Here is a 288,358-nt window from a genome sequence, read left to right as displayed (position 1 = left end):
GCAATTTCTATTTTTCCTATGATTTCCACTTTATCTTGTGTCAAATTTTCATGCTGATATCTCTAAAACTCAACGAGTTACAGCTGATTTACTACGAGTTTAGCATAATTCAATACAAAAGTTATTGGAGTTTATGAAGCAATAAAACACTTCGAATCATGCTCGATCTTGCACAGAAATTTAGCACTGATATCTGGCTAGCTGTTTGCAAAATATGGTCCACGTAGTTGTTTTGTTTTTCGTGTAATAATCTTTTTAAGTTGGGAAGTCAAATTTCAATCAACAATTTAAAACGCATTTTTCTCGAAACTCGATTTTTTGAAATGTGTCACTCTTTGAGTAAATGAGCCATATGGCGCCATATGGGGTTTTTACACCTTTCGGACTGTTTTCTCAAGATGTATGGACTTGCCAAAAAAAAATATATTACCGTCGTAATTGAAGCAGCGAATGCAAGTTGCTTCAACAGAAATCAAAGTGATTCGAGAGCATGTCTTAAAGTGAACCTATATGGATATTTTTGTGGGAGGTATCCGAAGGAGTGGACAAATGTAGTCCATATTCGAACCTGATCCATATCTGGTAGATATATTAGGATGTGTAAAGTATGGACCAAATCGCTCACACCTTTTAAGAGTTATCGTGCGAACAATTTTTCCGAACATTTTTGAACTTTTGTGGGGGAGGTACCTGAAGGAGTGGACCGATATGGCTTATCTTCGAACTTAAACTATGTTTAGACAAAATATTACTAAGGCCACATTTTGGACCGAAACGGCAGATCCGTTCGAGAGTTATCTTGCGATCCAACCATTACACACGGTGTCATAGGGGTTTTTTGCACCTTTCAGGCTATTTTCTCAGGAAATATGGACTTGCTCCTGATGAAACTTGTACCATCGTATGGGGGGCGGTGAATACAAGTTGTTACAACAAAACTCAAAGAGATTCGAGAGCAGTTCCTAAACTAAACTTTTCCGAAATTTTGTGAGGGAGGAGGAGTGGACCGATTGAGTCGATATTGGAACCTCATCTAAGTCTGGTAGATATTTCACGATGTGCAAAGTATGGACCAAATCGGCTGCTCCCTTCAAGAGTTATCGTACGTACAAATTTTCTGAACCGGAAGGATTGGATCGACATAACCCATCTTCGAACTTAAACTAAGTTTGAACCAAATATTACGAAAGCCAAATTTTGGACCAAATCGGTTCATCCGTTCGAGAGTTATCGTGCGCACCAGCCAGCCAGACAGACGGACAGACAGACAGACGGACGGACATTGCTCAATCGACTCCAAATTGTCTAAAACACATTTCGTCCAAACATACTTGGGGTCTAAAACCATTATTTCGATGAGGCACATTTTGCCCGTATGAAAGTGTATATACCCTCGTTAGCATAAATGCTGAGGGTATAAAAAGGGGAAAATATTGATTAGTTGCCAAAGAGAACCGTACCTAAAATCTTCCGAGCAACATTTTTGTAGAATATTTGGGTGTTGAAAAATCTCATCTTGTGGTACATCTACTACGGTTCAAGAAATAAAGAACGAAAAGGATATGAAAGTAATTGAGTTAGACGAATGAAATATTCTACAAAAAGATTTGCCAATCGATTTGACTGCAGACTTGTATTCTCAAAACGAAGCTACATTAACGCCAAAGAGAGATATGAATCTATTTTCCCAAGTATTATTGGGAAAAATCAAAAAAAAAATCATCACGCGATATCTCAGAAACTTGACCTATGGCGAAAATTTCCTTTTGAGTTCTTAATATACTCACCAAGGGCTTTCATCCCCAAAAGGAATTTTTCACCCCCAGACTTTGAGTTCCATTTTGTGTCACAGTGTTATTAAACCAAAATATCTTTTTAAAAGTGGCACAACACATTTTGACATCACAAATAATTAAGAGGTGGATCGATATGGTCCTCTTCGCACTAAACTAAGTTTGGACCGATATAATTAAACTTCTATACCAAATTATAAAGCTCTATCTTAAAAAATTAAAGCTGTATCTTGGTTTCGACAGACCGACTGACATGACTATATGGACTCAGAATTTTATCCTGATCAAACATATCTATACTTTATAGGGTTACAAATAAGGATTTCAAGGCGTTACAAACGGAAAAACAAACTTAATATACCCTCCATACTATGGTGGCGGGTAAAAAAAATTGCATATCTCATCTATTTTTCAACCGAATTCATTGCTTTTTCCAATTCTCGAAAGCTTACTTACAAATAATAAATTAAATATTATAAAAGAAGAAATAAATTATACTGTTTGGTATCTTCTAAGCAGCCTCGAGCACGAGGAATAGCTTTTTCCTGTTTTTAATGCGTTTTTTACACCTCAACCACTATAACATAAATAAAATATAGCTTATTCGAAAGATATTAGCCGCCCATTTGCCGTTATAAAATAAAACAAGTAAAAAAGTATCAGTCAGCTTTGCTGACAGAGATATACCCTCAGCCTGTGTATATTGAAACATTTTTTTCCCAAAAATTTTAAAAATTTTGGATGTATGAATCGACAAAAATGTTGATTAGGATTAAAAATCAAAAGTTTTGCGGAGAAGATACTTAAAGGGATGGATCGACATTGAACATTATGGAAGTGGATCTCCATCCACTACATATGGTGCCATAGGGGGTTTTTACACCCTTCAGGCTGTTTGCCCAGGAAGTATGGACTTGCCTCTGAAAAAAATTTACCACCGGAATTGAGGCAGCGAATGCAAGTTGCTTCAACAAAAATCAACGTGATTCGATTGCAGGTCTTAAAGTGAACTTATCCGAAATTTTGTGTGGGAGGTACCGGATGGAGTGGACAAATGTAGTCCATATTTGAACCTGATCTATATCTTGTAGATATATTAGGATGTGTAACGTATGGACCAAATCGGCCACTCCCTTCAAGAGTTATCGTACGATCGATTTTTCCGAACATTTTTGAACTTTTGTGGGGGAGGTACATGAAGGAGTGGACCGATATGGCTTATCATCGAACTTAAACTATGTTTGGACAAAATATTACTAAGGTCAAACTTTGGACCGAATCGGCAGACCTGTTCGAGAGTTATTTTTCCCTCCAACCTCCTCACACGGTGTCATAAGGGGTTTTTTTGCAACTTTCAGGCTATTTTCTCAGGAAGTATGGACTTGCCCTTGATGAAACTTATACCGTCGTATGGAGGGCAGTGAATACAAGCTGCTAAAGCAAAAATCAAAGCGATTCGAGAGATGTTCCTAAACTGAACTTTTCCAAAATTTTGTGTGGGAGGTACCCGACGGAGTGGACCGATTGAGTCCATATTAAAACCTGATCTAAGTCTGGTACACGCTCCACGATGGGCAAAGTATGGACCAAATCGGTTGCACCCTTCAAGAGTTATCGTGCGTAAAAATTTTCCGAACTTTTGTGGGGGAGGTACCTTAAGGAGTGGACCGATATAGCTCATCTTCGAACTTAAACTAAATTTGGACAAAATATTACGAAAGCCAAAATTTGAATCGAATCGGTTCATGCCATCGAGAGTTATCGTGCGCTCCAGCCAGCCAGACAGACAGACAGACGGACGGACATTGCCTAATCGACTCCAAATTGTCTGAAACACATTTCGTCCAAACATACTTGGGGTCTAAAACCATTATTTCAATGAGGCACATTTTGCCCGTATGAAAGTGTATATACCCTTCATAGCCTAAAGGCTGAGGGTATAAAAAGTATCAGTCAGCTTTGCTGACAGAGATATACCCTCAGCCTGTGTATATTGAAAATTTTTTTTCCCAAAAAACGTATGAGAGTTTTAAAAATTTTGGATGTATGAACCGACAAAAATGTTGATTAGGATTAAATATCAAAAGTTTTGCGAAGGAGATACTTAAAGGAATGGATCGACATTGACCAAAAAATATGGACTTGCCTTGTTCGCTCAAAAAGTATGGACTTGCCCCTGAAAAAAATTTTACCATCGTAATTGAGGCAGCGAATGCAAGCTGCTTCAACAAAAATCAAAGTGATTTCATTGTAGGTCTTAACGTGAACTTATCCGAAATTTTGTGTGGGAGGTACCGGATGGAGTGGACAAATATACTCCATATTTGAACCTGATCTATATCTGGTAGATATATTAGGATAGACCAATACGGCCACTCCCTTCAAGAGTTACCGTACGAACAATTTTTCCGAAGGAAGTGGACCGATATGGCTTATCTTGAAACATAAACTATGTTTGGACAAAATATTACTAAGGCCAAATTTTGGACCGAATCGGCAGATCCGTTCCAGAGTTATCTTGCGCTCCACAAGGTGTCATAGGGGTTTTTTTGCAACTTCCAGGCTATTTTCTGAGGAAGTGTGGAGGGCAGTGAATATAAGTTGCTGAAACAAAAATCAAAGCGATTCGAGAGATGGCCCTAAACTGAACTTTTCCGAAATTTTGTGTGGGAGATACCCGAAGGAGTGGACCTATTGAGACCATATTGGAACCTCATATTACTCTGGTAGAAAGTTTACGCTATACAAAGTATGGACCAAATCTGTCTCTACCTTCAGGAGTTATCGTGCGCACAAACTTTCCGAACATTTTCGAACTTTTGTGGGGGAGGTACCGGAAGGAGTGGACCGATGTAGGTCATCTTCGAACTTAAACTAAGTTTGGCCAAAATATTACGAAAGCCAAAATTTGAACCGAATCGGTTCATCCGTTCGAGAGTTTTCGTGTGCTCCAGCCAGCAGGACAGACAGACAGACGGACGGACATGGCTAGATCGACTCCAAATTGTCTGAAACACATTTCGTCCAAACATACTTTGGGTCTAAAACCATTATTTCCATGAGACACATTTTCATCGTATCAAAGTGTATATACCCTCCTTAGCCTAAAGGCTGAGGGTATAAAGAATTATGTTTTTTTCTGTAATTTGTGTTGAAATAAGTAGGACTACTGTTTTTGATGTTACCCCACAAAAGCCATCCACAAAAATGGGTAGTGGAGAGGTAATAGTATTTAGCTGAAGGCAAATTCGACTGATTCTTCTTAATGTGTTTTTGGTTGGCATGCATTAAGAGTTTTATATGAGAGAAAAAAACTCAAAATCCCTATCACTTTATTACGTCGTATACCACACTAGCCACATGCAAATATCGCGAACACTGTGCCACCATTACCTCCTACATCGAACAATGACAATTTTCCACCAATAATCAAACAATCAAATACCTCAAATTATCTACAAAGTGGTTTTGTATCTCGAAAAAAATTCCTTAATTAAAAGACCAATACGTGAACAATTCGAATACCTCGGGTGCTACATTTTAAGGCATTTGAAATGTAAATGTGATGTTGCAACAAATTCCACAAAATTCGAAATGTTGCAAATCGAACAGAATTTATGGTTTACGTAAAAATGCTTACAGGTATTATTGGCAGCATCGGCATTACTTAGGCCAATCGAGGAGGTAGATGTTAGAAAAATATGAGCTTTTAATGAATCTTTGTTGTTCATCCATTATGCAGGCATCTATCTGCGTTTCATGTCTATGTCTCAATGTGACTTTTCTATGATTATTCTACTGCTGCTGCTTCTTCTTCTTTCAGGCGGGCTGGCATTTTGGTCGTCATCGCCATCATCATCCCGGAAAGAGTGACCAAAGTGTACAAAACCGTTTTTAATTTCTCCCCAGACAGAAGGTAAACAACGTTGCCAACATGTTGCGGTCATGTTAACCTTAAATTTAATTAACACACACTGGCGCACTTGCGCAACAGCCATAGCCACTAACGACGACGACCACAACGACATCTGACAATGTTGAACAATTAATTGGAAAAATATGCTGCATTTGAGGACAACTTGAGGTGAAGGAAGAAAAGTCTGAAGCTTTGAAAAGATGATCTGGGGAAAAGTCCCATAAAAGTGTCGAATGTTTTGAGTGGCCCGACAGGAAAATCCAATACTTTCTTGTTGTTCGGTCGCTCGTTCGATCGCTCACTGACCATTTGGGATTTATAATCAAATCAACACCAAAGCGAATAATGCCACCAACAAACAAACGGCCAGCGAACGTTTGGTAAGCATCGCCAACATCACCATTAAATCCTGGACGAATGAATGGACTGAGGATCACTGCTCACCACCACCAATGCTTGTGCCACTCTTTCTCTTTATTGCACTTATCATCTGCTGTTGCCTTGGATAAGGAAACTGAGGTGGTGATACGGAGACGAGCATTTGACACAAATGCCAATAGCCAACAAATATGGTACAGCTAGGCGACAATTGTTGTTGTTTTGTTTTTCAAATTCAGGAGACGGCGTCAAAACTGATGATGTTGATGATGACGATCGTGGTCTAGCTTTAGTGGTCTTCTGTCGCCTTCTGCGGTTTTGTCTGGGTTTGATCGTGGGGTTGGGGGAGTCAGGGGCGTAGTGAGGACATCCATTTTTATTTGAATAAAGGGGAAACATGGATCATCTGGATCATATATCCATCATGCGTACAATTTAACAAGGTCATTTGAATCTTCGTTATGTGGATCATGTGGATATTTTATCTACTTTATTTGGATCCTTTGGATCAATTATTCATCCACGTTACCATGATCATGTGGATAATTTATTCATGGTATCAGGATCATGTGAATAAGTTATCCAAGTAATCTGGATCATGTGTGTAACTTATCTACGTTATCTGAATCATGTTGATAATTTATCATTTTATTTGGTCTTGAGGATAATTTATCTACGTTATTTGGATCATATAGATAATTTATCTGAATCTTGTAAATATTTTATCCACGTCATCTGAATCATGTGGAAATTTAAATTCATGTAGAAATTTATCCACGTTATCTGGGTGGAAATTTATCTATCTCAAATGGAACTTAAGGATAATTAACCTAGATAATCTAGGTCATGTGGATAATTTATCTACGTTATCTGTATCAGTTGAATCTGGAACATGCGGATAATTTACCTACGTTATGTGGGTCATGTGGATAATTTATCTGCGTTATCTGGATCATGTGGAAATTTATATACATCATATAGATCATAAAAATAATTTATCTAAATTATCTGGGTCATGTGGACAACTTTTCTACGTTATCTGTATCATTTGAATGATTTATCCACGCCATTTTGAATATGTGGATAATTTATCTACCTTATCTGTGTCATGTGGTTAATTTATCCACATCATTTGAATTCAGATAATTTATCTGAATCATGTGGAGATTTAAATTCATGTAGACATTTATCCACGTTATCATGTGGATATTTATCCATCTCAAATAGATATTATCTTGTGGATAATTTATCTACGTTATCTTGGGCATGTGGGTAATTTACCTACGTTATCTGGAACATGCAGATAATTTATCTACGTTATCTGGAGCATGTAGATAATTTACGTTATCTGAATCATGTTGAAAATTATATACTTCATTTGGATCATACAAATAATTTATCAAGAATATCTAGGTCTTGTGGATAATTTATCTTCGTTATCTGCATCAGTTGAATGATATATCCTCGTTATCTGACACATCTAGATAAGTTATCTAAGTTATAAAAATCGTGTGGATACCATTATCTTAATCATGTGGACAATTTATCTACGTTATCTGGATAAGTTCGTTGATTTATCCACGTTATATGCAATATGTGGATAATTTATCTACGTTATTTCGGTCATGTGGATCAATTATCTAAGTTATCTGAATCATGTGGAAATTTATCCACATCATATAAATCATACCGATAATTTTTCTAGATTATCTGGGTCAATTGGTTAACTTATCTAAGTTTTCTGTATCAGTTGAATGATATATACACGTTTTCTGGAAAATGTGGTTATCCACATCATAAGATCATACGGATAATTTATCTATGTTATCTGGATCATGTGGATAATTTATCTATGTTATCTGAATCAGTTGAATGATTTAGCCATGTTATCTGAATCATGTGGAAAATTTACCTACGTTATCTGGATCATGTGTAAATTTATCCGCATTATATGGATCGTACGGAAAATTTATCTAGATTAGCTCTTTGGATCAGTTGAATGATTTATCTACATTATCTGAGTCATGTGGAGAATTTACCTACGTTATCTGGATCATGTGGAAATTTATCAACATCATATGGATCATACGGATAATTTTACTAGATTATCTGGGTCAAGTGGATAACTTATCTACGTTATCAGCATCAGTTGAATGATTTATCCACGTTATCTGGAACATGTAGATAATTTATCTAAGTTATAAAAATCGTGTGGGTAATTGATCTCCATTATCTTAATCTTGTGGGCAATTTATCCACACTGTAGGATCCACGTTATCTGGAAAATATGGATAATTGATCTACGCTACCTGGATCATGTGGAAATTTTTCTACATCATCTGGAAAATCATAGGATCATACCGATAATTTATCCACATTATCTGGATCATGTGGATATTTTGCCTACGTTGTCTGAATCAGTTTAATGATTTATCCACTTTATCTGAAACATGCGGATAATTTATCTACGTTATCTGAGTCATGTGGATAGTTTACCTACGCTATCTGGATCATGTGGAAATGTATCCACATTTAATGGATCATACGGATAATTTATCTAGATTATATATCTGGATCAGTTAATGATTTATCACGTTATCTGGAACATGTGGATAATTTACCTACGTTATCTGGATCATGTGGACATTTATCAACATCATATGGATCACACGGATAATTTTTCTAGATTATCTGGGTCAAGTGGATAACTTATCTACGTTATCTATACCAGATGAATGATTTATCCACGTTTTATGGAAAATGTGGATAGTGTATCTATGTTATCTGGGTCATGTGGATAATTTGTGTGAGTTTTCTGAATCATGTGGATAATATATCTACGTTATCTGGATCAGTCGGGTGATTTATACACGTTAAATGGAATATATGGATAATTTATCTACGTTATCTGGATCATTCGGATAATTTATCTATTTATCTAAGTTATCTGGATCAATTGGATGGTTTATCCACTAGATCTGGAATGTGTGGATAATTTATCTATCTTATATGGGTCATGTGGATGATTTATCCACATCCTATGGATTTTACGAACAATTTATCTAGATTATCTGGGTCATGTGGATAATTTACCTACGTTATCTGAATCAGTTGAATGATTTATCCACGTCATCTGGAACCTGTTTACGTTTTATGCATCATGTCGATAATGTATGTACATGATGTGTATCATGTGGATAATTTATCTACGTTATCTGGAATAGTTAAATGAATTATCACGTTATCTGGAACATGTGGATAGTTTATCTACGTTATCTGGGTCATGGTGATAATTTACATACGTTATCTGGATCAAGTGGATAATTTATCTGAGTTTTCTGAATCATGTGGATAATTTATGTTCGTTATCTGGATCATGTACATAGATATTAATATTTACTATCTGACTCATATGGATAATTTAACTACGTTATCTGGATCTGTTGGATGATTTACCTACAATGTCTGAATGACGCGTATAGTTTATCCAGGTTATGTCAAACATGTGGATAATTTATCTACGTTGTCGGGATCTGGATTTTTATGCATATTATCTGGATCACGCGGATAACTTATCTATGTTATCTGAAAAATTTTGGTAATTAATCGCTTTATTTAATGTTGTGGATAATTCATATATGATTTATCCCATTATCTGGAACATGTTGACAGTTTATCTACGTTATATGGGTCATGTGGATAATAAGTCTACGTTATCTGCAAAATGTGGATAGTCTTTCTACGTTACCTGGCCCGTGTGGATAATTTATTTGAGTTTTCTGAATCATGTGAATAGTTTATCTACTTTATCTGTATCAGTTGGATAATTTTTCCACGTTATCTGGAACGCTTCGATAATGTACTTACGTTATCTGGGTGTTTTGGATAATTTATCTACGTCATCTGGATCATGTCGCCTATATATCCATGCTATGCTGATCAAGTGAATAATTTATGTACGTCATCTGGGTCATGTTGATAAAGTATCCACGTTATCTGAATCTCATGGATACGTTATCTGCACTACCTTTATAAAGTAGAAATTGTATCCAAGTAAACCGGATCATAATATCAAACTCATGTAGATATCGAGATAAAATCACCCCAAAATATCCTCTCAAGTGATCCTGTCACTGTCTGTCACTTACCAATTCTCCGCTACGCTATGGAATGGAAAACTGCCAATAAAATGTTTTGCAACTAATGTGGATTAAAGATTACCACCATCAGCGAAAGAAAACTTATATTTTCATGGCCATATTTGGATGATATGATGATGCGCACGCGCATTGAGCTGCATTGATTACGTGCCACAATGATCTCTATATGGTCAGGACATACGTCGTAACGAAGACGACATGCATACATACTTAGATAGCGCTTAGCTGGGAGAAATAGCAACAAGGTATGAGTAACATACTTCCACAAAGCGAAATCATACACCCGTGTATTGTTTTACCCTGTTCGGAAAACAAAAATGTTGTTAGGGGTTACCTGATGGTTGATGCTGTAAGAAATTGCTTTCATTTGTGTGAGTGTAATAACAATTCATCTGTGTGTACGCATTAGCCCCCAATATACTTACCCATATATGCACGTATTCGACTGCCTGTCTGACGCTTTACCATTTCTATCTTTTCATGGATATTTGCTTCACACTTCAATCCATAATGATGTGAGGAGCATTGTTGGTTTCTTTAAGGTCTGCCTAAAGGTTTCTTCTTCGTCCTCCTCCCTGGTGTAGTGCAATAAGTGATGTGCTAAAAGACAATTGTTGTTATATGTCATGTTTTAGCATGTTTCGTTACTGTTGTCGCATACGTTTCAGTTCAGCAGCGTAACATGTTGTCCACTGGGTTGTTTTTGTGTTTTTCTCCTTTATTTTTTGTTGGTCATCATATTAGCCAGCAACAAGCAACCTCCTCTTAGAAGTGATGTGATGAATAAACCCATGAATGTACATCCCAATAAAGGTTAGAAACTTAATTGCAGACGCCACACGTTTTCTCGTGTATTTGTAGGAAATGTTTGTTGAAGTTTGTCATTTGTGTAGTTGTTGTTGTTGTCCGTTGCACCGATATTGTGTTATGTATTCAATTCCATTGTTATTTCAATTCAGTTCGGTATTTGAAAAAAGTAAGGGTTTGTGATAAGTTGGTCTTACCCTACACAAATGCAGTCATTGGTAAAAATTTTATGCAGACAGTGATAAAAATAGGCCTTTGGAATTAACTAGGTACAATATTACTCGTTGAGGACCACTCTGTAGCCGGAGATGAAAATATCTCGTTCCTTCATTTGAGTTTCTCCCACATTGATGTCTACCTAGCGTATGAGTTTAACTTGCTGGCGAATATGAATTCGATAATACAACTTTTACCGAAACAAATTACTTATCTTTCTTTTTGATATGAGCAGAACATCACGGCCCTGCTGTACTAACTTCTACTAAGAAAGGCCACAACCATGCAGTGAATCACCTAGCAGACTTTTCTTTCCTTCACTATGGACATGACCAACCACTTACGTCAACTATATAAGGCTAATTTTGATCAGAAACTTAATTTTCTTCCTTTTAATTTGACAAAAATGGAAGGTTTCCTCTGGAATGGAATTGATTTCCTGGCACGATGGTTTTTCGCTCTACTCTACTCGGAATTCTGTGTCCCTCAAACAGGGACGAGAAAGACTTCTTTCATATCAATGAGTGAGTCCGATTGAAATTGGGTCAATGATATGAGACCTAGTTTTTATTGCCGAGTCCGAACGGCGTAAAATGACTGAAATACTCAGGAAATGTTGGCAACATTACACTGACGCGAATTTTTCCACCATTGAAAATGAGATGTTGTCTGACCTGGGAATCGAACTGTAATATGTTCACTTACATTAATTACAATCACACAACACCAATGTTCACATAAGGCACGCAGTACAACAGAATTACTGCATTAAGCTGCAACTCCGTACAATAGTCCTAAAAGCGAGAACACAATGGCTTTTTGTGCTTATTTTTTCCGCCTCGCTTTAAAGCGCAAAAGTGAAATCGACTGTTTTCAATAGGACAGACCACAACGAAGCGAGGCTTCAGGCCACAAAGTTGGCTTCGTTTGTATCAATTTGATATAAACACGTGCTCAATCTGAAAAATAGAATTTGGCTGTAATTTTTATGTTCGGTACTAATTATTTACGAACAATTCATATTAAAAAAATTGAATATGTTTATAGCGCCCATGAATTTTACGCTTCGATGTGTGATACCAAGAAATAAGCGACCTAGTGAAGAAATAAGCTAAGAGCTGACTGTGTTCTCACCTTAAGTGTTAAGAGGAGTAATTCCCATTTACCCTGTATCATAGCTGACTGAAGTATTTAGAAGGAGATGAATGGGAGCTTAGTACTATATGGGACTTTTCAAACATATTGTAAATATTTCTCGCTTAAATAATGGAGAGTCATCCAATCTTTTTTTGGAAGGCTACCCATTAACTTGTGATGGCCAACAAATATACCCTGGAGCACCGACGTACGCAGGGGGGGGGCACGGGGGGCCCGGGCCCCCCCCGAAATGGTTTGGTCGAACAAAATTTGTTAAGCTGCTGTAACTAGTTATTATATTTTTTTCTCATAAAAATGTTTGTATTTTTGGAGATTTCAAATTAAAACTTATATTTTCTTAAGTTTCTGAACAGAAAATGTACATCATTAACAAGTTTTGTAAGAAAATATTAAAAAAAAAATTTTGTTTGTATGCTGTTTTTGAGAGAGACTTCCAATGAAATCTGAATTACTTCTTCATGTCATATCATTCCACTATCAAGTGCGAATTCCTTAATGAATATACTCCAAGTTTATGTCATATTCGAACTATATAGAGCTCTCGAGGCTTAAAACTCATCCTGTAACAACAAAAATAACGAGTTCAGTTTTGTGGGAATGTCCACTGGTCCCAACCTGCGACAAAAATCGATATCAGCAAATCTCTGCGACAATTTAGCAAGTTTTCTCTAAACATATTATATTTTAGTATTCCAGCACTGTTTTTGTAATTTATAACAGTATTTAACAAAACAATACAGAAGAAGTTGACATTTGCGTATAATCTCTTAGAAACATTAAAAACATCAGTAAGGTTGTGACTTCTTACAAGGCAAGTAACTCAAAATTGAAAGGATAAAATTATTTTTTTTTTGCGAAATGGAAGTTTTAGTACAAGGTTTTCTAATTACTTTTACATAAAAAATTGTACACATTATTCGCATAAAATGTGCTGGAAATCACATTTTTATAATACTTTCTTGTGGGTTTTTTTCCAAGTCCGAAAAAAGGTTTTTGATCATTGAGAACTTCAAATGGCAAATTACAACCAATTTGGGCCGAAAATTTTGATAATATCTTCAAGATACCTGAAAACGGGAGGTATCGTAATATGAGAGCTATACCGAAACCTGGACCTAAGACCACAATTTTTGGCGCAGAAGGTTTTTGACCATTGGGAACCCTAAATACCAAAGTACAGCCAATTAGGGCCGAAAATGTAGATAAAGGCTTCAAAATACCTAAAATCGGGTGGTACCGCTACATGGGGGCTATAGGAAAAACTGGGCCCATATTGATGATGTTTTGGCTAAAGTATTTTTTTACTTATTTTTAGCATATACTGAAAAAATCAGATTGATCCGACGATTATAAATATTTTTGTCGCACCTTTCCATACAACTGGGACCGCTGTGGAATGGAAGTATATGAAAAAATGTCTATTGGATATAATGTATGAAGGGTCGGTCCTTCGTGGACTACATCTTGAAAGCGAATTAGAAATTTGTTTTACTGCCATCGCCAAATTTTTCTTATTCTATTTTAAACAAATTTGCTGCTAAACAGTATGAGAAAATAATGAAGACAAATGAATTTTTGTGCGTGAGTTGTTTTTTTTCCTTATCATCACCGAAGTTTAATTTTAGCCTCAGACTTTAAGGTTACGAGATTATATACACTAGAATACGAGGTCTCATCAAAATAATGCTTTTAGACTCCACATAAATATGTTTGGAGATGATGGAAGTATTTACCACCGTCCATCCGTCTGTATCTCTGTTTGTCTGGCAGGTTGGAACTCATGATAACTGTCGAACGGATCAACCGATTTGGTCCAAGTTATGGATCTCGTAATGTTTTGTCCCAATTAAATTTAAGTCATAGCGGTACCTCCGTCATAAAAGTTCAACAATTTTTAATAAAATGGTCGAAGGGACTAACCGATTCGGTCTAAAATGGAACCTAATATGGACTATCTCGGTCCACTCGGAAAATTACTTCCAAAAGTACATCAAGTTCCAAGAGAATAAGTTTGGACAACATCTTCAGGTCACTCATACAAGTCTAACATAACTGCAGTTTAAAGACTGTTCGAGGATCCTTTGGACATTTTGTAGTCTTGTTTACAGCGATATCCTATTTTTCGTGGACAAGTTCATGCTTCCTGACAAAGCTCTCAATGCTACGGTGACCAACTAAAATAGCTTATGGACGCGGTAACTATCGAGAGAAGTGTCTCTCAAAATAAGATCCATTTCTAAAATGAATTAGCTTATTATTAGCGAATAATTAAGTGGGGTTCAATAAGGATCGATTGTTATTTGTCAAAACTATATAGAACTAAGTCCATCAAAGTGTTTGTCATCGAGTCCAAAAACTTCTAATCGTACAATTAAGAAAAAAAATATAATGCTTCTTTTTTAACATTATATTAAAAGTAAAAAAATAATCCTCAATCATAGTACGGTTACACTATAGTTTTATGCCGGGTAAACCAACTTCGAGAGGATTTATTTGACGTTTGCTTAATGGAATTGACATTTGAAATCCAAACCCACTTGGTTAATCCGGTTAAGTGTAACCGGGGTATCAGACTCTATCTCTTCCGGTAAATAACACTATGCAGCATTTTTAAGGTAATCTTGTGCAAACAATTTGAAGTGAGGATTTTTTGAAAGTACACACCCAAAGTACAAAAGCCCTAGTTGCGTTTTGTTGAGTCAGATCTAGCTTGGATTTTATGGCCCCCTCTAAACGTTGTTAATTATCGACTTTTTAAAGCAACACGGGGATATGTCCCTGAAACCAATGCAAATCTTCTTCTGACCTCTGACGCAAATTTGTAGATAAGGATCAGAATAAAATACTTGGACAAATATTGAACTGGAAAAACTACAATTATTACCTCAAATTTTATAATATTTCTAAAAATTTTAAAAAAATTATATAATTTGTATAGATTTCGCACCATATCTCCATAACTGTTAATTTTTTCTTAATGTTTTCATTTGGAAACATAGCAACGACAACGGCAGCCGATATTCTTCAAAATTAGGCTAAGATCCTAGATATTATGAATTCTTTCTATTGAATTTATATACTTTGTACCAATATTTCATATAAAATTCGAAAAATCGAACATGTAGAATGGAATATGTGCCAAAATTTTCCTGCCCATCGGACCAAAATTTACGGAGATATTAGCTTTCGAAGGGAAACATTTATTGTGTTCTGTATGTAGCATAGAATCTAAAAACGTCTTTTCCTTTGAAACTTTTAAAAGCGGTGTCCACTGTAGCTCGAAAACGGATGCTCCGGTCTTTATATATTTTTTGGGACTATTATACACATAAACCATGTGCTTAACCGAGAGAGTCTTTAAAAAACTGCTGACGGAGTCCGTTTTTATACCCTCCACCATATGGAGGGTATAATTAAATTTGTCATTCCGTTTGTAACACATCGAAATATTCGTCGGAGACCCTATAAAGTATATATATTATTGATCAGCATAAAATTCTATGTCGATTTGACCATGTCCGTCTGTCCGTCCGTCCGTCCGTCCGTCAGTCCGTCCGTCTGTCTGTCTGTTGAAATCAAGATACAGCTCGCAATTTTAAAGATAGAATTGGTACAGAAGTTTTTATTACTTGCAGGATGGTTGGTATTGAAAATGGGATATATCGGTCCACGTTTTGATATAGCCCCCATAGAACGGTACCTCCCGATTTTCGGTATTTTTAAGGTTTTAGCTTCATTATCCTACCAAAATGGCTGAAATTTGGTACAAAGTCCTTCGGGGTATAAAACTTTCCTCCAGAATTTGGTCGGTATCGGTCCACACCTTCATATAGCCCCCATAGAACGGTACCTTCCGATTTTCGGTATTTTTAAGGTTTTAGCTTCATTATCCTACCGAAATGGCTAAAATTTGGTACGTAGTCTTCTTTAGGGGTATAAAACTTTGCCCCAGAATTTTGTCGGTATCGGTCCACAACTTCATATAGCCCCCATAGAACAGTACCTCCCGATTTTCGGTATTTTGAAGGTTTTAGCTTCATTACCCAACCAAAATGGTTGAAACTTGGAACTTAGTCTACGTTGGTGGTATAAAACTTTCCCCCAGAACTTTGTCGGTATCGGTCCATGCCTTCATATAGCCCCATAGAACGGTACCTCCCGATTTTCGTAATACTGAAGATTGTGACGTCAATATCCAACCGAAATTGCTGAAATTCGTTATTTCGTCTTCCAAGAGTTATAAAATATTCCAGAAGAGTATTATCAGTATAGGTCCACGTCTTCCTATATCCCCATAGAAGTGTACTTCTTGATTTTCGGTATTTTTTAAGTTTTAGCCACATTCTCTTACCGAAATATAGGAAATTTGGTATTTAGTCTTCTTTGAGCCTAAAAACTTTCCGTCAGAAATTTGTCGGTATAGATCGACGTTTTGAAATAGCCACCATAGAATGGTGCCTCACAATGTTTTACCGAAATTGCTGAAATTTAGTATTAAGTCTTCTTCATACACGAAAGGAAACTAATTATTCCATTTTACTTCAATACAACTTGTGGTGGAGGGTATAACAAGTTCGGCCCGGCCGAACTTAACGCCGTTCTTACTTGTTTTAAATCGAAATTTTGATTTTAACTGTTCAAAATTTTCAAAAATTGATTTTTTTAATTCCGTTTCGATAATGGACACGATTATTAGGTTCGTAATGATCCCACAAAAATATATGCTGATCGGTTTATTCTTTTTCGAACTACAGTGGGTACCACAAACTGCTTTAGTAAAAACAGTGCATTATAGGCGGGCATTTGTCAGAAAGATTATACAAAAAAAGTTAGAAGGTAACTCAAGGTTTTAAAGGTTTCTTATAAAAAATTCATGAAAATGGCTTTTCTGATACTTATAAGTGGCCATAACCCCTTAAAATAGCTTAACGTAACGCTACACAACATTTAAATTTTTCAAGATTTTTGGCCAAGTTGGGCCCCCCCCGAAATGAAATCCTGCGTACGTCCCTGCCCTGGAGGTTCGGTTCACTGTATCAAAGAATCTTTGAGTCGATGTTTCATAGGATTTTTGGAGCGAACTCGCTCGTATCTCTTGTACACACAGAAAAATATATGTTAGAAATTTGTTTGGATCCAAACAAATATTTGTTTGGGACTGATTACAAACAAATATATGTTTGGATCCAAACAAATATATGTATGCAACATGTTGTAACATATCTCAATTTTATTTGTTTGGGTACCAACATATTTTTCATGTTAGAACATATTTGTTATGGGTGGAGAGAGGATTTTGTCAAAGAGAGTAACAACAGGGCTCTGGCGGCTGCGGAATGCTGTTTTATAATAAAGAACTGTGTGGATGGTGTAATATGGGACGCAGAAGCTTTGGCGATGTGTATGCGGTAAAACACGTGTGTTTCGTGCTTTTGTGTATTTAACCAACGTAGCAAGCGAAGAGGGAAAGAAAAAAATTTATTAATTATGTTGTTTCTTTTTATACCCTCAGCCTTTAGGCTAGAAAGGGTATACATATACACTTTCATACGGACAAAATGTGCCTCATCGAAATGATGGTTTTAGACCCCAAGTATGTTTGGACGAAATGTGTTTCAGACAATTTGGAGTTGATTTAGCAATGTCCGTCCGTCTGTCTGTCTGGCTGGTACGCACGATAACTCTCAAACGGATAAACCGATTCGGTTCAAATTTTGGCTTTCGTCCACTCCTTCCGGTACCTTCCCCACAAAAGTTCGGATGTGTTCGGAAAATTTGTGAGCACGATAACTCTTGAAGGAAATAACCGATTTGGTCCATGCTTTGCACATCGTGAAGTTTCTACCAGACTTAGATGAGGTTCCAATATGGACTCAATCGGTCCACTCCTTCGGGTACCTCCCACACAAAATTTCGGAAAAGTTGAGTTTAGGACCTGTTCACGAATCGTTTTGATTTTTGTTGTAAAGACTTGTATTCACTGTCCCCTATACAACGGTATAAGTTCCATCAGGGGCAAGTCCATACTTCTTGAAAAAATAGCCTGAAAAAAGACCTATGACACCGTGTCTAGTGGTTGGAGCGCAATATAACTCTCGAACGGATGAACCAATTCGGTCCAAAATAAATCGCGATTTAATTCACATTTTTAGGGATTCTTTAGGTTTTCAAGATTTTGTTTGGAAACCGCGAGCCCTATGTAAATGTGCATAAAGAAAATGTTGTAGCTGTGAAAATTCTCCACCAGATTGAACTTTATGATATTTTCGTAGGTTTTACCGTTTTTGAGATACAAAAGTTCAAATTGAGACAATGCACTGACTGTATCGCCTCTCCTTTAAGTTACTCCGGAAATCCCCAAACAATTGTTAGTCACCTACGAAAATCTGTGTGAGATTGATTTACATGGATGATTACTTGATTGTCATGAATGAAGCTGAAGGGCAGACAAGTCCTTAATATTCTATGCCTTGATTATGTACTTACTGTGACGACGAAAGTGACTACTTTCGTTTTTGCCCACACATTATATTGTCATACTGCTGAATTGTTATTATATAATTATTATTGGATATATGGATTATAAATAAACATGTATTAAATTATTCGATTTCCTACCCCTGTCGAACCTTAGGGTAACTGGCCGACAAAACCAAGGCCACGAAGGAGTAATATGTGGTACCTATTACCAGAAGGTGATAGGCTCTATAAAAACGCCCTTCCTTCTATGGCGTCCATAGCCCTTGGATTCTCCCACCTAGAACTCTGCCCTCGGGCCTTACCCTCTGTGGCGTCAGTAGCCCTTGGATTCTCCCACCTAGAACTCCGCCCTCGCGCCTTACCCTCTGTGGCGTCCGTAGCCCATGGGTTCCCCCACCTAGAACTCTACCCTCGCGCCATACCTTGTGTGTCGTCCGTAGCCCTTGGGTCCCCCACCGATAACTCTGACCTTGCGCTTAACCCTCTGTGGTGTCCGTAACCCTTGGGACCTCGGTTTAGAATTGCATTTCGTGTTTAACCATCTGTGGTGTTCGTAGCCCTAGGGACCCCAATATAGATCTCGGCCTCGCGCTTAACCCTTTGTGGTGTTCGTAGCCCTTCACGTTTAACACCTCTTAGAAGCTGTTTCCGTTAAGTCGCTTAGGTTCAACCTCTTCCATTACCCCTGGTGTCAGACCACCGCCGTCATACGTACAACCCAGTGGAGTACGTAATCAGGTATCCGCTAACAACCGACAGTAAGGAGTACTGAACCAGGTCTCCTTCGAACCTCACCAGAAGAACTTATCCAGGTCTCCGTGAGCAGCCGGACAATAAAGAGGATTTAGCCAATCCTTCCCGTACGTCGATAGGAGTAATTATCTAGGTCTCCACGAACAGCAGGACAATAAGGAGTCCAAGGGGCGTGCCGACGCCGAATCACTATTTAAGATCCGATCCTTGTCAGAGACAAACTACAATCAAAACCCTAATAAAACTAGAACTTTGATTAAAGCCCAAATAATCGTGTGTTGTTACTGTCTCGGTCATTATGAGATATATTTCTGTGACAGACTCTGGTCCCGCACAAACTATTCAAGCTATAGAGAGGGAACTTGTCGTTACATTACTTAGCTGGACCATTACAGAACATTTGTTCCATAAGCCGAACTAAGACAAGATCTCCAATTCTCTCTATTTGATGCTTCGCTTTTTGGAATACCACGCCTTGTCATCTCTTCTTCCACATGTTTGCTCCATCGAAGCCGTGGCCTGCCAGTTCTGCATGCACCACCGTGTGGGATGTATTTATATACCATTTTAGCGGGTTCATCATCGCTCATTCATATGATTTGGCCTAGCCAACGCTATCGTTGCGTCCCAATGCGTTTTCCTACACTGGTGTCGTTGTATAGCAGATACAGCTCGTGGTTCATTCGACATCGATATTTACCGGCAACGCAGATTGGTCGGTGTGGGACGTGTTCATACACCTTTTTAGCGGGTTCATCATCGCTCATTCTTATGATTTGGCCTAGCCAAATGCGTTTACCTAGACTGGTGTCGTTGTATAGCAGATTCAGCTCGTGGTTCATTCGACATTCGGAGAATTTTTCTCGCAAACATACCAAGTACTGCCTTGCGCAAGTACCCAGGCTTCGGAACCACACATCAGTACGGGTGGTATCAGTGTTTTGTAAAGCGTTATTTTTGTTTGACGAGATGTGTCCTCTATATGTTTTATATTTCCCTGCAAGGATTAATAATAAAATAAAAATTTAACATTTAAAACAATAAATCTGACATTAGTCTGAATTTCTTTATAAATAATAAATATAATGATAATCATCATTGCGTTTTTTAAAAGGGTTTTTAAATGGTCGACCTTGACCATTTTATAATTCATGTGAAATGATCGTAGCACAATTTCGTTACGCTCATCTGGAAGCTGGGCAGTTGGCGTTGTTGCTGGTAGTATTAATTATGCAGTCAGTACACGTTCATTTCGAGAATCACAAAACTTTGTAAACTTTTGTCATCACACCATATCAGTGCGACAATTTCCCATGAAGTCTTTTTACGCATGATGAAGATCCTTAAGAGACGGCTACTACGCCATGGCACATACATACATGTGTATATTATGACGTTGTTGGGGGTTATAAATTGTTAACTAGTTCTACTTGAAAACGATAAAAAACCCATTGTCACCTTAAATAATCTAGCAAATCATTTAAAATAACCCATTAAACTGCCCACCCCCCAACAAACTCTAATGAATATGGCCCACACATGATCACATTCCTGTTGCTAGTTCGCTCGTGATGTTAGCACAGATCGTTGGCATTTCGAGATATTAAATATCCTTTGTTTACAACATAATTAATAAAAATATAAAAATAGTGTGCAGTGGACGGACGGCTAGCCACGCACGTATCTAGAACTCATAAACTATATTGACCATACCAAGGCACACACAAACATACACTGTCTGTTCGAACGTTCGTTCGTCTCTCTACATGGCCAGAACATTGGAATTGTGTAAACTAAAGCCAGAAACATGGAACATGACTTTTAGTTTTGAGTTAATAAACTCAACTTTAATAAAATCATTTGTCAACTTTCATAAAGTCCAACAACATGCATGTCATGAATGAAGCTGAAGCTCGGCACAGTCTAGACTAACGACGCGTTATGGTGATGTTGGCTGTAGGGAGGGAGGGAAGGAGGCAGGCAGGTTGTTTGCTTATTGCAACGGCGACATCTACAATACTAGAAAATCGCGTGACTAATTCGCCAATAATCCTAAAGCAGTCTTTAAACGGCCATATTAAGTCTTAACAACAGCCACCGTCATCAATAGCAGCAGCAGCAACAGCCGTGGTTTCAGCAACTTTATTTGTGGCATGGCTGCAAGAATTCGCTCAGATCACCACTGCCAGCAAGCAATACTAGACATATTTTTGTTGTAGTATTTTTAGTCCAATAAAAATACTAATCGAAGAAGATGATGATTAAAACAACAAACAGAGGTCAACAAATTGTAACCAAATACTTGCCTCTAAGTTATGCTGCAACATCCTGATGATAACCAACCGACCACCACATTCCCTGCTTTGTTTCTCAATGATCAGACAGCAATTGAGCTGAAGTTAGTCGGATAACATGGAAACAGTGGTTGTGGGAAGAAATTATTCTTCAAAAAGGACTATTTCAGAAGGAAGGAAGTCTTATTGAACAGATAATCAAAAAAGGCTCACTAAGCAAAAAAGGCTCTGATAAGCTGAAAGGAGTCTTTATTAGGGTTATGACTTTTTTTACAACCTCATATCCCTGTATCATAGAGTGATGAGTTTTGCCATAAGATTACATAAAATCATAATTATAAGGTGATTCGGTGAAAAAACCCTCACGCACAAAATGATTTTAAAATTTGAATTTATCAAAATTATGGACAATTTTTTTAAGTCACTTTAAGCAGATATACAATTGAAAATAAACTTTAGAGTCACATGAGATAATTAAAATAACATAACATCGTAAAAATGTCGTAAACGCTTTTATTTAAAAATACCATTTTTTAACAAAAAACAAAAAATTAAAAATTTTTTCAAAGTGGTTTGTATATGACCTTTTTCAATATTTGAATGAAATAAACATTATTATAGTTATTAGTAGCTTATATTTATTCATTCGTGCAACAAAAAATAATTTTTGAAAAAAATTTTTTTTCATTTCATAATTTTTTTTTCAATAAATTATTTATTTTTTTCAAAAAATTAGATGCCCTCCGGCATCTTTATAGGCGCCGGAAGGGAGACTTAATAGAAGCACTGAAGGTAGTCTTTAGTGAAGCTACCTAACGCCCTGATAGTTTATAGACATTCTAAAGGGAGCCCTCTTTGAAGGTAGGATTTAAAGAGGGTGTCTTTTAGAAGCCCTGAATGGAGTTATTATAGACAACCGGAGGAGTCTTTATATACCCCTTGAAGGGAATTTTTGTAGATGCCCTGAAGTTAGTCTATACCGGAAAAAAATGATGACGCCATGAGGAGAGTCTTTATAGATGCCCTGATGTGAGTCTACATAGGTACACGCCCGGTAGAAAGTCTTTATATACATTAGACATCATGAATGAATTCTTCATAGACGTCCTAAAGGGAATATTTTTAAACACCCTGAAGGAGTCTTTGTAGGCGCCTGGAAGGAAGTCTTTATAGACTCTTTGAAGGTAGGCTTTATAGAGGGTGTCTTTTAGAAGCCCTGAATGGAGTCATAATAGGCACCCGGAGGAGTCTTTATAGACCTCTTGAAGGGGTATTTGTAGATGCTCTGAAGGGAGTCTTTATAGACGTCCTGAAGACAGTCTTTATAGATGCCCTGAGGAAAGTCTTTACTAACGTCCCGAAGACAGTCTTTATGAACGCAAGGAAGGGAGTCGACCTAAAAGGAGTCTTTCCAAACACCTTGAAGGACATTTTTAGCAACCTAAAGAGAGTTTTCATCGAAGAGAATCTTTATGGACCAAATGCAGGTAGACGTATTAGACTATGTTAAGAATCGATGACTTATTAGAAAAGTTGAATGGAGTCCAATTAGACGATCTGATAAGAGTCCTATAAGTCTCATTCAATGAGGTGAAGTGGGTCTTACAACAATAGGCGAATTGTTGTTGTTGTAATAGTGTTTTTATATGTTTGTATAATCGTTCCTCTGGTTAATCTGGCTCTGGGACAATCTTCAGTTCCAGGAATGTGGCTGCTTCAATGGGATGTAACCACAGTGTGATGTGCGAAACTGTGCAGCACGTTTGTTTTATACAGTGTCGTCGATCCTTGTCATATAGAAATTTAGACGGCTGCATCATAGTTGCATAGTTGAGCCAAAATTATGTTGCGATAGATGGTGGATGTGATTCGAGGACCTCATTCAAACGATAGTTACTTTTGGCATCCGCAACTGCGTCCGTATGAATGCTACTCAAACCCGCTTGAAATGCTTGTTAATCTATGGGTTCTCTCTTGTAATGCCGGACCTCTTCTTCTAGATCACGATGATTCTCCTTGATCTGCCTGAATGAGCGGGGCCTATCCACCATATCGACGCCTCCAAACAATAGTATGCTAAGTCGACTTAGCATGTTTTCAAGTTCTTTACATTTTTTATATTTTTTTTTATTTAACGTCCTTTAACTTAAATTCTGTCAAATTTTGGTAATGATCGGACAATCCGAACAGAAGTTATAAACAAATATTTACTTAGCATAGTACTGAAGGTCAAAGAAATTTCCAAACTTTTAGAGCTTGTCCTGCAGATCTCGCTTTTCAGAATTAGCAAACTATTATTTGTAGGTGTCGAACGTCCTTTAACTTAAATTCTGTCTAATTTTGGTAATGATCGGACAATCCGAACAGAAGTTATAAACAAATATTTACTTAGCATAGTACTGAAGTTCAAAAAAATTTCCAAACTTTGAGAGCTTCTCCTGCAAAACTCACTTTTTAGACTTAGCATACTATTATTTGGAGGTGTCGATATGTTGATTGGGTTGGCTCTCAGTGTAACACCCGAGCAGGTACTGCAATAAAAGCATGTGATTGTGTTGCTGTACTGGAAAAGTCTTTGCCTCCTCATGCAATTGGTCCACTGGTGTCATGCGGAGGCACCCTGTTGTTGTTCTAAGGGCGGCATTTTGACAGGTATGAACATTTTTCCATCGCGTGTCACTTAGATTCGCGGCCCAAACAGGCGCCCCATAGCTCACCACAGACCGACCTATCGCGTTATATGTGGTCAACAAAGTTTCTTTATCTGCACCCCAAGTGCTGCCTGCTAGGGACTTGAGGACCTTGTTCCTACCTCTCAGCTTGTCACATATGGCTGCCGCATGTGCGTACGACTAGAAAATTATGTCGAATGTGACCCCTAGAATTTTGGGATAATTTGTTGCCGGAAATCTGCTACCATTCAACTCACTTTTCATCTGCGGTGAACAGAGTGGCCGTAAATTTAGCGCTGATCGTCACGGAAAATACCGGACGCCAAGATCGTCTGGAGGGGGTAGAGGTTAAAAAGTTCTGGAGATATCACCCCACCTTGTGGAACTTCCTGTTTCAATCTACGGGGCTTGGACTTCTTGTTCCTGATTTCCAGGTACGACTTGCGTTCTCTCATATAGTTGATTATTCAACGTTTCAATCTTGGCCGGAGGGTTATAGCGCCACCATCACTGTTCTATCACACAGCTTTCTCTGGTTAAGTCCTCGAGAACTATGTGTGGAGATGGCGTGCAGCGCTGTTGTCGTGCTGTCCTGCTTACGGAATCCATACTGATGTTCGGTGACTTGATAACTATTTCTGGCGCTTGGGAGGACTAAGGCCTCAAAGTCCTTTTCTACCGGCTACTTACTTACTTGCTTAGCTGGCCCATTACAGAACATTTGTTCCATAGGCCGAACTAAGAAAATATCTCCATTTCTCTCTATTTGTTGCTTCGCACTCTGGAATACCGCGCCTTTTCATCTCTTCATCCACTTGTTTGCACCATCTATTCCTTGGCCTGCCAATTCTACGTTCACCGCCAAGTGGACCGTATTTATACGCCTTTTTAGCGGGTTCATCTTCGCTCATTCTTATGATATGGCCAAGCCAACGCAATCGCTGCATCTCGATACGTCTAACTATATTGACGTCGTTGCATAGCAGATACAGCTCGTGGTTCATGCGACGTCGATATTCACCGTCAACGCAGATTTGTCCGTAGATCTCTCGAAGAATTTTTCTCTCAAATACACCAAGCACTGCCATGTCTGCTTGCGCAAGTACCCAGGCTTCGGAACCATACATCAGCACGGGTAGTATCAGTGTCTTGTAGAGCATTACTTTTGTTTGACGAGATGTGGCTTTGCTTTTAAACTGCTTACTTAAACCAAAGTAGCGTCTGTTGGCCAATACAATTCTTCTCTTTATTTCACAGCTGATGTCGTTTGTTGTGTTTACGGAGGTAGACGAAGTCTTTTACTACCTCAAAATTATAGGAACCAATTTCCACAGTTGGTCCCAGCTCAACGGACGCGCGTCGACACCATTAACTTTGTCTTTTCTTCTTTTGACGTTTGCCTCTCGTATAACCTTTTCCAGTAGGATGTTGAAGAAATCATACGAAAGGTTGTCTCCTTGTCTGAAGCCTCTTTTGGTATTCGGAGAGGTTCTTTCCTATTTAAACTGAGGACCTCGTGTCAGTTAAAGTCATTTTACAAAGCCGGATGAGCTCTGCGGGGATACCAAATTCAGACATGTCTTTGAATACCTTTGAACGCATAGGGCTGTCGAAGGCTGCTTTATAATCGACAAAAAGGTGGTAGGTATCGATCTGCATCTCTTGGGTCTTCTCCAGGATTTGCCGCAGGGTAAATATCTGATCAATGGTGGACTTGCCAGGTCTAAAGCCACATTGGTATGGTCCAATTATCCCGTTGACCATAGGCTTTAGTCGTTCGCACAATATCCCTGACACAATCTTGTAGGCAATAGGGAGTAGACTTATGCCCCTATAGTTAGAGCATACAGTCTTATCCCCTTCTTCTGGACTACAATAGCGAAATTGTCCTTTACGATTCACCTTTGCTGGCATCCTTGCCTATCTTCAGTAGCGGGACCACCCAGCCCATTTTCCAGATTTCGGGAACGATGAGGATGGCTAGCGACAGGCTGAGAACTTTAGTGAGATACTCCACTCCCGGCACATTCAGCTGTTTCAGCATAGCCATGGATGATTTGATGATAATTTGACGTTCCTGGCGACATTCGCAACATTAGCCATTGTATGCTGTGGTGGTTCATCCCCGGCAGGAAGAAATCTGATGAGAAGTATTACTCTTCTTTTCGCCCTGTCACTCCCGGGGTGCTCGACAAACTGTTGATTGAAATAACCTGATCACCTCTTCGGGTCAGTCAACGTGACGGAGATGCTATGTTCCTTCTTTCCAGGGATCGAGAGTGACTTAACCTTTGCCCCCAATTCTCTTATTCCGGTTCCCATGTTGCAGCTCTTCATATGATTTTATCACTTGTTCCGCTTTTGCTCACCGACCAATTTGTTAACTTCCAGTGTCAGCTCTCTGACCCCAGAATTACTGGGGTTGGCTCATCACGTTAATTTGCCAATCTCGTCGCCTCTGCTGGGAAGTTTGGTCTCACTTCGGGTAGTCGACCAGCAGGTACGTATATATCTAGCGGCTGGAGCAGTGATGATGTCTCGGAACGTACTTTCGAACATCAGAACGATTGGGCAGATCTCTGAAGCGGTGATTAGTGAACTCTCTGAAACTTGGACAATTAGCTTTCCCATGATTAACGAAAGTGCGGCGTTCAGAGGTGATGAAATCTGACAGTCTGCTGATGGTGACAGATATTGGGAGATGGTCTGATGAAAGAGAAACGTCAGGTTGCCAAGTAACGTCAATTGTCAGACCAGGTGACACGATGGTTATGTCTGGCGAAGTGTGACACTCTCTGCTAATTTTGGTAGGGCCGTCATCATTGACAGTGCAAAATGTAGAGCAATCAATTGGCTCAACCAGCGCTGTTCCCCTCTGGTTGTTTCCTTGGACCGAATGCAACAACTTATGATGTGCACTATTGCCCCCCAAGACCAGAGGGTTATGACCTACCAAAAGTGTAATAATGTTAGGCTTGTAACCTGAAATACAGCTATTTATCGTCGGGATGTATAAGTTTAGCAACTTGATCTAGACAGTTACACATCCGCTACCTCCATACATTCCATTAGGGTCAGGCGCAAGCGAGAAAGGCCTGTATTCAATAGACTGGTTCAATAGGAAAGCTAATCCCCCAACTCCGCTTCTGGTCTGATCTTTCCTCATTACATTGTAACCATCACAACGCTAGTGTATTCTACATATGTACATATGTACAATATACGATTGGAATATTATGAGGTAGTCTAAAGAGGTTCGATAAGACGAGCTGAGTGGAATCTCATAAAAAGAACTGAGGGAAATATTTTAAGACCACGGGAGGCTTATTAGACGAACTGATGGATTTTTAGCCGAGTTAAATTGAGTATTTTACGACTAGCTGAAGCGATTTTTTTAAGACGAACAAATGGCTTTTTTTTAGACGAGTTTAAAGGAGTCGTTAAAGGCGAGCATAAGGAAGGAGTTAAGAAGGGGATCACATACAACTGACCTTAAATACAAAGAGAAGTCCCCTCTTCTCCCTACTTTGATGATTGTTTTTAGATTTCTTTCCCACTGTTCCCACAATCCCAACACAGACAGGCGGACATGCCTAAAGTGATACGGAAAATGGCAGAGGCTGGGGTTAAAGCGAACGAAATCTATAATCTTAAAGAGACTTAAAGGAAATCGTTTTGTTTCAATTTCTGGGTGAAGATCGTGTTTTATAGATTGGAACATGTAGGCATCGGTGTTATTGAAACAATTGGTGCGGCTCCTGTTGATGACGATGATCTTGAATTGTTGCTGATGGTGGTGGTGCTGGTGGTGATGGCAGATTGTATGTGGTGTGGAATTATTGCAATCACTGCCACAAAATTGTGACCATCATCAACAGGCCACATGAGAGTAAGGCTAAGTGAAATATACGACAGCAGCAACAACAACCACAACAAACACAACCTTTGAGCATGTAACGTAGTGGCTAAAGGATTTTTTAATTGCTTACCATGTTGTTCAATCTCAAGATCAGTATGATCAAAATTGCATTGCTATGTGTTCATGTGTGTGTGTGTGTGTCGGCGTGTGAGTACTTGCACTCCCATGCTCAGACATACATATATGCGTAGTGCAATATTATAACCACGTTACGCTACATAAGCTTGTTTAATCATTCGTTCGGAATGGCATCTTAAAAATGCACCGCTTTTGTACATCACTAAAGAAGGGAGGATGAGGTTGTTTGTGTTTTCGCTTGAGCTTTTGTGGCACTGAAGTATTTGTATTATCAGTCAGAATTGCAATCACCACCACCACACAAACTATACAAATAAGAAACGTTTTTGCAACAGATGTCCAACTCCGCAGAGCAACAGCCAGTCAATGTGGTGGCCTTTGGATTAGTTACTGCGGTGACACGTACTCACACTTTGGGTTTTAGTTTACCCAAAATAAAATAATAAACAAAATTAAAAAGAGGAAGGTGTTCTTTCTATCTAAGACCTTTAGAAGATCTCCTTTCATAGAATACCCCTATAAAATCCTCCTTCCATAGAAGAAAATTTTTTTTCATTTAGAATGCCTTCGTCCCTTGGAACACCTTTAGACGGTATTTTTCTTATCATAGAAAATCTTTTCTAGGAGACTATTAGAATTCCTACTTTCCATAAAAACCTTTAGAAGACATTTTTTATATTATAACTTTATGTCTTCTTTCTCTAGAAGACCTTCAGAAGGTCTAAGTCCTTGAATACCTTTAGGTCTTTACTCCTAGAAGACCGTTAGGAAGGTTTCCTTTCTGTAGGAAGTATTTTTTCAAAAACCACTTTTAGAACGTAATCTTTCTATAGACGTCCATAGGCCTTCCTTTAGGCCTTCTTTTAAAAGAAGTCCTTTAAAAGGTCTTCTTCTTCCTATAGGGGACATATAGAAACTCTTCTTCATTCATTCATTGGTTTTAGGCTCGATTTATTCCCATTGCAACTTCACCATCCCATTGTGCAGTAGCGTGGCATTATCTTTGCCCCATAGCCGGACAACACACATGATAATTGCCACAAAAAAGCCAAGTTTTATTGAAAATACCTCAAATGTCAAAGCAAAACGTTTAAAAATCTCATAAAATGATTATAACTGCTACTCTGGCCCCCCTCAACTCTTCTCTCCTTGCAACTACTTTTTCTCGAAGGAAAAAAACATTCTTCCGTTGCAACGTCCATCTGTCTGGTGGGACTTTATTACGGAAATCTCAGTATTTTTTCGTTTGTTTTGCTATCTTGCAGTTGCGCTCTTGTGCTTCTTCACGTTCCCGATCGTCGTTACTTCTTGTCCACACAAAAATTGATGGCAAACTTGGTGTTTGACTCAGCTGCTGCAACAAATGAAAGGAAATGCGAAATGTTTTATATCAATTAGCCGAACACTAATTGCCGCAAATACATTGTGGCATATTTGTGTGTGAGTTCTTGCTTTGCTGGAAGGAACGAGCAAACGTTCGGTATCATCGTTGCGACTCTCACACGAACAAGGCGCTGGTGGTGCTGGTGGTGGTGTGGTAGGTGCCCCCAACACCAAAACAAGTGTGCATTATTCACACAAAATTGTAGAAGCAACATTCCTCCAAATAAAAATGTCCATATCGATGGGCTGGCAGTTGTTCGCTCTTGGCGAATCTTTTTTAGGTGATTGGCTTTCATTTTCAATTTGCCTTCAACCACAAAAAGGAGTTGCAGCATTCTTGCAATGAATTGGCTTTCTCTAAGGAGAGATAGCAAACCAACTAGAACAGATAGACAACAATGTTTGGTAAGTAATCACCAAATCAGATGAGGAGGTAATTATTTTATTTTGTGAAGAGTTTTTTATATAAAAGGTAAGATGTGTAAGATTAGTTTTACTAACGGGCAGTAAAAAACTTAGAAGTTAGCATCTGAAAAAGACTAAGAAACTTTGAGAGACACACGAGGGCTTAAAATTTTATGAGGAATGTGTTTATAAAAAAGAATCTATGCAAGGATATATAAACAGATTCAGGACCTACCAAACTCTGTTTTGTTCTCAAATTTCTTTTTTATATTGAACAAGTGAAAAAGTATCAATCGGCTTTGCCGACAGAGATAGAATCTCAGCATGTGCGTATCCAAACCTTTATCTATGGACAATATAGAATACCGGCTACGCAACTAAAATCCTTTTCCCTAATAATTATGTATTAGAGATTTCAGATATTGTGACACTTTTAGGCGTTTATACGCTCGCAAGTGATGCGGAGGAGGTACCTGAAGGAATGGATCGACATACTCCATTTTGGAAGAGTCCCCGTATAGCTTAGATGTTTTGGACAGTATGTCAGGAAGCATGTAATTGCCCACGACACACATAATATCGCGGTAAACAGAACCACAAGGAGCACCATCGGTATAATTTTCAAAGAACTTCGAACAGATCTTGAACTGCACTTAATTAAAAATGTTGAACGTAAATAAAAACGTTAAACTTAAATTGGACAAAATATTAGGAAGGACGCATTTTTAATAGATCGGCTGATCCGTTCGAGAGTTATAGTGCGCTCCAACCACTACACCTTGCACCATAGGGGGCTTTGTACAACTTTCGGGCCGTTTTCTCAGGAAGTAAGGGCTAACTCCTGAAAAAAATTGTACCGTCGAATTCAATTTGTAAACAGCTCTTAAACTGCCCTTTTCCGAAATTGTGTGTGGGAGGTACCCGAAGTAGTTGACCAATATAGTCCATATTTGAACCTAATCTATGTCTCGCAGAAATATTACGATGTGCAAAGCATGAACCAAACCTTCTACTGCCTTCGGGAGTTATCGTGTACACAATTTTAGTGAAAAGTTGTGAACTTCTTTGGGGGATCGGGTACCGAAGGAGTGGGCCGATATGAACGATCTTCGAACTTTAACTAAGTTTATTCAAAATATTACGCTGACCAACTTTTGGACCTAGTCGGTTAATCCGTTCGAAAGAATCGCGCGCTGCGTTTGGTATCGTAGGGGGTTTTGACAACTTTTGGACCATTTTCTCTGGAAGTATGGAGTTGCCCCTGAAAATACTTGTACCGTAGTAAAGGGGACAGCAAATACAAGTTGTTTCAAAAAGAATCAGAGCGATTTAAGTGAAGGCCTTAAATTGCACTTTACCCAAATTGTGTGTGGGAGGTACCCAAAGGAATGGACCTTTTGAGTCCATATTGGAATCTCATCTATCTAAAAATTCCATGATATGAATGTATGGACCAAATTGGTTACTCCTTTCAAGAGTTATTGTGTGCACAAATTTTCCGCACATTTTCGAACTTTTGTGAGGGAGGTACTGCTAGGAATGGATCGATATAACCCACCTTCGAATTTAAACTAAGCTTGGACAAAGCCAAATTTTGGGCCGAATCACTTGATCCGTTATCATGCGTTCCAGCCAGCCATAAATCCAGAGGACACGGCTAAATCAACTCCAAATTGTCTGAAACGGATTTCATCCAAACATACATACTTGGGGTCTAAAACCATTATTTCGATGAGGCAATTATTGCCCGTTTGAAAGAGTATATACCCTCGTTAGCATAAATGTGGAGGGTATAAAAATAGAAGAAGAATACGAATAGGCGGTCCTCTTTCATACGAACGACTACCACCGAAAGCCCCAAAATACTTTATCACAGGAAGTTCGAAGGAAATACGTCACAATACAACCACTGCATTCTAGTTGTGGGTTTCAGTTTAGCTAAGGCAAAAACAACTCTTCTCCAAATTCATCGCAATGGAGAGAATGGAGAGGTCCCGGAGCAGTTCCAGATCAAAGACGATTTCAGTCCTGTTTAGACAGCACGCTGTGGGATTTTTATACCCTCAGTCTTTAGGCTAGAAAGGGTATATGGTAAAAACCAAAACCACAAAATCACCCATTCAGAACTGTTAACATATTCTATATAGTATGTCTTTAAATCTTTAAAACTAAATGTTTTAGGAGGGATTATAAGATCGACAATTAAAATTAATTTTCGTGGCAGCTGTGTTGGCATCAATGTAGAAAAATGGGTAAAAATGGGTTGAAGCCAACAAGTTTTTTATGTTCCCTCCCGGTTTCTGATTCAACCATACATTTCATACACATATGTCCAAAGAAAGAATGACAAAATACTCCAGGGCAACATGATACTAATGTACGAGTTTTCTATATATGCACGGCATCCACCTAAAATTGATGTTGACATTTTTTTACGTGGCGGATGTAATGAGACCTTCCGCGATCGATTCCATCCACTAAAAGTGCGGATATGGATACCTTTGAAATAGGAAATTCAGCAAAAAAATACTTTGACTAATCCGCTCACTAAACCGCGATTTTCTTTAAAAGATTTTACATAAATTGAATCCTTTACACGCTATTATAGTATGTGCCAAAACGAGTGTCATAAATTACGGTGATACGCGAGAAATATGGGTCTTTTACCAAAAATAGAATGTGGAGGCACATCCGCGGTTCTTGAAGAATCTATTTAAAATAGGTGTATATTGATGGGCGCTAATGAAACCGGATGCGCATCAAAATCGTATGTATATTGCGCGACTTTTAACCACTTTAAGGCTTTTTGAATTGTGTGATGCAACTGACCGTCAAGTGAAACATCAAAATACATATGCATACATATTGAAAGAGATTGATTCGCTGTATCCAAACTCGGATGCGCATCAAATGATTTTAACTAACTCGCAAATAACAGGCTTTTCAATTTTCATATTTTTTGAATGATTGTAGATTCAGTAATATTGATATAATATTTCCTATCAGGGATGCCAACTGTTCCGAGGTAAACACCGCTACAGCCACATACGCACCATAGGTCTGTAGCGATTTTTACCTTAAAACAGTTGAAATTCCTGCTTAAACAGTGGTTTTTGTACGTCAAAAATCACCACAAGTAGCGGGAAAACCACCAAGTTGGCATCCCTGTTTCCTATCATTATAAATTATTACAGTAACCCAGCAAAATTTGAAGGAAGGGGTTCTATGCGATGACGCGATTTCATGGCATCTTTTGCATTGGTTTAAAGGAAGTCGTGAAACATCCGATCTTTTCATTAGCATTTGAACCAATGCAAAGGAAGTCGTGAAAGATTCGATATTTTCATCAGCATTTGAACCCATGCAAAGGAAGTAGTGAAAGATCCGATCTTCTCATCAACATTTGAAGCCATTCCATCGATCCAATAGATATGAATTTTGTGTTTTTATTTATACACATTTTTTTAAATATATACGATTAATTATTTATAATAGACTTGATGTTGTCGGAGAATCGAAATCAGAACCAACTTTGTTAAAACTCTCGTCGTTAAGATTATGTAATTTCAAAGGGTGGTGAAAATGACATGCCAGAGCATTGATGGAAATGGCATGCCAAAGCATTGGTGAAAATGATATGTGAAAGCATAGGTGTAAATGGCATTCCAAATAAATGGATCCAAAAATGAAAAGCATCTTTTGGGGTCCACGCTCGTATAAAATTCATGGATGAAGATGCTAAAAGGATGACATGCCAGATCATTTTCACCCATGATTGAATGACATATTGGCATCGAACATTTTGCTGGGAAGAAGTTAAGCGCTCGCGAAGGTAAACCATATTTCTTTATGAAGTTTTAGCAGTATACATTAATTATTGTATGGGATTTTAGCGAAATAGTTGGAGAACTCCCAAATTTTTTCTCTAATTTTTCTAATCGAACAAAAAATGAATATTTCGAATAATGTTTTAGCAATGAGTTTTTTCTCTTTTGTTTTCGCTATAATATGCAGTTTATAAAGGCAAAGTTTATAATTTTGGTTTCATAATTTTTACGCTTTGTCTAGATTCTGTACGTATTTTTAATTTATTTATTTTTTGAGTTTTATACGGACTCTGAGTTAGTATCATTTAGATTTGCCCCCAGATTTTTTTTTTAATTTTTTTGATATTCCGCGAAAATAAAATCATATTTTAGAAATTATGGTGCATCTACGGATTGATGTCAAATGTTGTTACTGATATATGTATACATTTAAGCAATACAACAAATAAGATACTTTAAAATATGTTTTCTTTATAAGAGAATAAGAACCGCTTAAATTTTTCCGCGCGAACAGAAATTAAATTGTGAAAAGAATGATTTGAAACCAGCATTTTTCCTTAACCGCCATAACAAAAAACGTAGATGTACTCGCAAATTTTTTTTTTATTTTTTTATACCCTCAGCCTTTAGGCTGAAGAGGGTATATTAACCTTTTTGTAGAAAATTAACTTATGTTGAAACTGGGGTATTGTAACTCGCGAATAGTTGTTATATACCACAACTTTTGAACTCATATCGGTAAAATAAACTGTTTTAGACCGAGGGATTTTTTTAAAATAATAATTTGACAGAAAGCTGTTGTCGTGTTAATGTAAAAAATAGCACAAAAGCGTTGAAGAAAACGAGTTTTTTTAATCAATTTCCAATTAGTGGCTTTCTAACACAATGTAGAGCTTAATACTCAAAGAAGAAGTTAAAGAATACACTTCAGATATGAGGTTTCTAATGTATGATTTTTTAATATTTCAACTGTTTGTACCTCAAACGGATGCTGATATTTTGAAGACTGAAAAATTGGATTTTTTGAATTTTTGTTCTAATCGGGACGCGCAGCTGGATTTATCTAAAAGCATATTATTCGATTGTAGCACTCGCGATTTCGCATTTTTTAATGTATTACATGAGCGTGTAGCTTTCATAGGATCACAGCAATCTGCGCTCAAAGCCGAAATTTTTTGCGTAAATTTTTCTAAAAAACCTGTTTTTTGGTTCAAAATTTGGAAGCGTCATTCGATTTCCGTGGAAACCCGCGTAAATCGAGTTGTTTTGCGTTCGGAATCTAATAAGCCACGACGCGTCTAAATCCATCCACTAGATCGGAGGATATGATACGCCTCAAATTTCGAAAATCTGCAAAGAATGTTATTGAAAATATCGCGTATTTAAACGCGCTTTGGATGTGTTATTTCTACTCTAATAAAAATAGCGATATGCCTGCTTAAAATATACAAAAACATATATTTAAAAACTTGGGTGCCACCGTGGTGCAATGGTATGCACACCCGCCTGGCCGATTCCCCGGCCAGGCAACATCAAACATTTTTCAACGGTGGCAAAATGCACCTCAGTAATGTTGGCGACATTTCCTGAGTATATCAGCCTTGAAAAACTTCTCTACAAGTGGTGTCTTAAGGCACGCCGTTCGGACTCGGCGATAAACAGTAGGTCCCATATCATTGAGCTAATATGAATCGGGGTGCACTCATTGATATGAGAGAAGTCTCCCTTGTCCCGTATGGGATGTTGTGGAACAATGTTTTTTTTGTATATATTTAAAAACTATAGCGAATCCGGAGATACAATTGATTTTTTCTAAAAATTATGTGCGATGCTACATCCACGGTTCTTCTTGGATCGCAATGAAAGGACATGAAATCATGTATTTTTTAAAGGTGATCATTGAAATCGGATGCGCAGAAAATGTAAATGAATTTCGTGGAGATTATGGCCATTTTACTGTTTTTTGCACCCTAATTTGCAACAGATGCTACATCGTGGTCGCCAAATAGAATTTCACAAACAGTACATCAAATAAAAGGGATTGGTGCGCTGCGTTGGAAAATCGGATGCGCACCATGTACATTTCACTATTACGCGGTTTATATGCGTTTCAAAAGTTTTAATATTCAATATAACTTTATTTTAATTTTAGGTCACGATTGGAATTTCTTGTGATTTAATATAATGATCCTAAAATATTCGCCAATAGGAAAACTATAAGCGATAAATTTGTTGCAACGGAATATCTTCATTATTGCGTGAAATTTTGACGAAAATAATGAAGAACTCAAACATTTTTTCTTTAACTTTTCCTATGAAACCATACAAAATAAAATTGGAATAATACGATTTTTGTTTTTTTCGTCATATTTTCTTCGAATTTTTGCTAATAACGTGAATACTATAGCTCCAACCTTCACGACTTAAGTTTCATTTTATTTCTTACTATGACAGAATTCCGTCATAATTTTTTATATATATTTTTGTAAGTATAAGCGCTATTGTTTCAAAAATATGTTTCTAAATATGTAAAATTATTTAAGAAATTTGATTTTTCGCGAGTACATGGATACTTTTCGATTTTTTTTGCATCATCGCAAGGGGTACAAATTCTGTTAACGGTAATAGGATATAACAGCTTGCTATATAAAGCCGCGATTTTTTTTCGATTTTTTTTTTCAATTATCTTTATTAATACGGTCATATCTTTTGCGCGCAACGATCAAAGATGGTAACGAAAACAGATTTGGAATAACGATTTCTTCCTTAATCTGAGTACCAAAAATCATTGATGTATCAAAAATTTTGGCTGGCTGGAGCGCACGATAACTCTCGAACGGATGAACCGATTCGGTTCAAAGTTTGGATTTCAAAATATTCTGCCCAAACTTAGTTTAAGTTCGAAGATGAGCTACATCGGTCCACCCCTTCCCGTACCTCCCCCACAAAAGTTCGAAAATGTTCGGAAAACTTTTGCGCACGATAACTCATGAAGGGAGTGACCAATTTGGTCCATACTTTGTATAGCGTAAACTTTCTACCAGAGTAATATGAGGTTCCAATATGGTCTCAATAGGTCCACTCCTTCGGGTACCTCCCACACAAAATTTCGGAAAAGTTCAGTTTAGGGCCATCTCTCGAATCGCTTTGAGTTTTTGTTTTAGCAACTTGTATTCACTGCCCTCCATACGACGGTACAAGTTTCATCAGGAGCAAGGCCATACTTCCTGAGAAAATAGCATGAAAATTGCAAAAAACACCTATGACACCGTGTGAGGTGGTTGGAGCGAAAGATAACTCTCGAACGGATCTGCCGATTCGGTCCACAATATGGCCTTAGTAATTTTTTGTCCAAACATAATTTAAGTTTGAAGATAAGCTATATCGGTCCACTCCTACAGGTAACTCCCCCACGAAAGTTCAAAAATGTTCGGAAAAAATGTTCGTACGGTAACTCTTAAAGGGGGTGGCCAAATTCGTCTATACATTGCACATCCCAATATATTTACCAGATATAGATCAGGTTCAAATATGGACTATATTTTTCCACTCCATCCGGTACCTCCCACACAAAATTTCGGATAAGTTCACATTAAGACCTAATATCGAATCACTTTGAGTTTTGTTGAAATAACTTGCATTCGCTGCCTCAATTACAATGATAAAAGTTTTTTTAGTGGCAAGTCCATACTTCTTGAGCAAACAGACCGAAGAGTGTCAAAACCCCCTATGACACCATATGTTGTGGCTGGAGATCCACTTCCATAACGGTCAATGTCGATCCATTCCTTTTAGTATCCCCTCAGCAAAACTTTTGATCTTTAATCCTAATCAATATTTTTGTCGGTTCAAACGCCCAAAATTTTTAAAACCCCCTAAATACATACATATTTTGGGAAAAATAGTTTTAATATACACAAGCTGAGGGTATATCTCTGTCGGCAAAGCCGAGTGATACTTATTTACTTGTTTCAAATGGAATTGTAAAGGAAATTTGGTCTCTCATAAGGACAAAATTTGCCTCATCAAAATAATAGTTTTAGACAACAAGTATGTTTGGACGAAATCCGTTTCAGACAATTTGGAGTCTATTTAGCAATGTCCGTCCGTACGTCTGTCTGGCTGTCTGGTGCGCACGCGAACTCTCGAATGGATGAACCGATTCAGTCTAAAATTTGGCTTTTGTAATATTTTATCCAAACTTAGGGTAAGTTCGAGGATGGGTTATATCGGTCCACCCCTTTCTTTACCTCCCCCACAAAAGTTCGAAAATGTTCGACAAATTTGTGCGCACGATAACTCTTCACGGGAATAACCGATTTGGTCCATACTTTGCACATCGTGAAATTTCTACCAGACTTAGATTAGGTTCTAATATGGACAAAATCGGTGCACTGAAAAGTTCAGTTTAGGGCCTGCTCTTGAATCAACTTGTATTCACTGCCCCCATACGATGGTACAAGATTCATCAGGGGCAAGTCCCTATTTTCTGAGAAAATAGCCTGATAAAACCCCTATGACACCGTGTGTAGTGGTTCAAGTTCAGTTGAAGACCTGCTCCTAAATCACTTTAATTTCTGTTGAAGCAAATTACATTCGCTTCCGCAATTACGGTCATAAACTTTTTTTCAGGGACAAGCCCAAACTTCTTAAGAAATCAGTCCGAAAGTTGTACAAAATCCCTATGGATAAATATTTAGACGCAGTAGAGCACGATAACTCTCGAACTGATCAACCGATTTGGTCCAAAATTTGGTCTACGTCATATTTTGCCCAAACTTAGTTTCAGTTTGAAGATGGACAATACCGTTCCACAACTTCCGGTACTTCCCCCCAATATTAAAAAAATATCGGGGCAACCATTTTGGTCCTAACCTTGGATCTCCTAATGTTTTGTCCAAATTTAGTTAACTTCTGAAATGACCCATATCGGTCCTCTCCTTAGGGTACCTCAACCACAAAAGTTAAACATTTTTGTTTGAGTGCAGTTTAGGGTATGTTCGAAGATCCTTTGAAAATGTATACCGATGCTGTTCGTTGTGGTCCTGTTTACAGGCATATTATGTTTTCCGTGGACAAGTACATGCTTCCTGACATATTGGTCCTTAAGTTATACGATGACCCACTGAAATGACTATTGGGCGCGATATCTGTCGAAAAGATATGACTCTCAAAATACGATCCACTTCCACAATGGACTATGTTGGCCCATTCCTTTAAGTCCCTCCTCCGCAACACTTTTGAACTTTAATCATAATCCACATTTTTGTCGGCAAGTTCATATTTGAAAAAAGGGCCACGAAATTCTGACACTAAATACATTCTATCTGTCCGCAGACGAAAGTTTCAGTTCACATACGCTTAGGGTATATCTCTGTCGGCAAATCTGTCTGATACTTTTTTACTTGTTCCTTTTCCTCTTCACTTGCTACGTTGGTTAACAACAACAAAGCACGAAACACACGTGTTTGGCCGCATACACACCATCAAAAAACAATCTTTTTACCCACCCGTCACTCTTTAACAAAAATCCTCCGTCCACCCATAAAAAATATGTTCTAACATAAAAAATATGTTGGTACCAAACAAATAACATTGAGATATGTTACAAAATGTTTGTTTGGACACAAACAAATTATCTTTGGATTCAAACAAATATTTGTTTGCAACCAGTCCTAAACAAACATTTGTTTGAATCCAAACATATTTCTAACATATATTTTTCTGTAAATGTAACCGACATAACTCCGAATGTCTGTATAATGCTAAGTTCAGCATATTTCATAGGATGAACGCCGTAAAAATGCCTGGACAAAACTCCCAGAATGATTTTGGTACTTATCCTTCAACGAACCTAGGCATAACTCTCAAAATGTGTTGGGTACTATGTCCGCTAACTATGGCGAAAAGGATTCCGTACGCTTATGTAACTCTACGGATGTAATTCATAAAATTAGTTTGGGAGTTAAGTCCGTTTGGAGTTATATGACTAATTTGTACATATTAAAAAAGTGAAATTTTTTGCAAATGTATTTTTGTCTAATGCTTATAATTACTACGGATTGGAGTACGAATTGAGTTTATAGAAAAATAGGTCACTCATATACCGCTATCTGTTTGCAAATAAAGCATTTAATGTGTTGAATAATATACACGATTTAAGTAAGCCACTCATTTCACACAGCGATAACTCTTCAAAAGAAAGAATTTTGATTTATGAAATGATGAGATCGTTTTATGAATTCTCTGACACGAAGAACTAAAGTGAAATTATGTATGAAGAAGGATTGGACGGTCGAGTCAAAAAGCAAACAGAGAAGAAGAAAAAAAATTAAGATTGCTTAATTTGGCCAAATTGCCCTTAATTCACGCTCTGAAGTGTGTTAAATTGCTGAACACCAACATACCGTACCCGGGCGCACACGAGGAGAATAACCAAAGGCCAAAATCAAATGATCTATAGGAGGCCATAACATTGCAACAACAACGACGACAGCAATTGCATGAGCAACAGCAGCAGCTACGGCAAGTTCATCAACTCCTGGCTAAATTTAATGTGGACTCTCATGCATTTCATATATCCAGTCATTTGTCCATTCGTTCGTCCGTCTGTCCAATCATCCTGGGCTGTGATAATGTATGGATATTTCAGTGTTTTTTTATTTTGGGAGAAAACAACAAATTTACCAAATTTATGTTTGCATACTGTGCCTGTGCCACCCGGTCGATCGTTCGGTCGGTGGTAGGTTGCTGCTCTGCCGTCCGTTTTGTAGCCAGAAAACGAACGGTTCCATGGCCAATCAACGCCTTGGGCTAAAAGTGGTGCCGATTGTTGCCACACATTTGTAACATTGGCGTTCACAGCGTTCACATCTTCATTTGTTTAACATTTCGATTTTCATTTCAGTTCCTTGTTGTTGTTTTCCTTCTTTCTTTTTTGGTAGTTTTCAGTTTCATTGCAGTCCTGTGGGTTACTTGGCTTGGCCATTATGGGGCATGCAATATTAACTTGGCATTTCTTTTTGGACATTACTTTTTCTGCAGTTGCTATAGTTGTTACTGTTGTTGTTTTTATTGTTTCTTGTTGGTGTTTGATTTGGCTTATTTAGCAAACAAAACTCAGCCGGAGGTCTTAATGAATGAAGATGTTTCGTGACTTAAAGTGAGCTTTTAAATTGTGTTAAAATGTTTGGTGGTGAAGAAAGGGAGAGAAGTTTTTTCTAATTTCCTTTTTCGAAGAAAGAATTGCTTGTGCATAGTTCCAGATTGCAAAAGACATAGCATTATTGAATATATAGCCCATCATGATTTTATAGCGAAGTGGGGTAAATTTTCTACTCCCACTCATTGACAGGAGAGAAGTCATTTGGTTGTACTTTATACAATGAAGCTGTGGGTGACGAAGAAAAACATGGATATCACACAATGAGTGGTACTGGTTGAATTTAAATGGTCAGTTTACAGCATATATTATTTTGATTTTTTATTCTAACAACCGTTAAAGTTGTGAGGTGGCATGAGCGGACCCTTCAAACCTTTAAAATTCACGATGAACGAAGTTAGTCTGACACACTTCGTTTACGTAAAATCGATAAGAGCACCATATGAGCAGACCTTTAAAAGTATCTAAATACTTCAGGAAACATTGCCTAAAATTGGTTTAAAGAAGGTAAACGTTTTGATTGATGAAATAATGCCTTTTTTGAACTCTCGAGCTCCTTATCTCGGTAAATATGCAGAACATTTTATAACTGATTTAAAGCTCAAGGAGAGCTCATACGCGTAGCCAACTTTGTATCAGTCTAAGAGTAAAAGACTTAACATCCAGCACAAGAGTGGTAACGCCAAAAAAACTTACTTGAATAAACAAAACAAGTGAAAAAGAGTTAAGTTCGGCCGACCCGAACTTTTTATACCCTTCACCATAAATATTTTGAACTAAAACGTAACAATTATTTTCTATCCTGTCCTTAAATTGAGGCAGAGATATTCTGCGACCACTAATACCTAAATAAGGTAAAAATGCATGTAGAAATGTCTTCAATCGGTTGCCAACCTTATATGGGGATAAATCAAAGTGTGGACCTATGTTGATAATTGTTGATGGAGAATTTTTATGACCACTGGCTACCTCAAATGTCGAATTGCAGACACTTCGGTCAAACATTTTAGCTAAAATGCTCAAAAAACGGTAAATCGGGAGGCCATAGTACCGTTACATAGGGGCTATACCAAAACTTAGATCTATGTTGACAGATTTTGGTGAAGATGTTTTGTTATCACTAGGAAACTCGACTGTCAAATTACACGTAGTTCGGTCACAAAATGCAGCTATAATCCTGAAAATACCGCAAATCGGGAGGTACCGTTGAGTTTTCGGTGGAGATGTTAAGTCGATTACAATTGTTACTAAGATCCTCAAAATACCGAAAAACGAGAGGTACCGTTATATGGGGGCTGTACTAAAACATGGATCTATGTTGACAGTTTTTTGTGGAGTTGTTTTGTTATCACTAGGAACCTCGACTGTCAAATTACAGGTGATTCGGTCACAAAATGTAGCTACAATCCTCCAAATACCGGAAATCGGGAGGGACCGTTATATGGGGACGGTACCAAAACGTGGACCTATGTTGACGGTTTTTGGTGGAGAAATTTTGTGACCACTGACCAAACGTGAAATTACAAAATATCGAAAATCGGGAGGTACTGTTATATGGGGGCTATACCGATATAGCCCATCTTCGAACTTGGGCCTTCTATGGAAAAAAGACACTCGCTCTATAGCGCTCTAGCTCAATTATTGCGAACGCTAGAGTGATTACAATTGACGGAAAGATGGACATAGCTAGATCGTCTTAGAATTTTATACTGATCAAGAATATATATCGTCACCAAAAATGCCTGAAGACGAAACCACACGCAAATCGAAATTCGTTTTCGATCCTATTCAAGAAATGGCATTTTGGAAAATGGGATAATAGTGCAGATTTTGTTGTAATGACGGATCCCAAACCCAAGCGTTTCCGCTGTTCTGGTTTCATTTATTACTCCCATTCGTATAGTATTGATAATATCCCGAATACTCGCCCTCACACGAATTATCTATTATATATTTGAGTTTGGTGATAAGTAACTGACTGACTGACTCATCATCAAGCTAAAATGGCTAAGGCTAGGAGCTTGCAATTTTACCAGTAGGTCACTGTTGGTGCAAATGTGCGAGATAAGGCCGGTTTTTGCAAAATTCGTCCTGGAACCACAAAAAAAAACAATAACAAAAATCCTTATTATCCACTGTTATTACTTACTTATGTACTCAATTGGCAACACATTTATCGAGTTAAATGTTATAATTTCTTAATACCGTAAAATATCACAAACAATTTCAAATTTTGTAGTTTACTTCTAGGCGCATTTATTTTATCGTAAACCAATATATATTGGAAAGACAATGAAGGTTGTTATTTTCCATTGCAACAGATGTCACAGTTGTGATAATGGTATAAACTTCAAGTAAGCTATAAATACCAACCGATCCTGATTTACGTCTCTCTAATAATTTTGTTTTCATTTAAGAGGTGTCGCCCAGGGATTTTCTTTCGTTAAAATCCAGTTAGACAAAAAATGATTACAAACGATGAATTTGTAATTTGAATTTCAATTTGAATTTCAAATTAAAACAAAAATTTTTTCAATAATGGGTATTAAATTCAGAAATCGGTCAGAAATAACAAAAATAATTTCTATTAAAAAATAGTTTTAATGCTGAGATTTTCTTTATAATTGTGTCACTTCCGCTAACGAAGTAACGGGCACATGCTAGTATTCCATAGAAGAGTTTTTCATTTTAAAGCGTTTTTTGCTTCTCCTGTAAAGTTTTGATTTTGTGGGTTACGTCTTCGGGCATTTATGGTGACGATATACTTTATATGGTCGTAAGTGATTAGTTCGATGTGTTACAAATAGAAAAATAAACTTAATATAACCTCCATGCTATGGTGGATGGTATAAAATTTGGGCCTTGTGTCGTATCCGGATGTTGTTCTAATCCACCTTAGTGTGTTTCTCTACCTATCCTTCTGGTGTTGTTCCACCCCACTTTAGTGTTGTTTTCTCTCGACTCCATTTTTGGGTGTTGTTTCTATAGTTAGAAACTGTATGTTTTAGAGGTTAGCTCGTTGTATTAGCAAAAACAACTGCGACACGAACACGCCCAAACATCGAACAATCCAGTCCACGATCATCTACAAAACCGAACAAAGAGCCATCGATTATCTTTAAATCGTCTAAATTCAAACATCGAATCATCAATCCCATGATCCACATCGAGCATCAATCGCATGTAAATATTAGTGATGTATTGTATGGACCTCCAGGCCACTGCGATGAGAGTTATGTTGCTGCTTGATATGTTGATCCCAGCGTGTCTCCAGCTAGGTCGTCGGTTTCATCGTTGTCGACACACCGTCGGCTGTTCGGATACCAGACATTATACCAAATTTCCCGATGGGACTAGCAAATCCGCGTGATGAATTTCGTCCTACGAAACCTGAAGATCGAAGATTTGGGAAACTTACTCTTGAAGTCAACAGTGTAGTAGGCGAGCCTAAACAGACAAAAAGGATATACCACCTGAGGCAATGCAACATTGGTACAGAATTATGGGCAAAGGTTTAATCAATTTCAAATCCGGGAAATAGTATGATAGTATAGGATTTACTTTCATAGACGTGGCAGTGGCAAATCTAAAGAGGGGCGTGTGCTATTTTTACCGGCAATTTATAGAGCACCCCGATAGTGCTAGGGCGAATGAGAGTGAGCCACGCCGTATAGGAACACTCTTAGCCGAGGAGGTACAATTTACGATGAGCGATGTTGCATATGTCATCATAAGCGTCATAGCCTCCAGTCCACACGGAATTATTTGATTATTTGACAAGAGTTCTCAATATGTCCTTATACCAGAAAATTGGACTGTTGGACAAGGATGCTTCCGGAGTCATTTATCCAGTCGCCAATAGCGATGATCCTACGGGATTAAAAAGTTGCATAATCAACTATATGTTTGGACGCCAGTCGTTTGCGGAAATAACAAGTAAAAAAGTATCAGTCGGCTTTGCTGACAGAGATATACCCTCAGCCTCTATATATTAAAGGTTAAACAGATTTTGTGGCCCTTCTTACCAACAAAAACCATATTTGGTTTGAAGCTCAAAAGTGTTGTGGAGGATGTACTTGAAGGAATGGACCGACATAGTCCATCCAAGGGGCAGCGAATAATGGGGACCGATATGGTTCATCTTCGAACTTAAAATAAGTTTGGTTTTGTACACCTTTCGGGATATTTTCTCAGGAAGTATGGACTTGCCCCTGATAAAACTTGTCGTGCGCACCAATTTTCCGAACATTTTCGAACTTTTGTGGTTGAGGTACCTAAACGAGTGGACCGATATGGCTCACCTTCGAACTTGTTTGTAAAAAATATTACGTATTTTAGACAAAACAGATGAGCGTTCGAGAGTTATCGTGCGCTCCAACCAGCCAGACAGACAGATGGACGGACATTGCTAAATCAACTCCAAATTGTCTGAAATGGATTTCGTCCAAACATTCTTGGGGTCTAAAACCATTATTTCAATGAGGCACATTTTGCCCATATGAAAGTGTATATACTAGGGTTATGACTTTTTGGCATTTTTGCTCAAAAATGATTTCCTGTAGTGAGAATTAATGAACTTTTGCCTATTAATGCCTAAACTTACATTCATTCCATTTTATTTCAAAAACAATTTTCCGCACAAACCACTTTGAAATTGTTTTTTAAAAAAATACTATGAAATGAAAAAAATTCTCCAAAAATTATTTCCTGATGCACAAATGCTTATTAATAACTAAAATAACTTTTATTCCATTTAGATATTGAAAAAGATCCCGCACAAACCACTTTTAATTTTTATGATATATGAAAAAAGATATATAAAATGATATATATGTAATAGTACGATGATAAAATTAGTGAGAAACAAACGGTTATGCCATGTTGGTTTTCTGCTTACAGTGACTTCAAAAAAATTTGCAAAAGTTCTGAAGAATAATAACTTTAAAAGCTTTTTATGTGGAAGCTTTTTTTTCTGAATAACCTTATAATTAAGATTTTATGTAATCTTAGGTAAAAACTCATCAAAATATCATGCAGGTATATGTGGTTGTAAAAAAGTCATAACCCTAATAGCATAAATGCTGAGAGTATAGTGTTCTTATGGGAACCCTGGAGGCGAATGGACGTACCTCAGCCAACGACAAAAACACGTAAGAGTATTCAACATCACAATGACTATTCGCTGTTAAAAATTCAACATAAGTTCAGGAAGTATGGACTTGCACATGAAGAATATTATATCCTTACTGTCGGGACCGCAAAGACTACGTTCGGTAGATCTGATTTGGTCTTATTGAATTTGGGGTTTATAAACGTTATAAACGAGCCACACAGTATATAAACTTTAGTCAAAAGGCAGTTAAGCATTAAGAAGCATGGCATTCTTGCTGAAGTCATATCTGATAAAAGACTAAAGACCAAGTTCGACATAATAAAAAGAATTCAGAATCATATTTGAATTAGGTCGAACTTAGTAATTTAGCCCATATTTACATTAGGCAATTTTCCTTGCGGCAATTGTCACTTTGTCGGTGAGAGAGGGTGTTGAGAGGCAATGGGTTACCATATGCCCATGGCAGAACTACCAGGTAGTGGTATCACACCAGCTGATCGAATATGAAAAGTCAAATCCGTTTATAAAAAAATTATTTTTGTTGTAATTTCCCCAACAACATAAAGAAAATTTTGACATAACATATCGACACCTCCAAATAATAGTATGCTAAGTCTAAAAAGTGAGTTTTGCAGGAGAAGCTCTCAAAGTGTGGAAATTTTTTTGAACTTCAGTACTATGCTAAGTCAATATTTGTTTATAACTTCTGTTCGGATTGACCGATCATTACCAAAATTTGACAGAATTTAAGTTAAAGGACGTTCGACACCTCCAAATAATAGTTTACTAATTCTGAACAGTGAGTTTTGCAGGACAAGCTCTAAAAGTTTGGAAAATTCTTTGACCTTCAGTACTATGCTAAGTAAATATTTGTTTATAACTTCTGTTCGGATTGTCCGATTATTACCAAAATTTGACAGAATTTAAGTTAAAGGACGTTAAATATAAAAATGTAAAGAACTTGAAAACATGCTAAGTCGACTTAGCATACTATTGTTTGGAGGCGTCGATATTCAAAATTTTACGATGCCACTACCTGGGTAATTATGCCACGCATATGCCTCACCTCTCTCACCTTCAAACTGACAATTGCCGCAAGGAAAATTGCCTAATGTAAATAAGAACTTACCATATATGACTTAAGCAAGAATGCCATGCTTTTTATGTGTCGAGGCCTTTTTTAAAAAACCAAATTTCCCTTACAATTCCATTTGAAAAAAATTAAATTTTTTTTTGCGAGCACATCTACGATTTTTAGGTTAGAGGTTGAGGAAAAAGTTTTGGTTTCATATCTGTTCGCGTTCACAAAATTGGCCGATGTGCGCAAAAGTTATAGCGGTTTTTATTCTCTTATAAAGAACAAATATTTTAAAATTTCTTATTTGTTGTATTGAGAAAATGTATGCATATATCAGTAACAGCATTTGATATCCATCCGTTGATCCACCATAATTTCTAAAATTTGTTTTTATTTTCGCGGAAAATTAATTATACTACCTCAGAGTCCGTATAAACCTTTAAAAATAAATTAAAAATACATACGTACAGAATCTACACAACGCGTGAAAAATATGAAACCAAAATTATAAACATTGGCTTTTTAAATTGCATATTATAGCAACAACAAAAGAAAAAAACTTATTGTTAAAGTAATATTCCAAATATATGTATATTTTCGGTTCGATTAGACAAATTAGAAAAAAAAAATATTTGGTAGTTCTTCAAATATTTCTCTAAAATCCCATACAATAATTAATATATACTGCTAAAACTTCATGAAGAAATATGGTTTACCATCGCGAAAGCTTAACTGCTTCCTGTGATAACTTATTAGGATAAGAAATTAAGAGTAATATTCAAAAAATATGAAAATTAGTTAAAGTCGGTTGATGCGCATCCGATTTTGGATTCAGCGACGGTAATATGAGGGCTATACGGTAACCTGGACCTAAGACCACAATTTTTGGCGCAGAAAGTTGTTGACCATTGACCCCAAATACCAAGTACAGCCAATTAGGGCCGAAAATGTAGATACAAGCTTCAAAATACCTGAAATCGGGTGATACCGCTACATGGGGGCTATAAGAAAAACTGGACCCATACTCATGATTTTTTGGGTAAAGTATTTTTTACTTATTTTTAGCATATACTAAAAAAATCAGATTGATCCGACGATTATAAATATTTTTGTCGCACCTTCCCATACAAGTGGGACCACTGTGCAATGCAAAAAACCTTAAAGTGGGTAAAAGTCACGCAATGTGCATACGATTTTGATGCGCATCCGGTTTCATTGGCACCCATGAAAAAAACGTCAATATACACCTATTTCAAATAGATTTTTTAAGAGCCGCGGATGTGCCTCCACATTCTATTTTGCGTAAAAGACCTATAATACTCACGTATCTCTGTAATTTATGACATGCGTTTTCGCAAATATTATAATCGCGTATAAAGGATTTCATTTATGTAAAAATTTTTAAAGAAAATCACGGTTTAGTACGATTATTTGTCAAAATATATTTTTGCTGATTTTCTTATTTCCAAGGTATCTATATCCGCGGTTTTAGTGGATAGATTCGGCTCATTAGATCCGTCTGGTAAAAAACTAAATTCACGTGGCGTTCAAAGGAAAATGAATGACACTTGTAAAATTAAAAAACAAAAATAGGTCTTTAAAAAAAATTACTCATCAAATTTTGGCCTTTACACTCCAAGTACTAGAAACTATAAGGAGCACACGCATGAGATAAAGATTAAATGACGTAAAAGTGCGAGTTCTGTAATCCTATTATGAGTTTTGAATATTATCTTGTTGAGCGTCCGGATTATTAAAAAAATCAAAAAACCCCAAAATCCCGGCTTCAAAATGTCAACATCAATTTTAGGTGAATGCAGTGGATATATCGAAAAATCATACACTAGTATCATGTTGCCTATGGAGTATTCTGTGATTCTTTCTTTGGGCATAGGTCTATTAGATGTAAGGTTAAGCCTGAAATCAGAAGGGAACATAAAAAAGTAACAAAGTATCAGTCGGCTTTGCCCTCAGCTTATGTGAATTGAAACTTTGAACTTTTGTAGGGGAAGTACCCAAGGAGAGGACCGAAATGGGCCATTTTATAAGTTGAACTAAATTTGGACCAAATATAATTAGATCGAAAGTTTGGACCAAATTGGTTGCACCGTTCAAGAGATATCGTGCATACCGTTTTAGTGATTTTTTTTTTAATATTGGATAAGTACCGGAAGTTGTGGATCGGTATTGCTCTTCTTCGAACCGATACTAAGTTTGGATAAAATATGACGAAGTCCAAATTTTGTACAAAATCGGTTGATCAGTTTGAGAGTTATCGTGCTCTCCAGCCACTACATGTAGTGGCATAGGCGTTTTTGACACCTCTCGGACTGTTTTCTCAAGAAGTATAGACTTGCCCCTAAAAAAACGATTGCCGTCGTAATGGAGTTGCTTCAACAAAAACCAAAGTGATTCGAGAGCAGGTCTTAAAGTGAACTTATCCGAAATTATGTGGAAGGTACTCGAATGAGTGGACAAATATAGTCCATATTCGAACCTGATCTATATCTGGTTTAGATATTAGGATGTGTAAAGTGTGAACCAAATCGGTCACTCCAGTCAAGAGTTATCGTGCGCACAGTTTTTCTGAACATTTTTGAACTTTTGTGGGGAGGAACCAGAAAGCGTGGACCGATATGGCTCATCTTCGCACTTAAAGTAAGTTTGGACAAAATATTAGGAAAGCCAAATATCGGTTGATCCGTTTGAGAGTTATCGTGCTCTTCAGCCAACCAGGCAGACGGACGGACATCACTAAATCAACTCCAAATTGTCTGAAACGGATTTCGCCCAAACATACTTGGGGTCAAAACCATTATTTCGATTGCCCGTATGAAAGTGGGTATATACACCTTAGCATAAATGTGGAGGGTATAAAAACTTGTTGGCTTCAACCCATTATTCTACATTGATGCCAACACAGCTTCCTCGAACATTAATTTTAATGGTCGTCATTATGGGAACCCTTCCTAAAACACTTCATTTTAAAGAATTTTATTCATACTATATAGAATATGTTAACAGTTCGCGAATTCTGAATGGGTGAAGTTCGGATTCATCGATTGTAAAACATTTTTGGTTTTTACCACATATCCAGGATTACAGCTGTTACGTTCAGTCCTTGAACATTATTTCGATAAATATATTAGCTGGTACTTCGGAAAATCCATAAATTGGTTTTGCTGGTCCTATCAAAGATATTCTTGAAATATTCGCGATTATTGTACCCCCTTCTCTATTAAATCTACCCTTCCCCTAAAACCCACGACAAATATAAGGTTTAATATTTCTAGCACGTGTTCTCTTTCGACCAATACTTGATTGAACACACTCTCAGTGGGGTTTCTTTCGTATGGACTTTTTATTAGCCAAGAATGTTATCTCCCTCTGCTTGGAAGAAGAAATTTAATACGACAACATGGAGACCGCAAAAAATGCTCAGATTTATTTAATTTTTTTGCTATGGCAAAAAATTTGTGGCACAATTCAAATTGACATTTGTTCAAATTTGATTTTGTTTTGTTCTCGCTCCCTCGGTCTCCCTTCAAATTCACTTTTACTACTTTGCCCAGCATCTGAAGGCCGTTAATGATCATTAGTGTGAAATATTATGTGACTGACAGACATATTGTTTGTTGCTGTTGTTGGTGCTATCGTTGAGATGAGGTAATTTAATATCTGACGTACGTTGTGTCATACATAGGCAAAATTGAACTGATCTGAATTGATCTGATCCGGAGACTCGTGTCAATTATGCAAAAAGTGTCAAAGTTGTTTCACACATCAGTGCACAAAAATTCCCCAAATGCGAACATTTGAGTTACGAAAATTGTGGTAATCCCAAAAGTAAAAAAAGAAATTTTTTTAGGGATGGCAAAAAAGCAAAATTGAAAGAATAGTTCTTTGGGAAGGTTAAGCAATTTCTACATTTTAGCGATTCCCCTTTCTTTTACATAAATCGTAGAAGATATCCTTTGAAGCATCGTTAGATATAATATGGTAAAGAAAATACTCGTAATAAGTTAACATGAGCTCCAAAGTTTGTAGTAAATATGTTCCTCAATATATTTGACATTGCCCCACGACCAATGTTTCCATCAGCTACACACATTTGTTCCAAAAAAGCTTCCATGACAATGGGATCAAGTACAAAAAAGAGTCAATCAATCATCATTCCAATGCAACACTTTTACTGTTACTATTACATACTTTTCACTTTATACGTTTCGGAATGATCGGACCTACCAACGAACGGCTGTCATTTCGATTTGGTCTATAACAGCCACAGCATATGGACAGTGGCAACAGTGACAAGACTTGGGAACAAAACCAAACACACACACTGAAAAAAGCTCTTAACAAGCAAAACAACACTTGCGACATGAACGTGGCGTTTGCGGACGTGTTTTTTAAACTGTGTGTGGCCCTTTTTTATATCCCAGAATCGTTGTAATTCGAATGTAATTAACAACACGCAAAAGTACAATGGTCTTGTTGTCATTTTAAGCTGCTGCTGCTAGTGTTTTTTGTTGGCAGTAAAAACATTAAAGGTCTCATTGCCATTTTTGGTAGTAGTTACAAGCGTAATTTACTACCTCTGGACAGCCAGTCGGTAGTAACAGCCGTAATAAGATGCCAATGTGTAACCTGTGGTATAATGAAATGATCTAGTTGATGGATCCATTATGCGTAGCTACATACATGTGAACGTATGTATATTAATTCGTAGATGTAATGTCTAAGAATAGCTGGATATTTTTTTGGTTTTAATTTTTTTCATTCGTAGAAATAAATTTAAACATCATCGTTGTTCCAACAACACCATGGGAGGTCTATGAAATAATTAAGTTACAAGTTGTATTTTTAAGTGGTTTTTTATTGACACACTTTCCGTTCGTTGGAATTATTGACAAAATCTGGGGAAGCTGGTGGATTGGGAATTATAATTTATTCATAGGTGATGTTTTTTTTTGCTATGAACTAAAGTGTTACACTTTAGATATAACTTGCAAAAGAGTAGAAAGACGAGGATTTTCCAATGTACGATAAGGGTGAATCGAATATATAACCAATTCTCAAGGTCAAATCACCCACTGTCAACAGATTCTTGGTAACTTCGATTCATGCAAACAAGGTTCATACGCCCAATTAGAGGTGATAACACTCCAAAAGGTTGTAACTATATTCGACAGGCAAAATTCTCTAACTTTTGAACTAATAGAAATTATAATTAAATACACTGAGGAAAAAACGGTCTCTCTAACGTACAGTTTATGGCATGTGCATGTACATGCCATAAATCTCAGGTTTTGGGATAAGGAATGATTTTTATGAAATTCCAAGTATCCAGTTGTATTTCTTCTCACTAATAAACCATATCTATTTTTATACCCTCAGCATTTATGCTAACGAGGGTAGGGATACATAAAATCGATTTCGGTTAATCGATTATTAGCCGCAAAATTGTTAAAAGTCGTAGTCGATTATTGGCTGTGCGAAAACCGCATAATCGATTTTTCTTAATCGAATTTCGAAAGACAGAGTCAACTATTATTCGTAGTCGACCATTAAGCGGGATACACACGATCAAATAATCGGTTGCTTGCCAGTGTGGCCGTTCATATATGTCAGTCATCAGGCAACCACAAAATATTTTGTGGTTGCTGGACGGTTCCACTGTTATCGATAATTCCGAAAAATCGATAGTCAAAACTGGTCGTGTGTACCCCGCTTTAGTCGTAGTGTATTATTATTCGTAGTAGACTATTAATCGTGGACGGCTTTTAGTCCTAGTTAACTATTGGGTGTGCTAAAACCGCGTAGTAGACTGTACTTTTTTATACATATATACATCATGGATCGCATCAACGAAAATGGTCGATTATATTCGATTATAATAGGTTTTCGGTGGTTAACGAATAATCGAAAGTCGACTTTTAGCACACTCTCAAATAATCGACTAACCGAAAATCGAGTTTTATGTTTTTCACGAAAACCGTATAATTGAAAAACCGATCATTGCATTCCCCTGCGTATCCCTAAACGAGGGTATATACACTTTCATCGAAATAACGGTTTTAGACCCCAAGTATGTTTGGACGAAATGTGTGTCAGACAAGTTGGAGTCGAGTTAGCAATGTCCGTCTGTCTTTCTGGCTGGCTGGTGCGCACGATAACCCTCAAACGGATGAGCCGATTTGGTTCAAAATTTGGCTTTCGTAATATTTTGTCTAAGCTTAGTTTAAGTTCGATCCACTCCTTCCGGTACCTACCCCACAAAAGTTCGAAAATGTTCGAAAAATTTGTGCGTACGATAACTCTTGAAGGGAGTAACCGATTTGGTTCATACTTTGCAAATCGTGAAATGTCTACCGGACTTAGATAAGGTTCCACTATGGACGCAATCGTTCTACTCCTTCGGGTTCCTCCCACACAAAATTTCGGATAAGTTCAGTTTAGGGCCTGCTCTCGAATCGCGTTGATTTTTGTTGAAGCAACTTGTATTCACTGCCCCCCTATGACGGTACAAGTTTCATCAGGGGCAAGTCCATACTTCCTGAGAAAATAACATGAAAGTTGCAAAAAATCCCTTTGACGCTGTGTGTAATGGTTGGAGCGCAAGATAACTCTCGAACGGATCTGTCGATTCGGTCAAAAATTTGGCATTTGTAATATTTTGTCCAAACTTAGTTTAGGTTCCAAGATAAGTTATATCGGTCCAATCCTTCCGGTACCTCCCCCACAAAGGTCAAAAATGTTCGAAAAATTTGTGCGCACTATAACTCTGAAGGAGAGTATCCGATTTGGTCAGTACTTTAAACATAGTAATATTTCTACAGGACTTAGATCAGATTCGCAATGGACTGCATATGTCAACTCCTTCGGATACCTCCCGCAAAGTTTACGGCCTTCTCTGGAATCGCTTTAACCTATGTTGTAAGAAATTGCATTCGCTGCCGCCATTATGACGGTACAAGTTTTTTAAGGCGCACATCCATTCGCCCTGAGAAAATAGCTCTAAAGTTATAAGCGCACGATAACTCTCGACGCCACAGCCACAATTCACACAGGCTGAGGGTATATCTTTGTCGGCAAAGCCGACTGATACTTTTTTACTTGTTTTATCTCGTTTTTATACCCTTAGTAATTAGCCTAATCCCGTGGATAATCACGGCAAAGTGCATCGATCAAGTTAAATCTATGTATGTGGTTAAAGGACCATCCTATAGCACTATGAAAAACTGGTTTAATGAATTCAATCGTGTCGGACACTCGCCAAAAAACGAAGGTCGTGAGGGTCGACCAAAATCGGTCGTTGTGCCAGAAAAAAATTAAGCTGTAGGTGAACGGATAATGCAAGATCGCAATGTTATATACCGTGATATAAAGGCATCCTTGGGCATTTTTTCCACCAACTAACATTTGATATTGCATGAACCCCTGGCCGTAAAATTAGATTTTTCTTGCTAGATCCAGCAAAATTGGACAATCGCTCAAAAAAGGATAGGTGCAAAGAAATTGTGAATGAAAACTTTCGCGGTGCTTCAAACGATGTTTATAAGATCGTCACAGACGAATCTTGGAGCTATGCTTAGGAGCCCGAAACAAAACAGGAATTAAAATTTTAAGACTTCAAAAGCGAGTCAAATCCAACGAAAGTTGTTCATGTAAGAAACACTTCTAAGCAAATGATCGCCTGTTTCTTCTGCAAACCTGACTGTGTGACGGCTATGCGGCTTGAGAAATGTTGGACGGTTAATTCCAGTTTGACCGGACCGGACCCTGACTGGACATCAAATCAATACTTCCTGACATAATGTCGTCTCGAAAATTAATTTGCAAGCCGATGCATTCAAAGGTTTAACAAATAAAGCGATTATAAAACAAGAGGCCCCTAAAATTCATCAACAAATATATAGCATTTTGAACCACGGGTCATTCCTGAACATTTTCTGAAAATTTCATGAAATTATGTTTAATAGTTTTGAAAAAATTTATTGAAAAGAGTTGCCGTGGTCATCCGTTTTCAAGACATAACATATTTAAAAAAGTGAGCGTGGTCGGGTTTTTTTGCTCCAAATATGTACCTAAGGTCGGAGACACAACCACATTGTCTCCCAAAATTAATGCTGAAACAGATATAATCATAACTTTGGCATATACATATAGCGTTTGAAAGAAATGCGTGGGAAGGTACCCCACCTCCTCTGAAATTCATAAAGTACACATTGTCACCGCAGACCTTGAGCATTTGCTGTCATTTCATGGGAATCCGTTCAGGATTTTGGATACATAACATATTTGAAAAGGTAGACGTGGTCGGGTCTTTAGGCCCAAAAGAAGTACCTAGATTCTAGATTAATTCGTAAATTTTCAAACCGATATATTTGTTATTGAAAATGTAGCGTTTTTAAATATCAAACAAACTATGCAGCCTATTTTCACGTGGAGCATCCCTGTACATTAATGAAAATTTCAGTAAAATATGTTCTGTAGTTTTATAGATAGAACATATATTAAAAAGTGTCCGTTGTCAAGTCTTTGGGTCCCAAATAATGACGTAAGGTTAGAGACACGGCCACAATTGTCTCGCAAATTAATTTCTAAACCGACACATTCGTAATTATTGTAAATATAGCATTTTTAAAAAATAGGATATAGGGGAAGTGTCCCGCCCCTTCCGAAATTCAACAAAATTTCTAGCCCATTTTAACCGGGGCCATCACTGTACATTTCGTGACAATTTCAGAAAAATCGGTTCAGTAGTTTTTGTAGAAAAGATAAAAATTGAAAAAGTGGGCGTAAAAGTGGGCCTGATAGAATTATCCAAATCGGTCCAGCCATTCTCAACTGATGCCATTACCAACGAACAACATTTGATTTTTATTATAAAGATATAGTATTTTGAAAGAAATAGGGTACAGGGAAAGTACCCCAACCCCTCCAAAATTCAACAAAATTTGTAGCCCATTTAACCGGGGGTCATCCTTGTACATTCCCTGACAATTTCAGAAAAATCGGTTCAGTAGTGTATGTAGAAAAGATAAAAATTGAAAAAAGTAGGCGTAAACGTGGGCTTGGTAAAATGTTCTTTGCATAAAAACTTAAGTCGAGTTATGGCGAACATTTCACAAACAGAATTATCCAAATCGGTCCAGCCGTTCTCAACTGATGCCATTACCAATGAACGACATTTGATTTTTATTTATAAAGATTTGTTAGCCTGAAATCTTCGGAGAAATTCTAAAAACGAACAAGAGAAGGTGAATTATTGTGCACAATGACAATGCGTGCTTTCACACATCGATTCAAAACAACATCCATATATCTACATAATTCGTCCGTTATTATAATTCTGATAATTAGGACCATAAGTACTTTGTAAACATTCAAAAACGCTCGGCAAAAGGCATGGACTACCTTACTCATTTTTCCTATAGACAAATGGATCTCGTACAATAAAGTTATATTGCAGAAATACGGTCTTCGATCCTTGAGAAAAAAAGAATAAATTTTAATTTTAGAGACTATTGGGGAAAAATATGTGTTTCTAGCTTCTGTATAATATGTGATTTATCATCATCATTGTGCAACCTCTATGGGAAATTTGCCAAAGTCAATCAAAATATCAACCGAAACATGAATAAAAATGTGTCATCTTTGTTAAAACTGTGACTGACAACAAACCGCTCAATTTTTGGAATCCTTTTCAATCTTTTGTTCTATGGAAATTTCAAGATCAAAGTTAAGTGACCACAGCGTAGCAAATAAAGATAAGCATCGAATGTGGAATATTGAAAGGAGCCGCCAAATAGACGATGAGAAATAAAAGTTTTTTTTTTTTTGTTTTAATGGACCAAACAAATTGCATAACTAAGAATGGGGAAATACACGATGAAGTGATGTGAATGAAACACATTTCAAACCACAAATCAGATAAAAAGAAACACAATCAAACAGAAGATGATTTCTCATTGAAATCATAAACAAAAAATTGACAGGCCTGGTCAGTTGCTTACTTGTTCTCAGGCTAAAGAAAATTTTGGTGATTCATTCAAAGGGGTGGATAGGATAAGGGCAAAGGATGTAGTTGGTTTTTATACTACTGAAAACGATGGCGAATGGTATTTGAAATATTTGCAAAACAATAAGTTCATATTTACATTTGGCAATTTTCCATGCGGCAATTGTCAGTTTGAAGGTGAACGAGGTGAGGCATATGGTAACCCTTTGCCTCTCAACACCCTCTCTCACCGACAAACTGACAATTGCCGCAAGGAAAATGGCTTAATGTAAATTGGGACTAATTAAAAAAACGAAACAAAATTTTAAATAAGTTTTTGTAGTTTTCAAAAACAATTTCTCCATAATATGACATGTTCTTTCTTATACGTTTGTTATTTCATCTAAATTTTTACTTTGTCCTCAACTATAAAATCAAAATTGTGATTCTATATTCCAAAAATTGACATTTTGCTAATGTGTCTTCATCCATCCATCGATTCAAATGCCACAATGTATTAAAAAATTGTTAAAGTGACAGGTTCCCTAATACATTTAGATAGCGGATTGAAGACAACAACATTGGCATTGCTATTTCAGGGCTCATTTCTTACCGTTTGAACAAAGAAGAAGCACGAATCTTCCCTGCCCATTCATTCCATCCATTGATTTGCATCTTCATCAGCCGTCAGCTTAGCAAAAGTGGCTTTCAAATCGATGACAAATTTAATGCAATCAACGCTTAAAGTTGTTAATAACCAGTCATAAAGAGACAAAATTCTGATCATTCATGACTACCTGATTATTAACATAGTAACCTAAAGGGGACAGCTTCATTGATAGTGATAATGATGATGACGACGACGACGGCATTGCTGCTGATGGCGGACGGATGCAGGCAATCCCGTAATGATGAATGAATTAAGCCCAGAGTTAGGCATTGTCAACATTTGGCAAGCAAATGATGATGACAACACATTTAGACGCTGATGATGATGAAGTGATCACTGAAAAAAAGTAGGCCTGTCTTGGTTTCCCAAAAAGAAAAAAATAATAAAAAACGAGATTTTTGGTTTGTGGGAATTGAATGAACAGAAAGAAGATTTCATTGAGTTGTTAACAAAGTGAAATGTCTAAGCGACATTCAGTCGCATTAAACTCATGTTCAAACCCAATTGCCATCATCTTGGAAAATAAAAACCGAACATATTACTTTTATCGTAATCTCATAATGCTGTAAAAAGGGTTATACGAACGAGATACGATTCATTGGAATCAAATTGTTAACTATTCGTGACATAATGCCTTAAATACTTTTTGGTATAAAACTTGGATTTTTGGAATTCTACCAACAATTAAATTCAGATAAGAGAATTGATGATTACATGAGAACATTAAATTATCTAAATTATCCATACCCCGACTTAGGTTTTTATGCAGGCCCACTTTTACGCCCACTCAATTTTCAATTTGTATCTTTTATACAAAACTACTGAACCGATTTTGTCTGAAATTGTCAGGGAATGTACAGGGATGGTCCCCGGTTAAAATGGGCCACACATTTTGTTGAATACAGGAGGGGCGGGGTACTTCCCCTATACCCTATTTCTTTAAAAATACTATATCTTCTTTATAAATAAAAATCAAATGTCGTTCGTTGGTAATGGCATCAGTTGAGAGCGGCTGGAGCGATTTGGGTTTTTATGCAAAGGAAATTTCACCAAGACTACTTTTACGCCCACTTTTTCCAATTTTCAATTTTAATATTTTCTACAAAAACTACTGAACTGGTTTTCCTGAAATTGTCATGGAATGTACAGGGAGGGCCCCCGGTGAAAATAAGCTACACAATTTGTTGAATTTTGGAAGGTGCGGTGTGATATCCTTATACCCTATTTCATTAAAAAAAAATGCTATATTTACAATAATTACGAATGTATCGGTTTGGAAATTAATTCGCGAGATAATTGTGGTTGTGTTTCCGACCTTACGTACTAAATTGGAAACCAAAAAAATGACCACGCACACTTTTTAAAATATGTTACATCTACAAAATTACTGCACCGATTTTCTTGAAATTGTCAGGGAATGTAGATGGCCCCCGAAACCGACTACAATTTTATTGGATTCCAGAGGGGTGCGGTATCTACCCTATGCGATATTTAAAACGCTGTTTGCGAATATTAAGAATGACGTAGGGGATGGAAGATACCAAGGAACGGTCCCGACCGGTTTTAACATGGCAAAGCCCAGGATTTATCTTGGTCCCTCATTCATCTCAAGTTGACACTGACCTCCCCGTGGCGTCACCTGGGAAGCTGCCTTTAACACCCGTTCAATGTAGTGAGCTAACATGTGCCGCGCGTTCACCCATAAGAACGCTAAAAACTTGGGTTTGGGCGTCGGGTTAGTAACAATCCCCTAGATAAAGAAGCCTACTATGAAAAAACGAAAGAAAAGAAAAACAAACCCCTCTAAAGTTGACGAACCCCGCAAACGTTTTAAGGACCATGATCTGCGAATTTGCACCTGGAATGTTCGCACTCTTTATAGAGAAAGTGCAGTTTACGCATTGGCAGATGTACTTGAAAAGTACAAGGCCGACATTACTGCCATACAGGAAATACGATGGATTGGGAAAGACGTCACAACAACACCTAAAGGTGTCGCACTGTATGCCATGACACAAAGCATGAGTTTGGTTGCGGATTTGTAGTTGGTCGTAGATTAAAACACTACAGTAGTGGGATTCTGTAACTCATTTTTGCTGTTTTCGATAATTGTCGGTAAAATTAAAATGCTTATAATTTCGATAATTATCGACATTTTTCGGTAAGTTAACGACGAATAAAAAGAAGTCGCTAGCCTCTACCGACACAAACAGTGATGCCAACTTTTCTTTATGTTTTTAGTCATAATTTAGCGATTTAGTTTTACCGATTTTTGTCGGTAACAGCAAAAATGAGTTACAGAATCCCACTACTGGTCTCCAGCTTCACCACAGTGAATGAAAGACTCACTGCAATTCGATTAAAAGCAAAATTCTTCAACATCAGCTTTATTTGCGCTCATGCTCCCACTGAAGACAAGGACGAACAGACCAAAGATATATTTTACGAGCGCTTATAAGAAACTTATGACCGTTTCCCTGCCCATGACATTAAAATTATTCTAGGCGATTTTAATGCCAAAATTGGAAAGGAGAATATCTTTGGCCCAACAGTCGGGAAATTCAGTCTCCACAGTGAAACATCTGACAATGGTATGAGGCTGATAGACTTTGCTGCTGCGAAAAACATGGTAGTTAGCAATACCAGATTTAAGCATCTCGATATTCATAAAGGGCACCTGGCTGTCTCCAGATCAAAGAACAAATAATCAAATTGATCATGTTGTGATAGATGGAAGACATTCATCGAGCGTGTTGGATGTACGATCGTTCCAACGTGCAAACATAGACTCGGACCACTACCTTCTTGCAGCAAAGATACGTACCATATTAAACATAGCAAACAAAGTGCGAAGAGACATAACACCAAAGTTGGACATCGATAAGCTGCAATCACAACAGATAGCCACAGCATATTCCACTCAACCGGCCCAACTGCTTAATAAAAGCACTCCTCGTCCCGATAACATATCAGGACAATGACAAAACATTGCCCACTCCATGCAAACAGCCGCAAAATCAGTACTTAGATACCAGAGACCTCCACCAAGGAATCCATTGCATGACCAGGCGTGTCGTGCTGCTACCGAAGAAAAAACGCGTAGCGCACGAGAGAGATATCGGGAGCAAAGGAGAGAGGAGAAACGACTTTTCCCCTGGAAAAAGAGAGAGATGGAAAAGCGGGAGTTTGAACAAATCGAGATGTAGAGGAGACAGAATGAAGTCCGAAAATTCTACCATCAAACGGATGGCCTTGGAACTGGCACATCGTCCTGTAGAGACCAGCAAGGTAATCTGGTAACTGATACAGATAGTGCGCTAAGGATATGGAAAGAACATTTTTCCAAACTGTTGGTATCCAATAGTAGCAAAGTCGACGATGATACCACAGATCCAATCCCAGAAGATGGTACTGAATGTATACCATCCGGCCAAGATGAGGTAAAGACAGCAATAAGGCAGCAGGAGCTGATGGCCTACCAGCCGAGCTGTTTAAAACCGGAGGCGACACGCTGATAAGGTGTATGCATCAGCTAGTTAGCTCCATCTGGCAGGAAGATCGCGTACCCGGCGATTGGAATGTGAGCACTCTGTGTCCCGTCCATAAGAAAGTAGATAAGACTTTATGCTCCAACTATAGGGGCATAAGTCTTCTCCCTATCGCCTTCAAGATAATGTCAGGGATATTGTGCGAACGACTAAAGCCCATGCCTAAAGCCCAATGCGGCTTTAGACCTGGCAAGTCCACCACTGACCAGATATTTACCCTGCGGCAAATCCTGGAGAAGACCCAAGAGATGCAGATCGACACATACCACCTTTTTGTTGATTATAAAGCAGCCTTCGATAGCCCGCTATGTTCAAAGGTGTTCCAAGCAATATTTGAATTTGGTATCCCCGCAAAGCTCATTCGGCTTTGTAAGATGACATTATCTAATACTCGGTCCTCAGTTAAAAAAAAACAATCTCTCCGAAGAGTTTATTACCATATGATGTGTCAGACAAGGAGACGGCCTGTCGTGTGATCTCTTCAATATCCTGCTGGAGAAGGTCATACGAGACGCGAAGGTAAAAATAAGTGAAACAATATACACAAACAGCCATATGTTACTTGCTTATGCCGACGACATTGAAATCATGGGTCGATCTATAAAGGAAGTAACTGACACCTTTGCAAAAGTCGGTCTGGCAGTAAACAGCGATAAAACCAAGTTTATGGTATCGACGGGTAACACGTCCACATATCTCGCACCATCTGTGAATGTTGGTAGCTACAATTTTGAGGTAGTAAAGGACTTCGTCTACCTCGACACCGCCATAAACATAACAAACAACATCAGTTGTGAAATACGGAGAAGAATTGTGTTGGACAACAGATGCTACTTTGCTAATGTATGGTTCCGCAGCATGGGTACTTCCGCAAGCAGATAAGGCAGTGCTTGATGTGTTGAAGAGAAAAATTCTTCGAAAGATCTACGGCTAATCTGCGTTGACCGTGAATATCGACGTCGTATTAACATCGAGCTGTGTCAACTATACAACGACACCGATATAGTTGAACGAATCGAGATACAACGATTGTGATGGCTAGGCAATGTCATAAGAATAAGTGATGATGAACCCGCTAAAATGGCGTATAAATACGGGCCGCATGAAGGTTCACGCAGATCTGGAAGGCCAAAGCTTCGTTGGAGCGAAAAAGTGAAACGAGACATCAGAAAGCTACATATCCCAGATTGGGAAAATATAGCAGCAAACGGAGAGGATTGGAGATATTGTCCTAGTTCTGCTTATAGAACAAATGTCCTGTAAAAAAGCCACCTAAGTAAGTACCTAGTATACGTATATGGTCTGCTCGTCCTTGCCATTGGAGGGGACATGGGTGCAAATAAGATTAATTTTTAAGAATTTAACTTTTATCCGAATTGTTGCAAGTTAGGAGATTAAATGTTTTTACCTCCGACTATCTACAGTTCTTCAAAGAAACTCATGTCTTGTCTCATAGTGGCTATAGCACAGTGTGTCAACTTTAGGTATTATTGTGATGTTCTTCTCAATCAATCGTTTTTTAGTTTCTTTTAATAGTAGGACGCTTTTATGGGGGAGCCAAATAAAAGTTTTTGTAGATTTTATATGTTAACGCATGGACAGTGGTAAAGTGCGGATATTCATACATAGTTTCATATATTGCTGTTCCTCTGACATTAGCGTGTGGCCTCAATAATTTAGGGGATTGTCACGTTTTTATTCATAGACAGTTTGGCTACATGATTGGGTTGCTATCCCAACACCCAACTCGGGGTGACGCGACGGGTGCATTACGTATGTGAATAAGTACCAAAGCATATCTGACTTTTACTATGTAAAAGTCTGTTAGTCATTAACTACCAACCTCATCCAAATTACTGCCCTCCCTCACCATCAATTTTATAATCCTCACGATCATCATATTTAAGCCTATTACCAATAATAATGAAGGTCAAATAATTTACGTTTTTGTTCTCAGAGACATCCACAAGACAAACGTAAAACAATATCTTCTACATAATACAACAACAACGATAATAGCAATAAACAAAAATTATTAACATAATGAATACATTAATTTTTCCATTTCATTTTTCAATTTTCAGCTCATTAATACGTCCATTAAATAGTCATTGTACGACGTGATACTCTGTTGGTGGTGTAGCTGCGGATGGTGATGGTGGGTTACCCAAACACGGGGATATAAATGTTAACATGGTTGACAACAATATCTAAACGCCACAACACCACAGGTGAACAAAAGCAAGAGCAACAATAACAACAATGGCAATAACTTAAAGAACACCAAAGCAACCTACGCCAACATCGTGAGACCCCAACCTGTGGCCTCTGCTGCTGATATTGTTGTGAGCGGTTGGTTGGTTGGTTAGCAAAGGAACTGTGTGCCTCAACTCGTGTGAACAAGTGTAACAAGACCAATTCACCAACACCACCATCGCCTCGCCATCACCATTGATTCCAAGCCAACCAAATTCGATGACAACAACGTAGACTTAATTTCGAGAAAACGTTTTGTCCTCCAAAAACAAAGCATGCTACGAAAAACTACAAAGCAAATCTCAAACAAATGGCTGTTGAAAGTTTTGCATTACATTCCATCTAAAAGCCACAACAGCTATGGCTTATAAATGAAAATAATTCTCAGCAGATTGTTGTTGGTGGTTGAATGAAACTGTTGCTGTTGGTGATCACCAGCATCATCATCTCTTCACTAGTATCTACTCCACCATTACCATGAATGAGAAACTGCTGGTGATGATGAGGACGACAACGTCAATAATGACGATGACGTTGCTGGTGACTCTTTAAGTTATAATTCAATATCACATTTCACTTCCTCCAGGACATGACTGTTTGACCATTTTTTTTGCTGAAGTGTGAGTTTGTGTGTCATATTGGTTATCACGAAATATATTGCCGTTGTTGATGTTGTTGTTCTTGCAATTGACAAACATACATACCAAGAAATCATTCAGTCAGTTCCAGTCCAGTTCCACAAACAGACCTGAGCAAATGAAGAAATAAACAAAAATAAAAGTTGTCAACATTTATTGAAAAATCGTGCCATTTTAATGGCTTTAATGTTTTACTTTGTTTTGTAACAAAAAAAAAAAGAAACACAGCAAGTGAAGCGGATGGCGACTATGTTATACCCTACATCTCTTAGATCAAGTCAGTTACATTAAAGTTCCAAGGATATTGACAAAGTTGTTATGGCATTTATTAACATTTAAAATTATGGTAGGATTTTTTATCAAATATATTTCAGTACCTCCCAAGATCATTACCGTAGAATACCAATTTCAAGTTGTGTCATTGTTTCGAAGCAGCTTATAATTCTAACAACGCAAGTTAACAGTGCAGTGTAGCTTTGTACATCATCTTTGTGCACGCATGTAGCTAAGAAGAAAATCCTATATAATATTGCAGACTAGAAGGTCTCGACAGATACATATCTTATTTTATAGATCTCCATTTCACAGCTATTTATTTCACTGGCTGCTCCAGAAACATAGACACCATAGATTATGATTATTTGAAGCGTCTTTAGCTTTGGTTATGGCCATTTAACTTCTGCAGCATAACAACCAATGTCATTTGGATGGGTGGGAAGGATGACATAGCGGGAATAGCAATTTATAGCGAAAAGGATTATGGTCGTATGATATTAAAACAAGTAAGAACGTATCATTCACCTGTGCTGACGGACATATACCCCCAGCATCTGACCAAAAATATACATAAAATATATTGGCTTTGTATCACAGTTTGAACTGCATTTTCCCAAATTTTGCGTGGGAGGTACACGAAAGGACGGGACCGGTATACGAGGGCCACTAAAAAACCTTCTGGCCTAGGCAGCACGCAGTGTCGCCTAGTTTGTCACTTTTTAGCTTAAGCGTACTCAGGACAGTTTGACATACATGTCATGTGTTGAGTTACAGTGACTTGAAAAAATCACTTATGAAACAAGTAAGAAAGTATCAGTCAGCTGTACAGACGAAGATATACTCTCAGCCACTGAAAAAAATCACAATAATCACGAATTTGCTTTAAAATACATGGCATCTGTAGGTAATGTGGGGTAATACCAAATCATCGACGTACATATTAAATAATACATAAATAATACTATATAGTCCATATTCCAACCTGATACATGACTGGATGAAATAATACGATGTGCAAAGTTTGGATCAATCAGAAACTTCCTGCGAGAAATATCTTGTGGATTTGACATTTTGGTTGGAGCCGTCAGGAACTTTTTCTTGGAGCTTTCAGGCCATTACCTCAGGAAGTATGGACTTGCGCCCGAAAAAAATGTAACATCGTAAAGGAAGCCGCAAGGACAACCTACTGAAAATTTTTCAAAACGACCTGCGAAGTGCTCTTAAACTTCACTTTAACTGAATTTTGTGTGCGAGTACCCGAAGGCGTGGAACGATAAAGTCCATATTCGAACCCTATCTTTTTCTGGAAAGAATAATAGGATGTGCAAAGTTTGGACCAAATCGATTGCTCCTTTCGAGAGTGATCGTTTATACCATTTTACAGAAAAATGTTGAACTTTTGGGGGGGATGGCCCTTCTTCAAACTCAAACCAAGTTTGGACAAAATGTTACAAAGTGCAAAATTTGGTTCGAATCGGTTGATCCGTTCGAGAGTAATCGTGCACACCAACCAGACCGACAGACGGACGTACATGGCTAAATCGACTCCAAATTGTTTGAAACGAATGTCGTCCAAACATACTTGGGGTCTAAAAACGCTATTTCGATGAGGCACATTTTTGGTCGTCTTAAAGCGTTAGCATAAATGCCTAGGGTATAAAAATACAAAAAAAAAAAAACAACTAAAAAAGTATCAGTCGGCTTTACCGAAAGGGGTATACCCTCAGCCCATGTGAATTGAAACACTTTTTGGACATTTGAACTTGCCGACAAAAACCGACATAGTACATTATCGAAGTGGATCTTATATTGGGAGTCATATCCTTTCGATTGATATCGCGCCAGGTAGTCTTTTCAGTGGGTCATCGTATTACTTTTGGACCAGTATGCCAGGAAGCATGCAAACAGGACCACATCGAACAACATCGGTATGCATTTCGAAAGGATTTCGAACAGACCCTAAACTGCACTTGGACACAAATGTTGAACTTTTTTGGGGGAGGTATCCTAAGGAGAGGACAGATATGTGCCATTTTAGAAGTTTAACTAAATTTGGACAAAATGTTGGGAGATCCAACGTTTGGACCAAATTGGTTGACCCGTTCAGGAGACATATTGCATACCATTTTAGTGTCATTTTTTAAATATTGGTGAAAGTACCGGGCTGTGAACCGGTATTGCCCATCTTCGAACTGAAACTGAAGTTTGGACAAAATATGACGAAGGCCACATTTTGGATCAAATCGGTAGATCAGATCGAGAGTATTCATTTCAGAGGGTCATCGTATAACTTTTGGACCAGTATGCCACTAAGCATGGACTTGTCCACAGAAAACATAATATCGCTCTAAATAGGACTAGTTTGGACAGCATTTGTATATTTAAATTTGAAGATAAATTAGTAGAATCCAAAGTATGGACCAAACTTGTTCAAAAGATATCGTGTATACCATTTAAGTGATATTTTTTAAAGATTCGAGGGAAGTACCGAAAGTTGTGGACCGGTATTGCCTATCTTCGAACTGAAACTATGAAAGAATATGACGAAGGCCAATTTTGGACCAAATCGGTTAGTTCGAGAGTTATCGTGCTCCCCAGCCACTACATATTGTGCCATAGAGGTTTTTTACACCTTTCGGGCTGCTTTCTCAAGGATTATGGACTTGACCCTGAAAAAACTTTTACCGTCGCAATTGAGGCAGGGAATGCAAGTAATTCGAGAGGAGGTCTCAAAGTGAACTTATCCGAAATTTTGTGTGATAGTGACCTGAAGGAGTGGACAAATATAGTCCATATTCGAACCTCATCTATATCTGGTATATATATTAGGATTTGTAAAGTATGGACTCCCTTCAAGAGTTATCGTGCGCACAATTTTGCAAACATTTTTTAAATTTTGGGGGGGCGTACCTTAAAAGGGTGGACCTATATTGCTTATCTTCGAACTTAAACCATGTTTGGACAAAATATTCCTAAGGTGAAATGTTGGACCAAATCGGGTGATCAGTTCGAGAGTTATCTTGCACTCCAACCACTACACACGGTGTCATAGGGATTTTTGCAGTTTTCAGGCTATTTTCTCAGAATGTATGGTCTTGCCCCTGATGAAACTTGTACCATCGTATGGGGGGCAGTGAATACAAATTGTTACAACAAAAATCAAAGTGATCCGAGAGCAGATCCTAAACTGATTTTTTCCGAAATTTTGTGTGGGAGTTACTCGAAAGAGTGGACTGATACAGCCTATACTGGAACTTCATCTATGTCTAGTAGAAATTTCACGATGTTCAAAGTATGGACCAAATCGTTTTTTACCTTCAAGAGTTATCGTGTGCACAAATTTTCCGAACATTTTCGAACTTTTTTGTAGGAAGTACGGGAAGGAGTGGACCAATATAACCAATATACAAACTTAAACAAAGTTTTTACAAACAAGTAAGAAAGTATCAGTCAGCTGAGCCGACAAAGATATACCCTCAGCCACGTACCCGAAGAAAAAAAGTTAACACAATACTTCTGTAGGTTTTTTAGCTGTTGGGAAAATTTTAAAGGATGGAAAGGTCCACAAAAAACTACATGTTGCAACAAAATTCAGAATGATCCAAGACGAGTGCATTTTTTCCAAACTTTGGGTAGGGTGTATCCATAGGAGTGATCCGATGCAATACATATTCGGACCTAATACAAATCTGTAGGAAATATTTTTTTCTTTATTAGTCTATGGATATTTTCCTTACAGACTATATAAAAAAATATGTTGTACTTAATTTTCTGAATTTAAATATATTACAATTTTACTTTACAATTTGCAAAGTCTGAGCTAAATCGATTTCTCTCTTAAAGGGTTATTTTACACATTAGCCAGTTAAGGAGGTGCCGGTAAGATTTTCTGGACTTTTTGGGTCATTATCTCAGGAAGTATGGACTTTCCCACGAAAAAAAGTACAACGTCGTAACAGGGGCCGCAAGTGCAACCTGCTGCGTCACAAAATAATAAGATCAGAGAGGAGTTGTTAAACTATACTTTTTCCAAATTTTGTGTGGGAGGTACTCAAATGAGTGGACCGATATAGTCCATATTAGAACTCGATCTATGCCTGAAAGTAATATTACCAATAGCAAAGTTTGGCTCAATTCGGTTATTCCCTCCTAGAGTTATCATGCCCACAATATTGGCGAACAATTTTGAACCCTTGTGGGGGAGGTACCGGAAGGAGCGGACCGATATGGTCTATATTCGAATTTAAACTAAGTTTCGACAAAATATTGAAAGACCCAAAATTTTAACCAAATATGTTGATCCGTTCGAGAGTTATCGTGCACTCCAACTACGACACATGGTATTATATGGGTTGTTTGCAGTTTTCGTGCTGATTTCTGAGGATATATGGACTTGCTCCTGAAAAAAAATATATCGTCGTAATTGGGGTAGTGAATACAAGTGGCTGCAACAAAAATCAAAGCGATTCGAGAGCAGGCCTTAAACTGCACTTAAGCAAAATTTTGTGTGGGAGGTACCCGACAGAGTGAACCAATAGGGTCCATATTGGAACCTCATCTATGTCTGATAGAAATGTCACGATGTGCAATGTATGGACTAATTCGGTTACTCCCTTCAAGAGTTATCGTGCGGACAAATTTTCCGAACATTTTAGAACTTTTGTGGGGAGGTACCTGAAGGAGTGGACCGATATGACCCAAACCAAATCTGGACAAAATATTTCGATACCCCAAATTTGAACCGAATCGATTGATCGGTTCGAGAGTTATCGTGCGCACCAGCCAGCCAGACAGACAGACGGACAGACAGACGGACAGACGGACGGACGGACATTGCTAGATCGACTCAAAATTGTCTGAAACGGATATCGTACAAACATACTTGGGGTCTAAAATCATTATTTCGATGAGGCACATTTTTGGCCGTATCAAAGTGTAAATACCCTCTTTAGGGTAAAGACTGAGGGTATAAATATTACGAAAGCCAAATTTTGGACCAAATAGGTTTATCCGTTCGAGAGCTATCGTGCGCACCAGCAAGCCAGACGGACGGACAGTGCTAAATCGACTCCAAATTGTCTGAGAGGGATTTCGTCCAAACAAACTGGGGTCTAAAACCATTATTTCGATGAGGCATATTTTGCCCGTATGAAAGTGTGTATACCCTCGTAAGCATAAATGCTGAGGGTATAAAAACACTTGCGGATTTGTAGTTAGTAGGAGGTTAAAACATCGGGTTTTACCACTGTGGATCAACGTTTTGCGACAATTGCTGTTAGTATCAATACTAATAAAAACGACGAAGGTTCGATAGATGTGGTCTCAGAAGTTCATATTGAATGTATACCTCCCGATCAAGATGAAGCAAAAGTATCCAGCTGAGCTGTTAGGATCATATTACATATTTGGCAAACAAAATAGTGTCCATGCTATTGTGTGAACCACTAAAGCATATGGTCAATGACATAATTGTTGTTATTTTAAAAACGCAAATCCGTTTGTATGCCTTTGTAAGATATCTAGTGCCTTTGAATCCAAACTCAAAATTTCTGCAACCGAGGTCGTATCCACAAGGAATCAGAAGACCGGCAGGGCATGTGTTGGATATCGTGGCATCAAATCGAGCCCAATTTGAATTGAGGCGGCTGTTTCGTCCGGATCTTAAATGGGCTATAATAACTCATGTTTCCCTTGGCAGCTGGAGCTATTCCGTTGCGATGGATGAGGGTGGTCTCCTAGTTTGGAATTTACACTGTACCTTTGTATCACCTGTGCAACTGCATCAGTGTGAATTATGATGATATCTGCGGTCCCAATAAGGACTGCGTCGGTCCAAAGGTTCAGGGGGAGTCTCATTTCTTAAATCACCTCATTCCATTTAACCTATCACATGCATACATATGTCATCGACAATAGGACCCGACGCCAATGTTGTGCAATCACCCACATAAATTACTACATCTATGACGCATGGAATTTCAGAATGGCAAAGTTTCAACAGTTCCCAGCCTTGGCGATCTCCCTGTTTTACTCTATGGGTCTTCGAATTTTTATTTCTGAACTCCACAAACAATTGGCATCCACACATATAGTTGATTATCTAACTGCTGAAGGGAAATCTTCTCTATGTCCTCGAATAGAATAGCATGATTGACGATATTGAAGGCCTTCCATAGGCTAAGAGCCACCATAACAGTTCGGCAGCATGCCCTTATCTGGATTAGTCCTCGGCTGATATGTGTAGATGTGACGTATAATGCTATTGTGCCGCTGTGCATTTTCCGCAATCCATGCTGATGTTGGGCAACTGGAAAACAGCTCCTCATCATGGGGAGGAATTGTACCTCTAGAATCTTCGCTAATGGCGACAAGAGAGAGATCGGCTTTTACGATTTGCATTTGCTGCCCAGCGAAAAGTTTGCCTCCAAAGAGACAGTTAAATGATATGTACAAGTGATTTGGAAGTGCATCAAATTATGCATTTTCACTCATGATTTTTACAAGGGAGTGACCCCGGAAAGAGGCACTCCATTGCACCGCATTTTAACTGACCCTTTGGCATTGCATTTTAACTGAACCTTTGGCACTGCATTTTAACTGACCCTTTGGCATTGCATTTTAACTGACCCTTTGGGGTAGAATAGGAGGCAGTCCAGAGCACGTGTTTTGAATAACAAAATAAAATGCATTTATTATTTGTGCAAAACAAAAATATTAATAACTTTATTAAATTAACATTATGAAAATTCTCTATTGAATTCAATAGCAAACATGTGTGTTCCTTCGCTCTTTATTTAATCCAAGCTTAAGTGCTTTTGCTTCTTCTGCTAAATGGGTTTGATATTGTCTTCCCATCACCAGTTAAGATTTCGACATGTACTCCAACAGCACCCCATTGGGAAATTTTCTTCTCGTGAGTTACCGGAAAAATGTTCACAAATTAAATATTATTTAGTTTGTATTAACAAATGTTTGGAAATGTTAACGCGATTATCTCTTTTATTCCGCTGCCTGTAGAGATGTATAAACTGATTTATGTACATGTAGGGATCTCTAACAACTGCTAATAAAATGTAGTGAACGGAGTGCCTTTTTCACGACTCCGTTTGCACTGCATCCGGATGCTGTTAAATTGTGAGGAATTGGAGTGCCTTTTTCACGACTCCGTTGAACTGCCTCCGGATGTTGTTAAAATGTGACGAATGGATGTGATTCTTTGGATTGCATCCAAATGCGGTTAAAATGTGAGGAATGGAGTGCCTTTTTCACGACTCCGTTTGAACTGCATAAAAACATGCCGTGAAAGAACTAGTCTACATTGCACTACTTCCAATTTATTTTGCTGGGTGGAGAGATTCAGTAGCGTGACCACCTGCCAACTTTGAAGGCTTCTGGATGATAAGAAGAGGATCTAAGCCAAATGAAATGACGGGTTGCCGGGATTCGTCATTCATCAGAGCAGTTGCCACAGTGGTGATTTCTGAAGAGATGCGACAATCTCATTTTAACTCGTAGGAACGTCATTGTTAATAGTACTATCAATTTTCTTGGCCAGCGTTGCTCCTATATGGACGCAATGTTATTGCTCATGATGATCATTGTGTTTGTTGTTGTTGTAAAGGCAAACTGCTAGGGTATCTCGCATGGCAAATAAGAAAGGTATAGCAGAGCTCACAGCTGATTAAATTTTTTTTCTTTGGTGACCGACTTGTGTCAAACCCATTTTGATATGTTTTGTTGTTAATGTTCCAATTATGGCAAATTTTAATTGCATACATACGGAATTTGTATCATAATAAAAATAAAATTAAAACAAAAACCGTTACAATTAATAAAAGAGAAGTTTCGTGTGACAGCCCGCAGACGCTATTGATGTATGTGGATTATTGTACGATAGGTTAAATGTGATCTGAAAATATCCGCCACTACTCTGTTCAGCACATAGACGGCTGAAATTGGTCTCCATAGAACATATTTTCAATGATTCCGACCACTAACACCCCAAGATATTGGGTTTAGATTCCCATAACATGTTTAAGTTGTCCGTGCATGTCACAGATCAAAAGCAGGAACAAGGTCCTCAGATCGCTGGCAGGCAGAATAAAGAAAACTTGTAACCTCTTACAAAACTATAGGCCGATTTGTGGTAAGCTATGCGGCGCCATCGTGCCCTCATAACACTATTGAAGACGGAGGCGAAGATTTTACCCTTGCATCAGCACAACAAAATGTTGTCGATGCAGTACCTTATTGGGTGTTATCGCCGTGAGCATCATTGCCACGACATAGTGGACAGGAGAGATCTTCATAATCTGGAAAAATAAGTATAAACGATGACCTCTTTATCAACGAACCTATCAGGCAGACTTCAATAGCATTCATACTGATGCAGTTGCGCTGGCTGCACAATGCTACACCACCCATCCATTGCAGCAGTAGAACGCCAACTATCAAGATAAAACGAGTGGCTTTAGCGGACGATGCAGTCGACTCAGTACATTATCGGACCCGAATTGATGCCACGATATCCAACACATGCCCGGCATGTGAATTGGGAGCACATGACACGCTGCATTTGTTTAGCTCACTCACCATTGTCTCCTGATTCTTTATGGGCGCAACCAGTCCATGTTGCAGAATATTTCAGTCTGAATACAGAGGAATCAGCACCAGATAACTGAAATATGTATGTACATATATATTTGCGGTGCTACAACACCAACATCTGTAGCAGCAACATTTTTAGCAGATCCGCATAAAAAATACATATGTATGTACATATGTGTTTGTTTTTCTTTAGAACGTTCCATTTATTTATTTCTTTTTTTAAATTTTATTAATTTTGAAAACAAAAAATAAACAAAAACAAAACTTGAAGTTTGTCAACATTGACAATTTTGAAAGAAAGCGGGCATACCATGGTATCTCGTATTCAGACGACAACGATGAATCCGATCTCCAACTCTGAAAGATGTTCTGCGCAGTAGGGACCAACATAACTTCTATTCTAGTACTTATGGAGGCGGCTAAGACTAAAAAAAAGAATGAGCGACGATGAACCCGCTAAAAAGGCTGGTAAGTATAGGCTCCGATGGAGTAAACAAGTTTAAGACGAGATTTAAAATTGTTATATTCGAAATTAGGGCGACATTGTGATACCTTGCACGCTGAATGCCCGGGTTCGATTCCCTGGCCAGGCAACATCAAATTTTCAACAGTGGCAAAATACACCTCAGTGTGATGTTTGGCTATATTTCCTGAGTATTTCAGCCATGTTAAACTTATCTACATGTGGTGTCTTAAAACACGCCGTTCGGACTCGGCCATAAACAAATACGAATCGGGGTGCACTCATAGGACAAACGTTCTGTAGAGGGTCACCTATGTAAGTAAGTAAAGTTTTGAAAGTTATTACACGCTGTTTGGGAATTGTAAACTTTAAACTATGTCAGTATTATTTTCGTTCTGTACCGCCTTAGCACTACTTCCACTATGTAGTGTCCGGCAGTACTTGTGCAACTTCTTCCACGGAATTTAGAAATTGTTATCTTGTCGGTGTGATTTTAATTTTGCGTTCCGGTAGTAATTTGTGCTACGTGCTCCCTCTTCTATAGAACTATGTATATACAAGCATCGGTGTCATTATTCGTTCTTCGTTATTATTCCTTTTGCCATGTTGATCCATGATAGAACATAAGCTGTAGTTCTTATTTCCTGATTTAGCATACAGGTCAACCGAACGAATTTTAATATGGTCAGACAGGACATCTGGGATGTTTGTGGAACTATTATAGACGGGACAAAAAATCTATTTAGAATACTCATGCTGTCGGAGCATATCACTCGAATATTAAGACTTTCCGGAATTAAGAATAAAAGCTGGCTTGAATTTGCGATTACGAATTACCAGCAAATTGTAGCAGAGCTCTGTTTGTCTTAAAGATTATTTAAATTGATCCCTTAAAGATTAAATCCGGGCTAGTATATCATTGGCAAGTTTATTTAATAGGTTCGTAGCTTGGCTTACAAATTTTCAATTAGAATCCTTCCCCTAAAAAACAAAATATTACAATTGAATTCTAGTGCAAGCAAAGCAAAATACCTTAATGGCTTTGTAATGGAACAACTGGCAGTGAACTCTGCCACAGCGTATAAATGTCGATTTGCAAACGTTCTACGTGCCCCATAGGCACTCCATAGCTGATCGCAACAATACCTATGCATATTGGGAGACTATGACCACCACCACGTAAAATCATCACCACAAGCACTAACATTTGTTTTCCAAAAGCACTTTACAGAATGACGATTTATGTGAATATGGAGCAGAACCGCATAGAAGCACAGGTTGATCATTGATTGTGGTGGTGGTGAATGGCAAGCCTCCATCAGAAGAACCCTTCGCTGTAAGGTGAAATGCAAGTGGAAACGATAAAAGGTTCATAAGGTGACTTGAAAAGACATGATATTTACCGCCATTTACAACACACCAACATCAGTGAGTGCAATGGAGGTTGGTTGGTTGGTTCATTGGATGTTCGGAGGTGGTGTAGGCCGTAACCAAAAATACCAAATGCCAACATCAAGGGGAGTGAGAGAATGGATCAGAAAATCATAAAAATCAATATTAATAATTTATGATTTAATTTTTATGAATTATGACAGTTTAAAAATGAAGCCAAGAAAACCAATGCCAGAGAATCAGACATTTCCGATTGCAGGACAACAAACAGCAATAGCAATGGTCAGCCAGTTCTTTGGTCAGTGCAGTCAATGGAACTTTTGCTGGTATGTTGGTTGGCTGTGGGCAGGTAGGGACAAGATATTGGAAATTAAGTTATTGACGGAATTGATGAACTGTTCTGTCGTCGTTGTTGTTGGTTTTGTGGTCTTGGCCCACAAAATGTAAAAATTCGTTAAAGTTTTTTTTCGTATTTTCATCCAGGCGTCTTTTTTATAGCCTGCCAGATTTCTTAACAGCAAAACATTTTTCGATCGTCTTTAAGTCAAACGAAGAGAAGACCACACACAGTAAATGTTGTTGGATTTTTGTTGTTGCTGTTTGTTTTTAATTCGATCTACAAATTCTACTTTAAAAAATAAAAACTTCAGACCTTAACTCGTCATCGACAACAACAAAAACAACATCATGATCACCGTCATTTGGAAAGCACGTGAGAGTGTTACCACCGGCCGGCCCGGTAAAGATCGGTAAAGATCTTTGCAGTTATGAAAAGTGTGGCTGAACACACAAAAATTAAAGGCCACGCTTCATAAAAGTGTTGATGTTGTGCCGACAGAGAAAAAAAAGAAGGAGAACGAAACCGCTCACCATAGAAGTCACCGGGTCGTCTTGAAAATGATGTTGACCGTATGTTGGTAGCCACATTTAGTTGCTACACTAGTCTTCAAAGAACGAAGAACGGATTTTTCTCACAGCCCCGTTCGCTTTTTCTTCCATTCATTATTTTCTCGAACTTGTTGACGTTTCAATTAGTTTTTTTTTCGATTTTTGTTGTAATTGGAAACCATGCTGTTTTCGTGTTTTGTAACTTGTTTTTGTTTTAGCTTTAAATGTAACAAAATAAGTCATTAGCCAGACGTAGCCGTGAATGTAGCCTCCATCAATGACAAACGATTCCAATGTTTTAATTTTAATTCATGAAGTTTTGTTGGGGGTAATAAATTTTATGAAATTGTTTAAATTCACATTGAAATGAAATTGAGATCAAATACACGAATGAAATTTTGGAAAGTGAATGCCAGACAGCTTGGCTGGCATACGCTAAGTTAATAAGAGGCTACAAATATTCCCACGAGATTTTAATTACATCTAAATTTTTTCGTGTGATAATTAAATAATGATCCACGTTTTTCTAACTTGACCCCATAGAATGACCCTAAGCAGTACTAATGATCCTCGTCTTTACATAATGGGTCCATTATAAGCTTCCTTAAAGTACCACGTCTTAATATAATGACCCCATAGATAATGACACAAAAAGTCTATATTTCTTAGGATCATTCCCAAAGACCCGCGCCTTAATAGAATGGTCCCACATAGAACCTAGTTAGCTTTATGTCCACCTACCCTTCGCTGAATTCAACCACTCATACTCCTTCAATCTCTCGAAGACAGGTTCATCGATACCCAACCCGGGACCTCATAACGCCAGATGCTGCCACCTACCTAAGTGTATATTATTAAAGGACTTTGCGGTAAATCATCACAGCAGCAACCGCTTACTACATACCCCAGCAGAGGCGACGGGTGAGTTTCGTTGTACAGACCCAAGAGTTAGAGAACTCACTCTTAAAATCAACTGGCTAGTAGGCGAAAATAAGCGGAAAAAGTGGCTAAAACACCTGAAGTAATGCAACATTGGTAATGATTAAGTAAATTCTGGGCAACGAATTCTGCAGTTTAAGATCATTTCGATAGTGATAGGACGAAGAGCATTGTGTTACGCCGTATAAGAAGAACCCTCCCAGCTGAAAATGCACAGCATTGCACGCCAAAAAGGCAAAACCCGTAGAGTGAAACAGGGACCACACGACCCGCTGTATTTGTTTATGGACGCATCCCGTCCAGTTTAAAGAATTTCTGAGTCCGGATACAAAGGAAACTGAACCGGTAGGCCTATTCTGTAAATTTTATCGATTGAAAAGTTGTTAAAATGTCTTTTGTTGCTGTAACAGCTACAAAACAAACAAATGAAATTGTTGTAAAATAGACAATGAGTAAAGTTGTAAAGAAATTACTAAATAGGGGGGCAGATAACAGGAATAATACACGAACGAATGTATTTGCGTCGGTACAACAACAACATCAGACTAAGTGTACATATGTTTTTACTGTATCATTTCCCTGTGATGGGAACAATGTATGTAGGAATGCCTTCTCCGGATTCTTTTGGTCAGTGCAGGGACGGAGGAAACCCCAGGACCAATATATTTGTGCTCAAACTTAGTTGATATGCAATATATGCAGGAAGTGGATGCATCTTAGGGGTTGTGCTGAACTCGTCCATGTGAGGGACTATGTTGTTGCGTGTTGCATGAACACAGCCCACCGTGAGTCGTCGTCAGATTACGCAGCAGTTGCACACACAGCATTTATCACCGGCCGTTGTTGTTCAAATCCCCGAAAATTCATCCTTTTTTTAAATGCGGCGGACTCCGAGGTAAGATCGAAGAAATAGTGGATTTTATGAGTCGGAACAATATCATGGTCGCGGCGGCTCAGGAAACCAAGCTTAACAACAACTGAAACTTACAGTGTTGTGATGGTTACAATATTCTGATAAAGAATCGCACCAGAAGTAAATGTGGGGGATTAGCTTTCCTATTGTACCAGTCTTTTTAATACATACCTATATCGCTTGAACTTGGCTCTAAATGAACCGTACATGCGAATAGCAGTCAAGTATGGAACTGCAGATGTAGAGTTGCTTCAGGCATACATACCGTCGATAAATCGCTTTACTTCAGGTTATAGGCCCAACATAGGTCCGCTTTTGGAAGGTCATAACCAACTGGTCTTAGGGGATTTTCATGCTAATCATGAGTTGTGGCATTCGGTCCTCGACAATGACCAAAGGGCTGGCTGAGTAGATTGTTAACTCTGCGCTTTGCACTTTCAATGAGGACCCCCTGCCGGACTTAGCGGAGAGTGTCACAGTGAGACGAAATTTTCCAGCAGAGTCGGTGGCAGAACAAAATGAGCGTGATGAGCTTGGTCGAGCCAACCCCAGTTACCCCAGAGTTTGGGAACTGACACTGGAAGTTCACAGGTTGGTCCGCGAGCATAAGCAGAAGAAGAAGTAAGATCGGAAGAAGTAAGATCGGACCTCAGTCACAGTTAGCGACGTTACGCTGACTGATTCGAAGAGGTGCACAAATTATTTTCGACACTGTTATTTTCCACGCTGTATACGGATATTGAGCAGCAGACTACCCTAATACCTCTCCTGTATTCTACCCTCTCCATTGAGATCGTAACACCAGAAGTAGATGGGGGGGATTAGATTTCCTGCTGTACCAGTCTGTTTAATACATACCTATCTTGCTTAAGGATGATTGTACGATCATGGTCTTTTGTACCTTCCCTGATGTTAATTGTGAAAGGCTGAACTCCTATTTGACTGATCTTACCATCTTTTTTCACGCGCGGAATATGCAAATGTCCGCCACTAAATCTATGGCAACTCTTTTCACCACCTGGAGGGCGGAGGTGAAATCAGAGCTGAATGTCATGATCGATGGTAGCAGAATTTCTACCACTACCTACCCCAAAATTCTTCGGGTCACATTCAACAGCGTGCTCAAGTCGTCCGGCGCGTGCCACAGCTGTCTGCAACAGGCGCAGAAGTAGGAACAAAGTCCCTATGTCCCTAACCTGCAGCATTTGAGTTGCAGACAAAGAAACCTTGTTGACAACATATAACGCAATAGGTTGGTCTGTGATAAGCTATGGGGGACCAGTGTAGTCAGCGACTATAAGTCCAACGAGACGGGAAAATATTCAAACCTGTCAGACTGACGCCCTGAGAACTGTGACAGACATGTTCTTATTGCAGTATTTGCTTGTGTGTTACCGTGAGAACCATCCTAATCTCCATATGGTGGACAAGACCCCCACTCACGCATGTCAGGAGGGATATTCATGATCTAGAGAGATGCCCAATGTTACAAGAGAGAACCCCTAGATCATCAAACCTATCAAGCAGGTTTGCAGAGCATTCACACAGATGCAGTCGCAGATGCCAATAGCAACGATAATTGGAGTACTTCCCCCACCTTTCGCTTCTGAGGAGCGTCTATTGCCACGGCAAACCAGAAAACTTATTGTTCAACTACTCTCGGGATGTTGCAGTAATTTAAATCCCTTTGTGGCAAGAATTGATGACACCGTGCACAAGATCTGTCCCGCACGATACACTGCATTCGCTTTGGAGCCGATTATGTACTTCTTAATGTCGCATCCAGTCAGCATCCACAATTTCCCGTATGGACTCAAAAGGTCTCCATAAAAATAATTCTTTGGCGGGGTTTTTAGAACTTGGGCTATTATGGGGATAAGTATGGAGAATAAAATTATAAAGTTGGAACAAACACCACTGCTAGAGACGTATGAAGAAGTGACCATAAATATTGGGAAAATTGAAAAAAAAAAAAAAATCCAGAAGGGGAAATTATACTTCTTTACTATCAATGAATAACCACTGATTCATATTAGATTTTTTATTGCCGAGTCCAAACGGCGTGTCTTATGACACCACTTGTAGAGAAGTTTTAAACATCACAAGGATTACCCTCTATTATAGCTGGAATGCGGCCTTAAACTGGATTAAAGTGCAAAAGTGTTGAACTTTTGCGGAGAAAGTTCCTGAAGCGTAAAGTCCATCTAGGAACTAGATCTAATTTTGGTAGTTATTCCAGGATTTTTTAGAGCTTATGAAACATTAGGTCAGGAATCAGGAACTTGCCGTAAACAGGACCACAAAGAGAACCTTCAGTAATATTTCAAAAGGGCAATGTTGAAGTTTTCTGGTGCAGGTGCTCGAAGGTGTTGGCCGATATAGACCATCTTGGAACTTGGTGTACGTTTGGAAGAAATTGTGCGATGTCCAACGTTTCGCCGAAATTCGATACTCAATTTGTAAGCGCTCATCAGTATTTCTATCTTGTGCAGGCAGGGTTTTTTAGAGCTTTTAGGCCATTTACGCAGGAAGTATGGACTTGGCTCCGAAAAACATCGTGCGTCGTAACAAGGGCCGCGAAGACAACCTATTGCAAAAATTTTTTGAAATTTTATGTGGAAAGTATCCGTTTATGTGGACCGTTATAGTACGTATTCGAACCTGATCTATAGACAGCGGAATCCTATGCAAATGCATATATGGTTAGGATGGTCGTAGAGAAAATCTGATTAGACAGAAACACGTTTTATCACAAAATAAAACGAATTAGACCCAGAATTTTTTTGTATATTTTGCATATCGTACATTTTTGACATATTTTTACATATTTGCATAAAACGAGCAACAAGTAAACAATTGCGACCTGTATCGTGATTTCAAAAATATGGATTGCAAAAATATGGAATTGGATACATTACCGACTATTGTGATATCTCCCTTGCTTGACCACCTTCGCTAACCTACTTAATAACAATGTAAAGGTAATATTGTCTTCTTCTTCTATTGACAGTCTTTGCCGTTGGAATACCCCTACTAGAAAGCAATATATTCACACATAATAAAACTTTGAATTTATCTTCACATGAGTTTTTCCCCATTCCGACCCCTAAATATTATCCGACTATCACCAAAATCAATAGGCTTCTTCCTCTGTGGGGCCCCATCAACCCCCAAATTTCGTGATTATCCGATCAAAATTCCAACCTGTAGCATGATTAAAAAAATGGATATATTACTGACTTTTGCGATATCTCGGTTGTTCGCCCACTGACGGGTTTTCTTTTTGGAATACTCCTACCAGAAGCGGAGATATTCGCATAGGAACAACACGTTGACTTTTCTCCACATAAGCTTTTTGCTTATTCTGACTCCTAAATATTATCCGATCATCACCAAACGTAATAAGTTTCTTCCTCTGTGGGACCCGCATCAACTCCCAAAAAATTCGTGAGGACCCGATCAAAATTGCGACCTGTAGCGTGATTACAAAAATCGGAAAATTGGATGCAATACCGACTATTGCGATATCTCTGCTGTTTGACCACCTACAATAACCTACTTAAGATCGTTGTAAAGGTGATATTTTCTACTTTCCTTGCCTTTTGCTTTTGATATACCCCTTATAGACGATGAAATATTTGCTTTGAAATAAAACGTTGACCTTTCCTCCAAATAAGTTTTTGCCTATTCCGACCCTTGAATATTATCCGACCATCATCAAAATCAATAGACTTCTTTCTCTTCCCCCCATTAACCCCCAACATTTCATGACGATCCGATCAAAATTGCGACCTGTAGCGTGATTACAAGGTTTAGATGGACAGAAGGACAGACGGACGGACACACATAGCCAGATCGACTCAGATCGTCGAGACATTCATTTTGGTATATATATATGTATGTATGGGTCTACACCACATAGTGATGTAGGGTGTAAAAAGGATCAGTCGGCTTTGCCGACAGAGATATACCCTCAGCCTGTGTGAATTGAAACACCTTTTTTCCAAAAAAACATATATATCTAAGGGGTTTTGAAAATTTTGGACATATGAACCGACAAAAATATGGATTTGGATAGAAGCTCAAAAAGTTTTTCGGGGAAGGTATCAAAGGAATGGACCGACATATTCTATTTTGAAAGTGGGTCTTATTTTGGGCGTCATTCCCCTCGATAGATATCACGACCACCTGTCGTTTCAGTTGGTCACCATATAATACAGAGGCTCGGGCTGTTTTCTCAAGAAGTATGGACTTGTCCCTGAAAAAAACTTTTACCGTCGTAATTGAGGCAGCGAATGAAAGTTGCTTCAACAAAAATCAAAGTGATTCCAGAGCAGTTCTTAAAGTGAACTTATCCGAAATTTTGTATGGGAGGTAACCGAAGGAGTGGACAAATATAGTCCATATTCGAATCTGATATATATTTGGTAGATATATTGGGATAGGTAAAGTATGGACCAAATCGGTCATTACCATTAAGAGTTATCATGCGCACAATTTTTCCGAACATTTTTGAACTCTTTGGGGGAGGTACCTGAAGGAGTGGATTGATATGGCTTATCTTCGAACTTAAGATAAGTTTGGACAAGATAATACGAAGGCCAAATTTTGGACGGAATAGGCAGATCCGTTCAAGAGTTATCGTGCGCTTCCACCCATAAACATGGTGTCATAAGGTTTGTTTTTCAACTTTCAGGCTATTTTTTCAGGAAGTATGGACTTGCCCCTGAGGAAACTTGTACCTTCGTATAGGGGACAGTGAATACAAGATGTTACAACGAAAACCAAGGCGATTCGAGAGCAGGTCCTTGGAACCTCATCTAAGTCTGGTAGAAATTTCATAATGTGCAAAGTATGGACCAAATCGGTTACTCCCTTCAAGAGTTATCGTACGCACAAATTTTCCGAACATTTTTGAACTTTAGTGGGGGAGGTGTCGGAAGGAGTGGACCGATATAATCCATCTTTGAACTTGAACTAAGTTTGGACAAAATATTACGAAAGCCAAATTTTGGACCGAATCGGCAGATCAGTTCGAGAGTTATCTTGCGCTCCAACCACTACACACGGTGTCATAGGGTTTTTTGTAACTTTCAGGCTATTTTCTCAGGAAGTATGGACTTGCCCCTAATGAAACTTACAGCGTTGTATAGAGGACAGCGAATACAACTTGCGTAAACAAAAATCGAAGCGATTCGAGACCAGGTCCTAAACTGAACTTTTCCGAAATTTTGTGTGGGAGGTACCGGAAGGAGTGGACCGAATGAGTCCATATTGGAACCTCATCTAAGTTTGGTAGAAATTACACGATGTGCAAAGTATGGACCAAATCGGTTATCCCCTACAAGATTTATCGTGCGCACAAGTTTTGCGACAATTTTTGAACATTTGTGGGGGAGGTACCTGAAGGAGTGGACCTATATGGCCCATCTTGGAACTTAAATCGAATCTGGACAAAATATTTCGATACCCAAAATTTGAACCGAATCGATTGATCCGTTCGAGAGTTATCGTGCGCACCAGCCTGCCAGACAGACAGACAGACGGACGGACATTGCTAGATCTACTCAAAATTGTCTGAAATGGATATCGTACAAACATACATTATTTCGATGAGGCACATTTTTGGTCGTATCAAAGTGTAAATACCCTCTTTAGCCTAAAGGCTGAGGGTATAATGAAGTAGCAAACAACAATTTGACATGTGCTACTGAAATGAAACGGAGTGTGTATTCAAATCTGAACCGATTTTCACCAAAACCAACAGCGTTCTTCCTATGGCTAAATAATGATTTTCCCCAATTGTCAGCTGAATCATACAATAAAGCTTTGTTCCCGGTCTTTTTAATAGTACAACTCGTAAAATAGAGAAAGAGAAAAAATTGTTGTCACACAAAAGTTTTTTTTCAAAAAGTTCGGGAACACAAAAATGAAAAAAAAAACGTCACAAAAGGTGGAACAAATGTCAAAGTCGGCGTACCAGCCAATCAGACGCCGGCATCCATGTTACTATTTCTACACGCTCAAATTTGTCGAGTAAAAAGGTTTTAAAGAGAGCGTCCTTCATAGCCATTTTTGTTTACAACTTTTTTGTGTACGGGAACGGGGTTTCGGGTAAAATGTGTAAAAGTCGTAAAAATTGTAAAAACTTTTTACAAAGCTTAAATGTGACCTGTACTTTGATAACATACAAATACAGCCTGGTGTGGGTATAAAAATTAAAACGCTCGACAATGGGCCTCGGAGTGCAATTTTATCTCTTCTGGTAAGGAGAGGATCGGTAAACACCATCATTGAAATTAATTTAAGTTTGGAAGAAATATTACGATGGACGGAAGCAGTTAATCTAATCGAAAGATATTGTGTCTGCCAGGTAGCCACACATAGAAACTCCAAAATGTTTGAAACGGATTTGGTCTTAGAATATGTGGGGCCAAAAATATATATTTCCGTGAGGTACATTCTTCAAGGTATAACACTTTAGGTTAAAAGAATAAGTACAATACCGTATCTACCTTTGGTATTCTTAGAATAAATGCATTTGTTGTAATTTCAAGTCACCTTAAATATATGAAATAAATTCACGCTGGTTATCTTTGTCGAGAATGTCAAAATGCCCTATATCTGGCTATCCTCCTAAACAATTAAACAAATGAACTCTATTTATCTAACGAAAGTTTAAAGTGTTATGTTTGTAGCACAGTGTTGTGGTAATTTTTTTGAGATGTATATCGGCGATTTTTTGTATCTGGATATGTCGGAGTAATGTGTGCATAATGTAGGCATTTAGAAGTTATTCGGTCGTCTTAAAACAAACCAAACGGCAGCTAAACTCTTCATTCTGTGTTGATCTTTGCACGTCTTTGAAAGCCGGCAAATCAAGAAGGCAGATAGGCAGCAGGACGGTAACACCAGCAACGAAACGCCGGTCGCTAACCGCTTTGTGTGGCACTAGCAGCCTCCTTACCTGCCGCATCTGTGCGATGATCCAAAAAGTTGAGAGGGCAGATTTTCAAATTATTTTTATTAAATTGAAGGTTTTAAAAATTTTTCATATTGTTGTTGTACATATTTTGCGTGTATTAGTGAACGTAAACCGTAGATGATATTACTTTGTTCAATGGCGTATGAGAAACATACTCGTATATATTGGTAAAGAAATACAAGTGCGAATTTTGAAAAGTTAGACGAGCGGTTTCAAAAAGCTCTCAGCGTAATTTATGTGACATGTTCTAATTATTTCAGTCATAAAATGTTCGGACTCGGCGATAAAAAATAGATCCCATATCATTGAGCTAATTTAAACCAAGATGCTCCCATAGATAAGAGAGCGTTCTCCATAGTCTCTTGGTTGTTTGTAGAAAATATATGCAAATAATTTCTATTTATTTCAAATATTGATGACCAACCTAATATCCTAAAATAATGTTATGTATGCATCTTTTTCATTAAAGTCTAGCGCATAAACCTTGAACCACTTACCTAAGAAGTGAAACACACATATTTTGATTTGACTCGCGCTATTTACAGATGTTCTTTCCCATTTCATTTGTTGTTATTGTTGTATTCATCATAGCTGTGGTTTTAAACAGAAAACTAAAAATCCAACATCTGAAAATAAAAGAAATAAATATTTTAATGTGCCTTTAAGCTGTAGCGCATGCGTTCTGAGCTCTGGAAGACGTCATGACATGTACCCTTTTACGACTTTGGGCAACCAGTGTTTGTGTGTGAAATAAATGTGAGCGAGATTCCAAAACGTAACATCATCAATAGTGGAATAGTGGTGACCGGTTCATTTTTTATGACTTTCGAGAACAATGAGCCGAGCTGATGAAATTAAGGCACAACATAAGGGAAGCTGTGACAGCAGCAACATCGGTAGCCTTATTGCCACCACAATCATCACCACCATTGGTGGTAAATAGTGGAGATTATTTTAACATAAAATAGTGGAGACCATTAAAAATATCAAAATAAAAAAAACTCAGTGGATTTTTTTATTTAAAAAATTCTAATTTTAGGAAATATAGAAAGAGACGAGTACAATATTTCTTTGTAAATATTGAGATAATATTTGAACCTGATATTAATAATTTCGTTGTTAGCCTCAGCTGCATTATTATAATAATACCAACATCCAAGTATATTATATAAATTGCATTCCCTAAAGTTTAACAAACTGTGCTTGAAATTCAACTGAATATTGTATAAAATTAGAGCTAAGTTGAAAATTAAGCTTTTTTGTTTCCTAGCTTTAAATCTAAACCAGTCCAATGGGTGACTCATGATGGTCTTATCAAAATTGAAATCTACAAATATATATCAAGCAACATAAAAAACAACAATCGGAAGTGATTAAGAAATAAGTGAAATTTTAAAACAATAGCAGACACAAAAAAACGCTGAATCACACCTATTAACCGGGACAACATGGTCAGTATTCCTTTCTCAGCAAAGGCAATGAATGAATGACTGACTGACAATTGTTGTGAAACACTTTTTTGATGTATTACACCAATTTAAGTGACGAATTGCAAAATTGTTGAGATTTTTTTGGTTTCCCAATTCAAGAAATGAATGAATCAATTTTTTTCAAAATTCTTGGAAAAATAAAAGATTCAAACTTTATATTAATCAATATCGTTTGAGAGTGTGTGTGATTGTGGGAGGAAAATTATTTTTATATTGATGAAAACATGGCAACAAAATAAGTTTTTTTGTTTATTTGATTCATTTAAAAACAAAAATAAACAAATAAATTTTTTATGCTCATTTAAAAAGAAATAAATCAATGAGCTATAATTTAAACGAGGTCGGTTGGAAAAATTTTGTAATATTTTTTTTTTTTTGTTAAATTATAATTTTATATTTTTCATATTTTATATGTTATATTTCATGCTGTTTATAGTTGTTGTTGACCTGTTGAATTTTACTTTTGGTAGATGATGATTGACGTTGACATTAATAAGATAATAGTCACTCTTCTTCCGTCAATATAAATCCCTGAGAATGACTGAGATTCAAATAATTACACACAAAAGAAGATATTATAAGTCAGCTACCCCTCAGCCTCTGACCAAAAAAAGAAACAAACACAATAATTATGCCGTATAAAAATATATTGATTTTTTATCACGAGTTATCTTCAAAATACGCGGAATCTTTAGGTATCGTAATGTGGGGCTATACCAAATCAGTTTTAGTTAACTAACTTCTGATTTAAAAAAAATGAGAATTATTTTTCGTATTTGTAATTTTAGTTAGAGCCGGCAGGGGTTTTTGGAACTTTTGGACCATTGTCCCGTTGCAATAGGGACCGTGAAAAGAACCTTCTTCAAAAAATTCTAATAGATCCGATATGAGTCCTCAAATAGCACTTTTCCCAAATTTTGTGTGGGAGGTATTCGAAGGACGGGACCGACATAGTCCATATTCCAATGATACATGACTGGATGAAATAACACAATGTGCAAAGTTTGGACCAATCAGAAAATCCCCTTGAGAGTTATTTTGCGTATTTGCATAATCTCAGGAAGTATGGACTTGCCATTGCAATTGTACCATCGTAAAGGGGAACGCAAGGAAAATCTGCTAAAAAAAATTCAAAACGATTCGAGAGGACTCTTAAATTTCACTTTTTGTGTGGGACGTATCCAAAGGTGTGGAAAGATATTGGCTTACCCGATGTATTGATCGATTGCTCACTTCGTCAAATATCGTTCACACAACATTTCAAAAAAAAAAATTGAATTTTTAAACTAAGTTTGGGCAAAATATTACGAAGTATAACATTTAATTCGAATCGGTAGATCCATTCGATAGTTATTGTGTGCGCTAGTCAGCTAGACAGTAAGAGAGACAGATGAACGGACAGGCTAAATCTACTCCAAATTGTCTAAACGAATTTCGTCCAAACATACTTGGGGTCTAAAACCATTATTTCGATGAGACACATCTTTGGTCGTATTTTGTATGTATCCCTTTTACTGTAAATCCTGAGGTATAAAATAGGTGGTGAGGCGACCCCATGCTGCAATATTTATATAAACAAGTAAAAAAGTATCAGTTGGCTTGGCCGACAGAGATATACCCTCAGCCTGTGTATATTGAGACAATTTTTTCTCAAAAAATGTATGTATATATGAAGGGGGTTTTAAAATTTTTCGGCGTATACACCGACAACAATTCTGATTAGGATTAAAGAGCAAACGTTTTGCGGAGGAGATACTTAAAGGAATGGATCGACATTGACCAGTATGGAAGTGGATCTCCAGCCACTACACACGGTCCCATAGCACAGTGGTCCCACTTCTATGGAAAGGAGTGCAAAAAATAGTTATAATCGAGTTAACACCTCGAAATTTTAAACATAGTTTTATAACGAGCCTAAAAGGGAGAAAAACAAATTTGGATGGATGTAGGTCCATATTTGGGTGTAGACCCCATATAAAGTTACCCCCCGATTTTTTATATTTTGACAATTGTAGCCACATTTTCAAGTCGATTTTGCTGTAATTTTGCAATTTGTGTTCTGAGGGAACAACATACCACCTTGCAGGAAATTTTCAATATAGGTCCAAGATTAGGTATAGCTCCCATATAAACGTAACTCCCGATATTCGGTATTTTGACGATTTTAGACAAATTTTCCAACCGATTTGGCTGTAATTTTGTATTTTGACTTCGGAGGGAAGATCATACGTCCGTGCACAAAATGTTCAATATAGGTCCACGTTTCAGAATAGCTCCCATATAAACGTACCTCCCGATTTTCGGAATTTTGGCGATTTTACAGGCATGGTATAAGGGGAATAACTTACAGGGTGGCAGATGGTGGCAGCTGGAATTCTTTTGATCGTAAACTAGAGACTTTCTCCTATATTTAAAAAAAATATGAACTTGCCCTTACGGGGCCAACATTAGTAAAACTCAACATACATTTATAGCAATGATATTAAAAATAGCACAAAAAGTCCTTTACAAAGAATTTATTTTTAAGGAACTTAGAAAACGAATTTTGAAATTGTTTTTCGTAAGAATATTGTCAATGCCATCAGCTATAAGTTTCACTTTGGAAATAGTACATTTACCTCTTAATTTTTTATAATTTCACTCATAAGCTACGAATGCTTTACGGACCTTTTTTTGGTTTTAAGGTACCACATACAAATCTCAACTTCTTCGACTTAACTTGGCATATTGCCGCTGTAAATTGGCAAATATAATATTAGATAATACAAATTTAATGTGTTTAGAGAATATTTATTTCAATCACAATCAAATTTGTCGACATAAATTTTTCGATTTTTGTCCACGGGCGGAACCACAGTGCATAGGGGGTTTTTACACCCTTCGGGCTGTTTGCTCATGAAGTGTGGACTTGCCCCTGAAAAAACTTTTACCATCGTAATTGAGGCAGTTAATACAAGTTGCTTCAACAAAAATCAAAGCGATTCGATAGCAGGTCTTAAAGTGAACTTATCCAAAATTTTGTGTGGAAGGTACCGGATGGAGTGGACAAATATAGTCAATATTTGAACCTGATCTATGTCTGGTAGATATATTAGGATGAGTAAAGTATGGACCAATTCGGCCACTCCCTTCAAGAGTTACCGTACGAACAATATTTCTGAACATTTTTGAACTTTTGTGGGGGAGGTACCTGAAGGAGTGGACCGATATGACTTATCTTCAAAATTAAACTATGTTTGGATAAAATATTACTAAGGCCAAATTTTGGACACAATCGGCAGATCCGTTCGAGAGTTATCATGCGCTCCAACCACCTCACACAGTGTCATAGGGGTTTTGTGCAACTTTCAGGCTATTTTGTCAGGAAGTATGGACTTGCGCCTGATGAAACTTGTACCGTCGTATGGAGGGCAGTGAATACAAGTTGCTAAAACAAAAATCAGAGTGATTCGAGAGATGACCCTAAACTGAACATTTCCGAAATTTGGTGTGGGAGGTACCCGAAGGAGTGGACCGATTAAGTCCATATTGTAACCTCATCTAAGTCTGCTAGACATTTCACGATTTGCAAAGTATGGACCAAATCGGTTACTTCCTTCAAGAGTTATCGTAAGTACAAATTTTCCGAACATTTTCGAACTTTTGTGGGGGAGGTACCGGAAGGAGTGGACCGATATAACCCATCTTCGAATTTAAACTAAGTTTGGACAAAATGTTACGAAAGCCAAATTTTGGACCGAATCGGTTGATCCGTTCGAGAGTTCTCGTGCGCTCCAGCCAGCCAGACAGACGGACATTGCTCAATCGACTCCAAATTGTCTGAAACACATTTCGTCCAAACATACTTGGGGTCTAAAACCATTATTTCGATGAGACACATTTTGCCCGTATGAAAGTGTATATACCCTCGTTAGCATAAATGCTGAGGGTATAAAAATCCAATTGGACAACTGAACTTTTCTATGTCATCATAGAGACAATCCCATGTAGGATGGGAGGAAATTGTGGTTCTCTACACAAAAGCCATTATATATTAGTCAGTAGGCCAGATATCTAGCAGACACATTATTACAATTTACTTCAGGGGAAAGGTCAATAGTTATTTTTCCACATGTAGGCTACTTTGCCGGTATATACCCTCAAGGATTTAAAATATGGGCCAAAAATAAAATTTGGATATTTTTCATACAAAAGTAATGGTCTATTTCATCCGCTAAAAAATATCAGATCATTATCAAAAATTTTAGGCATCATCTTCGACCTAAACTCTTACCTCGTGCAAAATTTCGTGACTGTTGAGCTATAATTGGTACCTCTAGCGTGTTTATGATTACACTGCAAACAAATAACTGAATACATTAGGCTGTAACTCTTTTATCTGATCTCATACATCAACATAATTGACATCACTGGAAAGGTCAAGAGATCGTCTTTCAAATATAACTCACGAGGGAGGAATGTGTTTTTCAGGAACAAATATATAAGCTGTATATTAAAAATTTTCACAATTTTCACACAAAAGTTTTAGTCCAATAAATATTATCTGATCGCCATCTCAAATTGCAAGCTTCTTGTTTGTCATATACTCTTACCTTATTCAAACTTTCAAGGCGATATTATTGCGACCTACAGAACCGCTACAAAATTGGGTAAATTATATGGTCCATTTCACCCACTAAATATTTCACGATCATCTCCAATAAAAATAGGGATCTATTCTGGTCTGAACCTGACTTCCATACAAAATTCCGGGACGATCGGTCCATAATTGCGGCCTGGAGTTTGATTACAATTTATAATGGAAAGGCGGACTGATACACATCTCAATATCGCTTTATCTCGTCGAGATATGAAGATTGGTATACCACATTGGGGGTCTCAGACGAGTATTTCGCGGTGTTACATGAATTTGTCCCAAAACAAACTTATAATACCCTTTCCACATAGTGGTGTAGGGTACAATAAAATTTAAACCAACAAAATAAACAACAGTATTTTAATGACTCTCAGCCAAACCATAATTTACCAAAAAAATTATATTTTATATTTTATGTTTTATATTTTATATTTACTTTTTATATTTTGTATCTTATATTTTATATCTTATTTTTTATATTTTTTATTTTATATTTTAATTTTTATATCTTATATTTTATAATATTTTTTTATATTTTATTTTATTTTGTATATGTTATATTTTAAAGTTTATATTTTATACTTTACTTTTTATAATTTATATTTTATATCTTATACGTTATATTATATTTTATATTTTGTATTTTATATGTTATACTTTATATTTTATAGTTTATATATTGCATTTTATATGTTATATTTTCTTATTTAATACTGTATATTATTATATTTTTTATATAACATATTTGAAGATCCTAGCTTCAGCGCTCATAACACAGTTCTTTTATATATTAAGATTATATCGTTTCGCCAAACAAACACGTTCCTGGCAACTTATTCATTTACTGAAAAGGGTGAATATTTTTACGATTCATAACTTAGTATTACCGAAAAGAAATTGTTATTAAATAGGATTAAATTGGTCATGCTCTTCATACATAAATTCCTAAAACTGAAGAGCTACAGGAAATATAAAGTTGAAAAGACCACCATAGCAGAGGATTAAAATTATTTGTTAATCTGTTAAAATGTGAATATGTTTAAATTAGTTCGCTTAAAGTTTTACTTCTGTTGTCTACTAAGCAGTATTAATTTACAATAAAAAGAAACAATTGGTTCGGTGGGAACTTGATTCAACCGGAAATTAAAGAAATAATTATTAAATTTTCTGACATGAAACTAACTGCAGGACAAATTTAAATATAAATTAAAATGTGTTTCCAATGAAGCCATAAGGTTCATTTATAAAAAATAAACTAGGAACATAGAGTCAGTGGTAATAAGTGCCGTTTTAGTAATGTCTATCAATTCGTAACACTGTGCTGAAAATTAACTCCAAAGCAAATAGAACCACCACACAACAATTGTGTATCTCACTCAAAATCATTCCGAGTGATATCAAATTATGAAAAACATCTCAATCCTCTCAATGTGATGTGTTTCAATTTCAAATTCTGCATCTGTTCTCCTACTTTTTCAGCTTCTCATTGTTTTGCTCCGACTGCTCTTATTTTGTTTATTTGTTTAAGTTGTTTTGTAGTAATACATCATCGCATTTAATTGACTTTTCATGTGAGATAAACAAAACGCCGCACTTCATTTTATGATGGGATGAAATCTATTTTACAATTCCAAAAAACAAAATCAACCAAGACCACCATAGATAGCCGAGAACAAATCATTTAAGTAGAGTAGACAGCAGCTAGCTACTGATGGTGCTCTGGTAGTGCTCCTCCCTCTGCACCGCATCTTCTAACATACATATTAACATCATAATGATGAGGATGAATAATATTAACTACTTCATTATCATTAAATGGAATCTGATGATGATGATGGTGGTGATAATGAGAGGTTTGAAACATAATCACGATAACAATAATTATGATGATCTCGAAATTTAAATATTTACTTTATGATAAACGTTGAAGAAGTAGAAACAAAATCCAAATCTCTTTAAATTCCAAACAAACATGAAATCCTCACAATCTGTCAAAGCGACATCACCATCTAATGTCCAATGACATCTAAGGTGAGATGATGTGAAATGGTATGACGTTCGACGCTCTTATCTCGGGAATAATTATTGCATTGTCTAAGATGACGATGATTTATTAGATTCAACACTAAGTCCAACACTTGCGGTTGATGACTGTTGGAGCGCGGTGGATAATGGGGGTGGCGGTGTTGTGTTTTTAGTAGGGCAATTAAAGTGGTAACATCTTTTTGAATCATGTTAGAAGCGGATAATAAACTTTTATCCGCTTCTATTTATAGAAGTTCTACAGAAGGTATTTATATATAGAATACCGACCTACATATATATAGAACAACATTGGAAGAGCTTCTCAGTTTTGGAATACATACACTTTTGTCTACTAAATATCTATAGGAGGTATTCGATCTGAGCCCCCAGTAGTCAATATTGTTGTCATCCCATTTTATGGATCTTATGCGGCAGTGAGCAGTGATGATCGGTGTTCTACATCTTGAGATTACCGACCAGATTGACCTCGGCCAGGTCTACCTCGTCCAGGTCTACCTCGGCCAGGTCTACTTCTGTTAGAGGATGGAAGATACCAAGCAACGGTCCTGACCGGTTTTAACATGGCAAAGCCCAGGATTTATCTTGTTCCCTCTTTCATCTCAAGTGGACACTGACCTCCCCGTGTTGTCACCTGGGGAACTGCCTTTAACACCCGTTAAAGGTAGTAAGCTAACATGTGCCGCGCGTTCACCCATAAGAACGTTAAAAACTTGGGTTTGGGCGTCGGGTTAGTAACCCTCCCCTAGAAAAACAGCCTACTATGAAAAAACGAAAGAAAAGAAAAACAAATCCCTCAAAAGTTGACCACCCCCGCAAACGTTTAAAATTATACTAGGCGATTTTAATGCCAAATTTGGAAAGGAGTATATCTTTGGCTCAACAGTCGGGAAATTCAGTGTCCACAGTGAAACATCTGACAATGCTATGAGGCTGATAGACTTTGCAGCTGCAAGAAACATGGTAGTTAGCAGTACCAGATTTAAGCATCTCGATATTCATAAGGGCACCTGGCCGTCGCCAGATCAAAGAACAAGAAATCAAATTGATCACGTTGTGATAGATGGAAGACATGCATCAAGCGTTTTGGATGTACGATCGTTCCGAGGTGCAAACATAGACTCGGACCACTACCTTATTGCGACAAAGGTACGTACCAGATTAAACGTAGCAAACAAAGTGCGAACAGACACAACACGGAAGATGGCCATCGGTAATCTGCAATCACAACAGATAGCCACAGCATATTCCACTCAACTGGCCCAACTGCTTAATCAAAGCACTCCTCTTTCCGATAACATATCAGGACAATGGCAAAACATTGCCCACTTTATACAAACAGCCTCAAAATCAGTTCTTGGACCTCCACCAAGGAATCCATGGTATGACCAGGAGTGTCGTGCTGCTACCGAAGAGAAAATAGGGCTACTTTACAATCAGTAGCAACGCGAAGCGCACGAGAGAGGTATCGTGAGAAAAGGAGAGAGGAGAAACGTCTTTTCCGCAGGAAAAAGAGAGAGAGATGGAAAAGCGGGAGTGTGAACAAATCGAGGTGTACAGGAGACAGAATGAAGTACGAAAATTCTACCAAAGAGTGAAACATAAAATTGATGTCTTTGGAACTGGCACATTCTACTGTAGAGATCAGCAAGTTAATCTGGTAACTGATACAGATAGTGTGCTAAGGATATGGAAAGAGCATTTTTCCAAACTGTTGGTATCCACTAGTAGCGAAGTCGACGAAGATACCACAGATCCAATCCAAGAAGATGGTATTGAATGTATACCACCCGGCCAAAATGAGGTAAAGACAGCAATAAACCGGCTGAAGAATAATAAGGCAGCAGGAGCGACACGCTGATAATGTGTGTGCATCCACTAGTTAGCTCCATCTGGCAGGAAGAACGCGTACCCGACGATTGGAACCGTGTCCCGTCCATAAGAAAGGAGATAAGACTTTATGCTCCAACTATAGGGGCATGAGTCTTCTCCCTATCGCATATAAGATAGTGTCAGGGATATTGTGCGAACGACTAAAGCCCATGGTCAACGAAATAATTGGACCATACCAATGCGGCTTTAGACCTGGCAAGTCCACCATTGACCAGATATTTACCCTGCGCCGAATCCTGGAGAAGAACCAAGAGATGCAAATCGACACCTACCACCTTCTTGTCGATTATAAAACAGCCTTCGACAGCCCGCTACGTTCAAAGGTATTCCAAGCCATGTCTGAATTTGGTATCTCCGCAAAGCTCATTCGCCTTTGTAAAATGACTCTAACTGACACAAGATCTTCAGTTAAAAGAGGAAAGAACCTCTCTGAAGAGTTTTGTACCAAAAAAGGTATCAGGCAAGGAGACAGCCTTTCGTGTGATCTTTTCAACATCCAGCTAGAAAAGGTTCTACGAGAGGCAAACGTCAAAAGAAGTGGCACAATCTACACGAATAGCCACATGTTACTTGCTTATGCTGATGATATAGACATCATGGGACGATCAGTAAAAGAAGTAACCGATACCTTTATGAAGGTCGAAGGAGAATCTGCTAAAGTGGGTCTGGCGGTAAACGGTGAGAAGACCAAATTGATGGTGTCGACGAGCAATGCGTCCATTGAGCTCGGACCGACTGTGGAAGTTGGTTCCTATAATATTGAGGTAGTAAAAGACTTCGTCTACCTCGGCACCTCCGTAAACACAACAAACGACATCAGTTGCGAAATAAAAAGAAAAATTGTATTGGCCAACAGATGCTACTTTGGTTTAAGTAAGCAGTTTAAAAACAAAGCCACATCTCGTCAAACAAAAATAACGCTCTACAAAACACTGATACTACCCGTGCTGATGTATGGCTCCGATGCCTGGGTACTTACGCAAGCAGACATGGCAGTGCTGAATGTGTTTGAGAGAAAAATTCTTCGAAAGATCTACTGACCAATCTGCGTTGACGGTGAATATCGACGTCGCATGAACCACGAGCTGTATCTGCTATACAACGACATCAATATTGTTAAAAGTATCGAGATGCAGCGATTGCGTTGGCTGGGCCATATCATAAGAATGAGCGATGATGAACCCGTTAAAAAGGCGTATAAATACGGATCGCTTGGCGGTGCACGCAGAATTGGCATGCCAATGAATAGATGGCGCAAACAAGTGGATGATGAGATGAAAAGGTGCGGTATTCCAGAGTGCGAAGCAACAAATAGAGAGAAATGGAGATCTTTTCTTAGTTCGGCCTTTGGAACAAATGTTTTGTAATGGGCCAGCTAAGTAAGTAATTATTAAGTAAGAATTCCGACCTATATAGAGAACAATATTGGAAGAGCTTCTTCACTTTTGGAATACGTAGAGTGTCTTCTATCAATAGAAGACGTGTAGGAGGTATTTTGTCTACTAAATATCTATATGAGATATTCGATCTGAGCCCCCAATAGTCAATATTGTTGTCCTCCCATTTTATGGATCTTATGCGGCAGTGACCAGTGATGATCACTGTTCTACATCCTGAGATTACCGATCAGATTGACCTCGGCCAGATCTACGTCTGTAAATGACTTGAAGAGCAACTTATGACTGAAGTTGTACTGCCTAAAAGGGATCTCTTCAAGTTCCATTAGATGTAGAGAATCTATAATGTGAAATGTCTTCCTCACGAATGATCTGCCATCTCAAAATATGCTTCCCATGGTCCCAAAAACCTTCATAAGAAATACCTCATTAATTTCATTCTGTTTAGCATTTTCCTCCCTCACCATCCCCTTCATAGTATTCCAGATTTTAATGATCTTTGGTATTTCACTGTCGATTGCAGATAAATGTGATTAATGCATTTTTCGCTTTCATTTGCATTCGTATTTCCACAAATCCACAACAACAACAACACAACCACCAAACAATGCCGACAGAGCGAAAGTGAAGAATAAAATGTTCTAATAAGTAATAAATTCAGTGCTCATAAATAGGGAATTGATTGCCACCACTTGGCGCAATACTCTTCTCCTGCTGCATTGCTTGATAGATACTAAAGGAGAAGTGGCGATCGGAGCGCGAGGCAACAATGCCACTCGAATCGAAATTATGCAAGGAAAACGTTTGTTCACACTATCAATGGCTCATAAAAGTTTTTATGGAGGGCAAACGAATGTTGAGAGTAGTAAATGAAACTGCTTCTTTATTTGATTTCATTGGGCTATAATGAATAGCGGCTGGTAGATCGTTTGGCTGGCTATGACTGTCTGGCTGATTAAATAGTTTGTTTTGATTTTCTTTTGTTCTTGTGAAAACCAAAGACACTCAACCAAGGCAAGAATAAAAGTTTAAAGAGTCAGTCATTAAAGCTTTGTAGATTTTATATAGAGCTCCCACAACAACTCTGATGGAGAACTACCCGGTGAATGGAAGAAGAATTCAGACAGACAGGCTGCCAGAATATAATAGGCAGAGTGATGGCGTGGTTTGGTGTATGTGCATGAATGTTTGTTCATGTTTTCATTTCACATGCTTTATGAAATCTTGTGATAAAAGTGTACAACAATTTGTTTTAATGATTGTTGTTTTTGTAGTTGATTAAATGAAAGAAGAAACAAATCACTGACACATGTAAACACGCTAAGTGTATGTTATTATAGCACTATTTTGTTTGAAATAGGAGTGTATTTCGGAAAATGTAAGTAGGAATTTTTGTATATTATACAGAGGGAAGTAGTTATGGAGCTTCAGCAAAGAACCAACTCTGATTATGTTTCACTCATGTAAAACACACAGAAGAGTGGACAAAAGAAGATTGGGGAACGAGATATTTCCACATCAGTAGCCTCGTATATATTATCAGATTTATTTATTCGTCTTTTCAGTGGAATCAACCTGCACTACGGTAGAAACTTTTTCAAACTTTATTCTGATTCCAGCACAGCTCCATTTTTTCGAAGACCCTTTTTCATTTTTGGCTTGGAGTCACATTTGGATTGGAATGCCATGGGTTTCCTCACTATAGCACTTAAAGTCGCTACGGATTGTGGATATTTTAAAGTGACAGCTACATTTCCCCTGTCCTCGTTATCATCCCTCCACATTGATTCAGTGTGGAAAGTAGTCGTTCGTATTTTTTTTTTTCATTTCTCAACTTAATTTTCCGTTGCTTAATTTGATATCCCAAATTAATATACACCCCGCCTTAATGTACTACCACAGTTTCAGTTACGGGTGTATTTAGCAATTGACATACCCCAACATATTTTCATATTTTGTTTTAATATTGAATATAATGCAAATATGTTTCTTAGTGTAAATAAACGTGAATTCTTTCCAAAGTGTGAGAAAACAATTCTTAATAACTTCGTATTGCTCCCGGAATAAGTATTTTAGTTGTCAACACCAGCATTTGTCAAGTGCTATACGTAGTCGGATTAGTTTGTACGAAGCCGAAACCATGGTTTTGCCATTCGCTCACTCCTTGCGATCCGTTCTCTGCCTACTATTCTTTAGCTTTCTGCGATTCGTTCGCTTTTTGCGATCTGTTTGCTTCCTGCGATCGTCTCTTCTCGTTCTAGGCAGAGTTTACCGAAGGGCCCTACCGAGACCATTACACCAAGCCGAGTCACTTCAAGCCGACCACCCTACAGCGAGTATCAACAACACGCCGACTCTAGTCCAAACCCGTTCGTGGGTATTGATTTGGTTACGAAGTTTTTCGGCAAATCACACACACGCGACCCGAACGCAAAGTAAGAGAGCAAATATTTTAATTTTTTTACTTCAGTTTTGTACTGAATGTCATGCAAGCAGGTTGATGCCGCTTTATTTGTTTTTTTTTTGGTACACTGAAAAGATTTTGCAGTTGTACAGCAAATATGTGGGGGAAGAATTTGAAAATGATTTTTTGTTTTGTATTAATATTTTTAATGACGCAGAATGCCTCGTCTGCAATGCAACAATAAGAAATGTACATACATATATCCATCTTACCTTAGGCGTCATTATAATACGCATACACAATATCATTTAATGACGGCAAATGTGCGAAAAAAATAATATGAGTTGATAATTTTCACTGTGCGGTTGAAATCGATGTTGTTTAACAATTTTTTTTTTTATCTAAATTTACCCGAATTTCGTTAATTTTATTATATTTAAGTTAAGACCCTAATGTACAATTATAAAAAGAACGAAATCGCAATCATTAATCAACTCTTAGCAATCGCAGTTTTAATAAAAGAAACTGAAGTGGATACTTTTGACTGTGATTCACTGCATATTATTTTTAATTTTAGTCATACAAAGCGAACGCGCCAACAATATATTTTTTCTATTTGAAAATTTTGCCTTTTTAGGCGAAGATCATTTTTAGTATTAATTTTTTTTAATCGAGCTTTTTTATGATTTATAATGCAAATGAAAAAGGAAAGTCAACGATTCGAACCCACACACCCACCACTATGTTTGGCTCTGAACGCTAACACGCCGTGACAACTTTTTTCCTGTGTTTTTCATTTCATACTCAATATGAAAATCATCACCCTGTTCTGTTCTGTCAGTGTAATTTTACCTACACATAAACAATTTAAGCGCTCGCTCTTCTTGGTCGGCTATGCTCTAGTCGAGTCATTCAGCGCGGTTGCGTAGTAGTCCCAAAATACAACATTCACAATGTATCTCTGTACTGTCTAATCAAATGCATCAGTGCACTTTGGTTCGAAATGCGAATTCTTTGGCCAGAAGTCAATTTTTTGACATTAAAAATAAATGTCAATACAAAAATAAAATAGAAATAGTTTTGGCCATGAAAATGGGATTTAATACCATAGAGCTAGATGCTATCCAAGCCTGCCTGATAGGCTGGTCGATGAAGATCTCTCCCGACGTGCCTGGTGGGGAAGCATGTGCTCATGGCGGTAACTCCCAAGCAGGGACTGCATATAGAAAATCTTTCTGTGTTGATGTGATGGTCTACTACTACTATCAGGGCGGTATTCTGGTTTGAATATTCTTCCACAGCATAGCGCTAACATTTGCATACCACCTCAAAAAGTATATTCTATCTCATGATGAAACCTCCCAAATAAAAGGCTTGCCGTTTAATTTTGCCACCATTTTTAATTTAAATGCAAGCGTTTTATTTGAGAGATTCCATCATGGGGTAGAATATACTTATTGAGGCTAAGCGACAAATTATTTTCTAGTTTTAAGTGCATTTATTAATAAAACACTGAAATTTAATTTTTTTAATTATTTTTTTATTTTTAACTTTTTAGTAAATACATTTTTTGACCACTGAGAAGTCCATAACCAAATTACAGTCAATTTAGGCCGAAAATGTGGATAATAACTTTAAATTGCCTGAAATCGAGTGGAACCGTTATATGGGGCTACACCAAAATCTGACACATATCCACAATTTTTGGTGGGGGAGTTTCTGTACAATTGGTAACTCTAAATGCCAAGTTAAAGCCAATTCGGACAAAAAACTAAGACAAAATTCTCAAAACACCTGGAATCGGGTGGTACCGCTATATTGGGGCTATAGGAAAAAATTGACCCATATTGGTTTTGGTTTAATATTCATGTATTGTCATCCAAAGGGGGCCACCGTGGTGCAATGGTTAGCACGTCCGCCTTGCACTCATAAGGTCTGCGGTTCGAATCCCAGGCCAAGCAACATCAAATTTACAACGGTGGCAAAATTCCCCCTCAGTAATGCTGGCGACATTTCCTGAGTATTTCAGCCATGAAGAACTTCTCTACAAGTGGTGTCGTAAGACACGCCGTTCGGACTCGGCGATAAACTGTAGGTCCCATATCATTGAGCCAATATGAATCGGCGTGCACTCGTTGATATGAGAGAAGTCTCCCTTGTCCCTTCAGGGATGTTGTGGGAACATATGTATGTATTGTCATCCAAATCTGAATAGTTGTGCAAAGTTTCAGTTAGTTTGGACAACTGCAACTGTATTAAAAATGAGTTACTAGATTTAAACTAAACGGACACTAAAGCAAGTTAAATATAAAACAAGTAAAAAAGTATCAGTTGGCTTTGCCGACCGAGATATACCCTCAGCCTGTTTGGATTGAAATACTTTTTTCCCAAAACAAACTTATGTATTTAGAGGGGTTTTCAAGAATTTGGGCGTATAAACAGATATGACCCAAATTTGAACATAAACTAAGTTTCCACAATATTTAGACATGCAAAGTTTGGTCCAATTCGGTTGCTACGTCTATGAGATATCGCGCGTACCATTTTAGCGAATATTTTTGAATTTTTGTGGGGGAAGTACCGGAAAGAGTAGACCTATGAGCACCACCTTCGAATTTCACTATATGGTGCCATACAGGGTTTTTGCACCTTTCGGGCTGTTTTCTCAAGAAGTATGGACATGCCGCTGAAAAAACTTTTACCGTCGTAATTGAGGCAGTGAATGAAAGTTGCTTCAAAAAAAAAAAAAAAAAAAAATCAAAGGGTCATTTATAGTGATATTTAATTAATTATCTTTCGAGTTGAGCTGTTAGACCTTAGATATATGTACATTGAAAAATTAGGAGTCTACCGAAGTCCCACGCATCCAACCATTACGCTACGTTTCACGTTTTAGGATGTTGTTTTTGTGGCAGACGAAGGCAAAGCTTGGTAACTAGTATATATATCGCACTTCATTAGATAAATGCATATGCGAAATTATGTCAGTGTTTGAAACTCAAAACTTTTCCTATAGTCCTGCTTGGTAATCCCATTTTTTCAAATCAAAGTGATTCCGGAGCATGTCTTAAAGTGAATTATCCGAAATTTTGTGTGGGAGGAACCAGAAGGAGTGGACAAATATAGTTCATATTCGAACCTGATATATATTTGGTAGATATATTAGGATGTGTAAAGTATGGAGCAAATCGGTCACAACCATCCAGACTTATCATGAGCACAATTTTTCCGAAAATGTTTGAACTCTTGTGGGGAAGGTACCTGAAGGAGTGCGCCGATATGGCTTATCTTCGAACTTAAACTAAGTTTGGACAAAATATTACGAAGGCCAAATTTTAGACCGAATCGGCCGATCAGTTCACGATTTATCTTTCGCTCCAACCACTACACACGGTGTCATAGGGGTTTTTTGCACCTTTGAGGTTACGTTCTCAGGACGTATAGACTTGCTCCTGATAAAGCTTGTACCGTCGTATATGGGACAGTGAATAGAAGTTGTTACCACAAAAATCAAAGCGATTCGAGAGCAGTTGCTAAACTGAACTTTTCCGAAATTTTGTGTGGGAGGTACCAGAAGGAGTGGACCGATTGGGTCCGTATTGGAACCTCATCTAAGTCAAGTAGAAATATCACGATGTGCAAAGTATGGACCAAATAGGTTACATCCTTCAAGAGTTATCGTGCGCACAAGTTTTCCGAACATTTCCGAAGTTTTGTGGGGGAGGTACCTGGAGGAGTGGACCAATATGGCCCATTTTAGAACTTAAACTAAGTTTAAGTTTACGAAAGCCAAATTTTGTACAAAATCGGCTCATCCATTCGAGAGTTATCGTGCGCACCAGCCAGCAAGACAGACGGACGGACATGGCTAAATCAACTCCAAATTGTCTGAAACACATTTCGTCCAAACATACTTGGGGTTTAAAACCATTATTTCGATGAGCACATTTTGCCCGTATGAAAGTGTATATACCCTCGTTAGCATAAATTCTGAGGGTATAATGATGCGAGAGGAGCTCTTAAACTTAAGTTTTTGAAGAATTTTGTGTGGGAGGTACCCGAAGGAGTGGATCGATATAGTCCATATTCAAACCTGATATATGACTGGATGAAATAATATGATGTGCAAAGTCTGCACCAATCAGAAACTCCTTGTGAGAATTATCTTGCGGGTTTGCCATTTTGGTGGGTGCCGTCAGGGTTTCTTGGAGCTTTTAAGGCCCCGGCACATACGGGCCGTGTAGCACTACAACAACCACATGAGAAATTCGAGAACAAACTTGGCAACAATTACACATTTTTCATGTGGTTGTTGTTTCTAACACGCGACGCGACTCCCAACGGACCGTATGTGCCGGGGCCATTTGCCCAATATCTCAGGAAGTATGGACTTGCGCAAGAAAGAAATTGTAACGTCGTAAAGGGAGCCGCAAAGACAACCTACTGAAAAAAAATCAAAACGATTCGAGAGTAGCTCTTAATCTTCAGGTTATCCGGATTTTATGTGGGAGCTTCCCGAGGGAGTGGACCGTTATAGTGGATATTCGAACCCGATCTATATCTGGAAGGAGTAATACTATGTGCAAAGTTTGGACCAAATCGAGTGCTCCCTTCGAATGTTATCGTTCACACCATTTTACAACTTTTGTAGGGGAGGTACCCGAAGGAATGGACCGATGTGACCCATCTTCGAACTTAAACTAAGTTTGGGAGCAGGTTGAATGTTTGGACTGGAATCGGAGCGATCTGAAATTTTTACCACATGTAGGGCTAGCAGTGATGATCACGCCAATATATATTTCATGGGCAGGAAGTCCACACTTCCCGAGATATAGGCTCCGAAAGTTCAAAAAATACCTTGGTTTTGACGATAAGGTTAGTTTAAATCGAAATTTGTTCATATATAGCCGGCCTCCAGCCGGGGATTTAAGCCTTTCTCCTATGGACAGGAACAAATCTCGGCTAACGCGAACAAACCTTTAAATCGAAAATTTTTTATCATCGATACGAATTCAGTCCGTATATTCAATTTATGCCTATGTTTGGACAAAATATTACGATATCCAACATTTGGTTCGAATCGGTTGATCCGTTCAAGAGTTATCGTGCGCATCAACCAGCCAGACAGACGGACGGACATGGCTAAATCGTCTCCAAATTGTCTGAAAAGAATTTGGTCCAAACATACTTGGGGTCTTAAACCGTTATTTCGATGAGCCACATTTTTGGTCGAATCAAAAAAACCTAAAGGCTGAGGGTATAATTAAGCGGCTTTTAGGTGTTGTGTATGTGAAAAAAAGTAAGTCCGTAGTCATACGTACAAATTTTTCGGAAAAGTAAATTGTATTTTTGTGTGTTTTTATCAAATAAAAGCAATTGTTTTTGTTTCATTTATATTTCTGTGAAGTAATTGTGCAAAATATCATCAAAAGCATAGACATTTCCGCCATTTTTATTTACAAATTAATGGTGATGGCAAATCAACGATAAAATTGATAGCTATCGATTTTTGGAAATGAAAAATCGAAAATATCTAATGTTGTGAATATCGACAGTTTGTCAGCTCTAATAGGGATTCGAAAATCATTTCTGTAAGTGAAAGAAGGGAGGTCCTAAGGTACGATTCTCCATTAATAGCTGATTTGTCTGGCCTTAGAATGGGAAGTATGGGAGCCAATTTCCACTGTCCGGAACTACCAATAGGAAAATTTATGATTCCATGACCTTTGTCAAGTAACTGAAACCTACCGCTCCCAACTTCTTTATCATTAGCATGGATATGTTGTCTGCACAAAGGTCGTTGGAAGGTTTGGAGATAATTATCTCAACTTATCTGGATGTAAGGAAGATGGATGATTATCGCAGCGGCAAGTGACGTAAGCAGTCGTCAATAAAATTCTTGAAGTCATGTCTTTATTATAATTCAAGAATGTGCGCTCATATGGCTCTAGGAACTCGCTAGGCTTCTCCACTGTGACCAGGATCGGAATGTGGTCAGAACAATGAACATTGACATCGTTAAGGACAATTCTATTATCCCCTTGAAACAAACGGATTATGCTAGGGTGATAACTTTCCCCAATGCGGAATTTACACATTCACGATCTCGATATCAGTATCATCGGAATGACTTCAATGGGCAGGTAGAAATGGAAGGCAACAGGTGATGACACTAAACTATGTGAGACTACCTCCATGATCCCTTTTCCCATCTCACCGGCCGATGGTATAATACCCTGAAGACGAGAGGGAACAATTACTGGTAAATTTCTGTGTTGTTGTCATGCATGCACTTAGTGATATCGATCACCTTATTGCTTAAAGATGAGCATTGTGCACTAGATCTGGAAGACTAGGTGTATTGCTGGTTCCACTACTAGCAGACGGTACTGCTGGATGACAAACTAGGCGAAATGCTAGCCGTAGTACCATGGAAAGGTCTAGTAGGAATACCTGCAGAAATACTTGAGTGGAAACTATTAGAGGTACCACGGGATGGAATTGTGGGCTCGGTTGGAATGCTAGTGGAATAACTAGCAGCACCATTAGATTAGAAACCAGTAGAGGAATCGTTTCACTGGAGGATTAACTAGTAGAATAACTAGCTGCGGTACTAGTTTAGAAATTAGTACGGGTACAGCTTCATGAAATACTAGACGGAGCATAGTTGTTGTAGCAGTATGCGGCTAGGAGCCCGGGACTCCCGTCCCTGTGAGAATTCATTGTGGTCATCTCCTCATATGACACCAATTTTTGCACGGATGTTATATTTCTCCGAATTACACCTTTGCAAAACAAAAAACCATTGAACAGACTGAACAGTTTGCCTCTAGCAGATGAAATTGTTCTGAAGTACAAAGGAGGACATCTTTATGTTGTCGGCTATGAAAAGATGCGACAAATCGCGGTGTGAAGTGAGACATGAGCACCTTCTCAGATGGCAAACCAAGCTTGCATTTTACTGAGATGAAATTTGATGTTTAAACGCGCCCTTGGCTGGGCAAAAAACGGTGCTTCTTTAGACCCTTTCTGAAGGATAGGGTGCTACTATAGAGGCTTTCAGAAGGAATAGGTGCTTTTATAGATCCTTTCTGAAGTAAAGGGTGCTTCTATGGACTTTTGTTGAAAGATGTATATTGGATATTTTAAAGGAAGGAAAAACTAACCTCATATCGACACCTCCAAATAATAGTATGCTAAGTCTAAAAAGTGAGTTTTGCAGGAGAAGCTCTCAAAGTGTGGAAATTTTTTTGAACTTCAGTACTATGCTAAGTCAATATTTGTTTATAACTTCTGTTCGGATTGACCGATCATTACCAAAATTTGACAGAATTTAAGTTAAAGGACGTTCGAAACCTCCAAATAATAGTTTGCTAATTCTGAACAGTGAGTTTTGCAGGACAAGCTCTAAAAGTTTGGAAATTTCTTTGACCTCCAGTGCTATGCTAAGTAAATATTTGTTTATAACTTCTGTTCGGATTGTCCGATCTTTACCAAAATTTGACAGAATTTAAGTTAAAGGACGTTAAATATAAAAATGTAAATAACTTGAAAACATGCTAAGTCGACTTAGCATACTATTGTTTGGAGGCGTCGATATGTGCAATGATCTCAAGCCATCGTAGTCTTTCTCGGACAATTCCCCCAGATCCACATATATGTCCTCAATCACTTACTTGTTTCTCTATACAACTCTATTTGTTTGAAGAGTTCAAAACTGGGGCAGCTGTAAATCAGAGCAAGTTACAAGTTGGCCATAAAGTTTACCTTAACTATCAATCAATTATTGATAATTTAAAAGTCGGCAACTGCTGATTCAAGTGGTCAGCCCCTGAATGCATCATTCACAACTAATCAATAATTTTGAATGAAATGCAAAGTTATGAGCAATTGTTGCCCGGCTGTGGCTTCTTCATTTCTTCTATTTCATGGTTTGGCAATTTAATAAAATTAACAACAAAAACACAAAGTAAACTTTTTGTACTTGTTTTTTTTTACTGTGGGATTTCAACTAAGTGGATGAAGAGGGTAGGGGCCAGTATTTGGCATCTGAAACAGTAAACAAGTGATAAATCTTATTTTTGTGGTTACCACCGGCATTGCTGTGGATGGACCTCATAGAAGAGTTCAGCGCAATCGCCCTGATGAAGATGAGGTGGATGATTTCAAGACAAGCTGTCAACACTGACAAAAAAGCATACATCGATGATGATGACGATGATGTGGAAGAAGACGAAGAAGCGTTGCTACTCTGATTGGAAAGGGTCGTAAATCAACGAAATATGTAGAGCAAAACATAAAAAACGGCAGGTATTAGTTGTTTTAATTGTTTATAAAACAATGGGAGGTCGTGTGCTGAAGAAGCACTCCCCACACAATCACACATAGCCACAGCCACCGCACACTCACTTGAATAACCAATGATCATGGTCACTATGTGCGGTGGGGTTCGATGTATGAGAAGAGGCCAAATATTATGATAGGTCGGGTCGGGTGGCATGTGCGTTTTTTTCTGTTTTGTTTTTGGTGATTGTTGCTGACCGTACTGTTTGGGTTTGGTGGGAAAGAGTTTTTGGTGGTTCCGTCTTCCCTTTTTGGCTTTTTCACAAAGAGAACAACGAACAGAAGAAGAATTCAATAAAATATAAATCAATTTTATGGAAAACAACAAGGTTGTGAAATGCCTAATCATAACAGCCAACCAACAAGGGGCCATTGATGGTAACCAAATCCAAATACGAAATGCCAGCCAGCTAGACCATAAGCAGGGAGATAATTAAAATTTAAGAAGTCATATATTTTGTTCTGCTTCTTCTTGTTTTGAGAGTTTGTGATTTCATTGTTAGATAGTTTTTCTCAGCTACCAAACTCTTTTTCTTGCCATCGCCATCACCACCGCCCGACAGACTTAATTTATGGACACACAGAAGTCATTTACAGAGATTTGAATGTTCTGTGGTGGAATCCGTTTTGCTTGTGCGCCACCGCTGCCGCCTTTAATTTACGCATTAAAAATTAATAAATTTTTATGACTTTATTTCATGAGAATGAGAATAAACATCATCAAAATATGATTATGAATATTGCGAAAACTGTTTTTGAAGTGCCAACAAAATGATATTAGATTTCTAACCCCCCCAAACTAAAGAGACTGTCTACTTGCGGTTCGGATTATACATCTACAAATATACTCTACAGAATTTTCATTGATTTTTATTTGTATTAGATTGTTATTATTGCAGAAAAATATTGATAAAGCTTAGATATGATGATGGTGCGAAACAAATGCAGATTCGACAAAAAATGCGCTATGTGTCAGCCTTGCACACAATATAAAAATTTTTATTTTTTCAGTAATTCAGAGAATTTTAGCCATGTAAATCTTCTCTACAAGTGGTGTCTTAGGACCCGCCGTTTGAACTCGGCGATAAACTGTAGGTTCCACAAAAGCTCCATCAGACTTTATCTTCTAGGTCATAATCAAGATGTAATTTCTATTTTCATTTTTTTCGGGGTTTGGTCTACAGATATCTACAAATTTGAAGCAAACATGCAACTACAAAAATATACCTTAGATTTTAATAAACATCTTTTTAGAACACTGGTACTATGTATATATGTTTCTTAAAGGTCAAAATAGCAAAGCAAATTAGATTTTTATCCTGTTTTCTCTTGTTCTAATCCGTTAAATATTCAATAATCAACTACAATAATATTGCAAAGATATTTGTAAACAACTTTGTGGAACATACGGACTGTCAGTGATAGGTTCTTGAAGGTCAAAATAGCAATACACTTTAGAAAATATTCGATTTTTATAATTTATTCTCCAATTCTGGTCCATAGAATCCAAACCGTTCAAAATTTAAGAATAGAGTCTACAAAAATACCCATGATCTTCTCAGTAAACTACTTTCTAGAACATAATAGGTTTCTAGGAAAGGTTCTTTAAGCTCGAAGGTCCATTAAATTTGCCCATTCTTCCCATTAATGTCCGAAAATACATGACCTTTAAAATTTTCTTAAATTTTGAAGGGTTTGTTATTTACAGACCTGAGTGGGGGAAAATGTTTGCAATAACTGAATTTCCACTAATTTCTGTCTTGCGGTCAATTTTGTTTGTGTTTATCGTTCATTACGGCTCTTTGGAGGGAAGTCACTGTGAGACATAACCATTCCCAAAAGTCAGTCATAACCCACAAAAGATTATAGACCGATTATCTCCCTTTGAATTAAAAACCCTAAAAAGGTTGCTGGACCTAAAACTCAAGCCAAATTTTCAAGCACGTCTATAAGTCGTGCCCGACATCCCTACATCAGAGGTAAATCGGTAGAAACAGCGCTGAATGAGGTCATAGGGTTTATCGATAGAAATATAGTAGGCTCAAACTACAAGTTACCAGAATTTCTTAACATAGAAAGTGACTTCAATAACGTTATTCTTGCATCTATCCATAATTCAGACACAAGCTTAGATGTTTCCCCTACACTGCTAAATTGGATTGACGGAATGCTCAGCAGCAGGATAATCAAACATTATTGGGAAGTCTATTCGGAAATCTGTAAGGAGCAGACGACATGGTGGTGTCTTATAAGAATACACAAGTCGGCTGTCGATTAGTCAAATTTTGGGTTTGAAAAGTTTAAAAATCGAAGTCGACTTTTGGTTTTAAAGAAAACTGAAAGTACACTTTCTATTCTTCTACCGACGCACTGTGGTTTTCCTGGCCAAAACCCCAATTTTTATCGTCACCGATTGTTAATTTCTCTATGAGATGATATGAGATAGTAAACATATTGAAACTTTTTGGAAACAAAAAAATTTAGGTGAAATATTAGAAGATGTGGGCGTGGCATGTTCCTAAAAACAAAAAGTGTTCCCTATTTTGGAAAATATGGAATTTTTGCACATTTCTGGAGAAAGAAATAGCTATTTCTAAGAAACTATAACAGATATTGTGTTTATTCTCTTATTGTTGGTTAGGTAGGATTGTTGTCTTTAATCGTATTAATAAATTACCATAGCGTTTACATATAGTGAGGTATTTAATTGTACCCTCATCACTTATGCTAGCAAGGATATATACACTTTCATACGGGCAAAATGTGCCTCATCGAAATAATGGTTTTAGACCCCAAATATGTTTGTACGAAATCCGTTTCACACAATTTAGTGGACAGATTTGGATTTTTTTTTTTTTTTTTGAAATGTTCTCCATTACTCAACTCAGGGTTTTATGCAAAGAAAATTTTATCGGTTTGGAAATTAATTTTCATGACAATAGTGGTTGTGTCTCCGAACTTACCCACTTTTTTAGGACCCAAAGGCTTGACCACGCCCACTTTTTAAAATATGTTACAACTACTGAACCGATTTTTCTGAAATTTTCAGGGAATGTACAGGGATAACCTACGGTGAAAATAACCGTAGGATGCATATTTTCTTGAATTTCGAGGGACCGAGGTACTCCCCTTTGCCATATTTAAAAAACTCCATATCTGTATGAAATAAAATCAAATGCCGTCATAACCCAACTTTGGTTTTTACAAAAAGTAAATTTTAGCACGCCCACTTTTTTCAATTTTCAATTTAATTTTTTCCTGAAAAAACTACTGAACCGATTTTCCTGAAATTGTAAGGGAATGTACTGGGAGGGCCACCGTGATACGCGGTAATCACTTTTTTCACTCTTTTTAATACATTATTTTTCCAATACTGAACCTAATTTCATGCAACTTTCAGAAAATGTTCAGGAATGTCCCGTGGTCGAAAATGCTATATATGTGTTTGTAGACGAATTTCGGGGCCTATTGTTGCAAATTAATTTTCGAGACAACGGTGGTTGTGTCCCCGAAGACGATATATTTACAAATTTCCTTAAATGGTAAGGTTCAACGATCCATCAGCCTTGAGGAACTAAACACATGTACATAAGTCTCAATAAGCGGGAGTATTCGACTTTACCATTTTCTTTTTAACTTTTATAATTAGATCGCTTTAGGATAAATAGCATCAATGGGGAATAATCCGACAAATTCCGTAAGAGAAAATAAAGGTTACCGACAAAATCAGTTGAAAATTCTCCTCGGTTTGACAATGGATCGAAGAAGTGAGGTAGAAAATACCTATTTTTGAATTGTCAAACATAAAGCCCATAAAAAGTTGTCATTAAAACCCATTATGAAGGGCCAGCAACGCGGACAGGGGTCTGCTAGTCGGTTAATAAATAAAGATATTTAAACAAAAATTCACTTTTTGTCGAAATAGGCTTAGTGTGAACCCATCAAAGACAGGACCGGTTCTGTTCACGCCTTACCAATGCTGGATGAAGCCACCCTAAACTCTATTTACAAGTCTAGTACCAAGACATTATTCTGGACCACTAATTAACGTGGAAAGGTTATTTCAAAGAACTTGCCAAGAGAGGACTAAAAGCTTAGTATTTCTGCAATGTTTCCACTGACACGAGCTGGTGGCTGAGAACCGCCCAATTTTTGCCTATGGAACTTGTAGAAAAGGAACTGGCAGCCAAGAGCGCACTAGAAGATAATTTCATAGCGTAGCTCCAAATGCAGTCATCCTACGATGAATAGAACTACCACTGAGCTCGGGGGGAAATTAGTGAGTTTATATAACCATAAATGAACTTTGAGCCACAACTCCTCACCTCTAGACGGTATCGCGATTTATCCGGTGTCTCTAAGATGGAAGCTGGTACAGGAATAGCAATTGAACCGGTAATTATCTAAGTCTATATAATTATCTAAGTCGGTAATTATCTAAATCACTCAGACCCTACTCCACCAGGTCTGCGGCAGTTTTTAATTGCAAGAACCCTATGGAGACCCGATTGAATAGAAACACCTGAAATTAGTATTCTATTAAAAAATGCCCAGTCCATGGTATAAAAGGAAAACGAATTTGGCTGTTGTTGTATCAAGGAAAATATGTTCGATCGGGTATTATTTCAGTTATTAGCTTCCTCTGTAGCTAGAGTCAAAAATTCTGCAATTTGGACTGGTTGTGTTCATAAAGAATCAGGAGACAGTTGTGTGGGGTTAGCTGGGCAGCTAAATAAATGCAGAATGTCATGTGGTCCAATCCACAATCGACGGGTATGTGTTGGATAACGTGTCATCAATTCTGGCAGATGCGGCTGCATCACCTTTATCTCAACTGGGCTAAAATCACTCGTGTTTGCCTTGGCAGATGGCGTTAAAACTTCCATACTGGCGCCGCATAGTTTACCATAGACCGGCTTGCTTGAAAAGAGGTCAATCAAGTTTCTTTGTCCGCAGCTCATGTGATGTCGACCAGCGTCTTAGGGACCTTGTTCCTGCTTCTTGTAGCAAATATCTTGCACGGACGACATTAATAGGCTTTCGAACGGTAACCCAATATTTTTGGAGAAGTAAGTGGTAAGCATCAGAATACCATAGACGAATATGTTCAAGGAGAGTGTGGCAGTGGATTTAGCGGCAGGTATTTTCATATTCCTCAGATGGAAGAACTGCACTAAGTCATCCATGTATATATTTAATCTATCACATACATATGTCAGCGACGATATGAACGGACACACGGTGGTCGAAAGCACTGATCTAGCGGCGCGAAATTAATAACTTGCAAACGAATTGAGATACGTCACTGAAATTTTGCACAAACTCAGCTTGTACCTGTGGGTAATAATGGGCCAAATATGAACAATATTGGCTAATGTTTTGGTATAGCCCCCATATAACGGTACCTTTCGAATTTGGGTATTTTGAGAATTTAAGCCACAGTTTCGTAGCAAATTAGCTGTAATTTGGTACTTAGGGTTCCTAGTGGTCATAAAATATTTACTCCAAAAATTATGGACATAGGTGCACGTTTTGATATAGCCCCCATGTAACCGTACCTCCTAATTTAAGGTATTTTGAATATCATGACCACATTTTTAAACACACTTGGCTGTAATTTTGCATTCCGTGTTCTCACTGCGTACAAAATCTTCTTACAAAACATTTTCAATACAGATTTATGTTTCGATGTAGTCCCTTTTATGGTACCCCCGATTCGTAGAATTTTTACTTGTTATCCCATATTTAATAACATAATTAGCTATTATATGGTATTATAGTGTCTGCGGGGGTAGAACTCCTCCTTGCAAACATTTGTCAAGATAGGACCATATTTTGGTTTAGCTCCCATACAAATGCACAGCTAAATTTGTATGAATTTAATACAAAATCCCTTATTTTAAAAGCGCAGCCATCAAAAGATTTGCAAATATTTGCAGGCCCAATTTGGATATTCCGTATCCAGAGAGTCCAATTTCATTCCCCAAAAAATAATCGAACCCAAGTTCGGCCAAGTTTACAAGATGCACTCTATGGAACAAGCGCGTACAACCCCTAAAAACACTAAAAAATTTTTATTTGAAAATTTTGCCTATTAGGCGAATGTCATTTTAATTAATTTTTTTTTATAGTTAATTTCTCGTTAGAGACGAGCTTACTGACCAAGATGCTTTTTGAAAAAGCTTGAGCCAGGCTGGGGTTCGAACCCACGTCCTTGAAAAACACATGGAAAAAAGTGTTGTCACGGCGTGTTAGTGTTCAGAACCAAACTCATAACTTTCAAAGGCTACGCTAAGCGTTTGTCATGAAAGCCATACAAAGATTTGAACAAAAAATTCAACTTTGTAAAAAAACATCTTGCATTTGAAAGAGGAAATAAGTTAGAGGATAGCGAAGCCGCCCCACAGTCGATGTGTCTGAGGAGCCTACCTAAACCAAAGGCGAAACATGCATGTCACACAGTGGTGATTGTGTGGGTTCGTATCGTCGGCTTCCCTTTTTCAAAAAGCATCTTTGTCAGTAAGCTCGTCTCTAACGAGAAATTAATTAAAAAATTTAATTTTTTAAAAATTTTTTGTTATATAACTAAGTACCTCCAGACCCCAAACTAATTTTTATAATTTAAATCACACCCTCTGCTTTTAATTAAAAATAAATCTTGTCCAGTTTCATTACGAATTTATTTAACATTTAAACAAATATGAAGCAAATTTGTTTGCAACAATTTCTTAAAATCTGATGCAACAAAAACTCTTGTATTTGATAGTGAATAACTGAGTGAATATTTACAACAACAAAAATGAAAAAATAAATTCTTTGTCTGCAAAGTGTCTGTAATCGATACAATGGAAAATATTTCGCAATTTTATAGTTCGATTTTTTGACTTTCGCGCCGCTAGATCAGTGGTTTCGACCAGTGTGCGTCGGCCAGCCAACCAGAATATTTCCCTTGAGTGTCGCGTTACGCGCTAAAATAACTACCACATGAAAAAAGTGTGAGTTGTGCAGTTTTCATGTTGTTGTTCTTTTTAACGCGTAACGAGACACTCAACGGACTGTTTCTGGTTGGCCACTCAGATTACATTTTCATAAGTTTTCAGAAATGTCAAACCATTCACTTTACCAATGCTGGATAGAGTCACCCTAGAACTCCCTTTAGAAGCCTAGGAACATCATCTGACGTGGAAAAGATATGTAGATGAACGTGCCAATAAGGGTCCAATAGCTCTGTATTTATGTAATTTTCCCATTGACAAGAGCTGGGGACTGACACCACAGGATTATCACGACCATCATACGTCCAACTCTTGGCTATACAGGTCTGGTATGGTGGAATGCTTTGAGCAAGACATCGTATCTTAAATAACGTACAAAGAACGGTATCAATCCTAATCCCCAGTGCCAAGAAGATCACACCACAGCACACCCCCTTAATGTGCTATTTCATCTCCATCTACAGTATCTTGTAGAATAGGAACTGGCGGTCAAGAGTGCACTTCAATTCAAAGAGCTAATTACATGGCTTTGCTCCGAATACGGTTACGCTGCGATCGTACAGTGGATAGAACTGCCACTGAGATCGGGGGAAACTAGTGATTATATAACAATAAATGAACTTTGAGCCACAACTCCTCACCTCTAGGCGGTATCGAAATTAATACACAAGTAGACGTGTATAGCGATTAGACCTGTAACTATTTACGTCGACAGTTGGACCGCTTGACTAAATAACTCAGGTCCTACTCCATCGAGTTAGCGGCAGTTTTGGATTGTAAGAACGCCACGGAGACTTGATTGTGGGAATTTTGAAGATTTTAGCCACATTATTCAACCGAAATGCCTGAAATCTGGTCTCAATAAAAAATGTCCCGATAAAGGTTACACTATGGATATGGTATGAGAGGAAAATAGTAAAAGTTCCCAGCGTGGACTGGCTGCCTTTCTGAGAGGCTCCTTGGATTTCTCTCTCTAGATCATGAAGATTTCTTTTGACGTGCCTGGGTGCGGGAATGTTGTCCACTAGATTGTGACAGGGATGCTGATGGCGGTAACACCCACCCGTCAACAACATCTTGTTCTGCTGATCGAAAAGTAAATTATTCGCCAACTTATGAAGATGGCCCACTGATGTCATGAGGAGGTATTCCGTTGCAGTTCTCAGGACGGCATTCTGCCAGATTTGATAAATGTTGTGCCGCTTAGCTTAGCATAGACCGGCCTATTCTTTTGTAAAATATCACCAAGGCGTTGTTGTCTGCACCCCAAGTGCCGCCTGCCAGAGACTTGAGGAACTTGTTTCTACTTCTTGTATCAAATAGCTGAAACTTTCACGGACGACATAAATATGCTATCGAAAGTTACACCCAATTTTTTTGGATAGTTAGTACTCGGAATCAGGACACCATCGGCCAATATGTTCAGGGAAGTCCGATTCCAGGCGTCCATGTGGTTAACAGTGTGGCAGTGGATTTATCGGCCGATATTTTCATATTCCTCAGATGGAAGAATTGCACTGAGTCAGCTATATAGGTATTTAACCTATCGAATGTCATCGACGATATGACTCGACGCCAAGATCGTACAATTATCGACATACATTCAGATTTCTATGGAGTTGTGGTCTTTCAGAAAAGTAAAGGTCAAATTGTTCCTGATATCCCCCGCCTTGAGTAATACCCAGTATTACTCTACGGGTCTTTAACTTCTTGTTTCTGAATTCCACAAACGACACGCGTCCTCACATATCCAACATTTCAAACACAACTAGATAGTGGTCTTCTCTATATCCTCGAACAGCTTGGCACGGTTGACGGTATCGAAGGCCTTCGATATGTCAAGGGCTACCATGACTGGTGGCCGCACGGCATGTTCTTGTTCAGTCCTTTACTGATATGTGTGGATATGGAGTGTAATGCTGTTGTAGTACTATGCATTTACCGGCATCCATGTTGATGTTGGGGAATTGAAAAACTGCTTCTACAGGCGACAGGAGAGAAATCGGGTTATACGACTCACCTGTGATGGCATCTTTACCGGGCTTCAGCAGCGAGACGACCCTACCAACTTTCCAGGCTTCTGGTATAATGTGAGAGGCTAACGATAGATTGAAGACACTTGTTCAGTACTCAACTCCGGGTTCATCCAGTAGCTTAAGCATTACCATTGATATTCCGTGTGGGCCGAACGCTTTGGATGAATTCGTATTCCGAATGACGTCTGCAACATCGCCCATCGTAAATTGTGGTGATACCTCCTCGGCTAGGAGGGCTCTTCTTATATGGCGTAGCGCCCTATCACTCTCGGGTGGTATATAATCTGCATGTTAAAATAACACGCCAAGCTTTTTGGGTTAGTTACTGTCACTCCATTGAAAGTAACAGCGTTTTTTCGTCCTTCTTTCGCGTATTCGAGATTGAGTTAACCGTTGCCCACGATTTACTTAATGTACCAATGTTGCATTGCTTCAGGTGGTCTAGCCATATTTTCCGCTTATGTTCGCCTACTAGCGTGTTGACTTCAAGAGTAAGTTCTCCAACTATTGGGTCTTCAGGGTTAGTACGACAAAGCTCATCACGCTCATTTGCTAGTCGCGTCGCCTCTGCTGGGAAATTTGGTCTGATTTCGGGTTTCCCACCAGCAGGTATGTAGCGAGAGGCCAATCAGCTTTCCCATGGTTCCGAAAAGTACGACGTTCAGATGCTATCAAGTCTGGTGGTCTATTTACGGAGACGATGACAGGAAGGTGGTCTGAGCCAAGCGAAATGGCGGGTTGCCAGGATACGTCATTTATCAGACCTGGTGCCATAATGGTGATATCTGGTAATCTGTGAGTCTTCATTCACCGTGCAAAACGTGAAGCTATCAATGTGCTCGGTCAGCGCTGTAGCCTAGGACGGAATTCCAAAGCCCATGATGGCCATTGAAGTTTCCTAGCACCAGACGGACATAAAACTCAGAGTACAGCCGTACACATTAAGCAGCTCTACCTCGGCAATACCACACTTTACTGCTACACCCATACATTCCATATACCAATCACTAGAGTAAACCTCAAGCGAGACAGGTCTGAATGGACTGACTGGTGTATTTGGTAAGTCCTATTATTCTGCTTCTTCCTTCCGCAGAACGTTGTTGCAAGCTACAGGTGGCACTGAGCTTTGTTTCCTGGATCGCTGCGACATTGTGTTCTTCCGACTCATAAAGTCCACAATTCTGCTGACCTTATTGCAGAGACCGTTGCAAATGAATTGCAGGAATGATGCATTTTCGGGTCGCTGAACAACATTAGGTGTTAGATGCTGCGTTTTTTGTTGTTGGGGAGACTGCGGGGAAGGCTCGCATTCTGACGACTGTGTCATGTTCTGGCACAGCAAGCATTACATCTCATCATTGTTGACATGTGGCTAATGCGGATCTATCAAACGGATCAGATCCACACTAGCCTGGGCTTCATCTCTATCCCGGCAATGACCAAAAGCGCTCGGAGCAGGCATTCCGGGATAAGTTGCCACCCTCATGTTGATAAAAATTGACAAACACATACCTGTTGAGGTCGAAGATTTGTCCGAGTCCATCCGGTACATATAATCGTCGTATTGAGGATTTCCTCGTCGGTGTCCTTGTTAGCCTAAAAGATGAGATCATGTTGTCAGAAGATATGAAAATGCTCCAGCTAACAAGTAATTTGAGATAATAACTGTTTTTGGGTGGAGCAAACAACAATAAATCGCAAACATTGCTGGAGAACACCACGAACCTTGGTGTTAAAGTCGAACTAGCACAAGAAACTAAAGAGACTAGAAGTATGTGGGGGAGATAAAACGTCCTATTAGGTAAAACCAGTATGATTTGATTTTGGTTTTTCGAATTTTAGAGTTGTGGTCGAAATATTTAATCCAAGGGCGTTTGTGTGCACCCATAAACTAGAAAAACCCACATCTTCTATTTTATAACATAAACGGAATAAAAAATTTCATTTCGTTATTTCTATGTAAAGATTATGTGGTCAGTGAGAACATTTCGGATGTTATAAACATCGAAGAAGCGCTGAGGGCCGAGTCTCATGGGAATATATTCTTTTTTCATGTAACAAAGGAAACCTTCCACCGATTAGCATTTATTGTAATGGATACAAAACATACAAATCCGGCAACTAACTCCACCCTCCCTCCAAAATAATTCGTACAAAATTTTTGTGGTAGGTCAAAATTTGACCATTGGTTTCTATTTTCAAAACATATGCTTGATTTGGCACACACATCGCAGACAAAGACGTAAAAGAAGAAACAGATCTCTCTTTGATAAAAACTCAAAACGTTGGCATCGTGTATGCCCTGAGATGTGATATGATGTTGAAATGACATGAAAATTTACACTGTCCAAATATCAAAAAAAAAAGTAGGAAAACACAAAATAAATTCAAATAGATTTGGGTGTACAATGTGACATACAACGTATATATTTATTTATATTTTGTGGTAGAGTGGAACAAGATCAAGTCAAGATAACTGTCATTTCTTTTGCCAGCGTTTTGTTCTTGTTAAAGCGTTAACATTTCACAGATTTCACACAACTCACGTGCAAACGAGATATAAAATGAGAATGGGAATGAAAATTAAAATGAAAAAACGAACAAAAACAACAAAAATTAAATCAACATTAATAGCAACATCCAAATCAACCAACAGCAGCAGCAACAACAACACCAATGGAGGAGAAAATAAACAATTCCTATTCCCCAGTTTTTGTTATCATCATCAAGATCTGGCCGGGCAGAAAGAAAAAGTACTCAATTTCTTGTTGATATTCTTCTCGTCGAATTAACAGATAAATAGAGTGGAAACCTGGTAGTAAGTAGTAGGTCGGTTGGTCGGGCAGGCGGTTGGACGGACGGACAGATGAGAAAAATCAGATATACGCTCGTTTGGATGGATGGATGGCTGGATGAATGTTCTGCTAGTGGGCTGACTGATGGGTAAAAGTTTATATTTTCGGGCCATGAGGAATTAGTGAGATTTGAAACGTTAAACGGAAAGCACAGCTAAACACCTACTAACGTGAACGTGCGAACCAACAAACGGATGTGGAAGTACCCGTGAAGAAGTGCAGTGTTAATGCATAATTGCAAAAATTTAAAAATATTTTTGTGCTTTGGGAAATGCAAATACAAATGTAGAAATCTGTTACGAGTGTTATCAAGTTGTCCAAAGGTTGACAAGAAAATAAAACAAATTCATGTAAATAAAATAAATAAATGATGGTGATTTAAAACAAAATATAAATTTCTTTTAAGTGTGCAAAAAAGTAATATTTGCAAGAAATCTCCTACGGTTGCTTGTACAGTGAGATTTATTGTGTTAAACTAAATTTAAAATGCTTTCAACTAAATTAAAAAGAAAATGTTGCTAATTTTGCATTTTACGAAGCGGTAACTATACTTCGTCACTACAGTAGGAGTGGAAGAACATAAAATAGTGACACATGTGTCCCTCCCTAACCAATATTGTTTTCAACACGTATAATTTTGAGGGAAAAGGTAACACTAGCATCTTCTAGAACTGGGAATATCAATGGAATCAAAGGTTGTAAACATCGAAGAATAGCGTCCCAGGAAAGCTGATAGGGTATGTTTTAACCATCGTTGACTACTGTGGGTTTTTCCTACATAATTAGACTACCATGTTTAAGGTTTACATAAGGTATGACTGAAAGCAAATTACACTGTGCAACAAAATGGAGCTCAAAGTCTGGGGGGTGGGAAATTCCTTTTGGGGATGAAAGCTCTTGGTGAGTATATACAGAACCCAGAAGGACAGATCCGCCGTGAGTCGAACTTTTAAGATATGGCGTGATGAATATTTTGCTGGAGACGCTATAAGCCCTCAGATATTAGCGTTATATCTTTGTCCGCTGTTGCTTTAGCTTATTTTTGAGATCACATTTCTTCAGCCAAATCAAATGAGGATTATTTTCGTAGAGCATTTTGACCTTCTATCTCCCTTCCTTCAATGTCCGTTTCGTCCTTTATTTTAAGAGCCGCTATAAAAGTACCACAAGATGACGTTTTTCAGCTTCGAAATGTTCTGCAAAAATGTCGCTCAGAAAATTTTAGGTACGGCTTTCATTGACAACAAATCGGTGTTGTCGCGATTTCGTGGTCGTTTTGTGCATTTACCCTGTTTTTGTTCATAAAAATACTATATTTTGTTTTTTGTATATTCGTTACAGAACATACAAAAACACAAAACACAGTTTTTTCTGAGCAAACAGGGGTAAATGTAAAAAATGACTATGAAAACGCGACAAAATTGATTAGTTGTCAATGAGAGCCGTACATAAAATTTTCTGAGCGACATTTTTGCAGAACATTTCGAAGCTGAAAAACGTCATCTTGTGGTACTTTTATAGCGGTTCTTAAAATAAAGGACGAAAAGGACATTGAAGGAAGGAAGGTATAAGGTCGAAGTGCTCTACGAAAATAATCCTCATTTGATTTGGCTGAAGAAATGTGATCTCAAAAATAAGCTAAAGCAACAGCGGACAAAGATATAACGCTAATATCTGAGGGCTTATAGCGTCTCCAGCAAAATATCCATCACGCCATATCTCAAAAGTTCGACTCACGGCGGATCTGTCCTTCTGGGTTCTGTATATACTCACCAAGAGCATTCATCCCCAAAAGGAATTTTCCACCCCCCAAAATTTCGGTTCACAGTGTTATTGCCACCAAGTCCTTTCTCCAGTAAAAACATGCAACAGAATATAAAATGTTCGGAACTCTCGATAAACTTAAGAACCTTAAAAAAACAACACCCTCACTATAATCTAACGATTTTGACAGCATAAAAGTCTTATCTCTAGGAACTTGAAATTATAAAAAGACATATTGAATATTTTTAACTGCATGTTTTGGTAGAAGTAGGTGGTTTTAATAGCTGTCGTCCCAGAGATGACATTTTTTTGCAATTTTGGAAAATACGTAATTTCTGCAAATTTTTGTTGAAAGAAATAGCTATTTCTCGGAAACTATAACAATTATATTGTTCATTGTTTTTTAGGTATGTAGGATTGATTGTTTTAAAAATGGTTTCACCGTTTCGTTTACACGAAATTAGCTATTATATTTTCCCTCAGTTGAAGTTCAATTTTTAATGGACCATAACTTTTAAGGAACATCCGTTTTCACAAAATGGTGCCCGATGATATGCTCTTTCAGCCCACGTATACTTTTGTACCCGCCCAGTTCCTTCCATTCAAGAGTTTTTAAATTTTTTTGAAATTACATGGATACAAATTTGTGAGTTTTTCCATACCGTTCCCCATAAAAATTATACGTTTTTATACAAATGGACATTTGTTTAAATATATTCGTTTTTATAAGAGTTATATGAGTTTTATGAAAATCCAAGGAGTGTATTTTTTTTAATTTTAGAAACAATTTAAATTAAAAAAAAAAAATAAAAAAAATTAAAAAATTGTTTTCCATTTTTTCATTTGTTGTATTTTTATAGTTTGCTTGAAATAATTTAATAATATCTTCCAAAGTAACATAGTTTTGACCAGGAAAAAACTATTCTGAACCACTGTGCTACGTTAAAATTGGTTTTGCTACAATAGTCAAAAAAGACAGCTCTGCAAATTTTAAGGTGACCAAGAAGGCTTTGAAAATAGAATCAGTTTTTAACGAATATTGCAACAATTTTGAAAGTGTTTATTTATGTCTATTTATATATTGATTTTTTTTCAAATGTGTGTGTGTACCCGAACAATTTTGTTTTATATACAAGCGAATCAGTACCTAATTCATTCACCTTGAAAAATACTGACATTTTATAAATGGTTGGATTTGGCCTTTCTGGAATGAATTGTCACTTTGAAACGTAATCAAAATACTTAAAACCTGAAGGGGCTTATCAAATGTCCTGAAATGATCAACACGATTTCTTCAGCTTCAACTTTTTTCATTTAATCCAGAAATCCTAAAACGATAATATTATGTCAATCAATGACATAAGAATCGAGTAGACTCGTCTCTCTAAAATATATCCCTGAAGATGATTACCGATGGTAATCGAAATATCGGTTAATAAAGATTTAAAGCTATAAAAACTTCGTTTTTAATGACCTAAAGCCAAACAATAACAAAAACCAAAAAAAAAAAAAAAAAAAAAAACAAGTAAAAAAGTATCAAAAATTTTGCGGGGATATCGATAGATAGGCCTTTTTTTATCACACTAGCCTGCGAAAGACATTCGTTAATATACTCGGTTCGAGCCTTCCAGGCACTACATATGGTGCCATAGAGGTTTTTACAACTTTCTCAAGAAGTATGGACTTGCCCCTGAAAAAAACTTTTACTGCCGTTATTGAGACAGCGAATGCAAGTTGCTTCAACAAAAATTAAAGTGATTCGAGAGCAGGTCTTAAAGTGAATTTATCCAAAATTTTGTGTGGTACCCGAAGGGGTGGCCAACTATAGTTCATATTCGAACCTGATCTATATTTGGTAGATGTTTTAGGATGTGTAAAGTGTGGATATGACTTATCTTCGAGCTTAAACTAAGTTTGCACAAAATATTACAAAGACCAAATTGTGGACCGAATCGGCAGATCCGTTCGAGAGCTATCTTGCGCTCCAACCACTACACACGGTGTCATAGGTCTTTTATGTACCTTTCAGGCTATTTCTCAGGAAGTATGGACTTTCCCCTGATGAAGATTATTGACAACGCCAACTCCTTTTATATTTGGCCACCGTTTATTTGTACTCGCGACATAGTGCCGCGTTTTTTGAGGTTATGCGCCATTGTCTTGGAAACTATGGACTTGCCCTCGAAAAATATTACAATGACGTAGCAGGGGGCCGCACGAACATCCTGTTACATAACGATTCGTGAGGTGTCACTAAACTGCACTTATTTCAAATTTTGTGTGGGAGGTACCTGAAGGAGTGGACCGATATAATCCATATTCGAACCTGATGTATGCCAAGAGGTAGTATTACCATATGCGAAGTTTGGTTCAATTCGGTTACTTCCTTCGAGAGTTATCGTGCGCACAAGTTTCGCCACAATTTTTTAACATTTGTGGGGGAGGTACCTGAAGGAGTGGACCTATATGGCCCATCTTCGAACTTAAATCAAATCTGGACAAAATATTTCGATACCCAAAATTTTAACCGAATCGATTGATACGTTCAGAGTTATCGTGCGCACCAGCCAGCCAGACAGACGGACGAACATTGCTAGATATACTCATAATTGTCTAAAACGAATAACGTACAAACGTACTTGGGGTTTAAAACCATTATTTCGATGAGGCACATTTTTGGTCGTATCAAAGTGTAAATACCCTCTTTGGCCTAAAGGCTGAGGGTATAAAAATAAATTAAATGATATGAGCTCTCAATTCAAAAGATTAGTATTCGATGTTGTCGAAAATTTGCATATCGTAATAATTCGTCCAAGCGTTGAACATGTTGAAAAATGTCTATATCGTTATACTCTTTCTGGTAGCTCTGCCACAAAAGTTTAACAATTTCTCTTAACTGCAGTTCAAGGTCAGGTCTACGGTCAAGTACGTTTTTTTTGTTAAATCAGATAGATATAAAAGTATAGTTTTTGATGAAGTAAGGCCAAACCTTTTTAAAATTTTCAAAAACACAAAAAATGTATCCGGTTTTTTCGGTGGAATAACTGGTTCTAATACCACCCCCAACAAACGCCAAAAACTTTGTTTAAGATTGGACTTCGATCAGTTAGAAAGTTTGTACCGCTTATAGTTCTTGTCGTCGCAGTTTTTCGCAGATACATTAGGTTTTGGTGGTATAGGATCTATTCACCACTCCTGCTATTTCCTATTTTTCACAGTTATAGACTGAGTGTATAGATCTGTCGTCTAAGTGGACAGGTTCTTTTTTGCTTGTTATATCCTCAGGCTTTACGTCATGGAGAGCATTTACACTTCATCACGATCCGAAATTTGCCTCCCCGAAATAATGGCTTTAGTTCCAGCATATATTAAAGCCAAATCAGTTTCAGTTAATTTCAAGTCAATCATGTCATCCGTTAGTCTGACTGCTGGTTAACACGATAACTCCCGAAAGCATTATACATTTCGTCCAAACTTGGCACATCGTAATATTTTTCCAAACTTAGATCAAGTAGAAAGTACTATATCGGTGCACTCATTGGTGTTTATTCTGCACAAAATTTCAATAATTATTAAATAATATAAGTAAAATAACATAATTTGTTTCTTGGGCAAGTCCTTGATTTTTGATATTGAATGGTTGACCATAAGCTCGAAAAACCGTGCCAGAACCAACTGCGGTGTCTGATGAGCATGATGATTTACGAACTGAGTATCCGATTTGGCCGAAACTTTGCACATTGTAAAATTTCTTCTAAGCGTATATCTAACTCCAGGAAAGTGTTGAAATGTTCCCTTAAGTCTTGTTTAGGGGCTCTTCATAATTGATAGTTTTGGAATGTTGACATAACGGTACAAAAGCTCTAAAAATGCGACCTGTACGTTGCAAACTAAAATGATTGGTGGGCATGGAAGATATCAAATAAAGTGAATCCCAAATTCCTATCAGATAAATTAACCTCAAAAGGTTAACAATTTTGGGCTTTAATCCCTTTAAGCTCACTTCTTATATAAATTATTAATTTCTATGACGGGTAATTTTTTTAATCATGATTACTATAAATACTTCCCGAGATATGGCCCCCAAAAAGTCCCAATACTTCTAACAACTTCAACACAAAACAGGAGTTAAGTCCGTGGTTTTCCGTAGGTCGTCTTTGTGATTTTTATTACAACGGTATAATTTCTTTGTTTTTTTTTCAGTTACTGTTATCGAACCCCACCAGAATGCAAAAACTTTTCTGCAAGTGATGTCGCAAGACGCGCCGCTTAATTTTTGTTTTTATACCCTCAGCATTTATGCTAACGAGGGTATATACACATTCATACGGGCAAAAGGTGCCTCATCGAAATAATGGGGTTAGACCCTAAGTATGTTTGGACGAAATGTGTTTCAGACAATTTGGAGTCGATTGAGCAATGTCCGTCCGTCTGCCTGGATAGCTGGAGCGCACGTCAAAATTGAAAAAAACTCATCAGTGGACTAAGAAAATATCTCATATTAAATTGTAAAGATATCCGAATGAAATGAGATGCTTTAAGCCGAATCGACGAAACATATATGTATGCTGGGGCTATATCCAAACCTGAACCGATATGGTATTTCATGTGAATAAAAAACATTTTACATGTCCATTATTCTGTATTCTCCGTTTTTTCTAATTTTGGATACCATGTTTTTAGATATCATTTTCAAATTGTATTTTCATAGGAGTCTTGGCCTAGCCTTAGTGTGTATACCGTCAAATGGCTCGTATTTATTGACCTTTCTCTCGGAGACATATTTATCCATTCTATTGACGTGACCTGGCAGTAGCTTTGTACGTATACGTATTAATGGCTTTTAGAGTGTGATTTTTGTTCGACGAGAGGTTTTGCTTTCAAACTGTTTACTTAGACCAAAGTAAAATCTGTTAGGCAATATTATTCTTCTTGTTATTACGAAACTGGTGTTTTGATTGTTTTATTTATGGCGGTATCGAGGTATATACATTCAAATTTGAATTTTTCAATATCCTGAGTTGGTATCATTTACAGCCAGTAGTGGAATTCTGTAACTTTTTTTTTGCCGTTACTGACAAAAATCGGTAATTATGTCAAAAATGACTATAAAAACGCGACAAAATCGATTAGTTGTCAATGAGATCCGTACCTAAAAATTTCTGAGCGACATTTTTGCAGAACATTTCGAAGCTGAAAACGTCATCTTGTGGTACTTTTATACCTGCTCTTAAAATAAAGGACGAAAAGGACATTGAAGGAAGCGAGTTAGAAGGTCGAAGTGCTCTACGAAAATAATCCTCATTCGATTCGACTGAAGACATGTCATCTCAAAAATAAGCTAGAGCAACAGTGAACAAAGATATAACGTTAATTCCTGATGGCATACAGGGTCTCTAGCAAAAACTTCATCACGCCATAACGCGAAAGTCGACACACGGCGGATCTGTCCTTTGGGGTTCTCAATATACTCACCAATGCCTTTCTTCCACAACAGGAATTTTCCGTGTCCCAGACTTTCACCTCCATTTTGTTGCACAGTGTAATTCGAATATCATTCTTTTGATTTTTATTCAATCCTGGATCATGGATCGATTCGATTAAATTACCCATGCGACTGTAGCGTCACCCGACTACCTTTGCACTTAGTAGTACCCAAATGCATAATCAGTCTTCTAATCCTTTCAACCTCATAACAGATGGGTGTTTTTTTCGGATGTGGCTACTTTCCTTTAGCACTTAATTGACAAGAACATCACACTTATAACATCAAAGAAAATAACAACAAAAAACACTGTAATTGTTGGTCTGTGTAATCAAAGCGGCGTTAAACTTGGCGGCATTCGCAGTGGCAAAAATTTGTGTGCGCTAAAAAAACGCCTCATTTGAGATTAATTAACAAACAGAAACAAAGTGAAAAGATACAAGAGAGATACAATTCATAAACATACAAATGTAATTATCATCATCATAATGATGATCACTGCTGATGATGATTGTGATCATTAGAATTGTGAGAGGTTTAATGAAGATTATGAATATAATTACGATCATGATATGATAATCATCATTATGATCAAAATACTTATAATGCAATTAATTATTGCAATTGTGGTGCTGATTATGATGATGATCATCATCGTTATGCCGTTTGATTCGAACCAAAATGAGAGCAACCATTGCCAGTTGTGTGGGGTAGCCCATGGGAAAAACGAACATTGCGAATAGTCAGTCAACGCGTTCACATTTTGGTGGAAGCAACAAATCGCCCACCTCGCCTTGCAACAAAAACGGGAAAAACGCTTTTTTCAATTTAATGAATGAGATTTTCATTAGAATTTGTACTTTCGTGGGCATTACGTGCGTTAGGTGCCGGTGGTGGCCGTTTGCCAATACTTAGCAGCATTAGAATGCTGATCAAATGCCTAACTCTACGCCTTAATTTAAAGTGAGTTTATCGATCGAAGAGCGTTTCGATTTGTTTGCGGTAAACGAAATGTGTTTGCGTGTGAGGTGAGAGTGTTCGGTTGTTTGTTTTTTTGGAATACAACATCATTATGTTTATTTAATTGTTTTTGTGTTCAAGATAATCATCATCATCATTACCATTGACGTTCAAATCAATAATACATAACCTAGTTATTATGATGACGCTGATGATGGTGATCATCGACGATATCGATCGGCTATTATCAATGAGTGCAAACAACAAAGTTAATGGTGACGTTAAGGGGCGGTCGCCAACGCCGATTCTGTGGCGGCTTGCTTTTTTGTTGTTCATTTCATTCTCATCGCCGCTTGCTGAGTGTGACCGAGTATTGATTGTGTTGTTGGTGCTGTTGTTGTGCATGTGTTGCTGGGTTTTCCGTTTGTTTTATTATTATTTGGGATTTGATTTTTTGTCGATATGCTGCTGCTGTTGTTGTTGTGTGAATTTACCTGTAAGATTTTGCTGATAGCAATCAAAGTGGTTCGTTCCGTTCCGTTCGTCAGTCCGTCCATCTGTTGTTCGGTTTGTGCATCAACAACATAGCCACACCATCGCCACATCGGTCCAAGCGTTTAGCTCTAACAAAGTTCAGTTCATCGTGGTTGATGCTCGTGGTCAAGTGCATGTCCGTTGGCGTTCGTAATAGCAAAACAAAAAAGAAAAATAAAAGTGTTTCAATTTTCGTCTTCTCGTACGCTCAAAAGATATATCCACAAGGAAAAACAACATCAATATAAACAAGTGACTGTTTTGGTGTTTTTTTTTTCTTTCGTTTCAATTAATGGCCAAAAGCCAGAGTTTCATTTAAACCACATTAAATTGAATTTTTCACGCTGGAAATTAAATAAAATAAAAATCATAGCTGGAACAATAACAGCACCCAACACAGACATTCAGTCATTCCTCCCTCCAATACCAGAGGCTGTATGATGTTGACTTTGTGCGCTGCAAAGTAAGCTGCAGTTCTGACTTAAACAACCACCATTTTTCCCAGCCATCATTGTACGTCAAACTAAGCAACAAAAGCGTATTAAGATGTAAAACAAGTACAAAAAGGACAAAAGTTAAATGAAGGCGATTATTTTATACCCTACACCAAATGTAGTTGATGTGGTTCTGAACGCATATAGACGCATACAATTGAGCAAATTTAAACAAAATTGTTGAATTAATGTGGAACGGAGGACATATAAAGTGCACCCAAGCAATTATAGGTAAAATTCGCTGAGCTATCCCATCTGATGGTACTTTTTGTGTAGTCCCTATTAAAACCTGATCTATGTCTCGCAGAAATATTACGATGTATAAAGCATGGTCCAAATCGAAAAGTTTTAAACTTTTGTGTAAGAGGTAAACGAAGGAGTGAACTGATATGCCTCATCTTTAAACTTAAACTAAGTTGGAACTAAGTTGATCCTTTTAAAAGTTATCGTGCGTTCCAGTCAGACAGACAGACAAACAATGCTAAATCAACTCCAATTTCCCTGAAACTGATTTCGTTCAAACACATTTGGGGTCTAAACCCGCATTTTGGCCGTGTGAAAGTATATAGCCTCGTTAGTCTAAAGACTGAGGGTATTTGCTGTCAACAGGGAACCCGACAATCCAAATTACAGCTGATTGAGATAGACCCATAAACTATCCAAATTACAGTATTTCGGACCTTAAAAATAAGTGAAACCGGGAGGCACCGTTATATGGGGGCTATGGCTTTCTTACTTACTTAGATGGCCCTCTAGAGAACATTTGCTTTATAAGTCAAACTAAGAAAAGATTTCCAGTTCTCTCTTTATGTTAATGGCATGGGCTAGCAAACGCAATCATTCTATCTCGATACATTAAACTGTACTGATGTCGTTATATAGCCGATACTGCTCGTAGTTTATACGACGCACAGTGGTTCAGAATGGTTTTTTCCTTGTCAAAATTCTGTAATTTTTGAACGGTTAGAGATATTTTCATAATTCTTTTTTGTTAGACAGAAACACAATCAGCTTTCGAACGAATTACAGGCGGTCAAATTCGGTCTGGCAGTTGCAGAGAAATTCAAGGTCAAAGTTAAACTTTTGAGTTCTTTAAACTATTTTTCATCAAAATATGAGTGTTCTTGTGATTTTTATATATTCCTATGTATTAAAGATGGTCAAACACCAACAAAAAAACAATAAAAATACCAAAAAAAAATTAAAAAAAAAATCGAAAAAAATTTTTTTTTCAAAAATTTGTAAAAAAAAAAATTACAAAAAAATTTAAATTTTTTCAAAAATTAAAAAATACTCCTTGGGGTTTTATACAACTTATATAACTCGTATAAAAACTCATATACTCAAAAAAAATGTTAATTGGCATCAAAAAGCTGTAATTCATAGGGAAACAGTATAGAAAAACACACAATTTTACCCATGTAATTTCAATAAATTGAGAAATGTGTTAAACGGACGGAACGGGACGGGTACAAAAGTGGGCTGAAAAGGAGACTCTCGGGAATATTTCAGTGAAAACAGAACTTTGTTCCATGTTGTTCCACAAAAGTTCTAGTCCACTAAATTTGGAATTTCATAAAAGTTAGTACCTAAGGAAAAATAAAATAGTTCATTTTGTGTAAATACTACGGCGATTTAATAAAACTATTTTTAAATACCACAATCTTACCTACCTTACATAAAAAGCAATTAACACAATATATGTTATAGTTTCCGAGAAATAGCTACATCTTTCTCCAGAAATTTGCACAAATTACCTATTTTCCAAAAATGGGGAAAATGTTCGTCTTTAGGGGCATACCTTAAAATATTTTGACCTAATTTTTTGATTTCCTTAGTTTCAATATGTTTACTATCGAATCCCATATAGAAATTAAATATCTTTGACAAAACAAAATTTTGATTTTTAGCCAGGAAAATCGATTCCTGAACCATTGTGCGACGTCGATATTCACGGTCACCGGATATTGACCCGTACATCCTTCGAAGAATTTTTCTCTTAAACACACCAAACACAGCTTTATCTTTCTGCGTAAGTATCCTGGCTTTCGGAACCATAAATTAGCAAGTTTAGTATCAGTGTTTTGTAAAGTGATATTTTTGTTTGACGAAATATGGCGTTGACTTCTTACTTAAGTCGAAGTAGTCTCTGTTGTTTCTTTTTCTTATTCCACAACTGATGTTGTTTGCTATGGTTATGGCGGTGCCGAGGCAGACTAAAGGTAGAGTTACATTAGGCAAATATTTGCTTCAACGACCGGGAGTGTGCGCTTACTAAAAGCAAGTGAGCGTAAATTCAATGTATTATTAACACTCACTTGATCTCAGTAAGCGCACAATGCCGGTCGCTGGAGCAAATATTTGCCTAATGTGACCTTACCTTAAGTCTTTAACTACGTCAAAATTATAGGTGCCAACTTTCACAGTTGGTCCGAGTTCAATTTCTTCCATTTGATCTTGTCGCCGTATACTGCCAGATTAACTTTAACAGATTCTCCTTCGATCTTCTTAAAGCTATCACTTACTTTTTTTTACTGATCGACCAATGATGTCAATGTCGTCAGCATAACATGTGGCTATTGGTGTTTATTGTGCCATTTCTGTTGACGTTTGCACCTCGCAAAACCTTTTCCAGCAGGGTGTTAAAGGTATCACAAGGAAGACTGCCTCCTGTCGGAAACATCTTTTGGTGCGAAACTGTTCGGAGAGGTTCTTTCCTATTTTAACTGTGGACCGGGTATAAGTTGGTGTCATCTTACAAATCCTAATGAGTTTTGGGGGAATACCAAATTTGGACATGGGTTGGAATAACTTTGAATGTATAGGACTGTCGAAAACTGCTTTATAAGCGACAAAGAGGCGGTAGGTGTCAATGTGCTTCTCTTGGGTCTTCTCCCGGATTCGAAGCAGGGTAAATATCTGGTCAATTGTGTACTTACCAAGTCTAAAGCCGCATTGGTGTGACCCAATTACGTCGCTGACCATAAGCTTTAGTCGTTCACACAGTATTCCTGACACTATCTTTGAGCAATATGAATCAGACTTATGCCCTTTGAATACTCGGCTGTTAAGCCATCGGCTCCTGCTGTCTTATTATTCTTCAACCGGTTTATTGCTGTCTTTATCTTATCTTGGCCGGGCGGTATACATTCAATACCATCTTCTGGGATTGGATCTGTGGTATCTTCTTCGTCTTGAAAAAATGTTCCTTCCATATTCTCAGCACACTATTTGTATCCGTTAACAGATTGCCTTGTTCGTCTCTACGGAAGGATGTGCATGTACCAAGGCCTTTGTTACAATTTTGCGACACCATTCTCACCCGCGTAATCTCGATTTGTTCTCATTCCCACTTTTGCATTTCTCTTTTTTTCATGCGGAAAATATGTTTCTGCTCTCTCCTTTGCTCCCGATACCTTTCTCGTGCGTTACGTGTTGTTACCGATTACAGAGTTGCCCTATATACCGCATTCACTACTGGTCAAACAATGTATTCCTCTGTGGCGGCATTCGATATCTAAGTATGGATTTTTTTGACTGTTGCATGTAGTGGGTAATGTATTGCCACTGAATTGATGTGTTGTCGGAACCAGGAGTGCTTTAAATAAGCGCAGTTGGGCCAGTTGAGTGAAATGTGCTGTCACTATCTTTGTGATTGCAACTTATCGATGTCCAACTACCTCTTAATCGAGCATGTACCTTTGCCTTATGAATGTCGAGATATTTAAATCTGGTCCTGCCAACAGTCATTTTTCAGCCTCATTCCTTTGTCAAATGTTTCACTGTGGAGACTGAAATCACCGACTGTTGGTCAAAAGCCGATACGTAGCCAGAAATGCATCTCGACAACATTCAAATTTTGACCTTTGGCCAAACTTAATATAAGTTCGAAAACTTGTGCTCACTGTAACTCTCGAAGACAGTAACCGATTGGGTCTATACTTTACATATCGTAAAATTTCTGTCAGACATAGATGAGGTTACAATATACTATATCGGTGCACTCCCACGGGTAACTCAAACACAAAATTTCGGAAAAGTGCAGTTTAAAACCTTCGTTGGAATCCCTTTGATTTTTGTTGTAAAAACTTTTAATTGTCGCCCTCATTACAAAGGTACAGGGGCAAATCCACACTTCCTGATAAAATGCCGCGAAAGCTGTATAAAGCCCAGTGGCACCATGGGTAGTAGCTGGAGCTCACAATAACTCTCGAACGGATCAGCTGATTCGGTCCTAAATTTGGACTTCATTATATTTTCTCCAAACTTATTTTAAGTTCATAGGTGACCCAAATCCGCACACTCCTTCAGGTAACTCCCCCACAAAAGTTCAACAATTTTCCGTGAAATGATGCGCATGATAATTCTTGTAGGCAGTAACCGATTTGGTATATGCATTGTACATCGAAATATTTCTACGAGACATAGGTCAGATTTAAATACGGGCAATATATGTTATCTCCTGCGGGTAGCTCCCACACACCATTTCGGAAAAGTATAGCTGCAGCAACTTGTATTCGCTGCAAGATACAAGTTTTTCAGGGGCAAGTTAATATTTCCTGAGAAAATGACCCGAAAGTTGTAAAAAACCATACGGCACCATGTTTAATGGGAACAGCAGAATGGATCAAAATTTGGCCTTCGAAATACTTTTTGTCCAAATTTAGTTTGAGTTTAAATACCTATATGGCCCGGTCCACTCCTTCCGGACGGATCCACTGATTCGGTCCAAAATTTGGCTTTCGTAATATTTTGTCCAAACATAGTTTAAGGGGTTATGGCCACTTATTGAGCACGAAAAATGGAATTTTTTATGAATTTTTTACAAGAAATCTACCAAATTTTTTCAGAATATTTTGTTCTCATCTGATAGATCACATCCTGAGCTGCTTTCGGAATTTTTGTATTGAAAAATATTACACAATGTTCTGACAAATGGCCGCCTACGAAACATTGTTTTTCCTATAGCAGTTTGCCGTGCCCACTGTAGCTCGAGAACGAATAAACCGATCAGCATATGCTATTGTGGGATCATTAAGAACCTAATAATATTGTACTTAAGTGAAACGGAATTCGAAAATATCAATTTTTAAAAATATTGTGTACTGTCGAAGTCAAAATTTCGATTTTAACTAAAATAATGATAATTTTTCCGCCATAAATCCGCCAATTTTTTTTTAAGTCTCTCGCTTTTTTTTATGTGTATAACCTATACACCGGTACAAATTTCATCAGGGGAAGTTCATACTTGCTGAGAAATTAGCCTGAAAGCTGCAAAAAAACCCCTATGACACAGTGTGTAGTGGTTGGAGCGCAAGATAACTATCTAACGGATATGCCGATTGGATCCAAAATTTGGCATTCGTAATTTCGCATTTATGCTAACGAGGGTATATATACTCTTTGATGCGACCAAAAATGTGCCTCATCGAAATAAAGGTTTTAGACCCCAAGTATGTTTGGACTCTCTGATCATTTTTATATAGTTTTCAGCTGGTTGCCCTTGCCCTTTACAACGGGACCATTTTTTTTCGGGGGCAAGTCCATACTTCCTGAGATAATGGCCTAAAAACTCCAAGAAACCTGTCGGCAGCAACTAAAATGCCAAATCCTGAAGATGACTCTCGCAGGGAGTTTCTGATTGCTTGAAACTTTGAACATAGTATTATTTCATCCAGTCATGTATCAGGTTGAAACATGGAGTATATCGGCCCCGTCTTTCGGGTACCTCCCACAAAATTTGGAAAAAATGGAGTTTGAGGACTCTTCTGTCCAAATTGTTTACAGAAGGTTTTTTCACGGTTCCAACGGTTCCTATTTTCCGGAGTAAGCTCCTACTTCTAGAGATAATGGCCCAAAAGGTCAAAATACCCTGCCGACACATACTAAAACTGCTAGTGTTCAGGATAACTCTCAAACTTTTCAAAAATATCTTCCATCTTAAACTTGTGATTAAACTTTTTTTTGTGGTCGGAGGCTGAGGGTATATCTCCGTCAGCCCAGATGACTGATACTTTTTTACTTGTTTGTCCAAACTTAGTTTAAGTTTGAAGATAAGCCATATATGTCCACTCCTTCAGGTACCTCTCGTACAAAAGTTCAAAAATGTTCGGAAAAATTGTGCGCACGATAACTCTTGAAACTCCAAAAATATCTTCCAGATGTATATCAGATTTAAATATGGATTATATTTGTCCACTCCTTCGGCTACCTCCCTGCTATAGAATCACTTTGGTTTTTGTTGAAACAACTTGCATTCGCTGCCTCCGCTACGACGAAAATTTGTCCACACTTAGTTTTAGATCGCAGATATGCAATACCGGTCCTCAACTTCCAGTACTTTCACCCAATATTTAGAAATATTCACTAAAATGGTATGCAAGATGTCTCTTAAACGGGGCAACCAATTTGGTCCAAACTTTGGATCTCCTTATATTTTGTTCTAAAATAGACAATATCGATCCTCTTCTTATGGTACCTTCCCCACAAAAGTTCATTATTTGTGTCTAAGTGCAGTTTAGGGTCTGTTCGAAGATCCTTTGGAAATGTATACCGATGCTGTTCGTTGTGGTCCTGTTTACAGCGATATTATGTTTTTCGTGGTTAAATCCATGCTGCCTGGAGTAGTGGTGCAAAAGCTCTAAGTTATACGGTGATCAATTGTAATGACGGGTGTGCTCAATATCTGCCGAAAAAAATTACTTCCAAAATGGACTATGTTGATCCATTCCTTTAGGTACTTCCTCCGCAACACTTTGTCTAAAAGGTCTAAAAAAATCTGAAACACCTCTAATACATGATTATTGAGGGAAAGGATTTTGGTTGCGTAGCCGGTATTCTGTAAGCAAAGCCGACTCATACTTTTTCCCGTGTTCCCTTTTTTGTTGATGTATCAAAAGCCAGCCTGCCGAATTATTACAACCCTATAATAAATGCTGCTTGGTGAAAGCCTTATACACATGGGTGGTGGTGTAGGGTATAACATAGTCGATCCAGTCTTTACTATATATAGCCTTCGCTTACATAGTTTTTTAGGCGGCACCTCCCTAAGGTTCTTAATATTGTTAGATTTTAAGATTTTCAAAGTTTGAGCACAATCGAAATATGTTAACACGTGCCACTGAGGCCTCAAAATTTCCATGGACCCTATATATAGCTCATATTAAAATACGAGCCGATTTTCAACATTTTTTGTAGGATTAATTTTATAGCTACAACAAAGAACTGGTAAACTTTTTCATCGTTTGGATAATTTTGTGATCCATACAAACCTTTAAACTTCGAGGTGTTAACATATTCCGATAGTGCTCAAACGTTAACAATCTTAAAATCTAACAAAACTAAAGACATAAAAATCGATTTTCCACTTTGAGTTAAACCACTTTAATGTACATACATATGTAGTAGTATAGGGTAATAAGTGTTCGGTTCAAACGACCTTTTGTTTTCATAATATTTGATTTATTCATTTTTCTCGGTGTACAGAAAATGGTGCTGCTGATGATGATTTAAAAGTCCAGTTTTAAGAAAATTCCAAGCAATAACAACAACTACGCCAACCATAGTAGAAACGGCTAAATCAATACATTTGCAAAACTCAACAATAACAACAAAACTTAGCAACAGACAACTCTCATACAAATTAAGCAAAAACAAAAATACAACAAAAAGTAAAGCTTAAACGCACAAAAGAGTAAACAAAAACAAAAAAAGAATAAGCAAATCCTTTAAACTTCATTCGCGCCGCACAACAACAGCTGGACAACAGGCGAATAATCGTCAGTCGAATAGTCGGTCAATGTACAAAGAAGAAGAAGAGGCATCACCACCACCAGTAGTAGTGCAGAAAGGAATCATAAGAAGAAGTTCCCATCATTTTCAAAGCGGCTTTTAAAACTATTTTTTATGTGATTTTTGTGTACGTTTTTTGCTTTGTTTTGTTTTTGTGTACGATCACCTTTACCTTATCCACCTCTTCTTCTCTTTGTTATGGTGCATTTCCCTTTCATTTGAGGCCAAAAGGGGGCAAAAGTCCGCGGAAAGAAACTCAAGCAACTCCTTTGCCAATCTTTTAACTCCTTTTCATATTAAAGAAAAAATAAAACAACAAAACGAAAAGCCAAACCAAAACAAAGTTTCGATAAAAGAAAAAAAAACGACAACAACAACAAAAAATTAAAGTCAAGACACACATTAAAACGTATTTAATATTAACTTTCCAAAGAACGAATCAGTATTCGTGAGTCTTTACAAGAAAATTGACGCGTTTTTCTGAGGGGACTTTGTTGGCCCTGTTCATCAAGAGCGTAAAGCAAAAAAAAAAAAAAACAAATGTGAGAAAAAACGCGAATGTGATCTAAAAATTTATTCAACTTATTGAAAATGATCAATGTGAGTGATATAATAAAAATTATCGAGTGAATCAGCAATAGTTAAAAAAGAGTTCTAAACATGTGCCTAACAACAGTGACTCATTCAAAATGTTGCAAAAACTAATAGAACTATATACACAACACTTTCAGTGACCTGGTTTAAATAATTCTCATTTACTTGATACACTTCTACAAGTGGACGTGTTCCATCAGTGATTTTTATTATTTTTATGATGCGCTGTGTTTGTTAATGTTATCTCATTGGGATATTGAATTATTTGATATCGTTTGCCGACTCGCTTGTCATCATCTATTCAAAGAGAATTTTGTGAAGCTGCACCGGTTTCATTGGCACCGTTGCGGATATGCGGTTATTTATGGTATTTGCAATTGTGATATTTGCAATGCCAATAACCGGATTTGGTTGGTAAGTACAAAGTCTTGAATTTTTTTCTAATACACCTAAATATAATTATAAGAAAAGTGATTTTGAAATAGTTTAGTTATTTTAATAGTACTAGTTTGGAATTAGAAAATTATTTTGTATTATTAGAGATGGGAAATGGTTAAATACCCAAATGGTAAATACCTATTAAAATGGGTAAATTTTGTGCAAATAGGTATATATTTCAGAGCTTTAAGAGAGATTTTTTGTAGTTCTCCTTGTAGAAAAACATAAATGCTCGAGATCAATATTTTATCATATATGAGATGGATTAACCCACGATTTCAGTGGGTAATCTTGAGATTTAAGATCTCGTAAACAAAGTTATAATTTTTGCATTCTTCGCTATCTTTTTCGCACAATCTACTCCAATGACCGATTTGACATATAAAAAAGTTTAATCCGCGTGGTTAAACCGCTTTTCTGGTATTCTTATTGCTTTTCTGTCTGACAGAAAAACAAAATTTTGATTTCAAAATATAATTTTATCCCATCTACATATGTATATGTATTATATTTATAAATAAGACCTATTTGACAACAGCCGAAAACGAATGGTGCTGATTTTGAATCGACTTTTTTGATCTAACAATATTTGAAGATCAGATTTGAAGACGTATGTATGATAATGTGTCGTAAATAAGAATATCATTTAAATGTTTCTTTAACGCTACGTTGGATACCTGGGTCTGGCCAGGCCTATTTTATAATGTATTAAATCGTCTAGCCAGACCCAGGTGTCCAACGGAGCAGGGAAAGCAGACACCCCTGTTTAACTCCGCTGATGCTTTTGAATGCTAACTTTGCCGTTGTGATCGTATATCGTTGAGTTGGTATACTAAGCTCTTATCAGGTTTATTATTTTCGTTGGGACGCTTTTGTTCCCAAATGCCTCCAAGATTTGATTTCTATTTAGAGCGTCGAAGGCTTTTTCAAAATCAACGAAGGTTGAATACAATGGCTTGTTGAACTCGTTGCACTGCTCGATTATCAATCGTAGACAATGTATTTGGTCCATACAGGAACGATCAGGCTTGAACCCTGCTTGTTCTTTGCGAAGATATTTGTCTAGTGGATTAAGTATGCGATGGTGTTAAGGCTGTTTCCCAGATTTTGGTTAAATACTTCAGCGAAATATTCGGAGTCGCATTTGTTGAATTCCGCAGGCAGATTGTTGATACATGCTGTCTTACCATGTTTTTATTGCCTTATTGCCCCTTTTATTTCGTCCATTGAGGCGGTACCTGAATTTATATATTCGGTAGGACCGTTGTTGGTGTGGCGTTGTACTCCATCGTTATTTAACTCGGAAGCTTGTTCGGTAGTACAATTTAGGATATCCGAAAATGGTCTAGCAACAACAACATCTGATGATGTTAACCTAACTAGTTAACGAAATGATCGTCGTATAGCGGTTGAATCAATTTTCCAATAGAATCTCCTTTGGTCATATAGATCGATTAATAATTAAATTAACTAAGAATCTCACAAATTATAGCCTTCGCCACTAAAAAGGCAAAAACTTAAAATTTTGAAATCTTTTAAGCTTATCTTGTATGGAGAATATACAAAAACAAACAACCTTAAAATTATAAATTTTCGCTTAAATAATTTTATTTTAATGTTGACTTATTTTTTTACCGTCAGCATTTATGCTAACGTGGGTATATGGTAATATTCAAAAATGTTTTACAATCGTTGAAGTTGAGATTCACCATTTAATAAGTCACGAACTGTCAATACATTTTATACAATATGAATATATTTATATTAATTGAAGTGTTTTAGATGGGGTCGCATAAAATGAACCAAAACAAATAATTTATGTGGAAGCTGTGTTGGTGGTAATATTAAAAAATGGGTAAAAATGTGTTGAAGTTTACAAGTTTTTTTGGGTTCTTTCTTGATTTCTGGTCAAACCACGGAAAATTCAGATCTGATCTCAAAGAAAGAATTGATGAATAACCTTTGTGCAACATGGTTCTTATGTATGACTTTTCGATATATACACTGCATCCCCCTAAAATCGATGCTGACATTTTGAAGTTTTGAAATCTGGGTTTTTTGAATTTTGCATATAATTGGAGGGCGCAACCAGATAATTTCCCAAACTATTTATTGGATTGTAGAACTCGTGATTCCACGTCGTTTGATGTATATCCCATGAGTGTGCTTCATACAGCTACCTAGTAATAGGAGCCCAAAGTCGAAATTTTGGTGCGTAAATTTTCTTTAAAAACCTATTTTTTGGCTTCAAAATTTAAGACTGTGACTCAGGTACCCTTGAAACCCGCGTGATTTTAGTTTTTTTACGCGCCGGATCGAATGAACCCTTCCGCTTTCAAATCCATCCACTAAAACGGCGGTTATATATACCTTGAAAGTAGGAAATTCTGCAAAATTATATTTTGATGATTCCGCGCATTGAACCGCGATTTTCTTTGGTTATTTTTACATAAATGGAATCCCTTATACGCGATTATATTATTTTCCAAAACCGTGTGGCATAAATTACCGAGATTCTGAAGTAATATTCGTATTTCCTATAAAATAGAATTTGGTAGCACATCCGCGGTTTTTGACGAATTTGTTTAAAATTTGATATAATGACGTATTTTTTATAGGCGGTCACTGAAATCGGATGCGCCTTATAATCTTATTTACATCGCGCAATTTTTACCCACATAAAGTTTTTTTGAACAGTAAGATGCAGCTGACGGCACACTTTGGCCGCTGAATGAAAAGTGGAAAAATCGCTACATATTGATAGATATGCACTCGCTGTATTTGAAAAGCGCATGCGCCTTAACTGATTTTAACGAATTCGCGAATTATACGTTTTTTAACTCTTAGGTTTCTTCTTTGGTTGTAATTTCAATATTACGTTCTATTTCATAATCCTATTGTTTATCAAAGTAAGCAAATACATACACTTTCGGGTTTGTCATCGCATTTTCCCTGAAGAAGTTTCTGCGAAGTCCGTCAGTCCTTGCATCGAAATTTAGCGAAATAGTAGAATAACTCCAAAAATGTTCTTTTTATTTTTCGTATTAAACAAAAAAATATATTTTTGAAATAATATTCCAACAATAAGATCTCGTCTTTTGTTGTTGCTGTAATATGGCAGTTATAAATCCTATCGTTAAAATTTTGGTTTCATATTTTTCTAAGCGTTGTCTAGAATCTGTACGTATCTTTAATTTATTTTTTTCGAGTTTTTTTGGACTCTAAATTAGAATAAATTAAATTTACTCCAAGATTTTTTCAGTATTTCTTCATTTTTCGCGAAAATAGAAATACATTTAGTAAATATTTACGCATCTACGGATAGATATTAAATGCTGTTAACGCTTTATATATACGTTTTCTTATTACAGCAAAAATTGAATTTTTAAATATTTGTTCTTTATAAGGGAATAAAACCCCCCATAACTATGGAGCGCAGCATCCAATTTTGTGAACGCGAACAGATTTGAAACCACGACTTTTTTCTTAATCTATGTTCGAGAAATTGCGGATGTGCTCGCAAAAAAATTTTTAACATTTCTTCCAATGGAATTGCAAAAGAAATTTGAAATTTACCATATACACTTTCATACGGGCAAAATGTGCCTCATCGAAATAATGGTTTTAGACCCCAAGTATGTTTGGACGAAATCCGTTTCAGACAATTTGGAGTCGATTTAGCAATGTCCGTCCATCTGTCTGTCTGTCTGGCTGGCTGGTGCGCACTATAACTCTCGAACAGAACCGAATTGGTCCAAAGTTTGGCTTTCGTAATATTTTTTCAAACTTAGTCTAAGTTCGAAGTTCGCTCCTTGAGGTACCTCCCCCACATAAGTCCAAAAACGTTCGGAAAACTTGTGTGATAACTCTTGAAAATAGTAACCGATTTGGTCCATATTTTGCACATCGTGAAATTCTAGCAGACTTAGATGAGGTTCTGGTATGGACTTCTTCGGGTACCTCCCATAAAAAGTTTCGAAAAAGTTCAGTTTAGGACCTGCTCTCGAATCGCTTTGATTTTTGTTGTAGCAACTTGTATTCACTGCCACTCATACTACGGTACAAGTTTTAACAGGGGCAAGTCCATACATCCTGAGAAAATAGCCCGAAAGATGCAAAAAAAACCCTATGACACCTTATGTACTGATTGGATCGCAATATAACTCTCGAATGGATCAACCGATTCGGTCCAAAATTTGGCTTTCGTAATATTTTATCCAAACATAGTTTAAGTTCGAAGATAAGCCATATCGGTCCACTCCTTCAGGTACCTACACACAAAAGTTCAAAAATGTTTGGAAAAATTATTCGCACTATAACTCTTGAAGGGAATGACCGATTTCGTCCATACTTTAGACATCCTAATATATCTACCAGATATAGATCAGGTTCGAATATGGACTATATTTGTCACTTTAAGACCTGCCTTCGAATCACTTTGATGTTTATTGAAGCAACTTGATTTCGCTGCCTCAATTACGATGGTAAAAGTTGTTTTCAGGGGCAAGTCCATACTTCTTGAGGAAATATCTCGGAAGGTGTAAAAACCCTTAAGTCACCATATGTAGTGGCTGGAGAGCATAATAACCCTCGAACTGATCAACTGATTTGGTCTAAAAGTTAGTCTTCGTTATATTTTGTCATAGTTTCAGTTCGAAGATAGGTAATGCCGGCCCACAAATTCCGATATCTCTTGAATAAATTTGGTCCAAACTAAGGTTAACTTATATAATGGAGGTATCATAAGGTACCTCCCCCTAAAAGTTCAACATTTGTGTCTAAGTCCAGTTTAAGGTCTGTTCGAAGATCCTTTGGAAATGTTTACCGATGCTGTTCGTTGTGGTCGTGTTTACAGCGATATTATATTTTCCGTGGACAAGTATATGCTTCCTGTCAAACTGGTCAAAAAGTTATGCAATGACCCACTGAAATGACTAGTGGCCGCGATATCTATCGAAAAGATATGACTCCCAAAATAAGATCCACTTCCATAATGGACTATGTCGGTCCATTCCTCTAATTACCTCCTCTGCAATACTTTTGAACTTTAATCCTAATCTACATTACCCTCCACCACGAGTTGTATTGGGAGCTATATTAAGACAGGGACCTGCACCGACAAATTTCTGGGGGAAGTTTTATACCACTAACGAAGACTAAATAACAAATTTCAGCCATTTCGGTGGATTATTGAGGCCACAAACTTCAAAATGCCGAAAGTTGGGATATACCATTCTATGGGGGCTATATGAAGGCGTGGACCCATACCGACAAATTAAGAGGAGAAAGTTGAATACCCCCTATGCCGACGAAATTCATATGGAAAGTTTTACATATATCCCAAATGAAGACGAAATACCAAATTTTAGCGATTTCGGTGTATTATTGTGGCCACAACCTTCAAAATAACGAATATCGGGTGGTACCGTTCTATGGGGGCTATATGAAGGCGTGGATCTATACCGAAAAATTTCTGGGGGAAAGTTTTATACCCCTAACGAAGTCTAAGTACCAAATTTCAGTCTTTTCGGTGGATTATTGTGGCCACAACCTTTAATCGGGTGGTACCGTTCTATGGGGGCTATATCAAAACGTAGACCGATATAGCCCATTTGTAATACCAAACATAGTAGGAGTAATAGAAACTTGCATACCAAATTACAAAACTTTATCTTAAAAATTGCGAGCTTTATCTTGATTTCAACACACGGACGGATAGACGGACATGGTCATATCGAATTAGAATTTTACCCTGATCAAGAATATATACTTTATAGGGTCTACGTTGAATATTTCGATGTGTTACAAACGGAATATCAAATTTAATTGTACCCTACACATATTATGGTGGAAGGTATAACAATTCAATAAGTGGACCTTGGCTAAAATTTCTTATCAAGTTGTTGGTAGATTATTAATGAAATAATATTTGAAAAAAATTGTGACCAACATTTAAGTACCGAAAGGTTGTAATAACGGGCCATAGGGTATAATTGTACCCTCAGCCTTTAGGCTAAATAGGGTATTAACACTTTGATACGACCAAAAATGTACCTCATCGAAATAACGGTATGTTTGTACGATATCCGTTTCAGACAATTTTGAGTAGATTTAGCAATGTCCGTCCGTCTGTCTGTCTGTCTGTCTGGCAGGCTGGTGCGCACGATAACTCTCGAACGGATCAATCGATTCGGTTCAAATTTTGGGTATCGAAATATTTTGTCCAGATTCGAATTTAGTTCGAAGATGGGTCATATAGGTCCACTCCTTCAGGTACCTCCCCCACAAATGTTCAAAAATTGTCCCAAAACTTGTGCGCACGATAACTCTTGTAGGGGATAACCGATTTGGTCCATACTTTGCACGTCGAGTAATTTCTACCAAACTTAAATGAGGTTCCAATATGGACTCAATCGGTCCACTCCTTCGGGTACCTCCCACACAAAATTTCGGAAAAGTTCAGTTTAGGACCTGGTCTCGAATCGCTTTGATTTTTGTTTACGCAAGAAAATAGCCGATCTGCCGATTCGGTCTAAAATTTGGCTTTCGTAATATTTTGTCCAAACATAGTTCAAGTTCAAAGATGGATTATATAGGTCCACTCCTTCCGGTACCTCCCCCACAAAAGTTCGAAAATGTTCGGAAAATTTGTGCGTACGATAACTCTTGGTCCATACTTAGCACATTATGAAATGTCTACCAGACTTAGATGAGGTTCCAGTATGGACTCAATCGGTCCACTCCTTCGGGTACCTCCCAAACAAAATTTTGGAAAAGTTCGGTTTAGGACCTGCTCTCGAATCGTTTTGATTTTGTTGTACCAACTTGTATTCACTGCCTTCCATACGACGGTATAAGTTTCATCAGGGGCAAGTCCATACTTCCTGAGAAAATAGCCTGAAAGTTACAAAAAAACCCTATGACACCGTGTGTAGTGGTTGGAGCGCAAGATAACTCTCGAATGGATCTGCATTATCGGTCCAAAATGTGACCTTCGTATCCTTCAGGTACCTCCCCCACAAAAGTTCCAAAATGTTCAGAAAAATTGTGCGCACGATAACTCTTGATGGGAGTGACCGATTTGGTCCATACTTTACACATGCTAATATATCTACCAGATATAGATCAGGTTCGAATATAGACTATATTTCTCCACTTCTTCCGGTACCTCCCACACAAAATGTCGGATATATTAACTTTAAGACCTACTCTCGAATCACTTTGATTTTTGTTGAAGCAATTTGCATTCGCTGTCTCAATTACAACGGTAAAAATTTTACGAACTAGTCCCTATTTCTTGAGAAAACAGCTCGAAAGGTGTAAAACACCGAACAGATCAACCGTTTGATCCAAAATTTGGTCTTCGTCATATTTTATCTAAATTTAGTTTAACTTCTAAAATGGCCCATATCGGTCCTCTCTTTAGGGTATTTCTCCCCAAAAATCTATGTTTCCTATGCCCAAAAGTTTTACCATGACCCACTGAAATTACTAGTGGGCGCGATATCTTTCCATAATGGACTAATCCAATTTTTTTCGGCAAGTGCAGATGCCCAAAAAGGGCTACAAAATTCTGAAAAGACCCTAAATACGTTTGATTTGTCCGTAGATGAAACTTTCAGTTCAGTTCATAGGCTGAGGGTATATCTGTGTTGGCAAAGTCGACTGATACTTTTTTACTTGTTGTAACTCATCTTAACGTTGCGCATAGGGTATGATAAAAGTTGATTAAAATTCCCAAAAGGCCGTTTTATAATGCGATTGATATAAAATTTCGCTCAAATCATATCTTCGGTTCAAGGATCATGTCTGTGGAAATTTGAGATTTAGATTTGGCTTCCAATATATATGGGCATACGATATGCGTTAAATGATGCACAAAAGAGCACTATATCGTTCCGATCATGAAAATTGGTACATTCATCCAATAGTTTTGATTTTGTCTAATACACAGAAGTTCAATTTATAAATTATCTATTAAAATATTCCATCAGGAACATAAACTATTTACATAGAATCTCCATCTTACTCTATCCGATGCAATGTATCCTAACTCATTGAATGTTTTCCCGATTTCATTAAGTATGGTTCTTCGCCAAGTAGTTTTTGGCCGTCCTCTGATGCGGTTATGCTGAGGAATCCAACTCAGTGTTTCATGGCATATGTATATCATCAAAGGGCTTATGGAGTGTGTGGCCGATCCAGTTGTAATTGCGTCGTTTTATTTGTATGTTAATATCTTCTTGTTAAGCCAGTTGTAGAAGGAAGGTCTTCATTTGAAATAATCCTTCTCCCCATATTTTTAAAATATTGCGATGACATCTGTTGGTGAAAAATTGCAGTTTATTTTTAATATTTTCGCTCACTAACTGATTTGACACAGACATTGTAAAGCTGAAGTTTTGTTTTTGTACAATATGCCCTAAAGTCCCAAATATTTTTTAGGCAGCATGACGTCAGTTTTTTAGGCCGCATGACGTCAGTTCTTCCTCTGATCGGGTTTATGTTGCTACCTATATGGGAGCTATATTAAGACATGGACCTGCACCGACATATTTCTGGGGAAAAGTTTTATACCACTAACGAAACTAAATAACTATTTCGGTGGATTATTGAGGCCACAACCTTCAAAATACCGAAAATTGGGATGTACCATTCTATGGGGGCTATATGAAGGGGTGGTCCTATACCGACAAATTAATAGGAGAAAGTTGAATACACCCTATGCCGACCAATTTCAATTGGAAAGTTTTACATATATCCCAAATGAAGACGAAATATCAAATTGTGGCCACAACCTTCAATCGGGTGGTACCTCTATGCGGGCTATATCAACACGTAGACCGATATAGCCCATTTGTAATACCAAACATCCATACCAAATAACAAAACTCTATCTTAAAAATTGCGAGCTGTATCTTGATTTCATCAGAAGGACGGACGAAAGGACAGACGGACGGACAGACGGACATGGTTATATCGACTTTTGCCCTGATCAAAAATATATATTCTTTATAGGGTCTCCTTTAAATATTTCGATGTGTTACAAACGGAATACCAAATTTAATTATTATTATTTAACTATTATTATGGTGGAGGGTATAAAAATTCAATAAGTGAATCTTGGCTAAAATTTCTTATCAAGTTGTTTGTCCAACATTTAAGTACCGAAAGGTTGTAATAACGGGCGCTAGGGTATAATTTTAAATAACTGTACAACATGTTCCGTAAAGGAATATGTCTAAGAGAGATTCTTAAAACTTAAAAGAATGTATTCTTCAAACAAATTTTGAAAAAAAGGAAAATTCAGCTTTTATAAGTACTTTAAGTATAGCATATTAGCATTTCAGATATCCACTAATGCAGGTTAATCAACCATTCGGAAGCCTTCCGAGTTACACCTCCAATGTAATAAGAAATATTGTACAAATTAGTTTTTTTTGGTAAAGGAGTAATTTCTCCCAGTGATGTTTCTGTAAAATTCAAAAACAGTAAAAAGTGAAATAATTTTAAACAATAAAACAAATAGTATTTTAACAAAAAATAAAGTAACTATATAAAACTAAACCTGTATCCTATAACGTTTTACATGCTTGTTATTTATATAATTAATTTATTTTATATTAAAACACTATTTATTTTATTGATTGATTTTATTGCATTTTTTAATATTTTTGTTTTTACTTTTTCCCGCATTCTCGAAATTGACCCAAATACCCTAAAAACTCGGGCTAAAGAATTTTGAAATTCGACAATTTTTCAAAACCTGTCCCGCCCGACATCCCTAACGAAAATGAAATTTCGTTTTAAAATCAGGAATCTGCTCATAGGACTTCTATTAAAGTAGTTTCCAATAATTTTGTGGGTTTGCTGGACAGTCCAATTATTTAGAAAAAATGAATCGATCTGTGAACGACTAGATATGGATGTTCTAAATCCATAAAATATATTGTGCTACGTTTATTCACCTTCGTCCTTTATGCGCATCGTATAACCTTCGCCAGCAAGATGATAAAAATACCACACGAAGTGTTCGGAGTGTTTTTACAGTGTTTTATTTAACTTGCTTTGTTGTGTGTTTAGTTCAAATCTAGAAACTCATTTTTAACACAGTTGCAGTTTACCAATCGAACTAAAACTTTGCACACATTTCAGATGTGAATGACAATACATGAATATGAAATCCAAAGCAATATTGGTCAATTTTTACACTGTTTTACAGTGTTTTATCTAATTTGCTTTTCCAATCTGGTAACTAATTTTTCACATAGTTGCGGTTGACCAATCGAACTTAAAATTTTCACACTTTTTAGATTTGGATGACAATACATGAATATGAAATCAAAACTAATATTGGTCCATTCTTACAGTGTTTTTACGGTGTCTAACTTGACACCCTTTTAAAATCTGGTAACTGATTTTTAGCACGGTTGCAGTTGACCAATCGAACTAAAACTTTGCACATTTTTTCAGATTTGGATGACAATACATGAATATGAAACCAAAACCAATATAGGTCCATTGTTTCCTATAGCCCCCATATAACGGTACCACCCGATTTCCGGTATTTTGCTTTTCAAATCTGGTAACTCATTTTTCAGGCAGTTGCAGTTGACCAATCGTACTTAAACTTTGCACACTTTTCAGATTTGGATGACAATACATGAATATGAAATCAAAACTAATATTGGTCCATTCTTACAGTATTTTTACGGTGTCTAACTTGATCCTCTTTTAAAATCTGGCAACTGATTTTTAGCACGGTTGCAGTTGACCAATCGAACTAAAACTTTGCACATTTTTTCAGATTTGGATGACAATACATGAATATGAAACCAAAATCAATATGGGTCCATTTTTCCTATAGCTCCCATATAACGGTACCACCCGACTTCTGGTATTTTGAGGATTTTGTCTTTATTTTTAGCCCGAATTTGCTGTAACTTGGCATTTGGAGTTCTAAAAATTCCAGGAACTTCCCCACTAAAAATTGTGGACGTAGGTCAAGGTTTAATATAGCCTCCATATAACGGTACCACCCAATTTCAAGCATTTTAATCTACATTTTCTGCTCAAATGGACTGTAATAGTACGTTTACATTTGCGAAATCCACTACATTTCAACTGTCATTTCTATTGCTTAAACGTCAAATGAAATCCAATGGATTTTAGATGAGTTTTTATTTGACATATACGCAAAGGAATTGACAGTTAAAATCCACTCCATTTCCTAAATGTAAACGTACTATAATTCGGCATTTGGGGTTCTCAGTGGTCAAAAAAACTTATTTACTAAAAAGTTAAAAATAAAAAATAATTTAAAAAAATAAGTTTCAGTGTTTTATTTAGAAATTCACTTAAAACAAAAAAATAATTTGTCGCTTAGCCTCAATAAATATATTCTTTCTCATGATAGAATCTCTCAAATAAAACGCTTGCCGTTTAATTTTGTCAGCATTCATTATTTAAATGCAAGCGTTTTATTTGAGAGATTCTGTCATGAGAAAGAATATATTTATTGAGGCTAAGCGACAAATTCCTTTTTAGTTTTAAGTGAATTTCTAAATAAAACACTGAAACTTAATTTTTTTAAATTATTTTTTTATTTTTAATTTACTATTTTAAGTAAGAACCTATTTTTATGGAATTTAATTAAAAAAAACTAAAACATTTTTATAATAAATCTGCCCGTCAAAATTTACACACAGCAAAAATACCACCTGTACTAGTTTATAAAAGTCCAACAAAATTTTACTTTTATACTCTCTTTAAAGGACTGTGACATTTTCGACGTTCATAATTGACCGTAGAGAACCAAAAATGAATGGTATCGGCCGCGACTTTGTAAACATTGAACAATTACACTGCTCAACACGACTTTTGTTTCAACCGAAGTTGCGGTTGTTTCTAGATGAAATCGGCGAGATATTTTCAAATCCGGCCCCGGTTTTTGTCCATCAGCTCTTGTTTTTGAGATATAGCTCAAAATCGGTTTTTACGAGTTTAACCCAGACTTTCGTTATTTTCGGATACAAACAAATATTTTTTTGTGGGTTTTTCGACATTAATCTATTAAGGAGATGTTGTACGCTCGATACAAATCATTTTTGAAATAGTTATGGTGAGTATATATCAAAAAATATAGAAAATATACGACGGACCTTGTAGAAATTGCATATTTTGAGTACTTTAAGCTGTAATTACGTCATCGGGGGAAGTCATAGGATCTTCATATGGCAATGCGGATATGCTTAGGGTGTCTACTATATAGTGCAGTATTCAAATATATAATATAAAGTTCATAGCCCCCATGATTTGGCCATAACCTAAAAATCGCAATGAAGACTGCTAAAGGGAATTAATTTACCAGTGATATCATTACCACATAAGCCATTTACTTTTCAATGGCAGTCTTCATGATGGTTTTTAGGTTATGGCGGAATCATGGGCGCTATGAACTTTATATTATACATTTGAATACTGGATTATATAGTAGACACCCTAAGCATATCCGGAGTACCATATGAAGATCCTATGACTTCCCCTGATGACGTAATTACAGCTTAAAGTACTCCAAATATGAAATTTTTACAAGGTCCGTCGTATATTTTCTATATTTTTTGATATATACTCACCATAATTATTTCAAAAATGATTTGTATCGAGCGTACAACATCTCCTTAATATATAAATGTCGAAAAACCCACAAAAAATATTTGTTTGTATCCGAAAATAACGAAAGTCTGGGTAAAACTCGTAAAAACCGATTTTGAGCTATATCTCAAAAACAAGAGCTGATGGAGAAAACCCGGGACCGGATTTGAAAATAACTCGCCGATTTCATCTAGAAACAACTGCAACTTCGTCTGAAACATTCAACTTTTTCAATTTTGTTGAGCAGTGTTATCAATAGATATTGTCAGATGAATCACCGCCATGTGCAGCTATCATCCATCAAATTATTTTAAATGAAACAGTTCCTAATCATATCATCGACAATGTTGCACTTATTGTAAAAAACTCATACAAGTTAAAATACAGCTATATATGTATACTCTTATGTAAATGCATACACTCATACATACTAACATAACGCACATATGATAGATATTATTTATGTGGTTATGGTCACAAGACGTCATCATCTGTTGGCAACCTTCAAAAATCACACGCTTGATTTATAAAAATCAAACAAACTGATGGACCTTTGTCTTGGCCATAGCAGTGAACGAGATCAACCGAATGAACGAACAGAACAAGAACAAGCATATGAACGGATATGGATGGCTCAGAAAAAAACGAAAATGGATGCAGCACACAACTTATTTTCATTCACAAGCATAATTATTGGCAGCCAGTTTGGTGCACAGCTAACTACTACAACAGTACATTCACTAACACATACTCACACACATATGCTGTTGTACACTGCTCTCATAAACTTGACACATTAAAATGTAGAAAATTAATAGAAAATTTCACGGCATCAAACATGACAACACACACAGGAAATTGTCAACAGTCATAAGAATATACACCGAAATGATGAAGAAGAACACCAAAGACACAAAAAATCAAAATCAAGATTAGGGCCAAACGAAAAAAAAAAATTAGAAGTGATTAAAAATAAACCAAACAAAAATAGTAAAACTGCAAACATACACACAACACATTTGATGTTATATTAGCATGTAGTTTTATTTAAAAATAGCTGGCAATTGCTTGACCGTGAAGAAAAAGGAAAAGTAAAGAGACTGTCCTTATTAAAACATCAAAAGTTAAATTTTTCAAAATCTCAAAAAAGTGTCAAAAATCAAAATCACATTGGGCATGTAAAGAAAGAAAAAAGAAGAAAACACCTCACTTTCGGCATCCGGCCTGCAATTACATGTGACTGCAGCCTCTCATCGCTTGTACCTAGGCGGAAAAGAGGTGAATTATTGCCATAACTTTTTTAATGATATTTGCATTCATAAAATAGTGCCACATTGGTCAAAGCTACGAGGGAGATGTGGTAAGAATGGGAAAAGGAATTGAAATTAGCAATGATAGTATTGAGGAGATGAATCGATCTGGTCATATGTGTCCGTCTATCTGAACCTTGTTAGCTATTTGATGTGAACGCCATAATTTTTTATAGAGATGGGAATCCATGAGAGGAAGAAGCATATTGATTTTTTGCATAAAAACTTTGACTTAGATGCATTTTTATGCGGGTGGTGTATGCAGTAATTGTCCTAAGAATTGGGTAGTACACATATTTCGGAAAGTATTGGCTTTACGTCTAAAAAATGTACTGAAGTAGTTAAGATCACAAGGAATAACCCCTATCCAAAAGCCATTTTTCGGTCCTTTATGTTGTCCAAAGTGGTCCATCTGCGTTTTTGTATACCCTCAGCATTTATGCTAACGAGGGTTTATACACTTTGATACCGCCAATTTGGTCTAAAATTTGGCATTTGTAATGTTTTCTTCAAACTTAGTCTAATTTCGAAGATTGCCCATATTAGTCCCCACCTTCAGGTACCTCCCCCACAAAAGTTCGAAAATGTTCGGAAAAATTGTGCGAACGATAACTCTCAAAGATAGTAACCGATTCGGCCATCGTAATATCTTGACCAAACTTAGTCTAGGTTCGACGATGAGCCATATCGGTCCACTACTTTAGGTACCTCCCCACAAAAGTTCAAAACTTTTCACTTAAATTGTTCACACGATAACCCTCGAAGGTAGTTACCGATTTGGGCCATACTTTGCACATCGTTATATTTCTACGGGACAAGATCACGTTCGAAAATCGACAATATACTGATGAAAACGATAATATCGAAACGCTTTGATTCATTTTGCAACAACTTGTGTTAGCTTTCCCCATTATGACGATACAAGTGGGCTTGCCCCCCCTACGTCCTGAGAAAATAGCTTGAAAGCTCTAAAAACGCTCGATATTTTGTTTTTCGTGGGTGACGTAGGGGATGGAAGATACCAAGGAACGGACCTGACCGGTTTTAACATGGCAAAGCCCAGGATTAATCTTGGTCCCTCTTTCATCTCAAGTGGACACTGACCTCCCCGTGGTATGACCTGAGGAACTGCCATTAACACCCGTTAAAGGTAGTGAGCTAGCATGTGCCGCGCGTTCACCCATAAGAACGTTAAAAACTTGGGTTTGGGCGTCGGGTTAGTAACCTACTATGAAAAAACAACAGAAAAGAAAAACAAAACCCTATAAAGTTCACGAACCCCGCAAACGTTTTAAGGACCATGATCTGCGAATCAGCACCTGGAATGTTCGCACTCTTTATAGAGAAGGTGCAGTCTTCGCATTGGCAGACGTACTTGAAAAGTACAAGGCCGACATTACTGCCATACCGGAAATACCATGGAACGGGAAAGGCGTCACAACAAAACCTAAAGGTGACGCGCTGTATTATACCTGCCATGACACAAAGCAGGAGTTTGGTTGCGGATTTGTAGTTGGTCGGAGGTTAAAACATCTGGTCTCCAGCTTCACCGGAAAGACTCGCTGCAATTCGATTAAAAGCATAATTCTTCAACATCAGCTTTATTTGCGCTCATGCTCCCACTGAAGAAAAGGACGAACAGACCAAAGACATATTTTACGAGCGCTTAGAAGAAACATATGGCCGTTGCCCTGCCCATGACATTAAAATCATTCTAGGCGATTTTAATGCCAAAATTGGAAAGGAGAATATCTTTGGCCCAACAGTCGGGAAATTCAGTCTCCACAGTGAAACATCTGACAATGGTATGAGGCTGATAGACTTTGCAGCTGCAAAAAACATGGTAGTTAGCAGTACCAGATTTAATCATCTCGATATTCATAAGGCACCTGGCTGTCTCCAGATCAAAGAACAAGTAATCAAATTGATCATGTTGTGATAGGTGGAAGACATTCATCGAGCGTATTGGATGTACGATCGTTCCGAGGCGCAAACATTGATTTGGACCACTACCTTGTTGCAGTAAAGGTACGTACCCGTCTAAACGTTGCAAATAAAGCACGAACAGACACAACGCGGAAGTTAGACATCGATAGGCTGCAAACACAACAGATAGCCACAGCATATTCCCCTCAACCAGTGCAATTGCTTAATAAGAGCACTCTTTGTCCCGATAACATAACAACACAATGGCAAAATATTGCCCACTCCATGCAAATAACCGCAAAATCCATACTTGGATTCCAAAGACCTCCACAAAGAAATTCATGGTATGACCAGGAGTGTCGTGCTGCTACCGAAGAGAAAAATGCGGCATATAGAACTATTTTACAACAGTAGCAACGCGTAGCACACGAGAGAGATATCGGGAGAAAAGGAGAGAGGAGAAACGTCTTTTCCGCAGGAAAAAGAGAGAGATGGAAAAGCGGGAGTGTGAACAAATCGAGATGTACAGGAGACAGAATGAAGACCGAAAATTCTACCAAAGAGCGAAGCATCAAACTGATGGCTTTGGTACCGGCACATGCTCCTGTAGAGACCAGCAAGGTAATCTTGTAACTGATACAGATAGTGTGCTAAGGATATGGAAGGAACATTTTTCCAATCTGATGGTATCCAATAGTAGCGAAGACGATGATACCACAGATCCAATCCTAGAACATGGTATAGAATGTATACCACCCGGCCAAGATGAGGTAAAAACAGCAATCAACCGTCTGAAGAATAATAAAGCAGCAGGAGCCGATGGTTTACCAGCCGAGCTGTTTAAAACCGGAAGCGACGCGCTGATAAGATGTATGCATCAGCTAGTTAGCACCATCTGGCAGGAAGAACGAGTACCCGACGATTGGAACCTGAGCAACCTGTGTCCCGACCACAAGAGAGGAGATAAGACTGTATGCTCCAACTATAGGGGCTTAGGTCTTCTCCCTATTGCCTATAAGTCAGGGATATTGTGCGAACGACTAAAGCCAATGGTCAACGAAATAATTGGACCATACCAATGTGGCTTTAGACCTGGCAAGTCCACCATTGACCAGATATTTACCCTGCGGCAAATCTTTGAGAAGACCCAAGAGATGCAGATCGACACATATCACCTTTTTGTCGATTATAAAGCAGCTTTCGACAGTCCCCTCCGATCAAAGGTATTCCATGCAATGTCTGAATTTGGTATCCCCGCAAAGCTCATCCGGCTTTGTAAGGTGACTTTAACTGACACTAGGTCATCAGTTAAAATTGGAAAGAACCTCTCCGAACAGTTCAGTACCAAAAGAGGTTTCAGACAAGGAGACAGCCTTTCGTGTGACCTTTTCAACATTTTGCTGGAAAAGGTAATACGAGATGCAAATGTCAGATGAAATGGCACGATCTACACCAATAGTCACATGTTACCTTCTTATGCTGATGACATAGACATCATAGGACGATCAGTAAAGGAAGTAACTGATACCTTTAGGAAGGTCGAAGGAGAATCTGCGAAAGTGGGTCTGGTGGTAAACGGTGAAAAGACACAATTGATGGTGTCGACGCGCAAAGCGTCCATTGAGCTCAGACCAACTGTGGAAGTTGGTACCTACCTCAGAACTGCCATAAACACAACAAACAACATCAGTTGTGAAATAAGAAGAAGAATTGTATTGGCCAACAGATGCCACTATGTTTTAAATAAGCAATTTAAAAACAAAGCCACATCTCGTCAAACAAAAATAACACTATACAAAAAGCTGATACTACCCGCGCTAATGTATGGCTCCGTAGCATGGGTACTTGCGCAAGCAGATAGGGCAGTGCTCGGTGTGTTTGAGAGGAAAATTCTTCGAAAGATCTCGGGCCGATTTGCGTTGAGGGTGAATATCGACGTCGTATGAACGACGAGCTGTATCAGCTATACAAAGACATGAATATAGTTAAACGTATCGAGATGCAACGATTGCGTTGGCTAGGCCATATAATAAGAATGGGCGATGATGAATCCGCTAAAAAGGCGTATAAATTCGAGCCACATGGCTGTGCACGCAGAATCGGGAGGCCTAAGCTTCGATGGAGCATACAAGTGGATGAAGAAATGAAAAGGCGCGGTATTCCAAAAAGCGAAGCGAAAAACAGAGAGGATTTGAGATCTTTTCTTAGTTCGTTCTATGGAACAAATGTTCTGTAATGGGCCAGCTAAGTAAAGTATGTAAGTATTATGTTTTTCGTGGGCAAGTCCATGCTTTCAAACCAACTGAAATGACTGGTGGGCACAATATCTCCGCAAAACTTTTGAGCTTCAAACCAAATATATTTTTTGTCGACAAAAGGGCCACAAAATCCGTAATAAGTAGATTCAATATCCATCTCTTGATGGACGTTTCAATTCACACATGTTGAGGGTATATCTCTGTCGGCAAAGTCGACTGATACTTTTTTACTTGTTTTTTTAAGTTTGAGAATAATATTATTGTAACTTTTTCCATCGTAAACTGTAGTATACCTTTCATTCGAAAAAAATAAAGTGGATTTTGTTTTAGAACACTTAAGGCCTGGGTACATAATCTACCTCGACTACTTACCTTGCTTGCTTCTGATAAAAGAATAAAAAAAGAAAAGGGCAACCCAGTTCGTAATTTGCTCGGCCTTCTTTATTCTTTTATTTTTATTATGTCAGAAATGAAGCAGGAAAGCAAGGAAACCAGGCGAGGCAGCTTATGTACCCAGGCCTTAAGACGCCGCCAAAATTGTTCGCTGGTTGACAATTGACCTAGGTTCAATTGCCAGCCGTTCTCATGCTGAATTTATGTTTAATGTTTGCCTTGTTAGGTCGAAGGTCCTTCTTTGTGTACACTCATTTTGCAAACCCTTTTAAGCCGACTATAGCATCTTCGTACAAACATATACACATGTCGATATGTGTGTGTGTTCTGTAATTTTGAATGCAAAGCGCGAAAAAAAATTGTAAATTATTTTGAAAAATGAACTAAAATGTCAACAGAACATCAATTGGCAAAGAACTTGGCTCGTTTGTTGTTTCGCTCGCACGGCCGTTCGTTTCGTTTTTTTTTTCAAATCAATTCAAACATAAAGTCTGTTGCAAGTTGGATCAAGCAACACACCGACCGACACACCACACCAACTTATTGGTTGGTTAAACTTATGCAAGCGTGTGACCGCACCATTTGTTCTAACGAAAATTGCAATAAAAATTATTTGAACGGAAAAATAAACGCGAAATCATAAAAATAAAATGGATTTGGCTTGTGCCTCTTCTTTATTTTTGGTTTTTTTTTCTTCTGATAATTATAACAGCTAGCGGATAGACTGCATGACGATCGACTGACACCCACATGGCATATATTTGCAATAAACATGCTTATGTATATATCTACTTATTTATTTATGTATATAAATATCATCAGCCACATGTAAAGAAAGCCAAGAAAAATAAAAACAAAATTATTTCATTTGATTTCATGAAACAGTAGCAGCAGCGAATGAACTGCAGATGAAAATTATTAAAAATAATTAAATGCACCTACAACTGAAATCAAATGTACAGATGTTTGAGTTTGTGTATGTGTGTGCGCTTGTGTTTGTGGCTTTGCACTGCAGTAAATCATACACGTTCCAAATCACATGAATATGAAAATTTATTCAATGAACTGCACAAATGAAATGCCGAACATAGGAGTGGCTATTTTAAATACTAACAAGCAGCAGATGAAATGAATGAAATGTTGTTGATAGAATTGCCGGTAATTTTTCTAAGACAGTGGAACATGCTAAAATGAATTAATTCACACAAAAGTTTTTATACCCTCAGCCTTTAGGCTAAAGAGGGTATTTACACTTTGATACGACCAAAAATGTGCCTCATCGAAATAATGGTTTTAGACCCCAAGTATGTTTGTACGATATCCGTTTCGGACAATTTTGAGTCAATCTAGCAATGTCCGTCCGTCTGTCTGTCTGGCTGGCTGGTGCGCACGATAACTCTCGAACGGATCAATCGATTCGGTTCAAATTTTGGGTATCGAAATATTTGGTCCAGATTTGATTTAAGTTCGAATATGAGCCATATCGGTCCACTCCTTCAGTTACCTCCCCCAAAAAAGTTCAAAAATGTTCGGAAAAATTGTCCGCACGATAACTCTTGAAGGGACTAACCTATTTGGTCTATATTTTGCATATCGTAAACATTCTACAAGAGGAAGATGAGGTTCCAATGTGGTCTCAATCGGCCCACTCCTTCGAGTACCTCCCACACAAAATTTCGGAAAAGTTCAGTTTAGGGCCATCTCTCGAATCACTGTGATTTTTGTTTTAGCAACTTGTATTCACTGCCCTCCATACGGCGGTACAAGTTTCATTGGGGTCAAGTCCATACTTCCTGAGAAAATAAACCGAAAGTTATAAAAAACCCCTATGCTTGGAGCGCAAGATAACACTAGAACGGATCTGCCGATTCGGTCCAAAATTTGGCCTTAGTAATATTTTGTCCATACAAAGTCTAAGCTTGAAGATAAGCCATATCGGTCCACTCCCTCATGTACCTACCCCACATACGGGAACTCTTAACGGGAGAGGCCGAATTGGTAAATACTTTACATGTCCTAATATATCTACTAGATATACATCAGGCTCAAATATGGACTATATTTGTCCAATCCATCCGGTACCTCCCACACAAAATTTCGGATAAGTTCACTTTAAGACCTGCTATCGAATCACTTTGATTTTTGTTGAAGCAACTTGCATTCGCTGCAATTACGATGGTAAACGTTTTTTCAGGGGCAAGTCCATATTTCTTGAGTAAACATCCCGAAGTGTGTAAATGACACCACATGTTCAATGTAGATCCATTCCTTTTAGTATTTCCTCAGCAAAACTTTTGATCCCTAATCCTAATGAACATTTTGGTCGGTTCAAATTCCCAAAATTTATAAAACCCCTAAATACATACGTTTTTTGGAAAAAAAATTGTTTCAATATATGCAGGCTGAGGGTATATCTCTGTCGGCAAAGCCGACTGATACTTGTTTACTTGTTTATATATTAAGATAAATTTTGAAAGGTTAATACAGTCAAAATAGTGTAGAAATAATTTGTTGTGTCACATCTATACGAGCTTCAAGACTGATATCACCACTACTATCCTGTTAGGATGTTAAGGGAGATTTTAACAATATTTGGACTGCACTTTCGAATAAAAGTTTACCCAGCAGGGAAACTGATCTTTGAAAAGCTATAATAACAAGAGACAGCTAAAGTCACCATATCCATTCTTTCGAGGAAGGATTCCTTATCGCGGTATTGTAAATAGGCAAAGGGAAATAGTCGCATGTTTTTTAAAAAATATCGATATTTTTTATGACAGGTTCGTAGTGTGTGAGTAATAATGAAACCAAAATTATTTTCAAGATAAGTTTCGTCATAGACTTTTTATAAAAATATTAGTGGGTATTTACATAATTTTGAAGACTCTGTGTTGCATTTAAAGCACTTTAAAATTTTTATAAGTTCGTCAAAATTTATATCATTATCATTGAGCTAATATGAATCGGGGTGCACTCATTGATATTAGAGAAGTCTTCCCTGTCCCCTCTGGGATGTTTGTGGAACAATAACGTTTCCTCGTTTAACTAAAAATCCCGATGAAAACAAACCTATTAATCCAAACTCTTTAAATGATTTAAACTTTTTTAGATAAAATATCCTTGATATACTTTATATGCCCCCAAGGGACTTTCTCACTAATTATTAGGAAAAGACCACTCAACATCGATTTTCCAGGGAGCTAGGCTACCCAACCCTAGTTTTTATATACTGTTGCTTATCATAGCCAGCCATCAATGGTTGAACGATAGGAAAATTATTTGACATATTCAGATAGTTAATTCCATATTGGCTCTATTACGGAGTTTGCAGTGGATCTAGTAAGTCGAGATTTGGATTGAAAACTTTAAAATATTTTAAATTTTCTTATTTATAGACCAATTGCAATTGTTAAGAACGAAAACGTCAATGAAATAAATAAGAATCTAATACTCAAGATAGGAAAAAATATTGATGTCCGGATTATGGAGGTAAGAAAAATATGTGATGTCCGGATTACCGAGTCTACAATTTAAAAAATTCTAGTGTCCGGATTACCGCGTGGTCCGGATTAACGAGTGTCCAGATTATCGAGACTATACTGTACTGAAAATCGGGTGGAACCGTTATGTGGGGGCTACACCCAAACGTGGACCCAGGTCCACAATGTTTGGTAGAAAAGTTTTGTGATCACTAGGAACCCTAAGTACCAAATTACAGCTATTTTGGTATGAAAATGTGGCTTCAATCATCAAAATACCGAAAATTCATCCAAAAATGAGGCTGCAGCATCTTCTGGTCAAATAGAAATCGCCGGCTTATTCAATCGACGACCAGCAAAAAAACGTTTTCATGTCGCCAAAAACAGAAAAAGGAAGACTTGGATTCGGCAAGATCCACCTGAACTGGGGTATCCAAAAATGGAGTACTGTGTTGTTTTCTGATGAATCTAAGTTGATTATAAAGGAATCGGATGGCATAAGGCGTGGATCAAATGGGCAACGGTTAAATCCTAAATATTGTAAGGGCACTGTAAAACATGGAGGAGGAACATAATGTTCTGGGATTTTTTTCGGGGCAAGGGATTGTACCAATTCATTAATCATTGGAATAATGGATCGTTTCGAGAATCGTAATGTATTAAAAGACGTTATGTTTCCTAATGCTGAAGAAGAGATGCCATGTATATCTACATTACAGGAAGATAACGAGTGGTTAATGAGTGATTCCAAAACAATTCGACAGAAGTTCTGCATTGATTAGCCCACTCCCCTGATCTTAGCTCTCGATTGGAACTTGTGAGTGGTCGTTAACTCAAAAATCAACTGAAAAAAATTGCTAAACAAAAGAAAATTTATTTGAAGCTGCAAAAATATCAATAATTTAATATCCTCTATCCTTGTTCGAAAGATATTATTCACCCCTTTAAAAGGAAAAAGGATCAATAGAAATCCGTTGTGAAAAAAGAAGATATGTCCTTTTAAATTTGAAAATGTAAGAAACACAGATTTTCACTACTTTTACCCGTATAAAAAATAAAACGAAGTGACACAAATGAACTAAAGGAATTGTTGTTGTCCATGGATCCCAACACGATATAATTTTGCATAAGAACGCTTGAATATTTTTCAGGTCAACTTTTGTAACATAGTGCCATTTATCGACATTTTTCGAAAACTTTGCACCTTTGCGATCCAATGCTTTTTCGATGTATTAGAGAGTTCTTAATTACTGTCTCAATCGAAAATCTCAATGGTTTGGCTGTTATATGCCAAAATGTCCAAAAAACGATGATAAAAAACTTAAAGTGGACTTTTTGGCTCAGTGGACTTTTTGGCTCAGTTCAATCCCAGGAAAAAGAAATGCGAAGGGCCCATTAGGGTTTTTTTCTTCCATACAAATCGCCCCGGCCTAACATATACCCTTGTTAGCATAAATGCTGAGGGTATAAAAACGTTATTTTGTAGTAATAAAAATCGGAAACACTGTCCGAAATAAACTTTTGAGAGAGGTACAGGAAGAAGTTTTTGCAAATTTTGGATAAAATCAGGGAATTCCTGTATGAGTTAACTTGATCACTTGTCATTTTAGTTGGTGCTCGTAGTTTTTATACCCTCAGCATTTATGCTAACGAGGATATATACCCATTCATACGGGCAAAATGTTGCTCATCGAAATAATGGTTTTAGACCCCAAGTATGTTTGGCCGTTTCAGACAATTTGGAGTCGATTTAGCAATGTCCGTCCGTCTGTCCAAAATTTGGCTTCCGTAATATTAGATTAAGTTCGAAGATGGCCCATCCATATCGGTCCACATCCTCGGGTACATCCCCACAAAAGTTCAAAATTGTTCGCAAAAATTATGCGCACGATAACGATTTGATCCATACTTTGCACATCGTAATATTTCTACCAGACATATATCAAGTTCGAATATGGACTATATCGGTCCACTCCCTCGGGCACCCAGATAAAATTTCGAAAAAGTGCAGTTTAAGACCTACTCCTGAATCGTTTTAATTTTTCTTGTAACGACTTGTATTCGCCGTCCCCTTTACGACGGTACAATTTTGTTCAGGAGGCAAGCCCATACTTCTGATAAAATGGCCCCAAAGCTGTAAAACCGATAACTCTCAAATGGATAACCCGATTAGGTACAAAATTTGGCAGTTGTATTATTTTGCGCAAAATTAAAACAAGTACTAAGATGGACCATATCGGTCCACTCCTTCGGGTACCTGCCCCACAAATGTTCAAAACTTTTAGCTAAAATGTTGAACATGATAACTCTCAAAGGCAGTAATCGATTTCATCCATACTTTGCACATCGTAATATTTCTGCGAGACATAGATCCGGTTAGAATAAAGACTATATATGTAAACTCCTTCGGGTACCTCCCACACAAAATTTCGGAAAAGTGCAGTTTAGGACCTCCTGTCGAATCGTTTTGATTTTTCTTGCAACATATTGCGCTCATAGCCCCTTTTATGATGGTACAAGTTTTTTGAGTGGCAGGTCCATACTTCGTGAGAAAATGACCCGAAAGCTGTAAAAAACCCCTGCGGTCATATGACAACTGTCGTACCGAATACTGCGTTGGTCCGCACTTTAGACAACGATATTCTTCACCTTCCGGTATTTCCCCCACAAAAGTACAAAAATATTCGCTAAAATGGTACGCGAGATACCTCATAAACGTAGCAACCGATTTGACGTTCTATCTCTAAATATTTTGTCCAAAATTAGTTTATGTTCAAAAGGGGCCCTATCGGTCCACTCTTTGGTGTACCACCCACACAAATGTTCAACTTTTTTGTGTGGTTAAGGGTCTGTTAGGGGATCCTTTGGATATCTATCGATATCCCTCGCAAAACTTTTGAGCTTTAATCCAATCCATATTTTTGTCGGTTTATACGACCACAATTTGGAAAACTTCCGAAATACATACTTTTTTGGGAAAAGGTGTTTTAATCCACACAGTCCTAGGTCCATTATTACATGTGTTCGTTTACTATCTGATGGATTTGAAAATGCAAAGTAAACTAATTTGGTGGCATTAAAAATATAATTTTCACTTGAAATTCAATCATCACTTTTAACTTTAAGTTAACCGGAACGCTATAAATCTGTTCGGTAAATCCAAACTATAACAAAAGAAGACTTATAATAATGGAGGATAGTGTATATCTCTGACAGGAAAGCCGACTGATGCTTTTTTGTTTGTTATACCCTCAGCATTTATGCTAACGAGGGTATATGGTAAAATTCAAATTTCCTTTACAATTCCATCGAGAAAAAATTAAAAAAAATTTTGACAAGCACATTCACGATTTTTGTTACATGGGTTAAGAAAAAAATCGTGGTTTCAAATATGTTCGCGTTCACGAAATTGGATGCTGCGCCCAAAAGTTATGGGGGGTTTTATTCCCTTATATAGAAAAAATATTTAAAAATTCCCTTTGTGTTGTAATACCAAAATGTATATAAAAATCGGTAACAACATTTAATATCTATCCGTAGACGCCTAAATATTAGCTAAATTTATTTTCATTTTCGCGGAAAATCAAAAAATAATGAAGGAATCTTGGAGTAAATTTTATTTATTCTTACTCAGAGTCCATAAAAATCTCTAAAAAATAAATTAAAAATACGTACAGAATCTAGACAGTGTCCAGAAAAATGTTAGACCAAAATTTTATTGATTAGGATTTTAAATTGCATATTGCAGCTACAACAAAAGACAAAAGTTTATTGTTGGAACATTATTTCAAGAATATATTTTTTGGTTTAATACGAAAAATTTGAGAACATTTTTTGGAGTTATTCTACTATTTCGCTAAATTTTCTAACAAAACCTGAATTATTTAGCTAAAACCTCTTCAAGGAAAATAGTTTATCATCGTGAAAGTATATTTGCATAGTGTGATAAGCAATAGAATTAGGAAATAAAGAGTGATATTGATATTACAATCAAAGAAAAAACATAAAAGTTAAAAACCGTATAACGCGCGAAATAGTTAAAATCAGTTGAGGCGCATGTGCTTTTCGCATAGAGCGAGTGCATCTCTGTGAATATGTTTGCATTTTTCCATGTTTCATTTAACCGCCAAAGTGTGCCATCAGTTGCATCTTACTACACCAAAATGCTTCATGTGGGTAAAAATAACGCGATGTTCATATGATTATAAGGCGCATCCGATTTCAGTGACCCCCAGTTAAAAATACGTCAATAAGACAAATTTTATACAGATTCGTCAAGAACCGCGGATGTGCTACCTGATTCTATTTTTGGTTAAATACGAATACTACTCCCGAATCTCTGAAATTCATGACACACCTTTTTGACAAATATTATAATAGTGTATAAAGGATTCCATTTATGTAAAAAAATTTAAGGGCAATCGCGGTTAAGTATGCGGATTAGTCAAAATAAAATTTTGCTTATTTTCCTATTTTCAGGGTATCTATATCAGCGGTTTTAGTGGATGGATTCGATCGCGGAAGGGCTCATTGAATCCGTCGCGGAAAAAAACTAAAATCACGCGGGGTTCAAGGGTACCTGAGTCACAGTTGTAAATTTTGAAGCCAAAAAATAGGTTTTAAAAGAAAAATTACGCACCAAAAATTCGACTTTGGACGACTATTACTAGGGAGCTGTGGGAAGCACACTCATGAGATATACATCAAACGACGTGGAATCACGAGTTCTACAATCCAATAAATAGATTAGGTCATTATCTGGTTGCGCCCTCCAATTATAAGAAAAATTCAAAAAACCCCGATTTCAAAACTTCAAAATATCAGCATCGATTTAAGGGGGATGCACTGTATATATCGAGAAGTCACACATTAGAATCATGTTGCCCAAGGGGTATTCTTCAATTTTTTCTTTGAGCTCAGGTCTGAATTTTCCCTGGTTTGACCAGAAATCAAGAAAAAACACAAAAAAGCTTGCTAACTTCAACACATTTTTACCCATTTTTTTATATTACCACCAACGCAGCTTCCACGAAAATTATTTGTTATGGTCCATATTATGAGATCGTGGCTAAAACACTTCAGTTAATATAAATATATTCATATTTTATAAAATATATTAACAGTTCGCGACTTATTAAATGGTGAACCTCAACTTCAACGATTGTAAAACATTTTTGAATATTACCATATACACTTTCGTACGGACAAAATGTACCTCATCGAAATAATGGTTTTAGACCCAAGTATGTTTGGACGAAATCCGTTTCACAAAATTTGGAGTCGATTTAGTAATTTCCGTCCGTCTGGCTGGCTGGTACTCACGATAACTCTCGAACGGTACCTCCCCCACAAAAGCTCGAAAATATTCGGAAAATGTGTGCACTCGATAACTCTTGAAGGTAGTAACCGATTTGCTCCATACTTTGCACATCGTGAAATTTCTACCAGACATAGATGAGGTTTCAAAATGGATTACCTCCCACACAATATTTCGGAAAAGCTCAGTTTAGAACCTGCTCTCGTATCGCTTTGATTTTTGTTGTGACAACTTTATTCACTGTCCACCATACGACGGTAAAGTTTCATCAGTGGCAAGTTCATACTTCCTGAGAAATTAGCCTGAATGGTGCAAAAAAATCCCTATGACACCGTGTGTAGTGGTTGGAGCGTAAGATAAGTCTCGAACGCATCTGCCGATTCGGTACAAAATTTGGCTTTCGTATTATTTTGTCCAAACACAGTTTACAGGGAGTGACCGATTCGATCCATATTTTACACATCCTAATATATCTACCAGATATAGATCAGGTTCGAATATGGAATATATTTATCCACTCCTTCGGGTACCCCCACAAAAAATTTCGGATAAGTTCACTTTAAGACCTGATCTTGATTCATTTTGATTTTTGTTGAGGCAATTTGCATTCGCTGCCTTAATTGCGACGGTAAAAGTTTATTCAGGAGCAAGTCAATACTTCTTGAGAAAACAGCTCGAAAGGTGTAAAAACTCCCTATGGCACCATATGTAGTGGCTGGAGAACTAACCAACCGGTCCACAATTTCCGGTACTTCCCCCAATATTTAAAAAATGTCATTGAAATGAAATATCTCGTGAACGGGGCAACCAATTTCGCCGAAACTTTGGATCTCCTAATATTTTGTCCAAATTTAGGTTAACTTCTAAAATGACCCATATCGGCCCTTTCCATAGGGTACCTCCCTCACAAAAGTTCAACATTTGTATCTAAGTGCAAAAAAATATGACATCCACTTCCATAATTGACTATGTCGGTCCATTCCTTTAAGTATCTCCTCCGCAACACTTTTGATCTTAAATCCTAATCCACATTTTTGTCCAAAAAGGGCCACAAAATTCTGAAAAGACCTTACATACATTCGATCTGTCCGTAGATGAAAGTTTCAATTCACATAGACTGAGGGTATATGTCTGTCGGCTGATACTTTTTTACTTGTTTATTATGACTTTATAAGCACTTATACTGCCAATTTTAATGTACGTTAGTAAAGTCTTTAAACCGCAGCTTCTGATATTTTAATATTACACTAATACCTCGATTTGCGTTGCCTCGATTTGCGTTGTTTCGATTTGCGTTAAGAAAAAAATGATAGATTTTGTTTCGATTTGCGTTATTGATTCGATTTGCGTTATTAAAAAAATAATAGATTTTTTTTGATTTGCGTTTGTAAATCGATTTGCGTCAATAAAAAGTAATATATGTGGCTTTTTTAATGTCGTCGCTTCCATCTCGTTTGCCGCCGTCAAAAGTGCCGTCGTGCAATTACGCTTTGCGTTACGTCGTTGTTTTGATATTCATCGTTTTTTTGTTTATGCGTACAACTGTGATTCCCAGTATTGTGGTACGCCAACGTCTGTATGTGTACATTGTCAATTTGAAAATAGTGTAAATTAATGTTACAATATGAGTCAAAAGCGAAAACAAATTACTTTGCAACAAAAATTAGACATAATAAAACGATTTAAAACCGGTGAAAAGCCTAGTGCTATCGCAAGAGCCATGGGGTTTTCTGCATCTACAATAAGTACAATTTGTAATCGTGACATCGGCAAAATTCAAGAGTGTGGAAAAACTGCAACACAAGTTCAAGCAACACAGGTTACAAAAGCTAGAAATTCATTAATAGTAAAAATGGAATCGCTTTTATGCATCTGGATAGAACATCAAAACCAGAGAAAAATGCCACTTAGCCAAATGGTTATTCAAAACAAGGCTTTATCAATTTTTAACGATTTAAAAAAGAATTCTCCATCAACAAGTTTGGAATCTACGGAAAGATTTGAAGCTAGTCGAGGGTGGTTTGAAAAGTTCAAATTAAGGGCAAATCTTCATAACGTTGCATTAAAAGGAGAAGCTGGTAGTGCAGATATGGCAGCCGCGAAGAAATTCATATTTGACTTAAAACATATCATAGAGGATGGTGGGTACACTCCAAAACAAGTTTTAAATGTCGACGAAACTGGACTATTTTGGAAACGACTTCCAAAAAGGACATTCATTTCGAAGTGTGAAAAATCATTCCCAGGCCATAAGACCAGTAAAGACCGTCTTACGCTTCTATTAGGAGGAAATGCTAAAGGTGACTTCAAATTCAAGCCTTTTCTTATTTATCATTCTGAAACTCCAAGACCTTTAAAAAATGTAAACAAAAATGAACTTCCGGTCCATTGGCGGGCAAATAAAAAAGCTTGGATGACGGCAACACTTTTTCAAGACTGGATGGAAAATTGTGCAATTCCTGAATTAAAGACATACTGTTCCTCTGAAAATATAGAATTCAAAATGCTTTTATTAATAGATAATGCTCCAGGGCATCCAATATTTTCTGATGACATTTCAGAAAATATAAAAGTAGTTTTTTTGCCGCCAAACACAACATCCATCATACAACCAATGGATCAAGGTGTCATATCAAACTTTAAGAGTTACTACCTAAGACGAACCTTCAATCAGTTACTTAATGCCACAGAGAGACAAAACGAGCTATCAATGAAAGAATTTTGGAAAAACTTTAACATAAAGATGGCAATTGAAAATATTAATGAATCATGGTTGGAAGTTAAAAGAACAAGTATGAACGGATCTTGGCGGCAACTATGGCCTGGTTGCGTCCAAAATAATAATTTTACAGAAATAAATGAATCTAACAACATTTCTAGAGAAATTTCGGAACGTGCGAAAGAGGCCGAAGTGGAAGGCATGGACGAAGAGGACATTCTGGAATTATTGGCGTCACACGATGAACCACTTAGTAATGAAGATTTATTTTCCATTGACTTGGAACATGTATTAGAGGAAGAGGATGGTTCTTCCTCGTCTAATAATGTTATAGCAGAAAAAAGAAGTTTAAAAGTTACTCAGATATCAGAAGCTATGCAACATATAACAAAAGCAATCGATATATTTGTGGACAACGATCCAGATGAAAATCGGAGCAGCAATGCCAAAAAGGCTATGGAAGAAGCTATTAATTGTTATAAAGAAATATATTTACAAAAAAAAATCAGAACTAATTCAACCAAAAATAAGCCACTTTTTCTCAGAGAAATAAACTGCATAAAATGACGATAGTTTAAGGAAAAATAATTTTATATGAATGAGTTATAATATTTTCTTTAAGTTTTTTTTTTCATAAATGAATTGATTTTAAGTTTAATTGATTTTAAGTTTAATTGATTTTAAGTTTAATATTATGTTAAAAAGAAATAATAAATGTTAAAAAGAACAAGTACTTGAATTTTTATTGCACAATTTAGAATGAAATTTTAATAATTTTTTGGAATTTGGAATTTTTTGGAACCAATTAAAAAAATTTTCATACAAACATGTGGAAAAAGGTGTTTCGATTTGCGTTGTTTCGCATTGCGTTGAAGTTTGTCGGAACCAATTATCAACGCAAATCGAGGTATGAGTGTATTCAATACATTTTTTTCGATTTCAAATCTCATTGTACACCACAAACATTGTTACCAAATAAAATGAATTGAGTCCAAAAGGGGCAACAAACAACAACATTTCTTATTTTGCAATGGGGTATTTAGGTCAAACCTAAATGAAATCATAGGAAAAATTATTGGTTTTGAGGTTAAAATTTAATGGACCATCTATCTATACATTTGGCCATTTATCCAAGTGGTGATGGTGGTGGTGGCGATGGTATTCAATTGATTTTATTGAATTCGATCGACCAAACGAACATTCTGCTAATGTTACGCACAAATTAGCCAACCAGCCCATCGAACAAAAGTCAATGCAAAATGTTTAAGGAAAATTGCTGTTGTTGTTTTTGCGGTTTATACTTTTTAATTGTTGTACGTTTTATCTGTTGCTCTTACTGTTTTATATTTTGTTTTGTTTTCGTTTTTAAGTTTTTTTTTAATGCCCGGACGATGGGAAAGTTTTTTGATTTAATATTTCAAACGAAATCATTTTGGAAATATGTTATAATTTGGATGTTTTGCTAAGAGATAGTTTACACTATATATCAATGTCATATGACATGAAAATTTCCATCGTTATACAGTCGCTAATGTGTGCAATATTGGGGATTTTTCTTACGCCATTTACTTTTTGTGTCTACACCAGCAAAAATGCAATGAAGTTACGTCTCCACATTGTCTGTGTGGGTAGATATGGAATGTTTTTATTTCGTGTCATATGGCTACTGTAAACACCACTTAAGAAATTTTAAAAGGGCATGTTCTACTAAATAGGGACATATACACATTTGTAGGTATATTCATGTCCAATGAGAAATTTAATTTAATCCAAAATAATAGTGTCTGTTTTATTTTCGATAACTTATTTATTTTATTTATTTTCGATAATTTGACTTTTAGACTAAAACATTAATCGAAAGTCATTAAGTTTATCCCTATGAGAGAAGTTTCCCTTGTCCTGTATGGGATGTTTGTGGAACAATTATTATTATTGTGTTCGTACTTTGAAATAAAGCTGAAGTCTTAAGCAGACTAGTGTCTAAAATTATTTCCTCCAAAATTTCCCAATCGACCCTCGTTGTAAACTAATTTTCTTTTAAAACGTACACAACAAAATGACTCACAACTAGAAAAACTGTCTAGACTTTGAGACCTTACACGTTGATGAATTTGTTGTTTGGGTGGGTATCTATCTGGCTGGGGAGAACCTTTTTTGTTGTGCGGAGACATCGCAGCACATTTACAAATGCAAAGAATGTTGTAATCTTTGGCACATCAACCCATCAACAAGAAATTGTGTGGCCAGGAGAAAAAAAAGTCTAATCAAAGGATTTCGTCATTGATATCAAAGCCAAAAAACCGAAGAAAACAAAACAATAACAAATTAATTGCACATCAATTTTATTCGAAACAATTCTAACGTCATTGACCAATACAATTAAGTGAACGTATTGTTTTAAGGCTTTTCAAAGTTTCGAATGAAATCATAAAAGGAACAATGACAGTTGTGAACTGGGCTAATGACGCTCGCCGTATGATGATGATGTCATTCATTCCGTGAATTTCCATTTGACCAAGATATTAATCATCAATCGATCGATCGATGTGTTGGCTGTTGCTGTCTGTCTCTCGGTCCTATGTCATTTTTGTCACTAAGTCTATAAATTTTCGTATCGCTTTTTTGCCTTTGTGCTTATTTGTGTTGCCTTTAAAAATAATAAAAACAATAATAAGTTAATTAGAAAAACGTATTTCCACACTTAATTGAAAACTAATTAAATTAGTTCAATGTTTTCACAACATCACCATCCACAGCGACAAAAAGCCCCCAACAACAACGATCACAGCAACATCTATACATCATCACCATCAGAGGTCTAAACAAGAGCACCAGTGCAAAAAGCAATAACAACAACATCAACATCTACTTGCAAAATGAATGAATGAACTATAATGAATAAATAAGTACAACAATAATGAGCAATACAATACCCCAACAAATGGCAATAAAATAGGCATAATAGCCACGCCTTCTTTTCTGTCGTTTCATATGCCAGAGCCATGCCAGCCAAGGTTTCTTCTCAAAGATGCGAAACGAAGCGTTACTTGTTTCGCCAGAAAAAATGAATACAAAAATTATTCCAGATGTTGTTCATTTGACAATCCAAAGTAGCTGCAAAACGAGGTTCCTAGCCCTATTTAGCATTGAAGATATTGACAATGACATTGCTTGGAGGTGATATTGAAAATATGCATCAATATATTAGGCTTCAAATCGTTCAATTTCTACCCGATTTTGTGCGAGATCTCTCCACATTTGAGCTTTTCAGCGATCCTCAAATTCATTTGTTTTGTGGAAGCATCCTAGTAGTACCTATACATACGAGGTTGTTCGAGAACGTCATATAGCTAGCCAACAATTAGGTTTTGACAGAAGCAGAAGTAGTAATTGAAAAACTGTATGTATGTAAGGATGTGCTACTAAAACCTGAATGGGAGTTTTCATTAATATTCTCTTTAAACATCGAAGAAGATGTACCATACCCAGTACCCAAAAACGTATAATTATATCCTGTGCATTTATGCTAACGAGGGTATATACACTTTCATACGGACAAAATGTGCCTCATCGAAATAATGGTTTTGAACTCCAAGTATGTTTGGACCAGAGATGGTCTGTATGACGATTTTTTAGGTTTTCGACGGTAAGAAAGTTGTAAACGTCGAAAACGTCATATACCCGTAGAAAACGTATAAAAAGTAGTAAACGTCATAAACCTCAAAAAATGTGTGTTACCATCATATTTTTTACTTAATATTAATTCTGCAAGCCTGTCTTTCTTATTGAAGAGCGTCCGTACCTTTTTTGAAAATAACAGCATATTTTTATTAATATTTTATTTTAAAAACAACTGAAATAATTGAACAATAAATTGGATTACGCAGTTAAGGTGTGAACAGAATGAAATACGCCGCTTTTTTTCACGCTCAGTTTCATGTAAAAGATTAGCATTTGAATTAGGTAGTACTTGGCCTTTAGTCTTTTACATGCAACTGAGCGTGGAAAAGCGGCGTATTTCATTGCGTTTCTACCTTTAGCACGCCATCTACAATGTATTCTGAACACTACCACTACTTTACATATGATTCGAAGAATTTGCGGGTGAAGTAATAAACATATGTATAATGTCCATATAATATAAAAAATATATATAAAATGTACATTTTAGAGTGAAATCTTTTCATGCCTGTTTTTTTTAATAAAATATGATCTCAAAAGAATAATAATAAAATGATTTTTATTACTATGAAAAACATCGATTTTTAGGTTATAAAATTCGTTTGTTTATTCTGTCAAAAACCTTGTTTGTTTGGCTAGGTTTACGACGTTTCCGACGTATGTAATATACGTCAGAAATGTATGTCAAATACGTCACAACTGCAGACAGACCATCTCTGGTTTGGACTAGATCCTTTTCAGACAATTTGGAGTCGATTTAGCAATATCCGTCCGTCTGTCTGGCTGGCTGGAGCGCACGATAACTCTCGAACGGATCAACCGATTCGGTTCAAATTTTGGCTTTCGTAATATTTTGTCCAAACTTAGTTTAAGATCGAAGATGGGTTATATCTGTCCACTCCTTCCGGTACCTTCCCCACAAAAGTTCGAAAACATCGTGAAACTTCTTTCAGACTTAGATGAGGTTCTAGTATGGACTCAATCGGTCCACTCCTTTGGGTACCACCCACACAAAATTTCGGAAAAGTTAGTTTTGGACCTGTTCTCGAATTTCTTTGATTTTTGTTGTAGCAACTTGTATTCACTACCCCGCTTACAACGGCACATGTCTCATTAGGAGCAAGTCCATACTTCCTGAGAAAACAGCCTGAAAGATGCAAAAAACCCCTATGATACCGTTTGTAGTGGTTGGAATGCACGATAACTCTCGAACGGATAAACCGATTTGGTCCAGAATTTGGCCTTCATAATATTTTGTCCAAACATAGTTTATGTTCGAACATAAGCCATATCGGTTCACTCCTTCAGGTACCTCCCCCACAAAAGTTCAAAAATGTTCGCAAAATTGTTCGCACTATAACTCTTGAAGGGAGTGACCGATTTGGTCCATACTTTACACATCCTAACATATCTACCAGATATAGATCAGGTTCGGATATGGACTATGTTTGTCCACTCCTTCGAGTACCTATCACACAAAATTACCGATAAGTTCACTTTAAGACCTGCTCTCGAACACTTTGATTTTTTTGAAGCAACTTGCATTCGCTGGCTTTTATTACGACGGTAAAAGTTTTTTTCAGGGGAAAGTCCATACTTCTTGAGAAAACAGCCCGAAAAGTGTAAAAAACCCTATGGCACAATATGTAGTGGCTGGAGAGCACGATAACTCTCGAACTAACCGACTTGGTCCAAAATGTGACCTTCCTAATATTATGTCATACTTTCAGTTCGAAGATAGGCAATACCGGTCCAAAATTTTCGGTACTTCCCCCGAATATTTAAAAAATTTCACTTAAATGGTATGCACAATATCTCTTGAACAAATTTGCTTCAAACTTTGGATCTCCTAATATTTTGTCCAAATTTAGTTTAATTTCTACACCTTCTTACAGCGGTATTATGTTTTCCGTGGAAAGGTACATGCTTCCTGACATACTGTTCCATAAGTTATACGATGACACACTGAAATGACTAGTGGGCGCGATATCTATCGAAAATATATGTTGTACAGTGTTGTCTTAGTCAGTATGGACTCACACCCTATAAAAATTATACTGTAGTAATATGAGCCGCGAGGCATTCTGCTATAAAGATTTGAGAGCGATCATAAGCATGTCCCTAAAGTGCACATTTGCATACAATTGTGAAATTTTTTGTGTTAAGTACACAAAGGAATGGACGAATATAGTTTCTATTCGAATGCACCGCCATGTGGCTCGCTCATTCTTATTAAATGGCCTAACCAAAGCAATCGCTGCATCTCGATACGCTTAACAATATTGATGTCGTTGTATAGCAGATACAGCTCGTGGTTCATGCGACGTCGATATTCACAGCAGATTGATTCGTAGATCTTTCGAAGAATTTTTCTCTCAAACACACCCAGCACTGTCATGTCTGCTTGTGCAAGTACCCAGGCTTCGGAACCATACATCATCACAGGTAGTATCAGTGTTTTGTAAAGCGTTATATTTGTGTGACGAGTAGTGGCTTTGTTTTTGAAGTGCTTACTTAAGCCAAAGTAGCATCTGTTGGCCAATACAATTCTTCTTTTTATTTTACAACTGATGTCGTTTGTTGTGCTTACGGCGGTGCCGAGGTATACGAAGACTTTTACTACCTCAAAATTATAGGAACAAACTTCAACAGTTGGTCCGATCTCAATGGACGCATTGCGCGTCAACACCATCAGCTTGGTCTTCTCGCCGTTTACCGCCAGGCCCACTTTAGCAGATTCTCCTTCGACCTTCATAAAGGTATCGGTTTCTTCTTTTACTGATCGTCCCATGATGTCTATATCATCAGCATAAGCAAGTAACATGTGGCTTTTGACGTTTTTTGGCAATTGCCTCTAGCAGCATGTTGAAAAGATCACAAGAAAGGCTAACTCCTTGTCTTAAACCTCTTTTGGTACAAAACTGTTCGGAGAGGTTCGTTCCTATTTTAACTGAAGATCTTGTGTCAGTTAGAGTCATTTTACAAAGGTGAATGAGCTTTGCGGGGATACCAAATTTAGACATTGCTTCGAATACATTTGAACGTATCGGGCTGTCAAAGGCCGCTTTATAATCGACAAGAAGGTGGTAGGTGTCGATCTGCATCTCTTGGGTCTTCTCTAGGATTTGCCGCAGGGTAAATATCTGGTCAATGGTGGATTTGCCAGGTCTAAAGCCGCATTGGTAAGGTCCAATTATTTCGTTGACCATGGACTTTAGTCTTTCGCACAATATCCCTTATCAGCGTGTCGCCTCCGGTTTTAAACAGCCCGGCTGGTAGGCCATCGGCTCCTGCTGCCTTGTTATTCTTCAGCCGGTTTATTGCTGTCTTTACCTCATCTTGGCCGGGATATTGAATGTTCCGGCCAAGATGAGGTAAAGACAGCAATAAACCGCCTGAAGAATAATAAGGCAGCAGGAGCCGATGGCACACCATCTTCTGGGATTGGATCTGTGGTATCTTCGTAGACTTCGCTACTATTGGATACCAACAGTTTGGAAAAATGCTCTTTCCATATCCTTAGCACACTATCTGTATCAGTTACCAGATTACCTTGCTGGTCTCTACAGGAGGATGTGCCAGTTCCAAAGCCTTCAGTTTGATGTTTCACTCTTAGGTAGAATTTTCGAACTTTATTCTGTCTCCTGTACATCTCGATTTGTTCACACTCCCGCATTTCCATCTCTCTCATTTTCCGGCGAAAATACGTTTCTCCTCTCTCCTTTTCTGCAGATACCTCTCTCGTGCGCTACGCGTTGCTATTGACTGTAAAGTAACACTATATGCCGCATTTTTCTCTTCGGTAGCAGCACGACACTCCTGGTCATACCATGGATTCCTTGTTGGAGGGCTCTGGTATTCAAGTACTGATTTTGCCGCTGTTTGCATGGAGTGGGCCATGTTTTGCCATTGTCCTGACATGTTATCGGGCCGAGGAGTACTTTGATTAAGCAGTTGGGCCAGTTGAGTGGAATATGCTGTGGCTATCTGTTGTGATTGCAGCTTACCGATGTCCAACTTCCGTGTTGTGTCTGTTCGAACTATGTTTGCTACGTTTAATCTGGTACGTATCGTTGCTGCAACAAGGTAGTGGTCCGAGTCTATGTTTGCACTTCGGAACGATCGTACATCCAACACGCTTGATGCATGTCTTGCATCTATCACAACGTGATCCATTTGATTTCTTGTTCTTTGATCTGGCGACAGCCAGGTGCCCTTATGAATATCGAGATGCTTAAATCTGGTACTGCTAACTACCATGTTTCTTGCAGCTGCAAAGCCTATCAGCCTCTTACCATTGTCAGATGTTTCGCTGTGGAGACTGAATTTCCCGACAGTTGGGCCAAAGATATTCTCCTTTCCAATTTTGGCATTAAAATCGCCTAGTGTAATTTTATTGTCATGGACAGGGCAACGGTCACAAGTTTCTTCTAAGCCCTCGTTAGATATATCTTTGGTCTGTTCGTCCTTGTCTTCAGTGGGAGCATGAGCGCAAATAAAGCTGATGTTGAAGAATTTTGCTTTTAATCGAATTGCAGCGAGTCTTTCATTCACTGAGGTGAAGCTGGATACCAGATGTTTTACCCTCCGACCAACTACAAATCCGCAACCAAACTCATGCTTTGTGTCATTGCAGCTACAATACAGTGCGTCACCTTTACGTGTTGTTGTGACGCCTTTTCCGTTCCATCGTATTTCCAGTATGGCAGTAATGTCGGCCTTGCACTTTTCAAGTACATCTGCCAATGCGTAAACTGCACCTTCTCTATAAAGAGCGCGAACATTCCAGGTGCAGATTCGCAGATCATGGTCCCTAAAACGTTGGCGGGGTTCGCCAACTTTAGAGGCGTTTGTTTTTGATCATTTATGAATCATCCAATAGTCAACTCAATAACTGATAGCATATGGATTGTTTATGTGAGACAAAATCCTTTTCCCAATTACTATAACCACTACATTCTAATTATCTTCGTGGTGGTCCTTAATTTCACATTACGATTGATTGATCATAGAAAGCTTTCAAAATCTCAAAAGGTACCACCACAAAAACAAGAAGAAGATACAGAAAAACCAAACCACAACTATATTGAAATTTATTATCTACAATTAGATTTTTAATTAAATGCGCACATTTCCGCTTATTGCCAGCAATGATCAGCAACATCATTATGATCGTCGACGTCATTTGATGGGGGGACTTGTTTTGATCGATTTGTTGGTTATTGGTATTATGCCAGCCGTGTTGGCTGGCTGTCCACAACGTTGGTCATTACAAATCAACCTGAAATAGATCAAGACCTCCTTTGTTTCCTCCGCTCGTTCGTTCGTACTTTTGGCCATGGTTGAAAGATGGCAGCATCCCATTTTCCGAGCCAAACACAAAGGTAACACCAGTCAATGCCAATTGTTTTTTGTTTTGATTTTGCCACACTTTGATCGTGTGTTCCACCAGCACCGGTTCAACCATGCCTGTTGACCAATCACAAATTGGGAGAGAAAAAAAACTATTTATCAGCCCACAATGATTTCATTGATGCGATAGAAAACATACCCTCCGCAAATAATTCATTCAAGAAAATTCGAAAGTTTTCCTTTTTCTTCCCCTTAGAGAACGGAAACTGGGTCTGTCCATGTGCGGGTAAATGCTAATTTGTGGCGATTCTTTTCATTCCTTTTTATAATTTGTTAAATTTTTCTCTCTCCGCCTGCCTTGTTTTCTTTGCTTCTTTTAACAACAAATGGTGTCATTTCGCAAAATGTTGCCAAATAAATAACAATTTTGGTGTACTGCACAGTTTCTTGGTTTGTTGATGGCGGTGATCATAGTGGATGTAGTCCAATTCTTTGGTGGCAACTATCATCTACTGATGAAAAATGAAAAAAACACAGTTTGCCCATATCTGTGGTGATGACATAAATCAGCATGAAAAAATGCAATTAAGATGTTTTGTGTGCAATGCGCTCTGTAAATGCTCTAGACTCTCTGATCAGTTGGAGATCTGTAAGCAAGCCCATATGTTTTTTTTTTGCGTTAAGTTTTTCGCATAAAAATTAGGTCTCTCCACAGTCGCAAAATATCTAATTGTGAAAAATCAAGATAATGAACCAAATAGTACGTCATACGTGCTGCCCAACAGCGAAATGGTGAATGAGGTCGTACTACGAGGGGTGGTTGGGAAAATTTCTGAAATACAAAATCATATAGAACAAGGATTGGGAATATTGTTGAAATTAAAATAATTGAAACGATTGAATGTGAATCGATTTTCCAACCCTCATTTTTAAGGATCTTGACATGCAAATTAAGGTATATGATTTAAAACGAGGAAAACGTCAAAATTAATTTAGCAAAGACGAAGGGCATGGAAGATACCAAGGCACGGTCCTGACCGGCTTTAACATGGCAAAGCCCAGAATTTATCTTGGTCCCTCTTTCATCTCAAGTGGACTGACCTCCTCGTGGTGTCACCTGGGGAACTGCCTTTAACACCCGTTAAAGGTAGTGATCTAACAGTTGCCGCGCGTTCACCCATAAGAATTTTAAAAACTTGGGTTTGGGCGTCGGGTTGTAACCCTTCCCTAGACAAAACAAACTTCTATAAAAAACGAAGGAAAAGAAAAACAAACCCCTCTAAACTTGACGAACACCGCAAACGTTTTAAGAACCATGATCTGCGAATCTGCACCTGGAATGTTCGCACTCTTTATAGAGAAGTTGCAGTTTACGCATTGGCAGATGTACTTGAAAAGTACAAGGCCGACATTACTGCCATACAGGAAATACGATGGAACGGGAAAGGCGTCACAACAACACCTAAAGGTGACGCACTGTATTATAGCAGACATGACACAAAGCATGAGTTTGGTTGCGGATTTGTAGTTGGTCGGAGGTTAAAGCATCTGGTCTCCAGCTTCACCCCAGTGTATGAAAGTCTCGCTGCAATTCGATTAAAAGCAAAATTCTTCAACATCAGCTTTATTTGCGCTCATGCTCCCACTGAAGACAAGGACGAACAGACCAAAGGTATATTTTGCTTAGAAGAAACTTATGACCGTTGCCCTGCCCATGACATTAATATTATACTAGGCGATTTTAATGCCAAAATTGGAAAGGAGAATATCTTTGGCCCAACAGTTGGGAAATTCAGTCTCCACATTGAAACATCTGACAATGATATGAGGCTGATAGCCTTTGCAGCTGCAAAAAACATGGTATTTAGCAGTACCAGATTTAATCATCTCGATATGCATAAGGCACCTGGTTGTCTCCAGATCAAAGAACAATAAATCAAATTGATCGCGTTGTGATAGATGGAAGACATGCATTGAGCGTGTTGGATGTACGATCGTTCTGAGGTGCAAAGATAGACTCGGACCATTACCTTGTTGCAGCAAAGGTACGTACCAGATTAAACGTAGCAAACAAAGTGCGAAGAGACACAACACGGAAGTTGGACATCGGTAAGCTGCAATCACAACAAATAACCACAGCATATTCCACTCAACTGGACCAACTGCTTAATCAAAGCACTCCTCGTCCCGATAACATATCAGGACAATGGCAAAACATTGCCCACTCCATGCAAACAGCCGCAAAATCAGTACTTGGATACCAGAGACCTCCACCAAGGAATCCATGGTATGACCAGGATTACCGTGCTGCTACCGAAGAGAAAATTGCGGCATATAGGGCTACTTTACAATCAGTAGCAACTCGTAGCGCACGAGAGAGGTATCGGGAGAAAAGTAGAGGGGAGAAACGTCTTTTCCGCAGGAAAAAGAGAGAGACGGAAAAGCGGGAATGTGAACAAATCGAGATGTACAGGAGACAGAATGAAGTCCGAAAATTCTACCAAAGAGTAAAACATCAAACATCCTGTAGAGACCAGCAAGGTAATCTGGTAGCTGATACTGATAGTGTGCTAAGGATAGGAAAAGAGCATTTTTCCAAACTGTTGGCAGAAGCAAAGTCGATGTAGATACCACAGATCCAATCCCAGAAGATGGTATTGAATGTATACCACCCGGCCAAGATGAGGTAATGACAGCAATAAACCAGCAGGAGCTGATGGCCTACCAGTCGAGCTGTTTAAAACCGGAGGCGACACGCTGATAAGGTGTATGCATCAGCAAGTTAGCTCCATCTGCCAGGAAGAACGAGTACCCGACGATTGGAACCTGAGTATCCTGTGTCCCGTCCACAAGAAAGGAGATAAGACTGTACGTTCCAACTATAGGGGCATAAGTCTTCTCCCTATCGCCTACAAGATAGTGCCAGGGATATTGTGCGAACGACTAAAGCCCATGGTCAACGAAAAAATTGGACCGTACCAATGCGGTTTTAGACCAAGCAAGTCCACCATTGACCAGATATTTACCTTGCGTCAACTCCTAGAAAAGACCCAAGAGATGCAGATCGGCTCCTAGCACCTTTTTGTCGAATATAAAGCATACTTCGAAAGCCAGCTACGTTCGAAGGTATTCGAAGTTATGTCTGAATTTGGTATCCCAGCAAAACTCATTCGGCTTTGTAAAATGACTCTAACTGACACAAGATCTTCGGAAAGAACCTCTCCGAAGAGTTTTGTACCAAAAGAGGTTTCAGGCAAGAAGACAGCCTTTCGTGTGATATTTCAACATCCGGCTAGAAAAGGTTATACTAGAGGCAAACTTCAAAAAACGTCAAAAGCCACATGTTCCTTGCTTATGCTGATGATATGGAAATCATGGGACGATCAGTAAAAGAAGTAACCGATACCTTTATGAAGGTCGAAGGAGAATCTGCTAAAGTGGGTCTGGCGGTAAACGGCGAGAATACCTAGTTGATGGTGTCGACGCGCAATGCGTCCATTAAGATCGGACTAACTGTTGAAGTTGTTTCCTATAATTTTGAGGTAGTAAAAGACTTCGTATACCTCGGCACCGCCGTAAACACAACAAACGACATCAGTTGTGAAATAAAAAGAAGAATTGTTTTGGCCTTCAAAAACAAAGCCACAACTCGTCAAACCAAAATAACGCCTTACAAAACACTGATACTACCCGTGCTGATGTATTGTTCCGAAGCCTGGGTACTTGCGCCAGCCGATAAGGCAGTGCTTGACGTGTTTGAGAGAAAAATTCTTCGAAAGATCTACGGACCAATCGAATGAACCACGAGCTGTATCTGCTGTACAACGACATCAATATAGTTAAACGTATCGAGATGCAGCGATTGCGTTGGCTAGGCCATATAATAAGAATGAGCGATGATGAACCCGCTAAAAAGGCGTATAAATTCGGGCCACATGGCGGTGCACGCAGACTTGGCAGGCCAAGGAATAGATGGCGCAAACAAGTGGATGAAGAGATTACAAGGTGCGGTATTCCAGAAAGCGAAACACTAAACCGAGGGAATTGGAGATCTTTTCTTAGTACGGTCTATGGAACAAATGTTCTGTAATGGGCCAGCTAAGTAAGTATGTAAGTAAAGACCATCACCACAGTGACATCCTTCTGTTATACGAACACATAATTGGTTCTAGTATTAGATACGGACAATTAATATAAAGACTAAGCTGGAGTGTAGGTAGTATATGAGGTAGCACACAAAAATCAATTAAAGTTTTTTTGGAAAGTGGTAGTAAGAGGTCGCTTCTGTCATTATCATATACAAAAACCTTCTGCTCACACCGGTTTCGTTTATTGTATACCTTGCATTTGTATCTGGAGCACATTGCTAAATTCTTCTGTTTTTTTTCTTCCATCTTCTTAACTCAACATTGTCGATGATACATTGACTATCTCAAAATTAATTTCAAACTTTGACAATTGCATTTTATTGTTGTTACCATCTACCTAACTTTACCGGCTTTTAAGAGGATAATATCTGAGCCAATAGGGTACAATTTAATGGTAAAAAATACTACCACTTTAATCGACCCTCGTCACATCAAAAACTATAACATTTACACTTGAATCTTGGGTACGAAATTAACAGATTATAGAAATGAAATTACAATTGAAATTCATCAACATGAGTTGTGAGCGGAGTTACAGTCGAACAGCAACTACAATAACAGCTATCAGAAAAACGTTTGATGAATATCAATTACTGTAAATCGCACTTCCAGAACAACAGCATCGCGACTGCTGTCATCGAAATTGACATTTGCCACATAGAATGGTGGTATTTATTTCATATTGCCATTTGCCACTAATTGACATGTGCGCAAGATTGTTGCTGTCACAAAAATACCCATATTGTTGTTATTAATATGGGTTAGTTAGAATTCCAAGGAATTCTTAAGCATTCGAAAGTATTTCAGTTATGGCATTTATATCCGGTTGCAGGAATTTGATTTGAAATTTCAAGAAATTGTAATTGTTGCATTTAGTTACATTTGCAAATACTTTCCCTCCATTAGGAACATTTGTTCCATAAGCCGAACTAAGAATACATTTCAAATCACTCCGGTAGTATCATTGGTATTTCAAGCTTTTATATACAATGTATGTATGTATGTATTTTTTGGTCTTTTAACTACATACGTACGTCAATGTAAGTATATAAAGGGTGTTTTTTTAAGCCCGATAGAACTTGAAATTGTAAAAAATAACACAAAAATTAAATTGTAATCAAAAAAATTTTTTTTTTATTCGAAAGATCAATACGTTACATTAACATTTGAAAATGATTTCGGGCATATGGGCACCGCGGCTGTTCTTGACGAAGTGCATTCTGGACGTCCAATTTTTGGCCACTTTTTCGAGCACTGCTAGCCGTATGTCACGAATAACACGAACAATGCTGGCCTCCAAGGCATCAATTATTGCTGGTTTATCAGCATAAACCAGTGACTTCACGTAGCCCCACAGGAAATAATCGAGAGGTGTCAAATCGCACGACCTTGGAGGCCAATTGACAGGTCCAATTCTCGAAATCAACTTATCGCCAAATTTTGATTTCAAAAAGTCGATGGTTGCGTTCGCCGTATGGCACGTAGCGCCATCCTGTTGAAACCACATCTCCTCCGGATCAATGTCATCCATATTTTCAAACAAAAAATCATTGATCATGGTGCGGTAACAATCTCCAATAACCGTAACGCGAGCTCCGGCCTCATTTTTGAAGAAATAAGGTCCGATGATGCCACCAGCGTGAAAACCGCACCATACGGTGCATTTTTCTGGATGAAATGGAGTCTGTAGGGTATCTTGTGGATTGGTCTCACTCCATATGCGGCAATTTTGCTTATTAACAAACCCGTTAAGCCAAAAATGCGCCTCATCGTGAACACAATTTTGCGATAAAACAAACGCCATACAAATGACGAAGTCGTCTATAAGTTGCGCGAATCGACGACTGATTTTCAAAGTAAATTTGGCTAATTTCGTAGCGTTGTTCAAGCGTGAGTCTATTCATGATGATTTGTCAGAGTATACTGAAACAAATAAAAAAAAGTTTCATCAAAATTTAATTTTTGTGTTACTTTTTACAATTTAAAGTTCTATCTAGCTTAAAAAACCACCCTTTATTTTAATGTTCCCACAACATCCACAAAGAGACAAGGGAGACTTCTCTCATATCAATGAGTGCACGCCGATTGGCTCAATGAAAATGTTGATGTTCTAGCCAGAGATCGAACCGCAGACCTTCTGAGTACAAGGCGGAAGTGCTTATCACTGCGCCACGGTTTAAGAATATAGTTATTATATGTAATATGGTTTTCTCATCGGCTGAGTTAAGTTCAGGTTCGCCATAAATATCCTTCAAAGACCAGTTAAAAGACTAGTTTCTCCCTAATTGGTAATTCGTATTATTATAGATTAAATTCGTACCATTTCATTATTAATTCGTGAATTTCATTTGTAATTCGAGATCTGCCCACCAGCACCTGTTGCATTTCTTCATCCTATACGTGACCTTACTTTCACAAGGTTATAAACAGTCAATACTTTCGTTTAGGATTGGCTCCTTCCAGATCCTCAGTATGCTGTCTGTGTCAGTTACCAGATTTCAAGGTCAAATGTTTTAACTCTGGCAAAATGTTCGGGCTTCATTCTGGCTCCTAAACATTTCGAGCTTCTCACGCTCACGTTTTTCCGGCTATTTGCATTTTTCTTCTAAAAATATACTTCTCCAATTTCTACTTCGCTCAAATTCGCTCGAATTCCAGTCGCGAGTAAAACTCTTCTCGAATTCGAGAAACTTGCCTCCTCTCCACCACCAAACCAACCACTCCCAACAAAAAAAAAATGCCAACTCCCCCCAAATTTTCACTCGAGAGTAAATCGGAGCTCTGCTACTGACGGAACTTAACCTGTATTGACCTGTATGCCGCGTTTTTCACTTCAGTAGCCTCACCACATTCCTGATCCTACCATGGATTTTAAGATGGTGGTTTTTGGTACACAACTATAGGTTTTTGCCGGCCGGCAGTTTAAAGAGAGTTTTTCGGGCTTACTTCGTTATCGGATCTTACCTCATGAAGCATGCAGCATGTAGAATCAAAGATATCGTCTCAATTTTAGCACTTAAATCTCCTAGAACAATCCTAATGCAATGATCTGAGTAGCGATCACCTGTACCCTCTAGGCGTTAGTAGTATATGTCCTTGGTCTGTTCCTCTTTCATTGGTCTAGACTTTGGTGCAGCTGAGACTGATGCTAAAGGAATTTATTTTAATATGGATTGTGGCAGTTCTCTCATCCACCGTATTGAATGGGGAAACCAGGTTTTTAAGTCTTGGATTTATCATAATTCCAACACCTAACACAGTGCTTAATCGTTTCTGAACTTTACGTCGGTTAGTATCTGCTCATCTATAGAGACTCCCTTCAAGTAGTCTATAAAGATACCCTGCTATAAAGACTCTTTCGGCTAGGTCTATAAAGACTATCTTCAGCTTGGCTATGAAGACTACGTAGATCGGCTATAAACACTGTTTTTAGCTTGTCTATAAATACTACCCTTAGTTCGAAACTCCATTCACCTCGTCTAAAACCACTTTCTTCAGCTCGTCTTTATAAACTCCATTCAGCTCGTCTATAGACATTATCTTCAGCTCGTCTATAAGTCAGTCTATTAATACCGTCCTCTGGTATTCGTTGAAGACTCCCTCCAGCTCGTCTATAAAGACTCCCTAAAGCTCGTCTATAAAGACTCCCTCCAGGTCGTCTATAAAGAATCCCTTCCACTCGTTTATAAAGACTCCCTTCAGCTCGTCTATAAAGACTCGCTTCAGCTCGCCTCGACTCCCTTCAGCTCGTCTATAAAGACTCCCTTCAGCTCGTCTATAAACACTCCCTTCAGCTCGTCTATAAATACACCCTTCAACTCGTCTATGAAGACTCCCTTCCACTCGTCTATAAAGACTCCCTTCAACTCGTCTATAAAGACTCCCTGCAGCTCGTCTATAAAGACTACCTCCAGCTCGTCTATAAAGACTCCCTCCAGCTCGTCTATAAAGACTCCCTCCAGCTCGTCTATAAAGACTCCCTCCAGCTCGTCTATAAAGACTCCCTCCAGCTCGTCTATAAAGACTCCCTCCAGCTCGTCTATAAAGACTCCCTCCAGCTCGTCTATAACGACCCCTCCAGCTCGTCTATAAAGACTCCATTCAGCTCGCCTAAAAACACTTTCTTCAGCTCGTCTAGAAACACTTTCTTCAGCTCGTCTATAAAAACTCCATTCAGTTCGTATATAGACACTTTCTTCAGCTCTTCTATAAGTCAGTATATTAATACTGTCCTCTGGTATTCTTTGAAAACTCCCTCCTGCTCGTCTATAAAGACTCCCTCCTGCTCGTCAATAAAGACTCCCTCCTGCTCGTCTATAAAGTCTACCTCCAGCTCGTCTATAAAGACTCCCTCCAGCTCGTCTATAAAGACTCCCTCCAGCTCGTCTATAAAGACTCCCTCCAGCTCGTCTATAAAGACTCCCTCTAGCTCGTCCATAAAGACTACCTCCAGCTAGTCTATAAAGACTCCCTCCAGCTAGTCTATAAAGACTCCCTCCAGCTCGTCTATAAAGACTCCCTCCAGCTCGTCTATAAAGACTCCCTCCAGCTCGTCTATAAAGACTCCCTCCAGCTGTTCTATAAAGACTCCCTCCAGCTCGTCTAGAAACACTATAAAAACTCCATTTAGCTCGTATATAGACACTTTCTTCAGCTCTTCTATAAGTCAGTATATTAATACTGTCCTCTGGTATTCTTTGAAAACTTCCTCCAGCTCGTCTATAAAGACTCCCTCCAGCTCGTCTATAAATACTACCTCCAGCTCGTCCATAAAGACTTCTCCAGCTCGTCTAGAAAGACTACCTCCAGCTAGTCTATAAATACTCCCTCCAGCTCGTCTATAAAGACTACCTCCAGCTAGTCTATAAAGACTCCCTCCAGCTCGTCTATAAAGACTCCCTCCAGCTCGTCTATAAAGACTCCCTCCAGCTCGTCTATAAAGACTACCCTCAGCTCGTATATAAAGACTCCTCTCAGCTCATCTAAAAGGCTCATTTGAGCTTGTCTTCAGACTAGTATCAGCGCGTCTATACAGACTTTCTTCAGCTCGTTCATAAAGACTCGTTTGATCTTGTCTATAAAGATATATATAAAACCCCCTTTTATGATTGCTCAATAATTGTCCTGAGTTGCTGTCCTGAGTAATTGACTCAATCAAAAGAGACCTCTTAGTATTCAAAGAACCCCCTCGAAATGATATCACTGGCAACATCAAAATCTAATCTCTAGGCAACGATGGCGTCAGAAATTCGAAAGCTAAATGTCGCCAACGAAAAAAATACCTGTAAAGACATCCGACATAATTGCCACAGACACAATGGGCCCAATGCCAGGCAGCCAGCAAGGCAGCCACCAAAAAAACTGAAGAAGTCACGGCAATAGTCACCACCACATAACAAATAAAAGATATCTACAGAAAACAAAACCAATTGGTTGTTTCTTTTGAAGATTTACGGTAAAGTAAAATATTAAAGGTTAGTTGAGGGGCCAGGGACTCAGACTTCCTGTCTTAATGTCACACCTATATTATTTCTGGGGCACACAATATTAGAAATACTATAGAATTTGTGTGCGTAACATCGCCTCAGTGTTGATACATGGCCAAATGGTCATGATCAAGTTGAGGGACAATGTAAATGTTAAGAGCAATATGATGAGACCTGTGGTGGACGGTGGTACCGATGGGAATATAGAATTATGAAAATATTAAAAAAGGCATTTTGAAACACAAGAGTTTAAGGCTAAAACACATTATTTCCTAAGAATTCTTTGCCTATTTCTGAAATGTCTTTATGAAGTTTGAAGACAAAATAGACCATGGGGTCTACCAGTGAAGTAGCTGTCAATTTTTACTAAAGTTCCTTTTTATAATTAATATTGCCAAAAGGTTGTTTCGAACCACTGTCTACAGTATCTTATAATATTGCCAATGTTCGTTCCTCTGTCCATGTGTTAAGTATTTTTTGAAAAATTGTCCCATAATTATTTATTTTGAACAAAAATACGAAAAATATTGCACAATTTTAATTAAGAATCACGTGAAGGCGTGCCTATGCTACTGCAACATAACATTTTAATATTATACATGTACGGGTATGTACGTGCGTGTGTAATTGTTTTTGTATCTATTGTAATTTGTATTTTTTGACATGTTGAGTACATTTAAATTATCATCAAATCTATCATCATCAGCAGCATAATTAACAATATAATTATCACGGTCTAGCCACTGATCATGTTGATTATCATGAACACGATCGGTGAGATTGTTATCGGTTTTTCTAGTTGTTGATGTTGGCTCAAGCAGAAAAACGTCATTGGTATAACAACAAGAGAGATGGTAATGTAGCCAAACAGACAAACAGAACAAAAAACGAATTGCTCGACGAATGCAACGCCAAAATGATCAACGTGTCATTTTGAGTGATCGTGCCAAAGTGTGGACATTATAATTAACGCAAAATGCAGACAAGCGGAAATGTTCACATTCTCATGGTTTTCATCATCATACTCAGCAGCATCTGGCAATGAATGGTGTGTCGGAGTGGTGTTGGCGGTGATGGTCTAGGGATCTATGCTTTCCCTTCACCCTTTCCGCCAACAACCATTATTTGCTTAGTTATCAGGTTATTGTGTAAAAGGTAAACTAGGACTGTCAGTGCAGTGCATTTGTACAACCTGAAGGAAGATTTGCCTTGTTGTAGGTAAGCAGTCCGTCCCATCAGCGACAAAAACGAATTGTTCATTTTCCTGCCTGGAGTAGGATGGCCTGCATTAGTTACACTTGTTAATCGAATGGCGCTTTAGAAGATAAACTAAAATTGTTTGCTTGCCGTCAGTCCTGGTTTGTGTGCCCGAAGCAGGGTTCTTTTTTAGAATTAGTGGTGCCACGTTGGCTGTTTACATTTTGCATTGCTGGCTACATTGTTGTCATTTTACGGTTAATTTTCATTTACCCTATTAGCCCTGCTTTTCTTGGTTTAAGGTAATCCTCTGGAGCTGAGCTAGTCAAAGTTTTACATGAGACAATCTTAGCTTAATGTTGATTAATGTTGACGTTTATTCTTCATTCAAGGGAGAAACAAGAAGAAAAGGAGGCATAGTAGGCGATTGGCAGAGGAGAAGACAACCTGGATGAGGCCTTCATAGGCTATTCAAGAGGACAACCAGAAGAAGGTTTTTATAGGCAATAAGGCGGCTAGTATGGAACCTTGAAACATAGCCAGAAGAGGAGATTTGAAACGACAAGATGGGAACATGGGAAAATAGATTGGAGTCCTCAGAGACGATTTGAATGGAGTATTTATAGACGAGCTGAAGGGAGTCTTTATAGACGAGCTAAGGGGAGTCTTTATAAACGAGCTGAAGGGAGTCTTTATAAACGAGATGAAGGAAGTCCTTATAGACGAGATGAAGGGAGTCTTTATAGACGATCTGGAGAGAGTCTTTGTAGACGTGCTGGAGGGAGTCTTTATAGACGAGCTGAAGGAGGTCTTTATAGACGAGCTGAAGGGAGTCTTTATAGACGAGCTGAAGGTAGTCTTAATAGACGAGCTGAAGGAAGTCTTTAAAGACGAGATGAAGGAGGTCTTTATAGACGAGCTAAAAAGATTCGTTATAGACGTGCTGGATGGAGTCTTTATAGACGGGCTGAAGGAGGTCTTTATAGACGGGCTGAAGGAGGTCTTTATAGACGAGCTGAAGGGAGTCTTTATAGACGAGCTGAAGGCAGTCTGTATAGACGAGATGAAGGCAGTCTGTATAGACGAGATGAAGGTAGTCTTTATAGACGTGCTGGAGGGAGTCTTTATAGACGAGCTGAAGGAGGTCTTTATAGACGAGCTGAAGGGAGTCTTTATAGACGAGCTGAAGGTAGTCTTAATAGACGAGCTGAAGGAAGTCTTTAAAGACGAGATGAAGGCAGTCTTTATAGACGAGCTAAAAAGAGTCGTTATAGACGTGCTGGATGGAGTCTTTATAGACGAGCTGAAGGGAGACTTTATAGACGGGCTGAAGAAGGTCTTTATTGACGAGCTGAAGGGAGTCTTTATAGACGAGCTGAAGGCAGTCTGTATAGACGAGATGAAGGCAGTCTGTATAGACGAGATGAAGGTAGTCTTTATAGACGAGATGAAGGTAGTCTTTATAGACGAGCTGTAGGTGGTCTTTATAGATTAGCTGAAGGGAGTCTTTATAGACGAGCTGAAAGGAGTCGTTATAGACGAGCTGGATGGGGTCTTTATAGACAAGCTGAAGGGAGTCTTTATAGACGAGCTGAAAGGAGTCGTTATAGACGAGCTGGATGGGGTCTTTATAGACAAGCTGAAGGGAGTCTTTATAGACGAGCTGAAGGTAGTCTTTATAGACTAGCTGAAGGGAGTCTTTATAGACGAGCTGAAGGTGGGCTTTATAGACGAGCTGAGTGGAGTCTTTATAGACGAGCTGATGGTAGTCTTTATGGACGAGCTGAAGGGAGTCTTTATAGACGAGCTGAAGGGAGTCTTTATAGACGAGCTGAAGGTAGTCTTTATAGACGAGCTGAAGGGAGTCTTTATAGACGAGCTGAAGGAGGACTTTATAGACGAGCTGAAGGAGGTTTTATAGACGAGCTAAAGGGAGTATTTATAGACGAGCTGAAGGGAGTCTGTATAGATGAGCTGAAGGTAGTCTGTATAGACGAGCTGAAGGAGGTCTTTATAGACGAGCTGAAGGCAGTCTGTATAGACGAGCTGAAGGTAGTCTATATAGACGAGCTGAATGTAGTCTTTATAGACGAGCTGAAGGGAGTCTTTATAGAAGTGCTGAAGGTAGTCTGTATAGACGAGCTGAAGGTAGTCTTTATAGACTTGCTGAAGGTGATGTTTATAGACGAGCTGAAGGTGGCCTTTATAGACGAGCTGAACGGAGTCTTTATGGATAAGCTAGACAGAGTCTTTAAATACGAGTGGAAGGAGTTTTTACAAACGACTCGGAGGGAGTTTTTATAGACGACTCGGAGGGAGTCTTTATATACGATCGCAAGGAAGTCTTGTTCTTTTAAATATTTTGTGCAGCACCCATTGCTTAACTCATACCTGGATTTTTTAAAGATTTTTAGAAACACCCACTACTCAACTTAAACGTGGACTTTTTAAAGATTTTTAGAATTACCCACTACTCAACATAAACGTAGATTTTTTAAAGAATTTTAAGATCACTTATTATTCAACATAAACGTAGATTTTTTAAAGATTTTTAAGAGCACTTATTGTCCAACATAAACGTGTATTTTTTAAAGAGCACTTATTATTCAACATAAACTTGGATTTTTTAATGATTTTTAGGAGCACCCATTACTCAACATAAACGTGGATTTTTTAAAGATTTTTAGGAGCACCTATTATTCAACATAAACCTGGATTTTTTAAAGATTTTTAGGAACACCCATTACTCAAAATAATCGCGGATTTTTTAAAGATTTTACGAGCACCCATTACTCAACATAAACGTGGATTTTTTAAAGATTTTTAGGAGCACCCATTACTCAACATAATCGTGGATTTTTAAAGATTTTTAGGAGCACCCATTACTCAACATAATCGTGGATTTTTAAAGATTTTTAGGAGCTCAACATAAACGTGGATTTTTTAAAGACTTTTAGGAGCATCCATTGCTCAACATAAACGTGGATTTTTTAAAGATTTTTAGGAGCATCCATTGTTCAACATAAACTTGGATTTTTTAAAGATTTTTAGGAGCATCCATTGTTCAACATAAACTTGGATTTTTTAAAGATTTTTAGGAGCACCCATTACTTAACATAAACGTTGATTTTTTAAAGATTTTTAGGAGCATCCATTGCTCAACATAAACGTGGATTTTTTTTAAGATTTTTAGGAGCACCCATTACTCAACATAAACGAGGATTTTTTTAAGATTTTTAGGAGCACCCATTACTCAACATAAACGTGGATTTTTTAAAGATTTTTAGGAGCACCCATTACTCAACATAAACGAGGATTTTTTAAAGATTTTTAGGAGCACCCATTACTCAACATAAACGTGGATTTTTTAAAGATTTTTAGGAGCACCCATTACTCAACATAAACGAGGATTTTTTAAAGATTTTTAGGAGCACCCATTACTCAACATAAACGTCGATTTTTTAAGGATTTTTAGGAGCACCCATTACTCAACATAAACGTGGATTTTTTAAAGATTTTTAGGAGCACCCATTACTCAACATAAACGTGGATTTTTTTAAAGATTTTTAGGAGCACCCATTACTCAACATAAACGTGGATTTTTTAAAGATTTTTAGGAGCACCCATTACTCAACATAAACGTGGATTTTTTAAAGATTTTTAGGAGCACCCATTACTCAACATAAACGTGGATTTCTTAAAGATTTTTAGGAGCACCCATTACTCAACATAAACGTGGATTTTTTAAAGATTTTTAGGAGCACCCATTACTCAACATAAACGTGGATTTTTTTAAGATTTGTAGGAGCACCCATTACTCAACATAAACGAGGATTTTTTTAAGATTTTTAGGAGCACCCATTACTCAACATAAACGTGGATTTTTTTAAGATTTTTAGGAGCACCCATTACTCAACATAAACGAGGATTTTTTTTAAGATTTTTAGGAGCACCCATTACTCAACATAAACGAGGATTTTTTTAAGATTTTTAGGAGCACCCATTACTCAACATAAACGAGGATTTTTTTAAGATTTTTAGGAGCACCCATTACTCAACATAAACGAGGATTTTTTTAAGATTTTTAGGAGCACCCATTACTCAACATAAACGTGGATTTTTTAAAGATTTTTAGGAGCACCCATTACTCAACATAAACGCGGATTTTTTAAAGATTTTTAGGAGCACCCATTACTCAACATAAACGTGGATTTTTTAAAGATTTTTAGGAGCACCCATTACTCAACATAAACGTGGATTTTTTAAAGATTTTTAGGAGCACCCATTACTCAACATAAACGTGGATTTTTTAAAGATTTTTAGGAGCACCCATTACTCAACATAAACGTGGATTTTTTAAAGATTTTTAGGAGCACCCATTACTCAACATAAACGTGGATTTTTTAAAGATTTTTAGGAGCACCCATTACTCAACATAAACGTGGATTTTTTAAAGATTTTTAGGAGCACCCATTACTCAACATAAACGTGGATTTTTTAAAGATTTTTAGGAGCACCCATTACTCAACATAAACGTGGATGTAAAATAGGATCGAACTGCGCCCTTGCGCATCGCCGCTGCAGTGTTTTGTTTCAAAACACTTTGTCTAATGTGACGTATGAGTAATGTAATGTCAGTATTACTAATTCGCCCACAGAACCGAGGAGAAATTTTGAATTTCTAAAACACTTCTATCGCAAATTTAAATATTAGCTTTCGCATTTGTCTGATCCTCTAAGAACTTACCGCCACCATCACTTACCTAAAAGAATGTCAATAAAGTTTTTATTTATGTACCGCAGCAGGCTAGCCGTATGGCTGTCCAGGCAGCAACAACAAATAGTTGACATTTGTCATTGCTAGTTGTTTACTTTTCTCACGCCTTTTTTGTAGAAGAGAGAGTGAGTCGCTCACCCAAAAGAAGAAGAAGACCTAAACGTACTTCCAACTTTAATAACTGAGTCTAATTGGGAATTTTTTCATTAACAATGTCGAAAACATATATTTTGTCATTGTTGTTGGTGTTATTTATTTTGTTTGCCTATTTGCCTTTTGGGTTTTTGTTGTATTTCGGACTTGTGACGTTGAATGATTTTCCAGTATAGTCACGTTTTTGTTTAGAATAAAAATAAGCTGTAACGAATGTTGATCGGGTAACTAACCATGTAACTAACTTTTGCAATGACGAAGGTAATGATGATGATGACGACGGTGCCATGCGAAAAAAGGGCTAACAATGTGGTCATCATCCACTTGGGATGGTTAAGGATAATAAGAGGAAGAGATAAAGTGTTGGCGGTAACTTTGGTGTGGGTGAAATTTTGCAATATTTGAACTGAATCTATGCGAAGATTAACGACTGTTAATGAAGTTTGGGAGGTACAGTTCCCTATTTTGCCCAAGCATTTTTATAATTTTTATACAAAAGTGAGTTTTTACAAACGATCAAAATTTCTACTAAAGAAACATTTATCAGTCTTTATTAAACAAAACTTTGGCGGTTCTTTAGACTATTGTTATTTTTATTTTATCACCAAGAATCTATAGAAACGTCCAAGAATATATAGATGTAGATTATTATTTTTTGCGGAATTTTGGATAAACTTATTCTTGAACTATGTACTGCGGATATATTTCTGTCGCCAAAACCAAACTGTTTTCACTGGTTTTTATGCATTTCCGTAAATATATCCGCTTTGTTGTAACTGACATCACACTGAAGGCTCTAGCTACCACTGACAAATGTAATGTTATCTTGTAAGAGTTCCGAACCTACGAACTTCTCTATTTTATTCGTTTTTTTTATTATTATTTATTAAATATGTCCTCCAACACATTCTTTATTAGGAACATAGTGTCACTTGCTTAACTTAACAATTCGAACATAATTTAATGAGACGTGAGAAACGCCAACCATTTCTGGTAGTTTCTTCTAAAATCGATCACAAGTGCCACCGATATGCAAATCAATAAATAGCTCCACCTCTCATTGCCATTTAACATTAGCGCCACACCGCATTAGGTATGCAAAAATAAAACTGACAGCGAACGAAGAACGGGACGTGGCGGTTGGTAAATAACATTCATAAATAAATGTAAATTAAGACAAGAATGTGAACGAACGTTAAAGCCAGCCACCACACTCAACGTTTGGCACAAGTCGCCTGTCAACGAAGTGGTTCAAAGTTTGTACTGCTGTTTTCTTTGCACCTTGTTTAGCTGTTAATAAATTAGGAAAATAAAGCTAACGCCAGGAACACCCACGAATGTTTCCATGATGAGAATAGTACTTTTTGGAAATTGGAAAATAATATTGACGAAGTTTGAAGCCAAGATTTGGATGTTTCGATTTCAGAAACCAGAACATTTATAATATGAAATAGAAGTTTTCAAAAAGGTAGTCGAAAATTAAGTTAATTAACAAATTTTCCCTAGGTTTCGCAATTCCATCAGAGTTTTCGGTGCCCGGACATAACTCCCAAAATGATTTTGGGCGTTATGTCAGCTGCGTTTTGCGGACAAAACACGCAAAAAATCGCGGATATAACTCCCAACGTTTTTTACTCTCAGCATTTATGCTAACGAGGGTATATAAACTTTCAAGCGGACTGCTCTCGAATCGCTTGGATTTTTTAAGTAGCAGCTTGTATTCACTGTCCCCTATACGACGGTACATGTTTCATCAGGCGCAAGTCCATACTTCCTGGGTAAATAGCCTGAAAATTGCAAAAAAAAAACTATGACACCGTGTGTAGTGGTTGGAGCGCAAGATAAATCTCGAACGAATCTACCGATTCGGTCCAAATTTTGGCCCTCGTAATATTTTGTCCAAACTTAATCTAAGTTCGAAGATAAGCCATATCGGTCCACTCCTTCAAGAACTTTCCCCACAAAAGTTCAAAAATTTTCGGGTAAATTGTGCGCAAGATATTTCCTTAAGGGAGTGACCGATTTGGTCCATACTTTACCCATCCTAATATATCTTCCAGATATAGATCAGGCTCGTATATGGACAATATTTGTTCACTCCTTCGGGTACCTCCCACACAAAAGTTTAGAATATTTCGCTAAAATGGTGTGCACGACAACTATCGGAGGCAGTTACCGAGTTGCTCCATATTTTGCACATCGTAATATCTCTACAAAACATAGATACGGTTCGAATATGGACTATATATATAAACCTCCTCGGGTACCTCCCACACAAAATTTCGGATAAGTTCACTATGAGACCTCCTCTCGAATCACATTCGCTACCACAATTACGGCGGTACATTTTTTTGTCAGGGGCAAGTCCTTACTTCTTGAGAAAACAGGCCGAAAGGAGTAAAAACCCATATGGCACTATATGTAGTGGCTGGAGAGCACGATAACTCCCGATTTGATCATCCGATTTGGTCCGAAATGTGACCGTCGTCATATTTTGTCCAAACTTAGTTTCAGTTCGAAGATGAGCAATACCGGTCCACAACTTCAGGCACGTCCCCCACAATATTTAAAAAAAAATTTCACTGGAATGTTATGCACGATAAATCTTGAACGGGGCAACCAAACTTTGGACCAAAATTCTGAAAAGACTCTAAATACATCTGTCCGTAGATGAAAGTTTTGATTCACATAGGCTGAGGGTATATTTGTCGGCAAAGCCGACTGATACTTTTTTACTTGTTTTTCTTAATTTCAAAATTATTTCTTTGCTTAATTTTGAAATTTATAGTTAAAAATATCCCAACCATCTGACCGTAGATGAAAGTTTTGATTCACATAGGCTGAGGGTATATTCTGTCGGCAAAGCCGATTGATACTTTTTTACTTGTTTTTCTTAATTTCAAAATTATTTCTTTGCTTAATTTTGATTTAAACATTATTATAGTTAAACATTTTTATACATTTTACATGAGAAGTTAGAATGCAAGCGGAGTTATACATTTCAGAAGGCCTAAGTGCCAACCAATGCCGAAGTATCTACAAAATCCTCCTGATTTCATAAAATTATTTAAAAACGAAATTAGGCCCGAAAATACGTAAGTAGCTGTTCGGACAAGTTGTTTTTTTTTATTGTGAAAATTGTTGTTAAGAAAATCGGGCAATTTTTTTTTTTTTAAAAAATGCGTAAGCTTGCGGTACTTTTCGGTTTTCAGAAAGTATTTGAAAATTTTTACAAAGACCTTTTATCTTCTTAAATTGTTAAAATATTTTGCCAAAAACGCACGACCAAAAGAAAAGAAGTAAACACAATACTTCTGAAGTCTACATAAAACGATGTACAACGTTTGAACCAAATCGTGTTCTCATTTCGAGGGTTATCCAACGCAGTACTCAGTTTAGTTGGTGCCGGCAGGCTTTTTTGGAGTGTTTGGGGCAATTTTCTCAAAAAGTATGTGGAATTTTGTGTGGGAGGAAATATTACGATGTGCAAAGTATGGGCCGAATCGGTTACTGCCGTCGATAGTTATCGTGCGCACCATTTTAGCGAAATATTCTGAACTTTTGTGGGAGAGGTACCCGAAGAAGTGGACCGATATGGCTCATCTTCGAAGTTAAACTAAGTTTGGACAAAATATTGCGGAGGCCAAAATTTAATCCGAATTATCTGATCCGTTCGAGAGTTATCGTGAGCTAGTCAGACAGACGGACGGATATGGCTAAATCGACTCCAAATTGTCTGAAATTGATTTCGTCGAAACATTCTTGAGGTCTAAAACCATTAGATTGCCCGTATGAAAGTACATATATCCTTACTAAATGCTGAGGGTATAATGATCTGTCCAGATCTTTCATCATCTTTGCATAAGAATATGCCTGCACCATAACCTTCAGTCTGATGTTTTGCACTCTGGTGGCCATTTGCTGATATTAGCTCGCTTTTGATGGGCAATAATCGTCTGGGGCATCCTAGGCAATGACAATATGGGTACGGCGCTAGCCTAGCAAATTGATAGCCCGTCATTTCTCACGGTGACATGATCCAAGCTCACCAGACATCACTACTGTGGCACAAGGTCTGATGAAATACGTGTCTGTTAGCAGATCACCCGTCTTCATAAACTCAAACCACAGTTTTCTGAACCATGGTAAAGCCATGGTAAATATTGGCAAGGATTCAGATAATTTACCAAATACCGCTTCAGAGAGCTGTCCATTCCCTCAGATCCTCGGGTAGCTGGGAGAATTTCCACTCGCTTATACTTTCTGATCGAATACAACAAATTATATCAAATTCTCCAGCAGAGACAATGGGACAAGCAAATGAGCCTGATGTGCTTCCTCGTATGAACCCTGAAGACCCACGAGATAGGCACTTACTCTTGAAGTCAATGGGCTAGTAGGCATTCAAAGGCTTCACACTGACAGATCCGAAGAGATGCGCGTGATATTTTAACCGGGAATTTATTGAGTACCCTGAGAGTGATAGATCGAAGGGAAGTGTGTTATGTCACACGATGAACGATGTTGCAGATGATATTCGAAACGTGAAATAATTCAAAGCTGTGTGACTGCACGGAATATTAATGGTAATGCTTAAACAAGTGGATGAACCCGGATTTGAATATTTGACAAGCGTCCCTAACCCATCGTTAGACGTTATATTGGTGCAGAAGCCTGGAAGTTAGGCAGGAAGATCCCGCTACTGAAGACGCCAAGGATACCAGCAGAAGAGAATCATACAGGCCGATTTTCCTTCTGTAGCCAGTAGCGAAGAACTTCGAGGCACTACTCCTCCCCATGAGCTCTATCCCAGTTCTTCATGATCAGCATGGATTTCGAAAAGTGCATTACACGCCACTTCCACACATATCAGAAGAGGATTGAACCAGACCAGTCCTTGCGACAATCACGGTGGCTCTTGACCAATCGAAGACCTTCGATACCACGCTATGCTGTTATGGGACATCGAGAAGACCTCCCTCCAGCCATGTTTGAAATGTTGGATAATCAACTATACGTGTGAACGACAGACGTTTGAAGAATTCAAAAAGAAAAGGTCTATAGCCGGAGCCACCCTGGTGCAGTAGCACGTTCGCCAAAACATCAACGATAAAAAGTAGGTCCCATATGAATCGGCTTGCACTCATTGTTATGAGAGAAGTCTACTTTGTTGTGGGAACCTATGTATGGATGTACAGTATCGGCCAAAACTAAAGCACCCCCTCAGTAAATTTTTTTGAAATGATAATTTTTTAATGAAAACTAAATTATAAATTTATTTTTTATATTTCTTTTTATTTATTTATATCTTTATAATTGAAAAATACAAAAATAAGGAGATCAGAATTTAATAAACAAAAGTTAAAATTCAAAAAAACATTTTAGGTCGCAAATATAAACGGGCAAAACTAAAGCACCCCCCCATTTGAGGTACAGTAAAAAGTATTGAAATCAATATTTCGTTGCTTATCCTCTATTCTGGATGACACAATCACATCTTTTAGGCATAAAGGATACTACACTATTAATTATTGCAGGCGAAATAATCGGTTTTCGGAAAATTTAGCTTAAATCCTCAAAATACTGAAAATCGGAAGTTACCGTTATATGGGGGCTACACCCAAACGTGAACCCAGGTCCACGATTTTTGGTGGATACGTTTTGTGACCACTAGGAACCCTAAATACCAAATTACAGCTAATTTAGTAGGAAAATGTGGCTTAAATATCCGAAATACCGAAGATCGGAAGGTACCGCTATAAGGGAGCTATACCAAAACATTAGCGGATATTGTTCATATTCATCCAAAAATGATGCTACAGCATTCTCTGGTCAAATACTAAATCCCTTAGGTTTAAAAATTAGCAAAAGAACGAATTGCAAAACAACGGTAGACGCCGGCTTATTCAGTCGACGACCAGCAAAAAACCTTCCGCCTCCATGTTTTACAGCGTCTTTGCAATATTTAGGATTTAACGGTTGCCCATTTGGTCCAAGCCTTTTACCATCTGAATACTTTAAATTAAACATAGATCCATCTTGGCGAATGCCAGTCTGGCTCCTTCATTTTCAGTCGATATGAAAGTTTTTTTTTTTTTTTGCTGGTTGTCGACTGAATAAGCCGGCGTCTAAAGTTCTTATGCAATTCGTTCTTTTGCTAATTTTTAAACGTTAGCGTATTGTATTTGACTAGTGTATGCTGTAGCATCATTTTTGGATGAATATGAACAATATCGGCTAATGTTTTGGTATAGCCCCCTTATAGCGGTACCTTCCGATCTTCGGTATTTCGGATATTTAAGCCACATTTTCCTACTAAATTAGCTGTAATTTGGTATTTTGGGTTCCCAGTGGTCACAAAACGTATCCACCAAAAATCGTGGACCTGGGTCCACGTTTGGGTGTAGCCCCCATATAACGGTAACTTCCGATTTTCAGTATTTTGAGGATTTAAGCTAAATTTTCCGAAAACCGATTATTTCCCCTGCAATAATTAAGAACTTCGTATCCTTTATGCCTAAAAGATGTGATTGTGTCATCCAGAATAGAGGATAAGCAACGAAATATTGATTTCAATACGTTTTGATGTACCTCAAATGGGGGGGTGCTTTAGTTTTGTCCGCTTATATTTGCGACCTAAAATGTTTTTGAATTTCAACTTTTGTTTATTAAATTCTGAACTCCTTGTGTTTGTATTTTTCAATTATAAAGATATAAATAAATAAAAAGAAATATAAAAAATAAATTTATAATTTAGTTTTCATAAAACAATTATCATTTCAAAAAAATTTACTGAGGGGGTGCTTTAGTTTTGGCCGATTCTGTATGACGTCTAAAAGCCGTAGAGTTAAACAGGGTTCCCAGGGTTACCCTATGACATTTGTGATATGTTAAATTTTGTCATAGCTGACTTAGCGCAAAATCCACTGTTCAGCACCTAGACGGCTGAAATGAGGCTCCGATAGCATGTTTAAAACGTCTGCACAAACCACAGCTGTTCGCGGTACTTGAGGTGCTGGTAAAAAAACCTTGTTGACCTCGTACCAAGTAATAGACCGATCTGTAGTAAACTACGCAGGAGAAGAATATTCAAACCACAGAATGGCGCCCTGAAGACTGCAACCGAGTGCCTCCTCATGACACCATTGGATCATCTTCACAAAGAGACTAATATGATGTTGTCGATGCAGTACCTGCTTGGGTGTCTAGTGGACAGGCTTCATCCACACAGGTACATACGTCAAAAAATATCTTGAAGATGTAGAGAGACATCTAAATTGAAAACCTCTAGATCAACGAGCTTATCAGCCAGGCTAGAATAGCATTCACACCGAGGCAGTGCAAAGGAACAGTGTGAATGTTGTATTTGGAGAACACAAAACATCGCAGCGGTTTTAGACCAGTTAAGATCCGATCGATGCAGCCGTCTCAAGTCGTATTGGGTCCTTACACATTGTTCTGCATGTGGATTGGGACCACACGACACGCTGCATTTGTTTCCACGTCTCCTGATTTTCTATGAACGCAGAACCAGATGACTGAACAAGTTATACCAAAGAACATATTTGCGTTGTATAATTTGTTTCATAGGCAAGCCCATGTTACATAGGGTGACCAACTAAATTAACTCGAGAAGAATGACTCTAGAATTTAGATCCACTTCCAAGATTGGCTATGTCAATCCATTTTTTCAGTTACCTCCTCTGCGAAAGTTCAAAAATTTTTGCCTTTACTTTAGTTTAAGTCAGCAATATACAATATTTGTGCCATGGGAAGCCACTACTTCCTGAAATATTGGGATGGAATGTCTCAATATTTAGGACCACTCCTTCATATACCTCTAAAGTTTATAGTTTATCTACTCTCCCTTCGTTTATCTACTCTCCTCCTTTAAACTAATATTTGTGACCACAGCAAAATTTCTAGACCATTGTCTGGATTAAATTAAATTTTAAATAAATAGTATCCCAATCATTTCATCACTGACCACTGTAACATTTCTACAAACATTACTACCCATTCCCATTCCCCGATCTTTAAATCACTTCCCTTCCTTCTCCGGCAAAGCTTATACCGCACACAGAATGAAAATTACTTAACAAATATTCTCCAGATATGCCATGTAGCGTCTAACAAGTGTATTATGATCAAGTAAATATTTGACTTAAGCAAATACAATGAAACGCGCAAACGCAACAAGTCCAAAAACAATACAACAACAAGAGAAAAGCAAACGAAACTGACCATCCTCAATACAATTTCTGTTGGCCAATACATTCGACATCACCATCACAACACATATTGGATTGCTAACCGGGATCTTGCGCCCTTGTGTATTGCTGTTGTTGTCAACGATGACACCTGAAGGTAGAATCGTTGTTGTTGTTTTTTCTGCTGTTGTGAATGGAACACACGCCGCGTCATTTTACCCACCGAGAGTAGAGAGCAATTCACAGCTACAAAAAGATGTGTCATTCCCGGGAAGTGGAAATACAAACAGAAAACAAGCCAAGCTTATATGAATGGCTTCACTGCCACCAGCAAAGATCGAAGACCTCTCAGGCAGGAGTAGTGGACTTGAAGTACAATTTTTGTTTGTTTATTGTTTTTGTTTAAGCAAAACTTATTGATCAGAAAATATAAAAGAGAGAATGGGTGGTGGTCGGTCTATAGTTTAAGGTGGTGTTGGGGAAAAATTCAAATCTCCACATCAACACACCATTTGAAAATTATATGCAGCTTTTCGGGATTATTTTTGTGCTAAACAAGTTGTTACGATTTTCTTCGTGGAGTATGTCTTCATTTTCACAATTCCACTGTACTTAGTTATCTGCAACACTACATCTTTAACAATTCGAAATTAATGAAGATTTAGATATTTTCATTTTCAATTTCATTGGAATTGAGTTCTCCATACTTTCCTTGGGCCATGATTCATAACTTTTGTTTATTTTCTTTTTTTCATAGTTCTGGTATGCTATCCAAAAGGAAAATCCATTGACATCTTCATAAAAGTGGATTTGTTTACTGATCAAAAGATTTCATCATTTATTGAAAACAAAAACAACAAACAACATTCATCGTCACTACATACATACATACTTACTCTGCATGCAAGGCTCCTCACTTTACATGAAAGGAGGGCACATGGCTGCTGCATCCCAAACCTACTGTATGTCATTATTACAAGTACTAATCTTATAAATTTCTTAAGCAAACACTTGAGTTTTCTGTTGGACATGGACACTCTCCTCTTACGGTTGAATGGCCGGTCGGTCGTCATAATGAAGAAAGATCACCACACACATGGTAAAGGTCTCAACTGGTCAGTCGGGCTTCTTGGTCAAGAGATGCATAAAAGCGATAAATTGATTTTTTTGATGATGTCATTGATGATTGTTTGTTGTTGTTGTCTGAAGCCATCTTCAGTTGTGGTTGTTGTTGTTATTAGAGGCCACGCAGGGTGGCAAGTGCAAGTTTAATTTGTCGGCATTTTTTTAAATATGAGTTGTAAAGAGCGACACAAATGATAGTTTCAATAGAATTGCATTAGTTTGGAGATGGACAGTGGTTTAAAAGTGGGAATATTTGGCAAATCATATTTGAAAAATCATTTATTTGATTTAAAAACCTATCCTTTGGTCCCAGTCTCCCTTGTCCCGTATGGGATGTTTTCGGCCAAAACTAAGGCACCCCCTTAGTAATTTTTTTTGGAATGATAATTTTTTTATGAAAACTAAATTATAAATTTATTTTTATTTTTTCTTTTTATTTATTTATATCTTTATAATTGAAAAATACAAAAATAAGGAGATCAGAATTTAATAAACAAAAGTTAAAATTCAAAAAACATTTTAGGTCGCAAATATAAGCGGACAAAACTAAAGCACCCCCTCAATTTGAGGTACAACAAAAACTATTGAAATCAATATTTCGTTGCGTATACTCTATTTTGGAAGACACAAGCACATCTTTTAGGCATAGAGGATACAAAATTATTAATTATTGCAGGCGAAATAATTGATTTTCGGAAAATTTAGCTTAAATCCCCAATATACTGAAAATGGGAAGTTACCGTTATATGGGAGCTATACCCAAACGTGGACCCAGGTTCACGATTTTTGGTGGGTATGTTTAGTGACCACTAGAAACCCTAAGTACCAAATTACAGCTTATTTAGTAGCAAAATGTGGCTTAAATATCCAAAATACCGAAGATCGGATGGTACCGCTATAAGGGGCTATACCAAAACATTAGCCGATATTGTTCATATTCATCCAAAAATGATGCTACAGCATCCACTAGTCAAATACAATACGCTAACGTTTAAAAATTAGCAAAAGAACGAATTGCAGAAGAACGATAGACGCCGGCTTATTCAGTCGACGACCAGCAAAAAAAACCTTTCATATCGACTAAAAATGAAGGAGCCAGACTTGCATTCGCCAAGACCCATTTGAACTGTTTTCCGATGAATCTATCTTTAATTTAAAGTATTCAGATGGTAAAAGGCTTGGACCAAATGGGCAACCGTTAAATCCTAAATATTGCAAAGACGCTGTAAAACATGGAGGCGGAAGGTTTTTTGCTGGTCGTCGACTGAATAAGCCGGCGTCTATCGTTCTTTTGCAATTCGTTCTTTTGCTAATTTTTAAACCTAAGGGATTTAGTATATACCAGAGAATGCTGTATCATCATTTTTGGATGAATATGAACAATATCGGCTAATGTTTTGGTATAGCCCCCTTATAGCGGTACCTTCTGATCTTCGGTATTTCGGATATTTAAGCCACATTTTCCTACTAAATTAGCTGTAATTTGGTACTTAGGGTTCTTAGTGGTCACAAAACATATCCACCAAAAATCGTGGACCTGGATCCACGTTTGGGTATAGCCTCCATATAACGGTACCTTTCGATTTTCAGTATTTTGAGGATTTAAGCTAAATTTTCCGAAAACCGATTATTTCGCCTGCAATAATTAATAATTTAGTATCCTTTATGCCTAAAAGATGTGATTGTGTCATCCAGAATAGAGGATAAGCAACGAAATATTGATTTCAATAGTTTTTTCTGTACCTCAAATGGGGGGGTGCTTTAGTTTTGTTTTTTGAATTTTAACTTTTGTTTATTAACTTCTGATCTCAGTATTTTTGTATTTTTTAATTATAAAGATATAAATAAATAAAAAGAAAAATAAAAAATAAATTTATAATTTAGTTTTCATAAAAAAATTATCATTTCAAAAAAATTTACTGAGGGGGTGCTTTAGTTTTGACCGACACTGTATATCTTTGGTCCCAAGTGAGGTGTTCTAAGTCGCACTTTGGCTCGTTTTGACCTAGCCAAAATTCTTTATTATTTGAACTATGAGAGATATTTTAATAATACTGTTCCTCAGATATTATCTTAAGCTTTTCTCAAATAGAAATACCAAAAACCAATCTTTTGAACATTATTCCAATTTATTTTATTACTTTTTATTAATCTTAAACTTAAAAATAATTTACAAAACAATATAAAGTACCCCAGGGTGGTGTGTTAAGACATGCCGTTCGGCGATAAAGAGTTGATCCCAATATGAATCGGCGTACACTCATTGATATGGCAAAAGTCTCCCTTGTCGCTTCGTTGATGTTGTGGGAACACATCGCTCATTTGCCTTTGAACCATTATATCAGAAAGTATGGACTTGTCCCCGAAAAAAAGTACAGCGTCGTAGAGGGAGGCGCAACAAGGTGCAAAATTTGGTTCCATCCAGACAGATGGACGGACACGGCTAAATCGACTCCAAATTTTCTGAAACGAAGTTTTTTAAACAGACTTGGATTCTTAAACCGTTCTTTCGATGAAGAAAAAGTGTATATAAACTCGATAGCCTTAAAGTTAAGTGTATAAAAAGTATCAGTTGTAGTCGGCAGAGATATATCCTTAGCCTGTGATATAAGGCAAGATACAGTATGGGTGATTTTATCCAATAAATTACTGTTATAGTACGAGAACTATCAAAAATAACGTTCAAAATTGATATCAATCTATACGTAGAGCTTTTACTGAATTAGAGTAATTATCTCAGGATGTATATACTAACCTCCAAAATAATACTACCTACTATAAATACTACCTACTGTAAAAATTTCAAAACTATCCTAAATAAACAGCACATTTGTGAGCATTTTGGTTTTGAAGGTACCCGAAGGTGTGAGCCGCAGTGGGATTTAAAGAGCTTATGGGCATACCTATGAAAAAAGTATATCGCTGTAAGCAGGACACAAGGATTACTATCTTATTTATCGATTTTATGGTCCATTATGTCAGGAAGCATGGAGTTGCCCACGAAAAAGATAATATAGCTGCAAAGTTTAGACCAACTCAGTATTCAGTTCGAAAGTTGTCGTTACACACCTGATTTAGCGTTGCAAATATGGTACGAATGGAAACAACACGGAAGTTTGACACCGACTTGCACAAATACTTGATGAAAGCACTTCTCGTTCCGATAACATTTCAGCAGAGTGACAAATTATTGTCCACTTAATGCAAACAGCTACTAAATCCATACTTGCATATCAAAGACCTCCATTGAGGAACTTATTGTATGAGCAGGAGTGACGTGCTGCTACCGAAGAGAAGAATGCGGCATTGGCATATAGGGCTCAGTAGCAAAGCGTAGGTTACAAGAGAGATAGCTGAAGAACAGGAAGTAGGATAAACGTGTTTTCTGCAAGAAAAATAGAGAAATGGAGAAGTGAGAGTGCAACAAATTAACATGTGCAGGAGCCAAAATAATGTCCGAAAATTGCCTTGGTATAGGCACATCCTCCTGTAGGGACGTGCAAGTTAATCTGGTAACTGATACCGATAGCCTGATCAGGTTATGGAAGGAACATTCTTCCAAACTATCGGTATCCATTGCTAACGAAGACTATATCGACACCACAGATCCATTCCCAGAATATAGTATTCAGTGCATACCGTCCCGCCAAGATGAGAGAAAGAAACTTATGATTTGCCACTCGAGCAAACCACAGTGCGAAATATGGGCACTTTAGTGGAACTTTACTCATAACTTTTAATGTGAAGAACGTAGGTTACTAACATTTTCCAAAAATGTTTCTTATAGTTGAGGGTCGTATGCGGATAAATATGGGCCACATAGACCTGCGGTTTCCTATAGCCCCCACATATCGGTGGTGACCGTTTTTACGTTTTAGGTTCATTTTCAACCCATTTTGCTGCAAATTGGTATATTGGGGTTTCAGTGGATGGAGAACATATGAACAAAATATTGTCAATATTACGCGGTACCGGCCAATATAAAATATTTTAAAGGTTCCAAGCACATTTAATAATCTATTTGTTTGCATTTTGGTATTTTATGTTCTCTTTAGGTAGAAAACCGTTTTGCGAAATATTAGCAACGTATTTTCTCGTTTTGCTACAGCCCCAATATGAGGGGGCACCCCGTTTGGGATATTTAAATGGTGTTAGGAAATTATTGCCAACCGAGTTTGGTTTACTTTAAAATTTGTCTTCATTGAATAGAAAATATTCTAAAAACAATTCAGAGCATAGATCCTTGCTTTGGCCCCTCCCCCAAGCATCGATGTCCTGAGAAAACTGCTCAAATTTGACCATTTTTTCTATAAAATATGAATGAAATTCGCAAGAATAGTCATAAAACTATTAAAAGCAACATTTCTTAGTATTGGTGAACCGATTTTGGGATAAACGAAACCAACATTGACGTCTAATGCCGGTTCTTCTATCATATTTTCAAAAAAATAGATATATGAATATTACAATGACTTTCCGACGAAGTCGCATAACTCGCAAAACTGCGCGAAAAATATCCTACACCTCAGAAAATGTGCGATTTATTCTGCAATTCACCACAATACATTAAAAAAACCTCCAAAACTTATAAAAAAATAATTTAGTAGACTTTTAAAAAAGCACATTTTTGGGGAACGAATAGCAACCAAACTAAATTAGATATTGCAAATCTATAAACGCCAAATAATCAAAAAATTGTCGAGAATTATAACAGCAACAACAACTTTAGCCAACTAACGTACAATTTGTTTTGTATCACTATATTACTTAAGCAATGCTAGAAGCAATTTTTTAAGAAAATAAATATTTTAAAACAAAAGTGCAAATTTAAATGCATTTCTAGTTGTTTCGCGGGGTAAATCGCAAAACTGAATATGAGGCATTAGTCATGGGATACTTAGCAACAGAATTCAACAAGAATCTCATTAATTTTATGTACTTTCATTTTTGAGTAAAGTTCCACTAAAGTTCCCATATTTCGCACTGTGCGGAGGGGACACGGTGCCAAGGTGTATCCATCAGGTAGTTAGCACCATCTGGCTGGAGATCAGCGTACCCGATGATCGCAACGTGAGCATTATTAGGGTTATAACAGTCCCTGGCATAATTATTTTGACAAGTTTGAAAAAATTATGGTTTTTAACCGGATTAGTCTTCTACAAAAATATGAAAACTTTTGTGGCTTATCTGGCTAGTAATAAATTTTAACAAATCAGACCTACTCTTGTACTTTTGTAATGGAAATAAAATTTCACTGCGTGTCATAAGTACATTGCACCCCGGTTAACTACCTTTCATAAAATTCCAAAAAATTGAGGCAGTTATGCGAGAGGGGCAGATGTGAAAATCCCGCGTAACTACCTCATGTGGGTAGTTACAAAAATCTCATCTCAGCCTTACAAAAAATGACAACAATTAGAACATAACAGTTTGAACTCATTTATATGTATGAAAAAACTTTTGGGTTCAGATTGTGAGGCAACTAAACGAGAAAGGTAGTTAAGCAGAGAGGTAAATAACCGGGGTGCAGTGTATTTTGACAAAATTGTTCTATTGGTTTTTAGACCTCAACAATTAAAAATGTCTTATTTATAGTTTTGATTATTATCAGTTACGGAAAAATAATATATTTCAAACACATCTGTACCATTATGGACCTATTTACGGATCGATATTGCAAGATTTATCATTAAACAACATTTTCTCTCATTATCTCTGAATGATTTGCTCATTTCGACTTTTTTATGAGACTAAGACAATTTTTTCTCTTACAAATGTTATACTTGAAGGAAGTAATTTTAAGCTTGAACCCGAAATACGCTCCAAACGTGTTCCACAAAATTCAGACTTATCATAGTAGCTGTGTTCTGAAAATGAATACATAACACTTCATTCAGTTTATTACCATGTTGTTATGAAAGATCGTTCAAAGTGCCAAAATATTTATTACAGTCCACAGCATTAACGATAAAAATCAAATATCTCAGTATTTTGAATGGTGGATACGATGATTCTGATGTTTGGGAGTATTTATGCATGGAAATAACTTCAGAAGGACATATTTCACAAAGATACCCAACTTTTGGGTGGTGTTTTGACTTAAGCTTCACCAAATGTGTATTTTAAGATGAAATATGTTCAAATATATGCTTATCTGTCCACAATATGATCTGCCACAATGAATGTGTGGTGTAGATGATTTTTATTGAAAATCTAATTCACATTTTTGTAGCTATGGCTTATCAACCGAGTGGAATAGCAAAATATGACATTCTGAAACTCTAAAATGCTTACTTCATGTTGTTTCAGCGGAATTTTGCAACATATCTTTTACAACACGTATTTCAAATACAGTTCATTGGTTTGAGAGATATAGCCCCGAATTTCTTTAAAAACTCAATATTTAACCATTTTAGATGGGGCCATAAAATCCGAGCTGGATCTGACACAACAAAACCAACTAGGGTTTCTCGTCGTTTGGGTCTGTACTTTCAAAAAATCCTCAGTTCGAATTGTTTGCACAAGATCACCTTAAAAATGTTGCACAGTGGTATCATAGGGTATCATATAGACCCTATACCACTGTGAATATGTAAAATATATATGGCAGATATATATAAATCTGAACTGATTTCGTACCATGTACAGTTATTACTAGACCAAATTCCGTCATACATTCCAAATTTGATCAATATTGGACAGAGCAAATACGTGAAATCAGGGGAAAATATATATGGGACTTATATCCAAATCTGAACCGATTTCGATATAATTTGGCACATTTATTTTTTAGACCGAATTCAGTCACGCATTCCAAATTTCATCAAAATCGGACTCATACAGCGCGTTTTGGGCAGCAAATACGTGATATCGGCCGAAAATATATTTGCGAACTATATCTAAATCTGAACCGATTTTGATCAAATTTGGCACATTTATTTCTAGACCCAAATCTGAACCGATTTCGATCAAATTTGGTATATTTCTTTCTAGACGAAATTCAGTCACACGTTCCAAATTTTATCAAAATCGGAAGTATATAGCGGGTTTGGTGCAGCAAATACCTGAAATCGGGCGAAAATATATATGGCAGCTATACTCAAATCTGAACCGATTTCGATAAAATTTGGCACATTTCTTTCTAGACGAAATTCAGTCACACATTCCAAATTTCGGCCGAAAATATATATAGGAGCTATATCCAAATCTGAACCGATTTTCACTAAAAGCAATATCCAATATATAGACAGAATACCCCTTATCAGAGTGTCCCAGTCGGAAGTTGTCTGCTATGTGTCTTCAAAGACATCCAATCCATTGAAGACGGCTCGGTGACAGCCCTTTGCGATCATCGACGACATTTTCACACAAATGTCGCAAAACTCGTGCACGATAAGTTGAGCGACAAGGTAAGCGAAGTTGTCATGATGGACAACAGAATGAACATTAACTGGTACCAAGGCACATTGCAAGACATTTTCGTTCCGAATGTCACACATCGCACATAGAAGAGTGACAAATTTGGTGACACCGTCTTGTTTAAAGACAATTTTGAAATTTTTCGTTGATAAAATGGTCATTGCAGATACAATTTTCTACTGGGGTGGTGTAGGGCAGGTATCGTCACCTATACAAATGAAGTATGTGCGGTCACACGCATACGACTTCGAGAGCGTAAATGTCGCTCTCTCCACAAACATCGTGTGGGTTATTGCATTGCTAAAATTAAAAATCATTGAAAAAAGCGACGGCACAACCTTCTTGTTGTTTTATTGTTACTGGAGCTCTGTTCGAAAAGTTTAAGACCTTTTGCCGAAAATTTTAAGACATTTTGACCATTATAAAGCACATTGGTTCCAGCCATTGGCCAAAAATCAAAAACTGAATGACAAACTCAATGTCCCGTTAGCTGTATGTTTTCTTTGTGTATTTTGTAATTCAATTGACCTAAGGTTTTAATCATGATCGGAAATCATTTTCCACAGTAGGTCATGGTTTGCAGATTATCCAGTATTTATGTGAGATGGCATCTAGTGCCAAACTATAAAAGGTGGGTCGTAGACTAAAGCTGCTCTAGACAGGGACGTACGCAGGATTTCATTTCGGGGGGGGGCCCACCATGACCAAAAATCATGAAATTTTAAAATGTTGGGTAGGGTAACATAACGCTATTTTAAAGGCTTTAATCAATGAAGAGAGAGTTTAAAAAATTTAAAACACAATTTCGAATTTGGTACCGAGTAATATATATTATGTATTAGTTCTTGGATATTTTTTATTGAAAATTACCATATCAGACCACGATCGGGTATGGTTATCGGTATTTGTAAGTTGTACACCACATACACTGTGCGACACGAAAAAATTAACCACATTCTGACACCGCAGCGTGATAGAAGATGAAAAACACTGTGCAACATTTTTAAGGTGATCTTGTGCAAACAATTCGAACTGAGGATTTTTTGAAAGTACAGACCTAAACGACAAGAAACCCTAGTTGGGTTTTGTTGTGTCAGATCCAGCTCGGATTTTATGGCGCCATCTAAACATGGTTAAATATTGAGTTTTTAAAGAAATTCGGGGCTATATCTCTGAAACCAATGAGAATCTTCTTCTGACCTCTGAAGCAAATTTGTAGATAAGGACAAGAATACAATATTTGAAGAAATAATTAACTCGAAAAACTACATTTATTGCCTCAAATTTCAAAATATATGCAAAAATACCATAATTTTTATATATTTCGCACCGTATCTCCAAAACCGTTAATTTTTTCTGAATATTTTCTTTTGGTAAAATATTCCCTGGAATGTAATGCACAACTCATTTCAGAACATGCCATTGTTGTAAAATGCCTCTATCCCGTTGTTTTCAGTACATTTTTCAACGACGATTTAATAAAAATGTCAATAATGTAGTGAAATCCGAAATGCGAGAATAAACTGTTGGTGTGAACTGTGTTTGAAATACGTGTTGTAAAAGATATGATGCAAAATACCGCTGAAACAACATGAAATAAACATTTTAGAGTTTCAGAATGTTCTAAAGAATTGTTGAGAACTTTATTTGGAAAATTTTTGCAAAAGGTTACTTGGATCAACTCCCAATAGTTCAGCCGATACTGACCAGAATTTCAGTAATTATGTAAAATTGTCTATATTTTATAGATTTTCATGCCCTAGATGGAGTTTTTCTTAAGTGTTTTCTTCAAAAGATAAGTTCTACTAGTTTAGGGCTACAATATTGCTAAAGACAGCAAGGCCAAATTCCTATTCGTTTCTAAGATAAAGGCCTGATAAATGCAAAAAATCGTAGATTTAGCCCGGTTTAGATGAGGCCATAAAATCCGAATTGGATCTGACAGGTCAAAACCCAACTAGGTCCATAGATACCGAACCGTTCAAAGTTTAAGAATAAAATGAACTACAAAAATTTACCTAAGATCTCAGTTAACAACTTCCTAGAACATATGAACATTCTAGGAACGGTCCTTCATGTTCAAAATTCACTAACAATTATATTATGGTTAATACTCAGTTCTGGAAATAACAAACACTCTAGATGAAAATAAGATGAAAGCTACAACTTTGCCTCCACGAGTAAACCAAAATTCTTTACGGTTTAGAAGGTATGAGCCTGACAAAATGGTCCTTTTTGACATCAAGGCCTCAGGTTTTTGGGGGCCCATAACACGTGTCTTCTTATTTTTCGTCTTCCATTACGCTGCGGTGTCAGAATATGGTTAATTTTCCATGACACAAAAAATTACACACAGTCATATGCTTACATTTTGGTATATCTCAGACTTTGTAATATCCGCAATTGCTTTCGCTAGATTTCCAGTATTCGAAGATCTTAATTTAATTTCTAAGAATATTGGCTATAATAAGGATTTTTGAATTTTTTTTTGGTTGGTTAAAGTAGATCTATGTTTTAATGCATATCGAGATATCGCCCTTTTTTAGACCCATTTTTCAAAAAGTATTTAGTGGACAAATCTTTGACGCCCATACATTACATATTAACATCTTATAAACCTTTTAATTGGAATTTCGTATACTTTAATATGTCAAGGTATTTTAATATCTTTCAAGTTATTTCTATAAATTGAATACATCCGACATCGAATAATTCCAATCGAAAATTGTCTACTGCTATTGTGCGGATAACCTTACATAATATTTACCCAAGAAAAAATTTGTAAATCCAAAAATTTTACTTCTTTAACCGAAGTGATTGGAGAATCCAACTAAAAAATATATTTAAAAAAGAAGGCTGCTTTAGCCGGAGTCGGACAATACAGTCTATAAACTCTCAATCCTACCCGTAGTAAGTACTCTTTGAGAGTACGAAACACATGATTGGGCTTTGCCAAAACATGGTCGAATAAATATTTGAGAAAACAAGCAAGTCGTCTTTGTCGCCTGTGTGGATTAATACCTTTACTATCGACAGATCCAAAATCGGCTTCACAGACAATATATTTATCCCCAAAATTTGTATTCTTGGAGTTTACAAAATGTTGTGGCCTTTTTTGGACGTATGAACTTTCCGACAAAAATATCAAAACTTTAAGGGTACATATCTTAGCGATTGTGGACGTTTCGAATTATTGCTCATAGCGCAAAAGGAGAGTGTTTCTGAATGTGCCGAATTAGTCCATTAAGCAAGTGTATCTCATTATGAGAGTCATTCCTTTCGACAGTTATCGCGCCCACCAGCCATTTTCGTTGGCCACCGTACATTATGTCAGAAAGAATGGCCAAATGGATATATACGATTTTAGGAAACAATTTAAACTTTTGTGGGGGAGGAACTCGAAGTGGTGGACCAATGTGATTTTAACTAAGTTTGGAAAATATTACGTCATCTAAAATTTGGATCAAGTCTCCAGCTATAGAGGCGGACTGGTCTAAATGCTTGTCTGACCCGGCTTTCATCCAAATATGCAGAAGTAGAAAAGATAAGTATTTTTAAGGAAGTTCGTTGTAATAATATGTATATTAATCTGGTTTTTGAAAGTCTGCAGAGAAACCGAAAACGTTTTAATATTAGGAGGCAACAACAATTCGGTTAAAAAAGGATTTTTATTAAATATTTATTTGTATCAGAGAGCTTCTAGAAGACGATAAAATATGTAATCAAATTAAAAAACGAATAGAGGTATCAGATTTCAACAAACCGATGAAATGAAACCCCTACAAACTGAAGGAAAAACTGAGAACAATTATTTCTGCAAACATTTACCATAATACATATTTGACGGAAACTGGACATAAAGTTGTTTATATTATTTCCGTGGTACCCAGTATTACCTCAATGCCATAAAGAATGTGAACAACAAATTTGTCGAAATAAATATATAATTGGTTTTCGATATATAGTCCACGAAAACCCCATTTCATGCACTTCCCTTCCCACAATATTGAACTAGTCATATTTTTTGATACAGGATACCATAAACCTCAAAAATGAACTAGCAAAGATGCAGTGTAGTCATTACGGAGCTCCGAGTTCATTTATTTATTTTTTGGTACTGGAACGATATGGCATAAAGCCGTAATATAGAAAAATTTGAAAATTTCAAGCAAAAAGTTAAAAAATTTCGAACAAAAAAATCGAAATTATTTCTTAAAAATTTGTTAACGAAGTACATTTTCTGTACAGAAACTTCAGAAAATTTATGTTTTTATTTGAAATATCCAAACATAAAATTATTTTATGAGAAAGAAAAAGCTAATGATCTGTTACAGTAGCTAAAGAAATTTTTGGTCTACCAAACCATTTCGGGGGGGGCCCGGGCCCCCTGTGCCCCCCCCCTGCGTACGTCCCTGGCTCTAGAATATGGTATATGTGTATATATTAGGGTATCGGACCACGTACAATGACATAATTGACATCAATGCAAATGTCAAGAATTGTTTTTCCAAATATGACTTACGTGGGCGGTACGTATCTTCCAGAAACAACTCAATCTTCGCAGCAGCACAAAGATGTAACTTGCGAATTAACTGGAAATATGTTTGCCACTTTCTCCATACGAGTGGATCCACTATGCAAAGGTATAAATATATCTTTTCTAGAGGAAGTCAATATTTGTTGAGATATTTGGGACCACTTTTTCCAGCAAAAGTTGAGATTACGTCCATGTTACTGCATGCAGTCTTTTTAGTATCTTTATAGGTAATGTAACGTAATTTTATTCTTCGATAATGGCCCAAATGTGCCACAAACCCACCTGGGTGGCGGAATAAATAGGCCCACTTTTTACGATGCCTAGCTCACAAGCGCTTTAAAATTTTAGCTGATAACTTCGAAAAACTCTAATAGTTAAAATTTGGAATCCGTTCATAGGACATTTTAGTCCATATTGTTGTTATTGGTTTTTTGTAAGTCTTCGGCGGAGGGTCAGATGACTTGTTTTTTTATTTATTTTTTATAACATATCCATAAACCCCGAAGCACAAACTTTTTCAGGTAAAAATACATATTTATTTCAGAAAATTCATTACTTACATTACTTCCGACCCAATGTGAAACAAATTTGATTTAATTCATCTTCCATTTTGGACACACAAATCATTTTACAGAGATCAAGAGGTGGTCACTCACTTAAAAAAAGAAAAATCGAAACAGAAATGGTGTGAATATTAACACAAATGATGTGTAAGCAATTCATAATTAGAACTAATTTCATATAAAACAAATAAACAATATTCCAAGAAGAAAACGTCCAGTTGCGTCCAGTCCACATGGAAAACAGCCAAGTGTCAGTCAGTGTGTTTCTAGGTTTGTTGGGTGTCATGCAGAGTTGCTTCAGATGTTGGTGTTGGCGATGGTAGTGGGTGGCGTTGCAAGATTAGGTGTCGATACGTCTTTTATCAAACAAACAAAAATAAACTATTTTTGTTGTTAAATAAATAAATATGCACAAAAATGAACAACAACAAGTAATTTGAATTTTTAATTGACTCTTACGGTGAATGAAAAGTTGCAGCTTTTTTCAAATTCCAATTTAAATTGGTTGGTCATAACAATTTGGGTAATAGGATCACTTGTAACCAGTGGGTGGGTGGGTGTTGCGGATAAGCCAAGTGTAATCCCACTGGGGTCCAAAATATGATTTATGAAGGTCAATAAAGTAACACTTGAGGAAAAATGGAATGATACATTATGAGTAGATAAGGATTCACAGAAGGTGGCTGTATTTAAATACCAAATATATATTGTGAAATTATGAAAAATGGTTTCTATTTCATGTTGTTGATATAAGGAATCAAATTTGCCATCTAAAATTTTTTGAAAATTTACATTATTTTACAACTCCAATCTTGAATTAATAGCTATAATTATTCTATGTCAAGATCTAGTGGAGATGTAGAGAATTCCATCTGCGTTTATTTTTATATACTATCTTATATTCAGGAAGTGAGCATGTTAACTTGTTTATTTATGTGTCATACTGTCCTGTACATGCTAGTAGTTAAAACTGCATTTTCTCCAGGTGCAAAGTCTAGCAAAAGTCTCCTCAGTGTACTTAAATTGTAACCTAACCTAAAAAATGTCTTAACACTTTTTGTATGTTAACAATTGACACCTCTCAAGTGTTCGAGATTTTGACTGAAATATACAAAAAATCGTTGTATTAAAAAAGTTTCCTCTTTTCCACATTTTTCAAAAATGCTCTCAAAGATTGCTTCTCCAAAAAAAATCACAATACCTGGCAATGTTTCAATGGTATGCGGACATGGTGTTTATTTAATGGGGGGTCATTCTGGCAAACAGTAACAACACAACAACTACGAACAACAACATTTACACTGCACCCCGCTTATCTACCTCTCTGCTTAACTGCCTTTCCCGTTTAATTGCCTCACAACTTAAATCCCCAAAGTTTTTTCATATAAATGAGTTCAAACTTTCTCGGTTAACTACTTTTCTATAAGTACCCAATTCGGATATTTGCCCGTCAAATATTTTCTCCAAAAGGAACATACAATAATACTTTTATCGGTTTATTGCCCACGCTGGTGTATTTCTGAGATAATCAATTTCGATGTCTACCGGAATTGTGATGAAGATGTCCAGTGATATGTTATGCTCACTGATGACTAAATTTCTTATGCGTTAAATAATATAACTTTCATTGGCATCTAATATGATAGCTGACACGTTGATTTTGACATTTATGCAGGAGTTTCTGCAATTTCCGTCATTTTTTCGTTCCCTTATTTTTTAAGAAATTTGTATGGGGAAGCAATTTTTGACAATTCGCTCTTTTTTCTAACATTACCATTAAAAAAGTACGAGAACACAATGAAAAATAGCATTGTAACAAAGTAATTTAATATTTTTTTCACATTGTTTACACATTTTGATACTAAAATTTTTTTATTGCAGCAATAGACCATCTACCTTGTTTATTGTGATACGTGAAAAGTGTTGTAACTTTTGGTACTTTTTTAGGCAAAAGCAGGGTTGTATATCATGTGTACTGTGATTTCGATGATGATTTCGCTGAAATCACGAAATGAGATGATTTCATTTTTGTATGCGAAATCATGATAAATTTAGCTTGATTCCGCGCGAAATCACGAAACGCCTTTAAAATCACGAAACGACGCCGAATGTAAACTAAGCATTAGACTTGAAGTTAACTATTGGCCTGTTCCCGTACTTTAAAAAGTGGTAAAAGTCGTAAAAGTTGTAAAAGTCGTAAACGATTTTCATATAAATTTTGTGTACGGGAACGCAAAATGTGTAAAAGTGGTAAAAATTGTAAAAACTTTTTAGTTCTGGAACAGGGCTTATTCTACTATACACCGTTTTGTTTTTTGACTATTATGTTCTAATTGTTGTCATTTTTTGTAAGGTTGAGATGAGATTTTTATAACTACCCACATGAGGTAACTATGCGGGATTTTCGTAACTGCCTTTCCCGCATAACTGCCTCATTTTTTTGGAATTTTATGAGAGGTAGTTAACCGGGGTGAAGTGTAGTTAATGTTGTTGAGTTGTTAATGCTGCGTTAAGTGGTACTGCGGTAGCACTTGAGAAGATCAGGAGTCAGTGTTTATTTATTTGTTTGTGTTTGTTGTCTTGTGAATGCTTAAGAAGCTTATTGAAATTAAATGACATTTTCAAGTTGCTCTCGCTCGCCGTGTGTGTCTAAACACCTCAAATAACAACAACAATAACAACCAAAATATGCCAAAACAACAAAATAAATCAAAGCAAATCGATTTGAAGCAATTGAAATTGTTGTTTGTTGCATCCCAATAAACTAAATATTATTATTTCCCAAGAGCAATACTAATTTGGCCGTTTTGTAAATTTTCCGCCAAGTAATTGATGTTTTTCGAAATATAAGAGGACGAAATGTATAAACAGTTATGCAGTGGTCAAGTCAAGTGACTGGTAGAATTGCAGTTTAAGGCCTAAGCAAAATATATATCCCACAAGGGACAATAAGGAGCCTCTTCCTAATCAAGCAGTGAAGGAGGCAGACTATTTGTTAGAAGCTTATTGGCATAAGATGGAATGATGATGAGATATTTAACATCTCAGAGCATATTATATTATTTCCATCAGCAAGGCTGCCATCCTAAAAATTACTATGGTCCCTATGAAAGCTTTATTTACAATGTTTGGTCCCGGTTTCCTGTCGTCGATATGCTGTAAAAATCCATTAATAAAAACAAAAAAAAAACATTGTTCTACAACATTCCATACGGGACAAGGGAGACTTCTCTCATATCAATGAGTGCACCCCGATTCATATTTAGCTCAATGATATGGATGGGACCTACTGTTTATTGCCGAGTACGAACGGAGTGTCTTAAGACACCACTTGTGGAGAAGTTTTTCAAGGCTGAAATACTCAGGAAATGTCGCCAACATGACTGAGGGCTATTTGCCACCGTTGAAAAATTTTTGATGTTGCCTGGCCGGGGAATCGAACCACCGAACTTCTGTGTGCAAGGCGGGCGTGCATACCATTGCACCACGGTGGGCGAAAAAAAAACCATGAATACATTGCAAAATACTTTGATTTTTAGATTTTCGATTTTATGAATTTTCGTGTCCTTGCTTAAAAATGTTTACTGGGTTACTTGTTTCCCCTACGATTCATGAAACAACATTGTTAACAAGTGCGTTCACAAGTATCCAGTGGATTTCAAGTGTTTTAATCGATTATTCTCTATTAAATTTTTATTAATTTTGTTATAAATATATTTAAATTATTAAAGAACATGAGCAATGGTGAAAAACATGTTGGGGTTAAAAATAATTATTAGACCACCACCAGACTTAACAATATTAATCGGTATTTATACACATCACCGCTGAGAGAAATATATTTGGAATCTTGTGAGTCAATCGATCGCACAGCATAGTAATAAAAACATAAATGGTGAACACTTATTGACTTGAGAAATTACCGATTCTGTGCTGATTCTCCAAGAACAGGGAACGTACTATTTACAATAGCTAAGACAATTTAAAAAATTAAAAATTGTTTTAAATTATTTTCATTCTAATAGATGAAATTTCAAATAAAAACCAGCTTGAGCCAGGCTGGGATTTGAACCCACGTCCTTGGTCTCAGTTACAATATTACAATATTCTCTTCGGCTTTCCCTTTTTACTTGCAAAAATCTTCGATCATTCAGCTCAACTCCAAATTATTAAAAATTAATATTAAACAAGTAAAAAAGTATCAGTCGGATTTGCCGACAGAGATATACCCTCAGCCTGTGTGGATTGAAATATTTGTTTCCCAAAAAACGTATGTATTTAGGGGGGTTTTCAAAATTTTGGTCGTATGTACCGACAAAAGTATGGATATGAGTAAAGCTCAAAAATTTGCGGGGATATCGATAGATAGGGCTTTTTTATCACACTAGCCTACGAAAAACATAATATAGCCGTAAACAGGACCAGGAAGAAACCTTCGGTAAAAATATCCAAAGGGTCCTCGAACCACACAAAAATATTGAACAGTTGTGTGAGTGGTGCCAAAAGGATTGGACAGATATTACCAAATTTGAACATAAACTAAGTTTCGACAATATTTAGAGATCCAAAGTTTGGTTGCTATGCGCGTACCATTTTATCGAATATTTTCGAACTTTTGTAGGGGAGGTACCGGAAGGAGTGGACCTACTATAAGCACCACCTTCGAATTTAATCTAATATCACTGTCCAACACTGAAAATGCAAACAACTTCTAATGGGCATTTTCTGAAAGTACATATTAAGACTACAAAACCCCTATTTGGATATCGTGTTTTTAGATCGGGTTTGGATTTTATGGTCTCATCTATACCGGGCTAAAACGACCCTTTTTTCAATTGATACGTGCTTTATCTCAGAAACTAACGAAAATTTTGCTTTGCGGTCTTCAGCAAAATTGTAGTCCTAAAGAAGTAGAACTTATATGTCAAACAGACGAACTACGAAAAACCGCAAATGGGGCATCAAAATTGATAAAATATAGGAAAGATTACATAATTTCTGGAATTATGGTCAGTAACTGCCAAACTATTGAGAGTTGAACCAAGTAGCCTTTAGCAAAAATGTTCCAAATAATATTCTCAGCAATTCTTCAGAACATTCTGAAACTGTACAACACTTATTTCATGTTGTTTAGGCGGTATTTCATATAATACTTTCTACAAAACATATTTCAAACAACGTTCACACAGACTGTTTATTCTCATATTTGAAATTTCAATGTATTGTTGATATATTTTTCAAATTATCGTTGAAAAATATGCTAGAAACAACACGATAGAGGCATTTTACAACAATGATATGTTCTGAAGAGTTTTGTATTACATTTCAGCGAATATTTTCCCCAAAGATAACATGAAGAAAAATTTGATAGTTTTGGAAATACGCTGCGAAATATATACAAATTACGGAAATTTTAGATATATTATAAAATTTGAGGCAATAAATGAGGCTATTCGTGTTCATTATGTTTCCAAATACATTCTTCCTGTTCTTATCTACAAGTTTGCTGCGAATGTCATGGAAAGATTCGTATTGGTTTCAAAGATATAGCCCCGATTTTCTTTAAAAAGTCAATATTTAGCCATGTTTAGATATGGCCATAAAATCCGAACCCGATCTAACAAAACAAAATCCAAAGAGCGTTTTTGTCTATTGCGCCTGTACTTTCATAAAAACCGCATTTGAAATTGTTTGCATAAAATCACCTTGAAATTGTTGCATAGTGTATTCGAATCAATATTACAATATCCAAAGTGTAGACGAACGCAGTATTCGCTTCGAGCCCTCCAGCCACTACATATAGTGCCATAGGGTTTTTTTACAACTTTCGGGCTGTTTTCTCCAGAAGTATGGACTTGCCCCTGAAAAAACTTTTACTGCCGTAATTAAGGCAGCGAATGCAAGTTTCTTCAACAAAAATCAGAGTGATTCGAGAGCAGGTCTTAAAGTGAATTTATCAAAATTTTGTGTGGGAGGTACCCGAAGGAGTGGAAAATATAGTCCATATTCGAACCTGACCTACATCTGGTAGATATTTTTGGATGTGTAAAGTATGGACCTAATCGGTCACTCCCATATAGAGTTATCGTGCGCACAATTTTTCCGAACATTTTGAACTTTTTTGGGGGAGGTGCCTTAAGGAGTGGACCGATATGGCTCATGTTCGAACTTAAACTAAGTTTGCACCAAATATTACGAAGGCCACATTTTGGCCTTCGTAAACGATTCGATAGCAGGTCCTAAACTGAACTTATCCCAAATTTTGTGTTGGAAGTACCCGAAGGAGTGGACCGATTGAGTCGATATTGAACCTTATCTAAGTCTGGTGGACATTTCACGCGTTGCAAATTATGGACCAAATCGGTTGCTTCCTTCAAGAGTTAGCGTACGTACAAATTTTCCGAACTTTTGTGGGGGAGGTACCGGAAGGATTGGACCGATATAACTCATCTTCGAACTTATACTAAGTTTGGCCAAAATATTACGAAAGCCAAATTTTGGACCGAATCGGTTGACATTGCTCAATCGACTCTGAAACACATTTCGTCCAAACATACTTGGGGTCTAAAACCATTATTTCGATGAGGCACAATTTGCCCTCGTTAGCATAAATGCTGAGGGTATAAAAAAGGTGTCATTTAATGTCAAAATGCCTCCATCATATGGTAGAAGCTAAAGAATACTAATTATTATTGTTTAAAAATTAAAAATATATATTGAACGGCTTCACCAAAAATTCACATGTCCTTTAAACGAAAAAGTGGAATTAATTATATCGTGATTTTTAATGCATTACACTGGTAACCCTTATCTCAAAAACAATTGTTTGCTGAAAACCTGGCTAAGCCGTTGAAACTTTGTTGCTTATTCTCTTTTCTGATATGTGTTGATCATATGTGCTGCAAAATATGAGTATGCATTTCCGATGCTATTTATACCCTCAGCCTTTAGGATAAAGAGGGTATATACACTTTCATACGACCAAAAATGTGCCTCATCGAAATAATGGTTTTAGACCCCAAGTATGTTTATACTATATCCGTTTCAGACAATTTTGAGTAGATCTAGCAATGTCCGTCCGTCTGTCTGGCTGCCTGGTGCGCACGATATCTCTCGAACGAATCAATCGATTCGGTTCAAATTTTGAGTATCGAAATATTTTGTCCAGATTTGATGTAAGTTCGAAGATGGGCCATATAGGTCCACTCCTTCAGGTACCTCCCCACAAATGTTCAAAAGTTGTCCCAAAACTTGTGCGCACGATAACTCTCGAAGGGAGTAACCGAATTGAAATAAACTTTGCATATGGTAATACTACCTCTAGGCATACATCAGGTTTGAATGTGGATTATATCGGTCCATTCCTTCAGGTACCTCCCACACAAAATTTGAAATAAGTGCAGTTTAGTGACACCTCACGAATCGTTATGAAATTTTTTGTAACAGGATGTTCGTGCGGCCCCCGTTACGTCATTGTAATTTTTTTTTAGGGCAAGTCCATAGTTCCCGAGTTCAAATAAATGGTGGCCAAATATAAAAGGAGTTGGCGTTGGCAGAAGAATTTTTGTATAAATACTTATACATACATAGTTCACTGACAATGTCGAGAGCAAAAAATTGGGAAGTTCGGTCCACGTTTTGCGATAGTCCCAATGCAACGGTATTTCTTAATGTTTCGGCATTTTGAATATTTTAGCTAAACTAATTAGTTGAATTTTGAGATGCGGGATTTTCACTTTCCAAAAAACTTTTCCGATAAAAATTAGGACATAGGTCCACGTTTTTATATAGACCCCATATAACGGTTCATCCCGATTTTCGGAATTTTGAAAATTTTTCATATGTTTCACGCCCAAATACGCCGAAATTTTGCATTGAGGGTTCCCAATGGACCAAAAAACTTTTCTGATAAAAATTATATACACAGGTCCACGTTTTGATATAGCTGCAATAGAACAGTATCGCCCGATTTTCGGTATTTTCAAGGTTTTAGCCACATTAAACAATCAATGTAGCTGATATTTGGCATTTAGTTTTCGTCAGGTCTTGCGAAATAATTTTACAGAGAATTGTTGGTATTAGTTCACGTTTTGATATAACCCCCGTGGAACGGTACCGCCCAATTTTCGGGTTTTTAAGGTTTTAGCCACATTATCCACCCAAAATTACAGAAATTTGGTGTTCAGTCTTCATATATTTTTGTGAGCTTATTAAATACAGCAAAATTTTGTCTTCAAATAAGAGAATTTTCCTTAAAATGTTTTTGACCGATTAGTGGTCAATAAACGGCGCATTTTTTGGTAAAAATCGAAATTTTGACTTTGTATTCTTTTCCTTGACGGTGTATTCTTTTTCGGGGACAAGTCCATATTTTTTGAGATAATGGGCCTGGAGCTCCAAAAAATCTGCCGGTACTAACTAAACCTGGTTGTGCCTAACATAACACTCGCATGCATACTTGGATTACGTCCAAATATGGAACGTACATCGTACCACTCCTTAGAGTATCTCCCACACAAAATTTGGAACATGTAAAGTTTAAAGTTTTTTTATTAATTTTGTTGCAATAAGTTTTTCATGTATTTTTCATGAGGTTTTAATATGGACTCAATCGGTCCACGCCTTCGGGTACCTCCCACACAAAATTTCGGAAAAGTTCACTTTAGGACCTGCTCTCGAATCGTTTTGAGTTTGTTGTAGCAACTTGTATTCATTGCCCCCCATACGACGGTACACGTTTCATTAGGGGCAAGTCCATACTTCCTGAGAAAATAGCCTGAAAGATGCAAAAACCCCTATGACACCGTGTGTAGTGGTTGGAGCGCAAGATAACTCTCGAACGGATCTGCCGATTCGGTCCAAAATTTGGCCTTACTAATATTTTGTCCAAACATAGTTTAAATTCGAAGATAAGCCATATCGGTCCACTCTTTCAGGTACCTCCCCCACAAAATTTCAAAAATATTCGGAAAAATTGTGCGCACCATAACTCTTGAAAGGAGTGACCGATGTAATACATACTTTGAGCATCCTAACACATTTACCAGATATAGATCAGGTTCGAATATGGACTATAGTTGTCTACTCCTTCTGGTACCTCTCACACTAAATTTCCGATAAGTTCACTTTAAGACCTGCTCTCGAATCACAATGATTTTTGTTGAAGCGATTTGCATTCGCTACCTCCATTACGACGGTAAAAGTTTTTTCAGGGGCAAGTCCATATTTTTTAGGAAAACAGCCCGAAAGGTGTAAAACAAATCCCTATGTCACCATATGTGGCTGTCGGAGAGCACGATAACTCTCGAACTGTTCAACCGATTTGGTCCAACATTTGGTCTTCGTCATATTAGCTTCATGGGGCAATACCGGTCCACAACTTCCGGTACTTCTCCCCAATATTTAAAAAATGTCACTAAAATGCTAGGACGATATCACTTGAATGGGGCAACCAATTTGTTTTTGTCTTGAGTACACAGTTTAACTATATTGTGACTGCCTCCACTTTTACTCTCTCTCTCTCTCTCTCTCTCTCTCTCTCTCTCTCTCTCTCTCTCTCTCCGGGGAATAAAATAACGTCTACACGAAATTACGTTAAATCTGATTCCGTAACAGTTAGTTAATTTTGTAACTAATAAATAATAGAAGATTTTATTCGTGTGGACAGTGAGCTTCGGTTAGGGGAATAATAGCTCTGCTCTTTTTTCGATTAACCTTATATACTTTTTTTTAAGTTCAAAAAAAAAAGCTATCAATTAGTCAAAAACATTCATTTTTTATAGAAATGTTTAAAATATTTAAGCTGTCGGATTCGCATTGTCTTTCATTAATAAAGTGTTGGAAAATCCATGACATAATCTAAATCACATATTACTGTTTACAAATAAATCCTCTTTAACCTGAAACAACAAAAAATATGTCTTAATTTGCTTAATTTTTATCACCTGCTTTATAAAGACATTTCTGTTTGGTTGGCCAATTAATTTCTCATTAATTTTGGCTACCAATTAATTAAAATTTGAAGTCATAAAAATTTGCTATAAAATTATTTAACAAAAAAAAAAATAAATAAAACAATATTGATCTAATTTGATACTTATCAGTAGCAAAGCAGACGACAGGCAGCGCTAGTCATAAACATTTCGAAATTAATTTGGAATTCAGTAACACCTTTTTAATACAAAAAAGTAACATTTCTTCTTCTCTAAGGCGTGTGAATTTCATTTCATTGATTCCCATGCAAGAGATCGAACGAAACGAGACCAAAACAGGAAATGTTATATTTTATTAAGATTTTATTATTGCCTAGCCACCACCTCATTAACCAATTAACTTTGTTGTTGTGCTCTGCTTTTATCAATTGTTGATGATGTCGGCATTTTTAAGAGTTTTTTTATTCTTGTTTTAAAAGATGTTCATAATTTTAAATAAAACAGCTGGAATCCATCCATAGATGAAGTGTTAAATAATACAATTTGAAATTTGAAAATCAAATTATAATTAGAACATTGTAGCCAAATTGAATGTTAATGAAAGGAGGAAATTGATATCGTAAAAACAAAGTCAATGGAATTTACATGGGGAAATTTGGGTGTAAACATTTAAATATATAAGAAAATAAGGTGTAATTTTAATTACCTTAGGGTTGACTTGAGTTCTGCCAAACCTTAAAAATTCAATGTAACAACAGCTAACTTCATTATGGAGTATTATAAGATTCTATGTTTTGAAGAATATTTCTCTAACAATTGCTCTGTTCCAGAACCATCAATAAGCTTCTATTTTTTACTACGAAAGCATATTTTCCTTTTTGTTATCGAAAAAAAGTAAAAATTAGTAGATTTTTGCAGTTCTGGAACAGACCAAATGTTTTAATCAAAAATTGTGTGTAAACTTGAACAATAACATTTGCTCCTGCTAAGAGTAAAATGTCCAAGTATTTCCTTCAATTGTGTAATTATTTTACTAACATATTTACTTTTTTCCTCTTGTTTGTCTTTTCATGATTTGCCACAATTTGTATTCAACCTAATTGTTGTGCTGCCTTGTATTCGTTTTCCACCCACAAAATCCATTGCTGTTGTTGCTGCTGCTACTCACACTGCTGATGACAAACCGACCTACTCCTTCCTCCTGTCTATGCCAACAACAGGGCTGAGGGCTCGAATATTTTACTTGATCCAGATTTAATGTGCAAAAAGACACGTCGTATACGTGGTAAAATGGCTGAAATTTGCCGACGCGATTCTGGCCTCCTAAAAGAGATCATCAACGGTATTAATCTAGGCTTCCGAGAATGTGAATTTCAATTTCAAAATCGTCGGTGGAATTGTTCAACGTTACGCAAAAGCATGAGAAAAATCTTAATGAGAGGTAAGTGAAGGCAACATGTAATTTTTATGATTTTTTTTTTTTTTTGTTCTACAAATAAAACCAGGCCTTGATTATAAAATTTCTTGGAAAATTTGTCATAACTAAATATTATGGGAACAATTAATAGAACAGGATAATATACACCATTTGCATAGAAATAATTGTTTGGTACATAGCATGCACTGGAATGTTTCCAACTGTCATCAGATCAACAACACCCGTATGCTTCCGAACCTATATGAATAGAAACGGGGAATAACCAAGTATATTCTTTACGACCATACCTAATGACGTCGATAATTATTATCCCAAAATTTTAATAATTCTTAAAACATCTTTAAACTTCGTTCAACTTGTAGGTCACTCGCCATTATGAATGATAGGAATTCCACTATAATAACACTATGCAACACTGAAAATGCAAACAACTTCTAATATGCATTTTTTGAAAGTACATATTTAGACTACAAAAACCCTAGTAGGGTTTTGTCCTGTCAGATCCAGTTCGGATTTTATGGCCTCCTCTAAACCGGGTTAAATCTACACTTTTTTGCATTTATCAGGCCTTTATCTCAGAAACGAATAGGAATTTGGCCTTGCTGTCTTTAGCAATATTTTAGCCCTTAACTAGTAGAACTTATTTTTTGAAAAAAAACACATAAAAAAACTGCATCTAGGGCATCAAAATCTATAAAATATGGAAAATTTTACATAATTGCCGAAATTCTGGGCAGTATTGGCTAAAATATTGGGAGTTGAACCAAGTAACCTTTTGCAAAAATCTTCCAAATAAAGTTCTCAATAATTCTTTAGAACATCCAGAAACTCTATAATGCTTCCTTCATGTTGTTTCAGTGGTATTTTGCATCATATCTTTTACAACACGTATTTCACACACAGTTCACACCAACAGTTTATTTTCGCATTTCGGATTTCACTACATTATTGACATTTTTATTAAATCGTCGTTGAAAAATGTACTGAAAACAACGGCAAAGAGGCATTTTATGACAATGACATGTTCTGAAGAGTTGTGTATTAAATTCCAGGGAATATTTTTCCAAAAGAAAATATTCAGATAAGTTAACGGTTTTGGAGATACGGTGCGAAATGTATAAAAATTGTGGAATTTTTGCATATATTTTGAAATTTGAGGCAATAAATGTAGTCTTTTGAGTTCATTATTTCTCCAAATATTTTGTTCTTGTCCTTATCTACAAATTTGCTTCAGAGGTCAGAAGAAGATTCGCATTGGTTTCAGAGATATAGCCCCGAATTTCTTTAAAAACTCAATATTTAACCATGTTTAGATGGGGCCATAAAACCCGAGCTGGATCTGACACAACAAAACCCAACTAGGGTTTCTTGTCCTTTGGGTCAGAACTTTCAAAAAATCCTCAGTTCGAATTGTTTGCACAAGATCACCTTAAAAATGTTGCACAGTGTAATTCAAATTAAGACCAATAGTTGTAACTCACCATATTTTCTTTCCCTTTCACTTACCAATCGCTTACCTATTCATTGTGAAATAATAAACAACAATAAACTTCTTCCGTCAAATTCCAAACTAAAACCACAAAAATGCGGTAAGACGGCTAACAAGAAAATTAGTTCAAATATGAAGAGCTTAGCAACAGTAAATTATTCAAATATTTCCAAAATTCACGATAATTAATTAATAATGAATAGAAGAAGAAAAAAGCAAAAGTTTAATTAAACCATTTAACCACAAGCTAAACATATTTCTTGCATAAATATTACCAATAAATTATATTTAAAATTCCTAAAATTCCAGCTTAATAAAAAATAAAAAAACAAAATATTACTCTTTAAAGTTCATGGCATTCAATGGTGAAATTCTTCACAACATCATGACTCATTTTGCAGAGTGGCAAATACGGTGAGAATTTCATTAATTACCATCAAATTTGATCAAAATATAACGTTTACATAAACCTAATTTTCTTCCGAATGTCTTACATAGTAATCGGACATGTATTCGAAGAAAAGGGTAAGAAGGCATCAGTCGGAAGAACAAACAAAATTATATTCACCAGAAAAGTATCAGCCCGGTATGCCGACGGACGCCCAACCTGTAACATAAACAAAATAAGAAACCCGAATAGAGGTTGAAGTTGAGAATTGTATCTATATAAAGATAAAATACGAACTATACATCCGAAATTTATTTATTTCAGAAGTATCAACTTGCCAAAAAAAAAGGAATTTTGTTATTTTGGGTACTACTACCGGGGAGAACAAAGCGGCATAAAGTGCCCGGCCAGGATAAGGTAGAGACAGCAAAAAACCGACTGAACGCATACCCGATAATTGGAATGTGGGCATTCAATGTTCTTTCCAAAAGAAAAGAGATAAAAATAAAATAACCCTTTCCAAAGATAAAAGAAACTTAAATTAAAGGGCAATAAGTCTGCTCCTTTTTGTCTATAAGTAAGATTTCAGTAGTGCGATTCTCTAACTCATTTGTTTAATTGCACGTAGAGAAAAAATAATTTTTCGCTTTTGTTCCAAACATTTTTTTGTTCCAACAATTCATTTGTTTTGTTCTAGCATTGCAATTGCAAATCCAAAAATACCACAGTTTGCTCCAAAAATATACAAAACAAAAACAAATTGTGAAATTCCGCAATATTGTAAAAATCGTTGACAATACCTATGGTAGGAACTATCATAATCTAGAATTTTTACAAAAACTATTGTCAGCCCAGAAAACCTGTTACTGAAATTTTTGATTTGTTCGTATATATACACTTTCCATATATATACTTTCCACATAACTTTGGTATAAATGTCAGGTATAATATTATGAGCATTGACAAACGCTACACATGACCAGGTTTTGCCATGTCTAACTAAAAAGACAACAAATTGAATGAAGAAACATAACTCTCAGATTGTGTTGTAACTGAACTATCAAAACACAAAGAAAAATGAGAAAAAAGAAACAAATAAAAGGAAGAACAAAGATAAAATTAAAAAACAAAGATAGGGGGAACTCATACTACTAATACCCACTAAAGTTGTTTTTTTGTTTCACCACGGCATCGAATACCGAGATAAGAGAATAAAATTGTTGAAGAAAAGAGAATAATATTGTCCAGCAGACAAAAACTATTGTTGGATATTTTTGTTATTAACAAAAACGATTGTTGGACTAACAATACTACACGCGGAATCTAACCGACAAGTGTCGGTAAAATTAAAACGCTAAATTATGAATGAAAAGTTCAAATAAAAGTTGACAGCACTGTTGCTATCGGTAGAAGACTACTTTCTTCTGGTCGCTAATTTACCGAAAAATACAGTTATTTACCCAATTCATAAGCATTTTAATTTTAACGATTTTTTGTTTGGTAACTCAAAAAACGTGTTAGAGAATCGCACTACAGGACCTCGAGTGAACGATTAAAGCCTATGGCCATAAATGTGGATTCGTACCTGACAAATCCACCATTGATAAATATTGCTCCTGGAAAAGACCTAATAGATGCAGATCAAATTTTTTTATTATAAAGCAAAGAACTGCGGTATGTCAAGCCGATTTAGTATTTGTGCAAAGCTCTAGTACTAAAAGCCAGCTTTTTTGTAATTTTGCTAGAAAAGGTTATACGGAATGCGAAATTTTGAACGCACTGTTTGGGCTAACAGACGTACATAAGGAAGGATCCTGCTAAAATGAAGTTTCCTGAAAGGTTTTCGTCTAAACCGTCGTTTCGATAAAACAAAATAGTTGTTTTAAAGTGTATATACCGTTGTAAGTTTAGATGTTAACGGAAAACAGGTAAGAAAAGCGTTAAGTTCGGCCGGGCCGAACTTTTTATACCGTCCACCACGAACTGTATTGAAGTGAATACCAAATATACCGAAAATAGGAAGATATATGAGGGCGTGGACCTATACCGAAAATTTTCATGCGAAAGTTGTATATCCTTAACGAAGACTAACTACAAAATTTCAGTAAATTCGGTCACAATCTTCAAAATACCGAAAATAAGGAGGTACCATTCTATGGGGGCTATATGAAGACACGGACCCACATCGACAAATTTCAGGTGGAAAGTTGCATAACCCCAACGAAGACTAACTACCAAATTTCCGTCATTTCTGTAGGATATTGATGTCACAACCTTCAAAGTACCGAAAATCGGGAGGTATAGTTGTATGGGGGCTATATGAGGGCGTGGACCTATACCGACAAATTTCAGGCGAAAGTTGTATATCTTTAACGAAGACTAACTATTCAATTTCAGCAATTTCGGTGGGATATTGAGGTTACAACCTTCAAAATACTGGAAATGAGGAGGTACCGTTCTATGGGGGCTATACTAAGGCGTGGACCTGTACTGACAAGTTTCTGGGGAAAGTTTTATACCCTTAACGAAGACTAAATACCAAATATCAGCCATTTCTGAGGAATATTGAGACCACATCCTTCAAAACACCGAAAATCGGAAGGTAAATTCTATGGGGGCTATATAAAGGCGTGGACATATGCCAACAAATTTCATATGGAACGTTTAATACCCCAAATGAAGGCCAAATACCAAATTTCAGCCATGGATTTATGTGGCCACAACCTTCAAATTACCGAAAATCGGGAGGATCCGTTCTATGGGGGCTATATAAAGGCGTGGACCTATACCTTCTAGGGAAAATTGTATACTCCCAACGAAGATTAAATACCAAATTTCAGCCATTTCGGTGTGATAATGAGGCTAAACCTTCAAAATACCGAAAATCGGGAGATATCGTCCTATGGGGGCTATATCAAAACGTGGACCTATATAAACATTTTATGGTGGAAACGTTTCTTAGCCTCTGGAAACACAACATACAAAGTTACAACCGATTCTGTTGTCAAATGGGACTAATACATTCCAAATACCTTAAAGTGACGAGTACTATATATGGGGCTTTATATGAGGGCTATACCAAAACGTGGACCTATATAAACAAAGTTTGGTAGAAATGTTTTTCAGCCTCTGGAAACACAAAATACCAAATTACAACCGATTCGGTGGTAAAATGGGACAAATATCTTAAACATTCCTTAAAACGACGAAGCGTCACGCGTCACTTTGTATGGTGGCTATACGAAAACGTGGACCTACGTAGCCCGCTTTCAATACCAAAAGTCATCCACCAAAATTTCATCCACCTACTTCAATGCGTTCGGGCGCTAGAGTGATTTCCACAGACGGACGGACATGGCTATATCGATGTACAATTTATAGTTTGTGGGGTCTACAATGATTATTTCCAGTAGTTACAAACGGAATGACAAACTTAATATACCCCCATGTTATGGTGGAGGATATAAAAAAATATTAAGAGGAGTATCGGACTTAAGTGTACAGTGATCCTCATTATACTCGTAACAAATCCAATCAAAACACATCGAACGAGTATGGAGAATACAATTATACTGTTTTAACAAAGACTAGCTGAAATACAACAGGGGCTTCGAGAATAAAATCGAATCTCCTTACTTCTTTTATTAAAAGCACCATTCTGGGATTTTGCGAACATAATTTTCGCAACATTTCGTGGCCAAATTTCGGGAAATAATACTAACAAGAAAAAAATACAAGCAGTGCGATCGATTGGAACTATATAGGGAACTAGATCTTTCATTGTACCGTATGATATCATTATCATTAGGATTACCAGAGGTAATCCTCGTAACCTCTGGTAAATTATCAGAAATTATCCTTAAACTCGATATCCAATATAGTCCATCTTTGAACTTGATTTAAATGTGAAAAATTTTACAATGCGTAATTACGTAAAGGTTGAACCATGTCAGTCACATTTTTCTATAGTTATCCTGCGCCCAAACTATTTATGTTTGTACTCAACTCGTGAGTTAGAAATCTCATCTGTAATTTTAAATAGTTTTTACTTTTGAGTAGGGATTGCGATACCAAATCTTGAAAACCTTTTTGGGGTTTCTCAAATCTCGAATCCCAGGATTAATTTCGTCCGGGTACATTTGGATAAAATACTGCTCTGTAAAATAAGTTTTTAAAAATATAATTGATCAGTTACACCACATAGAGTTGGTGGAAGCTTAGGCATTTCTTCCATGCTTCTATCTCACGGTATATAATTTAAAATACGAGAAATACTATAGAAGATTCTGGCTTAGTAATGTAAACGTAAATATTTAACATCAAAAATAGTATTCTCTAAAGTATTCTCCAGTATGATTTATATACTTTTTCATGCGCTCAAACCAATTGTTGAAGCACCTTTTCCACTCCTCCAAAAGATGTTTTTTAAACGTTTCGTGACCACCCATTTTTTGATATGCGAGAATAAAAAGAAGTCATTGGGTGCCAAGTCAGGGCTGTACTTCGAATGACCAATTAATTTCGCGATTTATGCGGTCAAAAATACGCTGGTATGAATCGATGTTTGTAAGCTCGCATTGTCATGGTGCACAATGATTCGTCTTCTCTTGTTCGTTTTTTGAATTTCTCAGGAGACTTCAGGCAAACGAATTGTATTGTACAACTCATAATTAACTGTCCTACGTTCCTCAAGCCGTATAGTTGCCACATGGTCAGTTTAGCCGCAGAAACAGGCGACCATTTGCTTCGAAGTGTATCTTCACTGAAAAACTTTTGTTGGATTTGGCTCGTTTTCGAAGACCCACAGGCTCGATTGCTGTTTTGTATCAGACTCATATGCACAGATCCATGATTCCTCACCTCTGACGATCTTAAAGCTCTGCGATTGTATTTTACTTGTTTACCTTTTTTAGAGCGATTGTGAAATTGTGCGGGATCTAACAAGGAAACCACATCTTTGCGGCCAGGCATCTCAGGCTATCTCACGGTATATAACATGGCCATCTGGCATTATCCGTTCACGCACGGTTTAATGTTTTTCTGGCACAACGCCCTATTTGGACGACCCTCACGACCTTCGTTTTTTGGCAAGTGTCGGCCACGATTGAATTCATTACACCAGATGTTCATAGCGCTATATGATGGTCCTTTCTCAACATACAAAGTTTTGATCGACGTCAAAATTTGTGAAAAATGGTCGGTCGAAAATGTTCACAAGTAAATTCAAAGTGATTTTTTTCAAGTCGCTGTAAACAACAAATTGTCGTATTTCAAACCGTACACATTTAGGAGAAAAACTGTCAAACTTTCCAAAGGAAAGGGGACCATGTTGATGGCCCGAAGAGGCAAATTCGTGAACATGTTTCTAACAATCGATTTGAAAATGTCTAAAAGCCGTCAACATAAATAACATTTTGGTATACGTTTGGAACTTGTATCAAGTTTGTGCGTAAGTTTTCTGACTACTGAAACCCCTAAATAAATACAAGTAAAAAAGCGTTAAGTTCGGCTGGGCCGAACTTTTCATACCCTCCACCATAAAATATTCTGAACTAAAATGGAATAATTAGTTTTCATTCCTGTCCTCAACTTTAACTGGGTACGTTAAAATGTCAGATAATGTACATAAAATGCTTCATTCGGGAGGCCCTTTTTTATGGTGCCTATATCTAACTATGTATGTTGACAATTTTTGGTGGGCGAGAAATTGGGAGGTACCGTTGTATAGGGGTTATAATAAAACATGGACCTATGTTGTCAGTTTTTGATGGGAGCCTTTAATGTCAAATAACTCCTAATTCGGTTAAAAATTTTAGCTAGAATCCTCAAAATACCGAAAATCGGCACATAACGTGGGAACTTCAAATTTCATTAACAGCTAGTTCGGAGGTATGTGGGCTATACGAAAATATGAACTTAAATGAACAATTTTTCTTGCAGAATTTTTGTTGGCTTTTAAATTTCAAATAACAGAAAGTTCGTCCAAAAAATAAAGCTAAGGTACGGAAAATCGGGAGGTTTGTTTTGGGGCTATACCAAAACATGGACCTACGTGGTTAAACATATTAAGTAAAATCCTCAAAGTACCGAAAATCGGTAAGTATCGTTATATTGGGCTATGTTGAAAATTGTTGATGCAGATGTGTGGTGACCACTACAACCTACAAATGTCAAATTACAGTTAGTTCCGTTAAAAATTGTAGCTAAAATTGCCAATTACTGAAAATTGAAAATCAAAATGCCATAAATCGGGGGTACCGTTATATGGAGGCTATACCAAAACGTGGACCTATGTCCACAACTTTTGTTATATAAGTTTATTTACACTTAAGAACCCTAAATGTAAAATTTTAGCTTAATCGACCTGAAAATGTAGCTATAAACGTCAAAATACCGTAAATCGGGGGGCACCGTTATATGGGGGCTATACCAAAATGTGGAACTATGTCCACAAGTTTTGTTATATAAGTTTATTGACATTTAAAACCCCTAAATGTAAAATTATAGCTACATCGGTCTGAAAATGTATCTAAAAACGTCAAAATACCGTAAATCGGGGGTACCGTTATATGTGTGCTATACCAAAACGTGGACCGATATAGCCCATCATCGAACTTGACCAGCCTGCAAACAAAAGACGCATTTTCCCAAAATTGCAGACAATTTTGGTGGAGAGGTGTGGTGACCACTAAGAACTTTAAATGTCAAATGTTCAAATGACAGCTAATTCGGTTAAAACTTGTAGGTAAAAATGTCAAAATACCGAAAATCAAATTATAGCTAATTCGGTCTAGAAATGCGACTTAAATTGTCAAAATAACTGAAATCGGGCGGTAACGTTATATGGGGGCTATTCCAAAACATTGATCTACGTCCACTTGTTTTGTTATATAAGTTTATTGACACTTAAGAACCCTAAATGTCAATTTATAGCTAAATCGGTCTGAAATGTAGCTAAAAACGTCAAAATACCGTAAATCGTGGGTACCGTTATATAGGGGCTATACCAAAACGTCGACCTATGTCCACAACTTTTGTTATATAAGTTTATTGACATTTAAGAACCCTAAATTTCACATTATAGATAAATCGGTCTGAAAATGTAGCTAAAAACGTCAAAATACCGTAAAACGGGGGGTACCGTTATATGGGGGCTATACCAAAACGTGGACCTATGTCCATAAGTTTTGTTATAAAAGTTTAGTGACGCTTAAGAGCCCTACATGTCAAATTAGAGGTAAATCGGTCTGAAAATGTAGGTAAAAACGGCAAAATACCGTAAATCGGGGGGTACCGTTATATGGGGGCTATACCAAAACGTAGGCCGATATAGTCCATCATCGAACTTGACCTGCCTGCAAACAAACGACGCATTTTCCCAAAATTTCAGCGTTCTATCTCCATTTTTGTGGATGCTAGAGTGATTACCACAGACGGACGGACTTGCACAGATCGACTCAGAATTTTACCCTGATCAAGAATATATATACTTTATAGGGTCGCAAATGAGTATTTCAATGCGATACAAACGGAAAAACAAACTTAATATACCCTCCATACTATGGTGGAGGGTATAAAAAATATATGGGACCTATACCAAAACAAAAATCAATCTGTGTTGGCGATTTTTCGTGGGAAACTTTTCCAACCACTCAATTACTCAAATGTTAATTTGATTTGGTTAGAACATGGTTATTTTTGTAACATTTTAATATATTTTACTCCCAAAGTGTAGTTTTTCCCTATATAAATTATCCTCTGAAGACATGAGGAGGCAATCTATTGCAGTTCTCGTGGCAGCGTTCTTGCAGGTCTGAATACTAATCCGTGTCTTTGCTTTCGTATTTGCGGACCATACCGGCGAAGCATTGCTTACTATAGTTTTTCGTTGTATTTGTGACTACCAGCAGTAAAAATTGCAAATTGCTCTTAAGAGGTCTAAAACCATTATTAATTACTATGAGTCACATATCTTACTATATTCTGTAAGTCATTCGGACATCTAATCCTATACGTCCCGTTTCATTGAGGACCAGACTGTATTGACTGACATTAGGAAAGGCTCCACTTGTCGCTTCAGGAAAGTTCATGGACAATAGAATGTACTTCCTTTAATCCGAATTACGAATCGAGTTAGCTAGTGAAATGTTTTCAGAATTTTTATAATTTTCCCCCTGTCTCTTTCTTGTAATTGTTATTCACTTGCAACAACCTCCATCCGAAATACCTACCATTAAAACTCGTGTTAAGCCATTTAATTGTTACCAATTTTGTCATCTGGTTGCATGCTTAATTTTGCAAATATCAAATGGGTGTTTTGTATGAATTTATTAACGCGACAGTTACAGCCGTTTAATTTACATTGAGCTTGGGCTTTTGACGTCCACAACAACACCAACAACAACATTTGACGATTTTACATTCCTCCGTTCCGTTTCTTTTGGCATATCTGATAATAAATTGGATCGTTAAGTATTCTGTAGTTTTTCATCGTTGCCTGGTGTAGTTGTTGTTGTTGTTGCCGTTCGTATTATTAATTTATTCAGTGTTAATGTTAGTTATTGCTCCCCATTTTATTTATGCAAAGTTGGACGACGAGAGAACAGACAGTCATCATCATCACCGCCAATATGTTTGCAAATTTTTCTACGTACGTACGCGACTTGTCCATCGTGGTAGTCGTTGTCGTGGTCGTACGTGGTGTGTAGGCCTGTCTCGGTAATATTTAAAAACTTAATTCAGTTTGTTTAACTAAACATGTCAACACTTGCTTTACATAGCGCACAACATGACAATGGCTTTTTCCCGCTGTAAAATACAAAGCGCCGCTAATAGACAACAACACCAACAACAACAACTGCAGCGGCAACAACTACACACATTAAAAAGATCAAAACCCAGCGATCAACAACACAACATCACCATATACCACACCAAAATAATGAGGCAAGCTAGCAGCGTTTAAGTTATCTCTCTTATGGTCCGGCAATTACAATTACAGTCGGTACACAGGAAAAACATCGCATAAAGAAAGTAGGAAACGATATTTTCGGCAATACCATGCTAATTCCTAATTGACGTCTGAGTACTGAAAATCTCGTAAAAGTCTTCTATAGCTAGAAATATATAGGAGACATCGTAGAGGTATTAAATAAATAGAACATTGTTACGTGACAAGATGATCACGTACATAACACAAGAACTACTATCAAGAATCTCCTTACAGTTATGCGGGAACAGCCCTTCAACAAACACGAAATCACACATCATTGCTACCTGCCCGCATTGAAATAACATATCTGACAAGGGAGAATTGCATTTCAGTGCAACGTCAACACATTCACTGTCATTGCCTACAACAAGCAATTTTCATGTGCTTCATACCTCGAGATACTCTAATATTTCAGAGTTGGATGCTGATGGGGAATTTACTACTGCTGGGAGTTAGCTTCACGGGTTGGAACAAAAAGCTGTTATAAATCCGCCAACTTATATCTCGGTTTCATAGTGTTGGGAATTATTTTTGAGATCTACCCATTAAGTTGTGGTGGCTGATATATAAACAGAGGTTTCGGGTCAGCCGTTCCACTGGACCTCGGGCCCGCAGTTTCACAGGACATTCATGTCGGCTGTTATACAGGGCATTCGGGACGGATGTTCCACAGGACATTCATGTCGGCTGTTCCACAGTGCCTTCGGGTCAGCGGATCAGCAATAAAAACCTGTTCTAAATCCGCCAACTTACAAGTCGGTGTCATAGAGTTGGTTGTTCTTGTTGATACATAAAAAGGGTTTTCAGGTCAGCTGTTCCACAGGACCTTCGGGCCAACTATTCCGCAGGACATTCATGTCGGCTGTTCCACAGAGCCTTCGAGTCAGCTGTACTACATGACATTCGTGACAGCTGTTCCGTAGTTAGAAAACAGTAGTGCACGGTAGAAACTAGAATATTGCCCTAGACTAATACCCGAACGCCGAACCCATCATGTTACCGAACATCAACAGCCGAACGCTCGGCAGTAGATGTTCGGGAACACGATGTATTCGGCGTTCGGCTGTTGATGTTCGGTAACACGATGGGTTCGGCGTATGGGTATTAGTCATCGTGCTGCCGATCATCTACAACCAAACACAAAATACATCGTCTTTCCGAATATTTACAGCTGGACACCGACTCATCGTGCTACCGAATATCTACAGCAGAAAGCAGAAAAGCCGCGTTCCCGAACATATACTGCCGAACACCGAAAACATCGTCTTCCCGTTCATATACAGCCGAACACAGAATACGTTATCCTCGACAGTTGATCTCACGATCGACAGCAATACATCTCGTAACCCGATTATCGACGAACCGTCATTAAACCACAGGTTCGCGATTGTCTTCAAGCCGTAATCAAGTTCCCGATTATCTACAAATCGTTCAGCGAGTCGTTAGAAGAGATATAGATATAACCGTCCACAGGATAACCCGCTGGCTCACCACGAACTCCCAAGCTGGCAATCCTCCAGCGAGTCTATAGTAGTATTTAATCGGTAAAAACCCGATTTAATCCCAACGAAAAGGGGGAATACTAGTCTTGTCATTCCGTACGGTTAAGTGGATCTTTATGGAGAACCTGGACACGACTGAACTTACCTTAGCCGACGACAAAACCACGTTACAACATCATGTAAAGGTATCCTATAGGCAGAAGACCTCATGGAGGTATATCTATGGATAGAATACCTCACAAAGGTGTTATTTTCATTGAAGGCCTCATCAAGGTCTTCTATAAACATAAGACCTCACCTTCTTCTTTATTTGCAAATCCGTGTTCGGGTATTAGGGATCACAATTTTTTTTTTGTTCATACATTACAATATGTTACTATTTAGTGCATGCATTTTTTATAATATTCATTCTGTAATGGTGAGTTGTCTACATTTTGCAGCATTTATTAGATTTCTTTCATCGGAGATATGTGTCCAGTCTTGTATATTCCGTAACCATGTAGTTTCTCGTCTCCCTCTGGTTCGTTTACCCTCAATAGTTCCTTTGAGAATCCTTGTGGAATTTTGTATTTGTTGTTCCTCATTAGGTGGCCGAAGTACCCTGTTTTTCTTCTTCGGATAATTTTCAGAAGTTGTCTATCAGCATTCATTCTTCTTAAAATATTTTCGTTTGTTGTACGAGCAGTCCATGTAATCTTGAGTGTTCTTCGATATAACCATATTTCAAAAGGCTTTAGTTTTTTCTCATCCACAGATTTTATTGTCCACGTTTCGGCTGCGTACAGCAACACGGACCAAACGTAGCATTTAATAAAGAGCAGTTTTGTAGGAAGGGCTATATCATGGCTTGTTAGGAATTTACTGTATTTGAAGAAAGCACTTTGGCCTGTTCTATGCGGCATTTTATTTCAGTTGATGTACTCCATTCTTTATTAAGCAATACTCCAAGATATTTAAATTTGTTTACGCGTTCAATTTCAGCGTTGTTTATCAACAATGATGTGTTGGTTATGTGTGAGTTTTTCCTGCTGACAATCATATATTTGGTCTTTTTCGTGTTTATTCTCAAGCCATATTCTTAACTACATTGAGTTAGCTTATCTATTAATTTTGTTAGCCAGACATACTGTTTGATAGTAGTGTGGTATCGTCGGCATAGCGTATGTCGTTAATTAGTTCTCCGTTAATTCTGACATCAGTTTTTTCTTTATTGACCGACTCTCTGAATATCCCTTCTGGGTAAGACCTCATAAGACTTTTCTAAAAATTGAAGACCTGGAAAGTGTTTTCTATAAATAGAAATCGTCGTAAAGGCCTCAAATAGATGAAAGACCCTATAAATATCTTCTATAAATATAACGCCTCATAAAGTCCTCCTATAGATAAAAGTTCTTATATAGGTACTCAATAAGTAGAACGCAACCTAAAGGTATGCTATAGGCAGAAGACTTCATAAACGTCTTCAATAACACTGTGAACACAAATTTTGGGGCAAAGATAATTCCTTTTGGAGATGAAAACCCTTGGTGAGTATATTAAGAATCCCGAAGGGCAGATCCGCCGTGAGTCGAACTTCCGCGTTATGGCGTTATGAAGTTTTTGCTAGAGACCTTGTAAGGCATCAGAAATTAGCGTTCACTGTTGTTTTAGCTTATTTTTGAGATGACATGTCTGCAGTCAAATCGAATGAGGATTATTTTCGTTGGGCACTTCGACCTTCTAACTCGCTTCCTTCAATGTCCCTTTCGTCCTTTATTTTAAGAGCCGCTATAAAAGTACCACAAGATGACGTTTTTCAACTTCGAAATGTTGTGCAAAAATGTCGCTCAGATAATTTTAGGTACGGCTTTTATTGACAACTAATCGATTTTGTCGAGGTTTCGTGATCGTTTACCTTGTTTTTGTTACCTTGTTTTTGTTCAGAAAAAGACGGCATATCTGCCCCAGACTTTCACCTCCATTTTGTTGCACAGTGTAAGTAGAAGTCCTTCCATAAGGTCTTCAATACATGGAAGACCTCATAAAGGCCTCCTATAGATAGAAGTCTTCGTAAAGGTATTCTACAGATAAAAGACCTCATAAAGGTCGTCTATAGACAGAGACCGGAGCTTGGATACCCTTGTGACCTCGTAAAGGTCTTCTATACGGAGATTGGAAGGGTATCCAAGCGACTTCATAAATAATATAATAATTGTTCGACAAATATCCCAGAAGGGACAAGGGAGACTTTTCTCATATCATGCACCCCGATTCATATTATCTTAATGATACAGGACCTACTTTTTATCACCGAGTCCGAACGGCGTGTCTAAGACATCACATGTAGAGAAGTCTTGCGTGGCTGAAATACTCAGAAGATGTCGCCAATATTACTAAGGGGTATTTTGTCATCGTTGAAAAATATTTGATGTCGCCTGGCCGGGGAATCGAACCCACGACCTTCTGTGTACAAGGCGGGTGGCACTAACAAAGGTCTTCTATAAATAGTAGATCTTGTAAAGGTCTTCTATAGGTAGAATACCTCACAAAAGTCTTCTCTAGATAGAACCGCTTAGATGACTTCCATGGACAGAATGTATTATTCTGTAGACAAAAGGCCTCGTAATGGTAATTTATAGATAGAAGAAGTTTTAAAGTAATCTGTAGAGAGAAGGCATATTAAAGGTCCTCTGTAGCCAGTAGACGTCATAAATATTATTGTTGTTGTTGTAGCAACGCAAATATGTTCGTTCGTGTATTATTTCTGTTATATGGTTCTGGTTCCTGTGTATCCAGACTCAAAAATGCTGCAACATGGACTAGTTGCGTGCATAAAGACTCAGGAGGCAGGTGAGTGGGGTTACCATTACATTGTGACAGGGATACTCACGGCGATAACAACCATGCAGGTACTACATCGGCAACTTCCTGTTGTGCTGATGCACCGGTAAAACTTTTGCCTCCTCTTGAAGATGGTCCACTGGTGTCATGAACAGTCCTCAGGCCCACATTCTGGCAGGGTTGAATATTTTTCCACTGTATAGCGCTAACATAGCGCCGCATAGCTTACCACAAACCAGCCTATTGCTTCATAGAGGTCAAAAAAGGTTTCTTAGTCAGCACCCCAAGTGCTACCGGCCAGCGACTTGAGGACTTCTGATCTTATCGCAAATAGATGTGACTTGCACGGACGACTTAAGCATGTTATCAAACGTTCCACACAATATTTTGGGGTAGTTAGTGGTCGGAATCAGTACACCATCTACCAATATGTTCAGTGGGAGCCTTGTTTTAGTCGTCCAAGTGGTGAACAGTGTGCACGCAGAGAAAAAAAATATGATTGATCCAACAATATTCGAAGAGCAAAATATGCATTGTAAGGATATTGTTAAATTCCGCATGTGGTATTGTGAGTCCAACAATCGTTTTTGTTAATTACAACAATTGTTTTTGTCATATCTAACAATATTTGTTGTCATATTCAACACAAGTTTTTGTCTGCTGGACAATATTATTCTCTTTTCTCCGACAAATTTATTCTCTTCTCTCGGTATTCGATGCCGTGATGAAAACAACAATTTGGTGAATTTTGTTTGTATGATTTATTCTTATTTTTGTTATTTTTTTGTATATGTGCACCATGAGATTCTTGTGTTTATTTGTGTCTTCTTTCTCATTCTTCTTTGTGTGTTGAATGTTGAGTGATTTACACCACAATCTTAGAAGTGTTTTTGGTCGTAATTTGTGTTTTCTTTTCATATTTGTAATGGTTTTATGGTATTCCTTATCTCGGGGTAGGTGCTTGGAGGATGAGCGCAATGGAAACATAACTAGGTTTCTTCATTCAATTTGTTGTCTTTTTAGTTAAAGCTGACAAAATCTGGCCATGTGTAATGTTTGTCAATGCTCATAATAATATACGTGACCTTTGTACCAAAGTTATGTTGAAAGTGTATATGAGAATTATATACGATCAAATCAAAAATTTCAGTAACAGGTTTTCTGGGCTGACAATACTTTTTTTTAAAAAAAATACTAGATTATGATAGTTCCTACCATAGGTATTGTCAATGATTTTTACAATATTGAGGAATTTCGCAGGTTGTTTTCGTTTTGTATGTTTGGAGCAAACTATGGTATTTTTGGATTTGCAATGCTTGAACAAAACAAATGAATTGTTGGAACAAAAACAGATATTGTTGTTCCAACAAAAGCGAACAACTTTTGTTTATCTGCGGATATTTTCATATTCCTCTCGTGGAAGAACTGTACTAGGTCAACTATGTAAAAATTTAACCTCTCACACTTTACATCGACCCGACACCAATATCTTACAATTATCCGCATACATTACAATCTCTATGCCATCTGGAGGGCGTGGAATTTCTGAAAGGTAGAAGCTCTGGTTCAGTCCTCTTCTGATATGTGTGAATGTTGATGTTGGACAACTCCGATCGTGGGGAGGACTGATGCCTTTAGAATATTTGCTACTGGTGGCAGAAGAGAAATCAGCCTGTACGATTCACCTCTACTGACATCCTTACCAAGCATCAGTAGCGCAACAACCCTGCCAAGTTTCCAGGCTTCTGATAAAATATGGGTGGCTATCGATAGGTTTAGGACTCTTGCAATCACACGGCGGCCGGTTCTAAGCACCAGATTGAATCGAAGGAATCTTCGACCAGGGGCCATCACCTCAACAATTATGTGTTTGTGTAAATATCCTAGTTAGTTTCTTTCAGTGTATTTGTACGTTATAGACCCCAAAAAATAGTTGTAATATGTGTTCATATAGATGTGTGTGTGTGTGTAATTTGACTGGAAATGAAAATAGAGTGACAGTACGGCGGTGTGCTGTCCGATTACATGTCGTTCCATCTTTCCAGAAAAAAGAGAGTGTGCGCGATGCATATAAACAACAAGTGCAATGGAATGGAGCAATGCGATGTCTCCTGTTCAGTTGTTGTTGATTGTTGATGGTGGTGATGATGACGATGATAGTAGCATGTTGTTGAATGGTTGAACTGATGGATGGACGGATGAATGAATGGTGGTGGTGTTGGTTGTTGGGATGGTATAGTTTGATCTTGATTTGGTTACATTTATTTCGTTGTTCAACGCTATTTGTTTTTTTTTTGTTTCTGTTTCATGTAAAGCTCCGTTGTCAACACTGAATAATAATGAAGTTAATTTGTTTTCAGCAACAACGTTAACAACAACAACATATCAAATGCTAGAGTATAACAACCATGATTAAACAATTTAAATGTAGTCCAACTAAATGAAATATTTTGCAGTAGTTGTTGGAAATAGTTTCAAGAGATTTCAAGAGGAGATGAAAATGCAAAAATAGTTTTTCTCTTCTTGTCTTTTTTGTGAATGACAAATTCTTCTCATTGAGTCATTGAGTTTAAGGCAGAATTCTGTGACATTCTAACAGTTTCCATGGCATGACTGATAAAAACAAGATATAACGGCTAGAATTTGCAGGAATGTGACATCCATAAAGTGGCTAATTCCGAAATAGAAACAAATATTTGCACGTTTTGTAATTATGTTTAAGATTGTTGTTGAACTTCATTAGGGAAGTGGGATGGAATTTTTGAAGTGTTTCTGAAAATTCAAAATGTCGACTTGGAGATCAAATGACGTTCAATGAGTCACAAGAATTCAGTAAACAGCTGGGTCTTCTGCAACAAACAGACAATGTTGTCGAGGTCTTAGCGTTCTGAGCCACTGCCAATCTATCATATCAAACTTCCGAAATGGAAGGCATTACAATTCATGAAGGAAAACCCCCTTCGATTTGTACATGTGTATGTATTGAGAAATGATTCTAGACAGAACACTACGAGTAGGTTGACTTGATGACTTCATATCTGCAAATTTGCAATAAAAGTTATCAAACTCAGGCTTTGTCTTCTAGTCATTCACATCCGATATGCCTGATGAGCTGAGTTAAACCACCAGCGAAATGATCGTAGCTTATTGGTTGGGTGTATTGGACTTCGTTAGAATTAACTTTTTCAATACAAGCTCCTTAGGTCATGTGCTCGACTAATTCAATTAATTAAAAACTTTGATAAATAATGACCTTCGTCCTAATAAGACAACAATAAACAAAATTAAAAGATTTTACCTATTAGTTCCGAAACAAAATCTCAGTAAAAATGTTGAAGAAAAGTTAAGATTTTAGTGACGGTGTCTATATGAACCAAAACTTCTTGAACTACTTTTCCAGCCATTCATTTATTTTAATTTTAAATTAAAACAACAACAACAATGTTCTCCTTCTCAATGACAATTTAAAGCTCTTAAATTAATCACTTTAATACCGGATGACATTGATACACATTCAAGCGAAGCATTTGGACAAGTACGCCATGACGCGAAGACAATTTAAGCAAATACTTGAACCCGAAAAGACAACTCTAATTTTGTCACTTCCAAGGAAGAACAATGACCAACCAACAAAGAAAACGAAGACCAGTTACTCTGGCCATAACGCAAAACAAAATGCAATCAATTTCACAAAGTTGCGCAGAACAAGGCAATGAAACAAAAGGCCAGTTGGCAGATTAGTGTGAGTGGATCTGTGTGTGTGTGTGTGTGAGAAAGAGAGTGGATTTGTGGCTATTGATATTCGTAATAAATTTCGCATTAGTTAACTAAGTTGGACATTTAAATTGTTACCCAATGACAACTGTGGTATTCCATGGCCTGGAATCAGTGAATGAATGAATGGTTGTTTGGTTGGTTGGATGATGATGGTGGTGATCAAGATGTGCTCTGCTCAGGCTCAAGTGGTCGCCGCCGCCGTTATGGCAATTGTTGGTGCTGTTGATCCAGCAAACGGCAGTAATGAGTGTAATTGAGCCGCCACCCCATTCCAAAAGGCAATCCAATCTTACTTGAAGTTTTCTTGTCCGCTACGAAAACCATGCAAGTTGACAGATTGACGTGACAACGTTGCACTAAATGTACAATGTTTTACGGCAATAATGAAGATGAATGTATGGTAACTTCGCTTCACTCTGATTTCCAAGGTGATGGGATTATAAATTTGGATTGATTTTTTAAAGGTCTTCGGAAGAGTTTCCATATACACATAAACAATGAATCTTGATACATATTCTATCTTTAAAAAGCCTTTTATATAAAGAAAAGCTCATTATCCCAAAGCCACATGAACCGAATAACCCGTTACAAAGTAATATAAGAAAACTTACTTCTGCATTACCGCTAGGAGAAATAATAATGATTACACTGCTCAACAAAATTGAAGAAGTTGAATGTTTCAACCAAAGTTGTTGTTGTTTCTAAATGAAATCAGCGAGCTATTTTCAAATCTGGTCACGGTTTTTCTCCATCAGCTCTTGTTCTTGAGATATAGCTCAAAATCGATTTTAACGAGTTTTACCCAGAATTTCGTTATTTTCGGATACAAACAAATATTTTTTTTGCGGGGTTTTCGACACTAATATATTAAGAAGATGTTATACGCTCGATACAAAACGTTTTTTGAAATAATTATGGCGAATATATATCAAAAAATAAAGAAACCATACGATGAATCTTGTAAAAATTGAATATTTTGAGTACTTTAAGCTGTAATTACGTCATCGGGGGAAGTCATAGTAGCTTCATATGGCATTCCGGATATGCTCAGGGTATCTACTATATAGTCCTGTATTCAAATATATAATATAAAGTTCATAGCGCCCACGATTCGCCCATAACCTAAAAATCGTCATGAAGACTGCTAAAGGGAAAAATCCGCAAACAAATATTTGTTTGTATCCGAAAATAACGAAATTCTGGGTGAAACTCGTAAAAACCGATTTTGAGCTGTATCTCATGAACAAGAGCTGATGGAGACCAGATTTGAAAATAGCTCGCCGATTTCATTTAGAAAAAACAACAACTTCGGTTGAAACAAAAGTCGTGTTGACCAGTGTTATTTATTTAAAACTTTATATGACAAAACCACTTATTTTACTCATTACTGAGTAATAAGTATCTATGACACAGAGTGAGAGTTGTGATTACTACGCTTACCGTCGGCAAACTAAATTTTTTGTTAGCAATATTGCTATGTATTGTGGATGTAGATGTACGATTTTAAGCAACCCTAATATGTTTGCGTGGCACATTGTGTTGTGTGTTTGGCTATAAACCACAAGTTCCCATGTTCAATCCCAGCTGCGGACAAATGATCAAAATAAGCCCTTATCGAAATAATGGCTTTGGACCCCAAGTATATTTGGACGAAATCCCTTTCTGACAGCTTAAGGTCGATTTAGCCATATTCCTGTCTTTTGATCCTTCTACCTGGCTGGCTGGGGACCACAAAGTCAAAATTTGGATCTTGTATAATTTTGTACAGACCTAGATCACGGGTCATATCATTCCATTCAATCGGGTACCTCCGCCACAACAGTTAAATTTGTTCGCTAAAATTGTACGCACAATAACTCTCGAAGAGAATTTCTTGCAGACATAGATATCCCTCCAATTCTTCGGGTACCTACAGCACAAAATTTAGAATGTAGTTTAGGGTCCGTTCGAGGATTGATTGGTACTTATTTGCGATAGGTTATCCCCGCGGTTCCATTTTTTTTTTTTCAGGGCAAGTCCATAAGTACTGTTTGAGGATTGTTGGGCAAATTTTACCAAAGCTACTCCTTGGGTCTTCGTTTACAGCGATATAAGTACACGCTTCCTGACATACTTACTTAGGTGACTCTATATCAAATATTTGTCCTAAAAGCCGAACTATAAAAATATTTCCAATCCACTTTAATTGTTGCTTTACCCTTCCCAATTTTGAATATCACGCTTTTTGATTTCGTTTTCCACTTATTGACTCTATCGAAGTCTTGACCTTCCAGTTTTTTATGCACCGCCATGGCGTCCGTATTTATACACCTTTTTAATGGGTTCGGGGCTGAAGTTTGTCGGTATAGGTCCATGTCTTCATATAGCCCCCATAGAACGGTACCTACCGATTTTCGGTATGTTGAAACATTCCACCCGAAATGTGTCTGTATATGTCGACGTCCTCAAATAGCCCCCATAGGACCGTGCCTACGACTGAAGTTTGGTATTTAAACTGCGATGGGTGTATAAAATATTGTAGAAGAGAATTATCAGTATAGGCCCTTTCCTTCAAATAACCCCCATAGAAGCGTAGTTCCCGATTTTCGGTGTTTTGAAGGTTGTGCCCTCAATATCCACACGAAATGTCTGAAATTTGGTTTCAGTCTTCATATTGAATACATCGAATTCTTGTCTTCAAAAATGAGAATTTTTCTTTAAAAACGCTTTTTGACCGAAAAATCAAATGTTGACTTTAGCTGTTCACTATTTTTTTAAAGCATTTATATTTTTAAAAGCCTCTCGTCCAGAAGCAAGGTTATCAGGTACTTAATATTAGGTAATTAATATGATCATCGGTCCGTACATGGACAAAACTACTTGAGAAATCTATACTTACTTACTTAGCTGGCCCATTACAGAAAATTTGTTCCATAGACCGAACTAAGAAAAGATCTACAATTCTCTCTGTTTAGTGCTTCGCTTTTTGGAATACCGCGCCTTGTCATCTCTTCATCCACTTGTTTGCGCCATCTATTCTTTGGCCTTCCAATTCTGCGCGCACGGCCATGTGGCTCGAATTTATACGCCTTTTTAGCGGGTTCATCATCGCTCATTCTTATGATATAGCCTAGCCAACGCAATCGCTACATCTCGATACCTTTAACTATATTGATGTCGTTGTATAGCAGACACAGCTCGTGGTTCATACGACGTCTATATTCACAATCAACGCAGATTGGTCCGTAGATCTTTCGAAGAATTTTTCTCTCAAACACACCAAGCACTGCCTTATCTGCTTGCGCAGGTACCCAGGCTTCGGAACCATACATCAGCACGGGTAGTATCAGTGTTTTGTAAAGCGTTATTTTTGTTTGACGAGATGTGGCTTTGTTTTTGAAGTGCTTGCTTAGGCCAAAGTAGCACCTGTTGGCCAATACAATTCTTCTTTTTATTTCACAACTGATGTCGTTTGTTGTGTTTACGGCGGTGCCGCGGTAGACGAAATCTTTTACTACCTCAAAATTATAGGAACAAACTTCAACAGTTGGCCCGATCTCAATGGACGCATTGCGCGTCGGCACCATCAACTTGGTCTTCTCGCCGTTTACAGCAGATTATCATTCAACCTTCATAAAGGTATCAGTTACTTTTTTTTACTGATCGTACCATGATGAGGCTATTGGTGTAGATTTTGCCACTTCTTTTGACGTTTGCCTCCCGTATAACCTTTTCGAACAGGACGTTGAACAGATCACACGAAAAGCTGTCTCCTTGCCTGAAACCTCTTTTGGTACAAATCTCTTCGGAGAGGTCCTCTCCTATTTTAATCTTGTGTCAGTTGGAGTCATTTTACAAAGCCGAATGAGCTTTGCTGGGATACCAAATTCAGACATGGCCTGGAACGTAGCGGGCTGTCGAAGGCTGTTTTATAATCGACAAAAAGGAGGTAGGTGTCGATCTGCATCTCTTGGGTCTTCTCCAGGATTTGCCGCAGGGTGAATATCTGGTCAATGGTGGATTTGCCAGGTCTAAAGCCGCATTGGTATGTTCCAATTATCTCGTTGACCATAAGCTTTAGTCGTTCGCACAATATCCCTGACACTATCTTGTAGGCAATAGTATGATGACGTATGCGCCTATAGTTAGAGCATACAGTCTTATCTCCTTTCTTGTGGACGGGACAAAGGATGCTCAGGTTCCAATCATCGGGTACGCGTTCTTCCTGCCAGATGGTGCTAACTAGCTGATGCATACACCATATCAGCGTGTCGCCTCCGGTTTTAAACAGCTCGGCTGGTAAGCCATCGGCTCCTGCTGCTTTATTATTCTTCAGCCGGTTGATTGCTGTTTTTACCTCATCTTGACCGGGCGGTATACATTCTATATATACCATCTTCTGGAATTGGATCTGTGGTATCATCGTCTTCGCTACTAATGGATACCAGCAGATTGGAGAAATGTTCCTTCCATATCCTGAGCACGCTATCTGTATCTGTTACCAGATTCCATCCAGGAGGATGTGCCTGTACCAAAGCCATATGTTTGATGTTTCACTCTTTGGTAGAATTTTCGGACTTCATTCTGACTCATGTACATCTCGATTTTTTCACACTCCCGCTTTTCCATTTCTCTCTTTTTCTTGCGGAAAAGACGTTTCTCTTCTCTCCTTTTCTCCCGATATCTCTCTCGTGCTTTACGCGTTGCTACTGATTGTAAAGTAGCTCTATATGCCGCATTTTTCTCTTCGGTAGCAGCACGACACTCTTGGTCATACCATGAATTCCTTTGTGGAGGTCTCTGGAATCCTGGTGGATTTTGCGGCTGTTTGCATGGAGTGGGCAATATTTTGCCATTATGTTGTTACGTTATCGGGACAAGGAGTGCTCTCATTAAGCAATTGGGCTAGTTGAGTGGAATATGCTGTGGCTATCTGTTGTGTTTGCAGCCTATCGATGTCCAACTTCCCCGTTGTGTCTGTTCGTGTTTTATTTGCAACGTTTAGACGTTTATTTGCTGCAACAAGGTAGTGGTCCGAATCAATGTTTGCGCCTCGGAATGATCGTGCCTCCAACACGCTCGATGAATGTCTTCCATCTATCACAACATGATCAATTTGATTACTTGTTCTTTGAATATCGAGATGATTAAATCTGGTACTGCTAACAACCATGTTTTTTGCAGCTGCAAAGTCTATTAGCCTCATACCATTGTCAGATGTTTCACTGTGGAGACTGAAATTCCCAACTGTTGGGCCAAAGATATTCTCCTTTCCAATTTTGACATTAAGATCGCCTAGAATAATTTTAATGTAATGGGCAGGCAACGGTCATATGTTTCTTCTAAGCGCTCCTAAAATATATCTTTGGTCTGTTCGTCCTTTACTTCAGTGGGAGCATGAGCGCAAGTAAAGCTGATGTTGAAGAATTTAGCTTTTATTCGAATTGCAGCAAGTCTTTCAATCACTGGGGTGAAGATGGATACAAGAAATCCGCAACCAGACTCATGCTTTACGTCATGGCAGCTATAATACAGTGCGTCACCTTTAGGTGTTGTTATGACGCCTTTCCCAATCCATCGTATTTCCTGTATGACAGTAATATCGACCTTAAAACGTTTGCGGGGTTCGTTTTTCTTTTCTTTCGTTTTTTCATAGTAGGCTGTTTTTTCTAGGGGAGGGTTACTAACCCGACGTCCAAACCCAAGTTTTTAACTTTCTTATGGGTGAACGCTCGGCACATGTTAGCTCACTACCTTTAACGGGTGTTAAAGGCAGTTCCCCAGGTGACACCACGGGGAGGTCAATGTCCACTTGAGATGAAAGAGGGACCAAGATAAATCCTGGGCTTTGTCATGTTAAAACCGGTCAGGACCGTTCTTTGGTATCGTCCATCCCCTACGTCACCCAAGGAGACGTTGTTCTTGCTATTAATTAATTAAAATTTAATCAACTTGACCCAATTAGGTCTTCTTCCTAATAAGGCTATATCAGACAATAGGATTATTATTATTATGCCCGCACTTTCAAGTTAAGAAATAAATCCATCATAGCTGTAATAAAAGTAGTAAAGCATTTCTCAAGTGGCCAATTAAATTTACGTTATATTAATTAATTCCTAATATCCAGACTGAAACTGAAACAAGTGTGTCTACTTTGATGAGTGCGTAGACACTCAAGTATGTCATCATGAATGGAAACCATTATCCACCATGATGATGGTGGATAGATTTGCTGCTATTTGCTTTGACGTTCATTCACATTGAATGTCAGATGTAATTCCTAGTCCAAAGACTAATTATTGCAACAATTTGAAATATATATTGGCGTGGCGTGGTAGTCATTGTCCTCTACGGCTGGTAAGCAATTGCCAACCAGCCAGCCGGTCATCCCGCCAGTCAGTCATTTGAGCAAAACCACATCATCCATCAAGTTGCATAATAAAACCTGATGAATAGCGCTTAAAATGAGCATCCATGCTGTCAATTTAAATAAATTATGGCCAGGTTTACAATGAAACGTTTTAACGTTGAAGGAAGCTTGAAAAGCTGACATACCTCAGAAGCTGATCAGCGAACGGCAGCGGCAGTGACGAAGACAACAACGAGTAAGAAGAATTCCAAATGGCCCACAAAAGACAACAAATATCAGCAATGACAACGACGATTAGAGAGAGGATCGTTACAAAGTTTTGCGAATTTTTGGAGCAAAAACAAAATTAAATAAAAAAGCCGACGGTGTGGCTGCCAAACAAAGGTTTGACACACTCACCCATTGTCGTTCAAGTTGGTTGCTGTAAAGTTTAACGACACCCTTTAGCCAATAATAAAAATGATGATAAAAATGGTGATCCAAGCCACCACAAATTTAGTTGCTGCTTGGCTATCAGGCTTAAGTTATAGCGGGAGTCCAGATGGTGTCGAATGCCAGCGGTAGTAGGTATGTATTTTGCAAGGTTTAGTTGTCAACAAAATCCATTAGTTCTGTCTGTGGGCTAGTGTTGACATTCACATAAGAAATTCCAAAAATACGGCAACTACAATTGCTCACACATGACACATGTGAAAATCAAGTTAAAGGTGTCCAAAAAAGTCCACCAAATCCCGATATTAACCAGTGGCCATAAATAACCAAAATTTACCTAATAATTCATTACCTTAACATGTTACTACGAGGACTAGGGTCGTGGACTGGCCCACTCACCAACTAACATCACTTGCCACATTCCAGTTTTAAATTTCAAAAGCAATTGTTGTGAATCATTTTCAAATTTCGAAGACAACAATTAATCACCAAAACTTTAGAGATTCCCCTAAAAGAAGAACTTTGTTTATTTGCATTACCCTAATGAGTTTCCCCAAAATCGAAACTTATTCACGAGTGTAAATATTTGTTTTGTAAAACTTTCTTAAAACGTAACAAACTACCTACCGATAATAACAACTTAACGCCATTAACAAATAAAAAAAAACTGTGTGAAAATGTTGTCGCTTTTTTATTTTTTGACAACTGACAGGTTAAGTGTCAAACTCTAAACAGTTAAGCCAAACATGTCACAGGTGTTTGCAAATACGCAAATACAAACACACACTCGTACATATCTTAACAGAGATAGCGAAATAGTCAAATATTGGCTAATAGCCAGCATTTGCCTCTTCGTCATACACTTCTAGCCCCGGACACGTAATGTAGTGCGGTACTCCGACTACTTGTATTTAGTTGTTAAATACTGCTAATTACTCATTGAATAGATGTCGTTTAAATGTTGTATTTACTCGAGCAACAACAACAACAATGACATAAATAAACCATTCAAAGTAGAAGTTGGGGGTATTACTTCAACCGTTAATAAACTTTAAACCAGAGTGAGGCAGAGAACATTTTTGGGTCTCTCTTGTGCTCTCAATGAGCGTAAATTTGTTGTTGTTCACAACTTGTTAGCATCTACACAGGCTGTGAGCGATAACAAATTTACGCTCACTTAGAGCAAATGGGCTCTCTTGTGAGTCACAATGCCTCCTCCTGCTTTAAACAAGGAATCGGAACAATAAGTCAATTATGTTGAACGATGAATATGTAATTGTGTTAGTGTTTAGTTAAGCACACCCAGCAAACCATTTGGGAGAGGAAAGTAAGCAATATGATATATTTTATGGTGCCCGGACATAACTCCAAAAATTCGTTGGGCATAACATAACGTTTCAAAATTATTTCTTTGCTCAATTTTAAAATGTAAAGTTATACAAATTTAAAATAAGCGGAATTATACATTTGAGAGGGCCTAAGTGCCAACCAATGCCAAAGTATCCACAAAATCCTACTGATTTCATAAAATTATTTAAAAACGAAATTATGCCCGAAATTATGTAAGTAGCCGTTCGGAGAAGTTTTACCATATTTCTTAAATTGTGATAGTATTTGTTGAGAAAATCGGGCGATTTTTTTAGTTTTATTTTTCTCTGACCTCGAGCCAAAAAAAAAAGTATAAAACAAGTAAAAAAGTATCACAGATACATCCTCTGCCTATGCGAACTGAAACTTTTATCTACGGACAGTTCAAAAGTGTTGCGGTTAAAGTTCAAAAGTGTTGCGGAGGAGATACGGAAAGCAATGGACCGACATAGTCCATTATGGAAGTGGATCCTGTTTTAATGTCATATCTTTTAATAGACATCGCACCCACTGGTCATTTCAGTGGTATAACTTCTGGACCAGTATACCAGGAAGCATTGACTTGTCCATGGAAAACATAATATGGCTCTAAACAGGACCAACACGAACAGTATCGGTATACATTTCCAAACGATCTTCGAATATACCCTAAACTGCACTAAGACACAAATGTTGAATTTTAGTGGGGCAAGATCGCCATTTTAAAAGTTAAACCAAATTTCGACAAAATATTAGGAGATCCAAAGTTTGGATTAAATTGGTTGCCCGGTGAAATTTTTTACATTTTGGGGGAAAGTACCGGTAGTTGTGGACCGGTATTGCCCATCTTCGAAATGAAACTAACTTTCAATAAAATATGACGAAATTTTGGACCAAGTCGGTTGGTCAGTTGGAGAGTTATAGTGTTCTTTAGCGACTACATATGGTGCCATACGGGTTTTTACTCCTTTCAGGCTGTTTTCTCAAGAAGTATGGACTTTGTCAGCCACTGACAAAAAAAACCAAACCGATTACACTGTGTAACATTTTTAAGGTGATCTTGTGCAAACAATTCGAACTGAGGATTTTTTGAAAGTACAGACCCAAACGACAAGAAACCCAAGTTGGGTTTTGTTGTGTCAGATCCAGCTCGGATTTTATGACCCCATCTAAATATTGAGTTTTTATAGAAATTCGGTGATATATCTCTGAAACTAATGCGAATCTTCTTCTGACCTCTGAAGCAAATATGTAGATAAAGACAAGAATAAAATATTTGGAGAAATAATGAACTCAAAACACTACATTTATTGCCTCAAATTTCAAAATATATGCAAAAATTCCACAATTTTTATATAATTCGCACCGTATCTCCAAAACCGTTAATTGTTTCTGAATATTTTCTTTTGGAAAAATATTCCCTGGAATGAATTACACAACTCTTCAGAACATGTCATTGTTGTAAAATGCCTCTATGCCGTTGTTTTCAGTACATTTTTCAACTACGATTTAATAAAAATGTCAATAATGTAGTGAAATCCGAAATGCGAAAATAAACTGTTGGTGTGAACTGTGTTTGAAATACGTGTTGTACAGCTGAAACAACATGAAGTAAGCATTTTAGAGCTTCAGAATGTTCTAAAGAATTGTTGAGAACTTTATTTGGAAGATTATTGCAAAAGGTTACTTGGTTCAAGTCCCAAGAGTTTAGCCGACTGACCAGAATTTCAGCAATTATGTACAATTTTCTATATTTTATAGATTTTGATGCCCTAGATGGAGTTTTTCAAACGATAAGTTCTACTAGTTTAGGACTACAATATTGCTAAAGGCAGCAAGGCCAAATTCCTATTAGTTTTTTAAAATAAGGGCTGATAAATGCAAAAAAGTGCAGATTTAGCCCGGTTTAGATGAGGTCATCAAATCCGAACTGGATCTGACGGGACAAACCCCTACTAGGGTTTTTGTAGTCTAAATATGTACTTTCAAAAAATATATTCTAAAAGTTGTTTGCATTTTCAGTGTTGCATAGTGTAATATAAAATGTACCAAACTTCTTCAGAAGGGCCGGAAATATTAAATTAAGTTGAACTAAGTTTGGTAGACATTTTTGAAAAAGTTTTAGAGTTATCTTGCACATTTTAGTGTGTTCCGGCTGGAATTTGGAACTTTTGGGCCATTATCTCAGGAAGTATTAACTTACTCCGGAACAAAATGTACTGTTGTAAATGAGGGCGCTAGAACAACCTGCTGAAAAAAGAATCAAAACGATGCGAGAGGAGCTCTTAAACTTCACTTTTTTTGAATTTTGTCTGGGAGGTACCCGAAGGAGTGGATCGATATAGTCCATATTCCAACCTGATACATGACTGGATGAAATAATATGATGTGCAAAGTCTGTACCAATCAGAAACTCCCTGCGAGAATTATCTTGCGGGTTTGCCATTTTGGTTTATGTCGTCAGGGTTTATTGGAGCTTTTAGGCCAATATGTCAGAAAGTATGGAATTGCGCAAGAAAGAAATTGTATCGTCGTACAGGGAGCCGCAAGGACAACCTACTGAACAAAATTTCAAAACGATCCGAGAGGAGCTCTTAAACTTCGCTTTATTTAAATTTTGTGTGGGAGGTACCCGAAGGAGTGGACCGTTGTAATCCATATTCGAACCCGATCTATATCTGGAAGGAATAATACGATGTGCAAAGTTTAGACCAAATCGATTGCTCCCAACGAGAGTTATCGTTCACACCATTTTACAGACAAATTTTGAACTTTGTGGGGGAGGTACCGACGGAGTGGACCGATATGGCCCATCTTCGAACTTAAACTTTTGACAAAATATTACGATACCCAAAATTTGTCCAGCCAGACAGACGGACAGACCGACAGACAGACGGATGGACATGGTTAAATCGACTCCAAATTGTCCGAAACGAATTTCGTCCAAATATACTTGGGGTCTAAAACCGTTATTTCGATGAGGCACATTTTTGGTCGTATCAAAGTGTATATACCCTTTCTAGCCTAAAGGCTGAGGGTATAAAAATCAAAGTGATTCGAGAGCAGGTCTTAAAGTGAACATATCCCAAATTTTGTGTCGGAGGTACCCGAAAGAGTGGACATACATATATAGTCTATATTAAAACCTGATATACATCGGTATAAAGTATGCACACAATTTTTCCGAACATTTTTGACCTTTTGTGTGGGAGGTCCCAGCAAGAGTGGACAAAATATTACGAAGCCCATATTTTGGACCGAATCGGCAGATCCGTTCGAGAGTTATCTTGCGCTTCAACAACTACACACGGTGTCATAGCGCTTTTTTTGCAACTTTTAGGCTATTTACTCAGAAAGTATGGAATTGCGCCTGATGAAACTTGTACCGTCGTAAGGATGGCAGTGAATACATATTGTTACAACAAAAATCAAAGCGATTCGAGAGCAGGCCCTAAACTGCACTTTTCCGAAATTTTGTGTGGGAGGTACCAGAAGGAGTGAACCGATTGAGTCCATATTGGAACCTCATCTAAGTCTGGTAGAAATTTCACGATGCAGAAAGCATGGACCAAATTGGGTACACAAATGTTCCGATCATTTTCGAACTGTTATGGGGCAGGACCGTTATATCCCATCTTCGAACTTAAACTATGTTTGGACAAAATATTACGGCCGAATCTGTGCGCTCCAGCCTGACAGACAGACGGACGGACATTGCTAAATCGACTCCAAATTGTCTGAAACGGATTTCGTCCAAACATACTTGCGGTCTAAAACCATTATTTCGATGAGGCACATTTTGCACGTATGAAAGTGTGTATGGTAACATGGGGCGCCTTCGCCACGTTTTTGTTCAAAATGTTCTCATGCCGACACCGATAAAGTTTTTTCAAATATTATTTTTGGTATAAATATTAGCATATCTTGACTATAAGTTTTGATATATAAATGGTTATAATTTTGTTTTTAAAATATTATTTTTGAGAATTTACAAAATGTCTAAAAAGTGGCGAAGCCTCCCCACCCATGGGGCAGCTTCGCCATCGCTATTGAATATTATCCAACGGACTCTAAACCTGAATTTTCCAAACTTCTTCCTTAAATATCAACATAATGCAAAAAAGGAACATGCTTTCTGTTGAATAATCAAAAATGGTTTTAAAATTCATAAAAAGTAACCGATTCCAGCGGTTAATTGAAGTAGGTACCTTGAATTTAGAATCAAAATCATAATATAACTAAAACAAGATGCTTTTAGGATAATATTTGATTTTAACTTCACATTATAGTGTGGTATATCTATGGTATAAAGCATTTAAGTTAAACATGACAAATTTCTAACATTAACCCACCACGCCCCTGTCATGGCGTAGGCGCCCCACCCCTTACATATTTCATAATATTAATATATTGACATTTGCAATTGCTATTTTCATGCGAATTATTGGGATTTATATTCTTCAGTAGTTGTCTTAAAACGGTATAAAATGTGTTTTTGATATCACAATAGGTAAAGAAGATGTCACAAAAAATACCTACCATAAGTATTTTTCCCAATACCCTGAAAACACAAAACCGCGTGCGTCCGCTATCATACCTTTGATACAACTGCCAACTTTTGGTAGATGATAGATCTTTATTAAACTCACAATTTTGCCTTTCACGGATTTTTTCTAGCACTTGTATTTTGAGAGAAAATCGGCGCTGGCGTAGCCGCCCCAGTGGCGAAGGCGCCCCATGTTACCATATATCCTCGTTAGCATAAACGTTGAGGGTATAAAGATAATAAATGTCCAAAGGTCAACAATACTTATTACAAGAAAATAATTTTGTAAAAAATAGCGCAATTTTTTCAAAATTACTTTCGCCTGCGGTGCCTTTTGTTTTTCAACCGGCCCTTGAAACAGTTTTATGTTACCTTTTCTTAAGTCAACTATATTTTTCTTGGATCGCTAATTAGTCGGGATGTGCAGTGACTATAAACAAAAAATCTTTAGAAGTGTTGGTGTCGATATGCAATTTTAACATACCACCAAAAAACTGGTGACTTAAGGCATGCATTTATTCCATCTGCTGGAATAGTATAACTGGAAGTGTTTTTCTGAAATCTAAACGTGAATTGCATCTAAAATCATTCAAGAATTGATCTAAAGTTTTTAGGAGATGATTACGTTCCATCGTACATTCGTTCCAGATGATATCTTCTATTTAATATTGGATGTGTGCCCTTCCTTCAAATGAATGTCCAGTGGCAACTTAACGGCCGACTGTGTCGTCCTTCCACTTTCATTTAATATAGCTTATATACCTGATGAAGCTATAGCTATGTGTTGCCTTCTATGTTGCCTTCTAATCTGAACACTTGCTTTCTGGTATTTCCATTTATTTGTAACACATATAAGAAAGTAGGAGTGGTTGGGTCTTATGGCTAAACGGTCACGTTCGTAAGTTTTACAGCGCATTTAAAAAATAGGACACAGGGGATAACCCGCTCCTTCAAAATCCAACAAAATATATAACCCATTTACACCAGGGGCCATCCCTGTACATTCTCTGAAATTTTCAGGAAAATCGATTCAGTAGTTTTTGTAAAAAATATGAAAATTGAAAATTGAACAAGTGGGCGTGGTCAAATTTTCTTTGCATAAAAACATAAGCTGGGTTATGACGAACATTTTACAAAATGCTTTCTCCAAATCGGTTCAGCCGTTCTCAACTGATGCCATTACCAACGAACGAAATTTGATTTTTTTTTTTGCCTTATTAAGGCGAAGGTCATTTTTAGAGTGATATTTGAATTAATTCTCTTTCGAGTTGAGCTATTTAGACCAAATAGGTACATTGAATATTTTATATTTTGGAATATGTTATATATAGAACACCACAAGGTCTTCTCGCAATCCCTACTAACCGTAAAATACCACAGGATCATCTATACTTGGAAGGTTATGATGACTTCTGACCACACCATCTTATATACGTACAACATGGTCGTGTATTATATCCATATAACATTAAAAAGTCTCTCATACATAGAAAACCTCTGGGCCCTCTATCCACAGAAGTCCTCAGGGTTCTATATCCCTCTATAAACGACCATGGGACTTCTTACATATAAAATGTTTCTTGGGTATTATTTAAGTAAATGCATAGCCTTTATGCTAGCGTTTGTTGGGCTTTTTACTAGAAGAGGAAAGGAAACAACAACAAAATACCTAAACAAACAGAAAAAACAATAGAGAATTGTCAAATGTGTCAGTATTTAAGTCAATGTGTCATCTACTGGTAAAAGTGAATGACAGTTATCAAGATCGATGACTTGTCTCACAGGTCTTGACTGCTGCTGTCGTTGTTGTTATTGTTGTTATTATTACCAACTAGTATTGGTAACATACCTACAAATATAATTACAAATTCTCACGATTATCTTTTGGATTTTAAACATTCATCTCTAGCTTTTCGAACTGTTAGCATTCCTCCCTAACTTCCCTACTCAAGACTGCTGCAGCTACCAAGAGATTTCGTTGAAGAAAACAAACATTGTTGTTAACATGGCCATTAGTGTTGGCATTATTATCACTGTTGTTGTTATTGTTATTATGTTAGAAACTATTGCCATTTAAGTGACTAGAGTTTTGTTGTTGTTGTTTTTTTTTTTTTGCCTGAAACAACGTTCAGCAAATATGCAAATGAGAGTGAGAACGTGACAAATGTCAAACAACTGTCACTTAGTAGTGTTTATTAACACAAATAAGCCCCCACACTTATAAAACAAAGCATAACAAGGCAAATGCTAAATGACAATGACAGGTGGTCCATTGTCTTGAATGTTGTTTGCAAGGAATCATAACAAAAAAAAAAAACAAATCATTTCAATGATTGATCGATTGATGGATGGATAGAGTGATAAATTTTCATGGTTAGGCCGATGGACAAATTGTTGATGAACATATGTATCTGAACAATTGCCTAAAGAAGCGAATAGAAGAATATGATTTAGATGAATAATAAAATTGGGGTGTATGTTGTTGACTTATGCCCATGGCTTATTAGGTATAGCCCTTCATCTCACTCTAAGATCAACAAATAGTCTTTGCAATATTTGTAGTGCATCTATTACCTAATTTTTATAAAAGTTACCTTAGATGTACTCCGAAAATAACCTCCAATATTAAATCTTCTGAAATTTACTCAGGCATTGAATTTTTTTCCAAATATGTAGGCACGAACGTGTCACGCGTGTATATAGCTTTGCAGAATCTCACAAAAACTTTCTTAATTACTTAGCTTGTCCATTACAGAACGTTTGTTCCATAGACCGAACTAAGAAAAGATCTCCAAATCTCTCTGTTTAGTGCTTTGCTTTCTGGAATACCGCGCCTTGTCATCTCTTCATCCACTTGTTTGCGCCAGCTATTCTTTTGCCTGCCAATTCTGCGTGCACCGCCATGTGGCTCGAATTTATACGCCTTTTTAGCGGGTTTATCATCGCTCATTCTTATTATATGGCCTAGCCAACGCAATCGCTGCATCTCGATACGTTTAACTATATTGATGTCGTTGTATAGCAGATACAGGTCGTGGTTCATACGACGTCGATATTCACCGTCAACGCAGATTGGTCCGTAGATCTTTCGAAGAAGTTTTCTCTCAAACACGCCAAGCAGGCGTCGAAATTATTCATCAACACGAGTAGTATCAGTGTTTTGTTATTTTGTTATTTTGGTTTGACGAGCTGTAGCTTTGTTTCGGAAGTGGTTACTTCAGCCAAAGCAGCATCTGTTGGCCAATACAATTCTTCTTTTTATTTTACAACTGATGTCGTTTGTTGTGTTTACGGCGGTGCCGAGGTATACGAAGGCTTTTTACTACCTCAAAATTATAGGAACCAACTTCAACAGTTGGTCCGATCTCAATGAACGTATTGCGCATCGACATAATCAACTTGGTCTTCTCGCCGTTTACCGCCAAACCCACTTTAGCAGATTCTCTTTCGACCTTCATAAAGGTATCGGTTACTTCTTTTACTGATCGTCCCATGATGTCTATATCATCAGTATAAGCAAGTAACATGTGGCTATTGGTGTAGATTATGCCACTTCTTTTGACGTTTGCCTCTCGTATAACCTTTTCTAGCAGGATGTTGAAAATATCACACAATAGGCTGTCTCCTTGCCTGAAACCTCTTTTGGTACAAAACTCTTCGGAGAGGTTCTTTCCTATTTTAACTAAAGATCTTGTGTCAGTTAGAGTCATTTTACAAAACCAAATGTGCTTTGCGGGAATACCAAATTCAGACATGGCTTGGAATAACTTTGAACGTAGCTGGCTGTCGAAGGCTGCTTTATAATCGACAATAAGGTGGTAGGTGTCGATCTGCATCTCTTGGGTCTTTTCCAGGATTTGCCGCAGGGTAAATATCTGGTCAATGGTGGACTTGCCAGGTCTAAAGCCGCATTGGTATGGTCCAATTATTTCGTTGACCATGGGCTTTAGTCGTTCGCACAATATCCCTGACACTATCTTGTAGGCATCGGGAGTAGACTTATGCCCCTATAGTTAGAGCATACAGTCTTATCTCCTTTCTTATGGACGGGGCACAGGATACCCAGGTTCCAATCGTCGGGTACGCGTTCTTCCTGCCAGATGGAGCTAACTAGCTGATGCATGCACCTTATCAGCGTGTCGCCTCCGGTTTTAGACAGCTCGGCTGGTAGGCCATCAGCTCCTGCTGCCTTGTTATTCTTCAGCCGGTTTATTGCTGTCTTTACCTCATCTTGGACGGGTTGTATACATTCAATACCATCTTCTGGGATTGGATCTGTGGTATCTTCGTCGATTTCGCTACTATTGGATACCAACAGTTTGGAAAAATGCTCTTTCCATATCCTTAGCACACTATCTGTATCGAATTGCAGCGAGTGTTTCATTCACTGGGGTAAAGCTGGAGACCAGGTGTTTTAACCTCCGACCAACTACAAATCCGCAACCAAACTCGTGCTTTGTGTCATGGCAGCTATAATACAGTGCGTCACCTTTAGTGTTGTTGTGACGCCTTGTGTGTTGTCGGCCTTGTACTTTTCAAGTACATCTCCCAATGCGTAAACTGCACCTTCTCTATAAAGAGTGCGAATGCTCCAGGTGCAGATTCGTAGATCATGGTTCTTAAAACGTTTGCGGGGTTCGTCAACTTTAGAGGGGTTTGTTTTTCTTTTCTTTCGTTTTTTCATAGCAGGCTGTTTTTTCTAGGGGAGGGTTACTAACCCGACGCATAAACCCAAGTTTTTAACGTTCTTCTTAAAGGCAGTTCCCCAGGCGACACCACGGGGAGGTCAGTGACTACTTGAGCTGAAGGAGGGACCAAGATAAATCCTGGGCTTTGTCATGTTAAAGCCGTTCAGGGCCGTTCCTTGGTATCTTCCATCCCCTACGTTACCCACACTTTCTCACAAACACATTCCCTTAAAATAACAAAAAGACATTATCCGCAATAAGAGCGAGGATATGTCCTAATCCACGATTGAATTTAGAAACACGCAGCTGTTCTAGCAAAAACAACAACAAATTGGGCACGAACGTGACACGCGTGCATTACACATGTTAACCTGCACGATTACCATTTGGAATTTAGTTGATAAAAAATATTTAGAATGTTTTCAAATGTGTTGTTTCTGTAACTAAATTACTTTTTAGTGCCTGTACAAGAACATCATTTGCACGAACGTGTCACGCGTGCACAATAAATCTTACTAAAAGGGAAGAAGAGCCTGTCTATATCAATGCAGTCTATATCAAACACATGTTTTCTGTCAGTCCTATCGTCTAGGAACTTGAGGATCGCGATCCTACATTTAAATTAGCCGCAGTTAGCAACCGAAGCCATGCTACCGCATCCAGATATATTACGATAACTTTGCTCTCTGCCAGTTTTGGGTATGGGTATCGCTTTCCTAAGACTTTCATTGGCAAAAACCACTTTGCCTTAGGTTAATCTAGATGTTTAACACGATTATTCAATCGAAGTTTTTGCCCTCGGAAGCAAGATAACCAAAACCCACACATGCCGATCTGCGATTTACTTCTTGGTCCATCTAATTGAATTCTTTGTATTACATTTTCAAGAGTTTTTGTTTAAATCCCCACTTAATAACCAAAAATCTTGCTTTTTTCCTTTATAGATACTCGTGAAACGGGGTTTGTTAATGCCATCACAGCCGCCGGGGTTACATATGCCGTGACGAAGGCTTGCACCTTAGGAAATCTAGTAGAATGTTCATGTGATAAAAGTCATTCGCGGCGTAATGGAGGTCAACCACAAATGGTGAATGCCGTGACAGCTGTGGCTGCGCTGGAAAAACAACAAGCTGTCTTTGAGAAAAATTCCACACGAAATCCCCTAAGGAAGGGAAATGGTAATCGACGTAGGAGACTTTTGAAGAATATAAAATTCCCTGAAGGTGAATGGGAATGGGGTGGATGCAGTGATAATGTTAATTTTGGGTTTCGTCATTCGAGAGTTTTCCTAGATTCCAAATATCGGCGGAGAAGTGATTTTCGTACTCTGGTCAAGCTGCACAATAATATGGCAGGAAGATTGGTAAGTGTAAAGGAACATTTTTATTTACAAAATTTTTCTCTTAAAAAATTATAAAATTGTTTTTTTTTTCTTCTTCTTCCAGGCCATACGCGATTCGGTACGCCTGGAGTGCAAATGCCACGGCCTATCCGGTTCATGTACAGTGAAAACCTGTTGGCTGAAAATGCCATCATTTCGTGAAGTTGGCAATCGCCTGCGTGAAAAATTCGATGGTGCCACTAAGGTGGTGCTACGCAATGACGGCAATAGTTTTATGCCGGAAAGTGAAGAAGTAAAACCTCCCTCCAAATATGATTTGGTGTACTCCGATGATTCGGCAGATTTTTGTGCACCCAATATTCGCACCGGTTCATTGGGTACACAAAATCGTAAATGTAATGCCACCTCAACGGGACCTGATAGTTGTGATCTGCTGTGTTGTAATCGAGGTCATCGGCAGGACACCGTTTCCGAAATGGTTAATTGTAAATGTGTCTTTAAATGGTGTTGTGAGGTGACGTGTGAAAAATGTCTTGAAAAACGAGAAGTCAACACCTGTCTGTAGGATTAGGGCCTAATATATTACCTCTTTTTCCGCTCTCAAATTGTTACATCCATGACTTAATATCTCATACACATAGTACTCACCCACACACAAATACATCTCTATAAATATTTTTTTTAATCAAGATACAGAAACGCAAAGCTTTCCATTGCGTGTGATAATTGTAATTACCAATTAAATATTAATTTCATCAAATAATTTTACCGATCTAGTAATAATTAGTTCATAAGTATTAGATGAAGACTCTGAGGTCAATCGAAACATTTATTTTACCAGAATTTGGTTCATCAAAATGCTAAATAATTTTAGCCTTGGACATCAAACAATAATTTGTGAATGTATTAACGTGATAATAACTATAGAACTATAAACACGAAACTATTTTAGGCTTGAACTTAATAACGCTTAACTACTTTTAGCTATAGGAATTAATTACGAATATTAAAATCTACTCTGTATGTGTTTAGTTGTAGTAGTCATCCTCATTCTGATTGTAAATAATTTTATAAAATTAAAAAAATATATATATTAACGAAAATAATCACTTAAGAGAAGAATGAAATCCAGAGATGTATTATTTTAATAGAACAATTGAATATGGTAAGTACTTACAGTAGGCCGGGGCGATTTGTTTGGAAGGAAAAAAATGTTAATGGGCGGTTGGAGTTTCTGATTCTTGGGCTAGTACTGAGCAAAAAAGTCTACTAGACCATATGTCTACGATGAAAATCGAGCCCCCGGATTTTGGCTTGAAGTTTTTTTTCAAGGTTTTTTGGATATTTTGGCATATAACAGCCAAACCACTGAGATTTTCAATCCAAAACAAAGACAAAAATTGTAGCCAAGACAATAGTTAACAACTCTCTAGTTCACCGCAAAAGCATTGGAACGCTCCTTTAGGCAGTTATGGCCTTGAGAAGGTGCACATTTTTCGGAAATTATCAATAAATGACACTGTGCTACAAAATGGGACTCAAAGTCAGTGGGTTGAAAATTCCTCTTGGAGACGAAAGCCCTGGGTGAGTGTACTAAGAACCCAAAAGGAAAATTTCACCAAAAGTCAAGTTACTGAGATGTCGGGTGATTAAAGGTATACTTTTGGCCCCATAATTTGTGAGAAAATAGCTTTATATCTCTGTTAAGGGTTATTGAAACATCATTATACCCACAGCATTTATGCTAACGAGGGTATAAACACTTTCATACGGGCAAAATCTGCCTCATCGAAATAATGGTTTTAGACCCCAAGTATGTTTGGACGAAATGTGTTTCAGACAATTTGGAGTTGATTTAGCCATGTCCGTCCGTCCGTCTGGCTGGAGCGCACGATAACTCTCGAACGGATCAACCGATTCGGTCGAAAATTTGGCTTTCGTAATATTTTTGTCCAAACTTAGTTTAAGTTCGAAGATGGGTTATATCGGTCCACTCCTTCCGGTACCTCCCACACAAAAGTTCGGAAAATTTGTGCGCACGATAACTCTTGATTTGGTCCATACTTTGAACATCGTGAAATTTTTACCAGTCTTAAATGAGGTTACAATATGGACTCAATCGGTCCAGTCCTTCGGGTACCTCCCAGACAAAATTTCGGAAAAGTTCAGTTTAGAACTTGCTCTCAAATCGCTTTGATTTTGTTGTAGCATCTTGTATTCACTGGCCCTCTTACCACGGTACAAGTTTCATCAGGGGCAAGTCCATACATCCTGAGAACATAGCCTGAAAGGTGCAAAAAATTTCTATGTGACCGTGTGTAGAGATTGGAACGCAATATTTCTCTCGAACGGGTCTACCGCTTCGGTCCAAAATGTGGCCTTCGTAATATTTTTGTCCAAACCTAGTTTAAGTATGAAGATAAGCCATATCGGTCTACTCCTTCAGGTACCACCCCCATAAAAGTTCAAAAATGTTCGGAAGATTTGTGCGCACGATAACTCTTGATGGGAGTGACCGATTTGGTCCATGCTTTACATATCCTAATATATCAACCAGATATAGATCAGGTTCGAATATGAACTATATTTGTCCACTCCTTCGGGTACCTCACACACAAAATTTTGGATGAATTCACTTTAAGACCTGCTCTTGAATCACTTTGATTTTTGTTGAAGTAACTTGCATTCGCTGCCTCAATTACGACAGTAAAAGTTTTTTCTGGGGCAAATTCTTACTTCTTGAGAAACCAGTCCGAAAGGTGTAAAAACCCCTATGGCTTGAAGCAAATACTGCGTTCGTAATATTTTTTCGAATATTAGATAAAATTCGAAGGGGGTGCTTATAGGTCCACTCCTGCCGGTACCTCCCCCACAAAAGTTCGAAAATGTTCGCAATATCAGACAAACGAAGCAACCGAATTGGTCCAAACTTTGGATATCGAAATATTTGGTCCAAACTTAGTTCATGTTCAAATTTGGGCCTTATCGGTCTGATTCTTGGGGTACCAACCACACAAATGTTCAAAAAATTTTGTTTGCTGATGGTCCGTTCGAGAATCCTTTGGATATTTTTACCGGGGGTTTCCTAGTGACCCTGTTTACAGCGATATTATGTTTTTTCGTAAGCTAAAATGGTACAAAAGTTCTATCTATCGATATTCCCCGCAAATTTTTGAGCTTTAATCCAATCCATATTTTTGTCGGTTCATACCCCCAAAATTTTGAAAACTCCCCAAATAAATAAGCTTTTTTGGGAAAAAAGTATTTCAATCCACACAGGCTGAGGGTATATCTTGTTATTGTTATTTTTTTTTTTTTGAAATCGCGCTACAGGTCGCAATTTTGATCGGATCGTCACGAATGTTTTGGGAGTTGATGCGGGTCCCACAGAGGACGAAGCCTATTAAGTGTTTTGGTGGTCGGATAATATTCGGGAGTCGGAATAAGCAAAAAGCTTATGTGGAGAAAAGTCAACGTTTTTTTCTTATGCGAATATCTCCGCTTCTGGTAGGAGTATTCCAAAAGGAAAGCCTGTCAATGGAAGAAGAAAAGATCTCCTTTATATTGATGTAAAGTATGTTGGCGTAAGTGGGCAACAACCGAGATATCGCAAAATTCAGTAATATATCCAATTTTTCCTTTTTTTTGTAATCACGCTACAGGTTGGAATTTTGATCGTATAGTCTCGAAATTTTGGGGGTTGATGGGGGCTCCACAGAGGAAGAAGTCTATTGATTTTGGTGATAGTTGGATAATATTTTGGGGTCGGAATGTGGAAAACCTCATGTGAAGACAAATTCAAAGTTTTATTCTTTGTCGGCTTCTAGTAGGGTTATTCCAACGGCAAAGCCGGTCATTGGAAGAAGAAAATATTACCACCTTTACATTGGTGTAAAGTAGGTTGGCGAAGGTGGTCAAAGAAGGGAGATACCACAATAGTTGGTAATGCATGCCATTCTTCCATTTTTTGCAATCACGCTACAGATCGCAATTTTGATCGGATGGTCACGAAATTTTGGTTGCTTATGAGGGTTCCAGAGGGAAAGAAGCATATTATGTTTGGTGGTAGTCGGATTATATTCCCTAAAAGAAATGTTTACCAGTGAAAAGCTTATGCACAGGGTTAGTGGTGTAGGGTATCACATGTTCGGCCCAGTCCCGACTATAGCCTTTGCTCACTTGTTTTACATTGTTTCATTTATCTTGCTTTTCAAATCTGGTAACTCATTTTTGACACAGATGCAGTTGACCAATCGAACAAAAACTTTGCGGACTTTTCAGATTTGGATGACAATACATGAATATGAAATTAAAACCAACATGTGTCCATTTTTTCCTACCGCCCTGTGTAACGGTACCACCCGATTTCAGTTAATTTGAGAATTTTGTCTTCATTTTTAGCCCGAATTGGCTCTAACTTGGCATTTGGAGTTCCCAATGGTCCAGGAATTTCCCCACTAAAAATTCTGGACATAGGTCAAGGTTTAGTATAGTCCCTATATAGCGGTACCATCCGATTTTATTCAAATTTAGTAACTCATTTTTAACACCGTTGCAGTTGACCAATCGGTCTGAAACTTTACACACTTTTCAGATTTGGATAACAATACATGAATATGAAACCAAAACCAATATGGGTCCATTTTTTTGGAGTTCCCAATTGTACAGAAACTTCCCCACAAAAAATTGTGGACATTGGTCAGATTTTGGTGTAGCCCCCATATAACGATACAACACGATTTCAGCCAATTTAAAGTTTTTATCTAAATTTTCGACCTAAATTGACTGCAATTTGGTTATGGACTTCTCTGTGGTCAAAATGTATTTATTAAAAATAAATAAGTTTCAGTGTTTTATTTATAAATGCACTTAAAACTAGAAAAGAATTTGTCGCTTAGCCTCAATAAGTATATTCTTCAACAAGATAGAATCTCAAACAAAAAAAAAAAAAACGGTGGCAAAATGAAGCGGCAAGCGTTCTATTTGAGAGATTCCATCATGTGAAATAATATACTAAGCGACAAATTATTTTCTAGTTTTAAGTGCATTTATAAATAAAACACTGAAACTTATTTTTTTAATTATCTTTTATTTACACCTTACGGACTGTTTTCTCAAGAAGTATGGACTTGCCCCTGAAAAAAACCTTTACCGTCGTAATTGAGGCAACGAATGCAAGTTGCTCCAACAAAACTCAAAGTGATTTCAGAGCAGGTCTTTAAGTGAACTTATACGAACTTTTGTGATAGAGGTATCCGAGGGAGTAGACAAATATAGTACATATTCAAACCTGATCTATATCTGGTAGACATATTAGGATGTTTATAGTATGGACCAAATCGGTCACTCCCTTAAATAGATATCGTTCGCACAACTTTTCCGCTCCAGCCAGCAGGCAGAGGAACGCACATTGGTAAATCGACTCCAAATTGTTGGAAACGGAATTCGTCCAAACATACTTGGGATCTAAAACAATTATTTCGATGAGGCACATTTTGCCCGTATGAGAGTGTATATACCCTCGTTAACATAAAGGCTGAGGGTATAAACATCAAAGAGTACAATCATTGTTAAAAATTTATTTTTTGTTTTTTTTTTTCAAAATAGTGTGGCTTCATCCCATTGTTGTTGTTTTAATATTATAAAACAACTAGTTTATTAGTGGAAAAGATTTGGCATTGTTCGCCAAGGTGTAAGGCAGGGAATACTATAGTTTCGATTCTCGCCACAGAATCTCATCAGTTCCCTTGTTTTTTGTTTGTGGATATTCTCCACCGAAGTTATTTTTCAATAAATTCTTCAACAAAACACTTGTTATACCCAAACATCAATCGTCAGCTTGAAGTATAAAGGTACGCAAAGAAAAAAGTTCAATGAGAAGTTTTTCCTTGGCAACCTCACACAACGTTTCTCCTCTCACCTTTTCTCGCGATAGCTCTTTCGTGCGCCTTCTGGCCTAGGTTGCCTAGCGTCGCAGGGTCGCCAGGCGTCGTTTGACTTTTTTTCTTGGAAAGTTTGACTGTTTTTAGCCTAAGAATAATCAAGACAGTTTGATTTACGGCCATGTGTTGGGTTGTTTACAGTGGCTTGATTGAGACACCTCCAAAACATGGTTTTTGAACGTTTTTACAGCATGTTCTGGCGATTGCTGCAATTTTTCGAGTTCATACGCATAGTTCCACGATTCATCGCTTGGATCCATCTTATAAACGCCTTTTGAAGCGCCGCGATTGTATTTTTTTTCGAAATTTCATGCACCGATCGACAGGGGATCCAACGAGAAAAACCCAATTTTCGCCACCAAGTGTTCATGCAATATCAAATGTTAGTTAGTGGAATAAATGCCCAAGGCTGCCTCTATCTCACGGTATATAGCACTGCGTTCTGGCATTACCCGTTCATACACGGCTTATTTTTTCTGACACAACGGCCGATTGTGGACGACCCTAACGAACTTCGTTTCTTTTTGCGAGTGTCGGCCACTATTGAATTCATTAAACCAGTTTTTCATGGTCCTTTATCGGAATACAAAGATTTAATTTGATCTATGCACTCTTGCCGGGATTATTCACGTCGGAATTTTCGGATGAAAATGTTCACAAGTTAATTCCATTTTTGTTTTTGTTTTTGCAATGTGATTTTTTCAAATCACTGTAAACAACTCAACACATGGACGTATATAAAACTGTCCTGAGTACGCTTAGGCTAAATAAAAACTGTCAACCTTTCCAAAAAAGACCAGAAGATTTTTAGTGACCCTCGTGGTAATATCGGCCTAGTACATTGCAAGTACAACTGTCAGTGCGTAAACTGCACCTTCTCTATAAAGAGTGCGAAAATTCCAGATGCAGAATTTCAGATCATTGTCCTTAAAAGCTTTTGAAAAGGTCACCAACTTTAAAGGTGTTTGTTTTTTATGGTAGGATGTTTTGTTATAGTGATGGGTTATTAACTCAATGACCAACCTAAGACTTAATCGCTCTAATGTGTGGCGCATTAGTGTAATACATTCAACGGGTTGTAAAGGCAGTTAGTTCTCCAGGTGATGAAAGAGGGACCAAGATAAATCCTGAACTTTTTCAAGTTAAAACCGGTCAGAACGGTTCCTTTGTATATTTCACCCTACGTCATGTCTTTAACTGTACTTTTGCGACAATTATTGAAATTTTGTGTTGGTGGTACCCGAAGGAATGGTCCGATTAGTCCATATTCGAATCTTATTTAGGTCTGGAAGAAATGTTATGAATAGCAAATTTTGGACCAAATCAGACAGTTGTCTCAGCACCCTGCCAGATAGACGGGCGGAGAATGACTCCAAATATTCTGAAAACAATTTTGTCCTAATATACTCTGGCGCTAAGACCATTATTTAGATAAGGCACATCTTTAATCGTAGCAAAGTATAGCCTAAAGACTACTTACTTACTTAGCTGACCTATTACAGAACATTTGTTCCATAGGCCGAACTAAGAAAAGATCTCCATTTCTCTCTATTTGTTGCTTCGCATTCTGGAATACCGCGCCTTTTCATCTCATCATCCACTTGTTTGCGCCATCTATTCCTTGGCCTGCCGATTCTGCGTGCACCGCCAAGCGGTCCATATTTATACGCCTTTTTAGCGGGTTCATCATCGCTCATTCTTACGATATGGCCTAGCCAACGCAATCGCTGCATCTCGATACGTTTAACAATATTGATGTCGTTGTATAGCAGATACAGCTCGTGTCGTATACGACGTCGATATTTTTTTTTTTTTTTTTTTTTATTTATTCTTTTTATTTGCAATCTATTTACAAGAAACATTCAGCAAATTTAATAATTACTACAATATAACAGAATTGTTAAACCCCAGTGGATTTAACAATAAATACATATTACAATTTTAATTTCAGATTACATATTTTATGAAACTCATTAAATAAATGGGAGGTCTAAAACATGTCTTCGTTTTAGTCTTCTAATTTCATCTGTGTCATCTAATAGATTAATTGCTAACACATTCGAATGGTTACTTAATCTGTTAAGATACGTAGTACTAATTTTTTTAATTTCATCTGTAATTTTATTTATGTTTAAATCTCTATGAATCGCGTTATTATTAAGAAACCAAGGAGCACCCGTAATCAATCTAAGCGTCTTTGATTGATATCGTTGAAGTATCTCAATATTAGAATTGCTGGCTGTTCCCCATAGTTGTACTCCATATGTCCAAATAGGCTTTAGAATGGTCTTATACAGTAGTAATTTGTTATTCAGGCTCAGTTTTGATTTTGGACCAAGAAGCCAGAACATTCTTTTAGTCTTCAGATCTAGTTGCTGTCTCTTATATGTTATATGATTTTTCCAGTTAAGTTTTCTATCAAGGTGCAGACCGAGATATTTAACACAATCCACAGAAGGAATTGTAAGTCCATTCAATTTTGGAGAAGGACAGTTTCCTTTCCTTAAGGAAAATGTAACATGCACAGATTTTTCGGTATTGACTCCAATATTCCAGTTATTAAACCATTTCTCGATATCATTCAGATGTGTTTGGAGTAAGTCAGTAGCTGAAGAAGGATCATCTTTAATAGCAAGAACGGCAGTATCATCTGCATAAGTAGCAATCATAGTCTCATTTCTTACGGGCATATCTGCTGTATAAAGCGTATATAAAACAGGGCCTAAAACACTACCTTGTGGTACACCAGCTTTAATGACCCCAAAATTAGATTCTTTATCATTGATGTGTACATAAAATGTTCTTCCATTCAGATATGAATTTAAAAATAAATAAAAAGGAGCAGGTAATAACATTTTTAGTTTATATAACAAGCCTTGATGCCAAACCCTATCAAACGCCTGTTTGATATCCAGAAAGGCTGCAGAACAGAACTGCTTACATTCCAAACAATCTCTTATAACCTTCACCAGTCTATGACACTGCTCAGGTGTTCCGTGATTTTCTCTGAATCCAAACTGATGATCTGGCATAATATTAATATTATTTAAAATCGGAAAAAGTCGCTTTCGAAACAATTTTTCGAACAGTTTAGAAAATATGGGCAATAAACTTATAGGCCTATACGATGATAACAGGTTTTCAGGTTTGCCAGGTTTTGGTATCATAATTATTTTAGCACATTTCCATTGCACTGGAAAATGGGACAGCCTCATAATAGAATTATAAATTGTCGTTAGGAACACCAAACCCTTCTTTGGAAGCAATCTTATGACTTTGTGATCAACTAAGTCTGACCCTGGTGTTTTTTTCTTTAGATTTTTAATTTCCTTACAAACTTCACTAAACGTAAAATGTTTAATAGGGCGACTCATTTGGCATGGAACATCCAAAAAATCGGAAATTAATTTATTTTGTTGGGGACTACATAAATCAAAAGGTGTAAAGGAATTCTCCAAGTGGTCTTTAAACGCCTCAGCTTTGTCCTTGTTTGATCTACACCAATTTCCATTTGAATGTTTTATAGGCACATTTCTCTTTTGAGGTCTCTTAAGATATTTTGTTGCTCTCCATAAACTGTGCTCGTTACTTTCATCTGGGCTTAAATTACTTAAGAAGCTTCCAATTGATTGGTTTTTGTAGTCACTTAGAAGGGTTTTAAGCCGATTTGAAGCTCTGTTTAAATTTGTTTTGTCCATTGGGTGTCTCGAATTTTGCCAAATTCTGCGCAATCGTCTCTTTTCTCTTATCATTGATCGTATTTCAGCCGTAACATAAAAGTTTGAGGAATTTAGATCAATTTTATCGGGAGTGTATAGATTTGTAGCATTGTGTATGACTTGTGTTAAATGTTCTATAGCATTTTCCAATTCCTTTCCGGATTTAATCGGGATATTTAAATTTAGGTGTTGTTCAATGTGATGTTGTACCATAGGTATGTTGGTTTTTGATGTAATTAATGTTTTATGTTTATGTTTATGAACATTTCTTGTACTAAAGTTAAGAATAATTGGACTGTGATCTGAGTCTAAGTCATAACATGCGTTTATACTTAGCATTGAATGGCATATTCCTGAGTAGATGAAAAAATCTATTAGATCGGGAATTTTATTTGGGTCTGCAGGCCAATATGTAGGACTACCAGTTGACAAAACTTCGTAATGGTTTAAAGCGATGCATTTATACAGTTCTCTTCCTTTGGGGTTTGATAGCCGAGATCCCCACCAAGTATGTTTGGCATTGAAATCGCCACCGACGATGAATTTGTTTCCAAGATTTTTGAAGAAATTTTCATATTGTATACATTTTAAATTAAATCGAGGAGGAAGATAAACGGAGTAAATAGATACTTTTGAATTTTCGCATATTATGTTAACACCAGCTGCCTGCATAAAAGATTCTAAGATTGGCTCCGCTTCTTCGTATATAATTTTAGATTTAATAATTATAGCTGCACCTCCATGGGCTCGGTTATCTGGATGATTCGCTGTTATAATGTCATAATCTTTAATTCTGAAGTATGATTTGCTTGTAAAATGAGTTTCAGAAATAAGTAGAATATCTATAAAATTTTTATGAAGAAATAATTCTATTTCATTTCTATGATTTGAAATGCCATTGGCATTCCACTCAGCAATGATCAAATCTACTTGCATAATTTTGACATTAGCAATGTCATCATATTCATTAAAGAATTTGTCATTTCTATTTGTTTCGTTAGCAAAGATTCTATCTTGCTTAACAAATTTATTTCTCCCGTGCTTTGACCTTTTACGGCTTGGGCATATGACACAAAGTTATCTGAAGTCTGGTTGGGCATGGTGTTATCTTCATAAGCAGTTTCGTTACGTTTAGAATACACGGGAGCAGACTTCTTTTGAACCAGTTTTTGGTAAATCGGGCATCCTTTGTAACTAGCTGTATGGGTGTTCAAGCAGTGCAAACATTTAGGTGCGGTATTTTCTGGTTTATTACATTCTAATGTGGGATGACCTAAACCACATTTAACGCACCTAAAAGGTTTACGGCAGTATGATTTTGTGTGTCCAAATTCTTGACATCTAAAGCATTGCACTAAGTCGTCAAATTTTCTTGGGGGTTCAATAGTAACAATGTTATTGAATATGCCAGTAATATTATAAATCTCTTTATTGTTACTTTTGGGGTCCAAATCAACGAAGAACATGGGTAAAGGCTCCTTGGTTTTTCTGCTAATTATGTTACGTACGCTCCTTACATCGTGACCTTTACTCATTAAAAAGGCTTTTATATCCGATACATCGGTGGTGTAATGTAAATTTTTAATTACTACCCTGTAAGCTCTTTCCGTTTTCAGTTGATAAGTATGATAGCATATATTGTTACTATCAAAGTGCTTAATTACTTTTCGGTACGAATCGACGTTTTTTATCATTAGACGAACTTCACCTTTTAGAAGAGATTTAAAATTAAAATCTTCAACTGGAATAATTTTATTTATGCTATCCAACATTTTAGTAACATTCTTGACGTCCGGAATAAAAATTGGTGGCGGTTTTGGTACAGCATGATTTGGTTCTGGTTGATTCGGTTCAGCTTGATCTGCTTCATCGATGTTGTTTTCATTTTCCATAGTTGATAAAACACTAAATCTGTTGGATGTGGACGGCTGGTTGTCATCAATCACTTGCTTCCTTTTTGGCGAATTACCTAAAGGTGGGGATACAGGTATTTTTCTTTTAGTTGACACTTCCTGCCATTTCTCTTCTTGATCATTAATGCAATCAGTTGCATTACTTTTTGTTGTAACACTCATTGCGGCTATTTTTTTAATTATTGTTATTTTTTGTGTTGTTGTTAATTCAGGTTTTGCAAGCAATGCAATTAATGCACGCATGCAAAAAATTGGAACACTGCAAGACAGTGCACTGTATTTTTGTTTGTTAAAATTATAGAACAAAAAAATAAATAAACCGTTGCAATTTTATATGAAATTGTTGTTAACGAAATATTGCCGTTTTAAGCAGTAACACGTCTGGCTAGTAGCAAAGTTAAACAACGACTGACGTCGATATTTACCTTTTTTTTTGTTTTTTTTTTTTTGAAATTTTGCCTGTTATGGTGAAGATCATTATTAATGATTTTTTATTAATTTTCTCGTTTAGAGTTAAGCTTGATGATCGGAAATTATTTGCAAGTGAAAAGGGGAAAGGACTCGCACCCACATAGTCACCAAATTATGTTACCTGGTTTCATCGGTGGTAAAGCAAATCTTCGGACGTATCGACTATACAATGGCTTCTCTGTCCTAGAACTTATCGTTTTTCAAATGAAAATGTGTTTTATACATTAACGCGGATACTTGGCCACAGAAATGTATTTTCTTCACGACAAACGCTTTTTCTGCGCTGCTTTTGAAGTTATGAGTTTTGGCTTTGAACGCTAACACGTCGTGACAACATTTTTTGATACGTCAACACAGATTGGTCGGTAGATCTTTCGAAAAATTTTCCTCTCAAACACACCAAGCACTGCCATGTCTGCTTGCGCAAGTACCCAGGTTCGGAGCCATACATCTGCACGGGTAGTATCAGTGTTTTGTAGAGCGTTATTTTTGTTTGACGAGATGTGGCTTTGTTTTTAAACTGCTTACTTAAACCAAAGTAGCATCTGTTGGCCAATACAATTCTTCTTTTTATTTCACAACTGATTCCGTTTATAGTGTTTACGGAGGTGCCGAGGTAGACGAAGTCTTTTACTACCTCAATATTATAGGAACCAACTTCCACAGTCGGTCCGAGCTAAATGGACACATAGCGCGTCGACACCATCAACCTGGTCTTCTCACCGTTTACCGCCAGACCCACTTTAGCAGATTCTCCTTCGACCTTCATAAAGGTATCAGTTACTTCTTTTACTGATCGGCCCATGATGTCTATATCATTAGCATAAGCAAGTAAAATATGACTATTGGTGTAGATTGTGCCACTTCTTTTGACTTTTGCCTCTCGTATAATCTCTTCCAGCAGGATGTTGAAGAGATCACACGAAAGGCCGTCTCCTTGTCTGAAACCTCTTTTGGTACCAAACTCTTCGGAGAGGTTCTTTCCTATTTTAACTGAGGACCTCGTGTCAGTTAAAGTCATTTTACAAAGCCGGATGAGCTTTGCGGGGATACCAAATTCAGTCATGGCTTGGAATACCTTTGAACGTACCGGGCTGTCGAAGGCTGCTTTATAATCGACAAAAAGGTGGTAGGTGTCGACCTGCATCTCTTGGGTCTTCTCCAGGATTTGCCGCAGGGTAAATATCTGGTCAATGGTGGACTTGCCAGGTCTAAAGCCGCATTGGTATGGTCCAATTATCTCGTTGACCATAGGCTTTAGTCGTTCGCACAATATCCCTGACACGATCTTGTAGGCAATAGGGAGTAGACTTATGCCCCTATAGTTAGAGCATAAGTCTTATTTCCCTTCTTGTGGACGGGGCAAAGGATACTCAGGTTCCAAACGTCCGGTACTCGTTCTTCCTGCCAGATGGTGCTAACTAGCTGATGAATACACCTTATGAGCGTGTCGCCTCCGGTTTTGAACAGCTCGGCTGGTAAGCCATCGGCTCCTGCTGCCTTATTATTCTTCAGCCGATTTATTGCTGTCTTTTCCTCATCTTGGCTGGGCGGTATACATTCAATACCATCTTCTGGGATTGGGACTGTGGTATCTTCGTCGTCTTCGCTGCTATTGGATACCAACAGTTTTGAAAAATGTTCTTTCCATATCCTGAGCACACTATCTGTATCAGTTACCAAATTACCTTGCTGGTCTCTACAGGCCTTTACCAAAGCCATCAGTTTGATGCTTGACTCTTTTGTAGAATTTTCGGACTTCATTCTGGCTCCTGTACATCTCGATTTTATTCACACTCCCGCTTTTCCATCTCTCTCTTTTTCCTGCGGAAAAGACGTTTCTCCTCTCTCCTTTTCTCCCTGTATCTCTCTCGTGCGCTACGCGTTGCTAATGATTGAACCGTAGCCCTATATGCCGCATTTTTCTCTTCGGTGGCAGCACGACACTCCTGATCATACCATGGATTCCTTGGTGGAGGTCTCTGGTATCCAAGTATGGATTTTGCGGCTGTTGGCATGGAGTGGGCAATGTTTTGCCATTGCGCTGATATGTTATCGGGATGAGGAGTGCTTTGATTAAGCAATTGGGCTAGTTGAGTGGAATATGCTGTGGCTATCTGTTGTGATTGCAGATTACCGATGTCTAACTATCGTGTTGTTTCTGTTCGTACTTTGTTTGCTACGTTTAAGCGGGTGCGTACCTTTGCTGCAACAAGGTAGTGGTCCGAATCAATGTTTGCGCCTCGGAACGATCGTACATCCAACACGCTCGATGAATGTCTTCCATCTATCACAACATAATCAATTTGATTTCTTGTTTTCTGATCTGGAGACAGCCAGGTACCCTTATGAATATCGAGATGACTAACTACCATGCAGCTGCAAAGTCTATCAGTCTCATACTATTGTCAGATGTTTCACTGTGGAGATTGAATTTCCCGACTGTTGCGCCAAAGATATTCTCCTTTCCAATTTTGGCATTAAAATCGCCTAGAATGATTTTAATGTCATGGGCAGGGCAACGGTCGTATGTTTTTTCTAAGCGCTCGTAAAATATATCTTTGGTCTGTTCGTCCTTTTCTTCAGTGGGAGCATGAGCGCAAATAAAGCTGATGTTGAAGAATTTAGCTTTTATTCGAATTGCAGCAAGTCTTTCTTTCACTGGGGTGAAGCTTGATACCAGATGTTTTAGCCTCCGACTAACTACGAATCCGCAACCAAACTCATGCTTTACGTCATGGCAGCTATAATACAGTGCGTCACCTTCAGGTGTTGTTGTGACGCCTTTCCCAATCCATCGTATTTCCTGTATGGCAGTAATATCGGCCTTGTATTTTCCAAGTACGTCTGCCAATGCGAAGACTGCACATTCTCTATAAAGAGTGCGAACAATTCAGGTGCAGATTCGCAGATCATGGTCCTTAAAACGTTTGCGGGGTTCGTCAACTTTAGAGGGGTTTGTTTTTCTTTTCTTTCGTTTTTTCATAGTAGGCTGTTTTTTCTAGGGGAAAAAGTTTTTAACGTTCTTATGGGTGAACGCGCGGCATATGTTAGCTCACTACCTTTAACGAGTGTTAAGGGCAGTTCCCCAGGTGACACCACGGGGAGGTCAGTGTCCACTTGAGATGAAAGAGGGATCAAGATAAATCCTGGGCTTTGCCATGTTAAAACCGGTCAGGACCGTTGCTTGGTATCTTCCATCCCCTACGTCACCCATAGCCTAAAGACTGAGGGTGTAAAAATTGCAATTTATCATTTTTTACTATTAAAAAATTAAGGGCATGTTTATGTATGTCGATAAGAAAATGAATGCGTAAGAAACATTATCAAATTTGAGTGTGTTTTTCAAATTTGTTTTTTTGTTTTGAAGCAAAAGAAAAGGAAATAATATTTTAAAAACTTAAGTTTGGGTGTGTTTCATGCGCACACATTTTCGTTTCGAAATACATAAACAGGGGGTAAGATAAAAGAAAAAATTAAGGAGATGATTTCAAGTGAGCGGCAGTGTATATTCTTTTGACTATCGATGTCTTTGAAGGTTTAAGATTAAAACGTGACATATGTATTTAAACAACAAAGTTCTCCCATTGTAAAGAAAATTATCTTTTAATTCAGGTGCGAATGTGAAATTATAACGCAATCTAAGTTCTTAAGATTCTAAATAGACCAATTGATGACTTTGAATGAACAGAGTAAGACATTTTTTGTTGAAAATGTCTTTCCCTTCTTGTTCTCTACTTTCAGATCATGAGTAACTTATAATAATAACTATAATTCCACTTCTCGCCATATTGTTGTTGTATTTATTACCTTTTTCTGAATTTCATAGCTTCATAAGAGGCTGGTGCAGCAGCCCGACACCAGCAGCTTCATTCATTGTTCTTTCATTCGTTCGTTTTTTTTTTTGTTCTGGTCTGAGGACCTACACCAAACCACAGCAGGCATAACTTGGACCATTCCATTTTTATAACATTAATTAAGGTGTTGCCTTCGTTGGTGTTCTTCACGCCTTTCCATACAAATTACTGAGGAATTTCATGTTTTCTTCGTGTTTAGTGGTCCCGAAAAAAATGGACACAGATTGAAGGCTATGCGATGAGATGAGATGTTGGTCAAAAAGTGGCCACAAAAAGAAGAAGAAAGATGAAGAATAAATATTGAACCAACAAAAAACAAATCCAACTATGAAATTGTTCCTCGTTTTTTCCATTAACTTAAGTGCCAAGAAAAAGGGGAAATGGTGGATAGATGGTATAGATGGCCAGAGGACTAAGGAAAGGACGTTTGGACAAATCATCGACGTCGTCGTCATCGTTGTCTCTGGTAGACGGAAGGACGGACATGTTTTAAACATGCAATTTAAGTTTGAAATACGAAAAAAATATGTTGGTGGTTCTTGTGATGGTGGTAATGGGTGCTGTTCATTATTGCCTCAGTCTCACACACACATGAAGAGTGGTATGTGTGTTTGTGGCATTGTAGAGTTCAGTAAGATATCATCAGAATATTTGATAATGATTATTGGTATTAAGTTTTAGAGGAGATGATCACATTTGGCTGTTTACTTTTCAATCTTAAGTTACAAACCTCAGCCATTAGGTTCTCAGCTTCAATATCTATCTTCGAAGCATATTATCATCTAAAGTATGTAACTTATGTGAATGTTGATAGAATGGATAACTGTTCCACAATGAAGCCATTAACTTTGTACACCCCGCTTCATTGTTTTTATGGGCATTTTTTAAAACAAAATCCCCCTCCTCCTGCCATATCATTTGCTTCTTAATGTTTAATTAAATAACTGTAAATGCTCTCCGAAAATTGTAAAATCATGTCTCAAATCTGTAACACTTATCTTCGGAGCACTCCATGATCAATTCCAGTCCCATTAACGATGGTGGTGGATAATCTTGTAGGCGCCATTTTTAGCGCCAAAGCCGAAATATAAAATTCCCCAAACGAAATGAAACATAAAAATGGGAATTTTATCACCATTAAAATGGACAACCGAAATGCAGCGTAACCATGGAATGGACAGTGGTTCAAAAGACACTTTAGAGAATTTGTTTTAATTTTCCGTTTCTAGCCTTATATGGGGACTAAATAATAGCATGGACCATTTTAGAATTTAGGTTAAGAAATCGTTAACCTACATTTTTATACCCTCCACCATATGGAGGGTATAATTAAATTTGTCATTCCGTTTGTAACACATCGAAATATTCGTCGGAGACCCTATAAAGTATATATATTATTGATCAGCATAAAATTCTATGTCGATTTGACCATGTCCGTCCGTCCGTCTGTCCGTCCGTCTGTCTGTTGAAATCAAGATACAGCTCGCAATTTTAAAGATAGAGAGTCAAAATTTGGTACAGAAGTTTTTATTACTTGCAAGATGGTTGGTATTGAAAATGGGATATATCGGTCCACGTTTTGATATAGCCCCCATAGAACGGTACCTCCCGATTTTCGGTATTTTTAAGGTTTTAGCTTCATTATCCTACCAAAATGGCTGAAATTGTGTACGTAGTCTTCTTTTAGGGTATAAAACTTTCCCCCAGAATTTTGTCGGTATCGGCCCACACCTTCATGTAGCCCCCATAGAACGTTACCTCCCGATTTTCGGTATATTTAAGGTTTTAGCTTCATTATCCTACCAAAATGGCTGAAATTGGTACGTATTCTTCTTTAGGGGTATAAAACTTTCCCCCAAAATTTTGTCGGTATCGGTCCACACCTTCATATAGCCCCCATATAACAGTACCTCCTGATTTTCGGTATTTTGACGGTTTTAGCTTCATTATCCTACCAAAATGGTTGAAATTTGGTACGTAGTCTTCTTTAGGAGTATAAAACTTTCCTCCAGAATTTTGTCGGTATCGGTCCACACCTTCATATAGCCCCCATAGAACGTTACCTCCCGATTTTCGGTATATTTAAGGTTTTAGCTTCATTATCCTACCAAAATGGCTGAAATTTGGTACGTATTCTTCTTTAGGGGTATAAAACTTTCCCCCAAAATTTTGTCGGTATCGGTCCACACCTTCATATAGCCCCCATATAACAGTACCTCCTGATTTTCGGTATTTTGACGGTTTTAGCTTCATTATCCTACCAAAATGGTTGAAATTTGGTACGTAGTCTTCTTTAGGAGTATAAAACTTTCCTCCAGAATTTTGTCGGTATCGGTCCACACCTTCATATAGCCCCCATATAACAGTACCTCCCGATTTTCGGTATTTTGAAGGTTTTAGCTTCATTATCCTACCAAAATGGTTGAAATTTGGTACGTAGTCTTCTTTAGGAGTATAAAACTTTCCCCCAGAATTTTGTCGGTATATGACCATGCCTTCATATAGCCAGCATAGAACGGTACCTTCCGATTTTCGGTATTTTGAACGTTGTGGCCTCAATATTCCACCGAAATAGGTGAAATTTGGTATTAAGACTTCGTTGGGGGTACTCAAACTTCCCCTTTAAATTTGTCGGTATAGGTCCACGCCTTCATATAGCCCCCATGGAAAAGCACCTCCCGATTTTTCGTATTTTGAAGGTTGTGTCTTCAATATTCCGGGTGACGTAGGGGATGGAAGATACCAAGCAACGGTCCTGACCGGTTTTAACATGGCAAAGCCCAGGATTTATCTTGGTCCCTCTTTCGTTTCAAGTGGACACTGACCTCCCCGTGGTGTCACCTGGGGAACTGCCTTTAACACCCGTTAAAGGTAGTGAGCTAACATGTGCCGCGCGTTCACCCATAAGAACGTTAAAAACTTGGGTTTGGTCGTCGGGTTAGTAACCCTCCCCTAGAAAAAACAGCCTACTATGAAAAAACGAAAGAAAAGAAAAACAAACCCCTCTAAAGTTGACGAACCCCGCAAACGTTTTAAGGACCATGATCTGCGAATCTGCACCTGGAATGTTCGCACTCTTTATAGAGAAGGTGCAGTCTTCGCATTGGCAGACGTACTTGAAAAGTACAAGGACGATATTACTGCCATACAGGAAGTACGATGGATTGGGAAAGGCGTAACAACAACACCTAAAGGTGACGCACTGTATTATAGCTGCCATGACGTAAAGCATGAGTTTGGTTGTGGATTCGTAGTTAGTCGGAGACTAAAACATCTGGTATCCAGCTTCACCCCAGTGAATGAAAGACTTGCTGCAATTCGAATAAAAGCTAAATTCTTCAACATCAGCTTTATTTGCGCTCATGCTCCCACTGAAGAAAAGGACGAACAGACCAAAGATATATTTTACGAGCGCTTAGAAGAAACATATGACCGTTGCCCTGCCCATGACATTAAAATCATTCTAGGCGATTTTAATGCCAAAATTGGAAAGGAGAATATCTTTGGCCCAACAGTCGGGAAATTCAGTCTCCACAGTGAAACATCTGACAATGGTATGAGGCTGATAGACTTTGCAGCTGCAAAAAACATGGTAGTTAGCAGTACCATATTTAATCATCTCGATATTCATAAGGGCACCTGGCTGTATCCAGATCAGAAAACAAGAAATCAAATTGATTATGTTGTGATAGATGGAAGACATTCATCGAGCGTGTTGGATGTACGATCGTTCCGAGGCGCAAACATTGATTCGGACCACTACCTTGTTGCAGCAAAGGTACGCACCCGCTTAAACGTAGCAAACAAAGTACGAACAGACACAACACGAAAGTTAGACATCGGTAAGCTGCAATCACAACAGATAGCCACAGCATATTCCACTCAACTAGCCCAATTGCTTAATCAAAGCACTCCTCATCCCGATAACATATCAGCGCAATGGCAAAGCATTGCCCACTCCATGCAAACAGCCGCAAAATCCATACTTGGATACCAGAGACCTCCACCAAGGAATCCATGGTATGATGAGGAGTGTCGTGCTGCCACCGAAGAGGAAAATGCGGCATATAAGGCTACTTTACAATCCTTAGCAACGCGTAGCGCACGAGAGAGATACCGGGAGAAAAGGAGGGAGGAGAAACGTCTTTTCCGCAGGAAAAAGAGAGAGATGGAAAAGCGGGAGTGTGAAAAAATCGAGATGTACAGGAGCCAGAATGAAGTCCGAAAATTCTACCAAAGAGTCAAGCATCAAACTGATGGCTTTGGTACAGGCACATCCTCCTGTAGAGACCAGCAAGATAATTTGGTAACTGATACAGATAGTGTACTCAGGATATGGAAAGAACATTTTTCAAATCTGTTGGTATCCAATAGCAGCGAAGGCGACGAAGATACCACAGTCCCAATCCCAGAAGATGGTATTGAATGTATACCGCCCAGCCAAGATGAGGTAAAGACAGCAATAAATCGGCTGAAGAATAATAAGGCAGCAGGGGCCGATGGCTTAACAGCCTAGCTGTTCAAAACCGGAGGCGACACGCTGATAAGGTGTATTCATCAGCTAGTTAGCACCATCTGGCAGGAAGAACGAGTACCCGACGATTGGAACCTGAGTATCCTGTGCCCCGTCCACAAGAAGGGAGATAAGACTGTATGCTCTAACTATAGGGGCATAGGTCTACTCCCTATTGCCTACAAGATCGTGTCAGGGATATTGTGCGAACGACTAAAGCCTATGGTCAACGAGATAATTGGACCATACCAATGCGGCTTTAGACCTGGCAAGTCCACCATTGACCAGATATTTACCCTGCGGCAAATCCTAGAGAAGACCCAAGAGATGCAGATCGACACCTACCACCTTTTTGTCGATTATAAAGCAGCCTTCGACAGCCCGCTGCGTTCAAAGGTATTCCAAGCCATGTCTGAATTTGGTATTCCCGCAAAGCTCATCCGGCTTTGTAAAATGACTTTAACTGACACGAGGTCCTTAGTTAAAATAGGAAAGAACCTCTCCGAAGAGTTTGGTACCAAAAGAGGTTTCAGACAAGGAGACAGCCTTTCGTGTGACCTCTTCAACATCCTGCTAGAAAAGGTTATACGAGAGGCAAACGTCAAAAGAAGTGGCACAATCTACACCAATAGTCACATGTTACTTGCTTATGCTGATGATATAGACATCATGGGCCGATCAGTAAAAGAAGTAACTGATACCTTTATAAAGGTCGAAGGAGAATCTGCTAAAGTGGGTCTGGCGGTAAACGGTGAGAAGACGAAGTTGATGGTGTCGACGCGCAATGCGTCCATTGAGCTCGGACCGACTGTGGAAGTTGGTTCCTATAATATTGAGGTAGTAAAAGACTTCGTCTACCTCGGCACCTCCGTAAACACAACAAACGACATCAGTTGTGAAATAACAAGTAAGAAAAGAGTTAAGTTCGGCCGGGCCGAACTTTTTATACCCTCCACCACAAATTTCAGCCATTTCGGTGGATTAATGTGACCACAACCTTCAAAATACCGAAATTCGGAAGGTACCGTTCTATGGGGGCTATATGACGGCGTGGACCTATACCTAAAAATTACTGGGGGAAAGTTTTATAAGCCTAAAGAAGACTAAATACCAAATTTCAGCCATCTCGGTGTGATAATGAGGCTAAACCCTTCAAAATATCGACAATCGGGAGATATCGTATTATGGGGGCTATATCAACACGTGGACCAATATAAAAATTTTATAGTAGAAATGTTTCTTAGTCTCTGGAAACACAAATACAAAGCTACAACCGACACTTTGGTCAAATGGGTCGGATACATTCAAAATATATTAAAATGACGCGTACTATAAAGGGGGCCTTATGTGGGGGCTATACCAAAACGTGGACCTATATAACCCATCTTTGGTAGGAATGTTTTCTGACCTCTGAAGACACAAAGTACCAAATTACAACCAATTCCGCGGTCAAATGGGTCTAATACGTTCAAAATATACTAAAATGACGCGTACTTTATATGGTGCCTTATATGGGGGCTATACCAAAACGTGGACCTATATAACCCAACTTTGGTAGGAATATTTTTTGGCCTCTGGAGACACAAAGTACCAAATTACAACCAATTCGGTGGTAAAATGGGCCAAATATCTTAAAAATTCCTTAAAACGACGACGCGTCACGCGTCATTTTGTATGGGGGCTATACGAAAGCGTGGACCTACATAGCCCGCTTTCAATACCAAAAGTCCTACGTAAATATAACATATTTTCCCAAAATTTCATCAACCTACGTCAATCCGTTCGGACGCTAGAGTGATTTCCACAGACGGACAGACGGACAGACGGACAGACGGACGGACATGGCTATATCGATGTAGAATTGCACGCTGATCAAGAATATATATACTTTTTGGGGTCTACAATGATTATTTCGAGTAGTTACAAACGTAGTGACAAACTTAATATACCCCCATCCTATGGTGGAGGGTATAAAAAGAAGAATTGTATTGGCCAACAGATGCTACTTTGGTTTAAGTAAGCAGTTTAAAAACAAAGCCACATCTCGTCAAACAAAAATAACGCTCTACAAAACACTGATACTACCCGTGCTGATGTATGGCTCCGAAGCCTGGGTACTTGCGCAAGCAGACATGGCAGTGCTTGGTGTGTTTGAGAGAAAAATTCTTCGAAAGATCTACGGACCAATCTGCGTTGACGGTGAATATCGACGTGGCATGAACCACGAGCTGTATCTGCTATACAACGACATCAATATTGTTAAACGTATCGAGATGCAGCGATTGCGTTGGCTAGGCCATATCATAAGAATGAGCGATGATGAACCCGCTAAAAAGGCGTATGAATACATGCCACATGGCGGTGCACGCAGAATTGGCAGGCCAAGGAATAGATGGCGCAAACAAGTGGATGATGAGATGAAAAGGCGCGGTATTCCAGAGTGCAAAGCAACAAATAGAGAGGAATGGAGATCTCTTCTTAGTTCGGCCTATAGAACAAGTGTTCTGTAATGGGCCAGCTAAGTAAGTAAGTAAGTCTTCAATATTCCACCAAAATGGCTGAAATTTGGTATTTAGTCTTCAATGTGATATAAAACTGTTCGCCAGAAATATGTCTGTACAGGCACACGCTTTCATATTGCCCCATTTCTGACTAAAATTGGTCGGTATAGGTCCACGTTTCGATATAGCCCCCATAGAACGGTTTCTCCCGATTTTCGTAATACTGAAAATTGTGACGTCAGTATCCTACCGAAATGGCTGAAATTCGTTATTTCGTCTTCCAAGCGTTATAAAATATTCCAGAAGAATATTATCAGTATAGATCCACGTCTTCCTATATCCCCATAGAAGCGTACTTCTTGATTTTCGGTATTTTTTAAGTTTTAGCCACATTCTCTTACCGAAATATAGGAAATTTGGTATTTAGTCTTCTTTGAGCCTAAAAACTTTCCGTCAGAAATTTGTCGGTATAGATCGACGTTTCGAGATAGCCCCATTGAATGGTGCCTCACATTGTTTTACCGAAATTGCTGAAATTTAGTATTAAGTCTTCTTCATACACGAAAGGAAACTAATTATTCCATTTTACTTCAATACAACTTGTGGTGGAGGGTATAACAAGTTCGGCCCGGCCGAACTTAACGCCGTTCTTACTTGTTTAAAATAAACAAACACCTCGAGACGCAAAGGGAGATTTCAGTCTTCCTTAAACCGGGTGGTATATTACGATAGGAGAAGTCTCCCTAGTCCCGTATGGGATGTTTGTGGAACAATTAGATTAGATATAACGATGGGAAAATTGCATGGACCTTTAGTCATATTTTTTCTACTGGCCAATTTTTACATTGGCAAAGTGTACATAATTTTGTCCATCTCAGCCTAGATCTATGCTTACTCTTAGGAATAGGTCATTTCGTCTCCTTTGGAGGGAGATTAGGTTATTTCTGTTATAAAAACTACAGTACCAAAATCCCAACCATTGATGCATAAAAATATTTCGTTTTCATTCAGTTGACTTGTCATTGAGAAACACGGTCCGATGCATTTTTGGTCATACAGTCAGGTCATTTGGTTGGAGCATCATCACATGACAATGTCATTTCGTTAATATTCTGTGAGTCTTCATATATATGTATGTGTGTGTTGATGATGATAGTGGCGCTATGCCACCACATTAATTCAAAAATCTTATCAATTTTCAACATCAAGTTTGATTAAGGTATTGGGTCAACGGCTTCCTCAGCAGCTTGCTCGCTCTCCCTCTCTTGCTGGCATTTTGGGTCCACCAAAACAGCCATAATAAAAACGAACAATTTTGTGAAAATGGCCAAGACAATATTTGAATACTGAAACTATATTTTTGGTTATGTATTTTGTTAACTCGCCACGAGAGATGACCAGCCAGCCAGCCAACCGTTCGACCATTCAACCCGCTCGCTTGTAGATTGATGACTAATATCTGAAGTCCATAGCATTAATTGAAAGTAAATGATACGAATCTTTCCAATGACTTCAGATACAAGCAAATCTCATTAAAAGTAAAGAGATAAAAATTTGTTGTGACATTTGTTTTGGACATTTGATTTGACAAAAGCAGAACGCTGTTGTTTCTGGTCTGTGGTAAGAGTTTTTTATTGTTGTGGAATAAAAAGAGAAGAGTTTAAGGGGAAGGGAAAGACGATTTTTTAAATGTAGATTAATACAGGTTTAAGGAAATGTTAAAAGCAGTTTATTAAAAATTCTAATGGGAGGATTGAAGTGAGTGATCAGAAAATTCCCACAAAAATTGTTAATAATAGTTTGTTATGAATTGATCCCGAGTTGCTACAAAACATGTAAAAAAGAGTCAATCGGCGTTGCTCACAAAAATAACTTTTAAGGACCATAATCTGTACCGACATTCGTCCTCTTTATAGAGAAGGTGCTGTTTACGCACCGGCGGATGTACCGGCAATGCACAAAGCCGATATTTCCGCCACACAGGATATATTGGAAAAGGCCTCAAACAACACGTATAGGTGACAAGCTGTATTATGCTTTAAGTTTTGATATAAAGCACGAGTTTGGTTGTGGATTTGTGGTTAGTCGGTTTTCAGTTTTACCCCGATGTATAAAAGACTTTCTGTTATTCGAATAAAATCTTAATTCTTTACCTGTGACCATGCCCTCACCGAAGACAAGGACCAGCAGACCATTGATATATTTTACGATCACTTAGAAAACACATATATCCAGTGTCCTGCCATGGAATTAAAATTATTCTATGCTATTTTTATATAAAAATTGGAAATGAAAATATCATTGATCCAACAGTCGATAAAGTCAGACTCCACAATGAAACATCTGACAATGAATGAGGCTGATAGACTTCGCA

General features: G+C 37.5%; 1 protein-coding gene and 1 long non-coding RNA gene across 20 annotated transcripts; one reads left to right on the top strand and one right to left on the bottom strand.

Annotated features, from left to right (window-relative positions):
- Positions 1–119,254: 119,254 nt before the first annotated feature.
- On the top strand, positions 119,255–264,195 carry Wnt6 (Wnt oncogene analog 6). 19 transcript variants are annotated; one of them, XM_073971509.1, is made up of 6 exons: positions 127,613–127,996; positions 128,309–128,518; positions 135,985–137,298; positions 225,179–225,399; positions 262,671–263,089; positions 263,172–264,195. In XM_073971509.1, the coding sequence occupies exons 3-6, from the start codon at positions 137,237–137,239 to the stop codon at positions 263,631–263,633; spliced, it is 1,164 nt and encodes a 387-aa protein (XP_073827610.1). In that variant the 5' UTR covers positions 127,613–127,996; positions 128,309–128,518; positions 135,985–137,236; the 3' UTR covers positions 263,634–264,195. The 19 variants fall into 19 exon arrangements, with proteins under 19 accessions (XP_073827618.1, XP_073827614.1, XP_073827615.1 ...); XM_073971517.1 differs by lacking the exons at positions 127,613–127,996; positions 128,309–128,518 and adding an exon at positions 119,255–119,585; XM_073971513.1 differs by lacking the exons at positions 127,613–127,996; positions 128,309–128,518 and adding an exon at positions 119,255–119,612.
- Positions 176,120–176,881, bottom strand: LOC141393416 (uncharacterized). Its single transcript, XR_012410089.1, has 2 exons — positions 176,611–176,881; positions 176,120–176,528 (listed from the first exon to the last, which is right to left on the bottom strand). It is a non-coding gene; the product is annotated as an uncharacterized lncRNA (long non-coding RNA).
- Positions 264,196–288,358: the final 24,163 nt, after the last annotated feature.

This window comes from Musca autumnalis, unplaced genomic scaffold (assembly GCF_047663935.1).
Source record: "Musca autumnalis isolate F117 unplaced genomic scaffold, ASM4766393v1 scaffold_2, whole genome shotgun sequence".
In the NCBI taxonomy this organism is placed as follows: Eukaryota; Metazoa; Arthropoda; class Insecta; order Diptera; family Muscidae; genus Musca; species Musca autumnalis.
Note: the sequence above shows the minus strand (reverse complement) of the source record. Positions and strands in the feature narration are given on the sequence as shown.

Coding starts and splice junctions, on each gene's coding strand:
- Wnt6 (XM_073971517.1), top strand. CDS start 137,237: ATGCGGTTATTTATGGTATTTGCAATTGTGATATTTGCAATGCCAATA. Junction 137,299..225,178: donor CCAATAACCGGATTTGGTTG/GTAAGTACAAAG, acceptor TGCCAACAACAG/GGCTGAGGGCTCGAATATTT. Junction 263,090..263,171: donor ATAATATGGCAGGAAGATTG/GTAAGTGTAAAG, acceptor TTCTTCTTCCAG/GCCATACGCGATTCGGTACG.